The following is a 288,358-nucleotide window of genomic DNA, read 5'->3' as shown; positions in this document are numbered from 1 at the left end:
GTATAAGTTAAAGTGTTTTAAAGTTATCAACACATAAAGTGACACATGTCAGATTTGCAAAAAATGGCCTGGGCAGGAAGGTGAAAACAGGCCTGGGTTGAAGGGGTTAATACTGATGACCTATGCTTAGGATAGGTCATCAGTATGTGATATGTAGGAGATTTGCGGAGGCCCGCACCGGGCACCCCTTCTGATCAGCTGTTTGAAGAGACAGTGGTGCTCCAGTGAGTGCTACGGCCTACTTGCAACTTAGTAAGCACAGCACCGTCCACTGGATAGTGGCTGTGCTTGGTATTGGCGCCCATTCACTTGAAGGGGACTGAGCTGCACCTAGGCCATGTGACCGAAGAAGGTGACATCACTGGCCTAGGAAGAAGCTGTGGTGCTCACATAGCGTCCCGGTCTCTTCAAACAGCTGATCGATGAGAGTCCCATCGATCAGATACTGATCACCTATCCTAAAGACAGGTCATCAGTATTAAACCCTCTGACGACCTCTTTTCTGGAATCTCTAGTGCTTGGAGAGCTTTAGAAGTTTTGACAGCATCTATACACCTATCTATGGCACCATATTTGTCAACGTACATACCCCATACAACTGGCATACATACAGTGATATATCTCCCCCATACAGCTCTATGTCTGCGGCTTCCATCATACAGGTGTACAATAAAACTGTCTGCCAAAAGAGTTCAGTGCATGAATTTATACAGTTACCATAGACTGCAATGGAAGCTGTAAAATCTCTTTGCACTGAGCTCCCCCTACTGGATGTGGCATGAAAATGCAGTGTTTTCATGTTGGGAACAGAGGAAGGAACCCCCCACCCCTGGGCCCCATAGCCGTCAAGTGGTTTGCCTCCATGGAAGGTATGCCACTGCCTCATGCATAACCCAATTATTTGTCTACCTCTACTGACTATGCCATCAGTAATAACTGGCACTCCATATGATATGCCATCACTTTATGATCAATAGGGGTCTGACCACTTGGACCCGGATGAAAGCCCTTTTCAGCTTCACCCCAGCAAAGCAGGTAAAGTCTATGAAGGATCCTTAAAGGGGTCGTCTCACTTCAGCAAATGGCATTTGTTATGTAGAGGAAGTTAATACAAGGCACTTACTAATGTATTGTGAATGTCCATGTTGTCTCCTTTGCTGGCTGGATTCATTTTTCCATCACATTATATACTGCTCGTTTCCATGGTTACGACCACCCTGCAATCCACCAGTGGTAGTCTTGGTTGCACACTATAGGAAAAAGCTCGAGCCTATGCGAGCTCCTACGGTCCGGGCCACTTGATGGCTGGGTGGTCGTAACCATGGAAATGAGTAGTGTACAATGTGATGGAACAATGAATCCAGCCAGCAAAGGAAGCAATATGGACAACCACAATACATTAGTGAGTGCCTTGTATTAATTTTCTCTAAATGCCACTTGCTGAAGCGAGACGACCCCATTAAGGTATGTTCACATGGCAGATTTTCCATATGTATTTCAGTGTATATTCTTTGACTAAATCCACGTGGAATCTGCTCTAAATCCGTCTCTTGTTGTTGTCGATGGAAATCTGCCTCATAGTACATATGGCAAGGATTTTTCGGTACATGAATAAGGCTACTTTCACACTTGTGTTGTTAATTCCGGTAAAACAAAAACGGATCTGTCACTAAATTTAGAATACATGAGGACTAAACGGAAATCTCAATGCAGGAAAACAACAAAGTAGCCTTAGAAGTCTATGTTGTGTGCATTTTTATTAACATTAAATGGGTTTAAATCCGCGTGCAGATCCGCAGCATTTAGAAACACTAATCCAAGGCAGAGATGTGAGGGTCATCCAGAGATTTCGGCCACGGATTCCCAGGACAACATGTGTCCAGTGATTAAGGAGCGGTGCAGACTGGTCCTTATATGTATTATGAGGGCATATCCTAGTGATGGCATATCCTATGGATACTGTGGGAAACCCCCTTTAGGGTAATTCTGTGTTAAATCCACGGCAAAAGCTGCATATTTTTACTGTGAGGATTTTACTCTACGCCTTTCAAATGATGAAATCTGCAGTACAAATTTACATTTTGCTAATTTAAAGTCTGCACTATTGGTACATTTCTGCAGTGGATTTTTTTTTCCTGTAGATGTAGATGATATTTGGTAAAATCTCATCCACTTTGCTGACAAGGGTGGGGAGATTTATCAAGACCAGCAGTCTTGATAGCCCCTGCACCGCCAGAGAATGCACCTAATTTATGACTAGGTGCTTGCCTTGTCCTAAATTAGGCGCATCCTCCGGCAGTCTGTGCGCTTAAAGAGCTGTCGTAGATTTCTGGCTTCATCTGCGCCATTTGTCTCAAGTGTTAACAACACCACTTTTCCACCCTTGCTGTGGAGGAGATCTCTGTATGGAATAGCAGTGGTCTCCTCTGCTAACTAGCAGGTGATTGCCGAGAAGGAACGCTTCTCTCCCGAAAATCATCTGCCACATCGGGCTATGTAATACAGCCTCAAGCCACATTCTTATCAGTAAGATAAGAATTGAGCTATAATGTGTGTTAAGGAGGTCAGAGATCAGAGATCAGGAGCCATGGGAAACAGTAAAAATACAGAGCATGCTACTAGAGAATCTCAAGGCTGTACAGAGAAAGGGGCTCAACATTTTTAATGAAAACCAACTGAAAAAAAATATTCTTAGCTCAAAATGAGTACAATACAATAATAAAAAATAACTGCCTTTAAGGTGGGTTTACACATAGGATTTTGCTGGCAATTTTCTGCAATTTTTGTGGCAGTTTTTCCAACTGCATTTTCTCAGTGTTTTTTTTTTATAAATACCAGCTCCAGAAGTTAGCTGAAGTTCCATGGGAAATATGAAACCCAAGACCCACTGTGCACAGAGACATAGGAGAATCAGTGCAAATCAACCTCTTCTGATTTTGCTGATGGCAACACTTTTTTTTTCGGTATTTCCAGCATACAATAGAACGGAGGGTGAAATACACCTTTTTAAGATAATGCACTCAGAAAACTTCTGCATTCTTGAAATTCTTCAGTGATTACTTTCAGGATACAAAAAAATAAAATAACATATTGAGCAATATATTGCACAGGTCGCCCCCACACCAAGAATACAGCTACTAAGAAGGGCCTTGCAATGAGTAGTAACGTGCATTTTCATGTGTCTGGTTTCTGTGACGGGATGACTCTGCATCCTGGAAAAAATTATATTTTTGTAGGAAAAAATTATTGTTGCCAGAAATTCAAGCAAGAATTGATTGCCTGGAGACAGCGCTCTGACTCAGTGTGATGTCACCGTCTGTGCACAGGTCTATGAGGGAGCTCAGGCAATGTACCAGCGATTTATCCATCTGTTTTATGTGCACCCCTCACCTACAACACTGGAGGAAGACAACTTGTGAATGACCCTCATATTTATGGCAGTCATGACTGCCATATGTCTGAATAATATCGCATCTAAGAAGGCAGAGACTGACAACAAGTGATCAGAGCCCTTCAGGAGCTAGAGACCTCAATGGAAAGCAAAGTCTGATGTCCAAGGTGCCCACTGGCAGCTCTGTCTGACAAGAGGCTTTCAGAAACGGAATGGAGCATGGGTGGCATTATCTACTGCACGCTAAGGCTACTTTCACACTTGCGGCAGTGTGATCCGGCAGGCAGTTCCGTCGTCTGAACTGCCCGCCGGATCCGCCGATATGCATGTGACTGAAAGCATTTGTGAGACGCATCCGGATGCGGATCCGTTTCACAAATGCATTGCAAGAACGGATCCGTCTCTCCGCTTGTCATGCGGACAGACGGATCCGGCATTTTGAATGCGGGATCCGGCACTAATACATTCCTATGGGGAAAAATGACGGATCCAGCATTCAGGCAAGTCTTCAGTTTTTTTCGCCGGAGGTAAAACCGTAGCATTGCCTGATCAGTCAAAATGGCTGAACTGAAGACATCCTGATGCATCCTGAACGGATTACTCTCCATTCAGAATGCATGGGGATATGCTTGATTAGTTCTTTTCCGGTATTGAGCCCCTGTGATGGAACGCTATGCCGGAAAAGAAAAACGCTAGTGTGAAAGTACCCTAATTCTGTACATAGCTTGGCTCCATATATACAGTATATTATACTTTCTAACTAAGACTTACAAAATGAATGGTCGATCACTAGATGTATTGGTCCGGGAACAAAAGGTATATGGTGATGTCCTGCAGTTCTCTAAAGAGGTCAGCGGTGTGATAGTCTGCAGAATATACCACTGTATATCATTTAGAAGGTAAAGGGGAAGAGCAATATTCTGCAAATCTATGGCTCTCAGAATATGGATACACTAAAACATGGCAAAGGCTCCATTGAGAGGGCTGAAATGCTGCATTGCGAGTGAGTGTGAATAAATCGTCACTGAATCTTTCACAAGACCGGAGTGCTGCCCATTTTTTCGTCATTTACACTAAAACATGATTTATTTATTTTTTTCAAAAATGATATTATTGTGTAAAACGTACATAAATAAAAAAAAAGTATACATATTAGGTATCGCCGCGTCCGTATTGACCTGCTATATAAAAATATCACATGACCTAACCCCTCAGATGAACACCGTAAAAAATGAAAACTGTGCTAAATAAACCATTTTTTTGTCACCTTACATCACAAAAAGTGTAATAGCAAGCGATCAAAAAGTCATATGCACCCCAAAATAGTGCCAATAAAACAGTCATCTCATCCCGCAAAAATCATACCCTACCCAAAGTAATCGCCCAAAAACTGAAAACATTATGGCCCTCAGACTATGGAAACACTAAAACAAGATTTTTTTTTTGCTTCAAAAATGAAATTGAGTAAAACTTACATAAATAAAAAAAATTATACATATTAGGTAACGCAGCGTCCGTAATAACTTGCTCTATAAAAATATCACATGATCTAACCCTTCAGGTGAATACCGTAAAAAAAAAAAAAAAAAAAAAGGTGTAAAAAAAGCCATTTTTTGTCACCTTACATCACAAAAAGTGTAATAGCAAGCGATCAAAAAGTCACACACCCCCCAAAATAGTGCCAATAAAACAGTCATCTCATCCCGCAGAAATCATGCCCTACCCAAGGTAATCGCCTAAAAACTGAAAAAATTATGGCTCTCAGACTATGGAAACACTAAAACATGATTTATTTATTTTTTTAAAGAAATCATTGTGTAAAACTTACATAAATAAAAAAAAAGTATACATATTAGGTATCGCTGCATCCGTGACAACCTTGTCTATAAAAATATCACATGATCTAACCTGTCAGATGAATGTTGTAAAAAACAAAAAATAAAAACGGTGCCAAAACAGCTATTTCTTGTTACCTTGTCTAACAAAAAGTGTAATATATAGCAACCAAAAATCATATGTACCCTAAACTAGTACCAACAAAACTGCCACCCTATCCCGTAGTTTCTAAAATGGGGTCACTTTTTGGGAGTTTCTACTCTAGGGGTGCATCAGGGGGGCTTCAAATGGGACATGGTGTCAAAAAAACCAGTCCAGCAAAATCTGCCTTCCAAAAACCGTATGGCATGCCTTTCCTTCTGCGCCCTGCCGTGTGCCCGTACAGCGGTTTACGACCATATATGGGGTGTTTCTGTAAACTACAGAATCGGGGCCATAAATATTGAGTTTTGTTTGGCTGTTAACCCTTGCTTTGTTACTGGGAAAAATGGATTAAAATGGAAAATTTGCCAAAGAATAAAAATTCAGAAATTTCATCTCCATTTGCCAATAACTCTTGTGGAACACCTAAAGGGTTAACGATGTTTGTAAAATCTGTTTTGAATACCTTGAGGGGTGTAGTTTCTTAGATGGGGTCACTTTTATGGAGTTTCTACTCTAGGGGTGCATCAGGGGGGCTTCAAATGGGACATGGTCTGAAAAAAAAAAAAAAAACAGTCCAGCAAAACCTGCCTTCCAAAAACCGTATGGCATTCCTTTCCTTCTGTGCCCTGCCGTGTGCCTGTACAGCGGTTTACGACCACATATGGGGTGTTTCTGTAAAATACAGAATCAGGGCCATGAATATTGAGTTTGGTTTGGCTGTTAACCCTTGCTTTGTAACTGGAAAAAAATTATCAAAATGGAAAATCTGCCCAAAAAGTGAAATTTTAAAATTGTATCTCTAATGTCCCATTAATTCTTGTGAAACACCGAAAGGGTTAACGACGTTTGTAAAATCAGTTTTGAATACCTTGAGGGGTGTAGTTTCTAGAATGGGGTCATTTTTGGGTGGTTTCTATTATGTAAGCCTCGCAAAGTGACTTCAGACCTGAACTAGTCCCTAAAAATTGGGTTTTTGAAAATTTCAGAAAAATTTCAAGATTTGCTTCTAAACTTCTAAACCTTGTAACATCCCCAAAAAATAAAATATCATTCCCAAAATGATCCAAACATGAAGTAGACATACAGGGAGTGCAGAATTATTAGGCAAGTTGTATTTTTGAGGATTACCGTATTTTTCGCCGTATAAGACGCACTTTTTCTTCCCCCAAAATGGGGGGAAAATGCCCCTGCTTCTTATACGGCGAATGCAGTCAGTTTTACATCGCTGGCAGCGATGTAAAGCGAGCGGGGACTCGGGGAGGGACTTGGAGGAGGAGCTGGGGTCGGCAATAGCGGCGGGGCGGTGCAGTCACTGTACTAAAGTCCCGCCCCGCCGCTCCGGTGTACTAATAAAATATGTCATATTCAATTAATGGTTATTAAATATGCCCCTTTATGCCTAATAGTACCTTAAATCCTAAGCGCATCCGTACAATGCAGGCCGGGCGGGCGGCAGCGTAACTCCCTGATGTCACGTGCCTGCGCCGCCTACTTTATGAATGAAGCAGGCGGCGCAGGCAAGTGACGTCAGTGACGGCCTGCCGGCATTGTACTGAAGCGCTTAGGATTTAAGGTACTATTAGGAATAAAGAGGCATATTTAATAACTATTAATTGAATAAGACATATTATATTAGTATACTGGAGCGGCGGGGGATCTGTGGATGGCACAGTTATGGGCTGGGAGGGTCTGTGGATGACACATGTATAACAGTGCCATCCACAGATCCCCCCCCTGTAACAGTGCCAGCCACAGATCCCCCCATAACAGTGTCTGTCATCCACAGTTCCCCCATAACAGTGTCCGTCATCCACAGTTCCCCCATAACAGTGTCCGTCATCCACAGATCCCCCCATAACAGTGTCCGTCATCCACAGATCCCCCCATAACAGTGTCAGTCATCCACAGATCCCCCCATAACAGTGTCCGTCATCTACAGATCCCCCCATAACAGTGTCCGTCATCCACAGATCCCCCCATAACAGTGTCCGTCATCCACAGATCCCCCCATAACAGTGTCCGTCATCCACAGATCCCCAGTAATAGTGCCATCCACAGACCACCTAGTTCCAAACCCACAGCACACCTTTTGGTTAAAAATATTTTTTTTCTTATTTTCCTCCCCAAAAACCTAGGTGCGTCTTATACGGCGAAAAATACGGTAATTTTATTATTGAACAACAACCATGTTCTCAATGAACCCAAAAAACTCATTAATATCAAAGCTGAATATTTTTGGAAGTAGTTTTTAGTTTGTTTTTAGTTTTAGCTATTTTAGGGGGATATCTGTGTGTGCAGGTGACTATTACTGTGCATAATTATTAGGCAACTTAACAAAAAACAAATATATACCCATTTCAATTATTTATTTTTACCAGTGAAACCAATATAACATCTCAACATTCACAAATATACATTTCTGACATTCAAAAACAAAACAAAAACAAATCAGTGACCAATATAGCCACCTTTCTTTGCAAGGACACTCAAAAGCCTGCCATCCATGGATTCTGTCAGTGTTTTGATCTGTTCACCATCAACATTGCGTGCAGCAGCAACCACAGCCTCCCAGACACTGTTCAGAGAGGTGTACTGTTTTCCCTCCTTGTAAATCTCACATTTGATGATGGACCACAGGTTCTCAATAGGGTTCAGATCAGGTGAACAAGGAGGCCATGTCATTAGATTTTCTTCTTTTATACCCTTTCTTGCCAGCCACGCTGTGGAGTACTTGGACGCGTGTGATGGAGCATTGTCCTGCATGAAAATCATGTTTTTCTTGAAGGATGCAGACTTCTTCCTGTACCACTGCTTGAAGAAAGTGTCTTCCAGAAACTGGCAGTAGGACTGGGAGTTGAGCTTGACTCCATCCCCAACCCGAAAAGGCCCCACAAGCTCATCTTTGATGATACCAGCCCAAACCAGTACTCCACCTCCACCTTGCTGGCGTCTGAGTCGGACTGGAGCTCTCTGCCCTTTACCAATCCAGCCACGGGCCCATCCATCTGGCCCATCCAAGACTCACTCTCATTTCATCAGTCCATAAAACCTTAGAAAAATCAGTCTTGAGATATTTCTTGGCCCAGTCTTGACGTTTCAGCTTGTGTGTCTTGTTCAGTGGTGGTCGTCTTTCAGCCTTTCTTACCTTGGCCATGTCTCTGAGTATTGCACACCTTGTGCTTTTGGGCACTCCAGTGATGTTGCAGCTCTGAAATATGGCCAAACTGGTGGCAAGTGGCATCTTGGCAGCTGCACGCTTGACTTTTCTCAGTTCATGGGCAGTTATTTTGCGCCTTGGTTTTTCCACACGCTTCTTGCGACCCTGTTGACTATTTTGAATGAAACGCTTGATTGTTCGATGATCACGCTTCAGAAGCTTTGCAATTTTAAGAGTGCTGCATCCCTCTGCAAGATATCTCACTATTTTTGACTTTTCTGAGCCTGTCAAGTCCTTCTTTTGACCCATTTTGCCAAAGGAAAGGAAGTTGCCTAATAATTATGCACACCTGATATAGGGTGTTGATGTCATTAGACCACACCCCTTCTCATTACAGAGATGCACATCACATAATATGCTTAATTGGTAGTAGGCTTTCGAGCCTATACAGCTTGGAGTAAGATAACATGCATAAAGAGGATGATGTGGTCAAAATACTAATTTGCCTAATATTTCTGCACTCCCTGTATGGGGAATGTAAAGTAATAACTATTTTTGGAGGTATTACTATGTATTATAAAAGTAGAGAAATTGAAACTTTTCTACACATTTTTGGTAAATTTGGTATTTTTTTATAAATAAAAATGATTTTTTTTAACTTCATTTTACCAGTGTCATGAAGTACAATATGTGACGAAAAAAACAATCTCAGAATGGCCTGGATAAGTCAAAGCATTTTAAAGTTATCAGCACTTAAAGGGAGTCTGTCACCACATTTGACCATATTAGACAGATCCTATAGCGTTATATGTGCCACCCAGCAGTTAAAAACTGTACCTTTGTTGCATATAACCGAGTCTTCTTTCTGCCAAAAATGAACTTTGAAGATTGTGTAAACGAGCCCTCTCAAGTGCCCAGGGCGGTGTCTCAATCTTCCGAGCCCAAGACCGGACCTCCCTAACGGCTCATAACCCTGCCCTCCTTGTGCCTGTGCCCGCCCGTTTACTCCCCTCCCCTCGCCTTTTCCATTGCGGCTGCGCGGACAAATTCGTAGCCGGCGCATGCGCAGTAGGTATTGCGATGCCCTGCCAGGACCGGGCATCAGGCATCGCAATACCTACTGCGCATGCGCCGGCTACGAATTTGTCCGCGCAGCCGCAATGGAAAAGGCGAGGGGAGGGGAGTAAACGGGCGGGCACAGGCACAAGGAGGGCAGAGTTATGAGCCGTTAGGGAGGTCCGGTCTTGGGCTCGGAAGATTGAGACACCGCCCTGGGCACTTGAGAGGGCTCGTTTACACAATCTTCAAAGTTCATTTTTGGCAGAAAGAAGACTCGGTTATATGCAACAAAGGTACCGTTTTTAACTGCTGGGTGGCACATATAACGCTATAGGCTCAGTCTAATATGGTCAAATGTGGTGACAGACTCCCTTTAAAGTGACACTGGTCATATTTGCAAAAATGGCCTGGTCCTTAAGGTGAAATAGTCCTTAAAGGGTTTCTACCACATTGTTTTCACATAATTAGCTTTCAGACACTAGCGATCCGCTAGTGTCTGCTCTGCCAAACAATCCTAATATAATAGCTTTTGGGGCAGCCGTTTTGCTAAAAAAAGAACTTATATTGATATGCTAATGACCCTCTAGGTGCTATGGGGGCGTCATTAGCACCTAGAGGATCGGTCTACCTTCACAAAATGCCGCCGCCCAGCGCGTCCCTCCAGCCCGCCCATCTCCTCCGGAATGCGATCAAGCGGACGACTTCTCGCGCATGCGCCGTGCGCGTCTGTATTCGGCGCATGCGCAGTGAATGTCCGACCGCTTCCCTGCTCAGACATCTCCACTGCGCCTGCGCCGATGGAGCACTGTGACGTCATCGGCGCAGTGGAGATGTCTGAGCAGGGAAGCGGTCGGACATTCACTGCGCATGCGCCGAATACAGACGCGCACGGCGCATGCGCGAGAAGTCGTCCGCTTGCTCGCATTCCGGAGGAGATGGGCAGGCTGGAGGGACGCGCTGGGCGGCGGCATTTTGTGAAGGTAGACCGATCCTCTAGGTGCTAATGACGCCCCCATAGCACCTAGAGGGTCATTAGCATACCAATATAAGTTCTTTTTTTAGCGAAACGACTGCCCCAAAAGCAATTATATTAGGATTGTTTGGCAGAGCAGACACTAGCGGATCGCTAGTGTCTGAAAGCTAATTATGTGAAAACAAAGTGGTAGAAACCCTTTAAGGGGTTAAAACAATGTACCCGCAAAAAATAGATAGCTTCTGCGTGCACTCTGTATTTTTCTCACTCCCATCATTATTTTCAAATGTTTTTATTTCAGGCTGACATAAAGTTGTACATACAGTGTGATGTGATAAGTAGTACTTTACAGCATCAGAGTAGTATATAGGAGCTATTACGTCAACCTTTCGACACCAGTCGGTTTTTAGGAGGGGGGTAAGGGGGAAAGGAAAGGAGAGGGGAAGGGGAAAGGATGAGTTATGGGGGATTAGTAGTACAAAAACCATAACTTGACTCCTTGCAAACCGCAAGGTGAATAGAACATAACAGCAGCCCAATATGTTCACCTCTCCTCCACAGTTAGTGGAGTTAGAATCCAAGCAAGCACGTGGCGCGCAGGGACCCCTACTGAGCCGTCAAGTAGGATCATATCCCTTAGATTGGCGGCATCCTGCCTGTGCTGTTCTTAAAGGGGTTGTCCGGGTTCAGAGCTGAACCCGGACATACCTCCATTTTCACCCAGGCAGCCCCCCTGACTTGAGCATCGGAGCAGTTTATGCTCCGATGCTCTCCTTTGTCCTGCGCTAAATCGCGCAGGTCAAAGGCATTTTACGGAGTTCCGGTGACGTACCAGGGCTCTCCATGGGGCTGCCAGGAAGCCCGGTGACGTCACCGGCACTGATGGGCGGGCTTTGGCGCTGCCCTAGCCTGTAAAACGGCTAGGGCAGCGCTAAAGCACACCCATCAGAGCCAGTGACGTCACCAAACACACTGCCGGGTGGAAGCTTCTGCCCGGCAGTGTGTTATTGCAAATAAAAGAGCCCTTGCCCTGCGCAATCTAGCGCAGGGCAAGGGAGGGCATTGGAGAATGAGATGCTCCGATGCCAACATCAGGGGGGATGCCTGGGTGAAATTATGGGTATGTCCGGGTTCAGAGCCAACCCCTTTAACAGCATTTAGAAAGCATTAAGAAAACTGCTTTACGGCAGCCCCATGGTCCATAGACACAATGGTCAGGAGGGGACCTCACTGACTTCTATGGGAGAGTCTTCTAGGCATGGTCTGTGACCTGTGCTGAGGTCATTGTACCAGGAAAGAATAGATAAGATGTGACAATCACCTATTGTGAATGGTGGATCCTGTCTTATCTGCCATAAGTAACGTGGTCTGTGCAGACCAAGAAGTGGCGCCTATGATTAGGCTCAGTGGTCAAACTGCAGGATTTTATGTTTTCTGTTTAAATCTAGATATAGACATGGGAAATTAAAAATTCCATCATCAAAATTATGTTAAACATAAAAACGTGGGGTCATTTATTAAGACCGACATTTTAGACGCTGGTCTTAATAACCCTGCGCTGGTGCTTGATGTGCCCAAGTCATGTAGACTTAGGCACATCAACCGCGCCAGCCTCTACATAAGGCCTCATGCACATGACCGTTGTTACGTTCCGCTAAATGGGGTTCCGTTGTTCCGTGATCTGTTTCCGTTTTTGTTTCCGTGTGTCTTCCTTTATTTTTGGAGGATCACCAGACATAAAGGAATGTAAAACAAAGTCTAAGACAGGTTTGCCATGCAAATGATAGGAATAAAACGGACACGGACGCGGATAACAATCTTGTGTTTTTTTAGCGGTCCCATTGACTGGTCCGTGAACAGTTTTCCGCGGAAATAATAGGACAGGTTATATTTTGTTGACGGACTGGAACCACGGATCACGGACCCGGATGGCAATCGGTGCATTAGCCGAGTTTTCAACGGCTCCATAGAAATGAACGGGTCCGCACCTGATAGGCTAAAATCGGCGGAACGGACGCGGAAGCAAACTACGGTCGTGTGCATGAGGTCTAACTGTGACATGCTTAAATCTACGCCAGCTCCCTTGCTGGCATAGATTCAAGTCATTTTCTAAGTCATTATATACACAGAACAACAATGGAGGACCCTATCTGGGTATAGGTATATTTACATAATTAGCGATTTAAGCCGCACAGGCTTAGTACCCGACTGGACCCAGAGAGATATTTACATATTGATAAAATATAACTTTTATTTAAGTGTGTTAAATCTCAATTCCTTGTGAGCAAAACAAAAAGGTATTAAAAATAAACTGCTACTTGTGTCCAATGCTTGATGTAATTTGTATTTAGTTGCTCATAGCAAGGATGTGCACTCTTCCTGCTAATCACATAGGTGCTGCTAACGATTCACTAATGGCCAGTTACATGGCTGACGTTAGAGCTAAAACTACCTATTGATAAATTCTCCTTAATGCGTACATGCTGTATATATCAGACCTAAGGGCACAGGCAGACAGATCACTAAAACCTAAAGCTGCCCCCGACATGTTTCGCCAGCTAGACTGGCTTCTTCAGGGGTTTTGGCAGAAGTAAAGGAGGACGCCACAGACGAAGTGTAAATACCCTCTATGACAAGATTGACAAGTGAGCAGCGTCATATAGATGGGTGTCACTATCATTCACAGTTACCCAATACCACAACATAGTATCCATCCTTCGCTACACCGCTCAACCAATCGCGGTGTTTGTGGGGAATTCCCTCATGGTGTTCTAAGCCAAAAACAGGCGTAGAAAATGAAAAATGCGATGGGCCTGCCCATGTCACGCCCCCATGGAAAAGTGGCGCGAGTGGGAAAAAGTCGTAGATTCACCCGCAAATCCCCTTTGCGACCAAATCTGCGACAAAAGTACGCCAGAAAGTGGCGTGCTTCTAAATCATAAATGACCCCCATGATTTAAACAATAGATCATTTTCTGATTACGCATTTCCTTTTAAACAAGAATATTTGGAAAGCTGCTTTATTTTTTTTATTTCAAAGAATATTTGGCAGGATCAGCTAGTATTGAGTAAGATGAGGATCATTGGGCAAAGCTATTTACACCCCATCCTGTTGTGGTGTTTATTTTATACACCCTAGAGGGAGAATATCCCACCGACCAGCGATAAAGCGCCCCGAGCCTTTGTTTGCTCACAGGATGTGTGTCATTTTTTTACTCTGAGTGGTTAATGCGGGCGGAGAGCCCTGTTAATACGGGCAGGAAACATTTAACAAATTGTTAGGAGGAAAAACAAATCTAAATACGAAGTAAAGACACAAAGTGAACATCTAGAGAGGAACTTGGTGGCGGATGACGGAAACTGTGTGCGTGTTATATGAGAGAGGTAGCTGGGTATATGCACCGCTGCATGAGATTCCGCTTCTTGCCCCATCCTCAGGGTAACAGATACTGGTGAAGACACGGCAGGTGAGTGAAGGTGGCGCAGTTTACAAGATATTGTGCTATTGCAAAAATAGAGAATAGGTGGATACCAATATGCATACAGGTTATCATAATAGGTATAAGGGCTTGTTCACACGACCGTAGGGCTTCTTCTGTGTTTTGTGGACCGTTTTTCACGGATCCATTGTTCAGTTTTTTGTTTCCGTTGTGTTTCCGTTTCTCCCTTATGGCATACACAGTATACAGTAATTACATAGAAAAAATTAGGTTGGGCATAAAATTTTCAATAGATGGTTCCGCAAAAACGGAAAGGATACGGAAGACATACGGATGCATTTCCGTATGTGTTCAGTTTTTTTTTGCGGACCCATTGACATGAATGGAGCCACGGAACGTGATTTGCGGACAATAATAAGACAAGACTCAAAATGTAGCGGACATACTCAAGGAGTACATTCTGTTTTTTTTGGTGGACCCATAGAAATGAATGGTTCCGTATAAGGACCGTATACAGAACGTAATAAACGGCCTGTATACGGAACGAAAAAAACGTTTGTGTGAATGAGCCCTAAGGCTGCAAGCCAAATGCTTTCTCTACAAGTCAAATGACTCAGAAGTGAGAACTGGGGGACCAAAATGTGCATGTACTCTATACAAAGCATAAGCACTCTTGGCCAGTGATGGCCAGTTCGCAGTGTTCGCCAGCAAACACATGCGGGCTGCCATCTTGACTCACAAGTCCGGAGATCCACAGGTAAGCCCTTACCTGTGCCGGGAGCCGGTCTGAAATCAAATGCAGTTACCGGGAGCAGGCAGTTCCGAGAACAGCCGCCAGGGGCCTTCATCGGGCTGTTCTCGGAACTGCCTGCTCCCGGTGACGGCATTTGTTTCAGACCGGCTCCCGGCGCAGGTAAGGGCTTATCTGTGCATAGCCGGACTTGTGAGTCAAGATGGCAGCCCGCATGTGTTTGCTGGCGAACACTGTGAACTGGCCATCACTGCTCTTGGCTAGGGATGAGTGAACTTGCATTTTTCAAGTTCAGGTTTGGGTATTTGTGCAATTCCGTAATGGACCACGGAATCCTTTAAGAGGCATTCTGTTTTGCATTCCGTCATAATTAAGGTTGAGCGAATCGACTTCGGATGAAGTTTCATCCGAAGTCGATTCGCTCATCCCTAGTCATAATAGAAGTCAATGGGCAGCATACCGGATCCGGACGGTTTCCGTAATGCATGAGTCCTGTCCTGCATAATGGAAACCGCCCAGATCCGTTATGCTGCCCATTGACTTCTATTATGACAGAATGCAAAACGGAATGTCTCTTAAAGGCTTACGTGGTGCAGTCCGTGATAACGTAATTGCACAAACACCCGAACCCCAAAAATGCACGTTCGCTCATCCCTAGTCTCGACCAATGAGATGCACCAACTCGCACTCTGACTCATTTGTAGGGGTAGCTGCTTTTTGATTAATAAGTCCGTTTGACATAGCTGAAAGAGGTGTGGCTTAGTCTAGATACGCCATAAATGTCAGTAAGGTTTAGGACCCACCTCATATACCTGCTCCTATCTCCAGGACGAAACCCACAAAGTCAAGGGAGAACAAGACATGCATGCATGAGATGCCCACCGCTCGCTGCTTTGTGGCAGTGAATGAAGCAGACGCCGTGCATGCATGGTGTGCTCTCCTTTCACATTGGGGCCCCGTTCTGGTGATAAAAGAGGGTCTCAGAGGTGATAATTGCACCTATCTGACATTTATGGCATATTCTAGCAATGTGTCATACATGTCTCAGATGCAACAACCTCTTTCAAATATAACAATGAGCGCTAAAATTGTGCCAGTTCATCAAATTTCATACAAAGTTTGTCCAATTTTTGTGACTTGATAAATGTGGCTTAAATCAGCTCAACAGGCTAAACTCGTCCATTTTCCTTTCTACTTTGCAAAACCAGAGTGAGTGGTGTAAAAATGCAAAATGTCGCAAAGTTTCTATGCTGAGAAGTCAAACGGGTGTGCAGCAGAAAAAAAAAGCAGGAATCCAAATAATTTCAATACAGCACAAGTTACACTAAATCTTTTTACACAAACCTATAGCTCAGCTTCTTCTGCTCTAAAACACGCTGCCTGCAGATCATATGTGTTAAGTTTGACTAGTTCCCTTTAAGCGTCGTCACTTTTTGGTCTAATAGTACCCAAATTATGCGCCAACTATATTTACGTGAAAAATAATTAAATAAAGAGGTCAACTGAGTTACACAAAAGAAAAAAAAATATATAAAATAACATATACTCACCTATTTTACCCCTGCTGCTTCTAGAGCGACTACCCCGATCCTCCCAAATTTTGCTTGTTTGGCTGCAGCAATGATCTGCACGTGACCACTGCAGCCAATCACCGGCATCAGCATTCTCATTCTGTATAAATTAAAATGGCTGTAGTCGTGTCTGGGGTACAAGCACAAATCAATAGCTGAAGCCAAAAGATGATAGGTATGACATTTTTAGGTATGAACTTTTATTATTTTATGACAATTCCTGCCTTTGGGGGATTTTTTTATAACTTTGACAAGGGGGTATTGCGGTAATTAATTTATGCTAAATTATATCATCATGTTCTTCACAGAGATCCTCCAGGTCTAATGATGTGACAGTGACCTGGGCACTGACATGGAGAATGGAACTGGAGACAACCGGGAGATCAATGTCACCTTTTGCACCATCAACCACACCATACACCAGACCCTCTTCCCGGTGGTGTACGTTGCTGTGTTTGTCATCGGTCTCCCAGCAAACAGTTTGTCTTTGTACTATGGCTATCTTCAAATCAAAGCCAAGAATGAGCTGGGGATATATTTGGTCAACCTAACCGTGGCGGACCTCCTGTATATCTTCTCCTTGCCCTTCTGGATTCAATATGTCCTTCAACATGACAACTGGACCTACAATGAGCTGATGTGCAAGATCTGCGGCATCCTCCTGTATGAAAACATATACATTAGTATTGGGTTCTTGTGTTGCATTTCCATTGACCGATACCTGGCCCTAGTCCACCCGTTCCGATTCCACAAGCTTCGGACTAGGAAAGCTGCCCTTGTGGTTAGTATGGTCATCTGGTTCAAGGAAATAATTACTAGTTATTTCTTCTTTGGGCATGGGGAGGTCACCAAGGACCCCGACAGCCATATTGTCTGCTTTGAACATTATCCCATAAAAAGCTGGGAGCACAGTATCAATTATTACCGCTTCTTTGCCGGCTTCCTCTTTCCAATCTTTCTCTTGTTATTTTCTTACTGGCGTATTTTCAGGGTCATTCGAAAGAGCCAAGGGACGCAGACAAAAAGGAAGCTTCGGATCAAGCAGCTGGTCCTCAGCACCATCCTGATCTTTCTCATCTGCTTTGGTCCCTATCACATACTCGTGGTTATTCGGAGCTTGTTTGAGAAGAACTGTTCATTTGCTTCCAAAATATTCAATGTCTACCACTTCTCCCTGCTGCTCACCAGCTTCAACTGCGTTGCCGATCCTGCGCTCTACTGCTTTGCCAGCGAGAGCACCTACAAGGACTTTCTGAGGTTCAAAGACACTTGTCTTGGCTGTATAAGCTGTGGGAAGGTTGGGCAAAAAGACGCGTATGAGATGAACTATACGGACGTCTCCAGAGCAAAGACCGACAAAACAAATCCATCCCCGGCAGAAACAAATCCATCCCCGGCAGAAACGGAGACGTCTGTCCTGTGCAAAGACAAAACATCCAGTGCTGAAAACAGAAATGAGGAGGGCCCTGCCCCTCAGGTATAGAGAAATAAAATGGAGTAACTATGTCGTTTGGCGGTTAATTTGGCGGTAATCACGCCCTTTCCCAAATGCTAAAAGCATATGTAAACTATTAACCCCTCCCCTGCAGTACACGGTTTGATGATTCATTCACTGGTTAATCAAGGGTCACACCAACTATCACTAGATTTTTTATAAATTAAAAGGGCTATCCCACAAAAAGTATTTTAGATAAGAGATAAAGAGCGGATCCCGGTCTACCGCAAGTCCAAACTGCAATCCTGAGAGCAGAGGGTCGCTGAGCCACCTCTCTGGATCCGGAGTACTGCGCTTGTCGGCCTTCCTCACCATTCGTTTCTATAGGAGTGACGCAGAGAGCGCTCTGTCAGACCCATAGAAGCTAATAGTGGACCAACATGCATACTACTGCTCCATTCAGAGAGGGGAGGCAGGGATCTCAGGACTTTTGGAGGTCCTAGCAGTTAGACTGCGATCCCATATTTATTACTAATCCTGGTGATAAAAACTTTATATCTTGGGTATGGTTAGAATAACGTAATCTGAAACTCCGCTAACTGCACTTGCTGCTGCTTGAGATATAGGGGTGATTTATTATTGGATTGTTTTTTGGCGTTAAAAAGTTGTAAATTATGGCACAAGCAAAAAAAAAAGTGTAAAGAAAAGTAGGCAAAGTTTACAGGAAGAGGAAAAAGTCAAGACAAATCTATTAAGTTTAACCGAGTTTTCCAAGATTCTAATATTGATGACCTATCCACAGCAATATCAGATAGTCGGGGGTCTGACACCTAAGATCGCTGCCGATCAGCTCTTTGAGGAGGCAGTGCTGCTCCAGTGAGCGCCACGGCCTCCTCGCAGTGCCGTCCATTGTATAGTGCATGTGCCTGGTATTGCAGCTCAGCCCCATTTACGTAAATGAGACCGAGCTGCGTCTAGGCCATGTGACCAACGAACATGACATCACTGACCTAGGAAGAGGCCACAGCGCTCATCAAAGCGCTTAGGCCTCTTCAAACAGCCGACCGGCGGTGGTGCCTGAGTCTGACCCCCACCGATGATATATTGATGACCTATACTGAGGATAGGTCATAACTATCAAACATTTGGGAAAACCTCTTTAAAACAAAAAAAAGCACAAAATGTTCTAAATATCTCATAGCAGGAAAAAATCCTCCCCCAAAAATATACAAACCACCAACCAATAGCTATAGGTGGAGTGGTGTCGGGCCGAGCACAATCAAATACACCAAACCAAAATATCTAACCCCCACAAAAAAATCATGAACAGATACTGAGTAACAATATCTTTATTAATTAAAATCTTTATTAATTAAACAGACAAATATGCCTCCACCTCGATGTACGTTTCACTTTTCAGCTTCCTCAGGGGATCTAAGGAAGCTGAAAAGTGAAACGTACGTCGCGGTGGAGGCATACTGTATTTGACAATCATGTAGGAACAGTAGGGTTATGTTGCGTCTATTTCATATATGTTATTACTTGTGACTTTTTATGTATTGCTGCTTTAAAGTTGTTAGCACTTTATATTTAATTTAAATACGTGTACCCATTAGTTGGACAATGGATCTGAATGCCATAATAAGACTTGGCAAGCCCTCCTGATATATGGTATTTATTACTACAGACCACTGTTGCTTCCTTTTATATGTGCTGCCGTTGTTATGACTGATTTTAGATGTTTAATACTGTGATGTTTAATTAATAAAGATATTGTTACTCAGGATCTGTTCATGATTTTTTGTGGGGGTTAGATATTTTGGTTTGCTGTACATATCTCATAGCAGGCAAAGAGATTTTTTTGCTTTTTTGTTTTAAGATGACCTACATTGCCTCAAATGTATTAAGAGATGTGTGTGTAAATTTTGCGGCTTTTATACAGACAACCTTCAGCTTAAGGCTACTTTTACAATGGCGTTTTGAATTCCGTTTGTGAGATCCGTTTCAGGGATCTCACAAACGGTTCAAAACGGATCAGTTCAGCTCCAAAGCATTCTGAATAGATAAGGATCCGTTCAGAATGCATTAGTTTGGCTCCGTTCCGCCTCCATTCTGCTCTGGATGCGGACACCAAAACGCTGCTTGCAGCGTTTTGGTGTCCGCCTGGCGATGCGGAGCCAAACGGATCCGTCCTGACTTACAATGTAAGTCAATGGGGACGGATCCGTTTTCACTGACACAATATGGTGCAGTTGAAAACTGATCCGTCCTGACTTACATTGTAAGTCAGGACGGATCCGTTTGGCTCCGCATCGCCAGGCGGACACCAGAACGCTGCAAGCAGCGTTTTGGTGTCCGCATCCAGAGCAGAATGGAGGCGGAACGGAGCCAAACTAATGCATTCTGAACGGATCCTTATCCATTCAGAATGCTTTGGAGCTGAACTGATCCGTTTTGAACCGTTTGTGAGATCCCTGAAACGGATCTCACAAACGGAATTCAAAACGCCATTGTAAAAGTAGCCTTAAGCTGAAGGTTGTCTGTATAAAAGGCGCAAAATTTACACGCCAAGATTTACGTTTTGACTTAGACTTTTTTTTTAAAGAATAATGCAAACGGATCCGTTCTGAATGGATACAAGCGTTTGCATTACAGGCGCGGATCCGTCTGTGCAGATACCAGACGGATCCACACCTAACGCAGGTGTGAAAGTAGCCTAAGACTGACATGCCAGTTTTGATAAACCTCTGCCTCAAAATGAGCCAGAAATCGGACACGTGTTGCTTATTAAATGGGTTGTGTCACTTAAGCAATTGGCATTTATCATGTAGAGAAAGTTACTACAAGGCACTTACTAATGTTTTGTGATTATCCATATTGCTTCCTTTGCTGGCTGGATTCATTTTTCCATCACATTATACACTGCTTGTTTCTATGGTTATGACCACCCTGCTATCCACCAGCCTCTCTGGTGGCCGGGACCATGGGAACGCACATAGGCAAGTGCTTTTTCCTATAGTGTGCAAGCACGACCACCACTGATGGATTGCAGGGTTGTCGTAACCAGGGAAAGGAGTGGTGTATAATGTGATGGAAAAATGAATCCAGCCAGCAAAGGAAGCAATATGGACAATCACAATACATTAGTAAGTACCTTGTATTAACTTCCTCTACATAATAAATGTTGCTATTTGCTGACGTGAGACAACCCCTTTAAATCTTCCCCAGTATTAATCTATCTACCCCATAGTTTTGAGAATTGATGGATATCCTTGGCAACATAAATAATCATGACAAAACATATTGATAGCCTATTCTCAGGATAGGTTATCAATATCTGATTGGCGCTGGGGTTTTGCAGCGCTTTTCTTATCAAAGTGAATGGGAGCAGCGCTACAGTAACCAGCTCTGTTGACTACACAATGGAAGGAGCTGTGGAGTTCCTGCATTGGAGATACTTGTTAACAACTGATTGGGGGTGTGTGGTCTCGGACCCCCTCTGATCAGACATTGATGGCCTATCCTGAGGACAGACGATCCATATGATGCTTTCCTTTAGGTTATATCAGGTAAATGTCCTAAATTCTAAATTAATTTATGTTTAGCATGCTTTTTAAGTTGCAGTTCTGTCATGTTTTCGCCCGCTGACTTCAACTAAGGAAACCACAGTCTTGAAAAACACATATACCATATATAAAGGAGTAATACGTAAACTGGGGCAGACGATCACAGCAAAGCTGCAGCATAAAATATATATATGCACATAAATTTATCTCCATGCTGCACCACTATAAAAATGAACCTTACGCCCAAAGCCAAGAGTACCAGCAAAGTGGATGAGATTTGCTAGAAAGGCTGAAAAAATTGGCAGTGTAAATTGATCGGAGTTATGCAATTTACATCTGCAGCATGTCAATTTATGCAGCAAATCTGCCAAGATTGAGGAAAATGTTTAATAAGATTGCTGACAAAATAGAACAAAATTGCCTGCAATTAAAGGGCCAGATGCCGACTGGTGTTACAGATAAAACTGTGTGAAGGCAAATAAAAAAAAAGTAGACATCCAGACTACTGGATGCCATTGGATTGAACTCAATGTCATAGCACCCCAATAAAATCCAAGAAGCATCCTCCTGTGACGCATGGATTGAGCTTGAGAGCCTGCGCTTTCTGCCGGATAGGAAAATTGCAAGGATGTAAGAAATGCTGGAAAGCTTCCTGTACGCAGTGTTCACAACGTAACACAACTTTATTACAAGCAACAGGACGCCCCTTAGAAAGCACCTGTATCCTCTCCTGCCGTGTCTTATAACTACTTGCATCCCACATGTAATAACATTTCTGGAGCATCTATTCTTAGGGTCCATTCACATGTCCGTAGAATGGATGGCTGGAAGAGCTGGAAGAGATGCGGACAGCACACAGTGTGCTGTCCGCATCCGCATTTCCGGAGCGCGGCCCCGATCTTCTGGTCCACGGCTCCTGAAAAAAATAGAACATGTTCTATTCTTGTCCGCAATTGTGGACAAGAATAGGCAGTTCTATGGGGGTGCCGGCCGGGTGTATTGTGGATCCGCAATACACTACAGACGTGTGAACGGACCCTTATAAGTGTTGAGTGAATCGAACTTCGGATCGCTTCGATCAAAGCTTCCTTTTAATGCTGCACGGAGACGCGTCTATGTATAGCATTAAAACGAAGTTTGGAGCAAACTGACTTTGGATCTAGGATCCGAAGCTTGATTAGCCAAACACTACTTTTAAGTTCTTAGAAGTTATGAATAAATTACTAGCAGTTTGCAGTGACGGTCCAGATGGGTGTCAACAATTGGGGAGGTGTCCTTGCACAATCTAGCACTATCCAATTAGTGCTGCCAATAATCAGATATGCAGGGACACACACCCCAACTGGTAACAGCCATCTGGACCATCATTCTGCTAACAATTGATTCATCACTTCTAGCAGGAATAATAAAGGAATGCCACATCATAGAGTTATAAGAATAGATGTTATGACATGGGGAATGCAAGTAGTTACTAAAACAGACACGTCAGGAGAAGTGACAATTCCTCTTTAAAAAGATTTCTCCCCAAGTCACTTCAGTAAATTCTTAAGGCCCCTTTATACAAGTAAATAATGGTTTAAAAAAACTTTGTGAACTCAAGCGAAAGTGATCAATTATCGAGTAGTTTAAAAGCACTGAAGGATCAGATGACAAGAGATAATTTAGTTTGCCATTTTTGCGAGACACATCATCGCTCGCCGTCCAAAAGTGTAAACAGGCATCATTTAGAGCACAGATGATTCTAGCAAATGATCTATTACGCGATTGTAAAATGTTTACACGATACTCTGCGCATCTAAAGGGTTTTCGACTTGAAAAACAACTTATTCGTCACTTGATCGAATTAAAGGGCTAGAACCAGCCCTGCACCTCACATGGATCCAGAGATCTCCCCATTCATTGCTCTGCTAGATTTATATAAAGCTGAAAGCTCAAGGGGAGTGTCCTTTCTGCTGCAGCTCAGGGGTCGTGTCCATGCTCTCCCTATCACAGCTCAGGAGGCAGCTAAAGGATGAAACTGAGCATGTGCGGCCTTCTCAGTGAGAAGGGCAAAGAAATAAGGAAAAAACAAACAGCAGGTGGCGCTATAAAGATACATTTTATTGAATTACTCAGTGGCCATGCTAAATTGTTAACTACATGCAATTACAAAAGTATTCAGATCCAGGTGCTGGTTTGAAAACTGTAGAATATTGTTCGTGGGACAACCCCTTTAATTATCTGCTTGTGTAAATGGGCCTTATGCACATTTGCCACTTTGCATTCAAGAGACTGGGGAAGCTGAATGACAACCACTATGGGAGAGGAAATTGTGCTGTCTTGCATTTTAACCAGCCCCTTTAAAAAACAAAAAGGGAAAAAAAAAGTTTATTGTACTAAGTAACAGCTGAACATTTTTTTTTTAACAACTTCACAAAAAAAAGATGACTAAGGGGTTACTGACTGGACAGGGGCACCCCTCCATACTACTATTAGCCTTTTTTTTTTATTAATTTCCAGGAGGAACATCAGAGGAACCACACAATGTAGCATTCTAAGAAAAGATACTCCAGAATTGTTGCATTATGGGGAATGAAAGTGTTAATAAAGCAGATAAGTCGGGAGAGCCGTCAGGTCCTCTTTATGTCATGATTTTATCCTTTGCCTGCCACGGTTGCAGCCTCTACAGTATTCGGTGTGTACTTTTCTACACAGTCTGAACACAGACATATTTCCATCTCAAGTTTTTATAAAGAATTTGTCATCTTTATTTTACAGTCACTGAGTGCAATGGTGAACAATGGTCACATCTCGAGCAACCAGAATATTTTCCAGCCACATAAAAAGCAGCAATCTTCCATCATGGCCTCCGATTTCCTACGACACAGAATAAAAGGATTCACCTTGTGCTGCAGAGATCTCCGAATCCATCAGCATTGGGAAACATTTCCACAAAAGCACATACTGTACATATATTGGCCCACATTTATTAAAGTGGTTGGACCCTTCTGGGTCATTGATGGCATATTGATAGGAAATGCCATCAGTGTCTGATAGGTGTGAGTCCCAGAGGTGCGAACTGCACCTATCTCCAGAACGGAAACCCTTGAAGTGAACGGACGTTTGTATGAATGCTCGTTGGCAATCGCTATCATTTGCCGGCGGCAGATCGTACTGCCTGCTAACAACTGGACAGTATGGGGACGACCAATGGTATAAGAATCACTCCTCCCCATGCTGTGGATAAGATCGCTGCCGGTAATAGTAGTCGTCTCCTCCGCTAGCAAGCAGGTATTTGCCGGGAAGGAACGCTTCCTTCCCGACAATCGCTGGTAGAATATGTCTAATATTTACTTAAAGAAAAAGGGGGTCAGTCAGCACATCCCAAAGCACAGGTGCGCGCTGCCATGGCTAGAAACACAAAGATAAAAAACACAATGCAGCAGCACTCTGCAAACCAAATAAAGTACAATAATGCCATAGTAATAGAAAATATTCTGGTTGTAAATTTGAGATTCTTGGCAAATACATTTTGCACAAAATTATTTGGGCCCGTCTGCCACACGTCAAGGCGATCTCTGTAAGACGGGAACCTAACACTAAATACTACCTGTTATCTGCCATAACGGCCACCATAAAATTCAGGGAGTGCCAAAATGGCTTCCATTGAATTCCAGGAATAAAGGTACCAACATCCATACTGAGCCCACTCTATACCTCTCCCAGGGCCGGCGCCACCTGTAAGGCGACCTAGGCAGCCGCCTACGGCGCAATTTAGCAAGGGGCGCCGGCCTCGTGCGGTTTAAAAAAAGAAGCGTTGCCGCAAGTTTTATTTTAAAGTACGGCGGGCCCTCCCCCACACCGGGCAGCTGCGTCTATGATTGTGCACCGGCCGGGCGCAGCCTGAAGAGAGGGACCGACAGGAGGGAAGCGCCTCTAGTGTAGCGTGGCCGAGCTCTGTTCGGTCCGCGGTGTCACAGGAAAAGTGACAAGGGACAGAGGGGGGGGGGGGGAGAAGAGAGTGACAAGGGACAGAGGGGGGGGGGAAGAGAGTGACAAGGGAGGGAGGGGGGGAGAAGAGAGTGACAAGGGAGGGAGGGGGGGAGAAGAGAGTGACAAGGGAGGGAGGGGGGGAGAAGAGAGTGACAAGGGAGGGAGGGGGGAGAAGAGAGTGACAAGGGAGGGAGGGGGGAGAAGAGAGTGACAAGGGAGGGGGGGAGAAGAAAGTGACAAGGGAGGGGGGGGAGAAGAGAGTGACAAGGGAGGGGGGGGGGAGAAGAGAGTGACAAGGGAGGGGGGGGGGGAGAAGAGAGTGACAAGGGAGGGGGGGAGAAGAGAGTGACAAGGGAGGGGGGGAGAAGAGAGTGACAAGGGAGGGGGGGAGAAGAGAATGACAAGGGAGGGGGGAGAAGAGAGTGACAAGGGAGGGGGGGAGAGAGTGACAAGGGAGTGGGGGGGAGGGGGAGAGAGTGACAAGGGAGGGGGGAGAGAGTGACAAGGGAGGGGGGGGAGAGAGTGACAAGGGAGAGAGGGGGAAGAAGAGTGACAAGGGAGGGGGGAGAAGAGAGTGACAAGGGAGGGGGGGGAGAAGAGAGTGACAAGGGAGGGGGGGAGAAGAGAGTGACGAGGGAGGGGGGAGGAGAAGAGAGTGACGAGGGGGGGAGAGAGTGACAAGGGAGGGGGGGAAAGAGTGACAAGGGAGGGGGGGAAAGAGTGACAAGGGAGGGGGGGGAAAGAGTGACAAGGGAGGGGGGGGAAAGAGTGACAAGGGAGGGGGGGAGAGAGTGACCATGGAGGGTGGGGGGATAAGAGAGTGACCATGGAGGGAGGGGGGAGAAGAGAGTGACCATGGAGGGAGGGGGGAGAAGAGAGTGACAAGGGAGGGGGGTGAAGAGAGTGACAAGGGAGGGGGGAGAAGAGAGTGACAAGGAAGGGAGGGGGGAAGAGAGTGACAAAGGAGAGAGGGGGGGAGAAGAGAGTGACAAGGGAGGGGGGGAGTAGAGAGTGACAAGGGAGGGGGGGAGTAGAGAGTGACAAGGGAGGGGGGAGTAGAGAGTGACAAGGGAGGGGGGAAGTAGAGAGTGACAAGGGAGGGGGGGAGTAGAGAGTGACAAGGGAGGGGGGGAGAGTGACAAGAGAGGGGGGGGAGAGTGACAAGAGAGGGGGGGGAGAGTGACAAGAGAGGGGGGAGAGTGACAAGGGAGGGGGGAGAGAAGAGCGTGACAAGGGGGGAGGAGAGTGACAAGGGAGGGGGGGGGAGAGTGACAAGGGAGGGGGGAAGAGAGTGACCATGGAGGGAGGCGGGAGAGAGTGACAAAGGAGGGAGGGGGAAGAGAGTGACAAAGAAGGGAGGGGGAGAAGAGAGTGACCATGGAGGGAGGGGGGAGAAGAGAGTGACAAGGGAGGGGGGGGAGTAGAGAGTGACAAGGGAGGGGGGAGAGTAGAGAGTGACAAGGAAGGGGGGGGAGTAGAGAGTGACAAGGAAGGGGGGAGAAAGTGACAAGGGAGGTCGGAGAGAGTGACAAGGGAGGGGGGAGAGAGTGACAAGGGAGGGGGGAGAGAGTGACAAGGGAGGGGGGGGAGAGAGTGACAAGGGAGGGGGGAGAGAGTGACAAGGGAGGGGGGAGAGAGTGACAAGGGAGGGGGAGAGAGTGACAAGGGAGGGAGGGGGGATGAGTGAGTGACAAGGGAGGGAGGGGGCGGAGAGAGTGACAAGGGCGGGAGGGGGGAGAGAGTGACAAGGGAGGGAGGGGGGAGAGAGTGACAAGGGAGGGAGGGGGGAGAGAGTGACAAGGGAGGGAGGGGGGAGAGAGTGACAAGGGAGGGAGGGGGGAGAGAGTGACAAGGGAGGGAGGGGGGAGAGAGTGACAAGGGAGGGAGGGGGGAGAGAGTGACAAGTGAGGGAGGGGGGAGAGAGTGACAAGTGAGGGAGGGGGGAGAGAGTGACAAGTGAGGGAGGGGGGAGAGAGAGTGACAAGGGAGGGAGGGGGAGAGAGTGGCAAGGGAGGGGGGGGAAGAGAGTGACAAGGGAGGGGGGAGAAGAGAGTGACAAGGGAGGGGGGGGAGAAGAGAGTGACAAGGAAGGGGAGAGAGAGTGACAAGGGAGGGGAGAGAGAGTGACAAGGGAGGGGGGAGAGAGAGTGACAAGGGAGGGGGGAGAGAGAGAGTGACAAGGGAGGGGGGAGAGAGTGACAAGGGAGGGGGGAGAGAGTGACAAGGGAGGGGGGAGAGAGTGACAAGGGAGGGGGGAGAGAGTGACAAGGGAGGGAGGGGGGAGAAAATAGTGACATGGGAGGGAGGGGGGAGAAGATAGTGACATGGGGGGGGGGGGCGGAGAAGAGAGTGACAAGGGAGGGGGGGAGAAGAGAGTGACAAGGGAGTCCCCAGAGCCAGACTGCAGCCAGAGACCAGATTATCTTATTGTCCTGGTGGTAAGTAGACAATGCAATATGTTTATTATTTAATTGTTTAGTTATTAATACTACATTGGAAACTAATTTACCTCACATTAAAGGGGTTGTCCGGGTTCAGAGCTGAACCCGGACATACCCTTATTTTCACCCCGGCAGCCCCCCTGATGTTGACATCGGAGCATCTCATGCTCCGATGCGCTCCCATGCCCTGCGCTAAACCGCGCAGGGCACAGGCTCTTTTGTTTTCAATAACACACTGCCGGGCGGTAGCTTCCGCCCGGCAGTTTGTTCGGTGACGTCACCGGCTCTGAGGGGCGGGCTTTAGCTCTGCCCTAGCCGTTTTACTGGCTAGGGCAGAGCTAAATCCCGCCCATCAGTGCCGGTGACGTCACCGGGGTTCCTGTCAGCCCCATGGAGAGCCCCGGTACGTCACCGGAACTCCTAAAAATGCCTTTGCCATGTGCAATTTAGCGCAGGGCAAAGGAGAGCATCGGAGCATGAACTGCTCCGATGCTCAAGTCAGGGGGGCTGCCGGGGGGAAAATGGAGGGTTGTCCGGGTTCAGCTCTGAACCCGGACAACCCCTTTAAGGCTTTTGCGGATACATGGAGCCGCGGATCCGCAAAACACGGAAAGAGGCAATGTGCGTTCCGCATTTTGCGGATCGCACATTGCCGGCACTAATAGAATATGCCTGTTCTTGTCCGCAATTGCGGACAAGAATAGGACATGTTCTATTTTTTTGCGGACATCGTGCTGCCCCATAGGAATGAATGGGTCCGCAATTCCGTTCCGCAAAATGCAGAACGAAATTGCGGATGTGTGAATGGAGCTTAAAAGGACACTATAGTCCCAGAACCAGTACAGTTTAATGTAGTGGTACTGGTGCCTATAGCCTGTTCCTGCAGAGAAAAGACCCTGTGCAGTACTGGTGTTAAAGGAGCACTATAGTGCCAGGAAAACAAACTAATTTTCCTGGCACTATATAGTTGTTAGGAGTGGGGCACCCTCGTGTCCCCATGTGTGCAACAGACTAATAGGTCCTACAGGAGGTGGCCACGCTATTTAAATGTATAACAAAGTTTTTCAAGGGTCATGCGACCAAAGCGTGGCTTGAATCACCTACTGACTAAATTTTTATTTTTAATACATAAAGCTTATACTTTTATTATTGCTATTTAAAATTTTAAATTTTAACACTCTAAATTATGTTTAAAAATCCTCAAGATGAGCGGTGAGAACTGATATATAAATTTTGTGTACCTCTGCTCAGTGTACACCACTAGGTAGGATAGCTCCTGATAAATTTCTCAGGGCTTACCCAATTCCTAAGCCTTTTCGGCAACTTTATGTTTAGTTGCACATGTATCTCTACTGTGGAGACTCACTACGCCCATCTGACTCTAAAAACTAAAGTGTTCCTGCTTCCCTACATGTTTCGCCGAAACTTCGGCGTCCCCCTCCCACTGGGCTGAAGGGGTTAAAACCCCTTCAGCCACTTACCTTTCTCCAGCGCTGGCACTGGGAACTCTTCTCCGCGATCCTCCTCTCAGCTGAGAATGCGCATGCGCACGCATTTAAAACTATGTTCCGCGTCTTCCCACTGAAATTTTCACAGTGAGAATCGCGGAGGCACCTCTAGCGGCTGTCAGGGAGACAGCTACAAGAAGCTTGATTAACCCTAAGAGAAACATAGCAGTTCTTTTAAATGCTGAGAAAGGGGTGGAACATATGTGATGTAATGATATGGGCAGATCATCTGATAAGGGGGGGGGGGGGGCAATTTTTATCTTGCCTAGGGCGGCAAAAATCCTTGCACCGGCCCTGACCTCTTGTTTGAGATTCTTGTTTTTGCCAAGAATCTCAAATTTACAAAATAAGCGTAGCATTAGCACCAGCAGCTTGTTAGAAAAAAATTTAAGAAGACATTTTAGAAAAATGCTTCATTTTGCATTTAGGGAGAAAATGAACAATAAAACCAAGATTGCAAAAGGTGTCCATAGCATTTAATCCATGTCTGATATGATAACTACCTATATAAACGGACAACAGTTAAGTTGGATTTAGATGGGGCAATAATCGGGCAGGTTATCGGGAACAAACTTGGAAACGCTAGTTCCCGTCAATCTGCAGCTGAAGAAAGAGCAAAATGCTTGTTCTTCAAGTGAAAGTGTCGTTAGTGCAGGTACATAAATTATCGATTCTGGGCAGCAGATCGTGCAGTCTAAGCAGTGATCTGCTGCCCAGAAACAATGTCGCTGTATGGGGATGAGCGATCACAATAGCGATTCCTCGTCCTTTCACTGCATGTAGATTAGCAAGCAGCCGACTGTGGGGAAAGAACGCTCCTCGGCCTGCCTAAATGCACCTTTAGAGCGACGTGCTCCTGATCACAAAAACAAGAGCAATTACAGTTTATAAAACGGATGACCACGCCATTCAGAGAAGACTGGTCGCATGTTCATTTGCCAAGATGGTTTTATAATAAAAACTGGGTGGCATAGCAATAACAATGCACATCCCTGCCGTGCATACTGGGCGTAGACATACCACTGCTACCAACAAAAAGAGAGGATGTGAGACAATTTTCATGAGCTTTGGCCTATACACAAGAGTACAATAGACTGGCTTCATTATAAGTCATTTGTGGTTATTTGTGCATTATTCATAGTTTCCAGAAACCTGTGTTCCACCGACATGTTTTTTTTTTTCCAGGAAACGATGCTCGTTTTGCTAAGTTTAGCTGTGGCTGAATCCAGAGGTCTGAATGTTTACTGCCACTGATACATCTCAGCTGCAAACAAAGAGACTACAAAATGCAGAATAATGGAGATACAGTCAGGTCCTTAAATATTGGGACATCGCCACAATTCTAATATTTTTGGCTCTATACACCTCCACAATGGATTTGAAATGAACAAGATGTGCTTTAACTGCAGACTGTCAGCTCTAATTTGAAAGTATTTACATCCAAATCAGGTGAACAGTGTTGGAATTACAGCAGTTTGCATCTGTGCCTGCCACTTGTTAAGGGACCAAAAGTAATGGGACAGAATAATCATCATAAATAAAACTTCCACTTTTTAATACTCTGTTGCAAATCCTTTGCAGTAAATTACAGCCTGAAGTCTGGAACGCATAGACATCAGCAGACGCTGGGTTTCATCCCTGGTGATGCTCTGCCAGGCCTCTACTGCAACTGTCTTCAGTTCCTGCTTGTTCTTGGGGCATTTTCCCTTCAGTTTTGTCTTCAGCAAGTGAAATGCAGCTCAATCGGATTCAGGTCCGGTGATTGACTCGGCCATTGCAGAACATTCCACTTCTTTCCCTTAAACTCTTTGGTTGCTTTTGCAGTATGCTTTGGGTCATTGTCCATCTGCACTGTGAAGCGCCGTCCAGTGAGTTCTGAAGCATTTGGCTGAATATGAGCAGATAATATTGCCCGAAACACTTCAGAATTCATCCTGCTGCTTTTGTCAGCAGTCACATCATCAATAAATACAAGAGAATCCTCTGTATTCACTCTGGTGAAGTCTTCTCTTGATTGTTGACTTTGACACACATACACCTACCTCCTGGAGAGTGTTCTTGATCTGGCCAACGGTTGTGAAGGGCGTTTTCTTCACCAGGGAAACAATTCTTCGGCCATCCACCACAGTTGTTTTCTGTGGTCTTCCGGGTCTTTTGGTGTTGCTGAGCTCACCGGTGCGTTCCTTCTTTTTAAGAATGTTCCAAATAGTTGTTTTGGCCACACCTAATGTTTTTGCTCTCTCTCTGAGGGGTTTGTTGTGTTTTTTAGCCTAATAATGGCTTGCTTCACTGATAGTGACAGCTTTTTGGATCTCATGTTGATCTGGCCCTGGTGTGGGACACCTTAAAGGCGTTTCTTCGCATATCCTTACACTCCAGCATATCATATATCAAAAAAGACACTAAACGTTCGGAGATGGAGCTGAAAACTCAGTGTACTACACTGGAACAGTATTATATCAGTCACCCAACTGATGCTAACAGGACGGCTTGGCTCCAGGCGGGCAGACAATACCTCGCGATACTCAAGGACAAAACAGATAGGAAAATGTTTTTTTATAAAACAGACTAATCAATCAGCTAAATTACTGGCCCAACTAATCCGCCATGATTTGCCCTCCTCAGCAATTTTAGCAGTCAGGAACTCAGTAGGGCAAGAAGCAATTATCCGCAATTTTACACACTATTACCAGGACCTATATAGATCCAGCATAACAGCTTCTGATACAGAGATAGCCAAGTATTTAGAAGGCATATCCCTCCCCAAACTCACCATATCACAAAATGCCCAACTAGATCAACCAATTCAGATAGAGGAAATAATACAAGCCATATCAGACCTTAATAATGGGAAATCTCGTGGGCCGGACGGGCTCCCTAAAGAGGTATACGCTAGGTATGCAGAGGTGCCAGCCCCCCAATTATTATCCACATTTAATTCGGCCTTGGAGGTGGGGTGCCTTCCTGACGCATTCATGGAAGCCACTATAAGGCTACTTTCACACTTGTGGCAGAGGGAACCGGCAAGCAGTTCCATCGCCGGAACTGCCTGCCGGATCCGTCAAGACGTAGGCCCTCAGATGGCATTTGTAAGACTGATCAGGATCCTGATCAGTCTTACAAATGCATTGAAATTCCGGATAAGTCTTTCCGGTGTCATCCAGAAAAATTGATCTGGCATTTAATTTTTTCACATTTCTTTTGGTCTGCGCATTTGAATGCCGGATCCGGCACTAATACATTGCTATGGATGAAATCCCAGATCTGGTATTCAACCCTAATACTTTTACTTAAACCTGATAAAGAACCCTTAGAATGTAGTTCTTATAGACCCATAGCATTGTTGAATGTAGACTACAAAAGTCTAAACCAGAATCTTAGGCACTCGCCTCAATCAGGTAATTCTGTCACTGGTTCACCAGGACCAAACGGGTTTTATGCCAGTGGAATCCACTACGGAGAATATCAGACGGGTTCAAGTGGTAACACAGGTGAGCTATTCACTGAATGCGGATTGGGCCCTGGCCTCACTAGATGCCGCCAAGGCATCTGACTCTATAGAATGGGCTATCTGCTTGGCTGCCTGAGGAGATTTGGGTTTGGTCCGCAGTTCCTCAGATGGATTACAATCCTGTACAGCAGCCCTATAAGTAGACTACTCATAAATGGGGAATTATCAGAACTCTTCCCCCTTCACAGAGGAACGAGACAGGACTGTCCCCTATCTCCGCTCCTGTTTGCCTTGGCTATTGAGACACTGGCAATTAACCTCTTCAGGACACAGGGCGTACAGGTACACTCTTATGTCCTGGTACTTAAGACACAGGGCGTACCTGTACGCCCTGTGTATTTCCGATCACCGCCGCGCAGCCGGTGCCTGCTCCAATCATTGACCTAACCTCTCAGATGAACACCGTAAAAAATAAAAACTGTGCTAAAGAAACAATTTTTTTGTCACCTTACATCACAAAAAGTACAACAGCAAGCGATCAAAAAGGCGTTTGCCCACCAAAATAGTACCAATCTAACAGTCACCTCATCCCGCAAAAAATGAGCCCCTACCTGAGACAAATCACCCAAAAAAAAAATTATATATGGCTCAGAATATGGAGACACTAAAACATCATTTTTTTGTTTTAAAAAAGCTGTTATTGTGTAAAACTTACATAAATAAATAAAAAGTACACATATTAGGTATCGCCGCGTCCGTATCGACCGGCTCTATAAAAATATCACATGACCTAACCCCTCAGATGAACACCGTAAAAAATTAAAACTGTGCTAAATAAACCATTTTTTGGCACCTTACATCACAAAAAAGTGTAATAGCAAGCGATCAAAAAATCACACGCACCCCAAAATAGTGGCAATAAAACAGTCATCTCATCCCGCAAAAATCATACCCTACCCAAGGTAATCGCCCAAAAACTGAAAAAATTATGGCTCTCAGACTATGGAAACACTAAAACATGTTTTTTTTTGCTTCAAAAATGAAATCATTGTGTAAAACTTACATAAATAAAAAAAAAGTATACATATTAGGTATTGCCGCGTCCGTGACAACCTGGTCTATAAAAATACCACATGATCTACCTGTCAGATGAATGTTGTAAATAAAATAGGTGCCAAAACAGCTATTTCTTGTTATCTTGCCTCACAAAAAGTGTAATATAGAGCAACCAAAAATCATATGTACCCTAAACTAGTACCAACAATACTGCCACCCTATCCCGTAGTTTCTAAAATGGGGTCACTTTTTTTGGGTTTCTACTCTAGGGGTGCATCAGGGGGGCTACAAATGGGACATGGTGTAAAAAAAAAAAAAAAACTGTCCAGCAAAATCTGCCTTCCAAAAACCGTATGGCATTCCTTTCCTTCTGCGCCCTGCCGTGTGCCCGTACAGCAGTTTACGACCACATATGGGGTGTTTCTGGAAACTACAGAATCAGGGCCATAAATAATGAGTTTTGTTTGGCTGTTAATCCTTGCTTTGTTACTGGAAAAAATGGATTAAAATGGAGAATTTGCCCAAAAATTTAATTTCGGAAATTTCATCTCCATTTGCCAATAACTGTAATGGAACACCTAAAGGGTTAACGACGTTTGTAAAATCAGTTTTGAATACCATGAGGGGTGTAGTTTCTTAGATTGGGGCACTTTTATGGAGTTTCTACTCTAGGGGTGCATCAGGGGGGCTTCAAATGGGACATGGTGTCAAAAAAAACAGTTCAGCAAAATCTGCCTTCCAAAAACCGCATGGCATTCTTTTACTTCTGCGCCCTGCCGTGTGCCCGTACAGCAGTTTACGACCACATATGGGGTGTTTCTAAAGACTACAGAATAAGGGCCATAAATATTGAGTTTGGTTTGGCTGTTAACCCTTGCTTTGTAACTGAATTTTTTTTTTTTATTAAAATGGAAAATCTGGCAAAAAAGTTAAATTGTATCTCTATTTTCCATTAATTCTTGTGGAACACCTAAAGGGTTAACAAAGTTTGTCAAATTAGTTTTGAATACCTTGGAGGGGTGTAGTTTCTAGAATGGGGTCATTTTTGCGTGGTTTATATTATGTAAGCCTCGCAAAGTGACTTCAGACCTGAACAGGTCCCTAAAAATTGGGTTTTTGAAAATGTGCTTCTAAACTTCTAAGCCTTGCAACATCCCCAAAAAATAAAATATCATTCCCAAAATGATCCAAACATGAAGTAGACATATGGTGAATGTAAAGTAATAACTATTTTTGGAGGTATTACTATGTATTATAGAAGTAGAGAAATTGAAACTTGGAAATTTGCAATGTTTTACAAATTGTTGCTAAATTTTGTATTTTTTTTTATAAATAAAAATGAATTTTTTTTAACTTTATTTTACCAGTGTCATGAAGTACAATATGTGAAGCAAAAACAATCTCAGAATGGCCTGGATAAGTCAAAGCGTTTTAAAGTTATCACCACTTAAAGTGACACTGGCCAGATTTGCAAAAAATGGCCTGGTCCTTAGAAATAAGGCTGTGTCCTTAAGGAGTTATTAAAGTGAGGAGCAGCAACAAGATAACTGGAGAGACCATGGAAGAGAGAGAAGTCCGTATAGGTCTATATGCTGACGATCTGATACTATATTTATCATCACCTAATACATCCCTCTGCAATGCGGTGGCTTTAATAGATGAATTCAGAGAATTCTCAGGCTTAAGAATTAATTGGGAGAAATCAGTCTATATGCCCCTGGGCAGGGCAGACTGGACAGGCCCTTCCCATGTAGACTAAAGGTAGTAGATACATTCAAGTACTTGGGAGTAAATATTACTAAAAGATATTCCTAGGCTCTGTCACTTAACATTTACCCTTTAATTGAACATGAGGAACAAATTCCAAAACTGGAAAACACTGCCTATCTCAGTGGCAGGACGAATTAACCTACCGTAATTAAAATGATTATACTCCACAAGGTTCTTTATGCTCTCCAACACTCAGAAGTACACATTCCCAAATCGGTGTTTAAAGAAATGGATTCCCTAACTAGAACTTTTATTTGGGGCAGATCCCAAGCTAAACTTATCCTGGATACGCTAAAACGCCCCAAAACGGAGGGAGGTATGGCATTGCCAGACTATTATATCTATTACCTAGCAGGTCAATTGCGGCTTATTAATGCTTGGTATACAACTGATGACCTGCCCACCTCAGAGTATTAAACTGTAACACATTTTGGTCAATCTTGGAAATGCCTCCTAAATTCCAGAATTCGCTGTTGCCGCTGCACAAACTGGCTCAAATGGTCTGGAAAGAGGCTAAATCACTGTCTTAATTTACAGAGGCAGTCTCTGACGTGCCTCTGTGGGGCAATCAATCAATACCGCATATGCAGGTGGTTATGGGAGAAGATAGATGGCAACTGGCAGGAGTTAAAACCCTTGGAGACATCTATGATCAGGGACTAAGTGTTAATGACGTTTGAGGCACTATCACAGCAATACAATATCCCTCGTACCCACATCTTCTCATATTTACAACTTAGATCTGCCATACAGAATAAATTCCCGAACACTAACACCACAGTCTCTAAGTACCCACTCATAGGGATTGTCAAAACCCAGGGTCCCAACGGATTAGTATCAGTAATCTATTCACACTTAGTACATGCGAAGGTCAGTACCAATCCCCTCACAGTAATAGACAAATGGAAAAGATTGATACCCACGCTTACTGAAGAATCTATAACAAATTTATTCGAATCTCATTTACAAGTATCACCAGCAGTAAACAACAAAATTATTCAACTTTACATCATTCATCAGACATATCTCACACCAACTAGATTATATAGAATGGGTAGAGCATTATCCACGGCATGTCCACGGTGCGGAGAACTGGAGGCAAATTTTTGGCACATGATGTGGAAGTGAAATCCGATTGCCACATTCTGGAAGGAGGTGACCGTCTTCCTTTCCAACCTGCTGCTGATTCAGGTAGAATGTACTCCTGAGGTTTACCTGCTATGAATAATGAAAGAGGATATGTGAGATAGATACTGTGACACGGTGAGAGGTTTGGTCTGGGAAAACAGGTATTTTCCTCCCAGCATGTGCTGCTGGGCTGATTTACAGCCAGATGAGGTCAAATACCGGACCGGATTTTAAGTGCCGGTCTGTGTTTTGGCAGCATCTGGTTGTCCTTAAATAGGCAGCTGGGCTCAGAAGCCATGTCTCTGTGTTGGGATGTGGGAGCCTTGTGTCTGGATGAAGGCTGGCTACCTGTTTGGTGCTTAAACAGGTTGGTGCTGCCATCAGTAAGGACTCTTTGAGGCAGACCTGCCACATGGTGTGAATTACCACCAAACACCGCAAGGAGACTTTTTGTTTGAATATAACTGCTTATTTTGTCATTTGCCAAGTGTGAATAAAACACTGAACTGTTTGATCCAAAGAACTTGTTGTTGCATCTATACTGCGTCTAATCCTGTCTACCAGAGCGAGTCCCCACAATTGGTGGAGGATGCGGGCAAGAGCAGTGAGGCTGGCGTGAACGCTGATATTTTTGGTTTCTGCATTTTTCAGGCACGGTTGTATGTCGTACATTAAACCAGCTGTATTACAACCAGTGCCCCACGACAAAATGGAGGCTGTTGTGAAGACCCTCATGGAGGCTAATCTGCAGCAGCGAGAGATAAACCTGCAGCAATGCGAGGCTAATAAGCAGCAGCAGGAGACTAACCAGTTGCTGCTACAACACGAGACAGCAGGAGCAACCCCGAGCGTCCACTCTGCCCGGAAAGCATTCTGCACCACAATTCCTAAGATGACCCCCGCAGATGACATCGAAACCTACCTGGAAATCTCCACTGCAGGCCCAGAGATTTGAGCCGATAAAACCCGCCCAGGATGTACCCACGGTGGACCTGGCTCCGATAGTCTGCTGGCGGTGTCAGGAGCCTGGCCATGTAAGGGCTGACTGTCCCGATCGGGTTAAGTCCATGGACACTAACTATGGCTACTGTCAGTCACTATATGCCAGGAGGCTGTGTGCAACAGGTACCCCAGAGTCTCTAGATCATTTGTGCCAGGTGGAAGTGGGAGACACTCCGGCGGAGACTCTGCTGGACTCAGGGAATCTGGTGACCCTAGTAAGGGCTCTCTTGGTGCGGTTCACTGAGTATACTGGAAAGTCGGGGAAAGTCGGGGTGATGTGCATCCACGGAGACTTAAAAGATTACCCCACCGCGCTGGTGTCTCTAATCACAGGGGCTGGCAGATGGTCTCACGAAGTGGCTGTCGCCACAAATCTACATTATGAACTCATAATAGGGAGAGACTTCCCGCCACTGTGGCTTGCTATGAGAGTGACTGATACCCATGAGACAGGGGTAACCCTAGCAGAGTGGCCCGGCTCAGGGGGGAGACCAGAACCCTGAGAACCTGAGACCGAAGGGCCAGCGGTAAGGGTGACCGCCACTTCGGTGGAAGAGGGGGAGAAAACCCTGCTAAGTGTGATGGTGGGAGACGTGAAAGACTTGCAGCCGGGTCCTGAATTGGCAGACCTCAATGTGTCCGGGGATAAGTTTGGTACTGCCTAACGTCGGGATCCAACCCTATCCCACGCCTGTGTTAATAGTAGATGGTGAACCACAACAACCTGGGGCAGAGTCAGTGTTTTCCCGTTTTGTGGTTCATCAAGATATGTTGTATCGGGTAAACCAACTATGGGGTGAACCTATTGAACAGTTGGTGGTCCCCAAGGCTGATCGCAAGCTTGTATTAGATCTAGCCCACCAACACGTTCTCGGGGGTCACCTGGGGCTGCAGAAAACTTAGGATCGTATTCTACAGCGGTTTTACTGTCCCAGCATATTCAAAGAAGTGGAAGAGTTTTGCAAGTCTTGCCCGACCTGCCAGATAACTAGCCCCCAGCCACATTTCCGTAGTCCCTTGGTACCTCACCAAATTATCGAAGTACCATTGGACCGAATAGCTATGGACCTCATAGGCCCAGTACCGAAGTCCACCAGAGGGCATCAACACATCTTAGTCATTCTAGACTACGCCACTCGGTACCCGGAGCCGGTGCCACTGCAACATACCTCGGCCAAACTTATAGCTAAGGAGTTAATGGAGATGTTTTCCCGAGTAGGACTACCTAAAGAGGTTCTGACCGACCAAGGGATCCCTTTTATGTCCAAGGTGATGAGGGAACTCTGTAAATTGCTGCACATAACACAACTATGGACGTCCGTTTACCATCCGCAAACGAATGGTCTGGGAAGAATGGTTTTACCAAACATTAAAAAATATGTTGAAAAAGGTAGTGTCTAAAGATGGGAAGGACTGGGACCTCCTTCTGCCCTATCTCATGTTCGCAGTGTGAGAGGTACCCCAGGCCTCTACTGTGTCCTCGCCCTTCGAACTGCTATATGGCAGACACCCTCGCAGTCTCTTGGATGTGGCCAAAGAGGCGTGGGAACAACAACCCACTCCACATAAAAGTGTCACTGAGTACGTTACCCAGATGCAAGATCGGATAGAGACGGTGTTGCCTCTTGTTAGGGAGCATATGGAGGCAGCTCAGCGAGCCCAGAATCGGGTCTATAGTCGGCAGGCTCGGGTCTGGATCTTTAACCCGGGTGATCGGGTTTTGGTTCTGGTGCCGACCGTGGACAGTAAGTTCCTGGCTAGGTGGCAGGGGCCCTACGAGGTACTCGAGAAAATTGGAGATGTAAACTACAAGGTACACCAGCCAGGGCGGTGAAAGCCGGAGCAGGTTTACCATGTGAATTTATTCAAACCGTGAAAAGATAGGGAAACCTGTACAGAGGACAGCCCGCGGCCGGGTTTTCTAGGGGAAGAGGTACCGGCCCCTCTGTCTGATGCAAGAGAGGCGGCTGCCACAGTGACAGCCTCTCCACTAAACAGACTCATGAGACCAGGGTTCTCGGACCTCCCTGGACAAACTTCCATAATGCAGCATAGGATATATTTCCACTGGACCGGGGGTCGAGTGGAGGGGTGGACCGTAGGCGCAAAAACGCAACCAGACGCCACACGTGCCAGGAGCTAGAAGCAGCGCTCTCTCCACCAGCGGTTTCCACCCACCGACTTGAAAAAGGGGTCCGTAGAACCCCGAAACGTGTTGTCACTATAACAATAATAAAAAAAACATTGGTTTCTAAAAACACTCTGGTTGCGTTTTTGCGCCTACGGTCCACCCCTCCACCCCCGGTCCAGTGGAAATATATCCTATTCATCGACCCAGACGGCGGCTTGGCCCCCGCCAAAGGGGAACGCGGACGGAATCGGCAGCATCAACCAGTAAGACATAATCAGTCCTATCCACCTCCAGTCCAGTTGCACCAAACAATAGGTGCATCAACAACAGGTGAGCAGTACCACTCTTCCTGTTGCTCTGGAGGCTCGGCTCTTAACTTATTTACCCTATGAGCGCCTTTTTCTCTCCTTGGCCATTATCTACTATAATGCAGCATGACATTGTCACTGACCCTCAGGCAAAAGTCAGATTAAAACTATACCGGTGGGTACCTGAGGTTCAGAGACAAGCCATATCGGAGGAGGTGCAGCTAATGTTGCAGCTAGACATCATTGAGGAGTCAAAAAGTGAGTGGGCCAGTCCTATAGTATTGATACCCAAGCCGGACGGGAAGTTGCGGTTAGGGCTGCAACTAGTACTCGACTAAATCAAGTAATTCTACCCAAAAATCCTCGAGCCAAATTTTTTTCATAGAGGATTCGTTTGTGTCACATGACCACAGAGCGGGAGTGAAGCGCTTGCTATTACTCCCGCTCCGTGGTCTCCCGCTGCGCTCAGAATACTCACCTCTACAGCATGGGGCCTCCAGACACTCCACGGCACGTCCATGGTCCCGTACTGCATTGACCCCCTGACGTACGCACGGCGTGACCCGACGCTCTGTGTGACGTCAGGCGCAGGGCAGCGCGGAACGATGGAGTGTAGGAGGCGCCCCTGCTGGAAAGGTAAGTTGGTGCGACTAAGGCCGGGGGCCCGGAGTGCACAGCGTCATTGCAACTAATGACGCTGTGCACTCCGGGTGTAGGGAGGAACAAGGGGGGTAGCTGCTGGCACTGGGGTGGGGGAGAGCTGCTGGCACTGGGGTGGGGGAGAGCTGCTGGCACTGGGGTGGGGGAGAGCTGCTGGCACTGGGGTGGGGGAGAGCTGCTGGCACTGGGGTGGGGGAGAGCTGCTGGCACTGGGGTGGGGGAGAGCTGCTGGCACTGGGGTGGGGGAGAGCTGCTGGCACTGGGAGAGTGGAGCTGCTGGCACTGGGAGAGTGGAGCTGCTGGCACTGGGAGAGTGGAGCTGCTGGCACTGGGAGAGTGGAGCTGCTGGCACTGGGAGAGTGGAGCTGCTGGCACTGGGAGAGTGGAGCTGCTGGCACTGGGAGAGTGGAGCTGCTGGCACTGGGAGAGTGGAGCTGCTGGCACTGGGAGAGTGGAGCTGCTGGCACTGGGAGAGTGGAGCTGCTGGCACTGGGAGAGTGGAGCTGCTGGCACTGGGAGAGTGGAGCTGCTGGCACTGGGAGAGTGGAGCTGCTGGCACTGGGAGAGTGGAGCTGCTGGCACTGGGTGAGTGGAGCTGCTGGCACTGGGAGAGTGGAGCTGCTGGCACTGGGAGAGTGGAGCTGTTGGCACTGGGAGAGTGGAGCTGTTGGCACTGGGAGAGTGGAGCTAATGGCACTGGGAGAGTGGAGCTAATGGCACTGGGAGAGTGGAGCTAATGGCACTGGGAGAGTGGAGCTAATGGCACTGGGAGAGTGGAGCTAATGGCACTGGGGTGGGGGAGAGCTGATGGCACTGGGGGAACTGAGCTGATGGCACAACAGAGGACTGATGGCACTAGGGGGAACTGATGCACTTGGGCTGATCGCACAGGGGGGAACGAAGGGTGTTGGGGACTGATACGTTTTTATAAAGGAAAACAGTCTATCAATTCATTTTTTCTTATTAGATTACTCAATTAATCGTAAAAAATAATCGATAGAATACTCGATTTCTAAAATAATCGTTTACTGCAGCCCCAGTTGCGGTTTTGTAACGACTTTCGAAAACTTAACAAGGTTTCCAAATTCGATGCGTATCCCATGCCCCGGGTGGATGAGCTCATCGAGAGGTTAGGACAAGTCCGGTATTTTTCTGTTTCGGACTTCACGAAAGGGTACTGGCAGGTGCCCTTAACTGAGGCTGCCAAAGAGAAAACTGCCTTCATCACGCCTGAGGGGCTGTATCAATATAAGGTCTTACCTTTTGGTGTGCATGGCGCCTCAGCCACTTTTCAGCGACTAATGGACATTGTGCTTCGTCCACATTGTCGGTACGCTTCGGCTTACCTGGACGATATTGTCATCCCCAGTACCGACTGGGAAAGTCACCTACCCAAAGTGCAGGCTGTAGTGGACTCCCTTCGGAAAGCTGGCCTAACCGCTAACCCCAAAAAATGTGTGATAGGGTTAGAGGAGACTAAGTACCTGGGGTATGTCATTGGGCGCGGAGTCATCAAACCCCAAGTGAACAAAATAGAGGCAATACGGAATTGGCCCCGACCTGTCACCACTAGGCAAATAAAGTCATTCCTGGGAATGGTGGGCTATTACATGAGGTTTGTTCCCCATTTTGCTACTCTAGTCCCGCCCTTGACAGGACTCTTGAAGGGACACAAGTCAGTGATGGTTTGCTGGGATGATCGGGCGGAAGAGGCTTTCTCTGCTTTGAAGTCAGCCCTGTGCAGGTCCCCGGTTTTGGTGACGCCCGACTTCAAAAGGGAGTTTATAGTACAGACCGATGCCTCCAAAGTAGGCCTCGGTGCTGTACTCTCTCAGGAAGTCAACGGGGAGGAGTATCCCATTGTCTTCCTCAGCCGTAAGCTCAACCCAGCCGAGCCGGGGGTATGTGACACAGTGAGAGGTTTAGTCTGGAAAAAAAATTATTTTCCTCCCAGCATGTGCTGCTGGGATGATTTACAGCCAGGTGAGGTCAAATACCGGACTGGATTTTAAGTGCCGGTCCGGGTTTTGGCAGCATCTGGCTGTCCTTAAATAGGCAGCTGGGCTCAGAAGCCAGGTATCTGTGTTGGGATCTGGGAGCCTTGTGTCTGGATGAAGGCTTGCTACCTGTCTGGTGTGAAAACAGGTTGGTGCTGCTATCAGCAAGGACTCTTTGAGGCAGAATTGCCGCATGGTGTGAATTACCACCAACACCGCAAGGTGACTTTTTGATAAAATATGACTGCTCGTTTTGTCATTTGCCTAAAGTGTGAATAAAAGAATGAAAAGTTTGATCCAAAGAACTTGTTGTTGCCTCTATACTGCGTGCGCTTATCCTGTCTACCAGAGTGAGTCCCCACAATACACAAGAACATTTCTGAGGGAATCACTTTTCGTGGCTCGCAAATGTATTGCTCTGAGATGGTATGACCCCAATACGCCGAACTTGTCCATGTGGAAAATGCAGATAAATCATATCTTACCTTCTATAGTGTTAGTATTCAAACAACGCAATAAACCTCAAAAATTTTACAAGGTCTTGGAACTGTGGGGCGGATCACCTCACATTTTGTACTCAACCTCGAGACTGAGACAAGCTGTGTCAGCAGCTCGAGGATCCATGGCTCAGTCGGCTTAAGGGGGTCGCCTAAATGTATTCTCTACCCAAAGAAACTTCTAATAATGCAGTGGGAGATTGAAGAAATGATAGTAAGGAATGTTTCTCTCTGTTTGTATTCTGATATGTAACAAGACTGTGTGATGTTGATGGTATTTCTCTTATGTTAATAAAAGAGTTTAAAAAAAAAATTAAATAAAAAAAAAAAATATACAAATGTCTTACATTTTTATATGTGATCCACGTCTCACCTGGTGTTAGCGGCTTAATTAAATTGTGACCTCCAGAAGCTGTTTGATCATGTCAGAATGGGCGTTGTAGAATGGGAGACCGTCAACTTCCATAGCCAGATTCCCAGATACCCCACTGCGGATCCCATGATTCACCAGTATCGCCAGGAGCTTTTCTTCCTGTAGAAACATATTGGACACATGAAGGGAAGAAAAAAAAGATTGCTCTGAAAGTAAGGCTACGTTAACATCAAGGATATCTGGCCGCCTAATTCCGACTGTCAGCTGGACAAAAAAAGTTACATGCAATGGTTTTTGTCCAGCCAAAAGCTGGCGTTAATGCCGGAAAGGGGCAGGATAACCGCCGGACCTCCCTGTAATCAATGGGGATCCGGCGGTAAAGTAGATGATCTGACCTGATCTTCTAACGGAGATGTGGACGAGGCCTTATAAAAAGAGATTGCTAGGACTACGACAAAAAGATCAGTGAATTTCTCTTTAATCCATTGTGTAACATATTCTGTAGCTTTTTAATGGTGGAAAAACACATGCAGTTTTTGGTGCGCATTTTTGAGCCAGATCCAGCGGGAAAAGAGGCATGTAGCGAAACCAACCTTGCCACTGGGTTTTGGAGGGGCCTGGCTACCAGCCTCTTGCCCCAGGATTATGGCCCTCTCATCAGCCAGGCTTCCTTTGTTCACAAAGGACTTGTACTAACTTGAACCCCTGGTCTAATTCGTGCCATTTTGGGATGTTAAATCACTATGTGTATTGAAAAGGGTGGGACATTGTACACGTTGAGTAGTGAGGTCTGTTCCATTGTCTCTCTGTGTGTATTGGCGATGTCCTTTGTCCTGAGAGATAATTGAATTACGTCTCGGTTGTCTCCAGGACAGAAGACATTGTGTATTCGCCTGCCTGTGATGATTGCATCAACCCAGAGTGAGATAATTGTATCGCGGGCAGAGGGGAGGATTTGGTGTGGGAGTGTCTGAGTGTATTGTACGTGGTTATTGGCTGTTTTTACAAAACCTTGTGGGTGGTAACCTGGTTGGAAAATATGTATAAATCAATGCTTGTGTGTTCAAATAAAGAGTTCCTGTTTTACCCTTTACCAAGTTGAGGCTGGTGTTTGGGTAACTGATCGACACTGGGGGATTGCTATACGCTGAAGATTTGCTATACTCCCCTGGCATAACTACTAGCCCCTGTAAGAGCTGTTCCTGCTCTCTGGATGTAGGAGAGGTTCACCCACTGGAGCCTTGTCGTAGGTCCAGGGTGGGTAGGAGACGGTGAGACCTCAACCAAGCTTCGGCGGTTCGTGGGGTCTGCAGTGCGTACGGTGTCAAGTGGAGTGCTTGGAGTCCTTGGGAAGCACTAGGAGCATCTATCGACGGAGGTACCCGGTCGGGGTGCCAGGAGATCAGTTACATTGGTGGCAAGCAGTGGGATGGCGTCCTAGTGAGAGGAGAAGCAGCTCGGAGACACCGTTCGTGGATTTTACAATTGAGGGCAACGCTAGTATCCGTACAGCGCCCCTGGCTACAGCAATATGGATGCAGTTGGTTCCTGCACAGCATTCCATGAGGAAGATCACCCGGATTACAAGGATGCCGAGCGGAAAGGCATATGGCACCAGGCCCTGGAGGACGTGCAGCGTCGGAGGGGTGAGAGTCTTCCCAATGAGGAGCAGAGATTACGAATGCGATTGGCGCTGCGACTACCTCTACTGGGAGAGCAACCATTGATGGAGTGAGTGTCAGAGCTTGAGACACTGGTATGGCAGGAAACCTGGCTGGATGACGCTTACCAAGCACTATGGTGGGACACAGTACGACAGTCTCCATGGATGGAGGAGTACACCAAGCCCGAAGGTGAGGAATATAATGGCCCTGGTTTATTGTGGGAGTCTTTTGAAGACATTGACTTTGGGATCACAGAAGAGTCTAGATTTTGGGACATTACTGACTACAGGGGGGACTTGCACAATTGGCCTACAACTAGTGGGGTGAGGGCAGATCTGACCTTTCTGGTCCAAAGGGAGTGGGAACTGGAGCAAGATTATCAACAGTTGTTTCGCTCCATTCAAGCCCAGCGCAAGATACAAGACAGTTGGATACCAGGCCCAGACCTGCAGCCCTACCCCTGGCAAGTCACAGCTGAGGTATCCCCTACTTCCTCACCAACTGTGGAGGTAGGGGACTTCATAGACTGGTACTGGGAGGAACCCCAGTCGGCAGGTGGAGATGGGACCGTAGTCACTCCACCGGCCCAACAGGGTGGCTGGGCAGGCGGCCCAGATCCCCAACTGCCACTGGGAGTACAGGGAGAGGAGATTGTCGGTCCCTTATCTCTGCAACAACCAGAATCACTGGTAGTGGAGACAGTCGGTCTCACTACCCAGCGGCAGTATACTCTACAGTCGGTCTCTCTTCCCAGTGGCAGGTAGCATCCCAGGGGGAGGAGTTGGTCGGTCCCTCACCCCTGTAACAACCAGCTACAGAGGTAGGGGACCTCATAGACTGGTCCTGGGGGGAAACCCATATGGCAGGTGGAGATGGGACAGAGATCTCTCCACCGGCCCTACAGGGATGCTGGGCAGTCGGCCCAGATCCCCAACGGCAGCCGGAGTTTCAGGGAGTAGGGACAGTTGGTCCTGCTCCCCAGCGGCAGTGTACTTTGAAGGGAGAGGAGACAACCGGTCTCTCTCCCCAACCACAGGGGGACAGCACCCCTAACTCCAATGATGCAGATGGGACCGCCATCTCTGCACCAGGCCTACCGGGATGCTGGACGGCTGGTACAGAGTCCCCACCAACCCCGCAGGAAGGCCAGGAGGAGGAGGTAAGCGATCCCTCCTCTCCCCAGCTGATCCGCAACAAGGTCCTGGGGGTAGGATTCCCTGACCCCATCCCAGCGGAAGAGCAGGCATCTAGGCAGAGCGCAGTTGGCCTCTGCCCTCCTCTATCCTCTTCTCCAGAGGCTGACTCCACACAGGCTTCCCCAGCGGAAGAGCTGGCATCGGAGCAGAACACAGTTGGCCTCTGCCCTCCCCTATCCTCTTCTCCAGAGCCGGACTTCCCACAGGCTACCCCAGCGGAAGAGCTGGCATCTGGGCAGAGCGCAGTCGGCCTCTGCCCACCAAGTACCTACAGCTCCAAGCTAGAGAACAACAAGGAAGCAAGGAGTAGCAGATGCCCCCTCAACAGCTGGGGACATACAGAACAGAGCCATGCCCCAAAATTCAACAGGTCCAGTATTGGGTTGTGGGTGGACTGCCAGACTAACTCAGATACCGACCGGCGTGAGGTCAGGTATCTGGTTAGTCTTCCCTGGGAGGGGGAGATGTGTGGCGAAACCAACCTCGCCACTGGGTTTTGGAGGGGCCTGGCTACCAGCCTCTTGCCCCAGGATTATGGGCCCTCTCATCAGCCAGGCTTCCTTTGTTCACAAAGGACTTGTACTAACTTGAACCCCTGGTCTAATTCGGGCCATTTTGGGATGTTAAATGTCTATGTGTATTAAAAAGGGTGGGACATTGTACACGTTGAGTAGTGAGGTCTGTTCCATTGTCTCTCTGTGTGTATTGGCGATGTCCTTTGTCCTGAGAGATAATTGAATTACGTCTCGGTTGTCTCCAGGACAGAAGACATTGTGTATTCGCCTGCCTGTGATGATTGCATCAACCCAGAGTGAGGTAATTGTATCGCGGGCAGAGGGGAGGATTTTGTGTGGGAGTGTCTGAGTGTATTGTACGTGGTTATTGGCTGTTTTTACAAAACCCTGTGAGTGGTAACCTTGTTGGAAAATATGTTTAAATCAATGCTTGTGTGTTCAAATAAAGAGTTCCTGTTTTACCCTTTACCAAGTTGAGGCTGGTGTTTGGGTAACTGATCGACACTGGGGGATTGCTATATGCTGAAGATTTGCTATACTCCCCTGGCATAACTACTAGCTCCTGTAAGAGCTTTTCCTGCTCTCTGGATGTAGGAGAGGTTCACCCACTGGAGCCTGGAGCCTTGTCGTAGGTCCAGGGTGGGTAGGAGACGGTGAGACCTCAACCAAGCTTCGGCGGTTCGTGGGGTCTGCAGTGCGTACGGTGTCAAGTGGAGTGCTTGGAGTCCTCGGGAAGCACTAGGAGCATCTATCGACGGAGGTACCCGGTCGGGGTGCCAGGAGATCAGTTACATTAACCACTGCTGCCACCAATTTAACTTCCTTTATATTTTCCATTGTTTTTTAATCCACTTTTTGATTTGGCTCAAAAATAAAACTAGTTGAAAAAAGTAAAAATGAAGTTGTGACTTTTGTAGGAATAAACCCCCCCCCCCCAAAAAAAAACCAGAACACCCACACCAAGAATACCAAGTGAACATCTACAGTAGTGGGCACTCTTTGCCTTTCTATTCACTAGGACATGGATCAGCAACCTCTGGCATCCAGCTGTTCTGAAACTACAACTCCCAGAATGCTCCACTCATTTCTGTAAGAATTGTGAGAAAGCAAAGCATGTCTGCATGCTGGGAATTGTAGTTTCACAGCAGCTGAAGTGCCGAAGGTTGCTCATCCCTGCAATAGGATATGCTATACACATTTAAAAGGACTGGGACACCTGCCAATAGGGGGCCAATGAACACAAACTGCTAATCTAGGGTACAAATCATCTTTTGCAACACTCAATATTTGCTTATAGACCTGTTGTCATCTCAGCTAACACAATAACAATTCAGTGCACAGCCCATACTAAATCTTGAAGGGGTATCCCTATCTGATAAAGTCTTGGCATATCACAAAATATGCTAGTCCAATCTCTGAAATATTACCTTTTGGACACTGGGGAGTGAGGAGGCCCAGGTCTCCTTCTCTGACAATTTTGGGAATCCAACTGCCTTCCTCAAGTAACGTTCATGAATTTCACAGGTATTCAAGAGGTATAAAGCACAGGAGACGGCATAACCTCCCCAGTTGGACACACCTAGGTTATAGAACAAAGTCATCTTTATCAGACTGGGAAAAGACGTGAACCAAAAGAATGAAGCTATTAAAACAATTGTTTTGCATTCATGCAACTCAAAATCATCTGCATTAAAGGGTTTGTCTTACTTCACCAAATAATACAGGACATTAATACAAGTCACTTACTAATGTATTATTATTATCCATATTGCCTCTTTTGCTGGCTGGATTAATTTTTCCATCACATTATGCACTGCTTGTTTCCGTGGTGGTCGTGCTTGCACACTATAGAAAAAAGCACCAGCCTATGTGAGCTCCCATGGTCCCAGCCACCAGAGAGGCCGACAACTTTTCATATATGTTTGATGGATTGGAGGGTGGTAGTAACCATGGAAACAAGCAGTGCATAATGTGATGGAGAAATGAATCCAGCCAGCAAAGGAGGCAATATGGACAATCACAATACATCAGTAAGTATTTTGTATTAACTTCCTCTACATGATAAATGCCACTTGCTGAAGTAAGACAACTCCTTTAAGCCTGGCCATACACAATAGATAGCTGTCAGCCGAGAGGTCATTTGGCTGGCAGCTATTCCTTCTGACCTGCTTGAACACCGCTCAGCCAAACGTGCATGTCCTTCTCAAAGGGGAGAGGGGAATAAGCTGCTGCCAGACACTGCTGTCCTCTCCTGACTTTTCTGGCGGTGGCATATCTCCCATGAGAACATAAGGATGAGGCATGTCGAAATTCAACTGCCTAATCCTTCTTTCCCCACTGACATCTGCCATTAGCGGAAGAGTCTGGAGACCCGCAAACACATTAAATGGTCAGCTAGTCCTGTCCAAATCACAAAGTTTGGCCATCTAATGTGCATGGATAGCTTAAAGGGCATTAGTTATGAGCATTAGTTTGGTGGGGTGTGCACCACTCTAACTATAAAGAATTTCAGTTCAGGACTCAAAGCCTAGTGACAATCAAAGTATGAATTGGTTTCCATATATTCCAAAGTTTTCTTGCTTTCTTTTAAAGGGAGTCTGTCAGCAGTTTTGACTATGCAGAACTGCTGACAGCACTACGTAGAGGCCGAGGAGAGCAGGGCAAACCTTATGCCTTATTCACACGTCTGGATTTTGGTCAGTGATTTCCATCAGTGATTGAGAGCCAAAACCAGTAGTGACGCCTACACACAGATCAGGTATAAGGGAAAGATCTGTGTTTAGAGCCTCAAGTAGTTTAGGCTCAAAAATCACTGACCGAACACGGACGTGTGAATAAGGCATTATGCATAAGGTGTGTGATAGGCTGTCTGCACACATATCCCTCGTTGCTGTCGTGGGTAAAAGGGGTGACTTATCAGAGTTGCTTGTACTGATCTCCTTGTGCCCTACTTAGCGCCGTCAGCAGTTCTGCATAGTCAAAACTGCTGACAGACTCCCTTTAAAAGAAAGCAAGAAAAATGTGGAATATAACCAATTCATACACTGATTGTCACTAGGCTTTCAGTCCACCAAAAGAATATTTGCCATTCAGGGGTCAGGAAAATCTTATGGCAAAACAAGGACCATAATAACACTCAGATTTTTCCTAAGGAGGAACGACTAATACATTATTGTACAGACTGTTTAATAACTTGAAAGAAGGAAATATCTTCTTTACACAGTCAGTACAACATGATCACTTACCAGCAATCACAGTGAAGTCTGCAGCCACATCACATGCAATGGTGTCTCCATTTCTAACATATTTCTTCACGGCCTCTTTCACTTTGCCTGTTCCCAACTCATTTCCGCCATCTCCAACCCCTGTAAAATGCCATGTGCCCATGGAAGGACCACATTTTGTAAAGGTTTGCCTCTAGTGGGTACACAGTCAATTAGGAGCAGTCATATCATACTTTTTGCAGAAAAGAAGTACATACCAGTTGTACTGATGCCTGGAACAGTCTGTGCAGCAACAAACAGATCATCAATGGGATCCACTAAGTGCTTGATATTTATTTTCCTTGCATTATAATAATTGCCATCACTTGCCCTTCCTGCTCTTTCTATGGCTACTAAATGGTCAAACCTGGAAAAAGAAAATTATGGAAATTTAGGATTAGCAGAAGTAACAGCAAAACATTTAATCTGCTTAATTGATGTCTCAGGGGTGTTTTGGGCTTTGATGCTTAGAGCACACTTACACCTTTTAGACGCTGTATTTGTTTTATAAAAAAAATTTTTAGACTACCAAACTATGTTTCCTCTACAAAGAATAGATTATATTAGTTCACTGTCACAGTACAGGATTGAAAGCCTGATCCTGCGGATAGCAGTGTATAGAAAGTTTGCAGTAGTATCGAAGACAGAAGGTAAATCAAGAGGCTTATGGCCACAGGGACCACACTACTGGCACAGCATCTAAAGGCTTTAATGACCGCGATAGGCATTATTGCCGGTCGCGGTCATTAGCCACGGGTCTCTGCTGTTTGAAACAGCAGAGACCCGCTGGCCATAACGCCCGCTGCACACGCGGGCACCATGTTTGCACTTTGCTCCAGCGCCGTACATGTAGCGAAGAGGTTAATAATGTTTTGTGTGGAGCCCCTTATTATCCAGTACAGCTGTTTCTTGAGTTACCTTGCTCTCCTAAGGCTTCTTTAACACATCAGTGATTCACGTACATGTGCTGTCTTTGCTCTCCACGTACCCCTTACACATCCATTGACTTTAAAGCGTGCATTCACACATCAGTGGTTTTCCATTGACTGTGGGTTTATGGTGACACCTTAGAATCATGGGCTTTTTTGTCCATGGTTACAGATCCCTAATGCACATTATAGTCCACGGTTCCGTGAAAACTACAGACACAATACAGATAGCATCTGTGTTCCGTCAGTGATTTTCACAGACCATTGGTAGGAGATGTGCTGAAAACTCATTTGTAGCCTAGCAGTGTCCGTGGAATACAGATGACACGCGGAGGGCAAAAAATGGACACATGGGCCAAACACGGATCATACATGGATGAACCAATGACCAGCATGGACATGTGAATGATGTCTAATAGTTGCTGGGGGATGGACAATAGTGACAGTCATTAGTGTGCTACTAGACATGTGTTAACGGTGTATTAGACACCCCGATGCTGCAAGCGATTGTCGGGAGGGAAGCGTTCCCTCCTGGCAGTCGCTAGATAACTAGCAGAGGCCACGGCTGTGATTACATGCAGCGATGTCCTCTGCAGCATCGAGAGGAGCAATCTCTATGCCATAGCTCCTCCTCATGCAGGACAGAGGTGTGCCGGTGGCAGATCATGATTACATAGCACGATCTGCCGTCGGCAAATACAGATCTTTCAGCATGCTGAACGATCTAAATTGCCTGATGACGGAGCGTTTGCTCGTTCATCGGGCAATCAGAGGCAGTATCAGACAGGCAGAGGAACGCTTGTTAGCAATTATCAGGCAGAAAATCTGCCCGTCTAATATACCCTTTAGTGGCTGTAGGTAGAGCTTGCAGTTTACCATTAATTGCTGGCAGACATCTGAATTTGCAACTTGGAACAATGGCAAGTCTGGGTACAGCCTGGCAACTAGCAGTAAACCGTAAGCACTACCCACAGGCACGAATATATATACAACAGCACACGTCTTAAATGTAACATTTCGGTGTGTATTCCGTGCTGAAATATGAGTGAGTACTGTGGCAAATCCATTTGCCATTGTTTCCACTGGATTTAAAATCTGCTGTAAAAAGGGACATGAATAGGGCTAATCCACAGTTGGACCCACAGCATGACAAAGTACAAATCCGCAGCAGAAATCCAAGGGCCAACCTCGGATTTCTGTAGCAGATTCTGCATCAAATACAAATTGGCGTTTTCTAACATGCGTTTTGTTGTGTGAACATGGCCTTAGGGTACATTCACATGCAGGTGCGGACGAGGAAGTTAAAGTGGCCCTGGAAAAAAACCCTAAAAGTGGCCCCATGTTACAGGTGGGTCTAAATTGACAGAAGGCAAGAGAAGTAGGCAGGGCCAGTAATACCTTAATGTGGCACAACATACCACCCCAACAGAACAAAATACCACAGTGCAGCACAAAATACTGCTGTCCCTGATGCAGCATTCTACTGTATCGCTGTCCTGAGGATGGTGATACGGTTGAGATAAGGAGAAGATATATGGCCATCAGCCAGGTGCATAAATACCTAGTGCTTATATATATATATATATATATATATATACCCGGCCAGCAGCCATGAGGAGGGCTTGGAAGGCCCCATGGGCATCTGTCCACAGGGAAATTTCCCTTTAGGATCTATGGTCAGTACGCTTTACTTCACATGTGGTAGTTACATTGTGGATTTTCCACTGTGGGATTGGATGTGTGGAAAATCTGCAACTTGTTACAATACCAGCAAAGTTGATGAGATTTTATAAAATCCCATCCACATTCTGTGGAAAAAAATATTCACAGTGCTAATGGACATTCAATGTAGATTTTATATGCATAGGGTGAAATCCACAGCAGATCCTCAAATGTAACATGCAGATCTTGCTGCAAATTTTCTGCAAAATCCAGGTGGATCTTTCTGCAGCTATTTGCACAAACCCTTACAGTACAAATACAAAGATTTCTAAAAACTCGGAATGTCAACTCTTCATTGCTCTCTCCCTATATGCGAACAGCTCGTATTCAACGCAGTTCTGCCACTTTCTACATGAATCATGAAGGTCAGGATGCACAGATAGGGTGGTGTGCGGCATGGAATTGGGGAAGACACAAAAAAAGCTCATTATTAGGGATGAGCGAACCTCTGTTTACAAGTTTGGCGTACAAGGTTCGGGTTATCTAAGAAATCCGTTACCACGGACCATAACTCGAAAACAGAAGTTAGCTCAACACTATTGACTACTAATTCAATCTACTGAAATATTGTGCAATATGTCTGGATGACTCCTTCTAGCTATGCTGCTACAGACATGCATGTTCCATCAATGGCATGGCATGCTGGGATTAGCTAATAGATATAACAGACAGATTACTTCTTTTTATTGATATTGCAAACTCAGTGGATCATCATTTACGTTCATGCTGTGTCCTACAGAACCAGCATTGTCGTGAATAACTTCTCTTACCTGGGTGCAGCGGGGTCCCCATTCTCGCACAGAAATTTCATAGCACACTCTGGAGTTTCTCCCTTGTAAGATAACACAGGTACAGTCATCTTCAGAACTCCTGGTGAATACATTAATGAATAAATAACTTAATTGTGTTTCCAACCGCTCTCCAAATGCCCTTTAGGTCACAATGCTGAGGACCCCCAATTGGGATGTCCTCCTTTTAGTCAGAGCGGGTCAGCAACTGCAACCTAAAAGCACCAGAAAACCAAAATAATCTCTCATAAGTATATGTAAATGACCAAGGTATGGGACCTGGCAACCGTCTGCCATGCATTTTAACTATTCAAAACCAAAACCAACATCTTAATTTAATTTTTAAAATGTTTTACATGATTATTGTTCACTTTACAGTAATGCAGTTGGTTCAAAGAATGCATTTTTTGCCCAAAATTGAATCATTATCTCTCATGTGTACATTGATGCCAAATATCTGTACTTTACCAAACATCTGATGTTGCTGTAGTACTTGAAAGCAATGGTCCCCAGTTTTCTTTATTCACGCCCTGAAGTTTCAATACCTGCATTTTTTATTTTTACAGGGAACTTGTCAGCAGGAAATTCAGTGATAAACCAGGCACAATGACTTGTAGGACTAGCTCAGCTAGTTGTCGTTGTCGGGCGGTCCCCGTATTGCGGCGCACAAACAGCAGCTCTGCAATATACGGGCACCGACCATGTGCGCACCATATCACAGATGCAGACTCATTCACTTGCATCGGTCGGCAATCCGGATGATATGGTGCGGAGGCACGGAGTGGACGGCCACGGAAGCACTACTGAGTACTTCCGTGGCATTTCGGTCCTTGCCGCTGCACCGCAAAAACATTTTTTTGCACTGTGGACGGATCACAGATCCATTCAAGTTGAATGGGTTTGCATCCGTCTGAACCAGCCACATGGAAGGTGTTCGTGCATTGGGGACTGCAATTTGACATCCCCAATGCATGGAACGGGCGGCACGTGCTCGTGTGCATGAGCCCATAGAAATCTGTTGCTTTATTTTAGGGAAAAAAGTAATCTATATGCAAATGATCAGTTCTAATCAGATCTGATCACGAGGCCGTGCGTAAGCCACTCTGTTCCTCCTGCTTCCTCTGCCAGCCCCTCCCGCTCCTTCTTGACAGGGCCAGGTTCCTATACAGTCATCATGTTGGGCACTGTCAATCAAGGAGAGGGAGGGGCTGGCAGAGGAAGCAGGAGGGGCAAGGGTTCACGGAGTGACCTAGGCCCGCGCTCAGTGCGCTTAACCGCATATGGATCCCTGAATGAAGCAATGGATCACAAAGTAAAAGATATCATTAAATTGAGCTGAGCATTTTGCCTGGTTTAACCGTACAATTCCTGATTACAGCCTCCCTTTAAAAACTATATCATGCCCTACTGATGATTTTATCAAACAAGCGGTATATTCATTCGCTGTGGGCAAGCGGTGTTCTTTTTTTTAGTTTGGATTGCTGTGGAATCCTCCTAAATAAAATGGGTTTTGAATGTGTGAGCAGAGCTTTATCTTACGCTGCAGGATTACCCTGACGTTGTCTCTTTGGAATTAATTCCTACTAATTCTGCATTTATAATCCTATAGGGATAATACCTTGCTCTACGGCATCCTGAACAATTTTCTTGTTCATGTCGATGGCATGCCCATCTGTAACAATGGCAACCTTCTTTCCAAGGGCTTGCAACATGGCCGCCATAGCAAGGGCTCCAGGAGGACCGTCCGTTTCTTCAGGAGGAACTTGCTGATAGTGAGTGGGGAATCCAGTGGTTATAAGTATGGATTTGGCATGGGACAGAGAGAGGCAGCACTTCAGAAGTTCATCCTTGATGAGTAGATTCTTAATCCCCCTGTTACCTGTTTTAAATACATGAATTGCGTAATCAGTAAGGTATTTACCTGTTTCCATCGTAAAGACAGACTAATACAATAGAAGCAAGGTTGCGACAACATAATTTTTCTAAACTTCTCATCATCCATCCTGCTCAAAGCATTAAATCCTAAAATTTGATTGCACATGAAAGCATAGTCAACAAGCCTGGTGCCTTACATTCTTCCTGTGCCACTTTCATTCCTTCATTCTGTTCACCTACCAGATTTCTTTCAAGATGGCTGACACCATTTCGGACAGAGCATTGTAGAAAAGTATAAGACGCCCTAACACAGCCCCCGTGCCACCTTTGGTTGGGCACAGTGCCTACATCATCAACCAAGGGCAGTGAAGGAAGTCAGACTTTTCTACAGCGTTCTGCATGGGGGAGTCTGAGACAATGGCTGCCATCTGGAAAGGAATCTTATAGGAGAACATAACGAAGGAAAGGAGGCAGCATGAGAGGAACTGAGGCAAGGGCAGATGGGCCATAGACCCTACAAGGGAAATTTCCAGGTGGGCCAATGCCCAGGGGAACGCCCAAGCCCTCCTCTCTGCCGCTGGCTGGGTACATAGTGAGCTCTCAGCGGTAGTTAACTCTGTGACAATCAGGTACTCATATACCTGGCCAGCAACCATACATGCCCTCCTGAATTCAACTGCTCTGGTTCACATCTTACCTCCTAAGCCCCCAGCTCCATATGGAGGAGAAGGACAGAATATAGCATCTACTGTACTGATGTCCATCACAGAGGGACAGCTTTTGGGTTAATATATCGGGTTGTTCCTTGGTATATGGTTCTGGTATGACATGGTATTGCTGACCAGGCCTATTTGTTGCAAATGTCTTTTTATTAACTTTATATTAGGACATAGGACATGTATAAACATCACATGTGGAAAAAGTCCATTTAATTTTTTGCATACATAACACGAACAGAAACCAGATATTAAGGTAGGTTAATAGTTTCACCAAGAATACTCGGCCAAGATCGGCCAACTACCAACATAGCTCTATAACCTCTGAGTGAAAGTCAGAACAACAACATAGCAAAGTCCTTATCTATTTCTCCCCTTATCTATTTCTCCTCAGAGCAGACTGAAACACGAGTTCAGCGAAGAGGACCAGAGGCCACCGCTAGTATCAGTGGCAATGAGTCGCCTAGGGGAGCCAGTCCCTGACGCTGACACCGCGATACGCCTCCGACATTTGCAGAAGATCATGGCAAAAGGTCGAAAGTTAGTGTAGACGTAAATTCTCTCCAGGCATTCCAGAGTCTTCGGAACTTAGGGAGATTGCGTTGTGCTATACAACAGAGCTCTTCAATGTGGGAGATTTGGGCTACTTTGTGGATCCATTGGGAGACTGAGGGGGCAGCAGTGTCCCTCCAGTGGAGGGGGATCAACGCTTTCATGGCTACTACCAGTGTGGCGGAAAGCTGTCTATTGAAGTGTGGCAGGAACACCGGGGGAAGCCCGAGGAAGAAAATCCTTGGGGTCAGGGATAGAGCCACTGGACAGACTTCTGCTATGAGCTCTCCAATTCTTTGCCAATATGGTTTTATGAGGGCAGAATCCCACCAGATGTGGACATAAGTGTCAACGTGAAAAAGACAGCGCCAGCAAAGGTTAGGTATGAAAGCATTAATCCTATGCAGGATGACAGGAGTTTTATACCAGCGGCATGTCAATTTATAGTTAGTCTCCTTCAATGTAATGCATCTGGAAGGGCCACAGCTATGTTTGTAGACCTGTGAGATTTCCTGGGAGGTGAGAGTCTGGCCTAGTTCTTGTTCTTGTTCCCAGGCCCTAATGTAGTCCAGGGGAAGCATAATCAGTTCCATGTATATCCTAGAGATAAGTTTAGGGACAGGGGAACGTAGTGCAGATAATCGTTCCAGCCAAGTGGTTTCTCGTGGAAGTGGGCCTAGTTTCAGGAATGTCCTGGAGCCTAGGGCTATCTGATTATAGGTAAACTGTGTCACAGAGATAGAAGGAAACTGATTACGCAGCGTCGGGAAATCTGGTAATGTGCCATCCACCAGGAATCATGGTCGGCACCACGTCATCTGAAAAACCACGAGCCTTCAATACGGCGGCTTCAACAGCAATGCCGTTAAATGTAGCGACTCTAAATTTGGGTGGAAGTTCGGCCCCCGAAGAGGAAGACACCAAGGTTAGTCGCCGAGAAGGGCGACTAGGGACGCGTGCCACACCCTGCGTGGCCAATCTGGGGCCACGAGAATGACGGGTAGTACCTCGGACCTAATCTTCCGGAGGAGACGCGGAATAAGCGGACAAGGCAGAAACACGTACGGAAACATGAACAGACTCCACGGAATCACCAGCGTGTCGCACGTCAGGGTCATAGGGTCCCTGTACCGCGGGATGAAGTCCTCTACTTTGTTGTTGAAGCTTGAGGCCATGAGATCAACATCCGGCCGACCCCACCTCTCACAGATGGCACAAAAGACCTGCGGGTGAAGAGCCCACTCGCCAGGATCGAGACGCTCCCGGCTGAGGAAGTCTGCAATCCAGGGATGTTAACTGCCGATATTGCCGGAACATGTTTCTTCGCCCAGCTAAGAATCAGCGCTGTCTCCGCCATGGCTTCCAGGCTCCGGATGCCTCCCTGGTGATTGAGGTACGCCACTGCTGTGGAGGTGTCGGACTGAACCCGAACCGGACAACCCCTGAGATGGTCGGCCCAATGACGCAGAGAGAGCTGAATCGCCCTCAACTCCAGAACATTCATTGGAAGGGAGTGCTCTCCTCGCGTGACCATACTCCTTGAACAGAGAGATTTCCCAACCCCTGAGGCTTGCATCCATTGTTAACACCTTCCAACGGAGATGAATGAACAAGCGGCCCGAAGTCAACATCGGAGAGACCATCCACCATGTGAGGGCCCAGTGAACCGGAGCAGGGAGACGCATGGGCCGATCCAAGGAGGCTGGGGAGCGATCACAGCTGGACAGAATGGCTCGCTGAAGCGCTCGGGTATGAAATCCAGCACAGGGAACTGCTTCGAAGGCAGAGACCATGTGCCCCAGAGCCCGCATGCAGCAGCGATCGGGAACCGGAGCTGGCCGCAACAAGGGGAGAATCTGAAGACGGAGAGCGGATAGCTTATCCGGAGGCAAAAACACATTGGCCTGACAAATGTCCAGTGCCATGCCCAGATAAGTCAACCGCTGCGATGGATAAAGACAAGACTTTTGCCTGTTCAGGATCCATCCGAAGCGCTCCTGGAACGACGGACCCTTCACCAGGATGTCGTCTAAGTTAGGCATCGCTACGATCCCCCTGGCATAGAGCAGGACCATGACTGCCGCCAGAACCTTCGTAAAGACCCTGGGAGCCGTGGCCAGGCCAAACGGGAGGGCTACAAACTTGTAGTGAAATGAACCCACTGCGAACCGGAGAAACATCTGATGACTGACGCAGATGGGCACATAAAAGTAAGCGTCCTTGATGTCTATCGAGCTTAGGTACTCCCCCAGTTCCTTGGACGCAATGGCCGACCTCAGGGACTCCGTCCAGAAGCTGCGGAGGAGAAGGAAACGGTTGAGTGCCTTGAGGTACAGAACGGGATAGATCGTCCACTCTTTTTTGGGAACCACAAAGAGATTGGCGTAAAACCCCTGAAAACAGTCTCGCGCAGTAACCGGAACAATCACACTTTGCTGCAGCAGCGTGCGAATTGCCAGAAAAAAAAATAATAATAATAAAAAAAATGAGTCTGCGGCTGCGGGAGAGGCCGGAGACTACTGAAAAAAACGGAACGGAGGGGAGGATTGAAATCCAAATTGTAGCCCTCTGCAACGACCTCCCTCACCCACGCATCTGAGACGTGAAACAGCCAAACCTGCCGAAACAAATTAAGTCGGCCGCCCACCCGAACGTAAGGTGACGGGATCCACCTGCCATGCAGCAGAGTTCTTAGGTTTAAAGGACTTGGAGCCCTGTTGACGGGAACACCAGGAAGGGCGCAGCTTGAAGGAAGGTTTGGGATTCTGATCCGTGGCCAACTTGCCGGACACCCTCTTGGGGCTGGAAAAACTCAGAAAGACTCAAGGCACGAGGAGAGGCATGTCGTGGGTCAACACACTGGAAAGACAGAGGCTGCCACATAAGCACCCAAGCCCAATCCGTACAATGACTACCTGAGGAAAATGATAGTGTGAAAGTAGTCACAGTATCCCGTGGTAGTGCCAAAATACCGCCTATGACGGGGGTAAGGCGATTGTCTGTGTCTAGCAAGGAGACCACCCTTGGAACGGGATGGAATGCGACAAGGGGATAATGCGATAGGGTGGAGGATACCAAAGGTAGTGGGAATACTCCGCCTTTGGAAAGAGGGGAGCCCGACAAGATGTACAGTATCCACTGGTAGAACAAGTACCACTGGTTGTGGAACTACCCCGCCGATGGAAGGAGGGTAATGCTACAGGATCGTACACTATGCGGGCGTGGTACCCATCTCCACCTAAGAAAGACGGAAAATGTAACAGGATAAACAGTTTCCAGTGGTAGTGGAGTTACTCCGCTGGCGGAAAGAGGGAAACCCGACAGATGTACAGGGTCCACTGGTTGTGCAACTACTCCGTCAATAGGAGGGTAATGCAACAGGATCTACAGTATGCGATTGTGGTGCAACTAGTCCACCTATAGATTTGTGCAATTACTCCGCCTGCGGAAGGGGTAATGCGACAGAACATATGGTCTCCGGTGGAAGTGCAATTACTCTGTCTAAGGAAGGAGAGTAATACTACAGTCTGTATAGGATCCAGTGGTAGTGCAATTACTCCATGAAATGAGGATAATGTCACAGAATGTACAGTACCCAGTTGAAGTGTAAATACACCCACTATGGAAGGAGGGCAATGCTACTGGGAATATATGATCCAGTGGTAGTGCCAATACTCCGCCTATGGAAGGAGGGTAATGGTACAGGACGTACAGTATCCAGTGTTATTGCTAGTATTCCACCTTTAAAAGGACAGTAATGTGACAGGCTGTACAGTATCCAGTGGTGACGTAAATACTCCACCTATGGAAAGAGGCCTTGCTACCGGATGCATAGGGTCCCATGTGCAAATACCCTGCCTATGAAAAAAGAGCAATGATACAGAATGAATAGGATCCAGTGGTAGTGCAAATACTCCGCCTAAGGAAGGAGGGTAATGCTACATGCTGCATAGTATCAAATGGTAGTGCAAGTACTCCGCCTATGGAAGGGGTTAATGCTACAGGATGTACAGTATCCTAGTCGTAAGTAGCTAGCAGTCGGGCAAGCACGATTCCTATCCATTGCGCCACTGGCTCCGCTGTAGCTGTAGAGAGGACACAGAGTAAGCCTAAATGTGGGGCACTACAAGCACTAGGATAACAAGCTAGTCACACACTGCTATGGGCGATAGGAACTAAGCCCAAAATAGGAGCGGAGCTCCAAGGGTTAATAATAATAGCTGTGGGAATTACATACAGCCCCAATGCTATGAACCCTTTTAAGAGTGATGTTATTACTTTTCCAAAGCACCGTACAGATGGGCCGACCAGAAGAACTTTCGGCTGGGAGAGCAGCGCATGGAGGGAGCGGGAGTGTCAGGGGGGATCTTGCCCCCCGAACAGAGGAGGCCGGGAACGGGCGTACCGATCAGGGCCGGACTGGTGACAAGTGGGGGCGGCCGGCGGCAGGGCACAGCAGGAGATGAGCGCTTCCATTGTGGAAGTGCTCATCTCCATAGTCACCTGTATCGCCGTCCTCAGGACGGCGATACAGATGTCTATGCTACGGCAGGGGAGGGAGAGGTGTGTCCCCTCCTGTTCCTCTGATAGACTGCTAGCACTAGGCCGGCAGCCTATCAGAGGCCGGTGCAATGACGTCATCGAGCCGCCTGATCCGTATAGCGAGGGACACAGGCTGGAAGAGGCCTGCATCGCATCGCTGGACGGCTACCGGCACACGATAAGGGGGGGCTACCGGCACACGATAAGGGGGGGCTACCGGCACACGATAAGGGGGGCTACCGGCACACGATAAGGGGGGGCTACCGGCACACGATAAGGGGGGGCTACCGGCACGTAAGGGGGCTACCGGCACGTAAGGGGGCTACTGGCACGTAAGGGGGGCTGCTGGCACATGATGGGGGGCTACTGGCACATGATGGGGGGCTACTGGCACATAAGGGGGGCCACTGGCACATAAGGGGGGCCACTGGCACATAAGGGGGCTACTGGCACATAATAGGGGGGGGCTACTGGCACATAATAGGGGGGGGCTACTGGCACATAATGGGGGGGCTACTGGCACATAATAGGGGGGGCTACTGGCACATAATAGGGGGGGCTACTGGCACATAATAGGGGGGGCTACTGGCACATAATAGGGGGGGCTACTGGCACATAATAGGGGGGGCTACTGGCACATAATAGGGGGGGCTACTGGCACATAATAGGGGGGCACTCTGGCTACTGGCACATGATATGGGGGGCTCTGGCTGCTGGCACATGATGGTGGGGGGGCTCTTATTACTGGCACATGATTGGGGGCATCTATTGGGGCACTTATTACTGGCAGATTATTGGGTGGCACTGGCCTGCCGGGATACCGGGAAATTTCCCGTTAGGCCGGCAGGCCTGAGTGCCACAAGGCCGCGGCCCTGGTGACAAGTGGGGGCGGCCGGCGGCAGGGCACAGCAGGAGATAAGCGCTTCCATTGTGGAAGTGCTCATCTCCATAGTCACCTGTATCGCCGTCCTCAGGACGGCGATACAGATGTCTATGCTACGGCAAGGGAGGGAGAGGTGTGTCCCCTCCTGTTCCTCTGATAGGCTGCCGGCCTAGTGCTAGCAATCTATCAGAGGCCGGTGCAGGCGGTGCAATGACGTCATCGAGCCGCCTGATCCGTATAGCGAGGGACACAGGCTGGAAGAGGCCTGCATTGCATCGCTGGACGGCTACTGGCACATGATAAGGACGGCTACTGGCACATGATAAGGACGGCTACTGGCACATGATAAGGACGGCTACTGGCACATGATAAGGACGGCTACTGGCACATGATAAGGACGGCTACTGGCACATGATAAGGACGGCTACTGGCACATGATAAGGACGGCTACTGGCACATGATAAGGACGGCTACTGGCACATAAGGGGGGGGCTACTGGCACATAAGGGGGGGGCTACTGGCACATAAGGGGGGGGCTACTGGCACATAAGGGGGGGGCTACTGGCACATAAGGGGGGGCTACTGGCACATAATAAGGGGGGCTACTGGCACATAATAAGGGGGGCTACTGGCACATAATAAGGGGGGCTACTGGCATGGCACATAATAAGGGGGGCTACTGGCACATAATAAGGGGGGCTACTGGCACATAATAAGGGGGGCTACTGGCACATAATAAGGGGGGCTACTGGCACATAATAAGGGGGGCTACTGGCACATAATAAGGGGGGCTACTGGCACATAATAAGGGGGGCTACTGGCACATAATAGGAGGGGCTACTGGCACATAATAGGAGGGGCTACTGGCACATAATAGGAGGGGCTACTGGCACATAATAGGAGGGGCTACTGGCACATAATAGGAGGGGCTACTGGCACATAATAGGAGGGGCTACTGGCACAAAGGAGGGGCTCTCGGGTTACTGGCACATGATAAGGGGGGCTACTGGCACATGATAAGGGGGGCTACTGGAACATAAGGGGGCTACTGGCGCATGATAAGGGGGGCTCTTATTACTGGCACATGATAAGGGGGGCTCTTATTACTGGCACATGATAAGGGGGGCATCTTTTGGGGTACTTATTACTGGCAGATTATTGGGTGGCACTATAGGGGCATCTACTGAGGCTAAACAGAAGGGGCATTTTATATGGGGGGTCTGTATAGGGGCATTTTATACTGGGACACATTATGGTGGGTACTATGGGGTCATCTACGGGGGCACTGAGGAGAGGTATTTTATATTGGCACATTATGGGAACCGTAGCTCAACTGGGGGCATTACAAAGGGGTATGTTTTGCACATTATAAGGAGAATCATTACTACTGGGGGGGGGCATTATGGTGGGCTTTATTACTCCCCCATGGTATGACCCCCTAGTAGCAGCACCAGCCTTTCCCGGCTCTGCTATCCCTCTGCCCCTTCTCCAAATCCTTATTATGAAATCTTTCTCATTAGGATAAAGCACGACATTAGCTCCGCCGAGCCCCCGGCCAAAGTGTTGAAGTGGCGTCCGAGATCCCCAAGGCCAAGCCAAGTAACTGTAAGTTTTCATGTGAAATATGTTTGTTTGTAGTTGATCTTTATTATCGATTTTACATTGCAGATTTTTAATTTTTTTTGCAGCATATCGGTGAGATTTTATAAATATTTGTATTATTTAGTCGAAAGGCTCATGGGGGGGGGGGGGGAAGAGGGGGGATTGTAACAGGACTGCCGTAGAATATCTAAAATAGCTGGTCAAGTAAAATGTTGCATGCAACAATCATTAAATAGGTGGCCAACAAAAAAGGGGCGGGTCAAAGGGCGTGGTAAAACACTGTCTGAGCATGCTGAGAGTTGTAGTTTTGCAACAGTTGGAGGCATCCTGGTGGGGAAAACACTGTGATAATATAAACAATGGGGGTTCTACAAAAGAGCTATCGTGGGGCATATTCGTGTTTACACACGTGTTTTAAAATGAATGCTTTCTCCTATTATAAACAAGTAAATAATGACGCAATGCTGTGGGGCTGGTATGCAACTTTTTCCAGGGCTGGTTTTTATCCCCAGTCCGGCCCTGGTACCGATGCCCTGTGAGAGAAAGCAGCGGCCGCCCAAGGAGGCCTGCGAGCGCTGGAGTACCGCCGGGCCTGGAGGAAAATGAGGGGGCCAGTTAGAGGCCAAGGTTTTGAGGAAAATTTACATTTTACTGTGTTCACTTTAGAGAGCCAGCAGAAGGTTAACCCCTAGAACCCAGTACAGGGCGGAAGGGAGGAAGATTAACCCCATGAGGGTGGGGGCCAGCAGGGAAAGGTAGGTAATACTTGCCTAGACGGTTTCTGCCCACCCCGACTCCAGCAGTGTCACCTTCCTCAGTGTGCTGCCCCATGGGGAGGGTGGCTACACTGGTAACAGGGGGGACTTCTGGAAGTTGCATCAAGGTGACACTGTAGCTGGCGGGTAACAGAGGATTTGAGATCCACTGTTCCTCCTTGTCTTCCAAAGGTGGGGAACGAGCAGCGGGCTTGAGGATCCACTGGTCTCCCCCCTCAAGTGTGGGGAAAACAGGTGGTTGGAGGCCGCCTGTAGTCTAATCGGAAAAATAAAAAATAAAAATCTTTGGCAGACCTACAGGAAAACATGTCTGCCTCCTACGGACACTAAGCTAAAACTGATTAGCTCAGTGTCTGCAGGAGGGGTATAGCTGAGAGGAGGAGCAAACCATTTTTTGCTTAGTGTCGCCTCCTAGTGGCAGCAGCTATACCCATGGTCTTCTGTGTCCCCCAATGATACAAGCGAGAAACATCAGGATTCAACGTATTAGGAGATCGTCCGCGTACACTTCCGTGAGGTGTACCTGTTTTCTCACTGTAATGCCTATAACGTCTGGATGCTGCCTGATGTATTGAATGTGCATTTCTATCGTCAGAACGAAAAGTAAAGGGGACAGAAGGCATCCCTGACATGTACCGATGGAAATTCGGAAGGTAAAGGATAAAGACTCGTACCGATGCAGTGGGGGTAAAGTAAAGTGCCATTATTCTAGAGATAAAGTGTGGCGGTAGCCCAAATTTAGCTAGGGCTTGGGACATAAAGATCCAGTCCACTCGGTCAAACGCTTTCTCTGCGTCAGTGGATAGGAGAGCCAGAGGGGTATTAGTAGACCGGGCGAACTGAATCAACTGTAGGACCCTCAGCGAATTATCCTTTCCCTCCCTCCCCTTCACGAACGCCACTTGTTCGGCATTTACAAGACCCGGTATAGCATTCAATCGGTTTTCCAACAGTTTTGCGTAGAGCTTAATGTCTACATTAAGGAGAGATATAGGGCGGTAACTGCTACAAAGGGAGGGGTCTTTACCGTCCTTTGGTAGAATTGTTATATGTGCTGCTAAGGTTTGTGTCGGGAACCCTGCTCCTTCCGTCAGTGAGTTAAAGGTGTTCAGCATTTGAGGAAGTAAGGTCTCCTGAAAGGATTTGTAGTATTGCATGGGAAGGCCGTCGGGGCTTGGGCTCTTGCCCTGAGGGGATGACGAGAGGGACGATTTGAGTTCCTCTAGGGTAAATTGTTTATCTAGTTCGGATCGTTGGGTGTCGGTTAGTGAAGGGAGGGACAATCGGTCCAAGAAGGCGGCTCTATCAAGTTTACGTTGGGCCGTTAGGTCTGAGGTTCATCCTCCCGTATATTATATAGGGAGGCATAGAACCGTTGGAATTGTTGTGCGATGCCCTGTGTCCCCGTGACTGGAGAGCCCGACTCGGAGACTACTAGTTTGATGTGTAATTGCTGTTGTCTGCTTTTGTCTAGCAAGGCCATAAATTTAGAGCCTTTGTTGCCATGTTGATAGACCCTGTGCTGAGAGTACAAGTATGCTTTTGCAGCTTTCAGATTGAGAAGCTGTTTGAAATGCTCTTGCAATTTGGTGAGATCAACTCGGATCGAGGATGCCAAGGGTTGTTTATGGGACCTCTCTAGCCTAGCAATATCAGACATACGGGAGTCAACCTCCTTGGTCCGGCAGGATTTAGCATGAGTGCCTAGGGAGATAAATTCACCCACCCACCACAGCTTTATGGGCCTCCCATAGTATGGTTGGGGAGATTGAGTCGGACATGTTTTCAGAGAAACAGGAGGTGAGAACTTTCGAGATGGGCCTCATGCACACGACCGTTTTTTTTTAAGGTCCGCAGGTCCGTGACCGTTTTTTCATCCGTGGGTCTTCCTTGATTTTTGGAGGATCCACGGACATGAAAAATGAAAAAAAAATCTAAGTCAAGTTTGCCATTGAAATGATCTGAAAAAACGGACATGGATCACGGACACGGATCACAGACGCGGATGACAATCTTGTGTGCATCCGTGATTTTTCACGGACCCATTGACTTGAATGGGTCCGTGAACCGTTGGCCGTGAAAAAAATAGGACAGGTCATATTTTTTTCACGGCCAGGAAACATGGATCACGGATGCGGCTGCCAAACGGTGCATTTTCCGACTTTTCCACGGACCCATTGAAAGTCAATGGGTCCGCGAAAAAAAAAAGAAAACTGCACAACGGCCACGGATGCACACAACGGTCGTGTGAATGAGGCCATACTCTGTTTATAGGGGACCAAGCCTATTTGTGTTGCTTCGCATTCTCTCAATATGGACCCCCCTAGAAAATGGGGCAACCCCATTGGATTTTTTTTCCAAGGGCCTTTTAAAGTTGCCAGTCCACCCCAGAACTGAGGGCACCAGGTATGTTGTAAATTGTAGGTAAAAAGTTTCAGAACACTTTATTATACAATGATGATTGGGCAAATTTTCAGCCTAATATGACCTGTGAAGCCAACAGTGCGGAGTCAATAAAACAAGGCTGTGAGTAACCCCTGTTAAGACAATGGTTTCTCATAAATTTGGGTCACACAATCTATAGTCACTATAGGTGCATTTACATGGACCAGAGAATCAGGCAGATTATCGGGAACAGCAATCTGGCCAGGTAAATGTGCCACCGATCACCTGATGAACGAGCGAAACACTCATTCATCGGGTGATCCTGTCGTTCACGCAGGCAACACTGATCATGGCATCTGGGCAGCAAATCGTCTATACAGCGATCTGCTGCTCAGAAACCATGACTCTGTATGAGGACGAGAGATCATAATAGCAATCCCTCATCTTCATACTGTGAAGGAGATTGCTACATGTAAATGTGTCTCCTCCACTGTAGGGAAGGAAGGCTTCCTTTCTGACAATCGACCGCTCAATCGGCCCGTGTAAATCCAGCTTAAGAGGACTTTACTAATCAGGTTTCATTTATCACATATTATTACCTGGGTCTATGCCAACAATTTCTTCCAGTGATCTGATTTTTTCAGCTGTCCGCTGTGAGACTAGGCTGTAATGCAGAGGATCAGAAGAGATCTGAACAACTTTTGGAGCTTCTTTGGCGCAAAGGTCTGAAGCGTCTTCATTTTTAACATCAGTAATAAACATGCAGCCTGGAGAATGGGTAAAAGCCAAGGGGGATTCTGCAAGAACAATTACAATGCCAGTGATTTATCCTTGTCCATACACACACAAGGCACGGAAATAATCTGCAATCAAAAGTCTAATCAGTATTAAATCGAATTAAAGGGACACCAAGGACAAGCAAAATTTCTCTTAAAACGTATCCACACAGACCTCAAGATGTGGCAAGATTTCAGTATTCTTCTATTCCCCTTCTATACTTTAGAGGTGATGGTAAAAGGCAGTGCTGATTGTAACTACTTCTGCTTCTGTATTCTGCAAATGAACATGGCTTCCAGTTCCTGGCACTAGAGGAATCGATGGTAGGGGGAAGCTACAGGGTCAGGTATAAATGGTATTGTAAAAGATAGTTGGCTTTATTTGTGATGTCCTTGCAACATATTCATGGAAAATGGACACTTTATAAATCTGATGCAACTCTGAGAGAAAGCCTATATGAAAGGTCTAACTCAACTCAATCTATGAAGCATTTGTAACGCCCGAGTATAGGTTATGATCTTCAGCGCCCCCAACAAATAATGCCTCCCCACACAAAGGTTGTCTATGTGGCAGGAAACTGACTTCAAAGGTTGATTAATATGAATTGACTATTAGAGTTTCTGAGCTTTACTCCATTTAATTCATATATCCATCAACTGAAGTGTGAGAACCATCTACTCCGTTAGAAGCTTTGATTAGTAGTACATCAGTCATTTTAAAGATGGGTCTTGCAGATTATGTACGAATCTTTGTCGATACCTACTGCAACTAACAACAGCTTCGACGCCTGTGACACCACAAGCCCAAAACACAGGGATATCGCCGGGATGCATCTGCACCGCTTCTCCATAATCAGTCTTCTGAAGATCATTAATCCCAAGAAAATCTGCACAGCGAACGATAAGAGAAAATTGTCATTTAGATGAATATTATACAGAACCCAATACATTACTAGGGTGTGCAATAAATACGAAATGCATTGAGACTTAGATAGTGTTATGTGCCACAGCTTCTGTGCCATTAACTTGGATGCCATGAATTGTGCTGCGCCAAGGAGCAAATAAAGCGCTATTTGGATTTTTAACCCCAGGAGTCTGAGAGTCTGTCATTGCCAACCCCACTGCAAGTACACGATCCAGCCAGAAGCATTTATGAGTTATCCACTGGAGAGGAGATACATGATATGGTGTGATATGGGATAATACTGCCTTAATATACAGTTGCTGAATATACGGGGTTCTCAGGGCTGAGGATAGGTCACCAATATCTGTCCCCTAGACAACCCCTACAACAAGATGTAGCAGATAGTTCTGCCAGGAGTACAGATATTCTAAATTCCCTACTGGGATTATCTCTACAGCAAGTAGTGGAGGAGCCAACCCGGAAGGAGGCCATTTTAGATTTAGTATTCACAAATGGGAATTTGGTATCTGATATTACTGTAGGGGAAAGCTTGGGATCTAGTGATCACCAGTCAGTGTGGTTTACTATAAGTACAGTGACTGAGTCACACCACACAAAAACAAAAGTTTTAGATTTTAGAAAAACTGACTTTTCCAAAATTAGATTAGTGGTATACAAGTCCCTATCAGACTGGAACAGTTTCATTGGAGTCCAGGAGAAATGGGACTACTTAAAAGTGGCACTATTGAAGGTAACAGATAAATGCACTAGGCTTGTCAGTAAAAGCAAAAAAAGGAAGAGACCACTGTGGTACTCAGCAGAAGTGGCCAAAATCATTAAAAACAAAAAGATAGCATTTAGGAATTATAAAAAACAAACAAAATGAGGATGACAGACAAATTTATAAGATTAGGCAGAGAGAGGCCAAACAAGTTATAAGAGCTTCTAAAGCACAGACAGAAGAGAAATTAGCTCAGTCAGGGAAAAAAGGCGATAAGGCATTCTTCAGATACATAAATGAAAAAAGAAAACTAAAACAAGGAATTACCAAATTAAAAACTAAAGAAGGAAGGTATATGGAAGAAGATAAAGAACTAGCTGACTGCCTCAATGAATACTTCTGTTCAGTTTTTACAAAGGAAAATGAAGGAGAAGGACCTCAGATAGGAAAGAAGACTAATGAATCTTTTGACGCATGTGTCTTTACAGAGGAAGAGGTTCTAAGTCAACTGTCTAAAATTAATACAAATAAGTCACAGGGGCCTGATGGGATACACCCAAAGCTATTAAAAGAGCTCAGCGGTGAACTAGCAAAACCATTAACAGATTTATTTAACCAATCACTGGCAACAGGAGTCGTCCCAGAAGATTGGAAATTAGCAAATGTTGTGCCCATTCACAAGAAAGGTAGTAAGGAGGAATCGGGCAACTATAGGCCAGTAAGCCTGACATCAATAGTGGGGACATTAATGGAAACCATACTTAAGGAGAGGATTGTGGAACATCTAAAATCCCATGGATTGAAAGATGAAAAACAGCATGGGTTTACTTCAGGGAGATCATGTCAAACTAATCTTATTGATTTTTTTGATTGGGTGACTAAAATAATAGATGGTGGAGGTGCAGTAGACATCGCTTATCTAGACTTTAGTAAGGCTTTTGATACTGTCCCACATAGAAGGCTTATCAATAAAGTGCAGTCATTGGGCTTGGACTCCCATATTGTTGAATGAATTAGGCAGTGGCTGAGGGACAGGCAACAGAGGGTTGTAGTCAATGGAGTATATTCAGACCAAGGTCTTGTTACCAGTGGGGTACCTCAGGGATCTGTTCTGGGACCCACATTGTTTAATATCTTTATCAGCGAAATTGCAGAAGGCCTCGATGGTAAGGTGTGTCTTTTTGCTGATGATACAAAGATTTGTAACAGGGTTGATGTTCCTGGAGGGATACACCGAATGGAAAAGGATTTAGGAAAACTAGAGGAATGGTCAAAAATCTGGCAACTAAAATTTAATGTTGATAAGTGCAAGATAATGCACCTGGGACGTAAAAACCCAAGAGCAGAATATAAAATCAGTGATACAGTCCTAACCTCAGTATCTGAGGAAAGGGATTTAGGGATCATTATTTCAGAAGACTTAAAGGTAGGCAGACAACGTCACAGAGCAGCGGGAAATGCTGGCAGAATGCTTGGGTGTATAGCAAGAGGAATTACCAGTAGAAAGAGGGAGGTGCTCATGCCGCTCTACAGAGCACTAGTGAGACCTCATTTGGAGTATTGTGCTCAGTACCGGAGACCATATCGCCAGAAGGATATTGATACTTTGGAGAGAGTTCAGAGAAGAGCTACTAAACTGGTACATGGATTGCAGGATAAAACTTACCAGGAAAGATTAAAGGAACTTAACATGTATAGCTTGGAAGAAAGACGAGACAGAGGGGATATGATAGAAACTTTTAAATACATAAAGGGAATCAGCAAGGTAAAAGAGGAAAGAATATTTAAAAGAAGAAAAACTGCTACAAGAGGACATCGTTTTAAATTAGAGGGGCAAAGGTTTAAAAGTAATATCAGGAAGTATTACTTTACTGAGAGAGTAGTGGATGCATGGAATAGCCTTCCTGCAGAAGTGGCAGCTGCAAATACAGTGAAGGAGTTTAAGCATGCATGGGATAGGCATAAGGCCATCCTTCATATAAGATAGGGCCAGGGGCTATCTATAGTATTTAGTATATTGGGCAGACTAGATGGGCCAAATGGTTCTTATCTGCCGACACATTCTATAGTGAAGGGTTAATAACAGGATGCTGTAGGGGGACTACAGACCTGGGGAGCCAATGTGCACCGGGGCCCCGTGGGATTTTTTCATGGGGTGTGTAGCAATGACTGCAGCCTCCAGCTTCTCCTGTGGAACTGGTCTCATGGTCACCACAAGATTACAGGAAAACTTGCCTACTTCATGACACGGAACAGTCGTCTACAAGAGAAATAATCAAACTGCATAACAACTTATATGAAAAACAGAGACACAAGCATTCATCCTGTTACAAAGTGCTGTCTCCCAATGGGAATGATGACATGGGTTTAAAAAAAAATTGTATATAGATGCTGTGCAAATTGGGAGAGTTGGACATTGACCTTCAGGGGCTGTTTTTTTCCTTCTGGAGAAGAGCTAATATGGCATGCTTTTTTCCGAAATGGCTGATTTCAACCAACGATCATTTGAAAGAACAGCATGAAAGACCAATCATGATGGCCGACTTCTGTCTGCTGAAAAGGTTCAAAATTCTAGGCTCAAAGTGTCACACTCTAGTCAGCTAATTAATCCATACCCCCTGAGCAAAGGGGACCTCAAAATTGTGACTTTGGGGTTTCATAAGCTATAAGCCATAATCATCCAAATTATAACAAATAAAGGCTTGAAATATCTCGCTTTGCATGTAATCCATCTCATATATTAGTTTTACCTTTTAAAAGGGAGTCTTTCACCTAATCTGATCGTTTTAGACCGCTTAGATCAGGTTATAGACTCTTTGACCCTCATTACAATCGTACCTTTCTCTTCTGTGTCCCTCGTCCAGATCATGAAAATAACACTTTTTAAACTTATGCAAATGATCTTCTGAAGGTGCCCAGGGGCGGTGTTACTGGGCGATGTGCCCAGAAAAACACACCTCCATCCGGCGGACGTCACGAGTGACACCAGAGGACGGCGGGCTGGGAACTGGCCCTCACCTGCGCACTGCTCTGCCCATTATGGGCACAGGAACAGCTTTTCATATTGCGCATGCGCCGGCCAACTAAAGACAGCCGGCCTGCGCATGCGCAATATGAAAGGATGTTCCTCTGCCCATAATGGGCAAAGCAGTGCGCAGGTGCGGGCCAGTTCCCAGTCTGCCGTCCTCTGGTGCTGCTCGTGACGTCCGCCGGCTGGAGGTGTGTTTTTCTGGGCAACGCCGCCCCTGGGCACCTTCAGAAGATCATTTGCATAAGTTTAAAAAGTGTTATTTTCATGATCTGGACGAGGGACACAGAAGAGAAAGGTACGATTGTAATGAGGGTCAAAGAGTCTATAACCTGATCTGAGCGGTCTAAAACGCTCAGCTTAGGTGAAAGACTCCCTTTAAGTTGCATTACTGAAATAAATGAACTTTCCACGATATTCAAATTTTTCGAGTTTCACCTGTAGCAGTGGATTATACTGCTAATATTTTACTTATTTTGTACCGTTACATCATATGAATCATTAGCGTGCAGTGCATTGTGGGAGCTCAGGCTATAGTTATTAGAGATAAGCTGTTAGGTCACATTAGATAATCTGCAGTCTATGTACAAGGACAACCAGTGCGGCTGTGAAAGCAGCTTTTGGTGCAACTGCAGCAAAACAAATAATTTAAAAATTTAAAAATAGAATCTTCTTTTTTCTTACTGTCAGACGTTTGTCTGACAAACAACTATTCCTGCAAAGCCATCAAATCTGTAAAATAGCAAAGCAGACAGAATGTGTGAATAGACACTAACAAGTTTATTTGAGCACCTTTCTTGATGGTGGACTATAATGCCCAAAGGTGGTAATACTTTTAACCCAGCCTATGCCAGACTGCTAACACTTATCATCTACAATCATATTCTTCATTTATTCCCCAATTTTGAATTCAGCCCCCCTACCGTGTACATGCTGACGTTCCGTTGCTGATCCACATTTCTCACAGGTACTCCCAGTTTCTGCACTGCACTTTCAAAGGAAAAGCTGCAACCTAGGTAGAAAGTCACCATATCCTTCAGTTGGTCTGAGTAACTCTCCAGACTGGCTAGGCTCTCAGTGTAGATGCCATGTTCATACTTCCGATACAGAAGGCAGTCCGTCCTGGAACATACAAAAGACGCTGAATCAAAAATTCTCAAGTGTAGCGGCATTATCAGAGGAGCGACTGATATCAGTTACATATGATGTAAATGTCTCTGGAGGTTATATCAGTGCTGTAGCGTTATAAGAGGAGCGACTGATATCAGTCACATATGATGTAATGTCTCTGGAGGTTATATCAGTGCTGGAGCGTTATAAGAGGAGCGACTGATATCAGTCACATATGATGTAATGTCTCTGGAGGTTATATCAGTGCTGGAGCGTTATAAGAGGAGCGACTGATATCATTCACATATGATGTAAATGTCTCTGGAGGTTATATCAGTAGCGGCTGATATCAGTCACATATGATGTAAATGTCTCTGGAGGTTATATCAGTGCTGGAGCGTTATAAGAGGAGCGACTGATATCAGTCACATATGATGTAAATGTCTCTGGAGGTTATATCAGTGCTGGAGCATTATAAGAGGAGCGACTGATATCAGTCACATATGATGTACATGTCTCTGGAGGTTATATAAGTACTGGAGAGTTATAAGAGGAGTGGCTGATATCAGTCACATATGATGTAATGACTCTGGAGGTTATATCAGTGCTGGAGCGTTATAAGAGGAGCGACTGATATCATTCACATATGATGTAAATGTCTCTGGAGGTTATATCAGTGCTGGAGCGTTATAAGAGGAGCGACTGATATCAGTCACATATGATGTAATGTCTCTGGAGGTTATATCAGTGCTGGAGCATTATAAGAGGAGCGACTGATATCAGTCACATATGATGTAAATGTCTCTGGAGGTTATATCAGTGCTGGAGCATTATAAGAGGAGCGACTGATATCAGTCACATATGATGTAATGTCTCTGGAGGTTATATCAGTACTGGAGCGTTATAAGAGGAGTGGCTGATATCAGTCACATATGATGTAATGACTCTGGAGGTTATATCAGTGCTGGAGCGTTATAAGAGGAGCGACTGATATCAGTCACATACAGTGGGGTGCAAAAGTTTGGGCAACCTTGTTAATCGTCATGATTTTCCTGTATAAATCGTTGGTTGTTACGACAAAAAAATGTCAGGTAAATATATCATATAGGAGACACACACAGTGATATTTGAGAAGTGAAATGAAGTTTATTGGATTTACAGAAAGAGTGCTATAATTGTTTAAACAAAATTAGGCAGGTGCATAAATTTGGGCACTGTTGTCATTTTATTTAGTTCTAAAGGTTTTGGAATCATTATTGGAACTCAGATTGGCTTGGTAAGCTCAGTGACCCCTGACCTACATACACAGGTGAATCCAATTATGAGAAAGAGTATTTAAGGGGGTCAATTGAAAGTTTCCCTCCTCTTTTATTTTTCTCTGAAGAGTAGCAACATGGGGGTCTCAAAACAACTCTCAAGTTACCTGAAGACAAAGATTGTTCACCATCATGGTTTAGGGGAAGGATACAGAAAGCTGTCTCAGAGATTTCAGCTGTCTGTTTCCACAGTTAGGAACATATTGAGGAAATGGAAGACCACAGGCTCAGTTCAAGTTAAGGCTCGAAGTGGCAGACCAAGAAAAATCTCGGATAAACAGAAGCGATGAATGGTGAGAACAGTCAGAGTCAACCCACAGACCAGCACCAAAGACCTACAACATCATCTAGCTGCAGATGGAGCCACTGTGCATCGTTCAACCATTCGGCGCACTTTACACAAGGAGATGCTGTATGCGAGAGTGATGCAGAGGAAGCCTTTTCTCCGCCCACAGCACAAAAAGTGATGCTTGAGGTGGGCTAAAGCACATTTGGACAAGCCAGCTTCATTTTGGAATAAGGTACTGTTGACTGATGAAACTAAAATTGAGTTATTTGGCCATAACAAGGGGCGTTATGCATGGAGGAAAAAGAACACAGCATTCCAAGAAAAACACCTGCTACCTACAGTAAAATATGGTGCTGGTTCCATCATGATGTGGGGCTGTGTGGCCAGTGCAGGGACTGGGAATCTTGTCAAAGTTGAGGGACGCATGGATTCCACTCAGTATCAGCAGATTCTGGAGACCAATGTCCAGGAATCAGTGACAAAGCTGAAGCTGCGCCGGGGCTGGATCTTTCAACAAGACAACGACCCTAAACACTGCTCAAAATCCACTAAGGCATTTATGCAGAGGAACAAGTACAACGTTCTGGAATGGCCATCTCAGTCCCCAGACCTGAATATAATTGAAAATCTGTGGTGTGACTTAAAGAGAGCTGTCCATGCTCGGAAGCCATCAAACCTGAATGAACTAAAGATGTTTTGTAAAGAGGAATGGTCCAAAATACCTTCAACCAGAATCCAGACTCTCATTGGAACCTACAGGAAGCGTTTAGAGGCTGTAATTTCTGCAAAAGGAGGATCTACTAAATATTGATTTTATTTCTTTTTTGTGGTGCCCAAATTTATGCACCTGCCTAATTTTGTTTAAACAATTATAGCACACTTTCTATAAATCCAATAAACTTCATTTCACTTCTCAAATATCACTGTGTGTGTCTCCTATATGATATATTTAACTGACATTTTTTATCGTAACAACCAACGATTTATACAGGAAAATCATGACGATTAACAAGGTTGCCCAAACTTTCGCATCCCACTGTATATGTGACATCATTTGATAATCATAAGCTGTCTCTTCCCCAGTCTGAAATGGCTGAAAATAAGTAACCACTGGTTGCATTTACCAGTAAGATAAACTCCAAGTGTACTGTAAGATAAAGGATTCCTTACCGTATATCAGAGTCACTGCTTAGTGGAGGACATTTCCATTGCCCAGAGTCACTGCGGTATAATAGAGGGAGCGGGCCACTATTGGCTTGGCAAAATTTCTCAAAATCATTTGCTAAAGACTTGTTCAGAATCACCACGTTCGCCTGGTTATACCCTGGGGGGGGGGGGAACAAAAGCACAAAGCCACGTCAAGAGGAAACGTGGGATCTAGATTTCTACATATCTGAATTGGATCTTGAAACTTGTAACATATTTCTGGGTGATGATAGGCGCAGGACTGCGATCATACTGAGCTGAATCACTGAAAGTTAAAGTAACTTTGTGCAAAATCCACACAAAATGCACACAAGTGGCCTGTCCCATCAACCCATGGGTACATGTCCTAATGCTTGCTCTATAAATGAAGAAGAAATGCCATGAAAGCCACACACATCGGTCCTACAATTGCCTCAAAGGAAGGAAAACATGGTGGTGCACGTTTATCAAGCTCTCCTGTTTTTAGGTGTAAAATAAGACTGTATTTATTAAATGTCTGGCAGCACTTCATGAATTAGACTAGGCTTACTGTTATTAGTCTGACCTCTGGTGGTTGCTTTTCAGTTAGACAGGTTCATATTCACTTAGACTGGTCCAATTTTTTTTTGCACACTACTCAAAACAGGTAAAGAAAAGTACACCAGCCTTGGGGTGGAAAATTTAGACTGGTTTTGCGACAATTTCAGGCGTAAAAAAAAAAAGGCAAAAGTTAGAAAATGTCTGAATTCGTTTAAAAAAAAAAAATCAAAATAGGTGAACGCAAAAGCCTCTAAAACAAGCGCAATTTCAGTAGTAGATGCGACTAATAAAATTAGACTGTCTAAAACAGCATTTGTTTTTTTCCCAAAAATAGGTGTAAACACTTTAGTAAATGTGTCCCCATTGCATGCTGTAACTGGCTGCAGACACCCTAATATCTGCTCCATTGCTAACATCTCCTCTATAGAGCCATATGGTATCTGGTTTTGTTCCATGTCGTGTTTGGCCTTATCTTATTACATGCACATGAACGTTGTTTGTTTCCGCGTCCGTTCCGGTTTTTTTCCGCGAATAGGATGCGGACCCATTAATTTCAATGGGTCCGGAAAAAATGCGGACAGCACACCGTGTGCTGTCCACATCAGTATGTCTGTTCCGTAGCCCCGCAAAAAAAATAGAACATGTCCTATTCTTGTCCGTTTTAGGCATTGTTACAATGGATCCGCAAAAAAAAACAAAAAAACGGATGGCATACGGATGTCTTCCATTTTTTTTTTTGCGGATCGCAAAATTCATACGGTCGTGTGCATGTAGGCTAAAAGCATTATTTCCACCTTAGGCTGGGTTCACACAGGCGTGTCCGGATTAGGTCCGGATGCGTCCCGGTGTAATGCAGCAAACCCGCGCGATTAGGTACTCAATTGCAGTCAGTTTTGACTGCGATTGCGTTCCGATGTTCAATTTTTATCGCGCGGGTGCAATGTGTTTTGCACGCGCGTGATAAAAAACCGACTGTGGTACCCAGACCCGAGCTTCTTCACAGAAGTTCAGGTTTGGGTTCGGTGTTGTGTAGACGTTATTATTTTCCCTTATAACATGGTTATAAGGGAAAATAATAGCATTCTGAATACAGAATGCTTAGTAGGTGATCAATTGAGGGTTAAAAAATAAATAAATAAATTAACTTACCTTCTCCTTTTGATCGCTTAGTTCCCGGTCTCCCGGTCTCTTCTTTACTTCTTTAATGATGAATTACCGGCTAGGACCTGTGGTGACATCAGATCACATGCTCCAATCACATGGTCCATCACCATGGCACCATATAGTATTTCGCATCAGAACGGATAGTGATAAGATCTGCACCTCTCCTGTGTTTTCGATCCACTCCTGGTTTTGGCATGATGTAAAATACTGCAGTGTGAAAGCACCCTTAGGCCTCTTTCAGACAGGCGTTGCGGGAAAAGGTGCGGGTGCGTTGCGGGAACATGCACGATTTTTCCACGCGAGTGCAAAACATTGTAATGCGTTTTGCACGCGCTTGAGAAAAATCGGCATGTTTGGTACCCAAACCCGAACTTCTTCACAGAAGTTCAGGTTTGGGTTAGGTGTTCTGTAGATTGTATTATTTTCCCTTATAACATGGTTATAAGGGAAAATAATAGCATTCTGAATACAGAATGCATAGTACAATAGTGCTGAAGGGGTTAAAAAATTTTTTTTTTAACTCACCTTAATCCACTTGCTCGCGCAGCCGGTATCTCTTCTGTCTGTCTTCTGTGCAGGAAAAGGACCTTTGGTGACGTCACTCCGGTCATCACATGGTCCATCACATGATCTTTTACCATGGTGATGGATCATGTGATGACCGGAGTCAGCACAGGTCCTTTTCCTGCACACAGCACAGAAGACAGACAGAAGAGATGCCGGGCTGCGCAAAGCAAGTGGATTAAGGGGAGTTAAATTATTTATAATTTTTTTTAACCCCTCTAGCACTATTGTACTATGCATTCTGTATTCAGAATGCTATTATTTTCCCTTATAACCATGTTATAAGGGAAAATAATAATGATCGGGTCTCCATCCCGATCATCTCCTAGCAACCGTGCGTGAAAATCGCACCGCATCCGCACTTGCTTGCGGATGCTTGCGATTTTCACGCAGCCCCATTCACTTTTATGGGGCCTGCGTTGCGTGGAAAACGCACAATATAGAGCATGCTGTGATTTTCACGCAATGCACAAGTGATGCGTGAAAATCACCGCTCATGTGCACAGCCCCATAGAAATGAATGGGTCCGGATTCAGTGCGGGTGCAATGCGTTCACTTCACGCATAGCACCCGCGCGGAAATCTCGCCCGTGTGAAAGGGGCCTTATGATTAAAAAACGGATGTGCAATACAAAGTTTCATTCGTATTTGTCCCATTTTAAAAAGGATGGTCCCATATCATATCACTAGGATATGCCATAACTTTATGGTCAGTGGGGGTCTGACCTCCAGGACCCCCACTGATCCCGATTATGTAGATGCCTATATAGTGCTGCATCCCCTTCACAGTTTTTCCTGTGCAGAGTGGCGCCCCAGCCACCCGGCAGGACAGCCCCAGTCACTGAAAGATAGGGCCTCAGTGTGCTTCACTTGTGGAAGCTGTGCAGCCAAAACTGCATTTTAAGGCCAGGTTAACACTTCTGTTGCTTTTTTTTTTAGAAATGTATTGAAAAAAAAAATATTATAATTTTTTTTACAAGTGAAACACGTTAAGTCAATGTTGTAATTTAATTGGTGATTTAACATGTTTCAGCTGTAAATAAAAAAAAAAATGCAACTGCAGTACAAATGCATGCGTTTTTTGAGGAACTGCCTATTCTAGTCTGCAAAACGGACAAGAATAGGACATGTTCTATTTAAATTTTAAATCTATTAAAATAAATGGGTTCACATCCAGTCCGCCAAAAATGCAGATCGGATGCGGACAAAAACTAAGGTCATGTGCATTAACCATAATCAATCAAAAACAACAGGAGCAGTGGTCTCCTGCATTTGCCTATAGACCTTCAGCTTATATCTGTAGCTGCCGTTTTAGCAGCAAAAAAAAATATAATCCACTAAAAATGAAAGTGCAGAAAAAGACCCCTAAATAAAACACTATGTGAAAGCACCCTGAGAGTACATTGATAAAAATTTCTGCAACCGAAAAATCCATTCCAATTGCATTTTTTTCTCTTGCATGTGAATGCCTTTCTGGCAACCCCAGATGTATAGAACAGTTTCAGAAATTAGTACAACAAATCTGCCACGTGTTAACTTATGCCTAAATTTCAAGTGTTTAGTCCTCATTCAGACGAGGAGATGCGCATCAACTCCGAAAACACATGCAACAAGGCTCTAGGATATCTACTAAAGACTTTTTGCTAATAGTTTTCTCCCTGTTACATTTTAGCTTCTATGATGAATAAATGCAGCGGTCAGTATGACTTACCGTTACCAGCTGAACACCTGGGCAATAAGGGAAGAAAACCGCAGGGGTCAAAATGCCCTGATCACCTTGTCGCAAAAGTCGCAAAACCAGTTATCACTAGACAATAAAATGAACCTTTCTTCACTTTATTGGAATAGCAATAAATAAATCAGAAAGTAAAAGGGAGACCAGATTTCGGCAGGAGACAAGGACCCTCAATTTTAGTTTATTGTACAGTATACCAATAATAGTACCTGCGGCACCATCTAGTGGTCAAGGTGGATTACTGCAGCATGCTGAATCAAAAATCAATAACAGCTACATGTGATCAAATGGTTGTCAATGGCTACATGCTGTGACTTCAACAGTCGCAAAAAATTCATATATGTCGAATTTTGTGCTGCATGTCACAGGTTGTGCGCAACCTTTCTACCATTGGCTTTAAAGGGCATCTGTCAGCAGATTTGTTCCTAAGACACTGTCTGACCTGTTACATGTGCACTTGGCAGCTGAAGACATCTGTGTTGGTCCCATGTTCACATGTGCCCGCATTGATGTTTTAATATATACAAATGAGCCTCTAGGAGCAACGGGGGCGTTGCCATTACACCTAGAGGCTCTGCTTTCTCAGCTACTGCCGCACGCTCTGCACTTCGATTGACAGGGTCAGGTGTGATGACGTTTTCACTGCCTGGCCCTGTAAATCGAGGTGCAAAAGGTGCATCGGTTGCAGAGAGAGCAGAGCCTCTAGGTGTAACGGCAACGCTTCCGTTGCTCCTAGAGGCTCATTTGCATATAATAAAACATCATGTTTCTCAGCAATGCGGGCACATATGAACATGGGACCAACACAGATGCCTTCAGCTGCCAAGTGCACATGTAACAGGTCAGCCAGTGTCCTAGGTACAAAGCTGCTGACAGATGCCCTGAGGGTGGCGTGTGTTTTCAAAGCCAAATCACTGTTCTAAAATAGTTGGACACATATTTTTGTACTGCGTGACTTTTTTGTGTGAATGTTGCTGCAGATTTGGTGCAAATGTTACCTTTAACATTGCTAAGGATGAAATCCGAGTCAGATATTTGCTGAGGATTTTATAAATCCAGACCGCAAGTCAAGCAATGTGTGGATTCTGGTGCAAATCCTTTGCAGCATCTGAATGAGATTTGTGAAAATCTCATCCACTTCCTTCTGTAGACACTGCAGATTTCCTACACACAATTCCGCTGTTAAAACCTGCCGCGTTTAGGCTACATGTGCTGGTACACAGGGATAATAGACCAAATAGGGAAATTTCCCGGTGGGCCGAAGCCCAGGGGGCCACCCAAGCCCTCCTCATGATCGCTGTCCAGGTACATAATGATCTGATTAATTAATGCTAGGAAGATCAGTAACTTTTGCACCTGGCCAGCAGCCGCAGATCCCTCCTGAATTCAACTGTATACCTGTCCTAAGTATGGTGATAGGGCGGTATTTTGTGCTGCACTGTTATTTGGTTCTGCTGTTGTAGTATTTTGTGCTGCACTGTGGTATTGCTGGCCCCGTCTACTTCTGTTGTCCCTGCCTACTTGTGGCTTGAGTTGTCCTTGCCTATTTGTGTTTTCTTCTGTCAATTTGGACCCGCCTACAACATGGGACCACTTTTAGGTTTTTTCCAGGGCCATTTTAAGTTCCCAGTCCGCCCTTGGTTGTACCGTAGGGGTAGGTCCACATGTAGTAGATGTTTTCCAGAGTAATCCACTGCAAAATCTGCATTTGTTATCCACATATGTAGATTTTGCAGCGAATAGTGCTGCAGACACATCATGGATTTCACCCCTGTACGGTAAACGTAGTGAAATCCTTGACAAATCTGCAACAGAAATCATGAGGCATATTTGAAAATCCATGTTGTGTCTGTTTTTCCATGCGAAACAAGTCCACAGTATGTGGACGACATTTAAAAACTGGTTCACTTGTTTAGTTTTTAATAAAATTAAAAAAATAAGAAATCCACGTGTGCAGCAAATCCTCCATGTGTGAATAAACCCTAAGGGCTCTTTTAGATGAGCGTGTCCTGTGTGGAAATCACGCTCTGTGTTGTAAGCCTGATTACCTGTTATGGACACTGCTTATTTTACAGGAGCGCACGACAATTATAATGCTGTGTGTCTCTGCATGACCTGTATCTACTGAATCATACTGACATAAAGCTGTCACTATAAGGGCTCATGCACACGATCGTATGTATTTTGAGGTCCACAAAAAAGAGATCCGCAAAAAATACGGATGACATCCGTGTGCATTCCATATTTTGTGGAACGGAACAGCTGGCCCCTAATAGAACAGTCCTATCCTTGTATGTGCAATGTCGAATGGAGACACCGATCGGAAAGTCCAAGGAAGCACTAAGGAATGCTTCCGTGGGTTTTCGGTCTGTGTCACCACACCGCAAAAAGGTAATGCATTCACTACTACAGTGTGGACTGTCGGATGCAGATGGTGTACTCCACTCAAGTTAATGGGTCCGCGTTCGCAGACAGCGGGCACAAGGTCAGCGCCCGTGCATTGCCGGGCATAGCTGGCACACGGTCGTGCGCATGAGGCCTAATTCTGTAGAAATAAGGCCATGCAGTGGCAAACAGCATTATAAATCAGTATAATGCCGTGCACTCCTGCAAAACGAGCAGTGTCCAGAATGGGTACGGGTCCATTCACACGTCCGCAATTCTGTTCCGCATTTTGCGGAACGGAATTGCGGACCTCATTATTTCTATGGGGCCGCACCACACAATGTGCTGCCCTGATCTGGAAATGCGGACACGCACTTCTGGGTCCGCATTTCCGTTCCCGAAAAAAATAGAACATGGCCTATTCTTGTCCGCAATTGTGCACAAGAATAGGCATATTCAATTAGTGCCGGCGATGTGCGGTCCGCAAAATGCGAAAAAACGCACATTGCCAGTGTCCGTGTTTTGCGGATCCGTAAAACACACATGGACGTGTGAATGGACCCTTATCACGTTCACAACACGGAGCATGATTTCCGAACAGCATACGCTTATCTGAAGAAGCCCTAAGGCCTCTTTCACACGACCGTATGGCTTTTTGAGTATTTTGCGGTCCGTTTTTCACAGATCCGTTGTTCCGTTTTTTGTTTCTGTTGTGTTTTTCCGTATGGAATATACAGTAATTAAATAGAAAAAATTGGGCTGGGCATAAAATTTTCAACGGATGGTTCCGCAAAAACGGAACGGATACGGAAAACATACGGAGTACATTCCATATGTGTTCAGTTTTTTTTTTTTTGCAGATCCATTGACTTGAATAGAGTCGCGGAACGTGATTTGTGTGCAATAATAGGACATGTTCTATCTTTCAACGGAACAGAAAAACGGAAACGGAATGCATACGGAGTACATTCCAGGTTTTTTTTTTTTTTGCGGAACCTTTGAAATTAATGGTTCCGTATACGGAACGCAAAAAACGTCCCGCAAACAGTAAAAAAAAAAAAGGTTGTGTAATAGGCAGTGAGTTCACACAGAGAAGCCGCAGTAGCATGCAGTGTTACCACAAGTCAGTGTAGTTTCCAAATGCAATGGAAGCAAAATCGTGCAGCCATTAACAATTGGTTTGAAAAATGTGTCAATTTCTGATGACACCGCATGCCATCACGGTTTGTGGCTGCTACACTTACTGTAAATTGTCTTTGGGGCTAAAATAATTTAACAGTTATGACCGTACATTACATTTGATAAATACCATAGCACAGTTTCCACTGATGTATCATTGTCATAGAGCTGTAGCATTCAGGAAAGCTGCATCCGTGAACACCCTGCACTTTGGTCTCCGTGTCCATTTCTTTTAATTATTTACAAAGTGACAATAGCCGGATTTTGGACTCGCTGCTCTCATCTTCATTCCCTTCATGTTTGCCACTGATGGTGCGTTGTATAAAAGGTCCTTGGGGGTCATTTAAGAACAGTTTTATGCCTCTTACTGGCGTAAAATTGTCGCACGACCCCTTTTTTGCAACTTTTTAAATGCCTGTGTGACAATATTTGTTGCACAGCGTTTTTACACCTCATTTGACACAAAGGAGTGTTAAGGGAGCAGAGGGGCAGAGAAGGGTTGTGGCAGGGGCCAGGACTCTGGCCACAGAAAATGTACTAATATAACTCCAGGAGAAAAGATACCTTAAAAACTGGCTAGCGTAGATTTTCTGGCAAGAGCAAGGACTACCAAAGATACAGCTAATGTGGGTTCACATCACGTCTTTGGCACCCGTTTATTGTATACAGTGGAAAAAAAAAAATGCAAAACCAAGCACACCACGCTTTTGTATCCTGCAGAGTCTGGTAAAAAAAAAATATATATATATATATATATACGCATATGTTAACGTATACATTTTATAAATTTTTTTACAATGGAACTCTATGGTGAACAGATGCCACTGTATGGGATCAGTCTGAGGCATCCGTTAACATATATACGAAACGTGATGTGAACCCAGCCTAATTTATGACGAGGAGCACACCAAATTAGGTGCATCTTCCGGCAACAAAGACAGAGGAATTGTTCAGATGGGAAAACGCCATTAAGGTCAATAACTGTTACCTGCCGACATCCCTGATGTGTTACGGATGTGTATTCGGTTTTGTCGTATCAAGCCACGAACAGTAGCTGGGAAAAGAGACCTCAGTGACTGCAGACAAACCATGCCAGGCAACTAGAGAGAAAATAACCATACATTCATTAGGATTATCATACCCAGGATCTCTCCGTCCTGGCTCATAAGGCGCGCGACAGAGGTTTTCAGCTGCAACACCATTCGGAAAAGTAAACAGTTGCAGAAGAGCATAGAAAAAATAGAGGCCAGGCACTACATATGGCAAATAGATCAAGAAAAGATCCAGAGACACAGCAGTTGAATGAGAAGTAAGTTTCACCGTGCCCAGACCCCAAGCAATGCTGTCTTCCGACGTGCAGAAAAAAACTTGCACTTTGCTTGGAGTCAGGGGCAGTAAACTTGTATTCAGATGCTGTGGCTGAAGTGCAGTTTTAGGCGCCTTCACACGCAGCAGATTTTGTGGCAGAAAATTCTGCGACTGAAAATCAGTTCCATTCAATCCACACACATGGATTTCTGCATTTCTTCCCATTAAGGTACATGGAACTGATTCTGTGGACAAGAATAGGCATTTCTATAATGGGCCGCCCATTCCGTTCTGCAAATTGTGGAACGCACACGGGAGGCACCCGTGTTTAGCAGATCCGTAATTTCCGGACAGCAAAACATGGTGCTGTCGTGTGAATGCACCCTTATCCTGAGGCGGAGTTTATACTTTACAGTCATGTGCCATACAGCCAATTACCGTGCAACAAAACCTAATTTGTCACGCTTTTGCAACATGGTTTTTGGCTTTTTACTAGTGAAAAACCGCAGGGCGAGAAATCGCACTGTAAAACCGTGACAAACACATGTAAACTCAGGCTGATCAGGTCTGAATGAAACTGGTTCATTAAAGGGGTTGTTCCATCTGGGACATTTATGGTATATCAATAGGATATACCATAAATGTCTGATAGGTGAGGGCTCCTCTTCTGGGTCTCGCCCCCCTCTCAAGAACGGGTCCCCGAAGTGAACAGGGAGCATATTGTGCATGCGGACATGCTATGGGACTTCCAAAAATTGCAGAGCCAGTGCTTGTCTATTTTTGGAAGTCCTTAAGCGTTGAATGCACAGTGACTGCGCATACGTGGCTTGCTCTTCATTTGCTAGGGGGCCCTGTTTTTGAGGGAGGAGCAGATCCCAGAGGTGGGACTCACAGCTTGTGCAGATTTATGGCATATTCTATCAATATGCCATTAATGTCTCTGATGGGAATACCCCTTAAAGTGTATCATGCTTTCCACTGCAACATGCCTTCTACTTGGGCACGCTGGACAGGTCAGGCTTACAGATGCTGGATGTAATCAAGAATGGTTTCATCCACTGACAACAATCAGAGATCTTTAAAATAGTGACAAACTGACACAAAGATGAACTTTCCATTATATAGGTCTTGTTGTTGAGATAAAAATCAGTAATTCCTTGAGATTCCACTAATCTCTTATCAGCAGTGACTGCGACCAGGCTTTATTTATTGGAATGGCTCACTAAGGTCTCCTTTACACGACCGTTACGGATTCTCTTAGGATGCGTTCAGTGAAACGCACACCATTTTGCAAGCAAGTTCAGTCTGCAATTGCGTTCAGTGTTTCACTCTTTTCCATGCAGGTGCAATCAATTTTGAAGCATTGTTCACGCACGTGTATATATATAAAAAAAAAAAAAAAAAAAACAACATCTCCTAGCAACCATCAATGAAAAACGCATTGCATCTGAATGCCCCATTCACTTCTATGGGGCCCGTGCTGCATGAAAAACGCAGAATAAAGCACAGAAATGATGTGTGATAAAAAAAAACCTTCATGTACACAGACCCACTGAAATGAATGGGTCAGGATTCAGTGCGGGTGCTATGTGTTCACGTCACGCAATGCACCCGCATGGAAAACTCGCTCGTGTGAAAGGTACCGTTACAGGGGTAGATGATTGGTACGACAGAGACGAACGATTCATTTTTTTGGTGTAATAAACTTTGCAATAATGACCCTTTAGACGCGCCGATAATCGCCTCGTGTAAAGGTACCTTAAGGTCAGTCTTTTTTTAGGCCTCTTTCACACGGGCATGTGCGCCCCGTGGTCGTGCTGCAGGCCGCAATGCACGAGCACAGTCCGTGGGGCAACCGCAGCAGATCGCGGTCCCATTCACTTTTAATGGGTCCGCGATTCGGGCGTTCCGCAAAAAGATAGGACATGTTCTATCTTTTTGCGGAACGAAAGTACGGGACGAAACCCCACGGAAGCACTCCGTAGTGCTTCCGTAGGGTTCTGTTCCATGCTTCCGTTCCGCACCATTCCGCATCTCCGGGTTTGCTGACCCATTGAAGTGATGCAGAATGCCCACGGAACGGCACCCATGTATTGCGGGTCCGCAATACGGCAACGGGGGCGCAGACTCCCGTGTGAAAGAGGCCTTAGGCTACTTTCACACTAGCGTTCGGCTGTCCGCTCGTGAGTTCCGTTTGAAGGGGCTCACGAGCGGACCCGAACGCTTCCGTCCAGCCCTGATGCAGTCTGAATGGATGCGGATCCGCTCAGACTGCATCAGTCTGGCGGCGTTCAGCCTCCGCTCCGCTCGCCTCCGCACGGACAGGCGGACAGCTGAACGCTGCTTGCAGCGTTCGGGTGTCCGCCTGGCCGTGCGGAGGCGTGCGGATCCGTCCAGACTTACAATGTAAGTCAATGGGGACGGATCCGTTTGAAGATGCCACAATATGGCTCAATCTTCAAGCGGATCCGTCCCCCATTGACTTTACATTGAAAGTCTGGACGGATCCGTCCGAGGCTATTTTCACACTTAGCTTTTATATGCCAAAATAATGCAGACGGATCCGTTCTGAACGGATCCGATCGAACGCTAGTGTGAAAGTAGCCTAAATCAGATAATCTTTATTAGGATTTAAAGCAGGAAAATACAAAGAAAACCCAACTCCTGGACCCCCCCCCCCCCGGGTCCGGTTTAAATGAACATATGCATGAGAGACAACGTGTCTGATCATGTACAAGGGAACATGAGGAGATTATAATATCCAAGGACTAAGATATATTAATCATCTCAATGTCTGCTCGAGGATCCTCGAAGATCATCACAACAGTCATTTAGACTCAGACTATGAATCAAAAAATGAGAAAGTAGAGATTAACCAGTGTCACCAAGTGCAACGACTGAAGTGTCATTCTACTTTGTAGCATGAAGGGCCATACCTGGGTTATCCAACCATGGATCCCACAATTTTTCTAATTACTGTCGCCCTTTTACAGCATGACCTACCTCAGGTGCGGACGATACAGGTGAATCCATGACTGGTGGCGTGTGCACCCCAGATAATACATCCAGAATCTATTCTTAAGATTTTGCTCACTTGGTATCAATTTTTAACCAACTGGTTAAATAGTTATAAAGTGTGAAAGAAGAAAGTCCACGTCACTGGAAGGACTCAAAGTCATGCCGTCTTTTACCATTGACTTGTATGGAACAGAACTCTGTAACAAATCTGCTGAGTGTGAATATAATCTTAAAATGTCATCAACTAGAGCAGTGATGATCGACCTGAGGCTCCTCAGCTGTTGCAAAACTACAACTCCCAGCATGTCCAGACTCCCTACAAGTGTAAAAGTTAGTCAGACGGATCCGTCCAGACTTTACATTGAAAGTCAATGGGGGAGCGGAGGCCAAACGGTGCCAGACTGATGCATTCTGAGCGGATCCGCATCCACTCAGAATGCATTGAGGCAGTACGGATGCGTTCGGGGCCGCTTGTGAGAGCCTTCAAACGGAACTCACAAGCGGAGCCCCGAACGCTAGTGTGAAAGTAGCCTTACAAGAACAGCCGAGTAAGTTTGCATGCTGGGAGTTGTAGTTTCACAGCATCTGGAGTGCCAAAGGTTGCTGATCCCTCGCTTTGCACTATGATGACTATTAGCAATTACTCCCTGTAAAGACAACGGGGGCCATTTATAAACACATGTATGTCCGTTTTTGGCATAAAAAATTTCGCAAGACCCCTTTTTGCAACTTTTTACATATCCGTGCAACAGTATTTTGTAACACGGCCTGCTTATGCCGTCCTCACCACTTTGGATTTGGGAAATTTAACCAGGTGTAAAAGAGGAGTAAAAAGTACTCCAGTCAGGGCCTGCAGTAGTTTTTACTTCAGGCACATGGACTGCCAGAGGTGCGCTAAATTTATGACAAATACATTAGGGGAGTCCTCCAGCAGTGGAGAAGGTCAACAAAGACCTTCGTAAAAAGCCGGTCTTTGTAAATGACCCCCCAATAACGGAATGCTGCTATAGATGCAAAATATACCAATAAATAAGGATTTACTGAATCAACTTACAAACACGGCTATTCCAGGATATAGGCAAAAATAGCTTTAAAGGCGTTACCCAAGACTATTAAATGCTCCCCCATATGCCGGGCCCCTCACAATGAATATTCTTACCTGGCTTCCTGCGCCGCTCCTGCTTCTCCCCATGTGCGGATGAAAATATCCGGTGTCGGGGGGGAGCAGCCAATGGCAGGCGGGGACGTGGACGAGCCTCCCTAGCGTCACCAGATGTTTTCATCCGTGCAAAAGCTGCAGTGGCGGTTCGGGGACCAGGTAAGTATATTCATTGTGAGGGGCCCGGGCATATGGGGGGCATTTAATAGTCTTGGATAACCCCTTTAATGGTGCTTTCTGGAACTTAAATATTGATGACCTTTCCTCAGGATAGGTCATCGATATCAGATCAGTGGGGTCCAACTCTTGGAAACACCACCAATCAGCTGCCAGCAGAGGTGTAGCTATAGGAGAAGCAGGGGAAACTCAGAAGGGGCCCGCCTAGGAGGAGAACGGGAAAATTTTATTGTCAGGGCCCCCTCAACAGTGTTATACAATGACATTATATACAGTGACACTGTAAGAAACGGACAACGCAGCTGCCGGGTCTCGTCTGAGATAATGATCTTAACTAGCCACAGGAGTGAGGGTTGCAGGGGAGAAGGGGGTTGAGAACAAGTTGCTGGGGGGCCCAGTCAGTTCCAGCTACGCCACTAGCTGCCGGAAAGGGCCATGGTGCTCAAGTGAGCCCTGCAATGTTTTCCTCGGCTAGTGATTGGCTGCAGCGGTCTTGTGCATAGACGGCACATAATCAACTGCATAGCGGTAAACAATGGCCATCATGGACTCTCGGTGTGCCGGATTATTAAATGATGAGTACTGTTTTTTAAATAGTTTTCTTGCCTTTACAAAGACATATCCTGGACAAACGCTTTAACAGAGGCTATACTAATTTTTCTACGGTATTGCTATTTCACCAGTCGCACAATATATTTCTTCAATAATCTTTCGCTGTGCATAATTGTACTCTTATAGGTTACTAGGATTTTCATTTGCACTAGGAAATCGAGAATGAAGGGCTCATGATACAAACAGCAGTCAAAACACTCACCTTGTACTCTGAAGGTGCAATTAAACAGTTCCCCAGTAGAAACTGGAACTCAAAACCAAGGTTCCTGGGGAAAATTAGTTCTTGGTATTACAGCGACACCTAGTGGTGAGAGAACAGAACTACTATTAGGACTATTATTATTTACTACTCTTATTGCTATTAATAAATAGTATGTGCAGTGACTGGTAACCATATGAATAATGTTACTCTTTTTTAATCTTCAAGTTACTTAATGGTCATCGTTTCTGCATTCATATGTCTGTTGGTCATCCTCCTCCACATTTTATCAAATACTCTAGAACAGGGGTCAGCAACCTCCGCACTCCAGCTGTTGTGAAACTACAACTCCCAGCATGTGCACCTGATCAACTGTTCTGTGAACTCCCATAGAAATAAATGAAGAAGCATGCTGGAAATTGTAGCTTCACAACAGCTGGAGCCTGGATTGCCGAAGCTTGCTGATCCCTGCTCTAGATGTTGGAAACGACAAATTCGTGTATTAATCGATGGGATTATTTAAAAAAATAAGACTGCCATGTGCAGCTCCACCTCAATCACATATTGTTGCCATTGGAAACAGTCAACAAGCATGTCTTAAAGGGAATCTGTCACCAGCGACCTCCCTATCTGTTTGCACGGACACATAGCTGTGGTTCATATTTTTTTATTTTGTTGATCTGAGGCTCCGTTCCCGAGTTATTATAATTTTTCTTAATGCCTTTGGTACAATAAGGGCATCACAATTGTTCTTGTTTTACCCAAGCTCCACTCATTTCTGTGGCCAGCTTCTTCTTGCCTGATCTGATAGGGCCACGCAGTAGCAAAGCAGTGAGGGAGGGACTGGTCAGAGAAAAGAGCGGAGCTTTGGTGCAACAAGAGCAATGGTGACACCCACATTGCACCAAATGCCTAAGGCCTCATGCACATGACCGTTGTTTTGTTCTGCATCCGAGCCGCAGTCTTTGCAGCTCGGATGCGGACCCATTCACTTCAATGGGGCCGCAAAAGATGCGGACAGCACTCCGTGTGCTGTTGCTCCGTTCCGTAGCAAAAAAAATAGAACATGTCCTATTCTTGTCCGTTTTGCGGACAAGAATAGGCATCTCTACAATGGGCCGCGGAAGGCACACGGGCGGCTTCCGTTTTTTGCGGATCGGCGGTTTGCGGACCGCAAAAAACGGAACGGTCGTGTGCATGAGGCCTAATTCACATATTAAGAAAAAGTATCATAACTCAGGAAAGGAGCCTCAGATTAAGGGTCCATTCAGACATCCGCAAAACATTGACGCCACACATTGCTGGCACTTAATAGAGGATTCCTATTCTTGTCCGGAAGTTCGGGGCAGCGGACTGGAAATGCAGATGCGGACAGCACACTGTGTGCTATCCGCATCTTTTCCGGCCCCATTGTAAATGGATCAGGACCCATTCTACGGACGTCTGAATCTAAGGCCCCCTGCACACAAACGTTTTTTTGCGTTCCGTGTATGGACTGTATACGGAACCATTAATTTCAATGGATTTGCAAAAAAACGGAAGGTACTCCGTATGCCTTCCGTTTCCATATTTCCAATCCGTTCAAACATAGAACATGTTCTATTATTGCCGGCAAATAACAATCCGTGGCTCCATTCAAGTCAATGGGTCCGCAAAAAAAACGGAATGCATGTGGAATGCATCCGTATGTCTTCCGTTCCGTTCGGTCTTTGCGGAACCATCTATTGAAAATGTTATGCCCACCCAAATTTTTTTATGTACTTACTGTTTAAACATTATTGTATGCTTCTGTTTCCGTTTGCGATCCGCAAAAAAACGGATCAAAAACGGCAAGCAAACAGAAAAACGGAACGGCAAAACCACAATAGCCACGCGGGCGGCCCGACGTGCACAGCATCATTGTAATCTATGATGCTGTGTGCTCCCTTGCGCATGATTAATGCCGTTCCGGGACATATGGCCCCCTCACGGACCGTATGGGAGGGCATACGGTTGTGTGCAAGGGCCCTAAGGCCTCCTGCACATGACCATATGGCTTTTTCAGTATTTTGCGGTCCGTTTTTCACGGATCCGTTTATTACATTTTTTGTTTCAGTAGTGTTTCCGCTTCCGTTCCGTTTTGCCGTTGTGTTTTTCAGTTTGGTTTCCGTTTGTGATCCGTTTTTGCGGATCACAAACGGAAGCATACAATAATGTTTAAACAGTAAGTACATTCAATAGATGGTTCCGTATGCATTCAGGTTTTTTTGCGGACCTATTGACTTGAATGGAGTCACGGATCGGTATTTGCGGGCAATAATAGGACATGTTCTACATGTTCTATGTTTGAACGGAACGTAAATACAGAAACGGAAGGCATATGGGATACCTTCCGTTTTTTTTGCGGATCCATTGAAATGAATGGTTCCGTATACAGAACACCAAAAAATGGAACGTAAACAGGGAAAAAAAAGCTGTGTGCAGACGAGCATGCCGGATTCAGTCCGTATGCGTTGTGAGTTCGCACGCAATTTGTTTGCGATTGCGTTGCGTTTTTCAGTTTTTTTCCGAGCAAGTGCAAAGTGTTTTAATGCGTTTTGCACGCGCGTGATAAAAAACTGAATGTTGGTACCCAGACCCGAACCCGGACTTCTTCACTGAAGTTTGGGTTTGGGTTCAGTAGATTTTATAATTTTCCATTAAAACATGGTTATAAGGGAAAATAATAGCATTCTTTAATACAGAATGCTTAGTACAATGTCCATTGAGGGTTAAAAAATAATAAAAAAATTACTCACCTCATTCACTTGATCGCGCAGCCGTTATCATCTTCTTTCTTATTCTTACAGGACCTTGAAGGATCTTCTATCTTCATTCAGCAGGACCTGCGCTGCTGTCACAGCGCCGCTCACCACGTGGCATGACGATTACGTCAGCGCAGGTCCTGTTGCAGGTCCTGCAAGAAGAAGAAAGAAGACGATAACGGCTGTGCGATCAAGTGGATGAGGTGATTTTTTTATTATTTTTTAACCCTCAATGGACATTTTACTTAGCATTCTGTATTAAAGAATGCTATTATTTTCCATTATAACCATGTTATAATGAAAAATAATAAAGTAAATGGACTTTAATGGGGTCCCGGGGCTCATCCCTATTTATTAACATCATATCCTTAGCAACCATCTGTGAAAATTGCATTGCCTCCACACTTGCTTGCGGATGCAATGCGATTTTCACGCAGCCCCATTTCACTTGCGTGAAAAACGCAGAAAATAGAACATGCTGCAAATTTCACATAACGCAGAGATGATGCGTGAAAAACAACGCTCATGTACACAGACCCATAGAAATAAATGGGTCACGATTCCGTAAGGGTGCAGTGTGTTCAATTCACACATTGCACCCATACGGAAAACTCCCTGTTTTCTTTCCGCTTCTGTTCCGGGTTTTTTGCGGACCGTATGCGGAACTATTCACTTCAATGGGTCCGCAAAAACCACGGAAGGTACTCCGTGTGCATTCCTTTTTCGTATTTCTGTTCCGCAAAAAAGAAGTGCATGTCCTATTATTGTCCGCAAATCACGGTCCGAGGCCCCATTCAAGTCAATGGGTTCACAAAAAATACAGAACACATCCGTATGTCATCCATATTTCATCCGTATTTTGCGGATCCATACTGTAGAAATGATATGTCCAGCCCATATTGCTCATGTATTTAGTGATTAATAAGTTACTGTTTCCGTTTCTGATCCGCATAAAATAGATCGCATACGGAAACCAAACGGATATGTTTTGTGGAATAACGGAACGGAAGAGGACTTAAATCAGAGAAAAAAAACCCTCAGATATGGAACAATGGATCCGAGACAAAACGGACCGCAAAACAACAACGGTCGAGTGCATGAGCCCTGAGAGGGAGGTCGCTGGTGACAGATTCCCTTTAAATACCCCCATCACATTTTATAAGCTCTTCTAATGCAAATTACTGAATAGAAATTTAAATGTGATCTATAGGATAAACACAAAAAGGGCTCATGTACATGGCCGTTGCTTGGCCGTTCTGTGCATTCGGGACTGCAATTTGCATTCCCCAATGCACGGGCAACATCCTGGCGGGTGCTGCAGACAGATGCAGACCCATTCAACTTGAATGGGTCCATGGTCCGTCCACACAGCAAAGGGTGCGGAGGCACGGAGAGAAACCCCATGGAAGCACTCCGTAGTGGTTCCGTGGGTTTCCGTTACTCTGTTACACACTGCACCTTTCTGATTGCAGACCCATTCAAGTGAATGGGCCCGCATCTGTGATGCGGTGCAAAAACGGCCGGGGCCCTTATAATGCAGACCCGCTGTAAAGCATGAGCCCTAAGGGTATGCTCATGTGTGTAGGATGAGCATAATGCAAATCTGACACATATTCACTGCAACATCCACAGGCTGAAGGTATGACAGTATGGTTGGAACAGTCACACGAGCCGCTGGATCCAATTAATTATTTAGGGCCACACTGTTAAATTGGTCTGCACTGTTAGGCCCCTTTCACACAAGTGAGTTCCACACATTGGACTTGCAGCATGTGTCAGCGAGAGCACCCGTCCTGACCTCCCAGCAGCCAGGGTCGCATAGCATTATATTAATTTCTGATGCTATGTAACCCTTAGGCTGGGTTCACACCTGAGCGTTTTACAGCGCGTTCCTACGCGCTGTAAAACGCACAACAGGCAAGAACCAATGATTCCCTATGAGAATGGTTCTCACCTGGGCGTTTTACAGCGCGTACGATCGCGCTGTAAAACGCCCGACGCTCAAACAAGTGCTTGAGCTTTTTTTGGGGCGTTTGTCGCGCGTTCCCGCACATAGATATTCGGGAACGCGCGACAATGTGTGCACGCCTGTCTCTGTATGCGCGATTGTAAACGCCCGTACAATCGCGCATACAGAGCGCTCGTTTCAGAACGCTCAGGTGTGAACCCAGCCTTAGAGGACTGTAATGTATTGTATGACACTGACATGATTACCATAGGGATGTTCAGTTTGACATACTGTGGATCGGCACAAGGATAAGCCACATTTAATCAGGCTAATCCACCATGCTTTTTTTTTTTTCGTGCAGAATCCATGTGAATAGTAGGATGTTTTTTTGTGGTGCAGGTGTAAATCTACCCCGAAATTTTCCATAGCATGAAATAAGGTTGTGGAAACCCCAATTATGGTACATGCATGGGATGTGGATTATCATTGGATGTGATAAGGATTTTAACACAGAATCCAGTACAAAATCCATGAAACATCCGACACGCTTGAACAGACCCATGTTTGCTGCTCTAAGGCCTCTTTCACACGAGCATGACGGATTAGATCCGGATGCGTTCAGGGGGCGTTCAGTGAAATTCGCACCATTTTGCATGCAAGTTCAGTCAGTTTTGTCTGCAATTGTGTTCAGTTCAGTTTTTTCCGTGCAAGTGCAATGCGTTTTGATGCGTTTTTCACGCAGTGATAAAAAACTTAAGGTTTACAAACAACATCTCTTAGCAACCATCAGTGAAAAACGCATCGCACCCGCACTTGCTTCCGGAAGGCAATGCGTTTTTCACTGAAGCTCCATTCACTTCTATGGGGCCAGGGCTGCGTGAAAAACGCAGAATATGGCCTCATGAACACGACCGTTCAGTTTTTTGCGGTCCGCAAAACACGGAAGCCGTCCGTGTGCCTTCCGCAATTTGCGGAACGGAACGGGCGGCCCATTGTAGAAATGCCTATTCTTGTCCGCAGAATGGACAAGAATAGGACATATTATATTTTTGGGGCGGGGCTATGGAACGGAGCAACGGATGTGGACAGCTCACGGAGTGCTATCCGCATCTTTTGTGGCACCATTGAAGTAAATGGGTCCGCATCCGAGCCGCCAAAACTGCGGCTCGGATGCGGACTAAAACAACGGTCGTGTTCATGAGGTCGATAGAACTGATGCGTGAAAAAAAAAACTCATGTACACAGACATATTAAAATGAATGGGTCAGGATTCAGTGCGTGTGCTATGCGTTCACATCACGCATTGCACCAGCGTGGAAAACTCGCTCGTGTGAAAGGGGCCTAACAGGAGATCTAATGAATGGTGGGAGGTCCAGGTTTTACATCCATAGTACAGGAGCAAAGAAGCACCAGTATTATGGTTGTCTAAAATGATCTCAGTGACAACGGCGGGTCATACAGCATAATGAAGATCTGCTGTTGTCACCCAATGATTAAGATCTTTCTGTTTGAAACGCGTCGGCCTTAAATGTACACTGGATTTGTGGAGATTCCTAAAAAGCATAAAGATTTGATTCCTTGACTCTGATTCCTTCTCAATATGGCCTCATGCACACGACCGTTGTGTGCATCCGTGTCCGTGTTTCCTGTCCGTCAAAAAAATATGACCTGCCCTATTTTTTTTACGGACAACGGTTCGCGGACCCATTCAAGTCAATGGGTCCGTGAAAAAACACGGAGGCACACAAGATTGTCATCCGCGTCCGTGATCCGTGTCCGTTTTTTTCCTATCATTTTCAAGGCAAACTTGACTTTTTTTTTTCACTTTTCTGGTCTGGTGATCCTCCAAAAATCAAGGAAGACACACGGAAGAAAAAACGGACACGGATCACGAAACAACGGAACCCCGTTTTGCGGACCGTGAAAAAATACTGTCGTGTGCATGAGGCCTATGCTTGTTACAAAGAATATAAAATTGATTATAAACTGTGCGGGACGAGAACTGCTGGAGTTAATTGGATATACTCATCCTGGCAGAGATTCCTGTTAAAGGGAACCTGTCATCAACCTTATGCTACCCATACTAACGGCAGTATAAAGTAGAGACAGGTGAGTTGATTTCAGCGGTCTGTCATTTAAAAGTAAGTGGTTGCCGAGAACCAACATCACAATTATTGCAGACTGGGCCTGGAAAAGAGTCACGGCCACCTGAGAAGAGTTCTGGTTATTCATGAATCTCCTGCTGATGACTGACAGTCTTCTACCTAGTTTTCTCCCTTTCTCTCTAGGAGAGAACTGCCAATCATCAGCAGATGGGTGAGAGCAGGAGATTATGTATACCCAGGACTCTTCTCAGGTAGATTTCACTATTTTCAAGGCCTGTGCTGCAATCTGGTTCTCAGCAACCATTTCCTTATAGCTCAAGAGTGACACACCGCTGAAATCTGCATTTCTGTCACCATTTTATGCTGCCCTCAGTGAGATCAGCATATAGTTGATGACAGGTTCCCTTTAAACAATCTCAGGCGTTTTATAAGAAAGGAGCCTTTCTGGAAACTGGAATCTCTCTGCAGCTTCCCAGGAATCCCAAGCTAGACGCTTACCAGTGCGACAGTTCAAATGTGAGTGTCAGCGAGTGTGGTGTCTGCAGCCCCAAACTGCATTCTCTGTAGGGTTGCACTTTTTACTGGCACTACGGCCTCTTGCACACGAACGATACGGATTAGGTCCGGATGCGTTCAGGAAAACTCGCACCATTTCGCAAGTAAGTTTAGTCAATTTTGTTTGCGATTGCATTCAGTTATCGTGCACTGATGCGTTTTTCACGCGCGTGAAAACTGAATATTTACAAACAACATCTTTTAGCAACCATCAGTGAAAAACGCATCGCATCCGCACTTGCTTCCAGATGCACAAGTGATGTGTGAAAAACAACGCTCATGTACACAGACCCATTGAAATGCACCCTCACGGAAAACTAGCTCGCCTGAAAGGGGTCTAACACATTTGCAAAAACTTGAAAAAGTACCAGTAAGAAAGTGATGTATGTTGTGTTAAACTGGTGCATCTAAGCCTCATGTGTGATACTGTCTGCTGACCTGTGTATCTGATCTTATCATGTATGATACTACCTGCTGTGCCACTGTAACTAAGTCTATTATGTGTGATACCGTTTGATCTGGTATTTCTAAGTCTATCATGAGTGGTGCCACCTGGTGAACTGATGTATCTAAGCATATTTTGTGATATATTGTCTGCCGAACTGGTGTATCTAGTCATATGAGCTGATGTATCTGATCTTATCATGTGGGACACACCGTCTGCTGAGCTGTGATACTGCCTGCTAAGATGCAGCATCTAATCCTGTCATGTGTGAGACTGTCGGATAAGCCAGTGTATCTAATCCTAGTGTGTGTGATATGGCCTGCTGAGCCGTTGTATCTAAGCCTAGTGTGTGTGATATGGCCTGCTGAGCCGTTGTATCTAAGCCTATCGTGTGTGATATAGCCTGCGGAGCCACTGTATCTAAGCCTATCGTGTGTGATATGGCCTGCTCAGCCGCTGTATCTAAGCCTGTCTGGTGTGATATGGCCTGCTGATCCGGGCTTCTTATCCTATCAGGTGTGTGTCTTCTGAGCTCTATATCTAGGCCTAACATTGTGTAAAACTTTCTCAGAAAACCACTTAGTATGAAAATAACATTGCCTTCCCAACATAACACTTGTACCCATAAAATCAGTACAGTTATGAAATGCCCCCTGCTGGCAACTATGTGTAAATGCTGCGTTCCTCCCTGAACATACAGCAGAACCCTGTGGACAGCTGTTTAATTACTCTGTGTGGTATCCATATATTTAGCTCCAAAAAGGGGAAATGTTTTCCCACATTCCTTTATTTCTACTGAACTCCCCCAAACACAAGCCTTGTTTGTTTCAGAGGAACAGACGAATACATTGCTGCTAGACTCTTCAGGCAGCATGCATGTAGGCAGCGTAAACATCATACTTCCCACTTAAGGATTACATTTACACTTACATGGGCCAAGAATACGGCAGATAATTGCTAACAAGTGTTCATAGGAATGCTTGTTAGCGATTATCCGCCGATGTAAAGGTGCAGTCGATTACCTGATGAATGAGCGAAATGCTCGTTCATTGGGTAATTGGATCACCTGTGCAGACCCCTAACTCACCGTGCTGTGTAAACAGCCTCTGCTGCCGACAAACGAGTCGGTATGGGGCAAGCTATGGCATTAGCAATCACTCCTCCCTATACTGTGGAGGAGATTGCTGCATGTAAATGTGTAGCCTTCATTGAAGAGCAGGAACGCTTCCTTCGCAACAATCACCTGCTGAATTGTTCTGTCTAAAGGGATCTTTACTTAAATGGGTTGTCTTGAATTTTAATACTGATGACCAATGAATATCTGATCGGTGGGAGTCCGAAATTCCCCACCCCTGCCGATAAGCTGTTCAGGAGTAGCTTTGGTGCCGGAAATAGGCACTGGACCTAAAAAGTCCCGTCTACTGGACCTGGTTACTGCAGCAGTGCTCCCACTGAAGTGCATAAAAGCTTGCAAACAGCATAGCACAACCCGCTTGGCTTTTTCTGTACCACCGGCCACCCCTTGGGCACAGCTATGAGGGTTATTCCAAAAGGTTGAGATGCGCAGTTGCTCTCCTGAAGTTGAAACAAGTGCCAGAACGGTACCAGAGCGCTGTCACTGAGGGACTCAATGGACAGATATCTACATCGGGCATAGCACTGACTCTTAGGCCCCTTTCACACAAGCGAGTATAACGTGCGGGTGCAATGCACGGAATCCGGACCTATTCATTTCAATGGGGCTGTGTAAATATACATTGGTTTTCATGCATCACTTGTGCGTTGCGTGAAACTCACAGCATGTTCTATAGTCTGCGATTTTTCATGCAACGCTGGCCCCATAGAAGTGAATGGAGCTGCGTGAAAATCTTGTGGATGCGATGCGTTTTTCACGGATGGTTGCTAAGAGATGTTGTTTGTATAGATTCAGTTTTTTATCACGCGCGTACAAAACGCATTGCACCCGCGCAATAAAAACTGAACAACTGAACAGGATCGCAGGCAAAACTGAATAACTTTGCCTGCGAAATCACGCATTTTTCACTGAGCGCATTCGCAACGCATCCGGACCTAATCCGGACACGCTCGTCTGCAAGGGGCCTTACACAGAGGAACAACACGTCTGAGTCCTCGTTTCTCTTGCACGATATTAGTTATGCACATATTCTGCATATATACAGAAAATAAATCTTTATAAACCATCAGGATCACAGCAGGCTGCAGAGCATGAAGATGGGAATCCAGCAGCTTCAGTCTCATATTCATAATTATTGTAATCGTAACAAGAAGGGAGCTCTGCAATAAAAAGAGAAATAGGGTTATAGCCATCAACAAATCACAGTGATAACTGACTCCTTCCTCAAGTTGTGGACTGTATAGTAATGTCATAGTTATGTGTGAATCGTACTGTATGTCATATGCAATATTTGTGTTATATGGGTAATGTAGCTTTTATGTGATGGAAGCTGCTTAGGGGTTACAGATGACATGCGGAGGCTGTATGCAGTGCATTGCGCCGTTCCTGGGAAGTGAGTACTTACTGGAGTGTGTACATAAGGACACTCTTTGATTTTATCTGGCAAATCCAGTGAGATATTTGAATGTATTTTGTGTAAGTAACCCATACTCTGACAGTATTTGGTTATTTGGCATCTATCACTTTATAACAGGTGTCTAACAACTGCCTAACAATTGGTGCCTAACAACCGTCTATTCACACAACTTGGGATCTCTGAGGCCTTGTCACGCCTGCAATTTTTCAACAGTGGATCTCAACTGCGGATTTATTAGGATCAATCAGATATGAATCTCAGGCGTCACTTACAACCTCAACGGTGAGTTTGAGATTCTACCATCACGTGATCAGGAGAAAACAACTCTGGTCGGCGCAGTACTATTGCTTCATAGACTGCGGGTAGGTGTTAGAATACTAGAATGCGGTAGCTGTCGCGGGGTTAACAGAGGCCACTCAGCAAGAGACCTACACAGTTATCTCAGCCTGTATGTAAGTAAGGAGGGGTGCTCTCTCACAGAGAGGGTACTTGCGATTGGCAGCGGCTATGCGATGGTGGAGACTCCCATGGAGACTGTAGTTTCAGGGCAGAGCGGATCCGTTTTCCTGATGGTAGTGAGGAAATGAGAAGGGTCCGGTTACTAAGCGGATCCGTCTTCCGGATGGCAGCGGGGTAACTGGAGCGGGTCCAGTTGCGGTGCGGGTCCGTCTCCCAGATGTCAACGGGGTAGCTGGAGCGGGTCCGGTTGCGGTGCGGATCCGTCTCCCAGATGACAGTGAGGGAGACGTGCAAGGTTCGGTTTCTTGATGTCCCATACACAGGTGGTGAGGCAGCAGGCGTACTGGCTACAATCACAGCACGCCATGCCGCCTCACCAGCCCCTTTAAATAGAACCAGGAAGTGCAATAGGACCCTCTGATTGGTCCGGATGACTTCCGCGTTCCACCGTGGAACGCAGCCGCCGCGTCACAACCTGGAGCTCGCGCGTCTTCCGCGTTCCACGGTGGAACGCAAGGACCACGGCAGACGAAGAAAAGGCCGTCGCGTCGGCGGCATTACAGTATCCCCCCCTCAAAGGAACGCCTCCGGAGTTCTCCCTGGGAGTAGGCCGATCAGGATACCTACGATGGAACAAACGGGTCAATCTAGGAGCATGTACGTCCCGCGAGTCTTCCCAAGAATCATCTGCAGGAGTATAACCCTTCCATCGTATGAGATACTGTATAGATGATCCCCTTTTTCGGGAGTCGAGTATCTTGTCGACTTCGTACTCAACCTCACCCTGGACCTGAATTGGGGGGCCAGGGGGGAAGGCTCTAAGGGGGAGTCGGTTAGGTTTGTACGGTTTAAGCAGGGAGACATGGAAGGAGGGATGGATTTTCCAGTCGGGAGGAAGAGTTAGGCGAACCGCATTTTGATTCAGGACTTTCTCGATGGGAAATGGCCCGATGTACTGGCGACCGAGTTTCCTAGCGGGCACGTTAAGGCGGAGATTTCTCGTAGACAACCACACCATGTCTCCCACACAGTATGCGGGGGGATTAGAGTGTCGAGTGTCATAATGTCTTTTTTGTCGCTCCTTTGCGGTCTGTAGGTTACCTTGTATTGTAAGGGAAGTCTCTCTTAGACATTCGAGATAGTCCTGAACTGCAGGAACGTTCCCGGGTAGGTAATCAGGGGGCAGGTTGGTGGGGTGGAAACCGTAGTTTGCATAGAAAGGAGAGTATTGAGTGGAGGAGTTCATTGAATTGTTGTATGCAAACTCGGCCAGAGGCAGTAGATCGAACCAGTCATCTTGGAGATGGCTGCAATAGCATCGAATGTATTGTTCTAGACGCTGGTTTACTCGCTCTGTTTGGCCGTTAGTTTGTGGGTGCAGGGGCGTAGCGTGGGGGGGGCCGGAGGGGCCGTTGCCCCGGGCGCCAAATTGCAGGGGGCGCCAGGCATCCGAAATTTCAATGAGGGCTACGGGAGCCTATGGCTCCCGTCCCCTCCGTTAGCCTATAAGGCAGTAGAGGCGAGCGACGCAGGACTCGGTCACGATAACCTCACTGTGACCTCCTGCGTCGGGTCTCGCGAGATGACGCGATGACGCGGCGCAGGAAGGCACAGTGAGGCGTTCGTGACCGCCTGCGGCGGGAACAAGCAGGGATGGAGATGGGTAAGTATTTTTTTTAATGTTAACTTACCTAATTGCAGAGGCTCTGGCGGCAGTATGGGGGGTGGGAGAGGAGAGGAGAGGACTGGAGCAGAAAGGGGCGATTATATTAGCAAAGAGGGGGGCCAGTACATTAATAACAGAGGGGCCATTACATTAATAACAAAGAGGGGGACATTATATTAGCAAAGAGGGGGGCCAGTACATTAATAGCAAAGAGGGGGACATTACATTAGCAAAGAGGGGGCCAGTACATTAATAACAAAGAGGGGGACATTATATTAGCAAAGAGGGGGGCCAGTACATTAATAATAAAAGGGGGCCATTATATTAATAATAAAGAGGGGGCCAGTACATTATTATTATTAATGTAATGACCCCCTCTTCATTATTAATATAATGGCCCCCTCTTTATTATTAATATAATGGCCCCCTCTTTATTATTAATGTAATGACCCCTCTTTATTATTAATGTAATGACCCCCTCTTTATTATTAATATAATGGCCCCCTCTTTATTATTAATGTAATGACCCCTCTTTATTATTAATGTAATGACCCCCTCTTTATTATTAATATAATGACCCCCTCTTCATTATTAATGTAATGGCCCCTCTTTATTATTAATGTATTGGCCCCTCTTTATTATTAATGTATTGGCCCCCTCTTTATTATTAATGTAATGACCCCTCTTTATTATTAATGTAATGACCCCCTCTTTATTATTAATATAATGGCCCCCTCTTTATTATTAATATAATGACCCCCTCTTCATTATTAATGTAATGGCCCCTCTTTATTATTAATGTATTGGCCCCCTCTTTATTATTAATGTAATGACCCCCTCTTTATTATTAATATAATGGCCCCTCTTTATTATTAATGTAATGGCCCCTCTTTATTATTAATGTAATGACCCCCTCTTTATTATTAATGTAATGGCCCCCTCTTTATTATTAATGTAATGGCCCCCTCTTTATTATTAATGTAATGGCCCCCTCTTTATTATTAATATAATGGCCCCTCTTTATTATTAATGTAATGACCCCCTCTTTATTATTAATGTAATGGCCCCCTCTTTATTATTAATGTAATGGCCCCCTCTTTATTATTAATATAATGGCCCCCTCTTTATTATTAATATAATGGCCCCTCTTTATTATTAATATAATGGCCCCTCTTTATTATTAATGTAATGGCCCCTCTTTATTATTAATGTAATGACCCCCTCTTTATTATTAATGTAATGCCCCCTCTTTATTATTAATGTAATGACCCCCTCTTTATTATTAATATAATGGCCCCTCTTTATTATTAATATAATGACCCCCTCTTCATTATTAATGTAATGGCCCCTCTTTATTATTAATGTATTGGCCCCCTCTTTATTATTAATGTAATGACCCCCTCTTTATTATTAATATAATGGCCCCTCTTTATTATTAATGTAATGACCCTCTCTTTATTATTAATGTAATGGCCCCCCTCTTTATTATTAATGTAATGGCCCCCTCTTTATTATTAATGTAATGACCCCCTCTTTATTATTAATGTAATGACCCCCTCTTTGCTAATATAATGGCCCCCTCTTTGTTATTAAAGAGGGGGCCAGTACATTAATAATAAAGAGGGGGCCATTATAATATACAGGGGGAATGAAAGCTATCTGTCTGGCTCTAGCTCAGTATTGGGGGGCAGCAGGATGACAGTGTTGAAGGAAGGAGAGCATGATAGTAAAGTGAGGAACCTAAATTTTTTTCGGTGAAACTCTGCAGAGACGAGAAGCGGCTGAAAGAAGTTATCATGGTGGTCTTATCTCTGAATGAAGACGTCGAGGAGAGTCTACATCACAGGAGACGTCACTGGATGTAACAGGTATGGTGCGGTATTCTACTGTAATAATAATGTCCATCCACATATCTGTTTCATGGTAGGGTTGGGGGAGAAGATTGAGAATTTGGCCCATACTGCCGCATTCTGGCCCCAGACTTCAGGTCACACTGTACGTGTTCAGAATTCTGGGGCCTCACACCCATCTACTACATTATCTGTACTCAGAGAGTTATCTCTGTGTTATCTGAGGTGTAACATAGGACTGCTAGTGATCTACTACAGTATCTGTTAAAAGTGGCGTGCCTGGGGTAGGCGCGGGGGGGCGCAATTTTTGGCTTGCCCCGGGTGCTGGCAACCCACGCTACGCCACTGTGTGGGTGGTATGCGGTCGACATTCTGTGATCAATTTGGAGGGCTGTGCAAAGTGCCCTCCAAAATTTTGATACAAACTGACTGCCCCTGTCGGAAATAATTGCGGAGGGTAAACCGTGCAATCGAAGGACTTGGCTGAGGAAAGTTTGGGCGGTTTCTTTTGATGATGGTAATTTTTTAAGTGGGGAGAAGTGAGCCATTTTGGTTAGTAGGTCGACAGTAACCATGATGGTGTTGCAACCCTCTGAGCGAGGGAGGTCGACTATAAAATCGACAGAGACCATCTGCCAAGGTCTGGTGGGTGTTTCCAGTGACATCAGTAACCCATAGGGAGGCTTTCTGTCGGTTTTGGTAGAGGCACAGACATCACAGGTGGAGACATATTCGTGGATGGATTTGGTCATGTCTGGCCACCAGAATTTTCTGCGTACAAGCTCCAAGGTTTTGGTTCTCCAGCTGCAGGTCCTGCACAGAGGCAGACAGGGTCTCGACTCTCTGGGACAAAGAAACCATATGTCTAGCGAGTTCCGCTGGATCCATCTTTACACTGGTGCTGTGATACTGTCACGCCTGCAATTTTTCAACAGTGGATCTCAACTGCGGATTTATTAGGATCAATCAGATATGAATCTCAGGCGTCACTCACAACCTCAACGGTGAGTTTGAGATTCTACCATCACGTGATCAGGAGAAAACAACTCTGGTCGGCGCAGTACTATTGCTTCATAGACTGCGGGTAGGTGTTAGAATACTAGAATGCGGTAGCTGTCGCGGGGTTAACAGAGGCCACTCAGCAAGAGACCTACACAGTTATCTCAGCCTGTATGTAAGTAAGGAGGGGTGCTCTCTCACAGAGAGGGTACTTGCGATTGGCAGCGGCTATGCGATGGTGGAGACTCCCATGGAGACTGTAGTTTCAGGGCAGAGCGGATCCGTTTTCCTGATGGTAGTGAGGAAATGAGAAGGGTCCGGTTACTAAGCGGATCCGTCTTCCGGATGGCAGCGGGGTAACTGGAGCGGGTCCGGTTGCGGTGCGGGTCCGTCTCCCAGATGTCAGCGGGGTAGCTGGAGCGGGTCCGGTTGCGGTGCGGATCCGTCTCCCAGATGACAGTGAGGGAGACGTGCAAGGTTCGGTTTCTTGATGTCCCATACACAGGTGGTGAGGCAACAGGCGTACTGACTACAATCACAGCACGCCATGCCGCCTCACCAGCCCCTTTAAATAGAACCAGGAAGTGCAATAGGACCCTCTGATTGGTCCGGATGACTTCCGCGTTCCACCGTGGAACGCAGCCGCCGCGTCACAACCTGGAGCTCGCGCGTCTTCCGCGTTCCACGGTGGAACGCAAGGACCGCGGCAGACGAAGAAAAGGCCGTCGCGTCGGCGGCATTACAGGCCTCTATCTCGCGCCCCTCCCTGCCTTGCTCATTTCCCCCCTTTCCCCCCCCCCCTCTTGTCTTTGCATTTCTGAGAAGGAGCATGTATATATACGCTCACCTAAAGAATTATTAGGAACACCTGTTCTATTTCTCATTAATGCGATTATCTAGTCAACCAATCACATGGCAGTTGCTCCGATGCATGTAGGGTTGTGGTCCTGGTCAAGACAATCTCCTGAACTCCAAACTGAATGTCATAATGGGAAAGAAAGGTGGGCTACAACAGCAGAAGACCCCACCGGGTACCACTCATCTCCACTACAAATAGGAAAAAGAGGCTACAATTTGCACGAGCTCACCAAAATTGGACTGTTGAAGACTGGAAAAATGTTGTTTGGTCTGATGAGTCTCGATTTCTGTTGAGACATTCAAATGGTAGAGTCCGAATTTGGCGTAAACAGAATGAGGACATGTATCCATCATGCCTTGTTACCACTGTGCAGGCTGGTGGTGGTGGTGTAATGGTGTGGGGGATGTTTTATGGGCACACTTTAGGCCCCTTAGTGCCAATTGGCCATCGTTTAAATGCCACGGGCTACCTGAGCATTGTTTCGGACCATGTCCATCCCTTCATGACCACCATGTACCCATCCTCTGATGGCTACTTCCAGCAGGATAATGCACCATGTCACAAAGCTCGAATCATTTCAAATTGGTTTCTTGAACATGACAATGAGTTCACTGCACTAAAATGGCCCCACAGTCACCAGATCTCCACCCAATAGAGCATCTTTGGGATGTGGTGGAACGGGAGCTTCGTGCCCTGGATGTGCATCGCTCAAATCTCCATCAACTGCAAGATGCTATCCTCTCAATATGGGCCAACATTTCTAAAGAATGCTATCAGCACCTTGTTGAATCAATGCCACGTAGAATTAAGGCAGTTCTGAAGGCAAAAGGGGGTCCAACACCGTATTAGTATGGTGTTCCTAATAATTCTTTAGGCGAGTGTGTGTGTATATATATATCAGGACAAAAGCTGCTGATCTTAAAGGCCTAGCTGTGCTGCTGCAAAGGGAAGAAAAGAAGCACCAACTGGGCGAGTGCAGATCTAGGACAGACAGGAGAGAGTGGGGCACATTTACTATAGTGTCTGCGCCTGTTTTCAGGAGTAAAAAAGCTGATTCAGACTGTCTTATTTTTTAAAGAGTAACTAAACTTTTGAATACATTTTTGTTAAAATGTCATAATAACACTTTTTGTAATATACTTTATTCATGTATTTTGCATTTTTAATAGACTTTACCGCCCCTAAAGCGCACCTTTTCCTGTGCACTTAAAATTGACTTTTCTCTCATTAGTGTACGGAGTTTACACTTTACCAATGGGGCCGCAGCGCGGGGAGTACAGGCAGGAGTGCACATTACTGCTCCTGCCCGTGCCCCCCGGAAGTTTACTAAATGCTGGACTAGCACATGGGTACCTGTAACCATGTGCTATGCCAGGATTCACGGAGCGGGCTCCTGCCTGTGCCTGTGTCGCTAAGCTAAAAGCAGACATGCAGGACTCTTAGCTTAGCTTAGGCAGGATACCCATGTGCTATGCCAGCTATGCTGCAATGTGCGCTCCTGCCCGCACTGTGGCCCCATTGAGAAACTGTGTACTCCGTACACCGATGAGAAGTCAGCAGTGTACAGAACAGTTAATTTCAAGCGCACAGGGAAAGGTGTATTTTGGGGCAGTAAAAATACATTAATATAAAAAGTATATTACAAAAAGTGTTATAATGACATTAGGGACATTTAACAAAAATGTATATAAAAAAATGTAGTTACTTATTTACCAACTGATTAGGAGGCAAATTTTTATTCTGAGACAAATTTTGCAGTTGTCTTGGTTTTGCACCTTATTTCCGTTGTATTTATGTTGGTGCGCCCTCATTTTGGTCGGTCTGTTCTGAGAGGGAACTTGCGCAATTTTTGTTGCACTGAAAGAGATAGAGTTGCGACCTTTTTTTTTGGGTCATTTGTGCAATTTTTTCACGAGCAAACCAATGAGACAAGTCTGAGTAAAAATGAACCTGTCTTACAAGAAAACAGAGGTCAAGCTTAAACCAAATACGGCTGATTTATTAAAGGATCATAAATTTGAGGCAATCTAAAGACAGGCATTTCAAATACGCCAGTCTTCTTTTTACTCTTAAAAAAAGGCGAGCTTCATAAATGTGCCCCAGACTGTACTGCCAGAGACTGAATGGCTATCTCTGTGTCACGCCGCCCCGGAAGGAGAGAGGCGTGCGTCCACTAGTCTGCCACCCACACCCCTGCCTACTTGCACCTACCTGTCCTAGGCGACGGAGTGCAACTGGCCGGCGATCCCTAACTTCAGTAAGTGCGGGAGGGACAGAGAAAAGCAGAGACAGGCAAAGGGCGGTGTGTGGCGACAGGAGCGTACAGCAGTCGAGAAGGGTCAACAAACTAGCAAAGGTCACAACGAGAGGTCACGTCAAACTACGAGAGAGATGCAAAGACAATACCAATAACAAGCTGGAGGTCAAACCTGGAGGTCGCGTCAGAGTACAAGGGAGAAGCAGGAGCGTGGTCAAATAACTAGCCGTCGGTCAAATTCAAGAGCAATGGAGCAGAGTATCAAGAGCCTATATAAACAATATCACAGGCAACCTGTGGCCAGCACCTCATGACCTGTCCCAGGACTGATAGCTGAGTGCTGAGTGTCCAGCTCGGCGCTCAGTCCACATAGGTATCCTGTCAACAGAGGACGCCGGCCGCACATAGGAGCGTGCGGCCGGGCGCGCTCCACCCTTTGTTGCCCTGGCAGCGGAGACGCTGAGCGGCTCCCCGCTCTGCGCGGAGGGCGCCTCCTGCAGCTGCCGGAGATGAACACGACGTCGGCGGCGCAAGGGGAAGGATGCGCGTCACCGGGCGTCCTGTGACACTCTGCTGTAGATGCTCGACGACTTTGCAGGTGGTCAAGCATCAACAGCACCACTCCATTTAAAGTCTATATGACTGCCAGAAACAGAGATGTACCTGGCTATCTCTGGCGGTCCTATAGAGATGAATGTAGCTGTGGACCATCCTCTGCAGATCAATTTCTCACTGACCTAGCAATTTGCGACTCACCGTGTAGTCAGTTGCTGGCAGTACTCACTCTCTCCGGCTCGACCAGACTGGGTCCCATTAGTCAGACCAATCTAATAATTACCCTCTATCTAGTGGACAGGGAATAACTTGTTCTAGCCGGAAAACCAGAGACTAAGAAACCCTCTCTGTTCTACCCAATGTGTGTGTGTGCTGCACCATACCTCTGTTGGGCTGTCCAATGCCCCATTTGCTACCACCCTGCCCATTACACTTTCATTGCAGTAAAGATATGCAGTTCCCCACTGTTGCCCAGCAAATCACTAGGATTGCAGCAGGTGCTGTTTATGGTAGCCTGCAGCAGGCACAGGTAGCCATAAACAACCTGTGTGTTCTCACAGGCTGAGAGAAATGGTAAAATGTGACAGCTGCGGATTTGCAGGGTTATTACAATAATAATAATCTTTATTGATATAGTGCCAACATATTCCTCAGCGCTTTACAATCAGGGGTTTAATGTACAAACATCAATAAATAACATAGTAACAAACAGGTCAACAATTATAGCAAGAGGAATGAGGGCCCTGCTCGCAAGAGCTTACAATCTATGAGGATATAGGGGTGACACAGAAGGTAACAAGTTCTTGATCTGTACAGGCCATCTTAGACTAGTTTCACACGAGCGTTTACCATCTCCGCCAGGCTATTCCAGCAGGGAGCAGCCTACTGGAGATGTCTGGATCCAGCACTGTGGGACGCTACCTGACGCCCGCCAGCCCCATTGACTATAATAGGGACTGGCAGAGATCCGTCTGCAACCTGGCAAACATGAACACATGCCGATTCTCAGCATATTTGCAGGGTTGCAACCGGATCTCCGCCGGACCCCTATTACAGTCAATGCGGCGGAATGGCAATGCATAATGCAAAGAGATCCGGCAGCTACCCGGATCTAAAATCGCTAGTGTGAAAGTAGCCTCAACACAATAGGGGAGTAGATATAAAGCTCCATGAGCCAGTCACCAGCCAATATCTGTAGAGCTTCAGAGTGCATGGGGTGCGGATTTTTGACGATGGGTCAGGTTCAGAAGAACGATGCTGAAGGAAGGGAGAGGTGAATGAAGAAGAGGTAGATCAGGGGATATGATAGGACAGCCTAAAAAGATGAGCTCCTAAAACTGTGGATGTTGTGAATTCACCTAATTGCTTGGTGTCGGGCATTCCAGAGAACTGGTGCAGCTTGGGAGAAGTCCTGGAGAAGAAAGTGAGAGGCTCAGATTATGGTGGATATCAATCGTAAATCATTGGTTGAACAGAGGGCACCATTAGGGTGGTAGACAGAAATGAGGGAAGAGATGTAGTGGGTGCAGCACTATGGAGAGCTTTGTGGGTGCGAATAAGAAGTGTAAATTAAAGCCTATAAAGCAGAGATGCCCAAACTGCGGCCCTCCAGCTGTTAAAAAACTACAACTCCCAGCATGCCCGGACAGCAGGGCATAGTGGGAGTTGTAGTTGTACAACAGCTGGAGGGCCGCAGATTGAGCATCCCTGCTATACAGTAAGGGCAACAAGTGCAATGACTGGCACAGGGTGGAGGTATCAGAGTAGTGACTGGCACAAGGCGGAGGCATCAGAGTAGTGACTGGCACAAGGCAGAGGCATCGGTATAGCAGTTAGACAGGTGGATGTGTCTGGCTGCTGCATTCAGGATAGATTGGAGAGGGGAAAGTCTAATGAGGGGAAATCAATGGTACAATTCAGCGATTATCCCAATTGCAGCAGTATATTATACCATACTGTTTTGCAAATATACCAGTATAGGTTAATCAAAGGTCTCAGTGCACTAAGCACACATCTCTGCAAAAGGGTAGACGCCTTGGACCCAATTCTATTTATGCATAAACCTAATTGACTACAAAAAGCCCTCAACGTACCATATCCCTATCAAAATAATTGACACTTTGAAAACTAAATACTGACTCCCTATTCACTAATGTTTGTTTGGGATGTATCAATTATAATATGTGACCCAAAATAGGCCCTGCTTTCCTTGTATGTGCAGCAGAGAGAAGCTTAGAAGGAAACTAAGTCCTGGCGAATGAGTCTGAACACGCTGGAAATCAGGTCAATGGAAATAAGGACACTCTTGTAATATTAATAGTGCAGCTGGTTGCAAGGGAGTCTCGTCTGCAGAAAGACTTCATCAGAGCCAAAGACAGATCAATAACGGGTGCCGACCAATCCCCTAAAATTAGGTTACGCCAATTAAACCTACATTGCAAAATGAGCCAGCATAAATTCCACAGTGGTAAATTAACATTATTGCTGCTGGTGTAAGCACATTGCATCATGATTATAAAACTGCAAGAGACAACTCCGCTGCCACTACATAAGTTGCATCATTTCCCACTGATGCAACTATATAGGCTCCCATCAGTAACATCTGTGTCCCTATACCAGTGATGGTGAACCTTTTAGAGACCGAGTGCCCAAACTGCAACCCAAAACCTACTTATTTATTGCAAAGTGCCAACACAGCAATTTAACCTGAATGCCAATATAGTATATCTTCCATGTACTTTATCATTTAGCTATAACAGCCTGTCTACATTCAGTGCGCTGCCTGTGCTGTTCATAGCGTGCCCTGCACTGATGAATGGCAGGAAAAGTCTAGGGCATATTGGTACACCATAGACTTTTTCCAGGGTGTGGGTGCCCACAGAGAGGGCTCTGAGTGCCGCCTCTGGCACCTGTGCAATAAGTTCGCCACCACTACCCTATACCCAGGAAATCGCTAAGGGTATATTCACACTTTGCATTCATGCTCTTTTTTGCCTTATTTTTGAAAACCGCAGCAAATTCAAAGTGTGGTAGGAAACTTATGTAAGCTTTATACCACACCATGCCTGTGTGAATTGTGCTGGTGCATTCCTTTCTGCTACTACAGGCAGGGGCGGACTGGGAACTTAAAGTGGCCCTGGACAAAAACCTAAACCTGGCCCCAATGTTGTAGGTGGGTCCAAATTGACAGAAGGTTGGGCAACACAAGTAGATGGGGCCAATACAAGTTGGCAGCACAGAATACCATCCTACAGAAACAAATACCACAGTGCAGCACAACATACCTTCCCAGAAGCTGTCCCTCTGGGGTGGCCATCAATAGCGGCCACGTTCTGTCCTCCTCATCCAATTGTCTTTAATATGGATATGGAGCAGGAGGCTTAGAAGATGAGATGTGGGCCACAACACCAAGCCCGTCCTACAATCAACATGCTGCCTGGACTTCCTGTAATAATAACCCCTATAGTTCCCCCAGTTGTACGTATCCAGCCAGTGGCAGTGAGGAGGGCTCGGGTGGCCCTATGGCCATCAGCCCACCAGGAAAATTCCCTGTAGAGTCTATGGCCAGTCTACAAGTTACTGGGATAATGTCTTATACTACGCCTGAGCACATGTATACATTATAATGCTTTATTATGTATAGTGGTGATTGTGCATTTTGTATATTACTTACTTTATGTAAAATGTGGTGGTTCTTGGAGGCAAGATGGCCATGTCCCATGTCACTGGGGTGGGGTACATTTCCAGACGCCATGAGGAATGACATGGTAGTGTGTAACGCCCCAGAGTGGCATTACCACTTCTGCACCTCGCTACTATCTTCTATGGTTAACCTAATGTCATTCTGTGTATTTATTACCAGGTCATGTATAATGTGCACATCTCTTTCTATGTAACTGTTTATGTTCACGTGCAATATGCCTGGTTCACCAGCAGGTGGCAGCATAAATGGCAGAGCTACAGGTACAGAGAATGGAGCTTTCCATTCTAACACCCCCCTCTGTGGTGTGGTGGGTGTGTCCCACTTGCTGCAGGGAGAGTGGAGTGTTAGTTAGAGTCAGTTTAGCTTATCCCCTTCTAGGGGAAAGTCTAGCTTACCCACTGCTAGGGGAAGGAAGTAGGTGCACGTCTCTGTTGGACGTGCCTTGCCCAAGCCAGCTAGAGCATTTTCAGCTCTGCTGGATGTGGAGGCCACAGCTTTAAGCCTCAGAAGCCAGGAGTAAAGTTTTCTCTGGACAAAGCTAGAGTCGGACTAAAGAGAAAAGTTGCAGCATACAGCAAAAGCAAAGTTATTCAGTCAGCCTGTCAGCACAGCAAAGCAGAGAGCAACAGACGTAGCAGAGATGAGTTTGCCTGCCATTTTACATGCTAAAGCCTGCTGGGAACCAAGACAAAATCTGAAACTGTTTGGAGAAACGTTTATGCAAAGTAAAGCTGTTATCAACTTCATCACAAGGTCTGGACTCTATATTTCTCTCCATCCCTTTCATCAGCAACCCCCTTTTCATTGCTTTGGAGCCAACACCTAGGGTCCAGCGTATCCAGGTAGGAGCACCATTACACGTGCACCAACATTAAGGAAAATTTAGGCCACCCTACACCACTCTGGCATTCCTACACCAGGGTAACATCTACTACATCACTAAAAGGGGCCCTGTGCCCTTATTGCTTCATTGCAACTGGCGTCACGAAACAAGTACTTTTTTCCACTTAAAGGGCCCTGGGGGGAGGCACCCACTGCAATTTTGGCGTCACGAACAGGATTAATCTGTGTGTCCTACAACTACAAAACCTATAGGATTTACAAAAAACCCTATTAAAAATGACTTTATTGAATTTGCTGCGGAGCGACAGGAGCAAAACTGTGCGCGTCAGCATCCAAAGAGTTTATCCGTCATTTTTATCAGCGATGGCGCATTATCATCTTCTTGTACAGTTAGAGCGGGAAAGTAAAGGAACGCCCCAATCTAGAGCGCAAAAGTCGAGGAAGTAAGATGGCGTGTCATTAACACGTTTTTTCAATGGTTGGAGATAGTAATAGGTCCTCTCATCAATTATATTCTCTCACTAATCAAAATAGGACCCTTTTAAAATATAACTTTTATTATTTATCTTTAAAATATATACCCCATACTGGTGGCTGATATCATACAATAAGGTGCAGACCTCAGGCCGGCTACTTATTTCTACGCATATGTCAGTTCCCAGCGATTTCTATGAAAAGGTGAGGACGCTAGTGCTCTCGGAAGCCGCTCGGCTAGCAAGTTTAACCCCTAATACACCTCCTATAAGGGAGGGGGCGGTGGCAATAAGAATGCTATAGTTTTTAGGTCCCTTTAATAAAATGGGACAAAGAGGGATTCTGGTACCTTCGGATAAAGATCCAGACTTTACATTAGATCGCAATGGTGACCTAGATGACATCGCCTTGTATTAATTTGAGTACTTCTTGCACTCATGACCACTTTTTGAACTATCAGTAATACATCAACAGAAACTTTAAGGGGGTTGTTTCTCTTTATGAGGAAATCTATGTGTCACATAATTACAACTATATCCACTATTGTTCTTCGCCTTATCACGCTGTCCAAATCAATATCAGCCATCTACACAACAGTCCCATCCTGTCGTCAGAACAGTTTTGCGTGTCCTCTGAAGCCAGACTGGAACAATATGTGCTATAGCGATGAACTGCCGAAATCGCGCGGTACCATGGCAGAGATAGCGGTGTCGCAGATAGTCCGGAGACCCAGGCCGGGGTCCGGAGCTTTCCCCATGCTGGAGGCGGCAGAAGTTACCGTACCACTCCGTCGACCAGTAAGAGAGGCACCTTTGATGGCCTCAACCCTATAGTGCCCAAGGAGGTGACGGCCCACGCTGCCAATATGTGGGTGTACAAGCGGGCAATAGAGGATTGGGCCATACGTGTACGGGACCGACCGCAGCCTTGAGATCCTATCCTGGAGCGGAGAACTAGGTCGGTGGTGTGGTTTTTCATCCAGCGAGGGAGCGGCTTCCTGATGGATGGTAAGACCGGGCAGGAGCTCTTCGTGGGACTCCGCTCCGTGAAGCGTCATTATCTTTCTCAGGCAAGGCACAGTCTTTACCAAGGAGACAGAGTGGAGTATACTCCTATTGAGTCCCTCCAGGGGCCCTTTGCCCCAGCTGTGATCCTCATGGAGAAACCCCTGACAGCACCGGAGACATGGCAGAAGGACCCAACTGCTGTCGGGAGAGTGCGCTGTCTGCAGGAATCGGCAGATGGTGTGCTGCGCTTCCGCGGGAGGCCTCAGCCAGAGCCACTCATTCCAGGATTGCCTGCTCCCCCTGTTTGTCTAATAGGCTGTGTGTCCACCTCCACTTTTTTTCCTTTAGCCCAAAAGTTGTCTATCAACTACCGTGGAAAGTAGCAGCAGCAAGAGAGAGAGCGGCACAGGATTCGCCAATATGTGAGGAGGACTGCTTACCAGCTCCCTTGCAGACGGAGGTCCTGGATCAATTTTGTCTTGCAGGAGGTTCTGACACCGTCAAACAGAAGGTTGCAGCTGCCATGAAGAGTGTGACCACCCGGTCCATTCCAAGTTCCACCACAGGAGGGCAGTGGTGCTCCACTACAGCAGCAAGACTGGATTATAAAAGGCAGGAACATCCATTGATGATCTTCAGTAGTAGCGAGGAGGATCTGAGGTCCTTCCCCTGAGGAGCCTCAACATCACCATTTAAAGAAAAAACAGGACTAATGGGAGCCACTTCTTGGACTCGACCGGACGGGTGAGGAAAGGTTGGCTGTGCTTTTGTTGCCTTTTTTTATTCTTCGCCCAGATGGCCATGTTAGTCAGGACTCCCCCCCAACTATCAGCTATATCCCAGTTGCGTACGGTTACGCATATTATTCCTTTTCCCCCCTTCTCAGATTATTTGGGAGCCCCCTTTTGCCAAAAGAGTTCTCATAACCTGTGCTGCTATTTTATATTGCTACCCATGTGGAATACAAGTGACATTGTTGCCTCATGTGGATTACAAGTGATATCGTTACCTCATGTGGATTACAAATAATGACGTTACGTTATTTCCCGTGGATTACAAAGGACTCTTTTGCACTTTTGTTCCAGTTTGATGCAATGAATCCTCAAGCATTAAAGACATGGACTCTAATGTGATTTTCTTGCACTATTTTATTGCATTAAGTATTGCCTTATCTATTTGCACTGTGTTTTGCACTAACCTTTTTATAGTTTCAGCAACGAATTGTGCCCATTGTGTGTATTCTTTTTCAGGTGCCGCAATGTGATATTATGCACTTTTATATGGACTTTATACCGTTAGCCAGATAGTCAGGACCTTACTTTTCTAGCTTTATTGACTGCCTCTGAGGACGTCTGGTACGTCACAAGCAGATCTTACATCGTCATTGCTCATATGGACTGCCTCTGAGGACGTTACATACTAATGGTTCTCATTTTGCCTTGTGTTAGCTAGATAGCCTAGGTATACATGATATTGTATTTCTACACAGGGGGAACCAAGTGGTAAGTCACAAGCAGATCTAACACTGTCAAGGGTGACCCCGTAGTATGTGTTTGGAGAGATTGGAGAGATTTGTGTATATGTCTTCAGGCCTTGTGCTTTGCCTAGGTTGTTTATGTCCTACGGCCTTGTGCACCACCTTAAGGAAAATGTGTAGCTACCTGGTAGACATTAAGGCGACGAAGCGTAAAGCATGACTAGACCTTGGTGCTGGGAAGGGAATACAGGATGAAGCCACCCTTCTTTTTGTTGGCGTCTCATAGCATTGTGGAGGGATTACACTACACGACACTCCCACGCTCCAAATACGACTGTGGCCACGTCGTGGAGTGTTTGAGTGTTTTATAGAGTATTTCTGGTTTATTGGTTCACTGCAAGAGGGAAAACCGTGGTAAGACACCCTACTCATATAGGCAGGAATTTATAGGTAGCCGTCTTATATGTCAGTCTATGTATGTGTATTTTCATGCAGCACTTTGACCCTTAGAGCATATACCCTAAGCGCAAGTCGAGGGCGGCTTGGTTTTTAAGTAAGGGGGTATGTAACGCCCCAGAGTGGCATTACCACTTCTGCACCTCGCTACTATCTTCTATACTTAACCTAATGTCATTCTGTGTATTTATTACCAGGTCATGTATAATGTGCACATCTCTTTCTATGTAACTATTTAAGTTCATGTGTAATATGCCTGGTTCACCAGCAGGTAAACGCATAAATGGCAGAGCTACAAGTACAGAGAATGGAGCTTTCCATTCTAACACCCCCCTCTGTGGTGTGGTGGGTGTGTCCCACTTGCTGCAGGGAGAGTGGAGTGTTAGTTAGAGTCAGTTTAGCTTACCCCCTTCTAGGAGAAGGTCTAGCTTACCCCCTGCTAGGGGAAGGAAGCAGGTGCACGTCCCTGTTGGACGTGCCTTGCTCAAGCCAGCTAGAGCACCTTCAGCTCTGCGGGATGTGGAGGCCACAGCTTTAAGCCTCAAAAGCCAGGAGTAAAGTTTTCTCTGGACAAATCTAGAGTCGGACTAAAGAGAGAAGTTGCAGCATAGAGCAAAAGCAAAGTTATTCAGTAAGCCTGTCAGCACAGCAGAGCCTGAGAGCAACAGACATAGTAGAGACGAGTTTGCCTGCCAGTTTACATGCTAAAGCCTGCTAGGAACCAAGACAAAGCCTGAATGTCACAACCAGACAGCTGAGAGGCTCTGACAGAGGCCTTTCAGAACCTCCCCCTTGAGTTTCTTTGTTGTGGTATTCAGTTCCTCATCTCGTTAGCCTCTCTCAGCTGTCATGTGTTGGACTAATTGCTTCCCTTTAAATTCCTCCCCAGAATGCTTTTCTGGGCGGCTTATACTTCTTCCTGGAGTGTGTGTGCATGCTGATCTTGTTCTCCTGTCTGCTACAAAGTTAAGGTTTGAACATTTATCTGTTATTTTCTGTTTGCTGGATCCCAGGTGACCCTGACTCCCTCCGTATCTTGTGTAGGGAGCCGGTGGTCGTGTCCCCTCACTATTGTAGGGTCCTCAGGGGTTATATAGTCAAGGTACGTGGATATGCAAACTTCCACCATTCGGATCTTTGCATAGGCTGAGCAGCCAGGGAAAGTGCCAGGTCTTCTGCAGGGGTCTCCCTTTGGTTCCTTAGCTCTTGGATCCAGCGAGTCATTTATGCATGTTGCTTTGCCTTGTTTCCTGTACACCGTCCGTGACACTGAAACTGTTTGGAGAAACGTTTATGCAAAGAAAAGCTGTTTTCAACTTCATCACAAGGTCTGGACTCAATTTATTTCTCCATCCCTTTTATCAACAACCCCCTTTTCATTGCTTCGGGGCCAACGCCTAGGGTCCAGCGTATCCAGGTAGGAGCACCATTACACGTGCACCAACATTAAGGGACATTTAGGCCACCCTACACCACTCTGGCATTCCTACACTAGGGTACCATCTACTACATCACTAAAAGGGGCCCTGTGTCCTTGTTGCTTCATTGCAACTGGTGTCACAAAACAAGTACTTTTTTTACTTAAAGGGCCCTGGGGGGAGGCGCCCGTTGCAAGTAACCCTCTTTAGTATCAGAGTGCAGATGTGTAGTGGCACCACACTCCATATTGGCTAGTAGCAAAATTATAATCATCAGGGTTGTGCTTCCTACTCGTGTTGTGACTGTACCCCTGTGGGACAAGAGGGGTTCTGAAAAAGGCTGCAGCCTGGGAGGATACTGTGAGGGTGCTGGACGCTAGTTGCTACAGTCTGCCCGGGCGAATTCCACGATGGTCCCGTCTCAATACCATCACAACCTCCAGCAGTTCTCAAGGAGACTCTGCATCATAAAGATATCGTACAACCACATGCAGCTGAATCCAGGAGAAAACACCAGCCGTGCATCCGCACCATGTGGAAATCATCAATGCTAAACTTGAGTGTGCCTCCCATCTGAGACGACTTGTTGTTAGCATCCAGAGCTCCAATCCTGGGACAAGTGCCATGTGTCCAAGACACTGCCCACCTGAGGTGATCAATGGACACACAACTTAACCGCAAAACTGTCTGGCCTCACCCTGAGGCCCTATTCACTCGTCCGCAATTCTGTTCCGCATTTTGCGGAACGGAATTGCGGACCCATTCATTTCTATGGGGACAGACTTTGTCCCGCTCGGATCCGGAATTGCGGATCCCCACTTCCGGGTCCGCACTTCCGTTACACAAAAATACAGGGAGTGCAGAATTATTAGGCAAGTTGTATTTTTGAGGATTAATTTTATTATTGAACAACAACCATGTTCTCAATGAACCCAAAAAACTCATTAATATCAAAGCTGAATATTTTTGGAAGTAGTTTTTAGTTTGTTTTTAGTTTTAGCTATTTTAGGGGGATATCTGTGTGTGCAGGTGACTATTACTGTGCATAATTATTAGGCAACTTAACAAAAAACAAATATATACCCATTTCAATTATTTATTTTTACCAGTGAAACCAAAATAACATCTCAACATTCACAAATATACATTTCTGACATTCAAAAACAAAAACAAATCAGTGACCAATATAGCCACCTTTCTTTGCAAGGACACTCAAAAGCCTGCCATCCATAGATTCTGTCAGTGTTTTGATCTGTTCACCATCAACATTGCGTGCAGCAGCAACCACAGCCTCCCAGACACTGTTCAGAGAGGTGCACTGTTTTCCCTCCTTGTAAATCTCACATTTGATGATGGACCACAGGTTCTCAATGGGGTTCAGATCAGGTGAACAAGGAGGCCATGTCATTAGATTTTCTTCTTTTATACCCTTTCTTGCCAGCCACGTTGTGGAGTACTTGGACGCGTGTGATGGAGCATTGTCCTGCATGAAAATCATGTTTTTCTTGAAGGATGCAGACTTCTTCCTGTACCACTGCTTGAAGAAGGTGTCTTCCAGAAACTGGCAGTAGGACTGGGAGTTGAGCTTGACTCCATCCTCAACCCGAAAAGGCCCCACAAGCTCATCTTTGATGATACCAGCCCAAACCAGTACTCCACCTCCACCTTGCTGGCGTCTGAGTCTGACTGGAGCTCTCTGCCCTTTACCAATCCAGCCACGGGCCCATCCATCTGGCCCATCAAGACTCACTCTCATTTCATCAGTCCATAAAACCTTAGAAGAATCAGTCTTGAGATATTTCTTGGCCCAGTCTTGACGTTTCAGCTTGTGTGTCTTGTTCAGTGGTGGTCGTCTTTCAGCCTTTCTTACCTTGGCCATGTCTCTGAGTATTGCACACCTTGTGCTTTTGGGCACTCCAGTGATGTTGCAGCTCTGAAATATGGCCAAACTGGTGGCAAGTGGCATCTTGGCAGCTGCACGCTTGACTTTTCTCAGTTCATGGGCAGTTATTTTGCGCCTTGGTTTTTCCACACGCTTCTTGCGACCCTGTTGACTATTTTGAATGAAACGCTTGATTGTTCGATGATCACGCTTCAGAAGCTTTGCAATTTTAAGAGTGCTGCATCCCTCTGCAAGATATCTCACTATTTTTGACTTTTCTGAGCCTGTCAAGTCCTTCTTTTGACCCATTTTGCCAAAGGAAAGGAAGTTGCCTAATAATTATGCACACCTGATATAGGGTGTTGATGTCATTAGACCACACCCCTTCTCATTACAGAGATGCACATCACCTAATATGCTTAATTGGTAGTAGGCTTTCGAGCCTATACAGCTTGGAGTAAGACAACATGCATAAAGAGGATGATGTGGTCAAAATACTCATTTGCCTAATAATTCTGCACTCCCTGTATAGAACATGTCCTATTCTTGTCCGCAATTGTGGACAAGAAAAGGCATTTTCTATATAGTTCTGGCAATGTGCGGATCCGCAAAATGCGGAAAGCACATTGCCGGTGTCCGTGTTTTGCGGATCCGCGGATCCGCAAAAGACATACGGACGTCTGAATGGAGCCTAAAGGGCGCCTTTACACGCTGCAGATTTTGTTGCAGAATTTTCTGCAGTTTGTTTGGTTTATTTGAATGGCAAGCGGATTTCTGCAAGCCCCATCCATAGGAATAAAACAGATTTTCAGTCGCAGAAAATTCTGCAACAAAATCTGCAGCGTGTGAAGGCGCCCTAAAGTTATCTATTGTTGCAGCAATGACTGCCTCTGCGCCTACACTGCATGAAGACAGCACCGGCCCTACAGGCCATGACTACACCACAGACGTGCCACTGGATTACACGAGCATGGAGAGAGCCTGCTCCTGGTCAGACGTGAATTCTGGACACCAGTGTTGCGAGGCTACACATGTTCACATTATCATTGCAGCTTTCGTTCCGACAGATCTCATTGACTTATAATGGGATCCGTCAGGTCTCTGTTTTTGATGACAAGAAGAAAGTTGTAGTTTACTCTGTTCTTGCTATGGAACACAGTAGAACTCCACAGGACTGGGAAAAGCGTGTGAGCAGAGATGTAGAAGCTGGGGTACTGGGTACTTTGGATCTATGGACACCGGAGACTGGTACTCAGTATTTGAGCCATCTTTTTGATGCTGAGGCTTATCACCGAGCTTCATGCAGCGCCCTGATCAGCACATATATCTGTATTTGATTGTCCACTTTCTGATTATTGTTGACCAATGAGTTTGTGAGATGACTATATGACACTTACTAATATAGTTCTTGTTGAAATTTTGCACAATTTTCTACATTTTATGAGAAATGCTTCTTGTTTAAAAAGTCTTTTCTGCTGTCCACATAGAGGTCCTGTCCATAAAATGGCTGCTGATGGAGGGTCATGGGACCAGGCAAATCACCTCCACTATTCAAACACGCTGCACATGGCAACAGCACTAGTTCTGTTCATAGTTTAGTGCAGGTGCAATTCATTGGAATGGGGCTGGCATTGCGTGGAGATTATTTGCCAGGTCACATGACCCTCCATCAGCATTTTATGGACAGGACCTCTATGTGGACAAAAGAAAATACTTTTTAAACAGGGAGGCATACCTCATAAAATATAGAAATTGGTGCAGAAATGCAACAAGGACTATATTAGTAAGGGCTCATTCAGACGACCGTAGTGTTTTGCGGATCTGCAAAACACGGATGCCGGCCCGTGTGCATTCCGCAATTTGCGGTCTGTACATGGCCAGCCCTATCATAGAAAATGCCTATTCTTGTCCGCAATTGTGGACAAGAATAGGACGTGCTCTTTCTTTTTTTGTCGGGCCGCGGAACGGAATTACGGCACTATGTGTGCTGTCTGCATCTTTTGCGGCCCCTTTGAAATGAATGGGTCAACACCTGTTCATACGGCCGTCTGAATGGGCCCTAAGTGTCATATAGTTATCTCAGAAACACATTGGTCAGCAATAACCAGAAAGTGGCCGACCCCTTTAATGAGATTTCTATATATAAGGCCCCTTGCAGACGAGCGTGTCCAGATTATGTCCGGATGCGTTGCCGATTCAGTGAAAACTGCGCGATTGCAAACAAAACTGAATGGCTTTGTTTGCGATTGCGTTCAGTTTTTATCGCGCGGGTGCAATGCGATTTACTGCGTTTTGCACGCGCGTGATAAAAAACTGAATGTTTACAAACAACATCTCCTAGCAACCATCCGCGAAAATCTTGCTTGCGGATGCGATGCGATTTTCACGCAGCCCCATTCACTTCTACGGGGTCAGCATTGTGTGAAAATCACAGAATTTAGAATATGCTGCAATTTTCACACAACGCAAAAGTGATGCGTGAAAACCACCGCTTATGTACACAGACCCATTTAAATGAATGGGTCCGGATTCCGTGCGGGCACAATGCGTTTGCATCATGTAATGCACCAGCGCAATTCTCGCTCGTGTGAAAGGGGCTAAGTCTTCCATGTAGTTCTACAATTCTATACATGAACTGGGAGGCCCAGGATGAACAGAACGTGACTTACTCTTGTTCAACAAAATGATTATCATCAAGAAGCAATGATGCATCTGTAACTGCAGTCCACGGGCTTCCAGTACAACATTTATTTACTTATTATCAGATGCCAGATTAAAGGCATTTCCCTCTAGACTGCAAAAATAGCACCAATAAACATTTCTTTCCTCTGTGGGCAGAATTTGTAGGCCTAGGCCATCTAACGTCGCACTGAAATACTAATGCATTTCATGCTGTGGTTTGCACAATCTCCACACTATATCTCTGCACACTGTGGCAGAATACTAACGTTTCCTCTCATGTTTCAAATTGAAACCTTCTTTTCTTCCCCTTTTTTTTTTTTTTTTAAATTATTAGAAAATAATCTGATAATATTTGCTGTGATGCAAAAAAAAAAAAAAAAGTCAAGGTTTACCAATCTGGGCAGTATTCTCCAGATGAAAATGTAGCAGGGGTGAGTTTGTCAATGCAACAGAGCTGATTGGGTTGATACAGAGAGGTTTACATTAGTGGAGGTCTGTGAACAGATCCTTGCAGTGACGCCCCCCTAGTCATCTCTGCCCCTTCTGGATTTCTTATATTGCTGGTCCCTTACACTTCAATGGGACCTTACAGCTTGTAGACTAGTGAACATGACATGGCCTGGCCCTAGGCTAAGCTGCGAGAAGGCAGCGGTGCTACTGCGAGCTCGGATGCGGACCAAAACAACGGTTGTGTGCATGAGGCCTTATCCAGAGGATCAGTCATCAGTATAAGGGCACATGACCTTAGGTATTTTGCGGTCCGCAAAACACAGATCCGCAAACAATATGGATGACATCCGTGTGACGTCCGTGTTGCATCAGTTTTTTGGGGCGGATCCATTGCCTGTCCTTGTCCGCAAAATGGACAAGAATAGGACATGATCTTTTTCTGCGGAACGGCCACGCGGACATACAGTCATTTCCGTTTTTTTGCAGAACCATTGACGTTAATGGTTCCACATACAGGCTGCAAAAAAAACGGACACAGAAAAGAAATACGGTCGTGTGCATGAGCCCTAAAAGTCTCAGAAAACCAAGACCAAGTTAAACAATGATTTTTGCCCAAACTTGGGTAAAATTCAATAATAAAGAAATTACCCTCAAAGGTGTCCATATCCATATGTCTGCATGGCCGTTCCGCAAAAAAAGATCATGTCCTCTTCTTGTCCGTTTTGCAGATAAGGACAGGCATTGTTACAATTGATCTGCAAAAAAACCCTAAAAAAAACAGATGCAATACGGATGTCACATGGACATCATCCGTATTTTTTTGCAGATCCGTGTTTTGCAAAGAGCAAAATACATACTGTCGTGTGCATGACCCCTTTGGGATTTGCACACCTTTGGGAACAGACACCGAAAACAATTATGTTCGTGTGCATGAGCCCTAAGGCGGGGGAGGGCAACCTCCGGCACTCCAGCTGTTATGACACTACAACTCCCAGCATGCATACTTGCTCTGCTCTTCTCAGAACTGTTATAGAAATAAATGAATTAGCATGCTGAGAATTGTAGTTTCACAACAGCAGGAGTGCCGCAGGTTGTCCACCCCTGGCCTAAGGCTTCCTTTACATACTTGATTAGTACAGCATTTTAAAATGCTTTTCATGATTTTTGTTTGAAGATGCAGTAAGACCTGGGTATGGCTTTTTGTTTCTGCATCCCCACCATAGGCTTCGCTATAAGACTTGAACAATTGGAGAAAAGATGCAAGTATAAAATAACACTACATAAAAAAATTACACCAAAAACATCAATACAAATGCCCAAATGCCATAAAACAAGTAAGAAAACAGCTATTAAGTATTAAGTGTTCTGCCATGTTCACACATTCAGGATTCTGTCAGGATTTAAGCCTCATGCAGACATCTGTAGAACACGGTCCGTGAGATACCGGACTGGCATTGCAGGTGCGCACGGTGTCATTGGTTGCTATGACAAGTGCGCTCCATGCCGCCGCTGCTGTACAGTAATACACTTGTATAGATCATACGAGTGTATTACTGTACTGCGGCGGCGGCACAAAGTGCACGGCGTCATAGCAACCAATGGCGCCGTGCGCTCCTACAATGCCAGTCCGGTATCTCACGGACCGTGTTCTACAGACGTCTGCATGAGGCTTAAATCCTGACAGAATCCTGAATGTGTGAACATGGCAGAACACTTAATACTGCTTTTTAACTACTTCACACTGTTATTTTATTTTTACATTTTAAAATGCCAGCTGTTTTTCTTACTTGTTTTATGGCATTGTATTGATGTGGACGTCTGCATGTTTACAATCTGCAGGTGATGCAAGAGAATGGGGTATTTTATTTGCTGTTCATAGACACAAAACTGTACTGTATAATAAATCAGCTAGAGATTTTAAAGTCGACAGAATATTTATTATTTTTGCAGATATCACCCTAAAAAATCTGCAGATTAATTCCACTGGAGGACAATGGGGCTAATCCATGGGTGAGTTGAAGGCCATGTTCACACAGCAGATTTTCTATGCTGATTGTGACACATTTTGGCACCAAAATACGTATTGTATCGGCTCTTAATCTGTTTGACATTGTTTTAACAGGAAATCCGCTCTGTAGTTCATAAACAGTAGCTTACTTTCTACGTGCGGATTGAAAATTCATATGGCGGATTCTGTGCGGAAATTCTCACTGTAATCAAGAGGAGGTCTTATGCCTCATGCAGACGTCCGTGTCAGTTTTGGATCAGTGGAAACACGGACCGGGTTCAATCCGTGTTTTCTCCCGTCACAAATCCATGTTGGGTCCATTTTTTGCTGTCCGTGTTTCACTGACACTGAACAGCTGAAAAATAATTTTCAAAGAATCTCTTGTTAATGATCCGTGAAACACGGATGCAACACGGATGGCATCCGTGGTTTTCACGAACCCATAGACTATAACAAAATAGAGCATGCATCTGTGGTTAAAAAAAACTGACCCACGGACCGTGCTGAAACACTGATGTGTGAATACACACATTAAAATGAATAGGGACGTGTGCTGTCTGTGGAGAACACGTACAGCACACGTCCGTGAAACACTGACGTCTGCATGAGGATTTAGGCTACATTCACATCTCCAGTAACCTGATCCAGCGGGCATTGCTGTATACTGCCATCCACCGCCGACCCCAAAACCGCAACGCAGGCCAGTTTCCGGACGGAAAAAAAACTGCAAAGTGTACATGAGATTTGTGTAACCTCCTACACTTTTCTGGTACTGTGAGACGCGGAGGTTTTTCAGCGCAGAAAAAAACTTCCATATTCCGCAATGTGTGCAAGTGGCCTTAGGCCCCTTGCAGACGTGCGTTTCTCCCGCAGCGAGTCTGCATCGTAGCACCCGGCCTGACCTTCCAGCACTGACGGGATTCACATAGCATTATATTGATTTATGATGCTATGTACAGTTCTGGAATGTATTGGATAACACTGGCAGCATTATGTCAGTGTTATCCAATACATTCCAGAACTGTAAGGGTTACATAGCATCATAAATCAATATAATGATGTGCGACCCTCGCTGCGTTGCGGACTCGCTGAGGGAGGAACGCTCGTCTGCAAGGGGCCTTAGGGTGCCTGCACATAAGTCAGATTAGGTGCGGTTTTTCCATGCGGATTTTGTGTGGGGAAAAAACGCAGCGTAAAACAGAACTAACAAAGTGTATGAAATTACACAAATCTCATGGACACTTTGCTTTTTATTTTTAGGTGAGAAAAGCGACCTGTTGTGTGAATTTTGAAATCTGCAGTGCGGATTTCACCCTTTTTAATGGATAGGTGAGATCTGTGGCAAAACCGCAACCGCAACAGTTCTGAAACAAGTTAGATATTGGTGCGAATATGTTGCAGAAACGCAACAGAAATTTGTGCAGATCTTATGTGCGTTCACCTGCACTTGTGCTCAGGTAGTCTAAGCCTCGGAGTTCTTTTTTTTTTATTTTTTTAAATCCACTGTAAATTTGCCTTTTGCAATGCCCATGTGAACATAACCTTACCTCTTGACTTGGGCAGTATTGTATATCCTGGATATGAACGGTCACGCTCTCCGATCCAGGAATACCTATATATAATAAAACATGAAGTGTGTTAGCAGAACTCAGTCCTTGGAATAGTAAAACACTGGGGTTCTGGATATAGGACTATATTTAGTCGTCTGCCAGGTTAGCGCAGGGCACATTATGTGATGTCTGCTCCAGCTGTAAAACCACACAACGCCTACGTGAGCGCTTTATTTAAGCACCAGCGACCTATTTTTTTTCACTAAATAAACACCACATTTACCCGAACTTCCTTCTGTCCAAGAATGGGGGAGTATACTCCGCACACAAGGAGCCGTTCAGGTGGAAACAGCGCTCCGCCAGTCTCCTGTGTAATACAGCTGACGCCCATCCGCAGTGACTGGGACCAGAGATGACTCCAATCCTGGTTGTTTAACCCCATCAGATGCCGTGGTTAATAGCGAATGTGGCATCTGAGAGGTTAGTCACAGGGAGGGGGTTCCCTCTAACTACCCCCTACACCAGGCATCCTCAAACTGCGGCCCTCCAGCTGTTGTAAAACTACAACTCCCACAATGCCCTGCTGTAGGTTGATACCTGTAGGCTGTCCGGGCATTCTGGGAGTTGTAGTTTTGCAACAGCTGGAGGGCTGCAGTTTGAGGATGCCTGTCCTACACCCCTCTGATAAATCACTGGATGCTGATTGGTTGCTATGGCAGCCTTGGGGTGTTATGAAGACTCCCAGGCCATTGTAAACCCCATAGACTGCAGTAATAAACTATTGCAGTCTATGGTACAAGCGATCCAAACTTCCCTTAGGATGACTAAATACAAAAAAAAAATTGTGTATATATATATATCTATATATATTAGAATATCCTGTGTGGTGAACGCAGTAACTGTAAAAATAAACAGTAAAAAAAAGTCATTTTTTATTCACCACACCGCTCACATTTATAAAAAAAAAAAAGTTGCATGAACCCAATAAAAAAAAAAAAAAGCTCGCCCTGCCAAAAAACACACGGCTATGGAAATCTACAAAAGTTAGTGTCAAAATATGGCAATGCAAAGATATATATATATTTTTTTAGGGTGGATTCCATAGTTTTTTTAGTAGTGTTTTTCTGCACAATTGTGTTTGCTGAAAAAAACACTACCTCCAGATGTTAGCTGAAAGTCAATGGGAAATATTAAATGCAGGACACACAAGTGTTTTCAGCAAATGCGCTTTCTTTTTCCAATTTGGGGGTGTTTTTTGTGTTTCTGGCTTTCTTTTCTTAACCAAGCATGTTAAAGCAATGTCATCTTTTTTTCATTGCCCTTCTCAGTATGGAAAAATGGCTGAAAAAAAGAAAAAAAAAACATCTACGAATTTGATTTGATAAAACGCTACTAAATAAAGACCATAAAACTGAACGCAGAGTGCTTTTTTTTGTGAACAAACAACTCTAGACAAAAAAAAAGCCTAAATATAGTAAAACAAAAAACACAATATACATTTGGTATTGCTGTAGTTGTACAGAACGACAGAAAAAAGTCATCATGTAATTTCAAGGCCTCACGCACACGACCGTTGTCTTGGTCCGCATCCGAGACGCAGTTTTTGCGGCTCGGATGCGAACCTATTCACTTCAATGGTGCTGCAAAAGATGCGGACAGCACTCCGTGTGCTGTCCGCATCCGTTGCTCTGTTCCGTGGTCCGCAAAAAATATATAAGCTGTCCTATTCTTGTCTGTTTTGCGGACAAGAATAGGCAGTTATATCAATGGCTGTCCGTGCCATTCGGCAAATGGCGGAACGCACACGGACGCCATCCGTGTTTTGCGGAACTGCAATTTGCGGAACGCAAAACACACAACGGTCGTATGCATGAAGCCTAAGCATACAGTGAAAACTGCAAAAACAAAACCACCAAAATAATGGCAGAATTTGTGTAGGTTTTTTTTTCTGTCTCACCCAACAAAGAATTTCTTTCCTGTTTCTCAGTATAGGCTCCATTCACACGTCCGCAAATGGGTCCGCATCCATTCCGCAATTTTGCGGAATGGGTGCGGACCCATTCATTCTCTATGGGGACGGAATGGATGCGGACAGCACACAGTGTGCTGTCTGCATCCGCAATTGCGGAGCGCAGCCCCGATCTTCGGGTCCGCAGCTCCGCAAAAGATAGATCATGTCCTATTCTTGTCCGCAGCTTGCTCCGTATGTACTCCGTATGCATCCCGTTTCCGTATTTCCGTTCCGTTTAAAGATAGAACATGTCCTATTATTGCCCGCAAATCACGTTCTGTGGCTCCATTTAAGTCAATGGGTCCGCAAAAAAACGGAACACATACGCAAATGCATCCGTATGTCTTCCGTTTCCGTTCCGTTTTTTGCGGAACCATCTATTGAAAATGTTATGCCCAGCTTAATTTTATCTATGTACCGTAATTACTGTATATGCTATATGGAAAAACGGAACGAAAAAACGGAAACAAAAAACAGAACGGATCCGTGAAAAACGGACTGCAAAACAATGAAAAAGCCATACGGTCGTGTGCAGGAGGCCTAAGGGTCCATTCACATGTCCGTAGTGTATTGCGGATCCGCAATACACCCGGCCGGCACCCCAACAGAACTGCCTATTATTGTCCGCAATTGCGGACAATAATAAGACATTTTCAATTTTTTCCGGAGCCGCGGATAGGAAGATTGGGGGCGCACTCCGGAAATGCAGATGCGGACAGCACACTGTGTACTGTCCGCATCCATTCCTGCCCCATAGAGAATGAATGGGTCTGCACCTGTTCCGCAGAATTGCGTAACGGATGCAGGCTCATTCTACGGACATGTGAATGAACCCTAAGATGGTAAATTGTTGGTGCCATTAAAAAAAATAACTTCTGCCGCAAGGAAAAAAAAAAAAAGGCCCTCATACGGCTATGTGAACGGAAAAGTAAAAAACTTGTCACTCTTGGAAGGCGAGGAGATAAAAACGAACATGGAAATTGTCCCGGTCTCAAAAGAGTTAAAGGGGATAGCCCACCTCTCACATTGGTGGCATATCGCTAGGATATGCCATCAAAGTCAGATAGATGCGGGGCCCATCTCTAAAACTGGCCCCTGAAAGTGAAGGACAGCGCACCGCTCTATTCATTTCTATGGGAAAAAAAGCTGAGCAAGTGCGCTTGGCTACTTTCACAAATCCCATAGAACTGTATGGAGAGCGCACTGCGCAAGCGCAGTCACAGCTCAGTTCACTTCTATGGGACTGATGGAAATAGCGGAGCCAGTGCTCGGTTATTTTCGGCAGTCCCATAGAAATAAATGGAGGGAGGCAGTGACGCGTGGCTGCTCTCCTCTCACTTCGGGTGTTCTGTTCTGGAGATAGGTGCGTGTCCCAGAGGTGGGACCCACATCTATCTGACATTGGTGGCACATCCTAGCAACAGTCAAAAGGCAAGGTGAAAGCGCACCTGGTCCCAAAGGGGTTAAGCAAAGGGTAAGACAAGGAAAACACAGAAGTAGGGAGTTGGGGTACGGTCATGTGATTTTGATGCTGGCCGCCATGTTTTTTCACTTTAAAGGGGTATTCGGTTAGATTAAGTTATCCCCATTCACAGGATAACTATTAGATCAGTGGGGGTCCGACCTCTGGGACCTCCACCGATCACGGGAATGGGGGCCCATACTCCCTGCAGCCCCTCTGAAAGCGGGCGCTCCATTCATCTCTATGTGTGATCCGTTGCTCTATTCAGGGGGGCTGCAGGGGGTACGGGGCCCCCATTCTCGTGACTGGTGGGAGTCCCAGCGGTAAGACCCTTACCGATCTGAAAGTTATTCCCTTTACTATGGATAAGCGTAACCTAAAATACCCCTTTAAATGCTGTGGACCAGTTTGCGGTTTAGCCCCACTGAACGAAGCTAAACTGTGAGCAGACACCCGCCGCGGTTTCCAGCGGCGTCTGTCGGACATGTCCCTTCTTTCCGCGGTTGCACGAACGGCAGTACTCCCTCCCAATGGACGGTGGACATCATGCGGGCCCCGGAAAAATTTTGGTGACGCTTATGGGTTATGTAAAATGTCATCGACTTTGCTGATGCTGTGGATTTGCCGCAGCGCATCCGCCATGTGTGAACACACCCTTACTGCTCATTATCCTTCAGTGACAACCCCAAACACTGCGGATTTACCGCACGAAAATCCGCGATGATACAAAGCCTTGCCGTATCTGCCCAGTGTGAACATTTCCTAATTGGGGCCCCGAGAAAAGTTGCTAATTTCTCCATATCATATGTAAAATTAGTCTGCTTTTCCATGGCTTTCTCTAAATTTTACATTTGTACGGTTTACTTTCATGCACAAAGTTTACCATTAGCAACATAAACAATAACACTGCAGCGGGTTCCCCTTAATGAAAGTTAGAGCGTAAGCTCTTCTGCCAAGAATGCACAAATCCCCCCCCCTCCCCCCTTTGCAATTCTATTGTCTCTTATTATTATACGATGTTATAGACTCCACACTTCATTCAGATATTTTCTGTACACGTGTGAGGCGGATGCACGTTATCTGAGAGCACCACCGACCGCGTCACCTCACGGCTGACAGGAACGCACTGACAGAATTCTGCCTCAATGGCACTGAAGAGACATAAAAAAGGCGGGAACTCGTCTCATCAACAGACAACTCCTGCCAACCAATCAGCTGACGGTCAGCCAGTGAACCGTCCAATCACAAACGAGAAGGCTGTTGGTAGTGGAGGGCACATACTAGCCAGGGATTGGTCTTCGGGTTTGTTGACGTGCCAGTTGCTCCGCCCAATCTGTCAGTCAACCTAGAGGGAGTAAGGAAGGGAATCTCTGGGGCGCGTCGGGCCCTGCCCCTTTCTTCTGGGCGCCAGCCAATGAGCGTGCGGCGAGCTGTCCAGGCTAGGTAGCGCTGGTTGGCAGGGGGATGGGTTGCGCTGTGCGGTAGTGGTCCGGGGGGCTAAGCGGCGCCCGGGGTGTGTGAGGGAGGGAGCGGGTAGCGCTGCGGGGCAAACAGCGCAGGATTCCTCTCAACCACGTCTCCCCGTGTTGTGTCTGTGTACGACTGACGGGTCATGGAGGGGCCCTCCCGGGAAGGTGACCTGCTCACTGTGACCCATGAGCTCCGGAGCGGTGAGTGCTTCTCTCCTTCCTAGTCACGTCATGAACCGGACTGCTGCGCCTCAGTCACTGAGTGTATTTGTAGTGTCAGCGCGTGTATGGTAATCCTGTGCCCCCCCAAGTACTCCTGTCCCCCCTGCCAGTGTCACCCCATGTACTGTACTCCTGACCCCCCCCCGTGTCACCCCGTGTACAGTACTCCTGACCCCCCAGTGTCACCCCATGTACTGTACTCCTGACCCCCCAGTGTCACCCCATGCACAGTACTCCTGACCCCCCAGTGTCACCCCATGTACTGTACTCCTGACCCCCCCAGTGTCACCCCGTGTACTGTACTCCTGACCCCCCCAGTGTCACCCCATGTACTGTACTCCTGACCCCCCCCCCAGTGTCACCCCATGTACTGTACTCCTGACCCCCCCCGTGTCACCCCGTGTACTGTACTCCTGACCCCCCCAGTGTCACCCCATGTACTGTACTCCTGACCCCCCCCCCAGTGTCACCCCATGCACAGTACTCCTGACCCCCCAGTGTCACCCCATGCACAGTACTCCTGACCCCCCAGTGTCACCCCATGTACTGTACTCCTGACCCCCCAATGTCACCCCATGCACAGTACTCCTGACCCCCCAGTGTCACCCCATGTACAGTACTCCTGACCCCCCAGTGTCACCCCATGTACTGTACTCCTGACCCCCCCAGTGTCACCCCATGTACTGTACTCCTGACCCCCCCAGTGTCACCCCATGTACTGTACTCCTGACCCCCCAGTGTCACCCCATGTACTGTACTCCTGACCCCCCCCAGTATCACCCCATGTACTGTACTCCTGACCCCCCAGTGTCACCCCATGTACTGTACTCCTGACCCCCCCAGTGTCACCCCATGTACTGTACTCCTGACCCCCCCAGTGTCACCCCATGTACTGTACTCCTGACCCCCCCAGTGTCACCCCATGTACTGTACTCCTGACCCCCCCAGTGTCACCCCATGTACTGTACTCCTGACCCCCCCCCTAGTGTCACCCCATGTACAGTACACCTGGCCCCCCAGTGTCACCCCATGTACAGTACTCCTGACACCCCCCAGTGTCACCCCATGTACAGTACTCCTGACACCCCCCAGTGTCACCCCATGTACAGTACTCCTGACACCCCCCAGTGTCACCCCATGTACTGTACTCCTGGCCCCCCAGTGTCACCCCATGTACTGTACTCCTGACCCCCCCCAGTGTCACCCCATGTACAGTACTCCTGGCCCCCCAGTGTCACCCCATGTACTGTACTCCTGACCCCCCCCGTGTCACCCCATGTACAGTACTCCTGACACCCCCCAGTGTCACCCCATGTACTGTACTCCTGGCCCCCCAGTGTCACCCCATGTACTGTACTCCTGACCCCCCCCCCAGTGTCACCCCATGTACAGTACTCCTGGCCCCCCAGTGTCAGCCCATGTACTGTACTCCTGACCCCCCAGTGTCACCCCATGTACTGTACTCCTGACCCCCCAGTGTCACCCCATGTACTGTACTCCTGACCCCCCCCCCCCGTGTCACCCCATGTACTGTACTCCTGACCCCCCCCCAGTGTCACCCCATGTACAGTACACCTGGCCCCCCAGTGTCACCCCATGTACAGTACTCCTGACCTCCCCCCGTGTCACCCCATGTACAGTACTCCTGACACCCCCCAGTGTCACCCCATGTACTGTACTCCTGACCCCCCCCAGTGTCACCCCATGTACAGTACACCTGGCCCCCCAGTGTCACCCCATGTACTGTACTCCTGACCCCCCCCGTGTCACCCCATGTACAGTACTCCTGACACCACCCAGTGTCACCCCATGTACTGTACTCCTGGCCCCCCAGTGTCACCCCATGTACTGTACTCCTAACCCCCCCCCCAGTGTCACCCCATGTACAGTACTCCTGGCCCCCCAATGTCACCCCATGTACTGTACTCCTGACCCCCCCCCCCAGTGTCACCCCATGTACAGTACTCCTGGCCCCCCAGTGTCACCCCATGTACTGTACTCCTGGCCCCCCAGTGTCACCCCATGTACTGTACTCCTGGCCCCCCAGTGTCACCCCATGTACCGTACTCCTAACCCCCCCTGTGTCACCCCATGTACATAGTACTCCTGACCCCCCCAGTGCCTCATGTAGTTCTAACCCCCGCAGTGTCACTCTATGTACAGTACTCCTGACACCCCCAGTGCCCCCCATGTACTCCTGACCCCCAGTGTCACCCCATGTACAGTACTCCTGACCCCTGTGTCACCCCATGTACAGTACTCCTGACCCCTCAGTGTCACCCCATGTACAGTACTCCTGACCCCTCAGTGTCACCCCATGTACAGTACTCCTGACCCCTCAGTGTCACCCCATGTACAGTACTTCTGACCCCCCCCCCGTGTCACCCTATGTACAGTACAGTACTCCTGACATCGCTGTGCCTTCCCTCAAGTACCCATAGTATCACACACATGCCGTCGTTGGCATCTTGTATACCCAGCTATTACACTGCCTGACAACCCTTAGTGCCATCCTGCACCCATATCTTCCTGTACCCCCCCCCCCCCCCCAGTGCCTTCACGGGAGAATTTCCCCTTCATCTTGGGGGGCACATACTGCCGTCGGCCCCCAATGTTGTAAATATTATTTAATATTTATTGCCTGGCGTGTATTTTTGCATCCATAACCTCCGAATTATTTGTCATCTTCAAGATCTCTGCTTGCTGTCTGTGAGTTTACAAAAATCTTGTTTTGGCTAAAAACCCGCCCTGATGTTTCTCACAGCTGAGGGTTTGTTCTAGTTGTATCCAGCCTAGAAAGGCCTCTGATGCGAATGCAGCGGCACAAGTCTGTCTCCTGTCCTGATGATTTCTGCAATAAAGCCGCCCTGAGAGTACAAAATACCACCGTACCTGTTAGAGGATGGTTTGTCCACATGCTTGCTGACTGTTTCCAAAAACAGCCAGCAGAACCGCGAGACATGTAATGTATTTCCAAAGTGACTCAGATTGTATGAGTACATAAACTATAAAATAGTGATTTTCTGTGGTCTATAAGGCGCTCTCTATAACCTGATCTGAGATCTCGGGACACTGTTCATGCGCTGTATTTACGCTTTGGATCCTGATTGGTCGAAAATGTATTTACTGTATGGTGCTATTATGTAGTCCGTGGTGGCCATTATTTGAGGCTTTTTTATTGAAAGCTGTCCGTGCCGTTCCGCAAATTGCGGAACGTGCACGGACGCCACCCGTGTTTTGCGGATCCGCGATTTGCGGACCGCAAAACACACCACGGTCGTGTGCATGCGGCCTTAGGCATTGTTACAATGGATCCGCAAAAAAAAATAAAAAATCGGCCGTGTGCATGTAGCGTAATACTGTGACAGACAGATTTCACTAGACAACGGCACCCGACGCACTCCAGCGGCGTATAATAGCGTCCTTGGGGTGTCCGCACTTTTGAAGTGAAGGAGGGCGCTGCACGTTGCACTGTTTTTCCCATCAGATATGATGGCGGCTCCTGCTAGAAGTGTGAACAGAGCTGTAGTGTTTGCTCATTATGTCATAAAGCATAATCACTGTATACTACAAGTTCTGCAGCAGTTTATATTAAATTTCCACTCAATTCTCAGGATCTCTGCTCGCTGTCAGTGAATGTGGACATGCTTGTCTGCATTCAGAGGCTGGAAACTTGTGCTGTCCTAGTCCTGCTTACCCAGCTGACAGAACTTGCTTAGGAGCGGGAGCACAACTCTCTCCTGTCCTGGACTCCGGGGACGGCAGCTCTTCTATTGCAAACCGGTGGTTTGGATACAGTTGCAGCAAACCCTCAGCTTTGAGAAGTATCTAATCGGTAACACTTTTCAGCCTCTGTATTTGAAGAGGACCCGTCCCCCCTCCTGACACGTCAGTTTTAGCAACTGCTTGCATTCCCCATGTAATAATAATCACCCTGGAGCATCTATTTTTATCACTCCTATATTATTCCTCCTAGAAGTTTAAAAATAAATTGCCAGTGGTCTGCTGTAAAGGTACTGCTGGGCGTTACCAATAGATGGGGAGTCTGACTTATGTCCCACCAGCGTCAGACTGCGCAGGGACGCGCCCCCAGCTGGTAACACCCAGCTGTACCTTTACTGCAAGCTGCTAGAAATTCATTCATTAACTTTCAGTAGAAATGCCGAAGGAATGGCACAACATACAGTCATAAGAATAGATGTTCCAGAGTCATTATTACATGGGAAATGCATGTAGATACTACAACAGGAGAATGCTTCCATTCATTGTCAGCCAGCAGGGATCTTGAAAATGATAGAAATGTTTAGTATTTTTAATTTAGGATTTTTATACCGTCTCTTCTGGTGCCGTGTTTTCTATACTTGGTAACCCGGCAATCTCCCGGTGTGGCCTGCCGCTTCCTCATCGTCTGCGGAGGTCCCCGCTGCCCCCCATGTCCATATGTGTCACCGGAAGATTAGAGCAGCGTTTGTTGTCTAAACGGGATCTGTTTTCCTTTTCGAGCGTGCGAGCGTCTCTGTGACTGTCTGTTCTCCTGGAGCGGTTCCAGCGCCTCGCTCATTGCTGTGCTGTACAGGGAACACATTGACGGCAGGCGCGCCATGCCTGTGTGTACGCCCAGATTCGTCCCATCGCCCCATCTGTTCACTATCCGATCCTCATGTACATCAGGATCAGCGATTTCTACCTCTCCGCCATGTTTTGGTAGCCCGTGGTGGCCATCATTTCAGGACCCCCCCCCATAGCATTGCCTGAGCTGCAGGATGCAGGGTGTGGAAAATGATGGTTCATAGAGTTTATAAATAGGGATTATGTTTTCTCGTCTGACGAAGATTTATAATTAGCCGCTTTTGTTCTGTCTCCTCGCAGAAGGGTCGGTTTTCGGCCCGCCGTGTTTTGGGGAGTATTAGCATCTTGGAGCACTCGGTATTGACATCTGGTGGTCCGACGCTGAGCAGAGACTGCAGAACTATGAGCGTTGCTCTGCAGCATCCATAAACAGCCCGGTGCTTGCTGCACGTTACTTGCGTCCTGTTTTAAAGGAGGCCCCATAGACTCATTTGCGTTATTTTTTTTGCTTTTCAGTCTGTGCCCTCTCGTCTTTTAGCAGCACCTATTGCATTTGTTCATCCCGAGCTTCCTGGTTCATGAATAAAATGGCAGAACTGCAGTGAAGGGTACACAAGGACATCTGTATGGCATCCTGGGCTGTTCTGGACCAATTCACTTGAATGAATGAGTCTTGGATGGAAAAAGGACCAGAATGGCGCATGCCGCGAGTGTCTGTGCACGTTCTAACGGCAGACAATTTGCTTTAATGGGTCCATGCTATGCGGAGGCAGTCCGGATAATGCGTGGACGGATACGCCTGTCACCTGAATCAGGCCAGACACTTAAAGGGGTTGTCCTGCTTATTACAGGTGATCTCCCATCCTCAGGACAGGCCATCACTCTCTGATCTGCAGGGATCCGACACCACGCACGCCCAGCCGTTTTAATGCAGCAATTCTCTTGCAGTATAGCGCTAACCTATTCCATAGTGCTGTATGCATCAGAAGCTAATGAAACTTGGGAGAAAGTCCCTCCCTTAGGGCTCATTCAGATGACTTTATCCATTTTGCAATCCGCAAATTGCGGATCCGCAAAACACGGATACCGGCCTTGTTCATTCTGCATTTTGCGGATTGGAACATTCTCCCCCTGTGTAGAAATTCCTATTCTTGTCCGCAACTACAGACAACAATAGGACATGTTCTATCTTTTTTGCAGGGCCGCGGAACGGAAGTACGGATGTGGACAGCACACTGTGTGCTGTCCACATCTTTTGCGGCCCCACTGAAATGAATGAGTGCGGATCCATTCCACAAAATTGCAGAATGGATGCGGACAGAAATATATTGTCGTGTGAAAGGAATCATTTGCAATTGCATGCTTGTGCAAACGTATTCATTTTTACAGCTAAGATAATCGTACAGTTAGGGCTCGAGCACGCGACCGTATCTATTTTGTGATCCGCTAAAAATACGGAAGGTAATAGCTGGCCCCTAATAGAACAGTCCTATCCTTGTCAGTAATGCGGACAATAATAGGACATGCGCATTATTATTATTTTTTTTGCGACCCCATTGAAGTGAATGGTTTGCATACAGGCTGCAAAAAAAAAACCCGGAACGGACACGTTGACCTTTTGTTGCTAAGGCTCTGTTCACATTCTGTTTATAGCAGAAACTACGACGCAGCGCTGGATCTGTTGCACACTGGAAATCACCTCGGCCCCCTTGACTTGTCATAGGGTCTGACGTTTTGATGGGGGACCTTGGGGTACTTTCACACTAGCGGCAGAGGATTCCGGCAGGCAGTTTTATCGCTGAAACTGCCTGCTGGATCCGTCAAAACGCATGCAAACTGATGGCATTTGTCAGACAGATCAGGATCCTGATCCGTATGACAAATGCGTTGAAATGCCGGATCCGTCTCTCCGGTGTCATCTGGAAAAACGGATCCGGCATTTATTTTTTTCACATTTTTTGCGGTTTGAGCATGCGCAGACCCGCAGAAACTGATCAGTTTTGCCGGAACACTCGGGGCCGGATCCGGCATTAATGCATTTCAATGGGAAAGTGTTCCAGAATTTTGGTCGAAGATAAAACCGTATTATCTCCGTCCTGAAAAGGCAAAAAGACTGAACTGAAGACATCCTAAAGCATCCTGAGCGGATTGTTCTCCATTCAGAATGCATTAGGATAAAACTGATCAGTTATTTTCCGGTATTGAGCCCTTTTGACGGAACTCAATGCCGGAAAAGAATAACGCTAGTGTGAAAGTACCCTTATCTTTCCCCGCAGGACTGTTCTTCCCATCACATCTACCTCGGAAGCCACTTGTCATCAGCTACAATGTATCAGCCTGAAGTCCAGACTAGTTACTTTAGAGGATTGTTTAGACTGGATACAACTGTGGCAAACCCTTAGTTATGGAGGGTAGGTTGTTTCCGGTCAATGACAGAAAGCAGAGATCTTGAACTGGCCATAAATACATGTAGAAAGCTTTTAGACAGCACCTGGTTATTCAGGAATGTAGAAGTGTGCTGGTCGTGGACAAGTCAGGACACATAGGAAGCGCTTGTGCTTACACACCTGACTATGAACCGTACTGTAAAGTACACAAGCACTACGTGGTATGTCGTTCCATTAAAGGGACTGTCCGAATAAAAAATAAAAAAACGCGAAGAAAGGCAGGACTGGGCTGAAACAAGGCAAAAAAAAGTGATATTTCCTCCTATCCCACCGATCCTGCCTTGATGTCATGTTTTTTGGCACATGACCACTGGTCTCAGCACAAGACCACAGAGACCAGTGATTGGCTGCAGTAGTTGCATGTGGTAAATGGATAGGGGATAAGTGTCTGATCTTTGATGGTTTGACCGCTGGAGCCCCCCCCGACGATCACAAGAACGGGGGCCCGTGCTCCACGTTTCAATGGAGCAGCAGACATGCATACCTGTTGGCCATGCCAATCAACTCTATAGGACTGCCAGAGAGAGCCAAGTACAAACGCCCAGCACTCTCCGGCAGCCTAGTAGAACGTATCAGAGCGCCAGAGCACACGCGTGACTGCTGCTCCATATAAACTTGGGAGCCAAAGCAGCGGGAGTCATGCCGATCAGACACTTATCATGTATCCTGTGGATAAGGGCCCCTTCAGACGACCGTATGAATGGGTCCGCATCCGTTCCCAAATTTTGCGGACGGGGTCCGTACCCATTGATTTCAATGCAAGAAAGATAGAGCAAGGCCTATTCTTACCGGCAATCTCCGACAAGAATAGTCATTTCTATCACAGCGCTGGACATGTGCAGTTCGCAAAATGCGGATCCACAAAACACTACGGCCATCTGAATGAGCCCTAAGGAATATGCCCTCGTACATTGCCTGATCCAGGCACAAATGCCAGCTGTTGGGCGGACAAAAAACTGTTGAATGCAGCGTTTATGCTGGAAGCGTCCGGAACATAGTCGGACCTCATTACAGTCAATGCGGGATCTGGTGGTGCTCTGTGACGGATCTCCTTGAAGGAGATGTGAACTCGGCCTGAGTTGTAATGGGACAGCGCCTTTGAAGGGTCTTTCACGTGGCCCGATGCAAGTGAAAGATGGACGAATGATCATCATTACGATTAGTGTTGAGCGAACTTGTGTTTTAAGTTCGTTGTCTAAAGTTCGGGTTATCGAAGAATCGCATTATGGATTCCGCTACCAACGGAATTTAGAATCCATAACGCGATTCTTCGATAACCCGAACTTTAGACGCTGAACTTAAAACACAAGTTCGCTCAACACTAATTACGATCGTTTGGCCCTCAATCACTTTGCATATTGTAGGCGGCACATCCCCTGTTTACTCAGGGCAACGTCCTGGCGATTTCACGATCACCTTCGTTCCCTGTTATCAGCCCATTGATTTCCCATATCGACCAGTAGATGGGTGCAGGTATAATATACACCCAGCAGATACATGGACTGAAGCGTTTTATTTATTTTTTTATATTTTTTTATTTAATCTGCTGTTTATCTCCCTGCCAAGCCCCATGCCAAGATTGAACGTGTTCAGGAATTAATGCAGCAGATGTCCCCGGGACAGAGTATATTTCACAAACCTCAGATACAAGGGGTCAGTGAATGAGGTGGGCACTACGAGTAATCTGTGGCACCCCGGGACCTGTGGTTCTACCCCCCTCCACATAGGGTCCTTGCCGCAGCTCTGGATCCTTGCCCCTTTTTCTTGAATCGCACAAACATTTCGTGTACTCACATGTAGCTCAGCAGGAAGGCACAAAGTGATCTGTTTTAGCAGATGGAGAGGAAGTTTTCATTAGAAAGGATTTGGGTTGAGAACAAATAAAAAAATAAAAAATGAAAAAGAAGAAGAGGAAACATAAGAGGGTGGCGGGAGCCCCGGGATTTTCCTCAGTGCACCACAGTGAAAGTCTTCCTCTTGCTGCAGTTTTGGGGCTGTGTAGGCGACAGCGTAAATTATCGAGATGTTAGAAGGGGCCATTCAGCGATATTCGCAAGAGAAGGGGACATGCACGCCGCTGGTTTTCGTGGCACAGCTGCCATTATAAGTAATGGGGGGAATCAAGGGGCTTGTAGTCGACTGAAGGAAGCCGTTCGCCGGGCCTAGCTGCAAGCTCCTGGACCCCAATGCAAAATCTGCTGCTGCGCTTTCATTAGGCAGAGGAGCTTCTTATGGGGTCAGGGTTCTCTGCAGCCCCTTTACCGATATATAATTTAAACTTAAAGGGGTTATCCAACCCCTAAAATGCCTACTCAAACGTCCGGACCCCTCACACAGGTTATACTTACCTTGCACTGATGCGTGGACGGCTGCCGCTGCGTCTCCCGGTCTCTCATTGCGCTCCTCCCTAGCATCGTGAGTGACACTAGGGAGGCTTGTTCCCGTCAGGCTGCCCCCCATGTTGCCGGATGTTTTCAAACACGCAACGTGGTGTCGGGGTGGGACCAGGTAAGTACAACTTGTGTGAGGGGCACGGGCGTATTGGGAGGCATTTTAGGGTTGGATAACCCCTTTAAACTACTCCCCCATCATTATCCGGCATTACTGTCTCAGAAGAGGCGTTTTCCTTTTTACTCGACCTTCTATAGCAGTGATGGCTAACCTCCAGCAGCAACTACGACTCCCAGCATGCTCCGTTCATTTTTCTATGGAGTTCTGAGAACAGCCAAGCAAGTGTACACAGTGACTCCTCCAGCAGAATAGTGAGTGCAGCTCTGGAGTGTAATATATAAGTAATAGCATGGATTTACATTGTGGGATATGTCCAGGCTCGGACTAGCCCACAGGGGTAACTAGGCAGTGTACATACAGCACATTATGCAGCCTTAGGCCTCTTTCACACGAGCGTGACGGATTGGCTCCGGATGCGTTCAGTGAAACTCGCACCATTTCGCAAGCAAGTTCAGTCAGTTTTGTCTGCGATTGCGTTCAGCTGTTCAGTTTTTTCCGCGCGGGTAAAATGCGTTTTGATGCGTTTTTCACGTGCGTGAAGGTTTACAAACAACATCTCCTAGCAACCATCAGGGAAAAACGCATTGCATCCGCACTTGCTTCCGGATGTAATGCGTTTTTTACTGAAGCCCCATTTACTTCTATGGGGCCCGTGCTCCGTGAAAAAATGCAGAATATAGAACAGGCTGTGACTTTCACGCAACGCAGAAGTGATGTGTGAAAAACAACGCTCACGTACACAGACACATTGCAATGAATGGGTCAGGATTCAGTGCGAAAAACTCGCTCGTGTGAAAGGGGTCCAAGTTCATATAAAAAACTGGGTAAATTATTTAAGAAACTCCCCAGTTTATTATAGACACAATCAAATACAGTCCTGATCAAAAGTTTAAGACCACTTGAAAAATGGCAAACAATCCTATTTAGCACGGCTGGATCTTAACAAGGTTCCAAGTCGAGCTTCAACATGCAACAAGACGAAATGGGAGTGAGACCAAACATTTTTTGAGCATTCAATTTAATGAAAACAACGAATAACCTGAAACAGGCTGTTTTTCAGCTGAGCAAAAGTTTAGGACCACACCTCCAAAAAAAACTAACCCCCCCGAAACAGAAATCCAACTTACAAACATGAACTCAGTAATGAGTAGCTCCGCCGTTATTGTTTCGGCATGCTTGATGCAAGCGTTTCCATGAGGTGAGTGGGAACATTTCTCCAATTGGTGAAGACGGCCGCACGAAGGCCATCTACTGTCTGGAACTGTTGTCCATTTTTGTAAACTTCCCTCGCCATCCATCCCCAAAGGTTCTCAATTGGATTTAGATCAGGGGAACACGCAGGATGGGCCAAAAGAGTGATGTTATTCTCCTGGAAGAAGTCCCTTGTCCTGCGGGCATTGTGTACTGTAGCGTTGTCCAGTTGAAAACCCCAGTCGTTACCACACAGACGAGGGCCCTCAGTCATGAGGAATGCTCTCTGCAACATCTGGACATAGCCAGCGGCCGTTTGACGCCCCGGCACTTCCTGAAGCTTCATTGTTCCACTGAAGGAAAAAGCACCCCAGACCATTATGGCGCCCCCTCCACTGTGGCGCGTAGAAAACATCTCAGGGGGGATCTGCTTGTCATGCCAGTAACGTTGGAAACCATCAGGACCATCAAGGTAAAAAAAATTCTCATCAGAGAATAAAACTTTCTTCCACCAGGAGACGAGGTCTTTGAAGACGTTTTTTGTTTTTGAAGCCCTTCAGTCTCAGATGCCGTCTGATGGTTATGGGGCCAGATGGATCCTCCGGCTCAGTGCTGATGAAATTTTTTTGGGTCTTCCACTTGACTTTTTTGTTCCATAACCCTCAGGATTCATTTAAGAAATTCCAAATGACTGTCTTACTGCATCCCACCTCAGCAGCGATGGCGCGCTGTGAGAGACCCTGCTTATGCAGTTCAGCAACCCGACCACGTTCAAAAAGGGAGAGTTTTTTTGCCTTTGCCATCACAACGTGTGACTACCTGATAGACAATGACAATGAGTCCACATCTTTGCACAGATTTGGCCTTTTAAAGGGAGTCTGTCAGCACATTTACCCCTTTTTAACAGTTCCCATAGCACTGTAGCCGCAACACAGATGATTAAAACGGTACCTTTATATGCTTTTGTGGACTTGTAAAACTGCCAAAACGAACTTTGATGCATATGTAAATGAGGGCTCGCAAGTGCCCAGGGGCGGCGTCCAGCGCGTTGGTGCCCAGGCAGCTCTGCCTCTTCGGCTCTTATCCCAGCCCAGCCTCTTCCTCTGCCCGCCCATCTGTTTTCTCTCCCCCTCAGCGAGATCCCGCGCCTGCGCGATGACTTCCTTGGCCGGGGCATGCGCACTGCGATGCCCATTGCTGGCACGGCATCACAGTAGCTTATGCGAATGCGCCGGCTAACGGATCAAACAGATAAATTTACCTCTCTTGGCTCTCTGTGTCTGCAGTGACAGCTGCTCGCTCGGCTTTCTTCCTCTTCTCCTGCGCCGTTTGACCGCCTCGTTTCTGCAGTTTTCGCGCTGTTAGCCGGCGCATGCGCATAAGCTACTGCGATGCCGTGCCAGCAATGGGCATCACAGTGCGCATGCCCCGACCAAGGAAGTCAGTGCGTAGGCGCGGGATCTCGCTGAGAGGGAGAGAAAACAGATGGGCGGGCAGAGGAAGAGGCTGGGCGGGGATAAGAGCCGAAGAGGCAGAGCTGCCTGGGCACCAACGCGGTGGACGCCGCCCCTGGGCACTTGCAAGCCCTCATTTACATGTGCATCAAAGTTCGTTTTTGGCAGTTTTACAAGTCCACAAAAGCATATAAAGGTACCGTTTTAATCATCTGTGTTGCGGCTACAGCGCTATGGGAACTGTTAAAAAGGGGTAAATGTGCTGACAGACTCCCTTTAAAGGCATGTGGTCCTAAAATTTGGATCAGCTGAAAAACAGCCTGTTTCAGTTTAATCGTTGTTTTCATGAAATTGAATGCTCAAAAATGTTTTGTCTCGCTCCCATTTCTTCTTGTTGCATGTTGAAGCTCTACTTGGAACCTTGTTAGGATCCAGCCATGCTAAATAGGATTTTGTGCCATTTTTCAAGTGGTCTTAAACTTTTGATCAGGACTGTAGCTGAGATGATTTCTAGGTACAGAGGCAGGACATCCAGTGTCCTCCTTTCCCAAGGACATGCCTTCTCAACGTGGTTGCAGGGACCCCCATAATCAATCATCTTGTAGCGTCTTGCTGCTGTGTGAGCAGGAAATATGTCGATGTATCCATGCAGTACATTTTACTGGTGGGCCGACACTGGATATGCCCCGTGCTGGCAGTAAACGTGGCAGGCGGGTGCTCCACTATTGTTTAAGCTGAGAGGTTTCCTACTCTTTACCTAATAGTTTTGTAACAGGGAAAAAAACGACTAATCCTCATCCATGACACTGTCAGCGCAGCATCCAATTAATGATTGGGACACCATCTATTATTTTAATAGAATTGTGGATTGCTTTCTGCTAATTGCTTGCCTCCCTGTGCTAGAACATACTGTTCTCTTCCCATAATAAAATAGTGGAGAGGCCCTGATGGGTTTAACCACGTCATGTCCTGAACGCCTTGTTACTATTCTATTCTAGACCCCATCACTGCCCGTCCTATGAGAAGGAAAGTAGCAAATGTAATGAAATACAGTGTAACTAGTATATACTGTATAGTGCATCCCTGGTATCTGCATTTTATCCCTAGTCCCTGTGGCGTATCCTGGGTTTTTGAAGTGTATGCCAGGTACCAACCGTATATACCTATGGTACATACTACTATAGTATGTACCATGTAGCTCTAGAATATATTGTGTAGAGTACTGTAGTGTGAACTGCTAAGGGTGCTTGGTTAATGGTCACACAAGCATGGTGGTGCCACCTTTTATTTTGGGTTCTGCTGCAGGGTCACATTAAAGGGCATCTGTGTTGGTCCCATGTTCATATGTGTCCGCATTGCTGAGAAAAATGATGTTTTAATATACAGTTGCAAGAAAAAGTATGTGAACCCTTTGGAATGATCTGGATTTCTGCACAAATGGGTCATAAAATGTGATCTGATTTTCATCTAAGTCACAGCAATAGACAATCACAGTCTGCTTAAACTAATAACACACAAAGAGTTACATGTTACCATGTTTTTATTGAACACACCATGTAAACATTCACAGTGCAGGTGGGAAAAGTATGTGAACCCTTAGACTAATGACATCTCCAAGAGCTAATTGCATGATTTTCCTATTTCATGACGTAAAGTCATGATTTTATTAAAGACACGGAGGCGAGTATTGCTTTTCTCCTTCTTTACTGAAACCAACAGCAGCAAAGAATTAGCATAAAAAATTAGGGACAACCCCCAACAATCCCTCCCAATAGATAGTCCATAAATAGGTCCTCCTCTGAGATCTCATCCTCTTTCTTTGATGTGGACCACCTGAAAACCGACCGAACAGCACACCGAAACTTCAACCTGGCATACGACCCGAGAACTGGAGCCGAAGTTCAACCGAAAAACCAAATCCAACTGGTTCCAAACTGCTTGGCAACCCCGCACAGTAGGCAGGTACATATCGGGAGTCAACCTATGGAAAGAAAAAATATAAAATAATAGGAGGAAGCTTCCGAACTGAAAGACTTACCAGATATGAGGGAGAACCATAGCGGCCACAGGTAACCCAATAAATAAATACTAGTATAAATAACACAAGACATCACGTAATGCAAACATCTGGTAATTAGCTATAACACATATAAGCGAAACAACAGGGAGGGAACAAAAGAAGGGGGGGGCAATACTCGCCTCTGTGTCTTTAATAAAATCATGACTTTACGTCATGAAATAGGAAAATCATGCAATTTTATAACAAGACACGGAGGCTTCGTATTGCAAGTTTAAAGCGACGAAATCACCGCAGAAAAGGCATGTGGAGGTGGCCTGAAATAAAACTCTCTAAACGTAGAAGCCCTAGACCAATCAGCTAAACTGTAAAACATCCTCCAGACGAGCACCCGCCACGGTCATGGAGGTAGCCGAAGCTCCCCTCACCGAATGAGCCGTGAAAATCGATGTATCGACTCCCGCCAGAGAAAGAATCCACTTGACCCATCGGGAAAGAGTGACACTAGCAACCGGAAGGAAAGGCTTGCGAAAAGAAATGAACAATTGCGGGTTAGAAGGGGCACGCAAGGGGGTGGTGCGATCCAAGTATTCCTTTAAACATTGTACCGGGCAAAGAGCCGGATTCTCCGGAAAGGCCGGGTAAGAAACCGATTGAATATTAGTTTTCGTGCGACGAGAAATATTAAATAAGACACCGCTAGGAATAAAAGAGAGAGCATCGAAGTCCAAAGCTCTAACATCAGAAACCCTCTTGCATGAGATCAAACACAGCAGGGTGACCAGTTTCGCCGAGAGTTGCCGGAGAGACAAAAGAGAGTTGAGGGGCCAGCCAGAGAAAAATTGAAGAACCAACGTAACATCCCAAGAACTAGAGAAACGTGGCCTAGGCGGACGAGACAACCGAGAACCCCTTAGAAGACGACACACCCAAGGATGTTGCCCAGCCGGGCAACCAGCAAAACCTTGGTGCCGAGAAGATATGGCTGAACGAAAAAGATTAATGGACCTATAAGCTTTGCCTTCGTCGTAAAGTGAAGTCAAAAACTCAATCATGTCAGTTACAGGAGCTGAAGAGGGATCCAGATTCCGCCCCATGCACCAGCCAGACCAACGATTCCAGGCGGATTGGTACGCTCGTCGGGTGCCAGGGGCCCATGCGCTCTCCAGAAGGGCACGAGCCGATCCCGATAAGCCTGTGACGCCCCAGCGTTCCCTGAGACTCTGCACCCGAGCAGGCGAAGAGACTCGTCCGTCACTAGCGGGTGGAGCTGATCCAGAGGGCCGCGAAGAAGATCCGGGGACGATGGAAGAAGACGGGGGTCCTCCACCAACAGCTCCAGGAGTTGAGGGAACCATGACTGGGCCTGCCAGAAGGGAACTATGAGCACCAAGTCCGCGAGCTGGCGACGGACCTGAGATAGCACTCGAGGAATGAGCGCAAAAGGGGGAAATGCGTAAGTCAGTTGACCCGACCAATCCTGAAGAAGGGCGTCCACGGCTACCGACAGAGGGTCCGGCCTCCAACTGTAGAAACGCGGGAGCTGGGCGTTCCAACGTGAAGCAAAAAGATCCATAGAGAGAGGTCCCCAAAGCGATGCGATGGATGAGAACACCGTCGGATCTAACCTCCAGTCGCTGAAGTCCGATGAGTGACGAGAACTCCAGTCCGCGAAAGTGTTGTGTAGTCCTGGGATGTATTCCGCAACTACCGTGAAGCCTTTGTCCAGGCAAAAGGACCAGAAGTCCTTCGCTAGATGGGAAAGGACTGACGAGTGGGTACCTCCCATGGCGTTGACATATCGTACGGCCGACACATTGTCCATCCTGAGCCTGATACACGCCGAGATCCTGCCGCTGGTGAAGCTGCGGATGGCGAAGGAGCCCGCCAACAGCTCCAGAGCGTTTATGTGGAGGTGAGACTCGTTGCCTGACCACGGTCCTCCGGTGGAAACCCCGTTGCAGTATGCACCCCAGCCGAGAAGACTGGCATCCGACTCCACAATCAGATCCGGCTGAGGACCCACGATGGCCTTGCCATTCCACGCGTCGAGATTGGAGATCCACCACGTGAGCTCGTCTCTCGTCTCGCGATCCAACGACACCATGTCCGCATAAGACGCACCTGCTTGTAAATGGGCGATCTTCAGTCTCTGCAATGCCCGGTAATAGAGGGGAGCCGGGAAAATCGCCTGAATCGATGAGGATAGAAGGCCAATGACGCGCGCCAGGTGACGCAGGGACAACTGAGGGAGTCTCAGGACGTGACGAAGTTCCTTGCGTATAGACCTGATTTTGGCTCCAGGGAGGCATAGGGTCTGCTCGGTGGAGTTCACCACAAAACCCAGGAACTCCATTGATCTCGACGGATGAAGGCAGGATTTCTCGGTGTTGATGACGAATCCAAGACCTGTAATAAGAGAGATGGCAGTCCGTAGGTGAGTTAACAGCTCCGATGGGGATTGAGCCATAAAGAGGATATCGTCCAGGTAAATCACTAGACGGATACCCTGGCTGCGCAGGCGAGCCACCACTGGTCTCATTAACTTGGTGAAACACCAGGGGGCTGACGACAGGCCAAACGGGAGGCAGGTGAATTGCCATAGAAGATCGTGCCAGTAAAATTGGAGGAGTGACCTGGACTGTGGGGACACTGGGACCGTCAGATAAGCGTCCTTCAGGTCCAGTTTGACCATCCAGTCGCCTGGCAGTAAGAGGTCCCTGAGCAGGTGGATTCCTTCCATTTTGAAGTGGCGGTAACACACAAACCTGTTCAGATTCCGTAAGTTTATCACAGGACGGAACTGACCGCCTTTCTTCTCCACTAAAAACATATTGCTGACCACCCCCAAGGAGTGAGGAGGCGCTCTCTCTATTGCTCTTTTGCCCGCCAGGGCATGCAGTTCCCGGTCTAAGCAAGACTGGGCCGATCTCGAGAGTATCAGCGGATGAGGATGTGGCAGCGACAGGTGAGAAACCACAAGATCGATTCGAAACCCTTGGATCGTGGCCAGAACCCACGGATCGGAGGTAACCCGATTCCAATCGGCCAAAAAATGTTGGAGTCTGCCCCCGATGTAATGGCTGGAAGAAACACACAGGTTTTGAGGACTTACCCAATGGACGTCTGGATCCAAGGTTGCCTCTGTATCCCCTGGAGCGAAACTGCTGACCTCTGGACGGGAAAAAAGAAGACTGTTGCCTTTGTTCCTGGAATGGTGGTCTCTGGTTATAGGAACCTCGAGCGTTTCCACGCGTCTGAAAATGGACACGGCCGGACAGTCGGCCCCTGAAACTGCCGGCCCTGCTAGAGACACGCCCGTGGAAGACCCTACGCATGGAACTCTGCGCCTTATCAAGCGCAGTAAATGCTCCTACGAATTTACCCAAATCTTTAACAAAGCTATCGCCAAACAGGAGCCCCTGAGCCTCCTTGCCCGTTTCCGTTAGGGCCATGTTAGTAAGTTTGGGCTCAATTTTCATGAGCAGTGCCTTCCTACGTTCAATGGACAACGAGGTATTAACGTTTCCAATCAAACAAATGGCGCGTTGCGCCCAGCCACTAAGCTCTTCTGGGTCTATGGCCGTACCCTCAATCCTGGCGGTTTCCGCCAATTCAAATATCTTTGTCATGGGCCCTAGACTGTCCAAGAGTTTGTCCTGGCAAGCTCTAAGAGCGGAGTCTAGGCCCTTACGGGGGTTAAAACCCGACTTAGAAAGAAATTGGACCATTTTAGGGTCCACGTTGGGCGTTTCGCCCACTTTATTCGGGATTAAGGGACGGGGGCATTCAGCCTTCAGCTTATTCCTGGTCTCCTTAGAGAGAGGTTTCCGAACCCTATTCTCCAGGTATTGTGCCACATGCGGACTAGGCAACCATTCAGCCGACCTTGGGTGGTGGAGGTTGTCTGGATCAAACAGGGGTTCGCCCTGCGGGTCAGTAAGGGGGTTGGATCCTGGAAGGTTAGCATCCGGAACCAAACTAGAAGGGGGGGGGGAAGAAATCCGGTCTATTTCGTCAGCCACCCGGACCCCTTCAAGGTCCAGATCAGAGTTATACTGATCTTCATCAAAAACCTCCTCCTCAGACTCAACTTCAGAGTCGGAACTGGGTTCGGGACGAGCCCGAGCCGATTTCCAGGGGCGCGCTTTTTCCGCCCGGCGCGGGCAGGCTCTCTTGCGTGACCTATGCACGCCGTCTTTTGATGGAGCTAAGCCATCGGTACAATCAATTCTGGAGGTAGCTGGGGTAGCATCGATCAGTGGGGTGGTGACAGGGTTTTGCGCCCTAAGTGCCTGGGAAATAGATTGGGAGATCATGGAAGAAACATTTCCCATGGCATTAGCTATTGCTGCAGAGATTGACTGCTGCAAATCCATCACTTGAGGCTCAGCATGACTGGCATTAGGAGCTGCAGGAAGTAGGGCAGGAGTAGTGGGGGGATCCCCAAGGGCAGAGGGAACATCGGCAGGGAGAGACATGATGAAGGAGTTAGTCACTCCTGGTAGGGGCAGAACAGAGCGATGGCAAACTAACTATACCAGGCAGACAGGAGCGGACAGCGACCGTGTCACACGATGAAGCGAGATGGCGCCGATTAAAGCAGGGGGTGGAGGGAGCTCCGACACGCCCCTCCTACAGATGATGCGAAAAGGTGCGCTAAAATGGTCGCGACCGCGACCAAACCCAGCGCTGTAGCGATACAGGGTGGAGTAAGATGGCGCCCGCGAATCTCGCGAGGCGCGTGCGCCCCGCCCTCCCCCGCAACCGCCCCCCGAAATCCCGCGATGAGCGGGACCTCGGGCGGCAAGAAGCGCGAACGGCTAGACGACAGCAGGAAGATGGCGCCCGAAGTAAGTGGAAGAGGGAGGGGGGGAGGGGAGGGAACAACCAGGATGGGAGTATAGAAGAACGCGTCGCACACACGGCGATGCGGCGCAAAGAAACAACAATGAAACAACAATGACTAAGAATGAATAACAAGACAATAAGACCCTAATTGGGAAAAATTCACAATTAGACCGAAATCATAGAATAAAAACCGACCGCAGGGACAATAATAGCGGTCAATAGAGTTAACCCTATGTATATAAGGACATAAAGGCCCTTATAAGATCAATTAAAGGAATTAAAACAACTGTAAAAACGAGAGGTACTTATCTGCTGTGGGCAGCAGCAAAGAAAGAGGATGAGATCTCAGAGGAGGACCTATTTATGGACTATCTATTGGGAGGGATTGTTGGGGGTTGTCCCTAATTTTTTATGCTAATTCTTTGCTGCTGTTGGTTTCAGTAAAGAAGGAGAAAAGCAATACGAAGCCTCCGTGTCTTGTTATAAAATTGGAGTGAGGTGTCAGCCAACTGGAGTCCAATCAATGAGATGAGATTGGAGGTGTTGGTTACAGCTGCCCTGCCCGATTAAAAAAAAACACCAGTTCTGGGTTTGCTTTTCACAAAAAGCTTTGCCTGATGTGAATGATGCCTCGCACAAAAGAGCTCTCAGAAGACCTACAATTAAGGCTACTTTCACACTAGCGTTCATAGGTCCGTTCGTGAGCTCCGTTTGAAGGAGCTCACGAGCGGACCCGAACGCCTCCGTCCAGCCCTGATGCCGTCTGAATGGAGCGGATCCGCTCAGACTGCATCAGTCTGGCGGCGTTCAGCCTCCGCTCGCCTCCGCACGGACAGGCGGACAGCTGAACGCTGCTTGCAGCGTTCAGCTGTCCGCCTGGCCGTGCGGAGGCGAGCGGATCCGTTCAGACTTACAATGTAAGTCAATGGGAACGGATCCGCTTGAAGATGTCACCATATGGCTCAATCTTCAAGCGGATCCGTCCCCCATTGACTTTACATTGAAAGTCTGAACGGATCCGCTCAGGCATCTTGCGCACTTAGAAATTTTTCTAAGTTATTAATGCAGACGGATCCGTACTGAACGGAGCCTCCGTCTGCATTAATATGATCGGATCCGTTCAGAACGGATCCGATCAAGCGCTAGTGTGAAAGTAGCCTAAGAATTGTTGACTTGCATAAAGCTGGAAGGGGTTATTAAAGTATCTCCAAAAGCCTTACAGTTTATAGTACCAGTATACATGGCATATAGTACCAGTATGTACCGTGTATCTCCAGTATACAGTATATACGGTATACAGAGTTTACATGGCATATAGTCACAGTATGTACCGTGTATCTCCAGTTAGTATATATGGTATATAGGCCCAGTATACAGTATATATGGTATATAGTACCAGTATGTACTGTGTATCTCCAGTATATAGTACCAGTATGTACCCTGTATCTCCAGTAAGCTTTCAGTTGAAGCTCTTCTGACATATTTAGGATAATGCCCTTATGGGATCTGGTAAAGGTCAAATGGTGACAAAGCCTTTTCAGCTGGATCTTTGGCATCACTCCTCGTACCCATATGTACCATTTAGCCAGTCTGCACACAACTTTTCTATGAATATTCTGCAGTGCGGTCGGTCATCGGCCATAGGATAGGGCAGCAGGATCTGCACATCTTGCTATATACAGTGCCTTGCAAAAGTATTCTCACTTTACATATGTACCCTACACATGTAGAGGCTTACTTACACTTTTTACATTTAGTCCTAGACTACTGATTGCCTCATCTTGCCAGGTGTTTTTTTATTTTTGAATACTTCTGTACTAAGGGTACTTTCACACTTGTGGCAGGACGGATCCGACAGGCTGTTCACCGAACTGCGGATCCGAACTGCGGCTATTTCGCCGTGCCGCCGGACCGCCGCTCCATCCCCATTGATTATAATGGGGATGGGGGCGGAGCTCCTGCGCAGCACGGCGAAAGCCGCTGGACTAAAAAGTCGGACAATAAAAGTTAAGTTTTAGTACAGAAGTATTAAAAAAAAAAAAAAAACTCATGGCAAGATGAGGCAATCAGTAGTCTAGGACTAAATGTAAAAAATTGCAAAAGTATTCACCCCCCTTGACTTTTTTCGTATTTTGGTGCCTCACAACCTGGAATTAACATGGATTATTTGAGAATTTGCATCATGTAATTTACAGAACATGCCGACAACTATGAAGATTTTTTATTTATTATTTTTTTTATTGTGAAGCAAACAACAAATAGGACAAAATAACAGAAAGTCAATGTGCAGAACTATTCACCCCCCTGAAGTCAATACTTTGTAGAGCCGCCTTGTGCGGCAATCACAGGTCCAAGTCCCTTTGGATAAGTCTCTATGAGCAGTTGCCGCATCTTACCGCTGGGATTTTTGCCTGTTCCTCCTTGCAGAACTGCTCCGGCTCCTTCAGGTCGGATGTTTGTGCTTGTGAACAGCAATCTTTACGTCTGACCACAGATCTTCTATTGGACTGAGATCTGGGCTGTGACTCGGCCATTCCAACACATTTACATGTTTCCCCTTAAACCTCTCAAGTGTTGCTGTAGCCGTGTGTTTGGGGCCATTGTCCTGCTGGAAGGTGAACCTCCGTCCGAGCCTCAGATCACGCACAGAGTGGTGCAGGTTCTGCTGAAGGATATCCCTGTATTTAGCACCATCCATCTTTCCCTCAGCTCTGACCAGTTTCCCAGTCCCCAGCATGATGCTGCCACCACCATGTCTCACTGTGGGGATGGTGTTCTTTGGGTGATGTGTTGGGTTTGCTCCAGACATAGCGTTATCTTTAATGGCTGAAAAGTTCCATTATAGTCTCCTCAGACCGGAGCCCCTTCCTCCATACATTTGGGAGTCTCCCACAGGCCTTCTCGCAAACTCACTACGTGCCTTTGTTTTTAGCTGAAAGTAATGGCTTTCTTCTGCCCACTGCCATAAAGCCCAACTCTATGGCGCGTACGGCTTATTGTCCTATGTACAGATACTCCGGTCTCTGCTGTGGAACTCTGCAGCTCCTCCAGGGTTACCTTAGGTCTCTGTGCTGCCTCTCTGATTAATGCCCTCCTCGCCCGGTCCGTGAGTTTTGGTGGGCGGCCGTCTCTTGGCAGGTTTGCTGTTGTGCCATGTTCTTTCCATTTGGTTATGATAGATTTGATGGTGCTCCTGGGGATCATCAAAGATTTGGATATTGTTTTATAACCTAACCCTGACTTGTACCTCTCAACAACATTGTCCCTTACTTGTTTGGAGAGTTCCTTGGTCTTCATGGTAGTGTTTAGTTAGTGATGCCTCTTGCTTATGGTAGGTGTCACAGCCTCTGGGGCCTTTCAAAAAAGGTGTGTATATGTAATGACAGATCATGTGACACTGAGATTGCACGCAGGTGACATCATTTCACTAATTATGGGACTTCTGAAGGTAATAGGTTGCACCAGAACTTTTTATGGGCTTCCTAACCAACGCACATGCCAACTTTCCAACATACGCACATGCCAACTTTCTGTTTCCTATTTCTAAACAATATTTTTTTTATATATTTTTCTCATTTCACTTCACCGACTTAGGGCTCTTTCACACCTGCGTTCTTGTCTTCCGGTATAGAGTTCCGTCGTCGGGGCTCTATGCCGGAAGAATACTGATCAGGATTATCCTAATGCATTCTGAATGGACAGTCCGTCCTTCAGGATGCATCAGGATGTCTTCCGTTCCGGAACGGAACGTTTTTTTGGCCGCAGCAAATAGCGCAGCATGCTGCGCTTTTTGCTCCGGCCAAAAATCCGGAACACTTGCCGCAAGGCCGGATCCGGAATGAATGCCCATTGAAAGGCATTGATCCGGATCCGGCCTTAAGATAAACGTCGTTTCGGCGCATTGCCGGATGCGACGTTTAGCTTTTTCTCAATGGTTACCATGGCTGCCGGGACGCTAAAGTCCTGTTTGCCATGGTAAAGTGTAGTGGGGAGCGGGGAGCAGTATACTTACCGTCCGTGCGGCTCCCGGGGCGCTCCAGAGTGACGTCAGGGCGCCCCAAGCGCATGGATCACGTGATCGCATGGCACGTCATCCATGCGCATGGGGCGCTCTGACGTCATTCTGGAGCGCCCCGGGAGCCGCACGGACTGTAAGTATACCGCTCCCCCGCTCCCCGCTCCTACTATGGCAACCAGGACTTTAATAGCGTCCTGGCTGCCATAGTAACACTGAAAGCATTTTGAAGACGGATCCGTATTCAAATGCTTTCAGTACACTTGCTATTTTCCGGATCCGGCGTGTAATTCCGGCAAGTGGAGTACACGCCGGATCCGGACAACGCAAGTGTGAAAGAGGCCTTAGACTATTGTGTTCTGATCTATCACATAAAATTCAAATTAACAAAACGTTGAACTTAAGGCTGTAATGTAACAAAATATGAAAAAAGTCAAGGGGGGTGAATACTTTTCAAGGCACTGTAATGTGCCGCTGCCCCGGTGGGATCCACTTGGGTGTCATTATTCCCAGCAGTGAATCCAGTTTAGTCCTTCATGTCCCGGCATTATCCGTGCATTGTGCTGCACAACAAGATTTCCTTCGTAACCACCGTCCAAGATATTGTGATCGCTCCTGATGTATAGATCGTCAGCGGCACAAATCTCCCTCAGGTCTGGACTCCAGGCTCATGGCTATTACCCCAGGAGAGCTGTGAGCCTGGAGTCCAGGACAGAAGGGGGTATTAGTGCTGCTGCTGTATTCAGTCTGCACTGATACATTGTAGCAAATTACAATGGATCCTACAGTCAAAACAAAAACAGTAGTGTTCACACAGCTAGATGGGTTATTTGGTAAGTATAGGGATACACATAAGGGTGCACATTGATGGGTTTAGTATTTCGGTTATTATTGGGCTAAACACTGAGGTTCTTGGATGAATATTTGTATGCATGTTGACTATAGGGGTACACATTGCTGTATAGGTCATTAGGGTAACACTATCTGGCCTTCTTAGGCCTCATGCACACAACTGTGTGCTGGCCTTGCCCGTATTTCGGCCCACAAACAGTGGGTCCGCAATATACTTGCTCCGGCCGTGTGCACCGTATCACTGGCACCGACCGCGTGCCCTCCATCTGGGGATGCAGACCCATTCACTTGAATGGGTCCGCATTCCGGGAGATATGGTGAGGAATAGCGTCACAGATCGGAAGCACTACTGAGTGCTTCTGTGGATCTTCTGTTCGTGCCTCCGCACCGCAAAGAAGGAGTGCATGCACTACTTTTTTTGCCATGTAAATCGCGGACCACATTTAAGTGAATGGGCCTGCGTCCGCTGGCAGCGGGCAAATGGTTGATGCCCGTGCAGCATGGGCAAGGCTGGCACACGGCCTTAAGCAGTTTTCTTTTCATTGGGCACACCTGGAAAGCTAATTATCAGAGGTGTTTGAGATTGAGTTCAGTGATTCAAAGAGCCCCGAGACACGGTACCATCCTTGAGTTTATTTAAAGAACCAAAAATTACATCTTTATTATGCAAATTTGGATTTAAGTGTCATAATGTGGAACGCTGTGTATGTCATCAACAGTTTTATGAAAAGTTAGGGACCCATTAAGAATATAAATCTGCTCATACAAAAAAATTTGCTTAAGCGGGCAACTATATAATGTGTATGGGGTCCCCCACTCTCCCCAGATGGCAGATGTAGGGGGATAGGATCGGGTATTAATTACCGGAACCCCATTAGTAAGATGTTGACTCTTTCAGGTTTTTATTGTTATATCCTTGTATTCGTGCCATCACTGATTGTCCCTCCTGTTGAGTCAGATTCTTACACATTTAAGTTTTAATGAATCCAGCGGTGATTGAATGAGATCGGTCTGCTGGATTAGATGTGAGCCTGAGCCGGACGTGTTCTATCTGATCAATAATGGGATGTAAAGATAATGTACGGCCGCTCTGATGCTTCGCTAATTAACTTGGCCCCTTTATGTCTAATGAATTTAAATTTACTTTTTTTTTTTCTATAGCGAATTTGACAGGACATGCAGAGAAGGTTGGAATCGAGAACTTTGAGCTCCTGAAGGTCCTGGGTACAGGAGGTAGGTCACGTTAAGAAACCCATCATTTTAATATAGCAGTTGCATTCCTGTCTTGCGGTTTTGTCTCAGTTTTGCTTCAATCTATGCAAACCCGCAACATTTTAATGCACCCTCAGGCCTTACGTTCATGACCGTATTACCTTTATTTGTATGAAATTTTAGCACGCTCCATTGGACGCTGTGGGGAGAACTTATTACGACTGGCAGTTGGTACGCCAGTCTTAAAGCGCATCTATCCACAGGTTTATACCTATGACACTGGCTGACCTGTTACATGTGCCTTTGGCAGCTAAAGACATCTGTGTTGGTCCCATGTTCATATGTGCCCGCATTACTGAGAAAAATAATGTTTTCATACAGGTGAGGCTACTTTCACACTAGCGTTCGTCGGTCCGCTCGTGAGTTCCGTTTGAAGGGGCTCACGAGCGGACCCGAACGCAGCCGTCCAGCCCTGATGCAGTCTGAATGGAGCGGATCCGCTCAGACTGCATCAGTCTGGCGGCGTTCAGCCTCCGCTCCGCTCGCCTCCGCACGGACAGGCGGACAGCTGAACGCTGCTTGCAGCGTTCGGGTGTCCACCTGGCCGTGCGGAGGCGTGCGGATCCGTCCAGACTTACAATGTAAGTCAATGGGGACGGATCCGTTTGAAGATGCCACAATATGGCTCAATCTTCAGGCGGATCCGTCCCCCATTGACTTTACATTGAAAGTCTGGACGGATCCGTACGAGGCTATTTTCACACTTGGCTGTTATATGCTAAAATAATGCAGACGGATCCGTACTGAACGGAGCCTCCGTCTGCATTATTATGATCGGATCCGTTCAGAACGGATCCGATCGAACGCTAGTGTGAAAGTAGCCTGAAACTCGAGAAATTTGAATATCGTGCAAAAGTCCATTTATTTCAGTAATGCAAATGAAAAAGAATTGCATTATTGCAGCTTAAAATTCGAATTTTGTGAAAAGGTTCAATATTCTAGGCTCAAAGTGTCACACTCTAGTCAGCTAATTAATCCATATCCCCTGAGCAAAGGGGACCTCAAAATTGTGACTTTGGGGTTTCATAAGCTGTAAGCCATAATCATCCAAATAAAGGCTTGAAATATCTTGCTTTGCATGTAATGAGTCTATCTCATATATTCGTTTCACCTTTTAAGTTGCATTAATTCTAATTCTAATTTTTCGAGTTTCACCTGTAAATGCAAATGAGCTTCTAGGAGCAACGAGGGCGTTGTTGTTACACCTAGAGGCTCTGCGCTCTCTGCACTTCTATTGACAGGGCCAGGCAGTGAAAGAGTCATTACTTCTGCCTAGTCCTGTCAATCAAAGTGCAAAGGGCGCGGCAGTTGTAGAGAGAGCAGAGCCTCTAGGTGTAATGGCAACGCCCCCGTTGCTCCTAGAGGCTCATTTGCATATAATAAAACATGATTTTTCTCAGCAATGCGGGCACATATGAACATGGGGCCAACACAGATGCCTTCAGCTGCCAATTGCACATGTAACAGGTCAGCCAGTGTCATAGGTACAAATCTGCTGACAGATAGGCTTTAATAAAATAAAAATGCACTGGAGCGGGCAGTCCACGCATCAGTAAAGCAAATTGACGCCAGTTATGAACCTCAATTGCAGTAAATCTTTTGGGCTGTGGAAGGCTAGGCCCCTCCTGCTAACCCCTACCCAGTTTTTTCAAAAGCGGCAAGCGCTACGTAAAATCACAGAAAAGTCACGATTTTTGACGTACAACCTTATCACCTATATGTGCAGAGTTTTAAAGAAAATTGCATCTTGGGAATGATAGCGTTGTACATACTACAGCTAGTGGGGCATGGTATGGCAGTACCGCAGGGGGGCTCAGTGTGCCTAACATACTTGGTCAGACTGTAGCTGAAATCTCAAGATGTCAGTCCCCTTTTAACAAGCATTGTGCAGCTAAAAGTCTTTCGCCGGCTCTCATCCTGACATTTTCCTATAGTTAACTCCTCCATATATTGAGTTGGCTTCTGAAGTTTTCTGTGTAGGCGGCACATTCGATTGTCCTCAGTCAATTGACACTGGGTGTTTTATCTATAAAATGGCACCAGTGACTTGCCAGGCCGCAGCTATCAAAACTGTTGGACTGCATTGTGGATACTGTACATAAGGGGGGGGGAGGGGGGGGCGTTCATTCTAAAAAGCTTCATTTTTGTCAAATGAAATAAAAAAAAACTCTGCAACTTTCTAATAGACTTAAGGGGTCATTCATCAAAGGCCTGCATTTTACATCGGACCTTGATATCCTTCGCACTGCCGAGGCATGCTATAGGATGTCATAATAAATTAAACCCCCTTTGTGTTTTAGTAGATGTAATATTGTCAATTGCACCAGGAATTTGTCGGGATGATGGCCCCACCTCCGTCACTCCCCAAATTTAGGCGCCCGTGCCTTTAAACAGTTACAAAACGTGACCCTGCACCGTTTTTTTTAACGCTAGTTTCTGGTATAGGGGGCCGTAATAAATTCTTGAAGAAGTCATGAAATTGAAACAAAATGGGGCAGATTTGCTAATAATATCTAAGATTTAGACAGTGTAACTTACACCGGACGGTCTGAAAACTGGGCTGATGATGGATGCAAGTTTCTAACAACTATTAAAATTTTGGCGCACTTTGATGCATTTTGCCGTCATGAATGTGGTGCAAAGCATGTGGCTCATTTTGATTTGTAAATCTCCCCCAATGTATGATTCCGTTTTTTTTTTCTTTAACAGACTAAGGGGGCATTTACACGACTGTATGTGTTTTGTGGTCCGCAAAAAATACAGATGACGTCCGTGTTGCATCCGTGTTTTTTTTTTTTTTTTTTCCCGGATCCATTGTAACAATGCCTATTCTTATCCTGAAAACGGACAAGAATAGGACATGTTCTATCTTTTTTTGCGGGGCTTTGGAACGGACAGACGAAAGCGGACATCCCATGGAGTGTTGTCCACATTTCTTTGGGGACCCATTGAAATCGAATCGGATGCGGACCAAAAATACAGGGCCTAATGAAAAGTACTAATTTTACCGAGCTGTCCAGTCTCAGGCTGCCTTTGCCGTGTAAATTAGGAAAGCTCCCGGCGGAGGAGTTGGGTATATCCATAGGGTCTCATTCACCTGACCTTTGTAAAAACTGTGTACTGGTATACGTCATTATAGCATGGTCTGCTATGCCGTGCCATACAAAGGCGATCTGTCAAAAATGTATACCACATACTATATATATATTATTTTTTTAACATGGGCATATGTTGGAGGCATCTGTCAAGAGATCCTCCCAACGTATGCCTCCCATGCACTGCCAACACAGTGTGAATGCATGTTTATACGTAAAAGCATCTGAAACTGCCCTTCTCCTGACCCAGGCTTGTATTATATTTGCAGCACGGCCCCAATCACTGCAAGATTTCTTTTGGTCTCGCAGGCGGGCAGCATATAGACGCTGATCTTCTTTTGAACACCTATTGTGCAACATGCGCAGTAGATTTGTGGCACGCCCTCTGCATCACTTTGAGATACTGCCAAAAACAGAGCAACTGCTTGGTAAAACCATCTTCTCCTGCGTTTATCACATGGGTACTATTATCTCTGCTATATATGTATGGCGGGTGTAACGTCTTAAAGGGGTTGTCTCACTTCAGCACATACTAATGTATTGTGATTGTCCATATTGCTTTCCTTGCTGGCTTGATTCATTTTTCCATTACATTCTATGCTACTCGTTTCCACCTTGTAATCGATCAGTGGTCGCCGTGCTTGCACACTATAGGAAAAAGCAGCGGTCCATGCGCACTCTCAAGGTCCCAGCCACCAGAGAGGCCGGCGCTTTATCCCATAGTGTGCAAGCACCGCAACCACTGCTGGATTACAGGGTGGTCGTAACCATGGAAACAGGCAGTGTATAATGTGATGGAAAAATGAATCAAGCCAGCGGGGGAAGCAATATGGACAATAAAAGTGCATTAGAAAGTGACGTGTATTAATTTTCTCTACATGATAAATGTCACTTGCTGAAGTGAGAGAACCCCTTTAAGGCCCCTTTTCAAAGGCAGCGAGAGCAGGCAATGATTGGGAACAAATATTCCCATCCTATGAACGTTTGTTTCCGATCATTGCCCGTTTGTTATGTGCATTTACATGCAGCGGTGCTAGGGGATGTTCGGCGATACAGTCGGTACAGATGTATTTTTTTTTTTACGGCAGCAGATCCCTGTTTTCTTAGGCCGATGTACTGCTGATGAAGGAGACATTTTTGTGTCACATAAAAGATGCAATCACCTGACAAACCAGCAATTGCTCATTCCTCAGGTGATCAGTGGCGCGTTTACAAGGGGGCGGTAGGCGAGAAACGAGCTCTCCTACAAACGCTCGTCTCCGATACTTTTTCCGATCCTCACCCTGTGTGAAAGGTCCTTAGGAAACCTTTTATAGTCACATACCTGTGTAGAAATAGTAGTAGCAGCAGCGGGAAGAAGCTGTAAACTGTGCATCTGTGCAACATAAAACTAGGTGTGTCATTGTGGCTTCAGAGTCAGTGGTGTTACTCAACCCACCGGGGGAAGTCCTGCTGGAGCAGTCAGCAGATTGTCTTCTCGGGGACATCTCTTTCTTCATCAGTTTGTTGCAGTTACATAGGAAAGACACAAGGTGAAGCTTGCAGTGGCTATTTATTACTGCAATGTTCATCTTAGGCTTCGTTCACATCACCGTTCAGCCTTTCCGTTCTCCGGAGCAGGAAAACGGAAAGGACGGATTCGGCACATAACTGAGCCGAACGGAACCTAAGGACCCCATAGACTCTAATGAGGTCCGTTAGGTTTCCACTCAGAAGAAGATTTTTGAAGCAGAGACAAAAGTCCTTCATGCACTACTTTTGTTTCCGCTCCAAAATCTTCTTCTGAGCGGAAACCTAACAGACCCCATTAGAGTCTATGGGGTCCTTAGGTTCCGTTCAGCTCATTTCTGTGCCAAATCCATCCTTTCCGTTTTCGGTAAGGCTGAACGATGATGTGAACGAAGCCTTAGGCTGGGTTCACATCACCATTTATTTTTCCGTTCTTCTGATCCCTCAGAAGAACAGAAAAATAAAGAAAAAAAGTGATCCTTTATTTAAAGCATCAGTTATGCACATTTGGCATCCATTTTAGCCATTTCCGTCTGAGATCCGTTACGAAAAAAAAAAGTCCTGCATGTACGTTATTTTAGACGGAGTAACGGTTCTCAGACAGAAATTACTTATGATGCGAAATGTGCATAAGTGAGCATAGTGGATGCTCAAACTACAGGATCCGTTTTTTTTTTTCCTTTGTTTTTCTGACAGATCAGAAGAACGTAAAAATAAACGGCCTTACAGGGTTCTTCTGTTTGGAGCAGAGCAGATTCCCTGTTTTGCAAAGAGTAGCATCCCTCTGGGGGACCCAGCAGTTTCAGTGGGTGCTCTGTAGCACCCTCATGTCCTTTGCAGCAAAGAAATGAGGACACGCTGGCCGTTGATAGATCTTGGAGTGAGGGAATCTTAGCAGGAGGATTACATGGAGACTTGCAGACCCTGTGCTTGGCCTCACAAGAGGTAATATGACGAGAAGTGTAAGGTGCATTATGCATTAGAGCAAAGTTGGACGAAGCTGTCAATTCCGTCCAACCTTCTATGTGTATGGAGGTGTGCTGATATCGGAGGATGTGGGAAGCATTGTGCACATAGAAGCGGGAAAGAAGAAAAAAGGGGGACAGAGGAGTCATAGGAGTCCAATCAGATTGATTCTTTCATTTGCCAAAGGAGCTCTGAAAAGAATTTGGTTCCAATTGGGTAACTTAAACCCCATTCACACTTAGAGTGGAATCCTGACATTTTCTGGAGTTTACCTGGAGGGGCTGTATGTGTGATCGCACACATCCGCAATATCTGTCCCGGATTTTACCCAGACTCTTTCTCCCCTTAGCCCTAGTACTAACTCCGCATATGTGAAGACAGCAGTAAATGTTCCAGAAAATCACAGTAGACCATGCCTAAAGTCCCTGCCCCTTACCTAGGGACCTGGAACATTTCCTCTGTAGTGAGAACGCACCCGACATGGAACATCTCCGGGGTGAGAGCTACATGTGTGAAAGGCCAACTGCAGCCAATCTCCGGACCTGATAATCCGGAAATATTCAGGAGTTTAGGTGTGAAAACCGCATAAGCCAGTTTGTTAATTTTGATAAATCTCCCCCTCAGTTTGCAAATTTTGGCTGCACTTTATCTAATTTTCCACTATGGAAACTCCTAGCCCATGCAGAATCCCGTATTTATTATGACTAGTAACCAAAAATACTTGGTGTTTTCTAGCATATGGCAAAGTTTTCCTGGTGCGGAAAATCAGCGGCCACGACTCCGGGAAGCTATACGCGATGAAAGTTTTAAAGAAGGCGACTATAATCCAAAAAGCCAAGACAGCGGAGCACACACGAACGGAGCGTCAGGTGCTGGAGCACATCCGGCAGTCTCCATTCCTCGTCACGCTCCATTATGCTTTCCAGACAGACACCAAACTTCATCTCATTTTGGGTAAGAGTTATTTCTTTTTTTTCTTTTCTTTTTTTTGGGGGTGAGGGGATAGTGGTTGGTGCCTGTGACCTCCACCATGAGGAGGATGAGAACAATGTACCGTAAGTGACAGGATGATATAATGGAGGGTTTAGTATGCAAGAGGCAAAAATGTTCTTTCTGGAAAAACATGTACTATATTTTTTTGCTTTATAAGACACACCGGAAAATAAGAAAAAAAAAATATATTTTTCATCAGACTTCAGAACAGACCCCCAATCTTCATCAGACCTCAGATCAGACCTCCAATCTGAGCTCAGATTAGACCCCCATGAGAGGTAAAAATAAATTAACTTACCTCTCCTGCTCCGCCGCCGCTCTGCAGATCCGGAGGTCTCTCCCGCAGTCACACTCCCTAGTCTTCTCTAGGCCCATGCTGCACTGTGACCTGACTGCATACAGGAAGACCAGAGAGCGGTGAGTACAACAAACACTAGCAGCACTGATGGTCAGTTTGCAGTGTTCGCCAGCGAGCACATGCGGGCTGCCATCTTTAGTAAGGTTAGACTCACCCGTCCGACGATGCACAGGTAAGCCCTTACCTGTGCCTGTGCCGCGAGCCGGTCTGAAATCAAATGCGGTCACCGGGAGCAGGCAGTTCCGATAACAGCCGCCGGGTGCCTTCATCGGGCTGTTCTCGGAACTGCCTGCTCCCGGTGACCGCATTTGCTCGGGCTTACCTGTGCATCGCCGGACAGGTGAGTCTAACCTTACTAAAGATGGCAGCCCACAGTCGGCTCTCCTCGCACCTCCTGCATACTAGTGAGAATTTTCATAATGAAAGCGCCCACTAGTTTTCACTTTATAAGATGCACTGCCATTTTCCCCCCACTTCTGGGAGTAAAAAAACGGTGTTTTATAAAGCGAAAAATACTGTATATGGTGTTTGGAAACATTATGCTCTGTATCTGCTGGTGGAGAGGAGTGAACACTCTGTAAAGGATGAAGGATGTTGATTGGAATGTTTTTTTTTGTTTTTTTTTGGGGTGGGGGGGGCTGTATCTTTAACATGGAAAGCTGGATGACAAGCAATATGGCTACCACTGCAGCAGTTATTGCCCAGATTTCCTTGCTTTTAAAATATTCTCAGTTAGACATTGCCGTCCCCTTTCTCCATCCTCCTCTTCTGAGAGCCATAACTTTTTTAATTTTTCTGTCAACGTTGCTATATGTTTTTTGCCGGACAAGTTGTATTTTTTAATGGCACCATTTTAGGGGCACATATAGTGTATTGAAAATTCTGCTGCAGATTTTCCAGCGTGGAATTGCCGGTAGAAAAATCTCTTCCACACTGTGCTTAAAAAAAAATCTGCAGCATAAATTCACTTGCGGTGCGTGTTTTCACTTTTTGCTGTGGATTTCCAGCTTGGATTTGCATTTGCAATGCATAGGGGGAAATCTGCAGCAAATCCGCATTATCAAACCTGCAGAACCGAGGCAAAATCGGCAACAGAAATTTGCTTTGGCTGCGTGTGGCTGTGCCCTAAAGGGGTTGTGGAAACCCCATTCAGTGTCATTAGAGGTGGATTTGATGCAGATTTTCATGCAGAATCTGCTGTAAAATTCTCATGAAATCTGAATATGTTTCTCCCTCCCCCCCCCCGTAGTCTTCTCTCTAGAAGGCTGGAAAAACCGGCTTAAGAAAATGTATGTACATGACCCAGTGCCACTAAAAACACCATAAACAATGCGCGTGTTTTAAGAGGTGGTTACCCATACGTAGTGTTGAGCGAACTTGTGTTTTAAGTTCGGCGTCTAAATTTCGGGTTATCGAAGAATCGCGTTATGGATTCCGCTACCACGGACCATAAGTTATGGTCCGTGGTAGCGGAATCCATAACGCGATTCTTCAATAACCCGAACTTTAGACGCCGAACTTAAAACACAAGTCGCTCAACACTACCCATACATTGTAAAACGCCAGATAATAAAGCTGGGGCTAGGTGGCGATCTCGGCGTTGACACCCATAGCACAATCAAAGAACGTGGCAGGGCAGTTAATGGGGACACAGTGCAATTTGCAAGTTACTGAGAACCCAGAATCGCAAAGAAACCAGCAGTGTTGATTTTTTTGCGATTCTGAGATTACGGTCACAGCAACTTGTGAGTCGAGCTGCGAACTCATCATTTTCCTCATCACCATTGTGTGGGCAGATTTAGTTGTAAATGACAAGAGAGGATAGAAAAGATTACCCCCCCCCCGGGAAGTTGGTCACTGGGAATCAAGAGATGGCAGAGCTACAGAATGGGTTCTTCAGCACTGTAAATAGGAAAGGAGGAAGAGGAGCTGGTTCAGGAGGTGCCAGCGCTGTTAATACATCAAGTAATAGACTTAAAGGAGTTGTCCAGGACTTACATATAGATGACCTGTCCTCAATATTATTTCAGTGGGGGTCTGACTCCCGGCACCCCTTACAATTAAGCATACCAAAACATAGCGCCGTACATTTTATAGTGGCTGTGCTTGGTATTACAGCTTCATACCATTCACTTGAATAGGACAGAGCTGCAGAAAGGCCATATGACCAATGGAAGTAATGTCACAACTCGAGCAAGAGGCTGTATCGCTCGCCCCAGCAGCGCTGCCCCTAACAAAAGCTTGATCAACAAAGATCCCGTAAGTGGGATTCTCACCAGTCAGATATGCTGATCTATCCTGAGGATAGGTTATCAGTATTTAAAGGGCATCTGTCAGCAGTTTTGTACCTATGACACTGGCGGACCTGTTACATGTGCACTTGGCAGCTAAAGGCATCTGTGTTGGTCCCATGTTCATATGTGCCCGCATTGCTGAGAAATATGATGTCTTATTATATGCAAATGAGCCTCTAGGAGCAACGAGGGCCGTTATTCCTAGACGCTCATTTCTCTCTGCAACTGCCGCCCCTTCTGTACTTCGATTGACAGTACCAAGCAGTGAAAACGTCATACCTGGTGCTGTCAAAGTGCAGAGGGCGCAGCAGTTGCAGAGAGAGCAGAGTCTCTAGGTGTAACGGCAACGCCCCCGTTGCTCCTAGAGATTAATTTGCATATATTAAAATATCATTTTTCTCAGCAGTGCGGGCACATATGAACATGGGACCAACACAGATGCCTTCAGCAGGTCAGCCAGTGTCATAGGTACAAATTTGCTGACAGATGCCCTTCAAGCTGCCATATTGCGCTTTGGAGTAGTGTGCTCCCTTCCCTGAGGCCTTGAGGTATTTAATGCCTTAGATTACGTAATTCTTGCCAGGTACTAATCAATGAATCGTTTAGATTCTCGCACATGTCAGTCAGTGTCATAGGTACAAAACTGCTGACAGATGCTCTTTAAGTCCCAGAACTGGCTGAATGTAGATATAGTCCATCCTCCAGGAGGGGCAAGTTAAGCAATACATCCAGACCCACAAAGGCTTCCATAAGGTGTGTCTCAACTGGTTGTAACATCCCTTTTAAATAATCCATTCGGTGGTTCTTATTCTTTTCAGATTATATTAACGGAGGCGAGCTTTTTACGCATTTATCGCAGCGGGAGAAATTCACAGAGAGTGAAGTACAAATCTATATCGGGGAGATTGTACTGGCCCTCGAGCACCTGCACAAGGTTTGTTTTGCAATTTTATTTTATTTTTTATGCATTAACACGTTTCGGCATTTGTGGGAGGCGTAGGTGGCGCAGGAAAAAATAGTGGGTTTACGTTGTCGGAAATTGGCGATGAGGAGGAGCGCGCAGCGCCAGGGAGCCTGGTTGTAAGTGACTGATTAACCACTGCTTTTATTTTATTTGTGGGTTTTTTATGGCGCTTATGCTAAGAGCTCATAAATGCAGGCACTTAAAGGATAATTCCACTTACAGGATCTCATGCACGCCTTATAAAACAATATTTGCTCACATTCTGCTCAGGTGATCACCAGTTATAATAGACTGGAGCATTATCTCAGATCTTGTGGATCCAGAATTCGTGGTGTCGTTATTGTTATCCCCCCTCCTCCATAGAGTAGCTATAATGTGTTGTATGAGCAGCATTCATTGACCCTGCATTTACAGTTCGATCCTCTTCCTCTGCGGAGTAATGAGTCTCAGCTTCAGCCCGATACATTTAACCTGCACTGACGCAATGTAATAAACTATCAGAGACATTTGTGCAGCGTCAGGCCTCATGCACACAAACCGCGCATCCGCAAAACACGCATGGTGTCAGTGTGCGTTCCGCAATTTGCAGAATGGCACAGACAGCCTTTAATATAACTGCCTATTCTTGTCCGCAAAGCGCGGACAAGAATAGGACATGTTATATTTTTTTTGCGGACAACAGAACGGAGCAACGAATGCGGACAGCACACGGAGTGCTGTCCGCATCTTTTGCGGCCCCATTGAAGTGAATGGGTCCGCATCCGAGCCGCCAAAACTGCGGCACGGATGCAGACCAAAACAACGTCCGTGTGCATGAGGCCTCAAGCGTATAGCCAATTGAGGGTTGTCTGCGCTGGATACAAGAGTGACAGACCCTCAGCTTTGAAAAGTAGTAGGTTTTTCAGCGTCTAGATTTAAAGAAGTATGTTTCTGTTCATTTATGGCAAGCAGAGATCTTAAAAATGGTGATGAATCCATTAACATTATTATTTTTTATTTTTTTTCTGAGCAGGATTTTGTATTTTGCTCACCTTTTTAAATGTTTTTTTTTTGTGAGTTTAATATTGATTTCCTATCCTCAGGGTGGGTCTTCAATAGCAGATAGGCGGGGGGTCCGACTCCCGGTACCCCTGTCGATCAGCTGTTTGAAGAGGCCGGAGTGTGCGCCGCAGCCTCCTCCTAGGCCAGTGATCACGTGGACAAGGCGCACACCAGTCCTATTCAAGTGAATGGGCCTGGGCTGCAATACCGAGCAAAGGACACTAAACAGTGTACAGCGCTGTGCTTGGTATACTGTGAGGAGGCCCCTATCCTGAGGATAGGTCATCAATATAAAAATCTTTGACAACCCCTTTAAGAAAGAATGCAAATGGTAATTTTTATTTTTATTTTTTTTACTTAAAGAAGTTGTGTCACGAAACATAGTCTACATTTTTCAAACCAGCTCCTGGATCTGAAGACTTTTGTAATTGCATGTAATTTAAAAATTTTGTGTATAGCCAGTGAGCTACAGTAGTCAATAAAATGTATCTCTATAGCGCCACCTGCTGTTTGTTCTTTTACTTATTTTTATTTATTTTTGCCTCTCACTGAGGTGGTCGCACACGCTCAGTTTAAATCTTCAACTGTCACCAGCCATTTGTTCTGTTAGAAGCTGTGGCAGTTACAGGGAGAGATCTGCAGCAGAAAGGACTCGCCTCCCGAGCTGCCAGGTTGAAGAGAATCTAGCAAAACAATTGGAAAGCTGAATGTAGAGATCTCTGGACCCATGTGAGGCACAGGGCTGGTTCCAGCTTTATTAGGAGATTGTCATGTTCTATATGAAGTCTGATTTTCCGTTCTTGCATCAATTATGGCATAACCCCTTCAAGTGAGAGGCAGACGCATTCCTAAAATTTTGCAGCCTGTCAGACCAGGGCGTAGCTGGACTCTCCGTATCTTTACTCCCGCAGTCTTTGACACAGTTACACACAAAAGACTGATTGTGACCGCCTGCAGAAGGCGAAATTGATATTTGCATTGATGTAGTCAGGTCAGGGAGTCACATGTCACGAGCGTATATGGATGCAAGGAGCAGCGCGGTAATGGCTGGTGGTTTTTGGAAGTCCTTGCCCCCTCTTCTTCTTAGTATAGTTTGTCTCCTTGTCTGATGTAGCCTAACGAATGCAAAAACTAGAGCGAAGACTCCGCAGGGATGATGAAGACAGAACTCGGTTTGGTATTGCCAGCTGCAAGGTGCAAACCAGCGTCCTACAAGCAGGAAGGCAGGCATTAAAGAGGGTTTCCAATTTCATGTAAATCACAGAGTGATACATCTACAACTGCCATTTGCTACGCTGGTCTTGGTACCCCCTGCGCCTCCAGCGGATGTACTTGGGATGAGGCACACACCTCGTCATAAATTAAGGGCATCCTCCAGCAGTCTGGGCGCCCTCTGACGCTCTTTGTTCCGTCATTTACATGACAATAAGTGTGTCAATGGCCTTGCCCACGCCCAAACCTTTTCAGAAAGTGACGAGGGCACATAGAAACACCAATGGCGACTAAATTTAGTTGCAGTTTTAATTAAAACTTTGCAAACCCATGGTTTGCAACTTTTTTTTTTTTACGCCAGTTTCTAGCATAGGAGGTATAGTAAATCGCCCCATTGTGTTTCAGTTCCTTGCTGTTGTTGAGATCCTGCTTGCTTCCAGTGAATAGGAGCATTTTTGTTTACATCCTAAGATTGTTCCACAAAAAAGACAGACTGACATATGGATGCAGAAAGCACATGGATGATCAGTGTGCTTTCCGCATCCGTATGTCCATTCTGCAAAAAGTTAGAATATGTCCATAGAAGACGGACTTCAGTGGGTTCTCAAAGTGCGGATGCAACTCAGACCACATCCATATTTTGCAGATCCACGTGGTCGTGTCTGAGGTTATAGATAAGCACAGGTGTAATACTTCCCACAGCTGACAGTTTGCCACAATTGCATCCAATCTAGACAAGGCAAACTTTCTGGACTCCAGACTGATACATTGTAGCAAACCATCAGGACAGGCCACAATGCCCAATGTAGCGTGTGCCTTCTTTTCAAAACTGAAATTCAGCATTCCAAAGGCTACTTTCACACTAGCGTTAATATTTTCCGGCATTCATTGTCTTTTTTTAAATCAGTTAATTTTTTTTATTGAAATAAACATGATCACATGAATATCATCAAGGAGTCCGTTGTTTTTTGTATAGTTGGTCATAAGTATATCAACTTACAAAAACATTGGTGTACGCAGACACCCATGACAATTTATGGTAAATCAAGATCTATATGAATATTGCAGCATTTAGGTAGTTGAACGTTGTACCTTGTATAAAATAACACAGTAACATCCTTCCCCCCCACCCTAGCCCAACTTGAGCAGAGAGACATCCGTACCAGTAAGTGTATGAGCAGTTATACAATTGGACGCCAAGACAGTTCCGTCTATCTACAATAGGCCAGCCTTTTGAACATTATACAGTAACTATAGGTTTCCCCTGGAGAGGGAGTGTAAGGAAGACATTTGTCCCCTTATACATTCTTGAACTAATGCCTGGGATGCTAGTTGCGCTGACTCAACCCACCCCTGCCATAAAGATAAAAACTTATTTGAACATTTTAGTTTAGCGTATACTCGCTTTTCTAATCTCAAAATTATATTAGTACCGTTTAGGATCCGTTTTCTCTGACACAATAGAAAACGGATTCGTCCCCCATTGACTTTCAGTGGAGTTCATCACGGATCCGTCTTGGCAATGTTAAAGATAATACAACCGGATCCGTTCATAACGGATGCAGACGGTTGTATTATCAGTAACGGAAGCGTTTTTGCTGAACCCTGCCGGATCCAGCAAAAACCCTAGTGTGAAAGTAGCCTTAGGCCTCATGCACACGGCCGTTGGTCAGCCGTGGCCGTATTGTGGCCTGCAAATGGCGGGTCGGCAATCCACGGCCGCCGGCGGTGTGCACCACGCATCACGGATGTGGACCCATTCACTTGAATGGGTCCGCAATTACGGAGATGCGGAACGGAGTCACGGAACACCGGAAGCACCACGGAGTGCTTCTGTGGTGTTTCTTTCCGTTGTTCCGCACCGCAAATAAATAGGACATGTCATTTTTTTTGCGGTGCGGACAGACCACGGACCCATTCAAGTTGAATGGGTCCGGCCTGCTGCACGGATGTTGCCTGTGCATTGGGAACCGCAATTGCGGTTCCCAATGCGCGGAATGGCCACACAACGGCCGTGTGCATGAGGCCTAACTCAGTTTCTTCAGCCTCATAAATTGAAGACGTTTCAGTTTTTTTTTTTGGTGGAAGATTTATTGCTGTTTATGTGCTGGATGCCTGACTGATCCGCAGCTTCTCCCATTCATCTCCTGCACAGTCCTCTACTATAAACAGTCATTTCACAGGGAATGAGGAACTCCTTTACTTTTTCCTTCTCTTGCAGCTGGGAATAATTTATCGGGATATCAAACTCGAAAACATTCTCCTGGACTCCAGCGGCCACGTTGTCCTAACAGACTTTGGTCTGAGTAAGGAGTTTCTGTCGGATGAGGTAAGTGACTCGTCGTGAGGTCCTGTTAGGGTTTTATCAGCCGGAACAAAATAAATGAGTTAATTCATTCATTCATTAATTCCCCTTTCCTCACCTCTATCTGTTTTTATAAACCTTCACCCCCCCCCCCCCCCCCCAAAAAAAAAAAATCCATCAAGCAAATATAAGATGGGGAGGAGGGGGATGCAGCTGCAGCTTGTCTTCTTTTCTATGTGTTGCTGTGAGAGGGGAGAGGGAGCAGAAGTGGGGAGACTTCTGATTGGCCCAGAGGGCTGTGCAGAGCATTGTGGGATATGTGGGAAGCAGGAAGCTCACCAAAGTAAGGACAGGCATCGCCTCAGGAAGGGCATGCCCGCTCTGAAAGCATGCAAGGACATGGGAAAAGATTGAAATTATGCGGGTTAGGCCACTTTCACACTGGCGTTTTGGTTTCCGTTTGTGAGATCCGTTCAGGGCTCACACAGTCTGTCCAAAACGGATCAGTTTTGCCCTAATACATTCTGAATGTATAGGGATCCGTGCAGAATGCATCAGTTTGCCTCCATTCCGCTCTGGATGATGTGGAGGCAAACGGATCCGTCCTGACACACAATGTAGGTCAATGGAACTGATCCGTTTTCACTGGCACAATATGGCACAATAGAAAACGGATCCGTCCTCCGTTGACTTTCAGTGGTGTTCAAGACAGATCCGTTTTGGCAATGTTAAAGATAATACAAACAAATCCGTTCTGAACGTATGCATGCGGTTGTATTATTGGTGCGGATCCGTCTGTGCAGGTCAATGACTGATCCACACCAAACGCGAGTGCGAAAGTAGCCTTAGAAACAAAATTTCTGTCTGTACTACATATAAGGTGCCCAGAGGACAGGCATTGGGATTATTGTTTTGGAAGGATGGATACTCTATATGGATGCTATATTTCCATATCTCTGTCAGGACACGAGGATTCTATTCAGCTCATTTAATCCTCTGAATCATAATTGGGTTTGTACCAGTGGGTGGTAACCTTTAAAAGTCAGCAGAAATAAATCCTATGCAAGACTCATCAGCGTTCAATGTCGAGTCAATATTGCAAATGTTCTCAGGTATAATAGATATTATTATCTTATGATCCAGTATTATGGCGATGGAATATGGTGGACAAAAGCGCGGCATTGTGCTTGTTGTATGGAATGAACCTGTGCCAGCCTTGCATGTTCTGATACTGAGAGGCATATAGTTCACTGCAGGTAGTCTACAGTTGCAAGAATAAGTAAGTGAATCCTTTGTAATTACCTTAAAGGGTATCTGTCAGCAGTTTTGTACCTATGACACTGGCTGACCTGTTACATGTGCGCTTGGCAGCTGAAGGCATCTGTGTTGGTCCTATGTTGTTTTAATTAGAGATGAGGGAAATTATGAAGAATTTGATTTGGCTGTGCATTCCTATGTATGTAGTGGGTGCAATGACGGGGAACGGCGATTGCGCTGGCCCCCCTACCCCCATCATTGAACCCCTTAGATGCTGCATTCATCGCTGATCGTGGCATCTGATATTAAAATGAAGGACTTTCAGGTGCTAATCCAGTTTAAAAAAAACATACTCACCTTATCCATTTGATTGCGGAGAGGCCATTGCAGCCATCTTGATTGAAGACACTGTGCAAAATCTCGTGCGGTGACGTGATGACGTCACCCCGTGCAATATTTCACCCCAGAAATACTGGGGAACTGAAGCACAGGGGTGGACAGGACACAATTCCTCCTCAACGTTTAACAGATCTTGTTTGCAGCAACAGAAAATGTTTGGTGAAGGTAATTGCTGTGAAGGGGATCTGCGAGTTATTTAAGGGGTTGTCTTCACCCACGGAGCCCCTCTGACATGAGCATCGGAGCATGAAAGGCTCTTCCTTGCCCTGCGCTGAATCGTGCAGGGCAAGGGCTTTGTTCTGGGGATCCGGTGACGTACTGGGCTCTCCATGGGTAAGCTAGAAGGAGTCTTCCTCCTAGCAGTGAGGCCGGTGACGTCACCGGCACTAATGGGCGGAAGCCTCCCCTTAGCAGTGAGAAATGTAAACAAAAAAGCCCTTGCCCTGCGCGATACAGCACAGGGCAAGGGAGAGCATCGGAGCATGAAATGCTCCAATGCTCATATCAGAGGGCCTGCCTGGGTGAAAATAGGGGTATGTCTGGGTTCAGTTCTGAACCCAGACATACCCCTTTTAATTCAAGTGTTCACTTAGTTTTTCTCACATGCGTGTGTGTTTAGTTTTGTTAGATTGCATTTGTCTATAATTGTGACTTAACCGTAGATATTAATTAGACCATTATATTATTAATAATCCCTGCAAAAATTCGGATCATTCCAAAGGGTTCACTTTTTGCAAATGTATTCCAATCCATGTGGGTGCAATCAGATAAATATCTTCTGTGTCTGTATCTCTTTTATTTGAGATCAAATTAACCATTTCTTTACTTTTAGAATGAAAGAACCTATTCCTTTTGTGGGACCATAGAATATATGGCGCCCGAGATCGTCAAAGGTGGAGATTCTGGACACGACAAGGTATTGAGATGAATATATTTTTGTATATTGATGCCACTTGAAACATTCTCAGAGAAGTCACCGCTGATCTCTAGTGAATGCATAGCCTGCATTCTCAGTGATGTCACCGCTGATCTCTAGTGAATGGATAGGCTGCATTCTCAGTGATGTCACCGCTGATCTCCAGTGAATGGATAGCCTGCATTCTCAGTGATGTCACCGCTGATTTCTAGTGAATGGATAGCCTGCATTCTCAGTGATGTCACCGCTGATTTCTAGTGAATGGATAGACTGCATTCTCAGTGATGTCACTGCTGATCTTTAGTGAAGGGATAGGCTGCATTCTCAGTGATGTCACTGATATCAAGTTGACCATTCTTTAAAGGGGTTGTCTCATCATGGACAATGGGGGCACATCGCTAGGATATGCCCCCATTGTCTTATAGGTGCTGGTCCCACCACAGGGACCCGCACCTATATCGACAACGGAGCCCCGCAAGTGAAGGAGGGCGCATGTGCAGCCATCCTCCTTTCATTTTCTATGGAGCCGGCGAAAATAGCCGAGTGCTGGCTCAGCTATTTCCGTCGTCCCCATAGAAATGAAATGAAGCGGGGGCCGCGCATGCACGGTACGCTCCCATTCACTTCTATGGGAAGCCGGCTTGGTGGTGGCCGGACCAGAGTCCTCCAGCCACCACTTTGCGGGGCTCTGTTCTCGATATAGGTGCAGGTCCCAGGGGTGGGACCCGCACCTATAAGACAATGGGGGCATATCCTAGCAATATGCCCCCATTGTCCATGATGAGACAACCCCTTTAAAGCTAAACATATTTCATTGTGCTGTTTCAGGCTGTCGACTGGTGGAGTTTGGGGGTCTTGATGTATGAACTGCTAACAGGAGCGTCGCCTTTCACTGTAGATGGAGAGAAAAATTCACAAGCTGAAATTTCTAAGTACGTCCTGTTGTACTATGACAGATGTGACTTCAGCAAATATCCTAAAAGTAAAGTCAGATTCAGCCTCTTGTATGATTTTCATTGCCCATTCCATAGGATACTGCCCCTGTCACGCATAGCCCTGTCCTAACATCATGCCCCTTCTGAAATACTCTGTGCTGCTGGGGACCCTGCTCCTTCTACTGTGTAAAACTCAGCCTGTGACCTCTCACAGGAGGAGCAAACACTTCTCCTGAAATACTCTGTGCTGCTTTTTCCACTATGTAAATGTCAGCCCATGACCTCCCACAGGATCAGCACACCTCTGTCCTGAAATGATCTATGCTGCTGGGGAACCCTGCTTTTTCCACTATGTAAATGTCAGCCTGTGACCTCCCACTGGATCAGTACACATTTATCCTGAAATGCTCTGTGCTGCTGGGGAACCCTGTTTCTTCCACTGTATAAAGCTTAGCCTGTGACCTCAAAGAAAATTAGTTCTCTCCTCTGATTTTCTCTGTGCTGCCGGGTACCCTGCTGCTTCTTCCACTACTTCTTGAAATTGTGCTGCTCTTTCTCCTATAAGAATTACAAAAAAGTTTAATATAGAAACAATAATAAAAAAGACCTAGCATGCCACTGATAGAACAGTCATATTAGTATTAATATTTGGTTCCCGGAGGCACGAATACGGATGTTGTTTGCTTTTATGCAGGAGAATATTAAAAAGCGACCCGCCCTATCCTCAAGAAATGAGCGAGCTGGTGAAAGATCTTATTAGAAGTCTATTGATGAAAGATCCTAAAAAGCGCCTTGGCTGCGGTCCAGCTGGCTCCGATGAAATAAAGAAACATCCTTTTTTCCAGGTAAGTAATGCTGATCATATAACGTGCCTATACTGTGTACGGTTCTGGATGTTGCACCATCAGAAAGTATTGCTCACTTGCATATTTTATAAAATATATTTTGTAAAATATACAAAATGTATATTTTCGGTCAAAATGCTTGCAAAGTGGCCTTTCCTCAGTATAGGCCATTATTATCTGATCAGTGGGGGGGGGGGGGGGAGCTGACACCCTGCACCCTCACCGATCAGCTATTCTGCAGTATTCCTGGCGCTGGAAGTCAGTACCAGAACTACACAGCTCAGTCCAGTGTGTAGTACACAGAGCTGGTTACTTCAGCATGTGAAGGGGAGCAGTGCTGCAGTAACCAGCTCTGTCCACTACACAGTGGATAGAGCTGTGGATCTCTAATGCCAGAGCTAGTGCAGAACACCTGACCAACGAGGGGTGCTGGGTGTCAGACCCCAGACGATCACATAGTGAAGGCCTACAGTGCCTTTAACTTTTTATTTTATTTTGTTATGTTGCTCCTTGTGCTGAACTAAAAAAAAACAAATCAAGTTTTCCACCTCAATCTGCATTCAATCCCCCATAATGAGAAAGTGAAAACAGAACTTATACATACGTATTCAGACACTTAAAACTTCGCTCCGGGGGCTCCCGTTTCTCTTGATTTATCTTTAATATGTTTCTACACCTTGTTTGGAGTCACCTCTGGTTGAATCAGTTGATTGGAAGACGCAGCAGACAAGGTCTCACAGCTGACAATGAATGCGGAGCAAAAACCAAGCTTGGAAGAGGAAGGAGGAGTAAGAATTGCCTGTAGAGCTCAGAGACGGGATTATGTGCAGGCACAAATGTGGAGAAAGGGACAAAAACATTTCTGTTGCCCTAAGAGTAATTATTAATTACTTAAATGGAAGAAGCTTGGATCCACCAGGACTCTTCCTAGAGATAGCTGCCCCACCAAGGTAATTGGGAGAAAAGGGTCTTGGTAAGAGAGGTGACCAAGAACCCAATGGTCACTCTGGCTGAGCACCAAAGATCCTGTGTGCAGATGGGAGAAACTTTCAGAAGGTCGACCACCTCTGCAGCCTCCACCATTCTGGGCTTTATGGCAGAGTGGTCAGAAAGAAGGTTCTCCTCAATAAAAGACACAGGAAAGCAAAAAAAAGCACCTAAAAGACTCTCAGAATGTGAGAAACAAGACTCTCTGGTCTGATAAACTTTTTAGCCTCCGTTCTAAGTGTCATGTTTGAAGGAAACCATGCTCATCACCAGTCCAATGCCATCCCTATAATGAGGCATGTTGGTGGCAGCATCGTGCTGTGGGGTGTTTTTCAGCGGCTAGGACAGGGAGACTGGTCACGGTTAAGAGAAAGCGGAATGGAGCAAAGTACAGAGAGATTCCTAATGAAAGACTGATGTAGAGCTCTGGACATCAGACTGGACTGAAGGTTCACCTTCAAAGAAGACAATGACCCTAAGCACACAGCCAAGACAACACAGGAGCAGGGACAACTCTGTGAATGTCCTTGAGTGGCCCAGCCAGAGCCCTGACTTGAACCCAATCTCTGGAGGAACCTGAAAATGGCTGTCCACGGACAGGCCCCATCCAACCTGACAGAGCATGAGAGGATCTGCAGAGAAGAATGGCAGAAAATCCCCAAATCCAAGTGTGGAAACCTTGTCCATCATCCCCAAGAAGACTGGTGGCTGTAATCACTGCCAAAGGGGCTTCAACTGAGTCCTGAGTAAAGGGTCTGAATACTTATGTCAATACAAGATTTTAGGTTTTCCTTTTCAAAAAATTTGCAAAGATTTTGAACATGCTGATTTTGATTTCTCATTGTGGGGTACTGAGTGAAGAACGATGGGGGGGAAATGTGAACGGTTTTTTTTTCAAACTTTTAGCACAATGAACAACATAACAAAATGTGAAGGGGTCTGAAGACTTTCCGTAAGCACTGTTGTGGGGTCATTTATAAAACTGGTGTAATGTAGAACTGGCTTAGTTGCCCATAGCAACCGATCAGATTCCACCTTTCATTTTCCAAAGAAGCAGTCAAAAATGAAAGGTGGAATCTCATTGGTTGTTATGGGCAACTAAACCAGTTCTAATTTACACCAGTTTGATAAATGACCCCATGCATTCTAAGGATAAGCCATCAACTGTTAAATCCTGGAATACCCCTTTTAAGATCATCACACACAATAGATTAATGTTGGCAAAACTCACCAATTTCAGCTAGACTGGCTGACCTTCTAATGTGTACGAGGACCCAGAAAAGGAACAGGCTGTTGGAATTCAGCACGCCTGATCCTTTAGATGATAAGCTGCCAGAGGAGTGTAGAGGGGGACTGAGGTTTTCAGAGAGGAACAAAGGGGACCAGTATCATGTTTAGAACAAATGCATGGTTTTAGGAGAGAGCTTACATTTTAGTTGATGGCTGTCTATCCTGTATGCCCGGCTTTACTTTGGTGCAGTTTCCTGCTGCTCAGATCCTGTATTTCTGTGCTCGGCACTGTGAACCAATCCGACATCACCCCCACTTCTGCTCTACTTCCCCTCTCACAGCATGCAGGCCTTGAAAAAGAGAGAAGCTGCAGCTGCATCCCCCTCCTCCCTGCCTATTATGTGCCCCGTTACTGCAAACATATATTTTGGGGTGACTGAGGTAGCTATGAGCATTTACAGAGACGCTGCAGGGCAGGGAAAATGAATTACAGGCTGCTAGAAGGATCATATATTCACATGCACTACTGATTTAAACAAGTTAATGGAGTTTTACGAAGAGATGGACCCCTGGGGCAGTCTTAATGAATTTCAGTTTTACCTTTCAGGTTTCGCCAGCCCTTTACTGCCCTCAGCTTCTGTGTAATTAGACTTTTCTGGGTAAATTAACTTCAATTATTCTTATGCGTAACTTTTCAGACCCTGAATTGGGAAGATTTAGAAGCAAAGAAAGTCTCTGCTCCTTTTAAACCGGTCATCAAGGACGAGCTGGACGTGGGCAATTTTGCGGAAGAATTTACAGAAATGGATCCCACTTACTCTCCAGCCGCTCTCCCCATGAACGCTGACCGGATATTTCAGGTACCTGAGGTCTGAGCTCTGCGCACTGGGGCCTCTGCGTGGCTGCCAGATCTACAAGGGGGGTATCTTGACCCTCTAAGTTAATCCTCTCATTGCTCAATGTGCTTTGCTGAGTCACAGATAAGACTTTCCTTGTAACGAGCTGCAGAACAAGACGTCTTACACCGGTTGGAGGGCTTAGTATCTGGCAGTGCACCTAAGATTCAATAGTATTGATTTGTATACAGCAAATACCTCTCTACAAGGATAAGTCATTATAATAATGACAAAAGAAGAGCGTTCACTGGATTATTATAATAGGAGCTTACAGTCTAAAGCTGCCGTCTGTACTGATTGCTTCCTAATATGATATTTGCAGAGCTCGGAGCTTGTCCTGCTAAGCTCCTGTGTTGTAAAATACAAGAGGTGATCTGCAGCAGCGCTCTGCTTGCACCGAGGAATAACTCGTCATTGATTTGAGTGGGGCTGTATTCCAGTACTAGGCATGGTGCCTGGCTGAGAGTGGCACAGTGTCTGAAGGATACCTGTGGAGCCAGAGCCTCTTCATTCCCAGTGCTGGACTAGTAAGATTGAATGTAATGTTGCAGGTTGCATATATAACTATGTAACTCAGGATCAGTACAGGATAAGTAATGTATGTACACAGTGACTGCACCAGCAGAATAGTGAGGGCAGCTCTGGAGTACAATACAGGAAGTAACTCAGGATTAGTACAGGATAAGGCTACTTTCACACTAGCGTTCGATCGGATCCGTTCTGAACGGATCCGATCATAATAATGCAGACGGAGGCTCCGTTCAGAACGGATCCGTCTGCATTATATTTGCAAAAAAAAGCGAAGTGTGAAATTAGCCTGAGCGGATCCGTCCAGACTTTTACATTGAAAGTCAATGGGGGACGGATCCGCTTGAAGATTGAGCCATATTGTGGCATCTTCAAACTGATCCGTCCCCATTGACTTACATTGTAAGTCTGGACGGATCCGCACGCCTCCGCACGGCCAGGCGGACACCCGAACGCTGCAAGCAGCGTTCAGGTGTCCGCCTGCTAAGCGGAGCGGAGGCTGAACGCCGCCAGACTGATGCAGTCTGAGCGGATCCGCATCCATTCAGACTGCATCAGGGCTGGACGGAAGCGTTCGGGTCCGCTCGTGAGCCCCTTAAAACGGAGCTCACGAGCGGACAGCCGAACGCTAGTGTGAAACTAGCCTTAGTAATGTACGTACACAGTGACTCCACCAGCAGAATAGTGAGTGCAGCTCTTGAGTATAATCAGGACATTACAGGATACATAGTGTATTTGTAATGTATTTCCAAAGTCAGTCAACCTTGTATGTAGATTCACTCTGTGCATGAATGGTAAATGGTGATCAGAAGTGACTGTAGCTCTTCAAATATTTTCTATTTTACTACAAGTCTAAATGAGGTCCTGGTAAATATTTTCCATGGAGCTCTGCTTTCCCTTGGGGTCTGACCAGTGATGAATATTGCTGTGTGTTGAGCTCTGCTTCATCTCAATAAGGCCACTTGGACACAACCGTGACAAACGTATGAGTCCACAACAATAGCCCCGCAGGCGGCCCGGCATCATTGTAATCTATGATGCTGTGCGCTCCCGTGCGCACGATCAATGCCGCTCCAGTACATATGGCCCCCTCACGGACCGTATATCTCGGAGGGCATACAGTGGTGTGCAAGAGACCTAATTGTGAGGTTACAGCTGCTTCTTGACCACCGTGGGTTACAATACGGTTGAGCTGACTTGTCTTGGATGCTGGCAGCTTGGCATGAGAACACCATCGATCCCTTGCTTTATTAAACAAAAGCTGACTTGCTTTATTTCTATGGATTTCTGCAGCTTTTTGGCATCTCGAGAGACATCTGAATGTTTTCACAAGTGCAGGAACAGCTGCAATGTATTTTTATCCTTTTTATTTTTAACGTCCGTGCCATGTTTACACGTGTGATGATTACACAGTGTACTCTGCACCCCCCACCCCATCCCCGGGCTCCAGCTTTTTTTTATGGTCACAACCCCCATATTGTGCATGCACATCATTAATATATAGGTGATTGCAGTCTCAATATCCTAGCTAGATATTAGTTATTGAATAGAGGTGATTTATTTTTTATTTACAGGGTTATTCCTTTGTTGCTCCATCCATCCTATTCAAGCCCAATGCTGCCATCGCAGATGCTGTCCAGTATCACCTTGGAACGGAGCGCCCAGGAGTCACAAATATTGCAAGGAGTGCTATGATGAAGGTACAAGTGCGGAGACATCATTTCTTTACAACCTTAGCTGCTGCAGAACCTTTTTCTGAAGAGTGTCATTCGCAGATTGCTTCAAAGTAGTGCTGCAGCAGCTGAGGTATTACAGAGCGTACCCCACCAGTGTCTGCCATAGTACATGCCCCTATTGCTGAACAAAACTCCTCCCCTGCCTAGCAGCCGCGGACCCACTCTTATAGGTAGTTGTGGCCCCTTAAAGGGGTTGTCTCCCTTTAGCAAATGGCATTTATCATGTAGAGAAAGTTAATACAAGGCACTTACTAATGTATTATGATTGTCCATATTGCTTCCTTTGCATATTGCCTCTATTTTTCCATCACATTTTGCACTGATTGTTTTCAGGAGTTTCGACCACGCTGCAATCCAACAGAAGTGGTCGTGCTTGCACATAGGGAAAAGCAGCAGTCACTTCGCCCACCTATTATCTGTGCTGCAACATTATGCACAACCCCTGGAAACAAGCAGTGAATGTGATGGAAAAATCAATCATTCCAGCAATGGTTGCAGCATAGTTGATATGTTCACATGATGGTTCTTTCTGCAAATTTCAGCGCATAATATGTGCATATTTTGTGCTGATGTAGACCCAAACCATGTCTCATTGATTTAAATGGGAAATATGCTCCACAGTTTATACAGCACCACATAAAAAAAGAAGTGACCTATCACTCCTTGGCCTGTTTTCTGCACCGCATTTTCCCAGTCTATGGGAGGCAAAAATATGCATGCAAAATTAAAAACCGTGTCAGAAAGTAGTAAATGCTAGTAAACATGTGGATTTCTGGCACTGGTTTCTTGAAATCAGAGTCATCCTGTAAAAGAACAAACATTGTGTGAACATACCCTAAAAGTAAAGTTTTGGCAACCAACAGATGTCATCCAACTTTTAAAAGAGTTATCCAACCCGTATAATGTCCCCCAAAATACCCGGGCCCTTCATACTGGTCCTACTTAACCCGCTCCCTGAGACCCATGTTGCTCCCGCACGGCCGCCTCTGCATCACCCTGTCGCACAGATCAAAAACATCCGGCGACAGAGGAAAAGGCAACCTGGTAGCGTCACACAATCCATCTGTCAAGGCAGCAGCACATTTTACTTTGCTCCGATGTTTCTTCCTTGCAGGCTGTCTTGACTCGTAACTTATTTTCTTTCCTGGAATATACATTCCAATATGTTTTTTTCCCCCATGTTAAGTGCTAACTTGTGAACTGCATGAAATTCATTTCCTGGCAGGACTCTCCTTTTTATCAGCACTACGAGCTCGATCTGAAGGAGAAGCCGTTGGGCGAGGGCAGTTTTTCCATCTGTCGAAAATGTTTGCACAAGAAAACCAACCAGGAGTACGCTGTGAAAATAATCAGCAAGCGGTACGTGGCCCAAATGCTGCAAAGTGTGACAGAGGGACCTCATTATTGCACGCACAGTAAAGGGTTGGCTGCTCAGCGCTCCTGTACAGTAATGGATTAGACACAAGCATATTCCCAGCTCATCAGAATAATGTGTTTCTGTAAAAATGGCAGGATGGAAAAATCTCTTCTTGGGCCTCTTTCACACTTGCGTTGTTAGGATCCGGTGTGCACTTCCGTTGCCGGAAGTGCCCACCGGATCCGTAACACCGCAAGTGAACTGAAAGCATTTGAAGACTGATCAGTCTTCAAAATGCGTTCAGTGTTACTATGGCAGCCAGGATGCTATTAAAGTCCTGGTTGCCATAGTAGTAGTGGGGAGCAGTATACTTACCGCCCGTGCGGTTCCCGGGGCGCTCCAGAATGACGTCAGAGTGCCCAATGTGCATGGATGACGTGATCCATGCGATCACGTCATCCATGCACGTGGGGCGCCCTGACGTCACTCTGAAGCGCCCCGGGAGCCGCACGGACGGTAAGTATACTGCTCCCCCGCTCCCCACTACACTTTACCATGGCAAACAGGACTTTAGCGTCCTGGCAGCCATGGTAACCATTCAGAAAAAGCTAAACGTCAGATCCGGTAATGCGCCGAAACGCCGTTTAGCTTAAGGCCGGATCCGGATTAATGCCTTTCAATGGGCATTAATTCCAGATCCGGCCTTGCGGCAAGAGTTCAGGATTTTTGGCCGGAGCAAAAAGCGCAGCATGCTGCAGTATTTTCTCCGGCCAAAAAACTTTCCGGTCCTGAACTGAAGACATCCTGATGCATCCTGAACGGATTTCTCTCCATTCAGAATGCATTGGGATAATCCTGATCAGGATTTTTCCGGCATAGAGCCCCGACGACGGAACTCTATGCCGGAAAAGAAATACGCAAGTGTGAAAGAGCCCTTATTTAACACCATAACGACCAAGCGGCGTTATGCACAGCGCTTGGTGCAGGGCTTTCATCTAGAGCCCTTAGGGTTTAAAGCTCTTGCTTCCGCAATCTAGGAGGAGCATTAAGGTCCCTGAATATAGACATAAACGGTTTACTACTGCTCTGCAGTCTTCTTTGATCTGCACATAGTGCTCAATACACACTAGACAATGAATAGAGGAAGTGGCTATCTATTGAACCTGTCTTCGTACAGCTGCAGGGTCTTAGCAGACCCAGATCAGCACTGCCTGTGAACAATGGCCAAATTGCTAGTTTCACACTAGCTCTAGATATCCGGAAGGCTGCTGGATCTCTCTGCATTCCGGCATTACTGGAATCTTGAAAGTCTCCGTCCAGCCCCATTATCTAAAAGATAATCCGGCCACAAGCCGGCAAATATGCTGAGAATTGACTGGAAGAAAACCGCTGTGTATTTGCCAGAATGCAGCCGGATCTCCACCGGTCCCCATTATAGTTAATGGGGCTGGACAGAGACTTTCAAGTTTTCGGTAATGCTGAAATGCAGGGAGATCCAGCAGGCTGTTCCCCTGCCAGAACAGCCTGCCGGATCTCTAGCGCTAGTTTGAAACTAGCCTATCGGTGGAAAAAGTGCAAATTGCAAAAAAGTGTCGGTGTCGCTCAGAGGTCTTTTAATGACCTCTCAGGGTACATATGTGCCAAAAATACATTTGAAAAATAAGTGTGGGGAAAAAGACAAAACAACAAAATAAAAAAAATGAAGAAACCATCCCTATTATTGCCCTGTTCTCGTGAAATTATAAATATTATATATAAAAAACAACCAATACTATATAGGGAACTAATTTTAATAATTTATTTTGGTGTCAATTTGTATATTTAAAGAATAAGCAGCTATAGTTTGAAAAAAATACTTTTTTTTCTGTCCTCCACAAATAAAACTGAAAAATAAAGCAAAAAAACAACAACACATTAATAAAAGCCATAGGTGTCATTTAAAAAAAAAGCTACAAATATTATTTTGGTAGAGCAGCGCCACCTTGTTACTGATATCACTGATTTAATTAGTGATTGTGATCAGACATGAGATCCACGCACCTTTATGCTAGAGAAGCAGCTATTCATCTATTACTGCTGACAACCAGCCTGTATATCATGACTGACAGGTTGTCCATCACTGATATAATAGTAATATAATTACATTGTGATCAGACACGAAATCCACTCACCTTATACTTCAGTAACAGCTATTCATCTATTACTGCTGACAATCGGCTGAACAACCTCCGCACTTTTTCCGCATCCTGTGGATAACATTTTGTAAAATCTCATCCACCATGCTGCTACTGTAAAAGCTGCAGATCCTCCCACAAAATCCAGACTAATTTCCCTAGTAACAAGGGCTGCTGTGCAGGTACTGTGGAAATGCTGGGTATAATTTTCCTTTAACTTATTTTTGCTTTCTGTATTCAGAATGGAGAGTAATACCCAGAAAGAAATAGCAGCAATGAAGTTGTCTGAAGGTCACCCCAATATAGTGAAGTTACATGACGTTTACCATGACCAGGTGAGTGATTGTGTTAACTAGTGCTGATGTGCTAAAATAGGAGCAGAAAGAACCGTGCCGAGGGTTGTTCCATTTCAGACATTTATTGTATATCCACAGGATATGTCATAAATGTCTGATAGATGCACGTCATCTCTAGAACTGTTCCTGACCTCTTCCCGCCTGGATGTGGTGGCCATTGGTGGTCATACAGATATAGCAAACCCTCAGCTGTGAGAAGTATTACGTTTGCATGGATTTAAGCAATTTTAAAGGGCATCTGTCAGCAGTTTTGTCCCTATGACACTGGCTGACCTGTTGAATGTGCTGTAGGCAGCTGAAGGCATCTGTGTTGGTCCCATGTTCATATGTGCCCGCATTGCTGAGAAATATGATATTTTGTTATATGCAAATTAGCCTCTAGGAGCAACAAGGGGGTTACCATTACACCTAGAGGCTCTGCTCTCTCTGCAGCTCTTTCTAATTTGATTGACAGGGCCAGGTAGGTAGTGATGATGTTTTCAATGCCTGGCCCTGTCAATCAAAGTGCAGAGGACGCGGCAGTTGCAGAGAGAGCAGAGCCTCTAGGTGTAATGACAACGCCCCAGTTGCTCCTAGAGCCTCATTTGCATATATTAAAGCATAATTTTTCTCAGCAATGTTGGCACATTTGAATGTGGGACCAACACAGATGTCTTCAGCTGCCAAGGGCACATGCAACAGGTCAGCCGGTTTTATAGGTACAAAACTGCTGACAGATGCTCTTTAAACATCAACGATTATCTTTCTACGTTAGTCAAGTATTGATTACAAATAGCTGATAGCAGGATCATTACATGACCTACAGTCATCTTCTCCATCTGAAATGGCTGATAACAGAGAGAAATAAATTCTATTCATCTGTCCTACCGTCAACCTCTCAGAATACACAAACTTTTGGTGCAGTTTTCCCTTAACTAGACCAATATAATGATGTAATCTACAGCGGTTTGTGTGAATTTTCTCACCATTTCTCTTCTGTACATTTTCTCAGCTTCACACATTCCTTGTGATGGAATTATTGAAAGGAGGGGAATTATTTGAGCGTATCAAGAAGAAGAAATCTTTCAGCGAGTCTGAAGCCAGCCACATCATGCGAAAACTGGTTTCAGCAGTCAGCCATATGCACGACGTGGGTGTTGTACACAGGGACTTGAAGCCGGAGGTACGTTTTTACAGTGATTGGGCAAAAGATGAATAACTATTTTCCATCTCTGTAGGTGCAAAATTCTCTGCTGCTTAATTTCACCATAAATCTTTAAGACTTTCTTTTTTACTGATTCAGAGCTCCAAGTCCCCTGCTTCCCTTCACACTTCAATAGAGATACATTAGATAGAGAAAAATTATGGCTGCCTGCAACTGCCACTAGAGGGAGCTCACTGCATACAGATTTATACAGCTTTCAATGACCTGAATGCATACCACTACTCCCCCTAGTGGTGGCTAAAGGAAGACTGCCTTTCATAAGTCGATACACATGCTCGACACGCAGGAAATGCCTGGAGATGCCTGCTCAGCCAATCGATGGCCATAGTGGTGACTTGCCCAGCCAGTAATTGGCTGAACAGGCATTTCTTTTGTGTCCAGCTAGGACCGGAAAGTGGAGATCAGTGGGGACCAGAGCAGTGTCAGAACAGTAGCAGTGGAGAATTGAGGATTGTGAGAATGGCTTTTTCTATTTTTAACTGACTGGAGCAACTACACCTATCAAGATATATTATGCAGTTGTTTAGCAGAGAATTTGCACCTATTTATATGAAAAGAAAAAAAAAAAAGATGGGTGCAGTTTATCAATTATCCATTATGAAATTTAAAGGGGTATTTCCATCTGGGAAATTGATGGTATATTGCTAGAATATGCAATCAATGTCAGATAGGTGCTGGTACCACCTCCGGGACCCGCTCCCATCTCCAGAATGGGGTCCCCAAAGTAAACAGAAAGCAGCTGCACATACAAAGCCACCCTTCATTCACCGCTATGAGAGCTCCGTAAATAACGGAGCTCTGGCTGGGCTATTTTCAGTAGTCCCGTAGCGGCGAATGGAGGGGTGGCTGCACGCGCGCAGTATGCTCTACCTTTAATTTGGGAGCCTCTAGATAGGAGCAGGTCCCAGAGGTGGGACCCGCTTTTTGACCTTCATGGCATATCCTAGCGATTTACCAACCCCTGTAAATAACTCCTGCTGTTTGCAAAACTACAACTCCCAGCATGGTGTGACAGGCTATAGCTTGTCATATGTCTTTTTGTCTGTTGTTTAATTTTCCTATTTTTTTCTCTACAGAATTTGCTGTTCACGGATGAAAGCGATAACGCTGAAATAAAAATCATAGATTTTGGGTTTGCACGTTTAAAGCCACCGGATAACCAGCCCCTTAAAACTCCCTGCTTTACTCTGCATTATGCCGCACCAGAACTCTTGAACGCAAGTGGCTACGATGAGTCATGTGATCTCTGGAGTCTGGGGGTCATTTTAGTAAGTTGAAGCTCAAATTATGGTTCTCCCCCTCCCACACACACATTTTTTTGTTGTTGCAGCCACCGTTATGGGAACACCCTGTGATAACCTTGCACTCCAAGTTGCTATCTATCTCCAACCTTTTCTTGGAGCACTTGAGTAACATTGTAAAATTAAACTTTACTACTTAGTTTTTGTTCAAACTTTATTATGGGCTGTTTTAGCCAGCACAATCTTGGCCCAAAAAAGTTTGTGCACCCCTTATGAATGGCAAGCTTATAGGGCAGTGATGGCTAACCTCCGGCACTCTAGCTGTGGTGAAACTACCACTCCCCGCATGCTCCATTCATTTCTGTGGAGTTCTGAAAACAGCCATGCAAGTGTGCATCTTGGGAGTTGTAGTTTTACCACAGCTGGAGTGCCGGAGGTTAGCCATCATAGTTATAGGGGTTCTACAGCCATTTCACCTAAGCAGTCATTTGCATTAACCTGCAGAAGAAAGATGTCTCCGCTGCACTTGCACAGGCTGTAGGCTCTTACGCCCAGGTCCCGACCAGATGCGACCACATCCGGTTGAGACATGGACAGAAGAGCTGTGCAGTGGAGTCGGTGGTATCACAGAGGGAAGGACAGGTAAATACTATGTAAAGCATCTTCCTTCTGCAGGAATTGCCCAGTAAATCTGAAGTTTGTCTTCGTTAATCACAATAATTAATTAGAACTTATTATTCTTCTCAGTATACAATGCTGTCGGGTCAGGTGCCTTTCCAGTGTCATGAGAAGACTCTGATGTGCGTCAGCGCTGAGGAAATCATGAAGAAGATTAAGCAAGGCGACTTCTCTTTTGAAGGAGAAAGCTGGAAAAACGTTTCTGAGGAGGCGAAAGAATTAATACAAGGTACAGGTCTGGCTACATCGTGGCCTAGTCAAAGATGCAGATGTTAGGCAAGTAAATACATTCACCAGGAAACTGCAGCTTTCGGTATTGACCCCCTGCACCATGACAAACAGGGGAGTGTCCGTGTGCTATCTTCCAAAAGCCACTGGGTCATTCCCTGGTCCTGGAATACCATAAACCAGACCCCATAGTGAACTCCAGAAGTGCAATTCTAACTAGTTAGTCTGTATGGCTTGATATGTCATTGCATTGCCATGGATGCGGCAGAAACAATGCATTCATCATGGCTGCAGTCTTCATGAAATCTGTCCTACAATGGGTACCTTTAAATAAAAAGTAGGTGCTGCCACCAGGGGACACAGTGTTGTCCTGGTGCAGGTGCCTTTGCATCCTCTCCTGTTGTATATGCAGGGCTCTCCAATTTGTGATTCCCCAGCTGTTGCAAAAATATAACTCTCAGCATGCTCTGACAGCCCACCTGCTGGGAATTGTATTTTTGCAACAGCCAGATTGGAGAACACTTTAGTATGCAGTGTTTCAGATATATTTTTTTTGCTTTTTTTTTTATTTATCCTCAGGGCTTCTTACTGTAGATCCAAATAAAAGAATCAAGATGTCGACCCTGAGGTATAACGAATGGCTTCAGAATGGCAGCCAGTTATCTTCCAACCCACTCATGACTCCAGATGTCCTGGGCTCAGCTGGAGCATCGGTGCACACTCATGTGAAAGCCACATTTCATGTAAGATTACATCTCATAGTTCACAGCAGGAGAATGGGCATTTTGGATAACAGACTATTGGAACAATGTCCCACTATATATATATACAAAAAAAAGGGGGCAGCACAGCCTCAAAACGGTAATGGATGCACGGCCCACTGGGAAAGGTCGATCCCACAATAATAAGTAGGAAAAAGGCAGCACTCCAAAGAAATAAAATAAAAAAAATACTTTATTCCCCTCAGTGGCAATGGCGACGTTTCGGCTCTATATCAGAGCCTTTCTCAAGCTTTGCTTGAGAAAGGATCTGATATAGAGCCGAAACGTCGCCATTGCCACTGAGGGGAATAAAGTATTTTTTTTATTTTATTTCTTTGGAGTGCTGCCTTTTTCCTAAATATATATATATATATATATATATATATATATATATACATACATACATACATACATACATACATACATACATACATACATACACCCTTTTAACAACCAGCTTCCAGAATGAAGGGCACTTCACCCCACTGCTTCTTTAGGATACACCTCCTCTGTCTCATTGGGGGACACAGGCATTGACCATGGGTATAGCTGTTGCCGCTAGGAGGCGACACTAAGCACACACAGTGTAAGCTCCTCCCTCTTCAGCTATATCCCTTCCTGCAGGGACCAAGCTAATCAGTTTAGTGCAAAAGCCCAAAACCCAAACCCCCTGCTAGTTCCCGCTCTCCGGAAGAAAAGGAGGACCAGAGGTTCCCGTAAAAACCTCTGCCTCCTGCCAGCAATCGCATCACCACGGCCACCCCAGCGAAAGTCCCCTCTGTTTCCAGTGTAGCGTCCCTCACCAAGGGCCCGCACACCGAAGGTGGTGATCTGGCAGGGGGGCAGAAGACTTTGGACAGGTGAGTAGGAGACTGCCCACAGTGCCCCCTCCAGATCCCTCTCCTCCCCATGTGTGATGGTCCCCATGTGGTCGCCCTGTACCATTGGCAGTAATAAGAGCCCTTTAAATGTTAAATGCCACCTGGTGCAAGGCTCAGGGGGCTGCTCCTATTGTGTGGCCGACCCGCCTCTGTGTTGAGGATATTACCACTTCTACAGGGCCGCCGGGGCCATTGGTAATTGAGGCCCCGGATTTATTTTGGGCCTACTACTGGGGCCGTCCATTTCCACGGCGGCATCCTCCTGAACGCACCTGGGAGAGGAGGGGGGTGGAGTTTCCTCCTGAGCGCCACTTCCTGGTCGGCGCGCCGGTTCTGGGGCAGCCTAGGCCATTGTTAATTGAGGCCTGCAGTGCCCCCACGCCCTGGCCGACATCTGGGTTCGGCTGGGGAATGCTGACGTGTGTTCCAGTGAGCGCGGGGGGAGGGGCCAGAGATGATGGGTGAGAGCTGAGAGCCAGCGTCATTTTTTTGGGGGTGGGGCTTTTGTTCACCCTGCCCCCACGCCAACAACAGAGCAGAGGGCGAGTGGGCTCCGCCCATTTCCGGGATTTTAGGCACCTGGCGGAACACTGATGGGGCTTGCTGCTTGGAGGCTGGGTGAGTGTTGTTTGTCCCTTCTTACAGGGCCTAACCTTTCCCTTTTTTCTCATTGGGATGACAGGGGTGTCATTATGTCTGAACCCAGGCCCCAGGTCCCGAAGCAGGCGGTCCCTTTGGTGCGTCATTTTGCCTGCGCATCTTGTCGCACAAAATTTCCATTCCCTCAGTCAGACTCCCTCTGCTTTGCGTGTGCTGCACCGCCATCAAGTGACTTGGCTCATTACTTCCCGCTGCCCAAGCTATGGAAGAACCGGAATGGGTGCATTCCCTGTCTAGGGTGGTACAGGATGTCTCTAATACCAACAAAGCTGTTGTGGATATATTGGGGCGTTTGTCGGCAAGGCAGTCCTCTGACCGGTCCGACTCTGGTGATCACAGGGCGCGTGCCCATCACGGCCGTCCCACAAAACGGCCAGAACATCTTCCCCCCAAAAGGGGTTCTGTGTCTACCGTGTCCTCGGCCTCTCCTCCTCCTGCTAGAGAGTCTCACTCTGACGTGTCCTCAGTTGAAGAGGCATGTTCCGAAGAGAGAGGGTCAGATGAGGATGTTGTCTCACCGGAGGGTCAGTCGTCCAAACTGTTCTCCATGGTGGACAATTTAATTGCGGCAATTATTGAGACATTGTAGGTTGAGGATCCAGCTCCGTCATCTGCCAGCGCGGGTGTTTCCTTTAGAAAATCCCGTCATTCGCACAAGTGTTTCCCCAACCACCAAGAGTTTGATTCCTCTCTCTCCAAGGAGTGGAATTTCCCTGATGGACATTTCATGTTGCCAAAACGCTTGAACGTCCTTTATCCTTTTCCGAAGGATTTGACTAAGAAATGGTCGTCCTCACCTATAGTGGACCCGCCAGTTTCCCGCTTGGCTAAACATACTACCTTGCCAATGGCGGATGGGGCTTCTTTTTCTGATAATAAAGATAAGAAGCTGGAAGCGTTTGCAAAATCTGCCTTTGAAGCAGTGGGCACAGCGCTGCAGCCGGTGTTTGTCTCTACATGGGTGAGCAAGGCTATGGGAGAGTGGGCAAGTAATTTACGTCAGGGACTCGACTCGGGAGTCCCCTCAGGGGAACTTGCAGATGTGGCCCTGCAGCTCTCGCATGCCAGTGCATATATTTGTGAAGCATCTTTGGGCGCGGCCAGGTTTATGACTCGCACGTCAGCCCTGTTGGTGGCTATTCGCCGTACCCTATGGCTCTCCTGCTAGGCGGCAGATAATGCTTCAAAGAGGACCCTGATGGCCCTCCCCTTTTCCGGCGGCAGACTTTTCGTAAGCACCTGGAGGAGATAATTTCAGACGCTACAGGTGGTAAGAGCACCCATTTACCACAGAACAGGCGATCTAATAGGTCAGAAAAGCGGAATCCTCTTTTTTCGGATATATCCCAGCCCCAAGAGGGCGTCCGACAAGTCGGCCACGGATCGGAAGCGCAAACCTTCCTTCAAGCCGCACCCTGCCTTTAACACTAAGAACTCCGCTGCATGACGGGCGGCTCCTGGCGCCCTCCATTCGGGTGGGCGGCCGGCTTTATGTGTTTCAACATGATTGGCTGGCTCACGTCTCAGATGCGTGGGTGAGGGAGATCATTGTAGAGGGCTTCAAGCTGGATTTCACGAGTGTTGGAAAATTTCTCTGTTCAAGGGGTATGGTCACGCGAGAAATGCTCCCTTCCAATCAATGTTATGGCATTGAGGGCGATTCGGCTCTCTCTACGACATTGGGCCGACCATCTCAGGGGTTGTCCGGCGCGGGTGCATTCCGACAACTCCACAGCGGTGGCATACATCAATCACCAGGGCGGCACCCAGAGCCCGGCAGTCTTGGCGGAGACGGCGCTGATTCTCAGCTGGGCGGAGAAACATGTTTCAGCACTTTCGGCAGTTCACATACCCGGCGTCAACAACTGGATCGCAGACTTCCTCAGCCGGGATCGTCTCGATCCTGGCGAGTGGGTTCTTCACCCGCAGGTCTTTCGTGCCATCTGCGAGAGGTGGGGTCGGCCGGATGTGAATCTCATGGCCTCACAGTTCAACAACAAGGTCGAGGACTTCGTCGCGTGGTCCAAGGACCCCATGGCCCATCACAGGGGCCAATCTTTCACCCGAATTTAGGGTCGCTACATTTAACGGCATGGCTTTTGAAGCCGCCGTACTGGGTTTTCAGGTGCGGTGGTCCAGATCATGATTCGGGCCAGGAAGCCGTTGTCTTCCAGAATCTACCACCGGACCTGGAAGTCCTACTTTAGTTGGTGCGAGCGGCTACAGCTGTCTCCTGTTCGCTTTTCTTTGCTGCGACTTTTGGCTTTCCTGCAGTCGGGCATGGACTTGGGGCTGGCTCTCAGTTCTCTCAAAGGGCAAGTGTCGGCTCTCCATTCTTTTTCAGCAAAATTTAGCTTTGCTTTCGGCGGTTCGGACTTTTCTACAGGGAGTGGCACATGCTGCGCCCCCCCCCCCCCCCCCGCCCCTTCCGTCCTCCGTCGGATCCTTGGGATCTTAATCTAGTGCTGAACGCTCTCCAATCTTTTCCGTTTGAGCCTTTGCAGCAGGTATCGCTGTACCTCCTGTCTTAAAAGGTGGCTTTTTTTGTTGCAATTACTTCTATCCGTAGAGTGTCGGAACTCGCGGCTCTGTCACGTCGGTCGCCCTTCCTGATCCTCCATCAGGATAAGGTGGTCCTTCGCCTTGTGCAGTTCTTCCTGCCGAAGGTGGTGTCAGAATTCCATCTAAATTAGGAGATTATTCTCCCTTCATTTTGTCCGGACCAGTCTCATCCTCGGGAGCAGTTGCTCCATACCCTGGATTTGGTGCGAGCCGTTCGAGTCTCTGTCCCAGACGGCATATTTCCGGCGAACAGATTCACTGTTCGTGATTCCATAGGGACCGAGACCAGGGCTGGCAGCGTCAAAGACTTCCATTTCCAAATGGGTTTGCTTGGTTATTGTGGAAGCGTACCGCGTTAAGGACCGGGTCCCCGCTCTTCTGGGTGACTGCTCATTCGGCTCGAGCAGTGGGGGCCTCTTGGGCGATGCATCACGGGGCTTCGGCCCTTCAGGTGTGCAAGGCGGCTACCTGGTCGTCTTTGCATACTTTTTCCAAGTTTTACAGGGTGCACACCTTTGCATCTTCTGACGCTTCTTTGGGGTGTAGAGTTTTGCAGACAGCGGTTCTCTGATTGGCAGGAGGGTTGTAGTTAAGCCCACCCTCAGGGACTGCTCTGGAACGTCCCAAAGTCAAAGCCTGTGTCCCCCCCCAATGAGAAAACTAGATTTTTGTACTCGCCATAAAATCTGTTTCTCTTCCGTTCATTGAGGGACACAGCTCCCACCCATTCTTTTGTTTATGGGCCTTTTCGGGCCTGTGTGGTTCTGGGTTTGCACATAATGTGATTTTCTTATGTCTGGCTTCTCCTACTGCTTTTGCACTATACTGATCAGCTTGGTCCCTGCAGGAAGGGATATAGCTGAAGAGGGAAGAGCTTACACTTTGTGTGCTTAGTGTCGCCTCCTAGCGGCAACAGCTATAACCATGGTCAATGCTTGTGTCCCCCAATGAATGGAAGAGAAACAGATTTTGCGGTAAGTGCAAAAATCTAGTTATTTAGTATAGAAAACAGGTTTCTGTAGGTCTTGCTGCAACCAGGTAATATCCTGCATCGAGGCTTGTGCTGTGACTGGAGGAAGCAAACTCGGGGTTGTTAGCTTTGCAGCCTTTTTGCTCTGCAAGCCTCAGCTTGCTCATGTTATAAACCTGCTAAACTAGTTTTTCTCCCCAGGCCTTCAACAAGTACAAGCGGGAAGGTTTCCTCCTCCAAAACGTGGACAAGGCTCCACTGGCCAAGCGGCGGAAGATGAAAAAAAACAGCACAAGCACAGAGACCCGGAGCAGCTCCAGCGAGAGCTCCCACTCCTCCCATGGTAAAACCTCTCCGACAAAGACTGTGCAGCCACCCGGCCACAGCGACAGCAATAACCCCGACACTATCTTCCAGTTCACGGACTAGAGACACCCCAGAAGAGACCAGGAACGCGGCGGGGTGCCGTGCTGCAGAACGCCACTTGTGGGCTTGGAAGAAATTAGCCATTCATAAGAACCATTTGGTGCTGCAAGGGCTTATGGGAGTTGGGGGGGGGGGGGCGATAACTTTGGCATGGAGGCACTAGCGAGTGATGCTGTGAATGCTCCCCTTTCCTTTCCTCTCCTGCCCAGAAATGAGGCGTTTTAAGATCTTGTAAGGGCTGTTGCGGACAATCGCATATCTCGCCTTAATTTACCCCGCGGCTGCTGGGAAGGCCTCCATTTATCACAAAAAAAAAGGTTTGACCTGCCCGCTGAGAATGAGTGGTCACCCTGGGGGTGGCTTTTATTTGCGTATATGAAACAGCAGGCCTATGCAACCTTTGGCTTTCCAGCAGCAACCGGGGGCATGCTTAGACCTGTAGTTCAACAACCCTCCCCCCTTTTAATATTTTGTACTGTGAATGGTGGCACTGTCTTTGTGCTTGGCCTGTCATAGTCCTTCATTTCAAGTAGAGCCCAAACTAACGAGTTTCCAGCACGTAGCACTCATTATCCCCCTCTCCAGTTTTAATCAGTTTTGTACATGATTATTACGAGAACGCACTTGGACGCGGTTCAGGTGAACCCCGCAGGCGTCAGGCGGGGAGCAATTATTTTTTAAATTGCTTTCTGTGAACTTTCAAGTGAAATTTGCTCTGGCTTTTAGAACCTAAAGTCAAGAAACCGCAATGTTTTATTGGTCCGCTGAAGAGGTTTCCTCGCTTTTTATTGTTCGGAGCGTTTTCCACTGAGTTTACTGCACTAGATATGGAAGTTCTTATTGTGAGGGGGAGGGTTCAGGATGTCGCCCCATCCTGCCTCTTTTTATACATAGATCAGACTTGAAGCTTTCTGTACTGTAGCGGGTGAGGGCATCGTAGCATCGGCTCATGTCCTGCGACCCCCTGTTTGTGTATCTTGTCCTATCCGTGTCATGTTTTATGCAATTAATTGCATTTTTTAGTCCACCCCCTTAGGTTTGGCTTAGAGCCATTCTGTGAGTCCTGGCTTTTACGTAGCCTAGTCTTAGCGTTTTTCGGAAACGCTGTTTTTGTAATTGATACTGGAAGGGACTGCCTTGTGCTGTTTACTGTCGTTTTAACCTCATCCTGGATACGTTAGGGATTTTGCATACTGTGCACTTCTGCTTTTTTATTGGGGCCTTCCTGAGGCCGAGAGGTAAGGTCTTAGATAGACAATTTGAGGGCGTGGCCGTTGTCATGTGACTGGGAGCGCCGGGTTCCTCTTTTACGTAAAGCTGCGTACGATTTTATTAAACAAGCCGCAGCGGTGACTGGGTAGAAACCATTGAAAGCGCCAGCGCCCAGTCTTCCTATGGAGCTTAATCGATGCGTAAGGAACAGCGAGGGGGAGGGTTCAGGATGTCGCCCCATCCTGCCTCTTTTTATACATAGATCAGACTTGAAGCTTTCTGTACTGTAGCGGGTGAGGGCATCGTAGCATCGGCTCATGTCCTGCGACCCCCTGTTTGTGTATCTTGTCCTATCCGTGTCATGTTTTATGCAATTAATTGCATTTTTTAGTCCACCCCCTTAGGTTTGGCTTAGAGCCATTCTGTGAGTCCTGGCTTTTACGTAGCCTAGTCTTAGCGTTTTTCGGAAACGCTGTTTTTGTAATTGATACTGGAAGGGACTGCCTTGTGCTGTTTACTGTCGTTTTAACCTCATCCTGGATACGTTAGGGATTTTGCATACTGTGCACTTCTGCTTTTTTATTGGGGCCTTCCTGAGGCCGAGAGGTAAGGTCTTAGATAGACAATTTGAGGGCGTGGCCGTTGTCATGTGACTGGGAGCGCCGGGTTCCTCTTTTACGTAAAGCTGCGTACGATTTTATTAAACAAGCCGCAGCGGTGACTGGGTAGAAACCATTGAAAGCGCCAGCGCCCAGTCTTCCTATGGAGCTTAATCGATGCGTAAGGAACAGCTCTGCCGCTTTCAAATAGATTTTGTGCTTCACCTCCTCAGCAATTTCAAGATCTCTGTTGTCATTCAGTGAATGGGAACATTCTGGTTTCCATTTAGCGGCTGTGCATGCACCTGCAGGTTGACTCTAGGAAAGCTACTGTACCTGTCTCTCTTGGACTCTAGCTGATTGCTGTTAAAGGGGTTTTCCAAGATTTTTTATTTTTTACTGATATCCTATCCTCTGGAACACCTGGGAACCCCGCCGATCAGCCGCTTTGAAAAGGCAGCAGCGCTCCTGTGAGCACCGCTGCCTCCTCTCAGCTCACCGAGCACAGCGCCGTTACATTGTATATCGGCTGTACTTGGTATCTCAGCTCAGCCCCATTCAATTGAATTGGACTGAGCTGCCCGTAGGCTACTTGATCAATGAGCGTGTCGTTACTGGCCTAAGAAAAGCAGAAGGAAGGCTGTGGCGCTCACAGGAGCTCCGCTGCCTTCTCAAACAGCTGATCGACAGGGGGTTCCGGGTGTTGGACCCCCACCCAGCAGATACTGATGACCTATCCTGAGGAGAGCTCATCAGTATAAAAATCTCGGAAAAAAACGCTTTAACTGTGCCGATATGTTGGAATAAATAGCTGCTGTGGATGGGTTTTCAACCTTTAGAGTGTTTTCATTCATTGACAGCAAGCAGAGATCTAGAAATCGTGAAGACAAAACTTGCAAGTTACAGAACTGTTAGCTGTGCGAAGAATACGCTTGATTTACTAAAGTCTAGGTAGCACCTTGGTGAATGGACTTAAAGGGAACCTGTCACCGGGATTTTGTGTATAGAGCTGAGGACATGGGTTGCTAGATGGCCGCTAGCACATCCACAATATCCAGTCCCCATAGCTCTGTGTGCTTTTATTGTGTAAAAAAAAACGATTTGATACATATGCAAATTAACCTGAGATGAGTCCTGTGTGTGAGATGAGTCAGGAACAGGACTCATCTCAGGTTAATTTGCATATGTATTAAATCATTTTTTTTTTGCACAATAAAAGCACACAGAGCTATGGGGACTGGGTATTGCGGATGTGCTAGCGGCCATCTAGCAGCCCATGTCCTCAGCTCTATACACAAAATCCCGGTGACAGGTTCCCTTTAATGATGCTCTGGACACCCCATCCTCTCTTTATGGGGTAATTAAGGGGTGCACGCGCCTCAGTTGGCTGTCTTCGCTTGCTGATGACCTGATTTGAAAGGCTCCATCATAACATAGTAACACTCTGTAACAGTGATGGCTAACCTCCGGCACTCCAGCTGTGGTGAAACTACGACTCCCAGCATGCTCCATTCATTTCTATGGAGTTTTCAGACCAGCCAAGCATCTTGGGAGTCGTAGTTTTGTCAGAATCCCGCTAAGAGGACTGGGCTCCATTTTTTTGTGCGCGGTTTTAGAAGTAAATCTGCGATTTTTAATCTTTGTAGTTTTATACAGACGTGTACAAGCGAGAGACTATAGAGGAGAGGACAGGACTGAGCTGTTTCTTAGCAAAGAGAAATTTATTTTTATAAAACTGTAGCTTCTTGTCTGATGAGAAATATTAAATAAGTGTGTGTGTGTGTATATATACAGTATATATATATATAATGCACTCGGAAAGTCTTCAGACACTTTATCTTTTTTCATATTTTGTTATGTTGCTTCTTTTGCTACAATAAAATAAATTCCAGTTTTCCCCCATCGCTCTGAACTCAATCCCCCATAATGAGAACGTGAAATCACAATGTTAGAAATCTAATCTAAGAATAGGACATGTTCTAATTTTTGGGGTGGGCCACAGAACAGAGGTACGGACGCGGACAGCACATGGAGTGCTGTCGGCATCTTTTGTGAATGGGTCAGCATCCGAGCCTGTAAAAAAATGCGGCTCTGATGTGGACCCAAACAACGTTCATGTGCACGAGGCCCATTTGGCAGTGATTACAGCCTTCAGTCTTCTTGGGGATCACACACAAGGTTTCACATCTGGATTTGAGGATTTTCTGCCAGGTGAACGTTCGGCCCAGCCTGAGGTCCAGAGCGCTGTAAATCAGGTTTTCATTAAGAATATCTCTGTACTTTGCTCCATTCAGCTTTCGCTCCACCCTGACCAGTCTCCGTATCCCCCCAGCATGATGCTGCCACAACCATACTTCACTGTAGTGATAATATTAGGCAGGTGATGAGCAGCGCCTTGTTTTCTCCAGACACGATGCTTAGAATTGAGGCCAGGAAGTTCAATCTTGGTTTTATCAGACCCGAGAATCTTGTTTCTCACATTCTAAGAGTCCCTTATGTGCTTTTTTATTTATTTTTTGGCTTTCCTGTGTCTTTTACTGAGGAGAGGCTTCTTTCTGGCCACCCTGCCATAAAGCCCAGATTGGTGGAGGCTGCAGTGATGGTTGACCTTCTGGAAGTTTCTTCCATCTGCACACAGTATCTTTGGTGCTCAGCCAAAGTGACTGTTGGATTCTTAGTTACCTCTCTTACCAAGACCCTTTTCTCCCAATTACTTAGTTTGGTGGGGCAGTCAGCTGTACGAAAAGTCCTGGTTCTTCCAAACTTCTTTTCTTTTTAAAATGCATGGAGGCCATTGTGCTCCTGGGAGCTTTCAGTGCAGCAGAAATTGTTTTGCACCATTCTCCAGAACTATGCCTTAATACAATCCTGTCTCCGAGCTCTACAGGCAGTTCTTTCCTCTCCATGGCTTCTTTTTTGCTGTGATATACATTGTCAGCTGTGAGACCTTATACAGACAGGGCTTGGGCCTCCATACAATCCTGTCTCTGAGCTTTACAGGCAGTTCTCTCCTCCTCATGGCTTGGTTTTTGCTGTGATATACATTGTCAGCTGTGAGACCTTGTACAGACAGGGCTTGGGTCTCCATACAATCCTGTCTCCGACCTCTACAGGCAGTTCTTTCCTCTCCATGGCTTCTTTTTTGCTGTGATATACATTGTCAGCTGTGAGACCTTATACAGACAGGGCTTGGGTCTCCACACAATCCTGTCTCCGAGCTCTACAGGCAGTTCTTTCTTCTCCATGGCTTCTTTTTTGCTGTGATATGCATTGTCAGCTATGAGAACTTATACAGACAGGACTTGGGTCTCCACACAATCCTGTCTCCGAGCTCTACAGGCAGTTCTTTCTTCTCCATGGCTTCTTTTTTGCTGTGATATGCATTGTCAGCTGTGAGACCTTATACAGATAGGGCTGTGTCTTCCCAAATCCTGTCCAATCACCTGAATTTACCACAGGTGACTCCAATCAAGGTGTAGAACCATCTCAGAGATGATCCAGAGAAATGGGAGGCCCCACAGCTAAATGTCAAGTGTTCATAACAAAGGGTGTGAATACTTATGTCCATGCAAAATGTCAGTTTTTCCTTTTTAATAGATTTTCCCAAATTTTGTAAAATTCAGTTTTCACTTGCTCATTATGGGGTATTGAGTGCCGAATTATGGGAAAAGTTTTTTGTTTTTTTTTCATTTTAGCACAAGCAGCAACATAAGAAAATCTGAAAAAAGTGAAATGGTCTGAAGACTTTTTGAATGCACTGTATATATGTAGCGGACTTATAGAACTGTAATAGATTTTTGTGACGTCCTCCTGTCATTGTCCTTATTGAGCTCGCCTAATCTTATGTCAATAAAGAATAATCACTGTAAGGCCTCTTGCACACGACCGTATGGTCCGTGAGGGGGCCATATGTCTCGGAGCGGCATTGATCGTGCACACGGGAGTAGACTGCATCATAGATTACAATGATGCTGTGCCCGTCGGGCCGCTATTGTCCCGCACTCATATGATCAGCATCATTGTAATCTATGATGCTGTGTGCTCCCTTGTGCACGATCAATGCTGCTCCGGGACATATGGCCCGCTCACGGACCATACGGTCGTGTGCAAGAGGCCTAAATGAGAAGCTTTGCAGCTCTCTTTTGGGTCACAGTTTCCAAGCATTTTCAAGATCTCTGCTTGCCGTCAGTGAATGAATTCCTTCCCTATTTGCATGAAAATGCTCAAACCACACCCCGACCACGTCCGGTTCACCCAGTAGTTTACCTTTCTATTGCAGGAAGCAAATCTCTCTCCTGTCCTGATCGTTTGTTACAATGTATCAGTGCAGGGAAAATATATCAGTCTGGAGTCCTGGCTAGACTGGATGAAATTGTAACATGTCCGTTTTGGATTCCAGTCTTCCATTATATGCTTCACTGGTTCCCTTTGCTGACAGCAAGCAGAGATCTAGAAAGGGTGATGAACTGAAATGAACAGTGTGTTAGAGAGTTGCAGAATTTGTCATTTATACAGTTATCGTTTTTTTAATAAATGCTCACAGTTAGTTTTTTTTTTCTTAATCGAGAACAGAAAGGGAAGTCATAATTTCCAAAGATGAAATTACCTGCTTTAAAAAGATATGGGGGGGCTCTGAAAGGGGAGTTTGGGGAGCCCTGTGTTTGTAGTTTAGGGTCAGAACCCATTCCGGGCGTCCTGCAGTTCTGTGAGTGGAGCGAGGGCTATGCTTTAAACAGCTAACGCGCTTCATGGCAGGTAACGTATTGACTCCCATATGGTCTGTTGACTCACCCACTGCCTTCAAGTAACCAAATAGCTGCTTCACTTTCCTTGAAAGTGCAGAACAGGTCGGGGCAGGTATCTTGGAGCTGCATTCATTTCGGCCGTGCTTTGCTGTTTGACCTTTTGTCCTGTTTTGCCTTCGGCAAGGGAATCTGTCATCAGTTTTGACCATGCAGCTCTTGGTAGTGGCTGGGGAGAGCAGCACAAACATAGCTTTTGTGGAGCTTTTCTCATCGGGGGTAGTGTGAATATGAAATTTTATTCTGCCACAATCTGCTCCTGCAAGTGTCCTGGAGGCGGAGCTTCACTGTGACGTGCCCTCTGCATTAAGCGGCTTCTAGACCCTCCTTTCTGTGAGTCACAGCTGTAGTGCTTTCCTGGTTGGATGCTACAGCTGTCACTCAGAGAAGAGAGAGGGTCTGTGAAGCAGCTTAACGTAGGGAGCACTTCACGGTAAAGCTCCGCCTCCTGGACACTTGCAGGAGCAAAATCCAGCAGAATAAAACGTCATATTCACCCTGCTCCTGTTGAGCAAATCTCTACAAAAGGTATGTTTGTACTGCTCTCCTCAGCCCCTATCTAGTGCTGTCAGCAGTTTAGCATGCTCAAAACTGCTGACAGACTCCCTTAAAAGCCACAGGTTGTCAGACAGCGACATTGTATGTGTCGATCGGACGCCGCAGCTCAGGACGTCCCACATATACTGTAGGTGATGTATATTATTAGAGGAGATAACAGCCAGTTGTTTTCTGACAGGAAAGTGCCTGTAGTGAGAATGCAGGCGGGAAATCTGCTCCAAAGCGTCATCCTCCTTCCCTCCGCAGGATTATCATTTAGCCTGAAGAGCTGGAAGCAGGACCCCAAAATAAGTTGGACTCATCGTGCACTGTTCTTGCTTTGAATCGAATCTTGTGCTCCAGTCACATCCAGAGCTGCATTCACTTTTACACATTTGCAGCTACTGCATACCCTCCAGACAGACCAGCTCTTTCTGCTTTCGCTCTCAAAGTACACTGCCGTCTGCTAACTGAAAACCAGCAGGATTGCGAATGCAGCTCTGGTTGTGACTAGAGGATGTTACTCGAGACTTATTTCAAGCAAAATATTTCCAAAGGGACTCGTTTTACATACAATTATAATGAGGGATGTTGAGATTCTTTTGACGAATCCGCATTGTTATTACGTCTTGTAAAATCTTGCGTCTTGCAATAATAATAATAATAATAATAATAGTGTAAGGTACATTTTTTTATCTGATGAAAGAGGTGAGCAGCAAAAAATCTAAATGGGGGTCCCCTCATTATACCGGGGGAGGGGTACAGCATGCTCATCCTGCGACTGGAGGAGCTCAGACCTTCCCCATCACTTTAGGAGAGCAACCTTGGTCACCACCTTAGTCCCCTACCTATCTAAGACAGGAAGATGGCCGCCGGCCCCCAGTGCTGCGGCAGTGATTTTTGTGTAATCAGTCATTTATTTTTACGGTAGGAGGGAGGGGACGGGGTGCAGCGGCATGTTTTACAGAACAGGTTTATCTTGTATATTACATCTCCTTTGTCTTGTAAGGGACACTTGTAAATGGAAGAGGAATTCTTGTTACAAGCGGATTGTTAAAGGGACTTTATCACCAGATGGCAATTTTTTTTATGTTCATTGCAATTTTATGCAAAACATTTTTTTTACAATTTTTTTTTATTTTTATTGACCTTGAACAACAGTTGCAGTTCTCCTATCGGCCACTGGATGTCAGCAGAGATGACCTTGCTTTAAAAATAATAGCGTCTTGCTTTACAGCTGCTGTGCAGTCTGAATCGCCACGATTAGGGGGCTCACAACTTCAGGAGGTCGGCTCTTGTGTTCCCGGTGACGAGAGGGAGTCGTTATGATGGTACGCACATAGTGCTGGCACCGGCCCGTTGCTCCCTGGTAGCCATTTTAGGCTGGGAAGAAGCTTACTGTAGAACACGGGAATGCCCTCTGTTACTCCCTGTTATCAGCCATTTCAGGCTGGAGAGAATACCCTCTCAGGACTGTGATATTTTAGGACGGGACGTGAACATATCTCCTTATTACAGTCTGCCCCTACCCCAGCGGTGGCCCCCAGGATCAGTCTAGGAGTCCCACATAATAGCACTAGATTTGCTCAGTGCTTTTTGTCTATGTATAGGGCCTTATGCACACGCCCGTTGTGTGTTTTGCGGTCCGCACGGAACGGCACGGACAGCCATTAATATAACTGCCTATTCTTGTCCGCAAAACGTGGACAAGAATAGGACATGTTATATTTTTTTTGTGGACCACGGAACGGAGCAACGGATGCGGACAGCACGCGGAGTGCTGTCCGCATCTTTTGCGGAACCATTGAAGTGAATTGGTCCACATCCGAGCCGCCAAAACTGCGGCTCGGATGCGGACCAAAACAACGGGCGTGTGCATGAGGCCTTACAGTAATGGAGGCAGCTGACAACTTCACACAGAACACCTGTGATTCCAGGATACGGATAGCTAAGTGACTTAAAGGGGAACTCCACTGTTTTAAAAAATATAAATATTTTCTGACTATGGAAGTAGATTATTTTTGCAGGGAATTATGAAACTAATCGCTGTAAAGATGGGGATGTGGAGAGCGGTAATACCTCTCCATACCTGTTTATTTCTGGTGGGAGAGATTTGGGGGCGGATTACTGAGCTATGAGTCTTCGCTCATGGACTTCCCCCTCTGGTTCTGGTTGTATGTTCTTCCATGTTACTATGACAAGTCAGAAGATAAGTAAAAGAGGAGTGTCCCTTTAAAGGGCATCTGTCAGCAGTTTTGTACCTATGACACTGGCTGACCTGTTCCATGTGCACTTGGCAACTGAAGACATCCGTGTTGGTCCCATGTTCATATGTGTCCGCATTGCTGAGAAACAGAATGTTTTAATATATGCAAATAAGCTTCTAGGAGCAACGGGGGCGTTACCGTTACACCTAGAGGCTCCGGTCTCTGCAACTGCAGCGCCCTTTCCACTTTGATTGTCAAGGCCAGAAGTGGTGATGTTTTCTCTGCCTGGTCCTGTCAATCAAAGTGCAGAGGGTGTGGCAGAGGCAGAGAGAGCAGAGCCTCTAGGTGTAACGGTAACGCCCCCGTTGCTCCTACATGCTCATTTGCATAAAATTAAAACTTCATATTTCTCAGCAATGCGGCCACATATGAACATGGGACCAACAACGATGCCGTCAGCTGCCAAGTGCACATGTAACAGGTCAGCCAGTGTCACAGGTACAAAACTGCTGACAGATGCTCTTAAAGCAGCATTCAGCAGGGACCACCAGCTGCAGCGAGATACTCCCTACTAGATTGCAACACAAAATCACGCTAATGTCGCAACATGGCCGCCCACTGTGTAACAAGAGTAGTCATTTGGCGCTGGTACATCACCACAGTTGCTGTTTTCAAGTTACCCCCGCCCGACCCGAGCCTCGCAGCCAGCAATGCAATAATAAATCCTCTGATACAGCGACATCTTGGTATCCGGGACTCTTATTATATTCACTTCGCCGTAGGCACACGATCTGCGAAGGGGGAAGGGGCGGTCCTTTTTTTTTTTTTTTTTTTTTAATAAGGGAATTTATTATAAGGGGATATTTATTGAGAATGTAAAGATTTTTGGTAACCGATGAACCGATAAAGAGCATTATATATATGAGATGTTTATTCTGTATTTTACACGTCCCTTTAAGTGAAGGGATTTCTTGAATGAGTTGCATCAACTTTTTGTAAAATCTGGAGATTTAAGGGAATAAAAATAAAAAGGCGAAGAAGCGGCTGTTTTTCTGATGCATGGCGACCGAGGGGAGGCCTGTGGTAGAAACGGATTCTATTGTGCAAAGCTTTGTGTGAACAAATATAATACACATAATAAATCATTGTCACATTGCAACGAAAACCTGCTCTCCTCTTTTTTTTTTGTTTTGTTAATTTACAAATTGTGTTTATTTTTTTCGTTTTTGCCCTGGTTTTAAGTCACTTCGTTTCTCCAGTCACATCCAGAGCAGCTTTCAAAATTCTGCTAGATACCCACCAGTGGTTCTGCCCCACAGTCATGTGACCCAACAGCTGAGCGCTAACTGCGCTACTGTCCTTGCAGCCCTCCCATGATGCACTGCTCTCTGGTAACAGGAGGCTACAAGAGCTCTGAATGCAGCCCTCGCTGTGACTAGAGTATGAAATATGATTTACCTCAATATTAAAGGGTTTTTCCATTGCACCTGAGTTCATCCTTTTTACGCCTCTTTAGGCCTCATGCACACAACCGTTCCGTTTTTTGTAATCCGCAAAACACTGAAGCCGCCCGTGTGCCTTCCGCAATTTGCGGAACGGAACGGGCGGCCCATTGTAGAAATGCCTATTCTTGTCCGCAATACGGACAAGAATAGGACATGTTATATTTTTTTTGCGGGCGGACCAGAACAACGGTCGTGTGCATGATGAGGCCTTACCCACAGACGTTTCAATTGTGGAAATATAGTAAACGACTGGTCAGAGCCGGGGGCATCCTCTCTCTGGGCAGACATAAAGGGAAATTCCACCACTGGTTACCTCTGGGACAGGGATCAGCAACCTTCGGCACTCCAGCTGTTGGGAAACTACAATTCCCAGCATGCTCTATACATTTCTATTCGAGTTCTATGAAGACCAAAGCAAGTATGCATGCTGGGTGTTGTAGTTTCACAACCGCTGAAATGCCGGAGGTTGCCTAACCCTGCTCTAGGAAGACATCACGTCAGAAGATTATACGGATGGAGATCCAGAGATGATGACTTTTGGATGGACACTTGTGTTGAGACAGGTGAGCGTCTTTCACCACCCACCATTAGACGGAGGATGCTGAGGGTCATAAATAGGAAGGCTGATAGATTTCAAAATCAATCTTATTAGGGGTCTGAACTGTTTTCCTGATACAAAGCTCCAAACCCCCTACTACCCTTAACCGGACCATAGGATAGGAGCATGTGTGCTGCATGCAGGTTTATTACTGTATTCTATGGGAGTTATATAAATCTGCATGCAAAGTGCTCCCCCTAGTGGTGGCTACAGGCAGACAGAAATGTTATGTAATTGGATGTGCAGTGGGAAAGCAGGGGATTTAGAGCTCTGGATGGAGCTGAACTCTTAGGTATCAGTTCACACTGAGCCTTGTGTTCCACTGTAGCTCCATTCATTGTTTAAAGGGGTTTCCAGGAGTAGAAAATTTATGAAAAGTCCTCAGGATAGGTCATTGGTATCAGTCCCATGGGTAACCAGAGGTGCTGGCAGTCGAAGAGGTGCGGTGCTCCGGTGAGTCCTGTGGACTCCTAGGCCAGTGATGTCACATTCATTGGTCACATGACCTAGAAGTGAATAGGTCTGGGCTGCAAAACCAGACACTGCCACTATCCAATGGATGGCGCTGTGCTTGGTATGCTGTGAGGAGGCCGGTGCACTATGGTCTGAAATAGCTGATCACAGGGGAGCCAGGAGTCTGACACCCACCGATCAGATATTGATGACCTATCCTAAGGATTGATCACCCGGAAAACCCCTTTAATAGCATTAATTTCCCTCACAATTTGGTTCTGGAAGGTACTGCAGTGCGGACTCCCATTGAAAACAAATGGAGGCAGACACCACGCAGCTGCCGCCAGAATTTCAGCGCAGAGTTCACACCAAAATTCTGGTGACGCGTATCGCCCTGTGAATGTCTCCTTGGTACGGATTCTGCTCCAAATCCAGATATAATGTTCCCATTGAAATGGATGAGAGGAAAAATCGAAAGAAATTATAGATTCCAGACAAAAAAATTCAGCAAAGAAAAAACTTTGTGTGAACTCATCGCCTGCTGTCAAGTTTTGTCATCAAATACTGCAGTTTCTCACTTTGCCCGCCTGGTGGCGCAGTTCCTCTCGCGTTGTCAGATACTTGTCACCGCTGTTTGCAGTTCCCAGATTTCCCCACTTGGTGGTGCTGTCACCCCGTTGTCAGATTTGTCATTGCTGGCTGCCAGTTCTTCGATCCCCTCGGCAGGTGGCGTTACTGCTGTCAGGGTCCAGCCGGCCGGCGGCGGCTCAGCTCTCTCCCGGGGCCTGTGTTCGGGCCTGGCCGCTGCTGTCAGACATGGCCGCTAAGAAGGCCGGATCCCGGCTGGAGGTGGAGATCGAGCGCTGCCGCTCCGAGTGCCAGTGGGACCGGATCCACGACCTCGTCAAGCAGCTGTCCGCCAAGCTCATCTCTAACGGTACGGGCCGCCAGGAAAGGCCGGGGATTCGAGTGCGGCCTACCCGGGGGAGCGGGTCTGGAGGAGGGGAACTGTCAGTGTCTGTGACTGGAGCGGTGGGGGCTGCATAAGTATGTGCCCCCCTCATATCCACCACTGTGCACCTGTATTATATACACCCCCTGTATACAGGACACAATAGTATATATACTGTATACACCCCTCATATCCATCACTGTGCACCTGTATTATATACACCCCCCTATATACAGGACACCATAGTATATATACTGTACACACCCCTCATATCCATCACTGTGCACCTGTATTATATACACCCCCTATATACAGGACACCATAGTATATATACTGTACACACCCCTCATATCCATCACTGTGCACCTGTATTATATACACCCCCTATATACAGGACACCATAGTATATATACTGTACACACCCCTCATATCCATCACTGTGCACCTGTATTATATACACCCCCTATATACAGGACACCATAGTGTATATACTGTATACACCCCTCATATCCATCACTGTGCACCTGTATTATATACACCCCCTATATACAGGACACCATAGTGTATATACTGTATACACCCCTCATATCCATCACTGTGCACCTGTATTATATACACCCCCTATATACAGGACACCATAGTGTATATACTGTACACACCCCTCATATCCATCACTGTGCACCTGTATTATATACACCCCCTATATACAGGACACCATAGTGTATATACTGTATACACCCCTCATATCCATCACTGTGCACCTGTATTATATACACCCTCTATATACATGACACCCTAGTATATATACTATATACACCCCTCATATCCATCACTGTGCACCTGTATTATATACACCCCCCTATATACAGTACACCATAGTATATCCACTGTAATACACCCCTCATATCCACCACTGTGTGTATATATATATATATATATATATATATATATGAGAAAGTCCAATGGGAGCACCAACCTATATATATATATATATATATATAATATATATACAGGACGCTATACCGCTGTACTATATATACAGGACGCTATACCGCCGTACTATATATACAGGACGCTATACCGCTGTACTATATATACAGGCCACTGTACTATATATACAGGACGCCATACCGCTGTACTATATACAGGACGCTATACCGCTGTACTATATATACAGGACGCTATACCGCTGTACTATATACAGGACGCTATACCGCTGTACTATATATACAGGACGCTATACCGCTGTACTATATACAGGACGCTATACCGCTGTACTATATATACAGGACGCTATACCGCTGTACTATATATACAGGACGCCATACCGCTGTACTATGTATACAGGACGCTATACCGCTGTACTATATATACAGGACGCTATACCGCTGTACTATATATACAGGACGCTGTACTATATATACAGGACGCTGTACTATATATACAGGACGCCGTACTATATATACAGGACGCTATACCGCTGTACTATATACAGGACGCTGTACTATATATACAGGACGCTATACCTCTGTACTATATATACAGGACGCTGTACTATATATACAGGACGCTGTACTATATATACAGGACGCTGTACTATATATACAGGACGCTATACCGCTGTACTATACAGGTCCTTCTCAAAAAATTAGCATATTGTGATAAAGTTCATTATTTTCTGTAATGTACTGATAAACATTAGACTTTCATATATTTTAGATTCATTACACACAACTGAAGTAGTTCAAGCCTTTTATTGTTTTAATATTGATGATTTTGGCCACAGCTCATGAAAACCCAAATTTCCTATCTAAAAAAAGTTCATTACTCCAAACCGCAATCATGGGTAAGACTGCCGACCTGACTGCTGTCCAGAAGGCCATCATTGGCCCCTCAAGCAAGAGGGTAAGACACAGAAAGAAATGTCTGAAGGAATAGGCTGTTCCCAGAGCGCTGTATCAAGGCACCTCAGTGGGAAGTCTGTGGGAAGGAAAAAGTGTGGCAGAAAACGCTGCACAACGAGAAGAGGTGACCGGACCCTGAGGAAGATTGTGGAGAAGGACCGATTCCAGACCTTGGGGGACCTGCGGAAGCAGTGGACTGAGTCTGGAGTAGAAACATCCAGAGCCCCCGTGTACAGGCGTGTGCAGGAAATGGGCTACAGGTGCCGCACTCCCCAGAAACAGCGGCAGAAGTGCCTGACCTGGGCTACAGAGAAGCAGCACTGGACTGTTGCATGTCATTCGGAAATCAAGGTGCCAGAGTCTGGAGGAGACTGGGGAGAGGGAAATGCCAAAATGCCTGAAGTCCAGTGTCAAGTCCCCACAGTCAGTGATGGTCTGGGGTGCCATGTCAGCTGCTGGTGTTGGTCCACTGTGTTTTATCAATGCAGCCGCTATCAGGAGATTTTGGAGCACTTCATGCTTCCATCTGCTGAAAAGCTTTATGGAGATGAAGATTTCATTTTTCAGCACGACCTGGCACCTGCTCCCAGTGCCAACACCACTGGTAAATGGTTTACTGACCATGGTATTACTGTGCTCAATTGGCCTGCCAACTCTCCTGACCTGAACCCCATAGAGAATCTGTGGGATATTGGGAAGAGAAAGTTGAGAGACGCAAGACCCAACACTCTGGATGAGCTTAAGGCCGCTATTGAAGCATCCTGGGCCTCCATAACACCTCAGCAGTGCCACGGGCTGATTGCCTCCATGCCACGCCGCATTGCAGCATCCTGGGCCTCCATAACACCTCAGCAGTGCCACAGGCTGATTGCCTCCATGCCACGCCGCATTGAAGCCTCCTGGGCCTCCATAACACCTCAGCAGTGCCACAGGCTGATTGCCTCCATGCCACGCCACATTGAAGCCTCCTGGGCCTCCATAACACCTCAGCAGTGCCACAGGCTGATTGCCTCCATGCCACGCCGCATTGCAGCATCCTGGGCCGCCATAACACCTCAGCAGTGCCACAGGCTGATTGCCTCCATGCCACGCCGCATTGAAGCCTCCTGGGCCTCCATAACATCTCAGCAGTGCCACAGGCTGATTGCCTCCATGCCACGCCACATTGAAGCTGTCATTTCTGCAAAAGGATTCCCGACCAAGTATTGAGAGCAGAACTGAACATCATTATTTGAAGGTTGACTTTTTTTGTATTAAAAACACTTTTCTTTTAGTGGTCGGATGAAATATGCTAATTTTTTTAGATAGGAAATTTGGGTTTTCATGAGCTGTATGCCAAAATCATCAATATTAAAACAATAAAAGGCTTGAACTACTTCAGTTGGTGTGTAATGAATCTAAAATATATGAAAGTCTAATGTTTATCAGTACATTACAGAAAATAATGAACTTTATCACAATATGCTAATTTTTTGAGAAGGACCTGTATATACAGGACGCTATACCGCTGTACTATATATACAGGACGCTATACCGCTGTACTATATACAGGACGCTATACCGCTGTACTATATATACAGGACTCTATACCGCTGTACTATATACAGGACGCTATACCGCTGTACTATATATACAGGACTCTATACCGCTGTACTATATACAGGACGCTATACCGCTGTACTATATATACAGGACTCTATACCGCTGTACTATATATACAGGACTCTATACCGCTGTACTATATACAGGACGCTATACCGCTGTACTATATATACAGGACGCTATACCGCTGTACTATATATACAGGACGCTATACCGCTGTACTATATATACAGGACGCTATACCGCTGTACTATATATACAGGACGCTATACCGCTGTACTATATATACAGGACTCTATACCGCTGTACTATATACAGGACGCTATACCGCTGTACTATATATACAGGACTCTATACCGCTGTACTATATATACAGGACTCTATACCGCTGTACTATATATACAGGACTCTATACCGCTGTACTATATACAGGACGCTATACCGCTGTACTATATATACAGGACTCTATACCGCTGTACTATATATACAGGACTCTATACCGCTGTACTATATACAGGACGCTATACCGCTGTACTATATATATACAGGACGCTATACCGCTGTACTATATATACAGGACTCTATACCGCTGTACTATATATACAGGACGCTATACCGCTGTACTATATATACAGGACGCTGTACTATATATACAGGACGCCTTACCGCTGTACTATATATACAGGACGCTATACCGCTGTACTATATATACAGGACGCTATACTGCTGTACTATATATACAGGACTCTATACCGCTGTACTATATACAGGACGCTATACCGCTGTACTATATATACAGGACGCTATACCGCTGTACTATATATACAGGACGCTATACCGCTGTACTATATATACAGGACGCCTTACCGCTGTACTATATACAGGACGCCTTACCGCTGTACTATATATACAGGACGCCATACCGCTGTACTATATATACAGGACGCCATACCGCTGTACTATATATACAGGACGCTATACCGCTGTACTATATATACAGGACGCTATACCGCTGTACTATATATACAGGACGCTATACCGCTGTACTATATATACAGGACGCTATACCGCTGTACTATATATACAGGACGCTATACCGCTGTACTATATATACAGGACGCCATACCGCTGTACTATATATACAGGACGCCATACCGCTGTACTATATATACAGGACGCCATACCGCTGTACTGCCGTACTATATATACAGGACGCTATACCGCTGTACTATATATATACAGGACGCTATACCGCCGTACTATATATATACGGGACGCTATACCGCTGTACTATATATATACGGGACGCTATACCGCTGTACTATATATATACGGGACGCTATACCGCTGTACTATATATATACGGGACGCTATACCGCTGTACTATATATATACGGGACGCTATACCGCTGTACTATATATATACGGGACGCTATACCGCTGTACTATATATATACGGGGCGCTATACCGCTGTACTATATATATACGGGACATTAGCTAGCTATATACACTCAGTATATCAGTCGCTCTGCTCTCCCTGCAGATGACATGGCCGAGCTCCTCCTTGGAGAAGCTAAGCTTGAGCAGTACCTGAAGGATAACCCCCTAAAACAGGGCGCCAGCCCCCGAGCACCGCGGCCAAAGCTGACGGACGTCCGAAAGCACCTGACTGCGGCTTTGGACAGAGGAAACCTGAAGGTATCGGGGATGGGGGTACTATAGTGTTCAGTGTCTGTAAGGTGATATGTCTGAAACCCATCTCCTGCCTCATCTGAGCCTCAGGCTGTGCTTGTTTACTCCTGACTGCTTTACACTGCAGCACTACTTCTTCAGATTGGCATAGAAAATTGATTCTCTTTACAGGATGGAAGATAATAACCTACAAGCAGTAAAACTACAGAATATCAGGGACCTACTGTACATAAAGGGGAGGAGCCTGGAAAATGGCTATAAAAGGGTCCTGTAAAGACCACCCTTTCCATGTACCCCAGTAGTGTGTATGGCTTGTACAGGATTTTCCTTCATGTCAGACGCTTGTGTGGGTTTTGGGACATTTTGCCCCTTTCCCCAATTTCTGTCAGTGACCCCAGGATTCATCTCTCTGCTGCCCATTAACCTGTGATTTTTTTATTTATTTTTGGGTCACCAGCTACCAAATCGCACACACTTTGTTCTCAGCCAGCCAGAATCCTGCTCCGTACCAATGAGGGGCGTGCACCCCAAAACAGCTGTCTGTGGGTGGATATTTCGGCTTTTTTCTCTTGTCATGTTCTAAGGCTTGTTAAAAAGGAAGTCTTTGACTCCTAGGGAGCATTTCCAGAAGGTGGCGCTAGCGAGACGGTTCTCTTTCCCTGGGAGACACCTCTTTGCATATCACACACACTTTACATTTTTCCAGCCACAATCGCTCAGCGTAAAAAATACCAACAAACCTCATCTACAAGGAGCTGTCAGTGGCCTCCTCGGCTCTAATGACTGGCCAAGAAGGCTCCGGCTCCTTCATTTACATCCTTGAAAGTAAAATTCAAGGCAATTTTATTTTATCTCTGATTAACATATTACAGTTTATTACTAAAACTGATCCTGAGTTACATCCTGTATTATACTCCAGAGCTGCACTCACTATTCTGCTGGTGCAGTCACTGTGTACATACATTACTTATCCTGTACTGATCCTGAGTTACCTCCTGTATTATACTCCAGAGCTGCACTCACTATTCAGCTGGTGCAGTCACTGTGTACATACATTACTGATCCTGAGTTACATCCTGTATTATACTCCAGAGCTGCACTCGCTATTCTGCTGGTGCAGTCACTGTGTACATACATTACTTATCCTGTACTGATCCTTCATTACATCCTGTACTATACTCCCGTAGTGTACCAGTGACTCCACTAGCAGAATAATGAGTGCAGCTCTGGAGTATAATGTTTTCTCACTCTTTATGATCCTTACTGTTTGTCATGAGGTGGACATGCAATGTGGGGGCTTACTTACAGAAGCTGCAGGAAATGGGGCAGGGACTCTTTAATGTCCCCATTAGTGATATTAGAAGTGGTCTGGAAGGGAAGCGCTCGCTTTGCTAATGACAGGAAGATCTTCCCATTGGACGTCGGCAGCTACTAATGACTTCAGCAAATGACAGAATCTGTGTCATCTCACAAAGTGCAAAACAAAGGCTACAAAACCCGAGCATTGTATTATACATCCTGCCGCAACTTAACTCTTTGCTTCTCAGTCTCTAACGGACTGCTGTGGCAGAACATGGCATTGGTGGTGATCAGTCAGCCTGGATCCTCACTGATTGCAGGACTGGATGAACAGAGTCCTGTATCTGTAAGATACCCTTCTGGGACTCCCACTGAAATGACTGGTTGGGTAATCTAGCCTGTACTGATCCTGAGTTACATCCTGTGTTATACTCCAGAGCTGCACTCACTATTCTGCTGGTGGAGTCACTGTGTACATACATTACATTACTTATCCTGTACTGATCCTGAGTTACATCCTGTATTATACTCCAGAGCTGCACTCATTATTCTGCTGGTGCAGTCACTGTGTACATACATTACTTATCCTGTACTGATCCTCAGTTACATCCTGTATTATACTCCAGAGCTGCACTCACTATTCTGCTGGTGCAGTCACTGGGTACATACATTACTTATCCTGTACTGATCCTCAGTTACATCCTGTATTATACTCTAGAGCTGCACTCACTATTCTGCTGGTGCAGTCACTGTGTACATACATTACTTATCCTGTACTGATCCTGAGTTACATCCTGTATTATACTCCAGAGCTGCACTCACTATTCTGCTGGTGCAGCCACTGTGTACATACATTACTTATCCTGTACTGATCCTGAGTTACATCCTGTATTATACTCCAGAGCTGCACTCACTATTCTGCTGGTGCAGTCACTGTGTACATACATTACTTATCCTGTACTGATCCTGAGTTACATCCTGTATTATACTCCAGAGCTGCACTCACTATTCTGCTGGTGGAGTCACTGTGTACATACATTACTTATCCTGTACTGATCCTCAGTTACATCCTGTATTATGCTCCAGAGCTGCACTCACTATTCTGCTGGTGCAGTCACTGTGCACATACATTACTTATCCTGTACTGATCCCGAGTTACATCCTGTATTATACTCCAGAGCTGCACTCACTATTCTGCTGGTGCAGTCACTGTGTACATACATTACTTATCCTGTACTGATCCTGAGTTACATCCTGTGTTATACTCCAGAGCTGCACTCACTATTCTGCTGGTGGAGTCACTGTGTACATACATTACTTATCCTGTACTGATCCTGAGTTACATCCTGTATTATGCTCCAGAGCTGCACTCACTATTCTGCTGGTGGAGTCACTGTGTACATACATTACTTATCCTGTACTGATCCTGAGTTACATCCTGTATTATACTCCAGAGCTGCACTCACTGTTCTGCTGGTGGAGTCACTGTGTACATACATTACTTATCCTGTACTGATCCTGAGTTACATCCTGTATTATGCTCCAGAGCTGCACTTACTATTCTGCTGGTGCAGTCACTGTGCATATTACATTAGAAGGGTCTGCAGGCGAGCCGGTATTGCAGGTGTTGAGCACCCTTAGCCTTTTCCTCCTCTGCCACTGTGACCTCGGTGAGACTTGCTGTTTTCTAGTCGAGAAGAGGTTAACACGAGGCGCAGTAAAATTATAGAGGACAATTAGTTTAATGACTCTGATTTGGTCCCCGGCCAGCGGTTTAATACCATAATGACTTGGGACAGATGGGAGGCTATCAGCTTCCTCGTCTGTGCGCTCGCCGGGAGAACTAAGCCCACCCAGAGCTGCTGATTTATTCATAATGATGACTGTCTGCGCCCAGCCAATCACAGTGAAGACTTGTGACCGTGTGATCTGTCCCTTTAACTACTACAGGTGATGCTGACCTATAGATCCCCTCATCTGCCATCATTTCTTTGATAACCATAGACACATATACATATATACAGACAGTGGAGTCCCAGTATTCTGAGCACCAGCTAATATCTGGAGTAACCGCCGTGTGCAGCACGGACAACAGCTAAGGGGTCCGGAGTGACTCCATAAGGTCCCGGTAGGTGGTCACCAGTATCCGGAGCCATGCTGACTGCAGAGAATCCCACAGCTGCTGGAGGGAGGTGGGGGGGGGGGGGGGGGCGGATCCATAGAGCAAACACGACCTGCGAGGTGGTCACACAGATGCTCAATTGGGTTCAAGTCTGGAGAGTCGGGGGTCAGAGTAGTACTTGGAAGTCTTGGTCATGGTCTTCTAACCAATGTCGGACATTTCTAGCCGTGTGACATGTCAAATTGGGGAAGACAACCCTTTACCAGCGGAGGTCCAATTCTGATACTGCCTCAAAAATTGATGCCTTTTCTGCCGATGCAGCTTCATTAGCAGAGGAGCAGTGACCGCCGGCTGCTCCGGAGCCTCATGCACAGTAGGGTTCTCTGAACTGTTTGTTAGACACACGTCTGGTCGCCCCCGGGGTCATTTTGGTAATGAGCTCCTCCACTGTAGGGTGTCCGTCCGCCCTCACACACCTTAGTAGCCGACGTTTACCTCACATCATTGGCATGAGGTACTCTGCACAGTGACTTCACTGGCAGAATATTGAGTGCAGCTCTGGAGTATAATACAGGATGTAACTCAGGATCAGTACAGGATAAGTAATGTGTGTACACAGTGACTGCACCAGCAGAATAGTGAGTGCAGCTCTGGAGTATAATACAGGATGTAACTCAGGATCAGTATAGGATAAGTAATGTATGTACACAGTGACTGCACCAGCAGAATAGTGAGTGCAGCTCTGGAGTATAGTACAGGATGTAACTCGGGATCAGTACAGGATAAGTAATGTATGTACACAGTGACTCCACCAGCAGAATAGTGAGTGCAGCTCTGGAGTATAATACAGGATGTAACTCAGGATCAGTACAGGATAAGTAATGTATGTACACAGTGACTGCACCAGCAGAATAGTGAGTGCAGCTCTGGAGTATAATACAGGATGTAACTTGGGATCAGTACAGGATAAGTAATGTATGTGCACAGTGACTGCACCAGCAGAATAGTGAGTGCAGCTCTGGGGTATAATACAGGATGTTACTCAGGATCAGTACAGGATAAGTAATGTATGTACACAGTGACTGCACCAGCAGAATAGTGAGTGCAGCTCTGGAGTATAATACAGGATGTAACTCAGGATCAGTACAGGATAAGTAATGTATGTACACAGTGACTGCACCAGCAGAATAGTGAGTGCAGCTCTGGAGTATAATACAGAAAAAAACTCAAGATCAGTATATGAAATGTAATGTATGTAGACAGTGATTCCACCGGCAGAATAGTGAGTGCAGCTCCGGGGTATAATACAGGAGTATAGATTAGATTTGTATGTAAACATGGTCTTGTTGCTTTAACCCATTGTTTATATTTCTTTGCAGTCGGACTTGATGCAAGAAGCCAACATGATAATGGCTAAGCTGGACTATGTGGAGGGCGATTACAGGGACGCTCTGGGCATGTTCTCTCGGGTGGGACTGGATGACATTCCGCTGGTGGCGTCCCCTCCTTACAAGCTGCGCATGATCGCCGAAGCCTTTGCAACCAAAGGTATGAGGATGGTAACATCTCTGTAAAGGGAGATTTCTCAACATAACCACCAAATGTCCTGTCATGGGGGGGTCTGATCCTGCAGCTTTTCATTTGAGTCTGTAGTTATGGACCCGCACCACACAACAAGGACCGGATGGCTGTATAGTCAGTGCACACAGTTTTATAATCCAGTAAATCTGTCCCCCCCCCTGACAGACCTCTGCTTAGAGATGATATTCAGATGATGAGTAAGAGCAGCCTGGCCGCCACTAACCCCCCCAACCCCCCATAAAAAGACTGCTGTGTTATGAGCTCAGTGGAATAATCGTCAGAGGAGATGTAATAATCATCCGAGCATTGACGTTCCCGAAACCCATCACTTACTGAACCCCAAGATCCAGGATGCTGGTGTCAGATCTATTTATTCTGTAACTAAAGTGTATCCTGACCGGACACCAGAATGCAGCCTGTTCATTCACTAGAGATCAGCGGTGACATCACTGAGAATGCAGCCTATCCATTCACTAGAGATCAGCGGTGACATCACTGAGAATGCAGCCTATCCATTCACTAGAGATCAGCGGGGACATCACTGAGAATGCAGCCTATCCATTCACTAGAGATCAGCGGTGACATCACTGAGAATGCAGCCTATCCATTCACTAGAGATGAGCGGGGACATCACTGAGAATGCCGCCTATCCATTCCCTAGAGATCAGCGGTGACATCACTGAGAATGCAGCCTATCCATTCACTAGAGATCAGCGGTGACATCACTGAGAATGCAGCCTATCCATTCACTAGAGATCAGCAGTGACATCACTGAGAATGCAGCCTATCCATTCACTAAAGATCATCAGTGACATCACTGAGAATGCAGCCTATCCATTCACTAGAGATGAGCGGGGACATCACCGAGAATGCAGCCTATCCATTCCCTAGAGATCAGCAGTGACATCACTGAGAATGCAGCCTATCCATTCACTATAGATCAGCGGGGACATCACTGAGAATGCCACCTATCCATTCACTAGAGATCAGCGGTGACATCACTGAGAATGCAGCCTATCCATTCACTAGAGATCAGCGGTGACATCACTGAGAATGCAGCCTATCCATTCACTAGAGATCAGCGGTGACATCACTGAGAATGCAGCCTACCCAGTCACTAGAGATCAGCAGTGACATCACTGAGAATGCAGCCTATCCATTCCCTAGAGATCAGCAGTGACATCACTAAGAATGCAGCCTATCCATTCCCTAGAGAGCAGCAGTGACATCACTGAGAATGCAGCCTATCCATTCCCTAGAGATCAGCAGTGACATCACTAAGAATGCAGCCTATCCATTCCCTAGAGAGCAGCAGTGACATCACTAAGAATGCAGCCTATCCATTCACTAGAGATCAGCAGTGACATCACTAAGAATGCAGCCTATCCATTCACTAGAGATCAGCAGTGACATCACTGAGAATGCTGCCTATCCATTCACTAGAGATCAGCAGTGACATCACTGAGAATGCTGCCTATCCATTCACTAGAGATCAGCAGTGACATCACAGAGAATGCAGCCTATCCATTCCCTAGAGAGCAGCAGTGACATCACAGAGAATGCAGCCTATCCATTCCCTAGAGAGCAGCAGTGACATCACTAAGAATGCAGCCTATCCATTCACTAGAGATCAGCGGTGACATCACTGAGAATGCAGCCTATCCATTCCCTAGAGAGCAGCAGTGACATCACTGAGAATGCAGCCTATCCATTCACTAGAGATCAGCAGTGACATCACTAAGAATGCAGCCTATCCATTCACTAGAGATCAGCAGTGACATCACTGAGAATGCAGCCTATCCATTCACTAGAGATCAGCGGTGACATCACTAAGAATGCAGCCTATCCATTCACTAGAGATCAGCGGTGACATCACTGAGAATGCTGCCTATCTTATTTTTGTAATGGTTTCTTTCCTAAACTTCTGTATGGTGCAGCAGTTGCCTTCATCTCTGCAGGCAGCAGGGGGCGCTGTTTCCTCAGATTAAGCCGTGCTCCAGTCCATGGATGAGATTGCGTTTAGCTGATGGCCTCAGTGACAGTGTCAGTTTCTGCTGCAGCCGCCCAGTTAATACCGTTATGTCATTAGTGCTGCCAAGTCACTGCCTCAAAGGTTAAGCTCCTGAGAACAAACACACGCGAGCTGCGGAGTGCGGCGACAACCCTGCTGTTCCTGTGAACAGTAAGGAACATTGAAAGGAGATGGGGAGTGCCAAAGCTGCGGTGTGCACTGGGACTGAGCCTAACCCAGCAACTGTCTGCTGCCGAGTATAGAGCAACACCCTAACCCCGTACACGTATACCCTTATAAAACATTCACTGACAACAAGCAGGAAATGTGATGTGAGTGCAAGAGGCAGTGAATAGGTTAATCCTGGAACGCGGTATGTCTGGAGTAGGTTCTGGACCATACAGCTAATGATTTCTTTCCTTGCGCCTTGCCCGGCTGTGTACACAGTGTCTACACCGCCGCTCCCTTGTGCCTGGCACACAGCACAGCTCTCCTGCCTGATCCCTACTAATCCCTGTGTCTTAGCGGAGCTGGAATGATTTTTCTCGTAATTCGGCCTCCAGTTTCCTCTCTGATGTTGCGGCCAAGTGGTGCTGCGGTAAAAATCCTAATTCTTCACTTCATGCCCTACGGGCTCCTCCATTCTCCTGGACGTTTTGCTTGGCTTGCAGCTTCGGCAGCGACTGGAGAAGATCGGACGCTCAGAGTTTTTTCTGGTTTTATGTAAATTAACTTTGTGATGGCTGTCAGTGAATGTCATCATTGCATTTACACTTCTCACAGCTGAGCTTTTGTTACAGTGCACACATGGCTCTCTCCTGTCCTGATAGTTTTGCTACAGTGTATCAGCGCAGGTAAAATGAATGAGTCAGGAGGCCAGGCTTCCATCTGACAGTCACAAAGGATTGTGTACACTGATGCATTGTAACAAACCACAGCTGTGTGAGGACAGGTGCTCAACCCCCAACCAAGAACTCTACTTGCTGTTTGTGAATAGAAACACTACTTGCATCTAGCAGCTGAAAAGACCCATGCAGACCTTAGGGTAAATTCACATTGCTGACTTTTTCAGTTGCAGTTTTTATTACTCATTACTGTCGCTACATGTGGATGAGGTTTTGTTTCAAGTATCAGCGGCAAAAATCTGTCTTCTGATAGTTTGTTACAATGTATCAGTCTGTATTTGAGGATGCACATTCAACTTTCAGCCTCTGGAAGGAAGTAAAAATGGACTCACTCTTTCACAGCAAGCAGAGATCTTGAAAATGGTTAAAAGACAAACCTCAGAGTCTTTTTTTTTGCAGAAGACTGTTCATCACATTTTACTGGGCGCCTCGCATGCTGTCGGCCTTGATTCTCACCCTGTTTGCTCTGTTCATTTTTAGGTCTATGTCTGGAAAGGCTGCCAAGTTCCTCCTCCACCAACAGCCTTCATGTGGACCGGGACCAGGAAATCATCACGTGCTACGAGAAGGCCGGAGACATCGCCCTGCTGTACCTGCAGGAGGTGGAGCGGGTGAGCGGGTTGCACTCCCTGGGGAGACATATGTCAGGATCGTCACCTTCCACCGGTATAGAATAACTGACTAAGCCCCAGAGGAGATCATCTTCGTAGGCGCCACCTTCTATCATTGTGGGGGTCATCAGCTGACTATCACATTTGTAATTGGGAGTTGGGAGGGCACTTATTTAATTGGAGCGACTGGAAGAACTTTTGGCTGCAGTACAGTGGTCGAAGGCTTGTGCCAAGTATTACGGGTTTCCACTGATTGCTGTGGGTCCGACTTCTTGGACCCCCACCGATCCCGAGAACAGAGATCCGGTGTTCCCATCCTAACGGAAGCACCCTGCCACTCCATTCATTCTTCTCAGCACTGCTAGAGATGGCAGAGTACATCAGGATGGGAACATGGGACCCCTGTTCTCTGCAATCAGTTAGTTATCCCCTATCCTGTGGCTCTCCAGCTGTTGCAAAACTACAGTTCCCAGTATGCGTGTCAGGGCATGACAGGTGTAGTAGTTTTGCAACAGCCACAGGTTAGAAGACCACCGAACTAGGACAGTGTTGGATAATGCGGTCGCGTGGCTTGTTTTAGGGGGGTTGGGCTCCTGGTGAAGATAACAGTAGACCGCATCGACCTGCACAGCAAATAGAGAAAAGGGGCCGCAGGGTCAATCGGCAGACGCTTATTCATTCTAGTTTCCCATTACCAGAATATCTAGTAACCGCATATCACCTGTGTATTGTTCCTCTGCAGCTATGCGGGGGCTTTATGAGCTCATTAATACATGATGTGAGCCCCGCTCCAGTGATATTGGGAGTTATACTTTACTATTGATTAGACTTGAGAGGTGGAAATGAGACTCTGGTCTTCTGAGGATGGAAAGTTTTAATTAGATTTGACCAGAAAGAGGCGACAGCGGGAACTCATGCTTAAAGGAGCAGGCACCAGGGTCACTAATCTGCCGGGTTATGAGCCCGTAATCGTTGGCACCATTCATCGGCTGGCGCGGGACTATCAGGATTTCTGGGTCCCGGATTAAAGCCTGTGCATAGATTACATACGACCATGCACATGTGCAGATTTCCCTGTGCGACTGCAGTTCTAGGTCTAGAGGGGTTCATGCTGGATCACTGGATGGCGGATTACAGGAATCCAGGGACCAGATAGTCCTTGTTTTATTCAGACCTCAGCCGTGAGAATTACTTATAACCAGTTTTTGGTTTGTTTCCATTTCTCTCATGTCAGGTGCAAACTGCAAATATTCAAAACCGGAGTCCAAAGCCCGGCCCAGCAGCACCGGACCAGGAGATGAGCTTCTTCCTGGAGACCGGGCTGCAGCGAGCGCATGTCCTCTACTTCAAGAACGGGTGAGTCTTGTGTCGGGCTGCCTAGGGATTGGCTGCGCCCATATGTGATGTCTGTTATATGTAGCATTTGGGGGGGGGTCATCCTTATTTTTTCATTTTTTTCCACTGGTCACTTTTATTTCTGTTTTTGTGTCTTTTTTTTTTTTTTTGGGATGATTTATCTGTATGTTCCGCTGCAGGATAAACTTTCACGAAGATGAACAGTATGTATTCCGGTATTACCTGTCGCTCTTCTAGAGACCCCTTAGACCTGTTCATGTGACCACATTAAAGGGGTTATCCGTGAATCCCAGGAACCACTGATCAGCTGTCCGTGCACTCCATAAGCTCCATGGCCTCCTCTCTGTACATCGGTGACATGGCATAGTTGCAGCTCAGCCCCATTCAGTTCATTGGGGGCTGCGCTGCAATACCAAGCACAGCCATGTATGGTGCTGTGCTTGGAAAGCCGTTGGGCCCCCTGAGACAGCTGATCGGCAGGGGCGCTGGGACTCGGCCCCCCACCGATGTGATAATGATGACCTATCCTGAGCATAGGTCATCATTATCTTTACCCAGATAACCCCTTTATTCCCTCTAACTTGTAGGATTCAGATTAGATAGCGTCTCGTGCTTTGTACTTTCATCCGCAGGGGAAAAAAAAATAAAGAAAATGAATGGAGAGCAATTTGTGTTCATTTTCTACAACTTCAAACCTTGGAGACGAATAATCTGCCATTAATCCTTCAAATCACATCTTACGATCACCTCCTGCTGATTCAGTGTCTGCATTGAGCATCTTCTACTCCATCTCCCAAAGTCTGTACAGAAAAGCACCACATCTCCATGAATGCAGTGCAAACTGTGGAGCCGCTAAGGCTACATTCACATCTCCGGTAACCCGAACCAGCAGGCTGCTCTGTAAGAGACCAGCCTGCCGGGGTTTACCGGATCCAGCGTTGCTGGTCCCCATGGACCATAATGGGATCCGACTGTTTTCCCGCATGAGTGCCAGATTTTGGCCGGACAAAAGCCATCGCATGAACTCATGCCGAAAAGCGGCTGGATCCCATTATAGTTGAACGGCGGTATCTGGCAATGCCGGCTCCGGTAAACCTTGGCAGGCTTTTCTCTGCTGCAACATCCTGCTGTATCAGGTTACCGAATGTGAATGTCGCCTAAGGGTATCTATCAGCTTTATTCCATCTCCAGCAGTGTGCACAGCAAAGCCTGTGCTGTAAAGACACTGAATCAGCAGGGGTCAGCAATAAGAGGTGATGTTTTACATGTGGAACTATAAAAAGTAGAGCGCAGATTTGAATGTGACTGGAGTAGAAGACAGGATATAGATCAAGCTCAATGTAAAGGAATGAAGCAAATGTTTTACGTAGCTATTTTTTCGCATTCATTAATATTAGGAGTATGTGTCACTGTCCTCCTTTTAGTGCTTGCTTGATGATTCTAAAATATAGTCCTAGGGCAGCACAATGCACCCTACACGACATGTCCGGGTCAAGATCTTACTCCAAGTTTTGAAATTGAGCAATTTGATTCCCTTCTACGTGTCTATTCCTTCCCTGCCGATCTGTCTGTGATACTGATACCCCTCCTGATCTCCTACAGTCAATATCATGCTTGGTCTGGGGTTTCCATGGCAGCATCAACAGGCTGATTCTTTTCCTGTCCATGGCAACCCCAGAGCAAGCACAAGACTGACATCGCTAATGGAGGGGGGTGGATACCAGAAAAGTGTCCATTTCGGCCGTTCCCCTTTTTTTATTACAATGCCCCCTTACCATAGTCCTATAGTAAAGCTTTGAATGTATATATCATGTGATATAGTAAATGGGTGCGTGCAATAAGGTTTATTGGCACCGTTCACTTTCTTGAGGAGTCTGTTCTTGTGATGTGAAGAAATCCACGGTTATGGTCCTCACCTTGTTCCTGAGAGCATCAGGGTCCTACCCACATGAAATGGAGGAGGCCAGCGCTGTGTCCCAAACTCCTAATTATGTGAATATAGACCGACCACAACCTTTTCAGGATCTGAGGGCCCCTGTTGTCTATCATCTTGACCATGATGTCCCAGGATTCGGTGTCCGATGGGTAGATTGTACAAACGTAGCTGAGGCACTCGATCCGGTGAGGCCGGGTAAATCCTATGGTATTGGTTTCTAACCTTTTTAGGCGAGGGCTATGCAGAGGGGTGTTGTAGGACAGCAAGTCCCAGACAGTTCATGCAGCCATGGAGCATCTGTTCAACTTGCTGATTAGAAGAACCCAACCAAATTACAGATCAGTCACCAGCAATTTGCACGTGGCCACCATTGCAGTCTATGATAGCAGAATTGTGTGCGACTTGAAGCCTGCAACCAAATATCCAACATGAGCCATTGACAATCATTAGATGCAATGTCACCATGTCGCTCTAGCCTTCCTCCTAGAAATCTCACCGCTTCCATTACTAGACCTATCAGAAATGGACGACTTTTAAGATTTCTTGCTGCGATCCACGATTCTCCAAGTTCTCTCGTCTTTCTGCAGTGTAATGAAGATCAGACATCTCGGCGTGCACTGATTCAATTGCCCTTCTGTTATAAATGCAGGCACTTTATCCTGTAAGGTCCAGCAGACCCTGCAGAGGTGGCAGAGCAGCGTGGCACAGCAGATAGACTCCACGCTGCTCCCCTGACCTCTGTGTTATTGCATAGCAGGTACAGTGCATTCAGAAAGTCTTCAGACCCTTTCACTTTTTCTCACATTTTATGTTGCTCCCAACATTCTGCGCTCAAACCATAATGATAAAGTGAAAACAGTATTTTAGGGATGTTTGCAATTTTATTGAAAGGGAAAAACTAAAATTTTGCATGGACCCTTTTCTAGGGCAGTTGACATTTAGCTCTGGGGCCGCCCATTTCTCTTGATCATCTCTGAGATGGTTCTACACCTTGATTGGAGTCACCTGTGGTAAATGCAGGTGATTGGACAAGGATTGGGAAAGACTCAGCCCTGTCTATAGAAGATCGCACAGCTGACAATGCCTATCACAGCAAAAACCAAGCCACGAGGAGGGAAGACCTGCCTGTAGAGCTCAGAGACAGGATTGTGTGGAGGCACAGATCTGAAGAAGGGGACAAAAACGTTTCTGCTGCACTGAAGGTTCGTAAGAGCACAGTGGTCTCCTTTAATTCTTACATGGAAGGTGGTTTGGAACAACCAGAACTCTTCCTAGAGCTGGCCGCCCCTCCGAACTAAGTAATCGGGGGAGAATGGCCTTGGGGAGAGAGGTGACTAAGAAGCCAATGGTCACTCTGGCTGAGCGCCAAAGACCCTGTGTGCAGATGGGAGAAACTTCCGAAAGGTCAGCTATCACTATAGCACGTCACCAATGGCCAGAAAGAAGCCTCTACCTTTATAGTAAAAGACACATGAAAGCTGCATTGAGTTTGCAAAAAAGCACCTAAAGGACTCTCTGACTGTGAGAAACAAGATTCTCTGGTCTGATGAAACCAAGATTTCGGCCTCAATGCTAAGCATCATGTCTGGAGGATACACGGTGCTGCTTATCACCTGCCCAATTACCACCCCTACAGTGCAGCGTGGTGGCAGGATGATGCTATGGGGGACTGGCAGACTGGTCAGAGATGAGGGAAAGCTGAAAGGAGCAAAGCGCAGAGATATTCTTAAAGGGATTGTCCCACGATAAATATTCTACAGTTTTCGAACCAGCACCTTGATCCGATTACTTTTGTAATTGCATGTAATTCAAAATTTTGTATAGCCACTGAGTAATTCATTAAATGTATCTGTATAGCGCCACCTGCTGTTTATTCTTTTTCTTGGCTCGGCTCACTGAGATGGCCGCACATGCTCAGTTTCATCCTCTAACGGCTGTGATAAGGGGAGAACTGCAGAAAGGACACTCCCCATGAGCTGCAGCAGAAAGGACACTCCCCTTGAGCTGCCAGCCTGATAGAAATCTAGCAGAGCAATGAATGGGGAGATCTCTGGATCCATGTGAAGCACAGGGCTGGTTCTAGCTTTGTTAGAGATTGTCATGTACTATATGATGTCTGATTTACATTTTTTTACATTAAAGGGATTCTCTGGGCTTTTAATATTGATGACCTATACTTAGGATAGGTCATGAATGTCAGACACCTGGCACCCCTGACGATCAGCTGTATGAAGGGAAGGTGCGCGCGTGCCGTCTCCCTTCTCTTCCTGCTTACCATAGACATAGCAGCAGCGGGCAGGAACAGAGAAGGGAGACGGCACGGGGGCACCTTCCCTTCATACAGCTGACCCCCTGCTATCTGATATTGATGACCTATCCCGAGGATAGGACATCAGTATTAAAGGCCCGGAGAACCCCTTTAATCGTGGGATAACCCATTTAATGAAAACCTGATCCACGGCTCTGCACCTCAGACTCGGCTGAAGGTTCCCCTTCCAACAAGACAATGACTCTAAGCGCACAGCCAGGAGAACGCAGCGACAACTTAGTGACGCAGCCAGAGACCCGAGTTGAACCCAATGGAACATCTTTGGAGAGACCTGAAAATAGCTGTCCACCGACCGTCCCCACCCAACCTGACAGAGCTTGAGAGGATCTGCAGGGAACCATGGCAGAACCTGCGCAGGAAAGGCAGTGCTAGACATGCTTAGTCTCATGGTTCATGAATGAAATGCCAGAACTACAGTAAGGACTGACATTTCAGGTTGAAACCCTCCACAATCATGTACGGTATCTTGTATGATGAGTGCTCATGTTCCTGTGAGATTCTTGTGTCCACTTCCGAGTGCATTTGTTTTTCAATCATTGGAAAAACTGCAAAACCATAGAAAATCCCAAAATATGTTTTCTGCAAAATGGGACATCTTTTCTGCAAAATTTTACTGAAAGCAAAGGGGGGCGCCGCAGTGATTGAGTCCAGAGAGATTGGTTGGCATGCAGAGGCCCCGCTCATTAACAGCACAGCGCCATTGTCAGCTGCAAGATTGTGTAATGCAGGGACTGACCCCGTAATAATGGTGGGCTGGAAGAGGCTGCAGCAAACGCCGAGATAAATGATTCCCTTTTCCAGAAGCCATCAGCAAACTCGATGTTATCATCTGGATTTGTCGGAAACCATTATCGTTATGTTAATCATCATCAAGTATCCTGATGACCTCCTGTCACTGCGCTTCCCAGCATTACTGATATCAAGAGTCAAATGGACTTTACTGAATAGCTTGAGCTTTCATTCTGCACGCCCCTGCCATCATGCCACAGGACAGGACACATCTTATATTCTCATGCCCCTGAGTGCACTATAATACTGCCCCTATGTAGAAGAATGTAACTACTATAACACTGCCTCCTATGTACAAGAATATAACTACTATAATACTGCCTCCTATGTACAAGAATATAACTACTATAATACTGCTCCTATGTACAAGAATATAACTACTATAATACTGCTCCTATGTACAAGAATATAACTACTATAATACTGCTCCTATGTACAAGAATATAACTACTATAATACTGCTCCTATGTACAAGAATATAACTACTATAATACTGCTCCTATGTACAAGAATATAACTACTATAATACTGCTCCTATGTACAAGAATATAACTACTATAATACTGCTCCTATGTACAAGAATATAACTACTATAATACTGCTCCTATGTACAAGAATATAACTACTATAATACTGCTCCTGTGTACATGAATATAACTACTATAATACTACCTCCTATGTACAAGAATATAACTACTATAATAATGCTCCTATGTACAAGAATATAACTACTATAATACTGCTCCTATGTACAAGAATATAACTACTATAATACTGCTCCTATGTACAAGAATATAACTACTATAATACTGCTCCTATGTACAAGAATATAACTACTATAATACTGCTCCTATGTACAAGAATATAACTACTATAATACTGCTCCTGTGTACAAGAATATAACTACTATAATACTGCTCCTATGTACAAGAATATAACTACTATAATACTGCTCCTATGTACAAGAATATAACTACTACAATACAGCCTCCTATGTACAAGAATATAACTACTATAATACTGCTCCTATGTACAAGAATATAACTGCTATAATGCTGCTCCTATGTACAAGGATATACCTACTATAATACTGCTCCTATGTACAAGGATATACCTGCTATAATACTGCTCCTATGTACAAGAATATAACTACTATAATACTGCTCCTATGTACAAGAATATAACTACTATAATACTACCTCCTATGTACAAGAATATAACTACTATAATACTGCTCCTATGTACAAGAATATAACTACTATAATACTGCTCCTATGTACAATAATATAACTACTATAATACTACCTCCTATGTACAAGAATATAACTACTATAATACTGCTCCTATGTACAAGAATATAACTACTATAATACTGCCCCCTGTGTATAGGAATTATAGCTCTATGGTCAGGTGCAGATCATTTATTACATATTGGGGGGCATCTAAGGACGGGCGGGGGGGGTTGTGAAACATAGGTTTAGACCTTGACCTCGCATAAGTCGGATTATTACTAGAAATTCTGGTTAGCTGATAAATAACGTTACGTGGTGACAGGCATGGACTCTTGGTGACCTCCACTATGGAGGCCTATGGCTGGACACCGCCTGGCGGATTCCTCCACCACTAAGCGGTCGGCCGGGTGCCTCTATTAGTCTGTATACTTACCTATAGGGAATGAAGATGTCAGTGAGCTGACACATTTCAGTGTCCCCTATGACTTATTATAAGATCGCACCCAATGTAGAAGGAGATTTCCCATAGTAAGAGTCTATTAGGCGATTGCTTTTCATGCAGTTTCCTGTATGGAACCATTATTCCCGCAGGTCGTCAGGTTATATAACTGTGTGGACGCTCCAGATTATAGGTTCATTCTGGGTCTCAATCCTATTAATTCGACCTGTGAATGCCTGTTCGAGGCTGATCTGTGGGCGGTAATGTGCTCGTGGTGTATGATGGCGGCACAGTACCTAACACCCTCCAGGGGGGCCATTCCTGTTTTTTTAAATCCAATTTTATGACCTATTACTATAATAAATATTATAGTAACAGCTAGGAGTTCACCTTTAGCAGCACAGAGTATTTCAGGAGACAAGTGAGCTGATATGTCAAGACTGGGAATTACATAGTGAATGGAGCAAGTTCCACAGCAGCACAGAGTAATTCAGGAGCGGAGAGTGCTAGATAGCTTGGAGGTCACAGACTGAGTTGCATGTTGGAAAGTGCAGGACCTCCAGCAGCACAGAGTATTTTAGGAGGTGAGAGTACTAACCCTTGTGGGAGGACACAGACTGAGGGTTAGATAGTGGAAGGAGCATGCCACCCAGCAGCACAGAGTATTTCAGGAGTGGAGTGTGCTGTTCTATGTGCAGATCACAGGCTAAGGGTTACATGGTGGAAGGAGCAAGCTGCCGAGCAGCACAGAGTATTTCAGGAGAGGAGAGTGCTTTGGTATATGCGATCATAGGCTGAAGGCTACATAGTGGTAGGAGAATGGCACCCAGCTGCACAGAGTATTTAAAGAGTGTGATTTTGTATGTATAGGTCGCAGGCTGAGCATTACATAGTGGAATGGACATACTCCCCCAGCCGCACAGAGTATTTCAGGAGAGGAGGATACTGTTGTATGTGGAGTTCACATGCTGAGAGTTAGGCCTCATGCACACGACCGTTGTGTGCATCCGTGGCCGTTGTGCCGTTTTCCATTTTTTTTTTCGCGGACCCATTGACTTTCAATGGGTCCGTGGAAAAATCGGAAAATGCACCGTTTGGCAGCCGCATCCGTGTTTCCTGGCCGTGAAAAAAATACGACCTGTCCTATTTTTTTCACGGCCAACGGTTCACGGACCCATTCAAGTCAATGGGTCCGTGAAATATCACGGATGCACACAAGATTGTCATCCGCGTCCGTGATCCGTGTCCGTTTTTTCCTATCATTTCAATGGCAAACTTGACTTAGATATTTTTTTCAATTTTCATGTCCGTGGATCCTTCAAAAAACAAGGAAGACCCACGGACGAAAAAACGGTCACGGATCACGGACCCCGTTTTTGCGGACCTTAAAAAAAAAAAACGTCGTGTGCATGAGGCCTTACACAGCAGCACAGAGTATTTCAGGAGAGTAGTGTGCTGATCATGTGTATGTTACCCAGTGGACGGACCAGGATCCCAGTAGTACAGAGTATTTCAGGAGATGAGTGCACTTATCTTGTGGGAGGTTATAGAACTGTGGCTCACATAGTGGGAGGAGAATGCCAGGTGATGTAATATCGCTCTGCCCCCCCCCCCCCCCTTATAATTGCTCTATGGGGGGTATTTAAAGGATGAAATCCGATCAATTACCTTCTATAAAAGCCGGGCGCGGATGGTTGTCTAAGTACAAAACAAACACCCTTGAGCAGCAGCCAAGTCCTGCTCGGCCGGCTCCGCTGACATCTTGATGTAGCCTCCAGCGCGCTCCGCTGACAGGTCTGTAGCAGCCGGACCTGTCCTGATGCCAGCTCACTACACAGAATTAATTAGAAGGATTAGTACGTCGCTGCGCACCACGGAGACAGCGTTACAGCAGAGGGACACCGGCAAGTGCCGCCAAACCGATGAGCCCAGGCTTGTACCCGCTGCCAGTCACTGATGTATGAATATAATGCTCCACCCCAGACTGAATGGCGAGAAGTGCTTGTATGCAGCATTTTGCTTGAGATTTTTGGTGCGCCTCCATGACTGCAACCTGCGAACATGGCCCAGTAGCCTCATGGGGTATGATGTACCTCAAGGGCATCTGTACCTATGAACCTGCCTGACTCTCTCTGCACTTTGATGGACAGGGTCAGGCGTGATGACCTGCTGGTCCTGTCAATCAAAGTGGAGGTGGAGCGGCAGTTGCAGAGAGAGCAGAGCCTCTAGGTCGTGACAGTGTATCAGCGCGGGTAGTAGCAGGAATCAAGGGCAGGAGTGAGATGTGTGCTACTCTTGTGCTTGCTATGTGAGCAAAATGGGGATGACCTCATTCATTGACAGCAAGCAGAGATCTTTGCTTCTTGGATAGTTTTAGCCTTTGCGGCGACTCCTCGCCCTGCCCAACCATAAGGCCGCGCTGCAGGTCCTCCGCCGGACCACCGCACCTCCTGATCCGTGAAAATTTCAATACAGCGGTCGCCACAGCGATGGATTGGTATTTAGGCTGCAGTAATAAGATGGACGGCTTGTTAGGCTGCAGACACGCCCGCGGGAACTCTTCCTGCCCTTGATGGATTGCACTTTATTACTTCATTAGCGGCGCCTTCAGGAGCGAGACGCTGTTAACCCTATGAGCGCCCTGGCAGTCTGCTCTCTTGGCCGTCAGAGGCGCGCCGTCTCTGCTTTACAGAGGTTAATTTTCTGCCAGGTAGATGGCGAGAAATGTAAATTGGCTGTAAATGGACAGAACGGATTCAGCGCTTTATATACGATGGAGAATTAAAATCTGTAGCGGATGACAAGAAATGTAACCGCGCCGACATCGGGAATCCCTCCAGGCGGGAGACCGTATGTGTGCGTATGAAAAGTATTCGCGCCCCGTGGATTCTTCTGTTTTGCGGCGCAATAATACAAAATAGTCTTTAGTGAAGCAAATTTATCTAGAAATTTCGGTGATCCGGCATCTGATAATCTGGTCCCCGGTGATGCTGGATTAGAGGGATTTGCCCGTATAGATTTGTAGAGCAGCAGGTTTATCCTCACGGCTGCAGATCAGCCCCGTCCTGCGGAGCTGACGATCTAACAGGCGCATAATGAGGTAATGGTGTCTCTTCTTCATCCAGGAGCTTGACCCGAGGAGTAGGCCGATTCCGGGAGATCCTGAGAGCTGTAGAGACCCGCACCACCCAGAACCTGCGGATGGTGAGTGCAGCAGTCCTGAAACTAAAGGCCGTGTCATCACTGTGCATGAGTCCTGCATACTAGCCACACCAAGGAAGATGGCCGACATGTCTCGTCGGCCCGGGGTAGGGCCAGTGACTTCTCTCATTTGGTTTTGCATTTTCTGTATCAGACAATCGCCCGGCAGCTGGCTGAGATTCTGCTCCGCGGGATGTGCGAGCAGAGTTACTGGAACCCCCTGGAAGATCCCCCCAACCAGTCGCCCTTGAATGATCTGCTCCGACAAGGTGTCAACACCAAAAGCTATGCATTAAGCCGGAGGCCGAGGGTCTACTCCGGAGAGAAGTGAGTACTCCCATCCGGGTGTTCTGCACACCATTCTGGATTTCCTTTTTTGGCTACGGTTTGACATTTATATTTATTTTATAGCATTTTCTGTCCGCAAGAGAACACAGAAGAGGCGCTGCTACTGCTGCTGATCAGCGAGTCCATGGTAAGGGCCCCGCTTACACTCATGCACTATAGGAGACTGACCATAGGGGTATACACCTACCCATAATGATCAGATCCCTGCCATCTGATTGGTTGCTGCGGGCAGGTTACTAAGTGTGGGTTAACAATCCTGCCGACAGGACTTTGTTTTCCATCCAGCATAACGGACACCAGACGGGTCCGATATGCTCGCCCATAGACTTCTATTATAACAGATCAAAACGGAATGTCTCTTATAGGCTTCCGTTTTGTATTCCGTACGGGAATTCCCTAATATTCCGTTATAACGCAAGGGTGCGAACCCGCCCTAATTGAGCACGCTGCAAGGTGAGCAAAGCTTTATCCGAGGTTTTTATTGGACAAACGCTCGTATTGCAACTCCGTAATGCACAGATCAGCAACCTCCGGCACTCCAGCTGTTCTTAAACTACAACTCCCAGAATCCTCCTTTCACTTCTATGGGAGTTACGAGAACAGCTGACTAAGGGTACTTTCACACTTGCGTTGTTTGATTCCGGCAGGCAGTTCAGTTGCCTGAACTGACTGCCTGATCAGGCAAACTGTATGCAAACGGATGTCATTTTTTCTGACTGATCAGGCATTTTTCTGACTGATCAGGATCCTGATCAGTCAGAAAAATGCCTGATCAGTCAGAAAAATGCATTGCAATACCGGATCCGTTTTTCCGATGTCATCAGGCAAAACGGATCAGTTTTTTTTTTTTTTCTCATTTTTAAAGGTCTGCACATGCGCAGACCGGAATGACGGATCCGGCATTCCGGTATTTTGAATGCCGGATCCGGCACTAATACATTCCTATGGAAAAAAATGCCGGATCCGGCATTCAGGCAAGTCTTCAGTTTTTTTCGCCGGAGATAAAACCGTAGCATGCTACGGTTTTCTCTTTTGCCTGATCAGTCAAAACGACTGAACTGAAGACATCCTGATGCAAACTGAACGGATTACTCTCCATTCAGAATGCATGGGGATATGCCTGATCAGTTATTTTCCGGTATAGAGCCCCTGTGACGGAACTCTATGCCGGAAAAGAAAAACGCAAGTGTGAAAGTACCCTAAGGCTGCATTCACACGACCGTAGTGTTTTGCGGTTCGCAAATTGTGGATCTGCAAAACACGGATACCGGTTCGTGTGCATTCTGCAATTTGCGGACCGCATATGGCCGTCACTATGATAGAAAATGCCTATTCTTGGCCGCAGGAATAGGACATGTGCTATTTTTTTTGCGGGCCACAACTACGGTGCTGTCCACATCTTTTGCGGCCCCGTTGAAAGAAAATTTGCAGAATGGTTGCGGACTCATTCGTAGGTTGTGTGAATGAGCCCCTAGTGTGTATGCTGGGAGTTGTAGTTTCACAGCAGCTGGAGTGCCTAAGGTGACTAATTAAAGGGCCGGTGTCCAGTCCTCTGTAAATATGATGCTTAATCCTTACATAATAAAAATGTTCTTCAACTCTCTCATGGCAGTAGTTATGTAATTCTTGACCATTTTCAAGATTTCTGCTTGCTGTCGTTGAATGGTAACATTTTTATGAGAGGCACAAAACTCACCTGGACCTAGTCCCTCAGCTGATGATTTGGTGCAATGTGGACAGTTCTCAGTGGGGAGCTGATTGCTCTTAGGCTACTTTCACACTGGCGTTATGGCTTTCCGTTTGTGAGATCCGTTCAGGGCTCTCACAAGCGGTCCAAAACGGATCAGTTTGTATTCTGAATGGAAAAGAATCCGCTCAGAATGCATCAGTTTGGCTCCGTTCAGTTTCCATTCCGCTTTGGAGGCGAACACCAAAACGCTGCATGCAGCGTTTTGGTGTCCGTCTGATGAAACTGAGCCAAACGGATCCGTCCTGGCACACAATGTAAGTCAATGGGGACGGATCCGTTTTCACTGACACAATCTGGCACAATAGAAAACGGATCCCATTGACTTTCAATGCTGTTCAAGACGGATCCGTCCTGGCTATGTTAAAAAAAAAAATACAAACGGATCCGTTCTGAACGGATGCAGACGGTTGTATTATCTGAACGTATCCGTCCATGACGGATCAGCACAAAACGCGAGTGTGAAAGTAGCCTTACATGCATGGATTCATTGCAACAAACTTATCAGCTGTAAGACGTAATAAGTCTGGTTTGCTGACAACAAGCAGAGATCTTGTAAATGGTGACAAATTAAAACATGAATTCAAACACTCATTTACAATGGGCACTAGGCAGTTTTTAGAGTAAAAAAAGTCTCTAGACCCCGTTTTGTGGCACGGGCGTCTTTACATTGTCCTCGCCATTGGGCCTTGTTGGTCTCTGGCAAATTTACTAAAAAAACAGGCGTAAAAGAGGAGTAAAAACTACTCCACTCGGGCCTTACCTTCGAAGAAATCTGCGGCCGCTGCACGGGGAGCCTCTATGGCGGTCCCTCGTCATGTGACTCTGTTAAGCCAATAGTATTACAAAAAAAAAAAAAAAAACGTCTAATTTTTCTTCTGTCAAGTCAATTCTGTCCAGCCATCCAGTAACATCCAGTATGGCCGACCTTCCAGCTCCCACTGGGGTTGTCACCCAGCGAAACAGGAGTAAAGGAGCTGTGATAGCATTACTCAACAGCTTGCAGTTCAAGAATTTGGAAAAGCTGGGTGACGGTCCCAGTGGGTGCTGCCATGGCGCCCATGTTGCATTTTTTCAGAAACAAGTATTTGACGTAAAGGACTGAATCTCGTTCGATCTTATTTCAGGCCAACAGGGATGCCGTGCTGAGCCGGATCCCGGAACATAAAAACGACCGGATTATCAGCCTGCAGAGCGCCTCGGTGGTGTACGACCTGCTGACCATAGCACTGGGGCGGAGGGGACAGTATGAAATGCTCTCAGAGGTACAGGGCACAAGGGGATCGCTCTACCACTGACCATTACTTCTCACTGGTTATGGACAGAAGGAGCCTGCATCTGCAGTCCCCCCCTTAATTTTTCTCCCTTGGTGTCCGTCCGGCAGCGGAGTTCCTCTATATACCTCTTCTCTCTTTCTGTAGTGACGTCTTATGGAGCGTCTGCATCTAACCTGTTCTCCCTTCTTCCGGCAGTGCCTGGAAAGAGCTATGAAGTTTGCCTTTGAAGAGTTCCACCTCTGGTACCAGTTTGCCCTCTCCCTTATGGCTGCAGGGAAGGTAAGGTCCTCCGCTGTTCCTGGGGTGTATACTCATATAGTACATACAGTCTGTGGCTTTAAAGTGGCTCTTTTAGGATCGGTTGGACTACTACTCCCATGATAATTAGAATGAAGTGGCTGCGGTGGTCGCAGGAATGCCATGGCTTCTGCCTTGTTTGTCCAGACACAGCACCTCCTTCACAAGTTTGGCTGTACCTGGGATCAGCCAGTTCATTCGTATGGGGTGAGCTGCAGTACCAGGCTCAGCCACACTCGTAGCGTGGCGCTGTATCTGGTTACCATACAATTCTTGTTAGTGTAAACTATAAGTCCCAGCAAGCCCTAAGAACTGACGCTTTACAAAGGCTGGAGAGACACAGTTTGCAGACCACTGATGGATACGTACAGACGGCGGCCAGACTTGCGTTAGCCGTCGTCAGCCTCTTGTCTCCGTAGGGATTAACATGCATGCTCGGCTAATGTGAGCACACATGCAGCACACTGACCACTGATGCCACGTCAGAGCAGCTGGATCAGGCCGTGGCTTTTTGCATTACTGGAATTCCTGTATCCTGATAACGCACATGTCCCCTCAATTCCAGACTATTGGAATTTTGCTTTCACTTTGTGTCCATTCTTCCCCCGAATGTCCGTCTGTCCCAATAATTTTCTGTCTTTCTCTCAGTCTGCCAGAGCCGTGAAAGTTTTAAAAGAATGTATCCGCCTCAAGCCTGAGGACGCCACAATCCCCCTCCTCGCTGCCAAGCTGTGCATGGGCTCTCTGCACTGGGTAAGGGTGTCTGCTAGGGAGGGTGGGACGCCTGCGCTGGAGGAGAACGGTCTTACAGATTTCTGTACGTGCAGACACCAGGCAACGCCATGTCCAGGAACTGAGAATTTATGTTTGCCTTTTGTAGATGGAAGAAGCGGAAAGATTTGCCAAAATGGTGGTCGATTGTGCAGATAAAAGCTCCGAATTCAAAGCCAAAGGTTACCTGGCGCTGGGACTGGCATACAGCTTACAGGCCTCTGATGGTGAGGATCACAGGAACACGTGTGTGGGGCAGACTTGAGCCTCATTCACACGTCGGTGTTCCACGGACGTGTTCTGTACATGTTCTCCACGGACAGCACACGTCCGCATTCGTTTTCACATCAGTGTTTTTAGTGCGGTCCGTGGGTCCGTTTTTTTTTAGCATGGATGCAAGCTTTGGTTTGTCAGTGTTCACGGATCCATCACGCCCCCATTATAGTCTATGGGTCCGTGAAAACCACGGATGCAACAGTGCGATCCATGTTCCATGGATCATTAGGAAGAGATGCTTTAAAAATTATTTTTCAGCTGTGCAGGGTCAGTAAAACGCTGATGACACACGGACAGCAAAAAAAAGACACACGGATCCATCACAGACCTCTTTACGGAGGCATCACTGACCACCTTTTCACTGATTTAACCATGGACACGGACGTGTGAATGAGGCTTAACAGAGAATCTGGTGGCATGGGGCAAATCTGACGTGACCGCAGTGCAAAAGCAAATAGACCCAAAGAGTGTCCATCTTTTATACAGGTGAAACTCGAAAAATTAGAATACCGGGCAAAGTTCATTTATTTCAGTAATGCAACTTAAAAGGTGAAACTAATACATAAGACTCATTACAGGCAAAGCGTGATATTTCAAGCCTTTATTTGGTATAATTTGGATGATTATGCCTTAGGGCTCTTTCACACCTGCGTTATTGTCTTCCGGCATAGAGTTCCGTCGTCGGGGCTCTATGCCGGAAGAATCCTGATCAGTTTTATCCTAATGCATTCTGAATGGAGAGAAATTCGTTCAGGATGCATCAGGATGTCTTCAGTTCCGGACCCAAACGTTTTTTGGCCGGAGAAAATACCGCAGCATGCTGCGCCTTTTGCTCCGGCCAAAAATCCTGAAGACTTGCCGCAAGGCCGGATCCGGAATTAATGCCCATTGAAAGGCATTAATCCGGATCCGGCCTTAAGCTAAACGTCGTTTAGCTTTTTCTGAATGGTTGCCATGGCTGCCGGGACGCTAAAGTCCTGGCAGCCATGGTAAAGTGTAGTGGGGAGCGGGGGAGCAGCATACTTACCGTCCGTGCGGCTCCCGGGGCGCTCCAGAGTGAGCATACCGCTCCCCCGCTCCCCGCTCCCACTATGGCAACCAGGACTTTAATAGCGTCCTGGCTGCCATAGTAACACTGAACGCATTTTGAAGACGGATTCGTCTTCAAATGCTTTCAGTTCACTTGCGTTTTTCCGGATCCGGCGTGTAATTCCGGCAAATGGAGTACACGACGGATCCGGACAACGTAAGTGTGAAAGAGGCCTTACAGCTTATGAAACCCCAAAGTCTCAATTTTGAGGTCCCCTTTGCTCAGGGGGTATGGATTAATTCGCTGACCAGAGTGTGACACTTTGAGCCTAGAATATTGAACCTTTTCACAAAATTCTAATTTTAAGCAGCATAAATGCAATTCCTTGTAATTTGCATTACTGAAATAAATGGACTTTTGCACGATATTCAAATTTTTGGAGTTTCACCTTTATTACATGGAAGTCTCAGGTGTAACCTGTACCCCGATAACTGGCACTATGTTAGGGAAGTACCCCATGCTGATGCTTATCTGCCCATCAGTGACTCCAGCTCAGTCACTTAGGGAGGATTTATCATCTCCCTGCACAACTCGTGTTAGCAACTTCTTCAACACCCCTTGCGATGCATTTTGTCGCAGAAGGCGTTTCTACCCCTCACTACTTTCTGCAAAAAGGACAGGGAGTGAGCAGAGCCCGAGGGCCCACTAGTTTTTAGGCACAAATGAAGACCGAAATCTACTGCAGCTCAGAGTTTTTATTCTGCCTTTCAGACTGAAGGAGGGTGCACCTAATTTACAATGAGGCCTGCGCCTCGTCATAAGAGGTACATCCCCGGCAGTGCAGGAGGTTTCAAAATCTCCCCCTTAGTCATTTGCAGTCTGAAATCCTCCTTTTGGCTCAGGCTGCTGCTCCGTCCCTAGCAGTGACTTCAGCTTAGTTGCATTGTCTGTTGGAGTCTGAGGGTGTGTGACATCAGAGGCTCAGGCTACTGCTCAATCCTCCCCCATGCTTTACACTACACCTCGTCTTCATTAGGACAAGCTATGACTCGTGACTTCTGCTTAGTTGCATTGTCTGTTGGGGTCTGGGGTAATCTGAAATCCCCATCCTGAAATTCTGAGCGACTCAAGCTGTGGGGTCTGGTGGCTAACGTCACTTTCTTTGTCTTGTAGCGTCGCTGCGCGGCGTGCAGGAAGATTTGCAGAGGAAAGCTCTACTGGCCTTTCAGAGGTGAGTGCGGTGACATCCCTTCTCAGCTTCCTCCTCCATGATATGTCCATGTGCATCCTCCTCGATTCTGGGGCTTGCTACCCTGTATTTGCTTGCTGGAGAATTGCATATACCACAATTATTGCAACAACTGCTGGAATTGTGGCCGATATCACTGGTAACAGGTAGAATTTCCCATCACAGACAATAGGAGCGTTTCTGGGACCCGCACCTACACCGAGAACGGAGCTGGGAAAGGTTGTGGAGGACACACTGCACATGCGCAGCTGCTCTCCATTCATTTCTATGGGGCCACCGTAAATAGCCGAGCGCTGACTCGACTATTTCAGTCGGCCCCACGGAAATGAATGAGAGCGGTGGCCGGGCAAGCGCGGTGCACTCCCGTTCACTTGTATGGGTAGAACGATTGGCGGTGGCCGGAACCCGGGGTCCTCCAGCCACCGCTCTTCCCTGCTCCGTTCTCGGCGTAGGTGCGGGTCCCAGAGGTTGGACCCACACCTATTAGACAATGGGGGCATATACTGTACTAGTGATATACCCCTATTGACTGTGATAGGAATATCCCTATAACGCTTAATCAAGCTGTCGCAGAACTACAACTCCCAACATGTAGTAGATTAGTTTGTCTGCACACTATTAGAGGTTTAGTTTTGCACTAACTGACTGGTTCTGTCACACAGGGCTCACAGCCTGTCACCTACCGACCATCAAGCCGCCTTTTACTTGGCCCTGCAGCTGTCGATCTCCCGACAGGTGAGTGATGTATCACGTATGAAGGTATAGTCCGCCCTTGTGGGTGCGCAGTAGCTGGGGGTGGACCTATTGAGGTGCCCACTGATGGTTCCATGTAACGACTGTGCTGCCATCAGTCCTGTTTTTGCAGAACTTTAGGTTAATTATATGTATTGGGGTCAGCAGCGCTGGAGTGTTGGGTCTGAGTGATCAATCTGTGCTTCCTTCATGGTGCCGCTTTGCATATTTCATGTGTGAAGCTCCTACTAGATGCTTTGCATAACTTGAATAGTCAAGAAATGCCGACTGCTTGTTTAAGGCTTAACAGCCGAGCTCCCCGGATCCTCCCGCCAGATTGTGTTATCAACAGGTGCGGAGCGAAGGGTTAATGTAGCCAGTTACTTGCTGTGAAGAAAAGTGCTCTTATTCTGTGCATTATACTTTAACTGGTAACGATGTCACCGCTGATCTCTAGTTAATGGATAGGCGGCATTCTCAGTGATGTCACCGCTGCTCTCTACTGAATGGATAGGCTGCATTCTCAGTGATGTCACCGCTGCTCTCTAGTGAATGGATAGGCTGCATTCTCAGTGATGTCACCGCTGATCTCTAGTGAATGGATAGGCTGCATTCTCAGTGATGTCACCGCTGATCTCTAGTGAATGGATAGGCTGCATTCTCAGTGATGTCACCGCTGATCTCTAGTGAATGGATAGGCTGCATTCTCAGTGATGTCCCCGCTGATCTCTAGTGAATGGATAGGCTGCATTCTCTGTGATGTCACCGCTGATCTCTAGTGAATGGATAGGCTGCATTCTCAGTGAAGTTACTGGCTTATGTTCTCCAGTACATTTTCTCTATTAGGTTAGGTTCACATCATCAGGGGAATTTAAAATGGCCGACTTCTTTCCAGACGACAGTGTGTCATTAATATTTTTAAAATGATTGTCATTAAAGGGGTGGTGATGTAGCAGGTTTTTATGCCATTACATGTCAGTGTATAACATTTTTGAAATTTAGGCGTGAAGCAGACATCCCCTTGAAATCTCATTTTGGTTGAAATTGTCCATTTTGACAGACCTTAGACACATTTGTATGGTGCGGTCATCTTAATTCTCTGATTCTGAATCTTGTTCTAGATCCCAGAAGCTCTGGGTTATGTTCGCCAAGCTCTCCAGCTCCAGGGTGACGACTCCAACTCCCTCCACTTGTTGGCGCTGCTGCTCTCCGCTCAGAAACACTACCACGATGCGCTAAATATCATAGATATGGCGCTGAGCGAGTACCCCGAGAACTTCATGTAAGTAGCAAAACCATGAATGATGGGAGTAGTTACTGTGAAAGTCCAGGATATTTAAGAGTAGATTAGCCTAAAAACATAAAATCCATCAATTTCTCCATAACTTCAGCAGCATCATCATCGCTGCAGGATCCGTCTAATCCCAGAGCTCCGACCCCCGCACTTCCTCCTGACCACCTGTCGCGGCAGAGTTGTGTTTCTCGATGAAATATTCATTCCCTGCTTTCGTTCTTTCTATCGCGGTTATCTCGGAGTCACCCTCCTGGCATCAATACACTTATGTTACCTGAGACCGGCCCTTTAAATAATGAATATTAACCAACAGCTTCGCTGTAAGCGCTGGAAATCATCACAATGCCCCATCTGACAGAATATTGTAACCTGAGACCGGGGCACAGGTAACGCACACGCCGGACCTTATCCGCCATCTGGGATGACGGCGCTCGTATCTGCCGATAACACATCCATTTCATTAGCTTATGCTGAAACCCAGCGCCAAATCCAGAGGTCTGTGCGAATTCTAGCCAAGACATGGCCTCCTTCCCACTGGAAAAACCTGAGCTGAATTCAGTATAGCAAATTTCAAAATGGCGTCCGAAAACACAGCCTGCCTCCCAATTAAGGCTACTTTCACACCTGCGTTCAATCGGATCCGTTCTGAACGGATCCGCTCATATTAATGCAGACGGTGGCTCCGTTCAGAACGGATCCGTCTGCATTAGAACTTAGAAAAATTTTCTAAGTGTGAAAGTAGCCTGAGCGGATCCGTTCCGACTTTACATTGAAAGTCAATGGGGGACGGATACGCTTGAAGATTGAGCCATATGGTGTCATCTTCAAGCGGATCCGTCCCCATTGACTTACATTGTAAGTCGGAACGGATCCGCTCGCCTCCGCACGGCCAGGCGGACACCCGAACGCTGCTTGCAGCGTTCAGGTGTCCGCTCACTGAGCGGAGCGGAGGCTGAGCGCTGGCAGGCGGATGCATTCTCAGTGGATCCGCCTCCACTGAGAATGCATTAGGGCCAGACGGCTGCGTTCAGGGCCGCTTGTGAGCCCCTTCAAACGGAGCTCACGAGCGGACACCTGAACGCAGGTGTGAAAGGAGCCTAATACTTTGGAAGTAGATTTTCTACCAATTACACCAGTTAAAAGGATGTGTCCAGACGTCTGCTTCACCCTGTATTATTGAACGTTGTGACTCGTCCTATTGTGCCACAATGTGTAGTCTATTCTTGGTTGTATCTTTTCCTGGTAAAGCTGGGTGGCAACTAACATGGCTGCCATTTCAGTACCTACAGGGTTGTTATTAATCATTCCTGGACCAATGAATAGCAAATCTAGCTATGTATGAGCTGGTACATCACTGTGTAATAAGGCAGAAGGATAGCATGACATTACTTATCCCGTATTATACTTCAGAGCTGCACTCACCATTCTGCTGGTGCAGTCACTGTGTACATACATTACTTATCCTGTACTGATCCCGAGTTACATCCTGTGTTATACTCCAGAGCTGCACTCACTATTCTGCTGGTGCAGTCACTGTGTACATACATTATTTATCCTGTACTGATCCTGAGTTACATCTTGCACTATACGTATTATTATACTCCAGAGCTGCACTCACATCTGACCTCTCTGGTCCTGTCTCCTTTTGGTGCCAGTGAATGGATCCTATATTAATCATACAGTGTTAACCCCATGTTGTCTTATCTTTCTTAGATTGTTATTTACCAAGGCGAAGCTGGAGTACCTGTGCCGGGGGCCGGATGAGGCGCTCCTGTCCTGTAAGCATATGCTGCAGATCTGGAAATCCTGCTACAACCTCACTAATCCCAGGTAAGTGTCTCCAGTGATAATGGGGCCCACCGAGGGCCCTGTACCTATTGCAGTACAAGTGACGAGTATCGTCTCCTGCAGTGACTCCGGACGTGGCAGCAGTTTACTGGACCGAGCCATCGCCGACCGGCGGCAGCTGAACACCATCACCCTTCCGGACTTCAGTGACCCAGAGACAGGTGAGGCCCCAGGCCCGTCCATTGCCACCTCCATGCCGGTAACTCCTGTGACCTCTCCTCTGTGCTGGTGTGGGGCAGCTCGTAGGTTCCCTAGAGCAGTGTTTCCCAACTAGTGTGCCTCCAGCTGTTGCAAAACTACTACTCCCAGCATGCCTGGACAGCCTTTGGCTGTGCGGGCATGCTGGGAGTTGTAGTTTTGCAACAGCTGGAGGCACACTGGTTGGGAAACACTGCCCTAGAGGGTGTGGCAGGGATTTACAGTAGCTTCCACATCTGCAGCTCAATCTCCTTGGGTGAAATGCTCTGCAGACTCCCCATTATTTTATGGCTTAGGGTGTGATAATCTCGATGTGGAAAACACTTAACCCTTTCACATACTTAGATTCCTCTGTGACCTTTGCCACACTCCAGTCTTTTCTCCATTGTCTCTGTCACACTCCTTTGCTGAAATACTCTGTGCTGTTGCCCGATATTGGGAACAATACATTGATCTGATACAGTGTACCCCAGCAGGTGGCGAGGAATATATATGATGGCTCTTGTTTTATATAAAAAATAAAAAAAAAGACAGAAAAGTTTTTACCATTTGTGGTTTGATTCATCGCTATTTTCAAGATCTCTGCTTGCTGTCAGTGAATTCTGCTCTGTGTTTACATTCAAAGGCTGAAAACCTTTCCTGACCTAGTTCTGCTTATGCGCAGCTGATGGGCTTGTCACATCTGTAGCACAAATCTCTCTCCTGTCGTGTTTGTCACAGTGTGTCAGTGCAGATGACATGTATTGTCCCAGGGACTATTAACCTTAGAGTATTGTCTGGACAGATGCAATGGTAACAATCCCTCAGCTGCGAGCAGAATTTAATTGTCAGCCTCTGGGTGTAAGTAAGATTGTTTCCATGACAGAAAACAGAGTTCTTGAAATAAAAGTACAGAACTTTCCATTATGCACTGATTAAAGGGGTTGTCCACCTTTTATGACTTTTCATACAGCTTTAGCCAGACCCGTGGGGGTAATCGTGCTTACCTGCATCGACATCCGGTTTGACGAGAGTCATGTGACTGCTGCAGCCAATGACGTGTCTCCAATGTGTCACTGCTTTGGCGTCATTGGCTGCAGTGATCACGTGACCTGCTTCAAACCTGCAGCGATGGAGGCGGAGCCCAGTGGTCGGGATCAGGTAAGTATGATGATTACCCTCCTCCGGTGCAGCTATGCTGTGGGGTCTAGATGAAAGGTCATTAAGGCGAACAACCCCTTTAAGCTTTGTTTTCTTAAAACTAGACACCGGCCCTTTAATCAAAAACTCAGTCCAACTTATTCCATATCCCCTCCAGCAGGACCACCGCCCTTGTGTAACCCCCTCCCCCACTGCCTCTTGTACTGTCCATTTCTTCTCATGTCAGACTCTAGATTTTTGCAGTATTTCCCTGCGTCCCCTCCCCCATCACCTCCGCTCCATCTACAGGACACGTGGTCTTTTGTCCTAATTATAAAAGGTATCCACTAGAGCGTTATTATGAGGCCATCTGTCGGGGCCCGAGCTGCAGCCACACAGCAGCCCTACCATTAGGTTTCCAGATGTCAGCAAATTTACTTACATCCAAAAACAAGTCAGTGTGAATCGCCCCACAGTGACCCTGGTCGCTTCTAAAATCCAAAGACATTGGAAATGGAGGGTAACAGGAACGGCACGTAAACCGCCGCCACGCCCAACCCCAGCGTCCAGTATACATAATAACCCCCATGTTGTGTCATCCTCATCAAGTCACACGACAACAACTTCCCCGGCGTCAGCCGTGTGAGCGGGACTAGGTCAGGATGGGGTTTTATCCTGCATATAAGCAGTGCAGGTTCCCATTCACTGACAGCAAGCATAGATCCAGAAAATGGTGAGGAATTGAAGCGCAAGTGGCAGAACTGTTCATTATACAATGTGTAAACTTTATTTCCGTGAAACTGAACAGTCCCTTTAAAGATGTTGTCACATAAAAGGGCATCTGTCAGCAGTTTTGTCCCTATGACACTGGCTGACCTGTTACATGTGCGCTTGGCAGCTGAAGGCGTCTGTGTTGGTCCCATGTTATTATGTGCCCGCATTGCTGAGAAAAATTAGGTTTTAATATATGCAAATGAGCCTCTAGGAGCAACGGGGGCGTTACCATTACACCTAAAGGCTCTGCTCTCTCTCTGCAACTGCTGCGCCCCCTACATTTTGACAGGATCAGGCAGTGTAAACACCATCATACCTGTCTGGTCCTGTCAATCAAAGTGGAGAGGGCGCCGCAGTTGCAGAAAGAGCAGAGCCTCCAGGTGTAACGGCAACGCCCCCATTGCTCCTAGAGACTCATTTGCATATATTAAAACCTAATTTTTCTCAGCAATGCGGGCACATGTGAACATGGGACCAACACAGATGCCTTCAGCTGCCAAGTGCACATGTAACAGGTCAGCCAGTGTCATAGGTATAAAACTGCTGACAGATGCCCTTTTAAGACAACTTATCCCGAATCCAGTGCCCGCTCCCACGCCCTCTGGGCATTCATTTCATAGTCATGGCAGGTAGGTGACCCCCTCCGTCCTCATTTTCCTGGTACAGGTGTATTAGCCGCCAGCTTCCTCCCCACCTCCATCTCCCTGTGTCTTTGTCCTTCATTCTTCTCTCTCGCTTTGTTTTCTAGCCTCTGACTCCTCTTCCCTTTCGAGACCAGACTCTCCTCTCCACCTGTTTGTCACCTCTCATCTTCCTCATTCTCCTTCCAAAAACGACCCTATAACCAAGGCCCCTGCAAGCGCTGAGCTCACCTCCGGGCCCGAACCTCCTCTCTGTAAACTGGTTTCCTGCTCCGAATACTTGTTCCCGTTTGTTCCCCTTTTTCTGATAATCTGCAAACCTCAGAGAATATATTTTAAGGAGACCCCCGGTATGGAAAAGATCCTTCAGTAAAGATTAAAAATCTGAAAACCGCGTTTTAATATCTCCCTCCTAAGCCGCGATTCGGTTGCGTGAAATTACAGGCCCAAAGCCTCAGGCTGCACTACTGAGAGATTCGGATGAAAGCATGCCCCCTCTAGATTCCTGCTAGCTGTAGTGCGGTCAGGATCACCTCCACATCAATATAGTATGCCGGTCATGGCTATGAACATTGATGTGTGTTTGTCATCGGACCTTGGCAGTAGTGCAGCCTCAGGCTTTTGGGCCTGTAAATTCACAGGATCAAATCGCAGCTTAAGAAAGAAGTTATTGAAAAACGGTTTTAGCGTTTTTAATCTTGGCCTTGTGCAGTTTTCGGCTCCATTTGAAGAAAAAACATTCAGGTAATGATAAACTATTTGAATAGGAGCAGCTCGTGGCGTCTATGGGCAGCTATAGCAGTTTTGTTCTTAAAGGGACAGGACACAGTTATTTCAGCTGAATGGAAATCTGCTGATCTACCCCATGGGACGACACCTGTTTGATTGCCTTGGCCCCTTGTTTGCAGATTCCTCAGAAAACTTTGTACTTGTGTCTGGGGGTTGGGGGCTGATTTTTATTTGCAGTGACGCTTGTGCATTATCTTTTAATTTGTAATTTGTACCCAGTGTTTGAAGGGCGCTCTCCAGACATCCCCCACACTCATGGTTTTGACTCCATGTTTTCTGTTTGTAAGTAACACTGGCTTAGTGTCTTGCTTTGCAACCAGGTATAACTTGCCCAGCGGTCATGTGATAACTGCCAGCTGTACCCTTCTCTGCCAGGCGGGGGTGCCGGTGTTTACAATACTCTGGGCCCTAACAGTGCCCCCCCTCACCTCACCCCATGGCAGGTGAAGGATGTAAGCTGAGTGAATTGCTGCTGACTGCACCTAGTAATTAAAAGGTCTAAATATTGCCGGACTGGCCCTTTAATTATTAAAGAGACAGTATTCATTTTCAGAGGCTCCAGAGTGTGGTTATTTTAGGAGGGCTCTTCACTTAATAATAATAATAATACCAGGACTCTTACGTTATGACCTGTGGAGCTTTTATTTTTACCTGTTAGCGAGCATGCAAACTAGTGATAACGTGTGTCCAATCCGCACGTTACGTGGAGCATCTGGTGGCATTTTTGGGAGCAAATCAGCCGTGACAATAAATGTCTCCTGTCTAAGGTTTGAGAAGCGCGGCTGCAAAATTTTCGAGCTCCATCGCCCCCTCCCCCTATTTTAGCCGGTTTTCATTCCAAAACTTGCAGCAAATAGCAGCTCCTCCCTCATCCCTTGATTGACAAGTGGTTTACGGGGTGTGTACATTTATGCAAGCATTTTTCTTTTTTTTGTTTTGGGCTCCGGTGCACCTGAAGCCATTGCCGTTTTGTGTATACAGCTCCTATGCAGACTCGTTTCTCAATGGTTACAGACTACTAGCACACCCTCCGATGCAGTCATGTACTACCCCACAGACCGCAGAAGGAGGGAGTGGAGTAACACGTGACTTTGGGATCTGACTACACAGGGTTTGTCTGTAGTCTGTTACCACGGAAACAAAGGTTTGCATAGGAGCTGTATGATGAAGAAGTCAAAATATGGGTACATTAAGTAGACATAGCTTAAAATTTTCCATCTTCCAGTCACTAGTGTCTCTTTAATATAGATAAGGGATCTGATTGGCGGCATAGTTTGCCCTGCAGATGTCATAGGGCCCGCAGTCTGCAGCACGCATGCCCCAGGGGCCGCATTAACCTGCACGTGTGTCTGCCTGAGCACCTCCGCATGCACCTTGGGTTTTGCCGTGGCTGAGCCTCCTTCCCCCCCCCTGCACTGAACCTGCTGCATCCACCAGAGTTTTTTGGGAGTGCCGCTCGTGCGAGCGGATGGTTGTGACAACGATGCCGCCGATCTGTGTCTGCCGGTTACGCTGCACATGAGTCTGCTGCACCTGCGCAGCACGCTGATGTCACCTCACCCTGGGGCTCCCATTACACATCATTATCAACGTCTGCAATTATTGATCACTCCCTGAGATAGTTCCGTCTGGCACCTTCAGTGCTCCAGTCCAGACGCGAGGACGGGGCCCCTACAGTGAGCAGAAGGTTTAATTACAGGGCTTGGTTGTCTCTGCGCCTCACTGACGTTGGCATCTTTCCCGGAGCCTGCAGCACAATCCGTCTCGGGAGTCTGCGGGTTGCAAAACCCTGTGGTCATGAGAGGGTTAAAAGGTAAAGGACCCGCGTCTCGGCAGATGCGCGACCAAAGCGGGGGCCCTGCAGAATCCTAAATAAGTGCCTGAGATTCTGCAACATCGTAGAGTCGTATGTATCGGGTATATTCACTAGTGGCTTTCCTGGGGCGAGAGGCACAGGATGCCTCATGTTTCAGGGACGTCTCCAGGTCCTCAGTCAACCAAAAGGTTGATTCTTACAAAAGCGCGCCCCTCCCGTGCCGCAGCCCCTTCCTTCCAGGCTCTTTAAAGGGCGTCTATCAGCAGATTTGTACCTCTGACACTGGCTGACCTGTTCAGGGCTCTCACACGCGGCCCAAAACGGATCAGTTTTGCCCTAATGCATTCTGAATAGATAAGGATCCGCTCAGAATGCATCAGTTTGCCTCTGATCCGCCTCCATTCCGCTCTGGAGGCTGCTAGCAGCGTTTTGGTGTCCGCCTGACGATGCGGAGGCAAACGGACACACAATGTAAGTCAATGGGGACGGATCAGTTTTCACTGGCACAATAGAAAACGGATCCGTCCTCCATTGACTTTCAATGGTGTTCATGACGGATCCGTTTTGGCTATGTTAAAGATAATACAAACGGATCTGTTCTGAACGGATGCAGACGGTTGTATTATCGGTGCGGATCCGTCTGTGCAGATCCGTGACCGATCCGTAATAAACGCGAGTGTGAAAGTAGCCTTACATGTGCACTTGGCAGCTGAAGGTATCTGTGTTGGTCCCATGTTCACATGTGTCCGCATTGCTGAGAAAAATTATGTTTTATTATATGCAAATGAGGCTCTAGGAGCAAAGAGGGCGTTGCTGATGCACCTAGAGGCTCTGCTCTCTCTTCAGCTGCCGAGTCCTCTGCACTTTATTTCACAGGACCAGATATGGTGATGTTCTCACTGCTTGGCCCTGTCAATCAAAGTGCAGAGGGTGCAGCAGTTGCAGAGAGGGCAGAGACTCTAGGTGTAACGTGTAACAGGTCAGACAGTGTCATAGGTGCAAATCTGCTGACAGATGCCATTCAAGCTGCCATATTGCGCTTTGGAGTAGTGTGCTCCCTTCCCTGAGGCCTTGAGGTATTTAATGCCTTAGATTACGTAATTCTTGCCAGGTACTAATCAATGAATCGTTTAGATTCTCATACATTTTGGTCTCATTCTGCCTAGCCCCCCTCCTTCATTCATGACTTCCAGATTGTTGCCGCAGAACATGATCTCATTTACCTCGTCCGAATGAGTCATAATTCACCTTCTCGGCGCTGACATTTACCTGATAACTGCGACATTTGTCAGACTGGATCATTTTCAGTAACAATCCAGACCACCAGGGGAGAGGCCTGCCAAGCCACCGCGCAGCAAAGTTCACAGGTACCCCCAGGGAGGGACCTACCTACCACTTATAAAGGGGGGGCAACTGCAGGGTGGGAGAGGGTTGCAGAGCTTACTGTTCAATAGAATACTTCCAGGAGACGTAAAAAAAAAAAACATATAGCTTGAGCTGCTCCGTGCCCCCATGACAACACTTCTTGTCTGTGCTCTGCTGCTGCCTTCCACTGTCCGCATCCTCACAGTGCTGTGTAGATGGCGACGTGGCCGACTTCAGCGAGCTTCACGTCTGCGTGTGTACGTCCAGCACCGGCCGGGTCGCTGCACGCAGTGCTGGCACAGGACTGCACACAGCTCTGCTCCTCTCTGACTTCTCTCCTTTCCCCACTGCAGGTTCTGTCCATGCCACGTCCATTGCGGCGTCGCGCGTCGAGCAGGCGCTTTCAGAAATGGCCTCTTCTTTGCAGAGCAGCACCCCAAAGCAAGGCCCGCTGCACCCGTGGATGACCCTGGCACAGATCTGGCTTCACGCAGGTAACGTGCGTCCATTCAGTCTGAATGCTGTTTTGCTTGTTTCAGTCCCCTGCAAAAAGGACCCCTTACCCTCCTCATTGATGTGCCCATGCCAGTCTTATAGGTGGCACTTGTAAAATGACAACCTGTGTCAGTCAATGCTCCACATGTCTCTCCTGGACTGATACATAGTAACAACTCCTCAGCCCCGTTACTCTTTTTCAGCTTCTGAATGTAAACAAGAATGTTCCCATTCACTGACAGCAAGCAGGTAACTTGTAAATGGTGAGGAGTTGAAATACAAAACAAGGACAGAAAATTGCAACTCGCCACTTTTGAGAAAAGTGGGTTCTCTATGGGGAGGGTGGGGGCTTAGTGGATCTGACCCCCCCCCCACCACCACCTCCTCACCGTGGAAAGGCTTTTTAACTAATAACATAAAGGGGTATTCCGGTTGTTAGACGTTATCCTCTGTCCACAGGATAGGGGATAACTATATAGACCAGTGGGCGTCCCCCTGAAATGAACGGAGCAGCCGGTCGGCATGCGTGTGGTCACTCCATTTATTTCAGAGGGGGTACGGGGCCCCCATTCTCGTGATCGGTGGCCCTTTAACATCAGTCCTGAGTGTCCGTCAGTGAAGAAACCTCCCCCCTGGCTTCATGCGAGTCTGACCTTGTTGCAGTGACAGAGATCTGGTCGGAAACAGTGATGGGAGACTTCCCCGGCTGAAATTTCAGCCTCCGACTCTTTAGCGCACAACAACCTCCTGCCCTTTCGTCCTCCTCATCACGGTATCACGCGGGGATGATGGAATTACAGCGGCTCCACCTGAGGCCGCCCCTCCTGGATGCAGCATGTCATCACCGTGAAGGACTCCGCCGTGCACTATAAACTGACCGCGAGAAAGGCCAAAAGAGGACACGTGAACTAGCCCTTTAAATGGTAGCGGGGTGCCCACTGGGGCGACCAGAAGCAGTAGGTCATATCGACGTCTCTGGAAGGAAAGCTAAAAATTGCTTGTAAGTGGGTGGTTAATTCCTGCTTGTTGCCGCTCCTGATTATAGCCTTCACGTCTGCGCCTTCCACAGTCAAAACTGCAAAAACTATTCATAGCGGCGCTGCGCGTAACCCTTCAGGTGCCTCACCGCTCCATGTTGCTGGTATGCCGCCCCCTAATACCAGACTTACCGCACACAGAACAATACAAACCTCAGGGATCCCACCTCAGACCTGATCTGAGCAGCAGACTGTCTTCTGTCACTAGTGGGTGCTGTTTATTAAAGGGCCATACACTGCAGTAATCAGAGTGATCTGAAAGCACTTCACCCCCTGCACATATCATCCACGTGAACTGCTGCTCCTCTATTTTCTTCTTTTTGTCCAGCAGCCTTCTAATGTATCGTGTGTTTCCATTTCTCTCTATTTCCAAGATTTGTGCTTGCTTACAGTGAATGGAAAAATTTTCACTTCCACCAAAATCTATTCAGGCCAGCAGGATCAATCTCTCTTTTGTCATCTAGGCTGTTAAAGGGCATCTGTCAGCAGTTTTGTACCTAGGAAACTGTCTGATCTGTTACATGTGCGCTCGGCATCTGTGTTGGTCCCATGTTTATATCTGCCCGCATTGCTGAGAAATATGAGGTCTTATTATATGCAAATGAGCCTCTAGGAGCAATGGGGGCGTTGCCGTTACACCTAGAGGCTCTGCTCTCTCTGCAACTGCCGCACCCTCTACAATTTGATTGTGATGATGTTTACACTGCCTGGCCCTGACGATAAAAGTGCAGATGGCACGGCAGTTGCAGAGAGAGCAGAGCCTCTAGGTGCAACCGCAAACCCCCGTTGCTCCTAGAGGCTAATTTGCATATATTAAGACTCCAATTTTCTCAGTAATGCGGGCACATATAAACATGGGACCAACACAGATGCCTTCAGCTGCCAAGCACACAACAGGTCAGCCAGTTTCATAGGTACAAAACTGCTGACAGATGCTCTTTAAACTCACAGAGGATTGACTATAGACGGGATGCAACTGCAGCACACCCTCAGCTGTGTGAGCAGAGCAAACATCGGTGCATCCTCTTGAATGTAGGGGTGAACATAGCCCTGTTCAGCCTTGGCAGAAAATCTTGCTTGATCTCCTGGGGCAGCAGTCGTTTGTCTACGCTGATGAAATGTGGGGCGGCTCGGTGGCGCAGCTTTTGGGGGCGGTCGTATTAGGTCAGAGTCCCGCTAATCGGACAGCAGCGCTGGTTATTAAAGGTACAGGCACCTGATTGTAATCCATCAGGAGATAGACGACAAATTGACATCAGTGAGTGTTCGGATCCCCTTACACCCGCGCAGCAGGCGTTAGCTGCCGTGTATTATTCATCAGGTGACCCCGGGGCCCGATAACATTACCAGAAAACAGCGCTCAGCAGACGAAGCTATGAACGCTGCCAGGAGTGGAGACTAATCAGAGAGGCGATCACAGAGTGCCAATCAGTGCGGGCGCCATCCTATCTCTGCCGCCGGCGAATACAGTTCATATGTCCACTTGTAAAAGGAGCCGTCCTATGAAGTAGTTGCTTCTCAAGCAATTCCCTGATATTTTACACTTGCTTTACTTTCCACCTGATGGTGTCAGGTAATCGCTTGAATTGTAAATCCCTAATATAAACCTGCAGCGATTGAACACAGTGGCGGTGGCAGAGACCGAGGTTGTGGAGCTCTGTCAGCAGATATGGCGCCATCTGTAACCTGCAGCCCCTGCATTAAATATGGAGGATTTTAACAGGGACTATTAGGTAGTTGTTATGTCAGCAGTTTCCTGGCATTTTATGACCCCTCCATTATTTCCAAATACTTGACATTTAGACTCTGAGCTGGAAAGGTAGGTAGGTGGGGAGACTGAGGTCTGAAATTATTTCCTGTTTTCACGGACAGAAGAGAATTGCACGTTCCTGGGTAACTGCTGAACCGGCGCTTCCACGAATGACTTAAATATGCAGCAGAACTGGAGGAGTAATCGTGAGAATGTGACCCGCTGGAGCGGCTTGTGTGTGGTCACCCAGCTTTTCCAGACTCCTGAAGAAATATGCCTCCTGCATTACTGGAGATCTGCCGTTCTGGACTCTACAAAAGCTGGGTTTTGGGTGTTGTGGACTCTAGGAAAGCTGGGTGCTGGAGCGATTGATTCCACCTGATCTGTATAGTATTGACTCACACCGCTGCCTTGTGAGCCTTCACTGCCTTGTGGTGGCGCTGTCAGCGGCGTCATACAATAACTGCTCTGTTCTGCCCAATGCACGCGCCACGTCTGATGAGCAGGTGGATTGTGCGCGTGCTGCTAGCGTTATCACCTGTACAGGAATGTGCGTGGCGGTGCAGCGCTCACAGGGCAGGAGCTGGCACATTCTCACAACACGCTGCGCAGATAATGATCAGTGAAGCTGTCGGCACATTCTCTCTTCCGTCCAATGACTGAAAGACCATCAGATAATTCTACTATACCCAACCTTTACACATCGTGTAAACGGAATCCTCCAAGCAGAACTTCCTGATTTCATCATCATTAACCCCATATAGATTTATTATAGTAGTTATATCCTTGTACACAGGAGCAGTATTATAGTAGTTATATTCTTGTACATAGGAGCAGTATTATAGTAGTTATAGTCTTGTACATAGGAGCAGTATTATAGTAGTTATATTCTTGTACATAGGAGCAGTATTATAGTAGTTATATTCTTGTACATAGGAGCAGTATTATAGTAGTTATATTTTTGTACATAGGAGGCAGTATTATAGTAGTTATATTCTTGTACATAGGAGTAGTATTATAGTAGTTATATTCTTGTACATAGGAGCAGTATTATAGTAGTTATATTCTTGTACATAGGAGTAGTATTATAGTAGTTATATCCTTATACACAGGAGCAGTATTATAGTAGTTATATGCTTGTACATAGAAGGCAGTATTATAGTAGTTATATCCTTGCACATAGGAGGCAGTATTATAGTAGTTATATTCCTGTACATAGGAGGCAGTATTATAGTAGTTATATTCTTGTACAAGGGGGCAGTATTATAGTAGTTATATGCTTGTACATAGAAGGCAGTATTATAGTAGTTATATTCTTGTACAAGGGGGCAGTATTATAGTAGTTATATGCTTGTACATAGAAGGCAGTATTATAGTAGTTATATCCTTGCACATAGGAGCAGTATTATAGTAGTTATATTCTTGTACAAGGGGGCAGTATTATAGTAGTTATATGCTTGTACATAGAAGGCAGTATTATAGTAGTTATATTCTTGGACATAGGAGGCAGTATTATAGTAGTTATATTCCTGTACATAGGAGGCAGTATTATAGTAGTTATATTCATGTACATAGGAGGCAGTATTATAGTAGTTATATCCTTGTACATAGGAGCAGTATTATAGTAGTTATATCCTTGCACATAGGAGGCAGTATTATAGTAGTTATATCCTTGTACATAGGAGCAGTATTATAGTAGTTATATCCTTGCACATAGGAGGCAGTATTATAGTAGTTATATTCTTTGTAATTTCTCTTTTTAATGAAAAGCAGAATATTGCATACCACGACAGATTACATTAGTGTACATTAGGGTACAAGTCCGTCTTGACAATTAATTAGCATAGTACATAATACATATTCCATTGCATGGAAGGCAAAGAGATAGAAATATGAGTTATTTTTTGGATTGCGGATAAGACAGTCCCAAAATGGGTGGATCTTCGAGCAAAACCCCAAAATATGCGAAAGAGTGCCTGTGTCTTCCTGGCATCTCCAGCATCGATCAGATTGCCTCATGCCTCTGATGAACATTTGTTTTGGGGTCTGATACCATTGTGTGAGGACTTTATAGGAGTGTTCTTGTATTCTAGTGCATCTAGAGAAGCCGTGGGAGTGCGCGTGAATGCGCGGTATATTGGTTTGTCATTTCTACATTCAGCTCAGCAGCCCAGTGTCTCAGATATTGTGGCACTCCAGGGGAGCGGGGAGTGACCGAGGACAGGTAGCACATGGAGACCATGGAGACTAGTTTGCGTGGGATGGTGTCACAGGTCAGAAGTTTTTCAAACCAGGTCAGTTCAGGTTTATGTCTCTTGCTATCAATCAGTGGTTTGCTAATTGAGTTAAACTCAATGAGCTCCATGAAGTTGCAAGAATTAATAAGGAGATGAAGTGGGTGTTGGGCAGAAAGTTCCCCTGAAGTCGCCCCCAGGAACTCCACTGCTGTGTATTTGCGCAGCTTAATCCAGGTCGGGGCCACTTGTATCGTATTTGGGCGCATCGAGAAGGGGAGTAGGTCCGCTGGCATAGAAGGGGGGGGGTTATTTAAAAGTCTCAGTTTGTTATTAAGCTGTTGAATGACCAAGGCTGTTCCTCTAAGCAAGATTTGAGATCTGAGATTAGAGGAATTTAGGCCCCACAAGCCTGCCCTTTGGACAAAAGAGTTGTGCCAGTTCTAGTTCATTTCCCCAGGTTTGAAAATTGGGGACATGGAGCTGAATCCATCTTTTCAGGTGTATAGCTTGATGGTATAAATGTGCATCTGGTAACCCAAAACCTCCCATGTTCTTCCGTTGTATTAACCTGTTATGTGCTGACCTGGCACTCCTACCTCCCCACAAGAATGTGCTGAATAGCAGTTTAACTTGAGAGAAGAAGGACAAAGGGAGAAAGAAAGGTAACATCTTTAGTACGTATAGAATCTTTGGCATAATATACGCCTTCAACAGATTTTTCCTGCCCATCCACGAGACATACGGGATCCTAAGGGAATGGAGTTGGCGTTGAACGTCTTTCACCAGGGGTTCATAATTCAGATGATAGATTTGATCTAGGTTGGCAGGTATTTTAATCCCCAAGTATGAGAGATGGGAATTTTGCCAAGTGAACGGGGTGGTGGTTTTAAGCAGGGAGATCACTTTATTTGGGGCCGAGACGTTCATAGCCTCCGATTTCGTGTAGTTCACTTTAAAATTAGAGAGTCTCCCATATCGCTCAAAGAGGGATAGTAGATGCGGGAAGGCCTTGACAGGGTTTGTAAGCATAACCAGAAGGTCGTCTGCATAAGCGGCATTTATAAATTCAGGAGAGTTCTCTTTGAGTTGTATTCCTCTTATGCCAGGGTGTTTTCTGATGGCTTGCAACAACGTCTCCATGACCGTAACATACAGGGTAGGTGACAGGGGACATCCCTGGCGTGTCCCATTTGTAATCGGAAATGGTTGGGACAGGGTACCATTCACCCGTATGCGGGCACTAGGTTCATGGTAAAGGGTCATAATGGCTGTTTGGAATTGCTCCGGTATACCGAATTTATGCAGAGTTTTCCTCATGTGGTTCCAGCTCACCCTGTCAAAGGCCTTTTCCGCATCCCCACCCAGCAAAACTAAGGAAGCACCTCTCTCTTCTTGGCCAGCTGCATGGCCGAAATTAGTCTACATGAGTTGTAATTGCCCTCTCGCCCTGGCACGAACCCGGCCTGATCGGGGTGAATCAGTTTCGGTAGGAGGGGGCCTAGGCGGGAAGCCAACAACTTCGCCCAAATTTTTATATCCACATTAAGAAGCGAAATCTGTCTGTAGCTTCCACAGTGATTAGGGTCTTTCCCTACTTTTGGGAGAATCGTGACAGTCGCCTCTAGGGATTGTTTGTGAAGTGCGGAGCCCTTTAAAAGGGAGTTACACCATGTAGACAGGTGTGGGGTTAAGTTAGCTGAAAACTTTTTAAAATATCCAACCAGGAACCCATCAAGGCCTGGGCATTTCCCTACTGGCATAGAGTTGAGGATTCTCGTCACTTCTTCTATTGTGACCGGAGGCAGCAGTGTTTCCCTATCCCCTTCCTCTAAGTGTGACGAGCTAAGATTCTGCAAAAACCTATCAGTGGCTCTCTCTATATCGGCATCTAAGGCCATACAGCTGGCTATAAAACTGTTGGAATTCTTTTGCAATATCGGAGGTTTTGTGCACTAGATGTCCGTCTTTCGTGGTGATCCCCGATATATAGGAGGAATCCTTTTTTTTGTTGATATGAGACACATGTCTTTGTCTCCATGGGCATAGAAATGAAATTGGGCGTATTGGTATGCCCTGGCATGACAGGTATTAAGGTGGTCTTTTAATTTTTTCCGTAGCAGTGATAGCTCTATTTGGGCAGCTATTGCTTTGGACTTCTTATGTAAGGATTCTAGAGCTGTAATTTGTTCAATCAGTGAGTGGAAGTTTTTTTGTCTGTCCTTTTTGACTTTACTGCCTAACGCTACAAGTTCCCCTCGAATGACCGCTTTGTGTGTTTCCCAAATGGTGCTAATAGACACGTCATCCGTGATGTTCTCCTTGAAGAACCATTGCAATTTGGATTTAAGGTCTCTCACCCCCTCCTCGCTATCCAATAGGGTCTCGTTAAGTCTTCACTGCCAGGAGTGTTGAGGTTAGGCCTCTTTCACACTTGCGTTGTCCGGATCCGGCGTGTACTCCACTTGCCGGAATTACACGCCGGATCCGGAAAAACGCAAGTGAACTGAAAGCATTTGAAGACGGATCTGTCTTCAAAATGCATTCAGTGTTACTATGGCAGCCAGGACGCTATTAAAGTCCTGGTTGCCATAGTAGTAGTGGGGAGCGGGGAAGCAGTATACTTACTGCCCGTGCGGCTCCCGGGGCGCTCCAGAATGACGTCTGAACGCCCCATGCGCATGGATGACGTGCCATGCTATCACGTTATCCATGCGCTTGGGGCGCCCTGACGTCACTCTGGAGCGCCCCAGGAGCTGCACGGACGGTAAGTATACTGCTCCCCCGCTCCCCACTACACTTTACTATGGCTGCCAGGACTTTATCGTCCCGGCAGCCATGGTAACCATTCAGAAAAAGCTAAACGTCGGATCCGGCAATGCGCCGAAACGACGTTTAGCTTAAGGCCGGATCTGGATCAATGCCTTTCAATGGGCATTAATTCCGGATCCGGCCTTGCGGCAAGTCTTCAGGATTTTTGGCCGGAGCAAAAAGCGCAGCATGCTGCTGTATTTTCTCCGGCCAAAAAACGTTCCGGTCCTGAACTGAAGACATCCTGATGCATACTGAACGGATTTCTCTCCATTCAGAATGCATTAGGATAATCCTGATCAGGATTCTTCCGGCATAGAGCCCCGACGACAGAACTCTATGCCGGAAGACTATAACGCAGGTGTGAAAGAGCCCTAAGTTAGAGAACCTCACGGATGTCGTGACCGGAGCATGATCAGAGACCGTCATGGAATCTATGGTGGACCTCTCCACTATGTTAATATGATTACTAGAAACAAAGATGTAGTCTAGCCTTTTATATACTTTATGGGGGGCCGAAAAGAACGTGTAATCACGGTCTGTAGGGTGAGTCAGGCGCCATGTGTCGACCAAGTGGGTGTCTGAAATGTGTTTGTTTATTCTACCTAAGACTGACTTAGTCAGTTGTGAAGATTGGTCCGAGGCGTCCACAAGAGGGTTCAACGTAACGTTGAGGTCCCCGTCCACTAACCAGACCCCTTCAGCAAAAGAGGACCGTTTCGAAAAGTGTAGTAGCTAACCAAGAACCCTGACCTCGGTAAAGACTTGCCAAGGTCACTAAAACAGTCCCTAGTTTCCCTTTCACAAAAACATAACGACCCTCTGGATCCGTTTGGGATGCAATGAGGGTGAAGGGTACCCGTTTAGAAATGCCAATTCCCGCTCCCCTGGATGCTGGCAGTATTATAGTAGTTATATTCTTGTACATAGAGGGAGAACTATTATAGTTTGTGTGGCATTAATGAAGAAATTGTCAGGGAAACTGGTAAGTGACAACCACTTATCTCAGGACATTTATTCCCCTGCTCCTGTGTACATTGCCCAGCAGGGGGCGACACTGAGCTAGTTAGAAAGATTAACAAATCTGTGCTCTGACATGATTGGAGGGACATTCAGAGTTAAATGATTCAGTAAAACCTCTTCTGTACATTGATTTCGGGGATGAGTCAGTTGTTTGTGCTGTGGGTAGGTTTTATGTACCTCCAGCTTTCTGTGCAGGGATGGCCGGCATGGCACTCCTCCTTTGAATGGCATTCTGCTGTGGCACAGAGGGTTAATTGAGGACGCTGGGGTATGAGGCGCACTCTTATTGTGTGTGCTGAGGCCGCTCTCTTTCCATATAAAGGCACAGTGCCATCCAACCAGTGCTAGCAGACTTGTCATAATTGTGTGTTCTTCCATGTGATGTGTGCCAGGGTCCAGCTGCGCTGACATCACTTATGGAGGATGATGCACGCTGATTACTATCATCGCTGCAGCCTGAAATACCACTGCATGTGCTGCCGTCATGGAGGGCTGACCCCCGGCATTTCATTTGTCAGGAGCGTAATGTGATCTAAAGGCCAAGAGAAAAAAAAAAACTGCAGATCATGTGTGGAGAAACAATATAATATAGTGGTGTGAATCCTTTCAGCAACTTGCTGATGGTTTCCTAAAAAAAAAAAAAAAAAAAACACTAGACATTGGAATCCTCCCACTAAGTGGGTGATACCCATTACATTAGGAAAGTCTGAGCAGTTCCCTAGTATATCCTCACAGTTGAACCCAGTTTGCTCTGCAGCGACAGAGATTACTGATGGTTTCCGAGGAAAATGTGGTGAGTTTGAAGCATTCTGCATGTTACTAACAGGTTACATTGCATGCTTTATATTTGCAGACCACGTGACGCCAGATATTCTCTTGTGTCTTCACAGCGGAGGTATACATCGGGATAGGGAAACCGTCAGAAGCCACCGCCTGTATCCAGGAGGCAGCCAACCTGTTCCCCATGTCACACAATGTGCTGTATATGAGAGGTCAGGTGTCCGAGCTGAGAGGGAACATTGACGATGCCAAGAGGTGGTATGAAGAGGCGCTGTCCATCAGCCCCACTCATGTGAAGAGCATGCAGAGACTGGTGAGCATCAATAGGGGGCCACACGGCCAGTACACCCCCCCCCCCCCCCGTTACAGGTGTGGGGAACCCCTGTCCAGGGCCACTGGTGACGCAACAACTGCTCTGTCTCCCCTACACAGTCCTGGCCACATTACAATGAAATCAGTGGGCGGTGTAATTTACAGACGTTCACGTCGCCTCCAGAGCTGCATTCACAATGCTGCTGGTTGTTTGCTGCGTATATCGTCAGTACGTGGGGCTCCTTTTCCATTGCAACTTGATTGGCTAATCTGCTAAATAATGCATTAAAGGGGTATTCCTGTTATAATAAGTTATCCCCTATCCACAGAAAAGGGGATGTCAGATTGCTGAGACCCCCACTGAACACGAAAACTGGGGCCCAGTGACCGGGGGAACCTCCCTGAAATGGACGGAGCGGCTGGTCGGAAAAGAGTGCCGCTGCTCCATTCATTTCTACGGGAGCGCCGGAGATACCCGAGTACTGCTCGCCAATCTCTAGCACTCCCATAGAAATGGAACGACGGTACGCATTTCCGGCCAGCCGCTCTGTCCATTTCAGGGGGAGCTATAGTTATCGCGATCGGTGGGGGTCCTAGCGCTGGAACCCCCAGTGATCACAATGATATTCTGATAGTTATCCCCTATTCTGTAGAATACCCCTTTAAACGCCAAGTTACAATATAACTGGGACGACCTACTATTAAGGGGCATAAGAAAGTTGGGTGACAACCCATGTGGGAGCTGAATTGTGGCTGGATTGGTTGTCACCCAGCTTTCCCAGAAACAGATCATTACAGCTGAATAGATTTTGTAACTGCAGAGACTTTCTTTATTTTGGGCTACAGCTCTGGATTTGAATGGAGTATAGTCCATTAAGTCATTGAAAATCTGTTCACGATGAGGGAAGCGAGACAAGTTACTCGGTGCTGTATGCAGATCTGGATGTGAGCTGCAAAATGCTGAATTAATCAGTGTGCGTCTACTATGACCCCACAGTCTGTGTGTCTGGATACCCCCTGGGGCGCCCCCTCCCCCGCTGCCCTCCCATCATGCCGGCTCAGATTATGGTTATGACATAACAGAGGCAGCCTTGTTACCCCGTGTGGTGCGGCGGCTCAGCGCAGATTTCTTCATTCTTCCCGGGACGTCTTGTCAGACACCACAGGGGTAAGGCTGCAGGAAGGATCCCGCTACTTATCGACAGTCGCATTTCTGAAGAGTGTCCACCAAGACATGGCGCATTTTGGGTTCTGTATAAGTGGACATGTGGCTCCCCTGCGTCATGACGAGCCCCAGTCCACATGGTGCCAGTGTTTTGTAAAGGGGGATGGATCCAGCTGTAGGGTTCCTAAAAACCTCAAGAGGGCGCTGTTCTAAGTCACAGCTAAAAATCTCGGTATTGCGCTGTGCACGTACAGCCTGCGTTATACTCCAGTCACATCCAAAGCTGCTCTGTGTGCACTGTACTGGTGGCCATTAGCAGGAGTTGTTAGGAGTGTTCCTTTAAGAATTTACACATGAGCACAACGCAGGGACGGGTATCTCCAGAGAGCTTTTCCTGTTTTTTATTTTATTTTTTTCAACTTTTTTATTGGCAATAGTAAAACGCAATTACACTGTATAGACAATATTGCAGTATAGGTTACAGTCAGCAAAGCAGAATCAGTCCACAGAAGTTCGCAAACCACAGCACTGCTGCATACAACCTGTTTTAGTGGAGCTTTTCCTATTTAAGGGTCAAAGAGGTTGTTCGGGATTAGAAAAATATGTCTGCTTTCTTCCAAAAACAGCACCTCCCCTGTCTACAGGTTGTGTCTGGTATTGCAGCTCAATTCCATTGGCATTAAAGGGCAGAGCTGCAATACCACATGCAACCTGTGGACAGGGGTAGTGCTGTTTTTGGAAGGAAGCAGCCGTTTTTGTTTTTTTTCTAATCCTGGTAAACCCTTTATTATTGCTCTTGCCAATATGGCCGCCTTCGTTGAGTATAATCTACGTTTCTTCCTCCTCCCTATTTTAGAGTTTGATCCTCCATCATCACGGCCGCTACAGCCTGGCGGAGAAAATCCTGCGGGACGCCGTGCAGGTGAACTCCACGGCTCACGAAGTGTGGAATAGCCTGGGGGAAGTGCTGCAGGCGCAGGGGAACGATGACGCCGCCACCGAGTGCTTCCTGACCGCCCTGGAGCTGGAGGCGAGCAGTCCGATTGTGCCGTTCACCATCATCCCCAGGGTCCTGTGATGAGGAGTCTGGAGGGGAAGGGGGCAGCGGGGGGGAAGGCGAGACCTTCCCACCTCACACGCCAGTCATGCTTCAGCGTCACAATCGTAACCGCACCGATCGCCGCACTCACGACCGGCTGCTCGTGTTGTCCGCATGAAGCCTGTGTCGTGTCTTGTATGTTAGCACAGAGTTATCCTTCAGGGGAATGAAGATGGCGGCCGGCGTTACGTGCACGGTAAACGTTTCACCGCGCTGTGGCCATTGAAGGCTATCCAAATACAGACTGTATGCAGAGATTGGCGGTTGTATGGAGCTCCATATTTTATGACTGAGCGTGCCGTTTACCTCCCCAAGTTCAGTTTTTAATTTTCTATAGAAAGGGGCGTGGCCAGGCGGTAGTCATATTTCATAGTTTGACTCCGCCCATAACACGCCAACAAATTGCATAGACCGGAGCTGCCATACGCGTGTCACTCTAATTCAGGCAGCGTTAAAATGTAAGAAAGCTAATATTTGGTGTCAGTTACAATAACGGACACTAAAAATGCGTATACGCCATGCTATTTTTGTGCATCTATTTCGATAAATGTGGCTGCCGCAGTCCTGGGCCGCTCGGACTGAACCGGTCAGACACGCTGTATGATTTCACTCGGCTACTTGTGAACGTGTCATGGCGGCCTGTCGCCATTGACACATGGCTCCCAATGAACGCTGTAATATTTGGGCCTGATAATCTATATATTTCTACCAGATTGTAATGTACAGAGCCGGACATTATACAACGTCACGCGATAATCGGTAGATTCACGAAAATGTCACAGGCATGCCGCCCTCGTATATGACAGCATGGCGTCCGGTCATGTCGTAGCATGCATATTGACTCCTATCATTTTGGAAACAATCATAAGAGTCTCGTCTGTGAGGGTAAAAAAAAAAAAGGGGGGGGGGCTGGTTGCCTGTAGCAACGAGTCAGATATTACATTGATTTCAGAGTTGACCAATCAGCTTGTGACTTTCATTGTCTAGCATGCATCTGTAAAATGTGAGCTGGAACATGATTGGTTGCTATGGACGGTTACAGAATGAAAGCAGCAATGTGATTGGTTAGCTTCTCTGAAGACTGGAATGCGGTTGCTATGGGCAACTACTAGATCTTGTCCCTCCGTCATAACGTCTATGGATATTGTAAATAATCCTCCCTTCCGCCATCGTCCCTCCCCTCCTCGTATCGGCTCGCCGGGGGAATGTTCCTGCCTGTCGTCCTAGAAATCACTATATTATCAGAGATTTATATTTTGCCTGTTACAAGACGACGTGGAAATAATGTTCTATTTATGTTTTTTTGTTTAGTTTTTTTTTCAATGTGGGCTCAGAGATTATTTATGGGGACGTGTAAGACGCTCGGGTGACATTCCTCGTGTTCTATGAAGATTTACAGATCACAATGTCAATAAAATCATTTTTTAAAGGAAGCTTTGTTGTATGTGTTAACTCGTGTGATGTTGCACCACGCCAAACACTGGCGACGAAGGATCTAATAGACATAAAGAGTTTTACAGTTCTCTGGATGCAGCCTGCAGTGTAAAGAATGGAGGTTTTTCTTTTCCGATAACTTCAGGATGGATCGTTGGGGGAATTACGTCTTTTTTTTCTTTAAGGCAGCACTCACATGACTGTATTTTTGGTCTGTGTCCGATCCACGTTTTTTTACAGATCGCACGCGGACCCATTAATTTTTATGGGGCCGCAAAAAATGCAGACAACAGACAGATGTCCATCTATGTGCAGTCCGGATCCGTGCAGTCGAGATGCACATTATAGGACATGTTCTATTCTTGTCATTTTTGTATTTTTCCTTTTGTTTCCCTTTCTTATTGGGGCCTGTGGCATGCGCAAGGACCGCATCTGTATTTTGCAGATCCGCGATCTGCAGATCGCAAAATGGATGCGGTTGTGTGAATGCACCCTTCTTGTGGAAAATCCCTTTCTAGCCATATTTACGGGGGAAAAACCCGCAGGAAGAATTCACTTAAAATTTAGCATGTCCGTATGGACTGCAGCCATTGCACTACAAAACGTGTCCAAGCTCTGAAGCGCCGCGCAGTTGTTTGAGGCGTCACGCCGCTGACCCTGCCATACAGAACTTCATCAGTAGCCGCAGGATAAATCTCCATGTTCATCGTCCTCATAGACTATGGCGTATATAAGAGAGGCCATAAACATGACGTGAACAGAGACGGAACGATTTTCCATCTGGCGGAGAAGGCCGCACTCGTGTATTGTTGTCCATGGAGGCTGCGGGGGTCACTGAATTCAGGATCCTGCATTGGAGGGACTGACCACAGGGTGGGGGAAGGGGGGGGGGATCCTGTATTTAATGTTCAGCACCATCGCATCCCCCTGGGGGTTATAAGTGTGGCGTCCGCCCACGCGCTGACCTACATTTCCTGCACACGGTGAGGTTTTATTAATGAACATACGGTGAGGTCTCCTGAGCGAACGGCGCACAGCTGAATCACAGATATATAGGTCTGGGCTACAGAGGATTCCCGGCCGAGAGATGGAATAAATGGGGCGCGATAAATCCGATGCATTAACCAGCGTCCGACATAGCCCCGTTCACTGGACGCTGCCATCATGTGAAATAGAGCAGACATTACTGGTTATTTTTATCGGGAAATCCCCGCTATATCAGTCGTTCCTGTGCAGGAAAGCTGGGTGACTACCATAAGGACCGCCATTACACTCGCCCAACTTTTCTAGTCACCGGGATGGTCAGTCTGCCTTATGATGGAAGCAGTAGATGTGTCAGACTTAACCTGTTCTACCTTTATTTTTTACATTGCGGTCCACAAAAAAAAAAAAAAAAAAATGCAACACGGACGTCATCCGTATTTTGCAAATCCGCATTTTGCGTACCGAAAAATACAGTGGTGTGCATGAGGCCGCAAAGAGTCTCTGACCCAGTCATCACAATTTGGTACTTGTCAGAGTCACGCAGATCTATATGCTTGCCCGTTTGTTTTTTTTTTGCTTCCAACACATCAACTTAAAGGGGTTCTCTGGGAATTAACAAAATGAAAATGCTTAACCCCTTCAGTGCCAAGCCACTTTTTACCTTAAATCCCAGGCCAATTTTTGCAAATCTGACACTTTATGTGGTAATAACTTTAAAACACTTATCCAGGCCATTCTGAGATTGTTTTCTCGTCATATCTTGTACTTCATGACAGTGGTAAAATTGAGTCAAAAAATTTAATTTTTATTTATAAAAAAAAATACCAAATTTACGAAAAGTTTTGAAAAATTAGAAAATTTCCAAATTTCTATTTCTCTACTTTTATAATAGTTAGTAATATCTCGAAAAATAGTTATTTTACATTCCCCATATGTCTACTTCATGTTTGGATAATTTTGTGAATGCCATTTTATTTTTTGGGGACGTTACAAGGCTTAGAAGTTTAGAAGCCAATCTTGACATTTTCAGAAAATTTCCAAAACCCACTTTTTAAGGACCAGTTCAGGTCTAAAGTCACTTTGTGGTTTAATAGAAACCACCCAAAAATGACCCCATTTTAGAAACTACACCCCTCAAAGTATTCAAAACTGATTTTACAAACGTTGCTAACCCTTTAGGTGTTCCACAAGAATTAATGGAAAATGGAGAAGAAATTTCAGAATTTTTAATTTTAATACATTTTTTTTCCACTAACAAAGCAAGGGTTACCAGCCAAACAAAACTCAATATTTATTGCGCTGAATCTGTAGTTTACAGAAACACCCCATATGTGGTCGTAAACTACTGTATGGGCAGACGGCATTGCGCAGAAGGAAAGGAACGCTATATGGTTTTTGGAAAGCAGATTTTACTGGGATAATTCTTAGCTGCCATGTCACATTTGAAAGACCCCCTGATCATTTTTGCTGGATGTTTTATTGGCACTATTTTGGGGTGCATATGACTTTTTGATCCCTTGGTATTACACTTTTTGTGATGTAAGGTGACAAAAAATTGCTTTTTTGACACCGTTTTTATTATAATTTTTTTTACGGTGTTCATCCGAGGGGTTAGGTCATGTGGTATTTTTATAGAGCAGGTTGTTACAAACACGGCAATACCTAATATGTCTATTTTTTTTTTTTTTTTTTAAATAGGGGGGGGGGAGTTTTACTCTATTTTGGGAAAGGACGTTTTTTTTTTTTCTTAAACTTTTTTTCACTATATTTTTCACTATATTTTTTGTCCCACTCTGGGACTTCAACTTTTGAGGGTCTGATCCCTTTTACAATGCATTACAATACTTCTGTATTGTAATGCATTGGCTATAAGTGTATTACCACTATAATACGCTTACAGCCTGCTTGCCTGTGAGATCCAGGGGGCTGGATCTCACCGGCTCTCCCGGAAGGCAGCCACAATGCCTAAGGAAGTCATAGGGCTGCCTTCCCTGCCATCGGGTCACCGTCATAGCATTGCGGGGACCCCATGGACACCGGACCCGTGTGGATACCGCACGTGCCCGCGGCCGTGCAAGGGTTAATTGGTGTTTTCACCGATGCCGGAGCATACAGCAGGGGTCCGGGATAGCCGGACCCCTGCCTCTGATCGGGCGGGCGCAGCTCCTGCACCCGCCTGATCAGCCCGCCGTACCTGTACTGCGCTGGCATTTCTGTCCCACATTTCTGCGCCATACATGTACGGCGCTGGTATCCTAAGGGTTAAATATTACTTGACTATAAACATATTCCCAAATACTTTTTATTAGTTATAATGGCTTGTTTTGTCTGGGGAGCAATCATTAGGAGAAATAAAATGGCCGCCGTCCTATTAGTACACACAAAACCTGTCCTAATCACACAGGACAAGATACTTCACAACACTGAGCTAAAGAGCTGCCTCATCCTCCTCTCTGCCTGTCAGGGATTATGATTCTGAATACAGCTGATAAGATCTTCAGCTGAATCTCTGTAGGAATGGAGGAGACATGAAGTACAGAAATGTGGGTGGGGGTAATGAGCAGCAGCACGCAGTCTCCATTACCACAGTCCCACATTACCCCAGTCTGTCCTGTCCGTCCTCTCTGTACTTCATGTCTCCTCATGAGCTCCATTCCTACAGAGATTCAGCTGAAGATCTTATCAGTTGTATTCAGTATTTTATAATCCCTGACAAGTAGAGCAGAGAGGAGGATAAGGCGGCTTTTAGTTCAGTGTTGTGAAGTAACTTGTGCTGCTGTGAGCTTAGGACAGGTTTTGTGTGTACTAATAGGACAGCAGTCATTTTATTTCTCCTAATGATTGCTTCCCAGACAAAACACGCCATTATAACTAATGAAAAGTATTTGGGAATATATATATATATATACACACACACAGTTACAAGAAAAAGTATGTGAACCCTTTGGAATTATATGGATTTCTGCACAAATTGGTCATAAAATGTGATCTGATCTTCATCTAAGTCACAACAATAGACAATCACAGTCTGCTTAAACTAATAACACACAAAGAATTAAATGTCACCATGTTTTTATTGAACACACCATGTGAACATTCACAGTGCAGGTGGAAAAAGTATGTGAACCCCTAGACTAATGACATCTCCAAGAGCTAATTGGAGTGAGGTGTCAGCCAACTGGAGTCCGATCAATGAGATGAGATTGGAGGTGTTGGTTACAGCTGCCCTGCCCTATAAAAAAAACACACACCAGTTCTGGGTTTGCTTTTCACAAGAAGCATTGCCTGATGTGAATGATGCATCGCACAAAAGAGCTCTTAGAAGACCTACGATTAAGAATTGTTGACTTGCATAAAGCTGGAAAGGGTTATAAAAGTATCTCCCAAAAGCCTTGCTGTTCATCAGTCCACGGTAAGACAAATTGTCTATAAATGGAGACAGTTCAGCACTGCTGCTACTCTCCCTAGGAGTGGCCGTCCTGTAAAGATGACTGCAAGAGCACAGCGCCGACTGCTCAATGAGGGGAAGAAGAATCCTAGAGTGTCAGCTAAAGACTTACAAACGTCTCTGGCATATGCTAACATCCCTGTTAGTGAATGTACGATACGTAAAACACTAGACAAGAATGGATTTCATGGGAGGATACCACAGAGGAAGCCACTGCTGTCCAAAAAAACATTGCTGCATGCTTACAGTTTGCACAAGAGCACCTGGATGTTCCACAGCAGTACTGGCAAAATACTCTGTGGACAGATGAAAGCAAAGTTGGGTTGTTTGGAAGAAACACACAACACTATGTATAGAGAAAAAGAGGCGCAGCACACCAACCTCAAAACGGCGGGGTGCTGTAGAAGTCACTGTTATGGGGGAGACTGTGGATATCTTTTAACGACACATACAAACATTAGATGAAATATACCAGTGCAGAGTCGGGTCGCTCTGCTAGTATATTTATAATAAAGTAATATTTCAATATTTTTAGTAATTTTATTTTCTTAATTCCTGGGGAACCCCTTTAATGCCATAGATATCCCAGCTTTTGACAGGAGCCATTGTCAACATGATAACGTCATTCACGTTACCTGCCGGCGGTTTTATCATTATGGCTACAATAATAATGGCCTCTGCGTTTTGTGGCTTCTTGCCACCTCATTGGCATTGTGCTCACCCCAGGAGCCGTATTCTGCAAGCGTCGGGTTTTACCAGAACAGCTGCGGTCAGATGTGATGGAATATTCATGGCGCCTCTCGTCAGATCTTCCCTGGAGCCGCGCTTCGACCGCCGTCTTTATAATCTGACGACCATCAAAAAGGATGAGGAGGATGAAACGTTTGATATGGTTTATAGAAAGAATTATCCATGTGGCCTTCACAAGCAGCTGTGATCTCTTCAAAGTTCCTCAGTTGGTCTCCCCAGATGGTGGTGGCAGCGGCGGTGGGGACCCGAATATTTCATGGGGAGAATCTCTCTGAAAGGTGAATTCCTTCAAAGGAGCAAAACCAGAAACACAAAGCTGAGCAGGAATAATACGGACATTTACATATGGAGGGGAGGGGGGCGTGCAAATCTGTCAAGAGAGAAGGAACATGGGAGTGTATGCTACCCCTAACCTACAGTAACTGTTCATCCTAGTAGTAGAGCTTCCCAGCAGCACTGAGTATTTCAGGCGAGGAATGTGCTGATCTTGTGGAAAGTCACAGACAAAGTTACATAGTTGTATCCTGCAGCACAGAGTTTTTCAGCATAGGACTGTGCTTAGTGAGGGGGGGATGGAGTCACAGACTGATACGCCAGTTTCATACAAGTCCCCAGCCCGACCGAACATCTGGCCAATGAAACGAACAGGCCGTTATGGTGCTGGTAGTTCAGGTCATCAGATCCGCTGAGTAGGGTCCTCCAGCAGCCCAGAGTATTTCAGGAGGGTGGTTCAACATTGCAGCCTATTGAAATGCATTAACATCACATGATCTTTAAGGGATTGTCCTGTCTTGTTTTATCATGACTGCACTTAATGTACATAAAACTCCTCTTAAAAGGGTTATCGCACAAAAAAAAAATATACAGTTTTCAAACCAGCGCCCGGATCTGAAGACTTGTAATTGCATGTAGTTAAAAAAAAATTGTATAGCCACAGAATAAAATAAAATATACCTGAGTAGTGCCACCTGCTATTTGTTCTTTCTCTTATTTCTCTGTCTATTTAATTGAGGTGGACGCACATGCTCAGTTCCATCCTTCAACTGCCCCCTGAGCTGCAGCAGAAAGGACACGCCCTAGAGCTGTCAGCTTGATATAAATCTAGCAGAGCAATGAATGGGGAGATCCCTGGATCCATATGAGGTACATGGATGAGACTGTCATGTACTATATGATGTCTGACTTAAATTTTTTACCTTAATCATGGGATCACCCCTTTTAAATATCTGATAAAAAAAATCTGAAGATCTTGCATGTTGTCCTGGACAGGTCACTGGTCCATCGTTGACAGGTCGGTAGTCAGCCGCTTGGAGGAAAAGACAGATTTGACCCTTGGAAACTGATACTGTGCCCTGACTACATCCAGAGACTGTATTTAAAGGGGGATTCCGTGTGGCCAACAAGAAGTTAAAGAAGCACAGGTCTGCGTGGTACAGGTGTCAGGGTATAAATAAGCACCATTGCACCTGCTTGTCCACCCTCACCTGTCCCTCCGCTGTGTTAGCCTTTTATATATAACGTATCTGGTAATCTCCTGCCGAACCCATGGCTGATAGCACGCAGGTCATGTAACGCTGGAGATCGCGGAGGACACGTTAATCCTCTTGATGTCACCTTCGCTCGGATATTGGAGACACGTGGACGGGGTGAGAAGCTGCATCCTGCAGGCATCGCCCTCAATAAACCTCCTTTTGCCTTTTTATTGATGTTGGATTTTGCAGTTTCCAACCAGTAAGTGACCGGTAATAGATCAATGGGTTTCGCTAAGGCGAAGGATGCGAGCGTCTCATAGGAGCAGCAATGGGCTCCAATGTGAGTATAACAGCCATATCTGAGTCTGACAGTGTTAAATTGTATTAGACTATAGCTACAGTAAGTGCAGTATATAGTAATTGTATATGGCGCATTATTATTATATCGGCACTCTATGGCGTTGTGTATAACTACAGCGCCCCATAGCTCATGGGTAAAGGAGAGGATGGAGAGGCATTGCAAGTGCACATGACTGTTTTGTTTCACCCCTGACATGGCTGGACATACCATAGACAACTCTGGCACTCCAGCAGAATAGGAAACTACAACTCCCAGCATGCACAGTTGCTTGTCTTTTCTTGAAACTAGCACAGAAAGGAATGGAGTATGCTGGGATTTGTAGTTTTACAACAGCGGGAGTGCTGGAGGCTGCTGACTCTTACCATAGTGGCTGATCATTTTGTACTTTGGGTCCCTTGGACAGAAGGGTCCAACTCCTGTGCCCTGCCCCTGCGGAACTGCAATGGCAGTACACAAGGGGACAAGAAACTGGCACAAGGACCATGGAAAGTTGAAACCAACACCAGGTCCCAGTCGTGTAACTATAGCGGTCACAATTGCGACCAGGTCCCTAAGTCGCACTGTGACCCGAGACAAGGGGCAGGGGGGGGGCGGCAGGGCCTTAGGAAATGAGTGCTCATCTCTGCCCGGCCATTACCTCCGATAGGCTTGAGGCCTAGTTCCTGTAGCCTATCAGAGGCCGGCACAGGACAGCGTGAGTATGGGCAGGGCAGCGAACAGCTTAGGAAACAGGCTGGAAGACGCCTCACCGCGTTGCTGGCAGCCGCATGGAGGTAAGTATTCGACTTATTCTTTTTTATTTGGCACCATGCTGTTGGGCCACTATGGGGGAGCGGAGAAGAGCACTATGGGGCATTGTTTCTAATGGCGGCACTGAATAGGGGCATTTCGTACTGGCACACATAAGGGGCATATTTTTGTCCTGCCACACATTATGGGGAGCACTATGAGGACAGTGGCTCTACGAGGAGGCAGCAATATAATAGCGGACCCTGTTTTGTCCTTGCTATGAACCCCATCAGAATAGGTCCGTGGTAAGGGCAAGTTCCCATCTCCGGTAAACGTATCCAGCGCCTAATTTATGACGAGGCCGGCTGAGAAACACCATTTTCGCGAAACTTTTTTTTTTCTGTGCACATGCCATTTAAAGCGTTCACGAAAGTGGCGTATTTTAATGATAAATCTGCAACATATACCTACATATACACACATAAAGTATGTACATATACAGTACTTTTATACAGACACATATATAATCAGAGGTGGATTTGGCATTTCTGAGGCCCCAAGCCGTGTTATGTCTGGGGGGCCCCTGTCGCACAGCTAAGCTTCGCCCCCTCAGACCTAAGCCCCACTCTCAGGTTATCGGTGCAGCCTGGACACTTCTGCTATTGCTCTACAGCTGGCAATGGCCCCTTCCTGATCCTTGGGCCCCTGTGCAGCCAGTTCAGGGGCACGTTCGCCCATTTAGTCTCTTTTATTTATTTTTTTCCAGCAAACTGCTTGTGGAAAGCAGGGGGGGAGCCCTGTGATCTCTAGGGCCCCAAGCAAAGCTACATCTATACCCATGCACGCTGTACTTCCACCCCCTGGCGTGCACACTTGTATACTGTGCATGGAGTGAATCATTTCCTGTGGACAGAGCACAAACGCGGTGCACGCCGGGGGCCGCTCCCAGCTCTGGCACATACGAGGCCTACAGGCAGATCTCAGCAGGCGGTTGCTAGGAAACCCACTCTGGAAACTGCCACAAACGACCGTGCACAGTATAGATACCGCTCGTCTCCCCGGCCACCTGCGAGGCACAGATCACTCAGCTATTCAAATGAGGGATCATTCACACGACCGTGGTTTGGTTCCACATTTATTGCGGCTCGGGTGAGGATCCATTCACTTCAATGGGGCCGCAAAGATGCGGACAGCACTCCTATAAAGGGCCGTCTATTCTGTTCCACAAATTGCGGAAGGCACACGGGCAGCATCCGTGTTTTGTGGATCCTCAATTTGCGGACCGCAAAAGACGGAACGGTCGTGTGAACAAGCCCTAATACAGGGGGCCCGGGCGAAAGCTCTGCTCTAACTAAAACCGCTCCAATTCCTCCAGTTCTTCAGGAGTCAGGGACAGCAGACATTCTTAAAAATAAAATGCAAGAATTAGGAAAAATTCCATTTGTGTGACTGTGCTTAGGAACCTCCACCCTGCAGGATCACTCTCATCATTCACCGCTTACTTCTGCATACCATGTCCGGTAACGCTGCGGACACTTGGCTTTACTGATCTTGAGTTGTACTGTGTCCTCTACTCCAGTCACATCCAGAGCCGCAGCCACAATTCTGCTTGTACTGTAGTGTTCTAATAAATAATGGTTCAGTTCTTCACCGGTTTCAAGATATCTGTTTGCAGTCAGTGAACAGAAACTAGTAAATAAGGGATGATAGCGGAGAAGTAGCAGTTACAGCCAGGCCTCCGTTCTTGGATGACCTTTGATGCGACACAGGAGAACAGGAGAGCTTTATGCGGGTGCAGTGACATCCTTCCTGACCATTGCTATATCTCATATTATAAAAAGGAGTTTCTGTCTGTCTGCCTGTCTGTTCTTTATGTGCGACCAAACGACTGGAGTGATCTTCACCAAATTTGGCACACAGGTACATCAGGCATCCGGGAAGGTTTTAGACCTAGGACCTACCGTTCCTGAGATATTCCCCCAAAATTACCTGCATTAGCCAATACAAGCCTGCAAGTCTTTCACTCATATCCTAACTGTCATACACACGGTCCCTTATCAGCCAATAGAAGCTCGCAGGCCCTTAGTCTCCACATACACACAGTTTTACTCCTAGGTTATCATAACAACCCAGCCATTTTTCTTCACTGCTGTAGGGCTACACGACGACATGAGTCGCGCCACAATAACTCTCAGGACAGATAGGGCACAACTACACTGTGACACTGATGTTGCACGAGAATTTTTATAATGATAGTCTATGGTGTTGCACTGCGACATGCTGCGACTGTGACGCGTGTCGCAGTATGTCACAGTGCGACACCATAGCCTATCATTATAAAAGTTATTGCGCGACATTGGTGTGACAAAAGTTGTCGTGTAGCCCTAGCCTTAAAGGGGCAGGGTGCTGTGGAGGTCACTGTTAAGGGGGCAGGGGCCACTATTAGGGGCAGCTGCTGTGGAGGTCACTGTTAAGGGGGCAGGGGCCACTATTAGGGGCAGCTGCTGTGGAGGTCACTGTTAAGGGGGCAGGGGCCACTATTAGGGGCAGCTGCTGTGGAGGTCACTGTTAAGGGGGCAGGGGCCATTATTAAAAGGGCAGCTGCTGTGGATCTCACTGTTAAAAGGGGGGGGGGCACTGTGGATGTTACTGTTAAGAGGGCAGGCCGCTGTGAAGGTCACTAATAAAGGGACGGGCACTACGGAGGTCACTTAAGGGGGCAGGGTACTGTGAGGTCACTGTTAAAGGGACGGGTGCTGTGGAGGTCTCTGTTAAGAGGGCAGGGAACAGTGGTGGTCACAGATAAGGGGACGGTCCCCTATGGAGGTCAGTTTTAAGGGTGGGGTGCTGTATACGTCACTGTTAAGGGGATGGGCTGCTGTGGAGATCCCAATTTTGTTGAGGCAGGGAACTGTGGGGGGGGGGGGGGTCAGTGTTAAGGGGTGGGGGGCTGTTGAGCTAACTGTTAAGGGGGTGGGGTACTGTAGATGTCACTGTTATAGTGGATACTGTCGATTTCTTTTAACGACACACAGAAACATTAAATGAAATATACCAGTGTGAAGCTGGGTCCTTCTGCTAGTTATATATAAATTCTATGACAGTCATTGCATATGATGAAGCATTTGCCCCAGGGGCACCCTGGCGGGCCCCACGGACGTCTGCAGGGGGTTCTCGGCTGGGGGCGTAACACTGCCGCCCATACGCAGCACTGACTGATTAGCAGCTGCCCCCTGGCCTCTAACGATGCTGTGCCCAGGAGTTCTGCAATGCAGAGGAGCTGCGGTGCTTTTGGCATGGTCGGGATCTGTCAATATCCAGCACGGCATTAGCCTCTTTTCTGCAGTGATCTGCAGCTGAAGGATTCAGGCTTCATCACATTATCGTCTCTCCCCTGGCTGCAGGGAACCCCAAGCTCTATTGTATCTGTTGTCAGCAGGGGGTTAACACTTAAAGGGGCCGTGTCCTATTAATGCGTAAGCCTGTACCCGGGGTCTTCATGTGGGTCATATACCTATTGGTCCACGGTTGCATACATGCAGGAATACTTCGTGTTGCCCAGAAGATGCTGGCTTGCATTTAGAGCTGTTTGCCATGTCATGCATGTATTTGGGGGCTGCCCTGTGCCCATGGAGGGGGGTCAGCAGAGTAGCAGTGCTGACAGCGCTCAGCTATTCGGAAGCTTGCAGCCTGGGAACAGCAGTAGTCGCCCTATTCACACCATATATGGAATTATTGTCTGCTCCATGCAAATGGTGCGTCCTCGCTGCTCTGCTGTCTTCCTGCCCGTCTCCAGCCAATGCAAAAACTGAAATGTCATAAGAACAGGAGAGGAGAAAGCGAGCTGCTTACAGCGTCCTCTGTACTTTATCTAGTGTTGTGCAGTGTTCCAATGCAACCCAACACAGCAAATTATCTATGATTTTTAGGGCAAACCGTGGCCGATCATGAGAAACGGATGGAATCTCCTATCTATGGTGAAATGCAGACACCAGGAATCGGTACGGATGGGTCTATAAAAAAAATAACTAAAAAACGTTCACACAGGCCGAGACCTGGGAACGATCATTCATATGAGTGTTCCTTCGTCCATTCATGTAAACACTGTGGGTTTGGATCCACTGTGTCACTTGAACAAGTTTGGCTTGGGACTACCAAGGGCGTTATGTAAGTGGCCCCCAAGTATTTACCCTCTTACCCCTACTCAGGTATCTGGACTCAGATGCAGGGGAACCACCAGGTCCCTACATCTTGGAGTAGTCTCTGATCAAGTGACTGCTGCTCCATGGAGTCCAAGAGACACCGGTGTGGAGCACTGAGGGATCAGGCAAAGCCATCGTCAAGGACAGGCCAAGGTGAGGACAGGCAGCGTACAAGCAATCCAATAAACAGTCCGAGGTCAGGTAGGGCAGCTCAGGCAGAAGTCAGGACAGGCAGTGAAGGTTCAAAATCCAGAAAACATGCAGGAGTTGATACACGGGCAAAGAACGTAAACAGCATACCTTTGCAGGAAATGGAACCTATTGCTCAGGCACCTTCTTACAGAAGAAAGGATCTTAAGTGCCCCTGGGTGACCAGCCATAGGCTAGTGAAGTTCAGAGTGCACTTGCTGGCCAGAGGGAGTACGCAAATGACCTACAGGCAGCGAGAGGCAGTGCCATCAGGAAGCAGGCTGTAGCCTGCGAAAGCCCAGAGCAGCTACTCCAGTAAACAGGTATCGGCGTGTCGGTGAACAGAGTGGCGGCCGCGGCCGTGCCCGCCAGGGAGAGTGTAACAGCAGCGTGCATGGATCACCACCATAATAGCTTGTTGGTCAGCTCATAATATTTTTTATGTTAACAGTAAAAAAAAATTGTGGTTGGCAGCAAGTCTCCGTGTGTAAACGGGATGTGTTGGCGACAATATGCAAACTGTATGGGAAACCAATGATCGTATCAAGAATTGTTCTTACCCCAATACAGTTTGTAAAAGGCTCTTTAAACCAGCACTGATCCACTTGTAACATCATCAGTCAGCGCTCGTTCTAGGCCTGCTTGTGTTAAAGGAGCCTTCATGATAAAGACCACTGACAGGTGAATTGAATAACATTGATTATCTCGTGACGATGGCCTCTGTCGAGAGGTGGGATATATTATGCAGCAAGTGAAGAGTCAGTTCCTGAGTTCAAGTGCTGGACGCCGGAAAAAACAAGCAAGCGTAAGGATCTGAAGGACTTTGACAAGGGCCAAATTGTGACTGTCTAGATGACTGGATGGCAGCATCTCAAAAACATCAGGTCTTGTAGGGTGTTCCTGATACAATGGTTATTACATTCCAAACAATGGTCCTAAGAAGGACAAGCTGAAAAAGTGACTGCAGGTGTCAGCACATGGGAGCAGTCTGACACCTATTTTCTTGTATGGGAAATTAGAAGTAACAGCCACTGTGGCCTGGTGTTTTCCTTTGGTTCTGGCCTAGGAACAAGTATGGCTGATTCCAACAGTCCTAGTACTCCTCTAGTTCTTCAGATCCCCCACAAAATCCATTAATAAACTAATAACATTTAGGACTTGAAATGCGTGGACACTGTTATGTTTAACATAGCTTAAAGGGGTTCTGCACTTTCATTTAACTGATGATCTATCCTCTGGATAGATCATCAGCTTCTGATCGGCGGGGGTCTGACACCCGGGACCCCCGCCAATCAGCTGTTTGAGAAGGCAGCGGCGCTCCAGCAGCTTCGCGGCCTTCTCACTGTTTACCGCCAGCCCACTGACGTCACGACTAGTATCACTGCCTGGGCGCGGCTAACCTCTGTTCACTTGAATGGAGCTTAGCCGAGCCGACGCTAGTTGATACTAGTCGTGACGTCAGTGGGCCGGCGGTAAACAGTGAGAAGGCCGCGGCGCCGCTGCCTTCTCAAACAGCTGATCGGCGGGGGTCCCGGGTGTCAGAACCCCGCCGATCTATCCAGAGGATAGATCATCAGTTAAATAAAAGTGCAGAACCCCTTTAAGAAAGGTCAACCCTGACCTGCTTGGCCCATTGGTTTTGTGTAGTAACAAACCACTTAATAGGGTATTCCGGGATAACTATTAGATCAGTGGGGGTCCAACCACTGGGACCACCACCGATCACGAGAACGCAGACCCTATACCCCCTGCAGCCCCCCTAAAATGAACGGAGCAACGAGTTGGGCATGCGCACAGCCGCTCCATTCATTTCTAAGGGAATTCTGGAGATAGGTAAGTACTGTACCCGGCTATCTCCGGAACTCCCATAGAAATTAATGGAGCGGCCATGTGCATGTGCGACCGGCTGCTCTGTTCATTTCAGGGGGGCTGCAGGGTGTACGGTGCCCCTGTTCGTGTGATCAGTGGGGGTCCCAGTGGTAGGAACCCCACAGATCTGATAGTTATCCCCTATCCTGTGGATAGGGGATAACTTGAATCTAACCGAATAGCCCTTTAATGTCAAGGACTTGAAACTCATGAAGGTCCAGTTTATCAGTGGACATAGTTGGAGACAGGCCAGACTGACCGGGTCTATATACGCATCTTCACTCCTTTTTTGCCAGCACATGACTTTGGCTATAATGCATTGACTCAACCTCTTGGGTCCGGTCGCGGTGAGCTGGACCTGGTGCAGGTGCCTCGATATTGTCGCCTGCACTCTGCTCGTTCTATTCTTATCTTCAGCTTTTTTGCCATTTCCTTCCTGTTTCTACTGTAGTAAAAATATATATATATCTTGAAATTCAAGTTTTGAAACATCTCATATCAGATGCTGCTTCCTTCTTCTCAGTGAGTAATGCGGACGCTTCAGGTGCAGTAAACGTGGACTGTATGCAGAATCTGGTTGTCATTGATTTGGAGGGATATTAGAAACACCCTGGGATGGATTGTCTACTCAGTGGGTAGCACTGGAGTCATCAGTGTGGCACCCACCGGGACATCTGCAAGGAGTATGGTCTAGCCAAGTACCCATGCATTACCCAAATACTGAGTTTCACTTAGTTGTTATCTATTAGGAACCCAAATAGGTTTAGATAGACTGCAGAGATAACCATGCCATCTGCATCCTCAACCCACCAATTCCTGCACAGGAATATGGCGCTGCTCCCTGACCCTGCACTATAACCCTTGTGCAGCAAATATTCCTGCATCCATCGTCCGCTGCAGCCAGTCAGGAGTAGAAAGAAACTCCAGGACACGAAGCAGAGGGAATCCGAGAACTTAAAAGGCAAACGAGTCTACAGATGGGGAATCCTCTGGTGGCTGCTCTGGATTCTATCTCTGGCATCACGGACTATACAACTAGCACTAAATACCTAATGACAAATCTGTAGTGAAGCGGACAAAGCAATAACATAATCCTCGACACAGGAATGAAGAACATCTAGGTATTTTTTGAAGATATGCTCCAGGAAGGAAAGAAAAAAAACACAGTGGTAAATTTCCAAAAGTGCGATGACGCTGCAGTCTAAAGCCTAATGCACACGGCCGTGGCCGTACTGCGGCCCATGGACAGCGGGTCCGAAATATGCAGCCACCGGCCGTGTGCTCACCGCATCACAAATGAGGACCCATTCACTTGAATGGGTCAGCAATCCAGAAGGTCTGGTGTCGAACGGAGGCACGGAACCCCACAGAAGCAACGGCCGTGTGCATAAGGCCTAAGGCTGGGGCTATGCCTCGCAAACCCAAAACAACGTGCAGCTTGCTGTGCAACTATTTTAGTGCCGTGATTTGGCGGTAAAAAGACAGCTAAGTTACAATAAGTTGTGCGTGACTTGGGACCTGCCACCACAAATACAACAGCGTTGGGTTCATTGCAACTGTCACTGTTGCAGTCACGCAACACAATTGACAATCATTTGATGCAATGTGACGTCCCCATCGTCATATTGTGTGACTCGAGTCGCCGTTTGGCCCCGCCATAGAGGGCCGGTAACCCGAAAGTCTGGAGATTATAATAGTGCAGGGCATTATAAGAGGAGCTGCTGATATGAGGTAAAGGTTACTGGAAATCACATCAATGACATAAGTATGTGACAAGCTAGTGATCATGGGACGGGGGAAGGTTTCACGTCAGTCTGAAACAGCTCACAACATAGGACAAAAGACTGCATGCACCTGTCCTACAGCTAGCCTTTGTCCAGACTAATATAGCTTGCATTAATAAGCACAACAAAAGCAAAGTGTGCACCTGACCCTTAGTTACCACCTGTATTATTCTCCAGAGCTGAACTCACCATTGTGCTGGTGGAGTCACTGTGTACATACATTATATTACTTATCCTGTACTGATCCTGTGTTACATCCTGTATTATACTCCAGAGCTGCACTCACTATTCTGCTGGTGGAGTCACTGTGTACATACATTACTTATCCTGTACTGATCCCGAGTTACATCCTGTATTATACTCCAGAGCTGCACTCACTATTCTGCTGGTGGAGTCACTGTGCACATACATTACTTATCCTGCACTGATCCTGAGTTACATCATGTATTATACTCCAGAGCTGCACTCACTATTCTGCTGGTGCAGTCACTGTGTACATTACATTACTTATCCTGTACTGATCCTGAGTTACATCCTGTATTATACTCCAGAGCTGCACTCAATATTCTGCTGGTTGATACTGGAAATGTGAGCAAGTTCGTGAATGCAAATCACTATAACAGCTTCAGAGCGCAGATTTCCGCTCTGAAGAATTCTCAACCTGCTCTGCATGTACCCCAGAATTATGCAAATTGACTCATAGCCAATTCTGGGGGCACGTAGCCTGATTTATACCTCACCTCCAATAACCATAAGGTATGCAGCCACCCTGCCAAACCTTGTCGTATTGTAGCTAAGCTGTAAGACAACACACGTCACCCACACTCCAAACCTGAATGGCAGCGCAGGGCTGCAATAGCTGCCATGTAATATTCAGCTGGGAAGTTCCATGTAAAATCATGACTGCGCATCGCCCTAGGGATAATAGGCTGAATCATCGCTCACTAGGGGGTAATTGGTTTAGAGACTATGAGAATCATTTACTTCCCGAGAATAAAAGAAGGGGCAGAGGTCTCTGCTGGAGCCAATCCCGTAATGTGCCCCCCACCCAAAACTGTGTGAAAGGGAAAATCTGTTATTCAGTTCTACGCCTCATAAATCTACCCCCAGAGAGGTGGTCCTAAAAATGTAGTTATTTTCTCTATTTTATGCACCAAGATGTGTAATGGAACAGATTTGTTGTAACCCAGCTTTCCACCGACCAGCAACCACTAGCTATTGTGAAACTACAACTCCCAGCATGAACACCTGCTCAGTTGTTGCATGCTGGGAGTTGTAGTTTGACAACAGCTGGAGAGCCAGAGGTGGCAGCCTCCTGCTGTAGACTAATGCATGATAAGGCTACTTCACACTGGCGTTTCGGCTTTCAGTGAGATCCGTTCAGGGCTCTCACACGCGGTCCAAAACAGATCAGTTTTGCCCTTAATGCATTCTGAATGGATAAGGATCTACTCAGAATGCATCAGTTTGCCTCCGATCAGTCTCCATTCCGCTCTGGAGGCTGCTAGCAGCGTTTTGATGTCCGTCTGACAAAACTGAGCCAAACGGAACCGTCCTGACTTACAATGTAAGTCAATAGGCACGGATCCGTTTTCTATGACACAATCTGGCACAATAGGAAACGGATCCGTCCTGGCTATGTTAAAGATAATACAAACGGATTCGTTCTGAACGGATGCAGACATTTGTATTATCTGAACGGATCCGTCTGTGCAGATCTATGACAGATCCGCACCAAACGTGTGTGTGAAAGTAGCCCAAGTTGTTGAGCTTGAGAAGGGCACAGCAATACCCAATGCAATAAGGGGTTAGGATGGCACGCCAGAGGATGACTCCAGGGCGTGCCTGAAGCACAGTAGATGCACAGCTGGATTTTTTCTTTTGGGTGGCGGCCCATGCCAACTCCACAAGACACCTATGGGTACGGCTAATTTGTGTAATCCAGCACCTTGTTCAAATTAAGAAATGTAAAGTCACATTGTGGAGTAAATGACTGTCCCAAACCTGACAGCGCTCAGCTCACCCATAGCATTGTATGTTGCAGCTTTCTAACAGATGTTGTTTTACTACTTCAGCCTTTTCAAGAGCTCTGCTTGCTATCAGTTAACAGGGTCATTCTTGTTTATAATCCAGAAGTTGACACACACAAATGCACCGCAGGCTTAGCATATAATAGCAATTTTGTAATAAAGCCCTGCCCTTGCGATCTGGATGGTTTCTGCGCCTCCAGACAGCAAGCAGAGTTTTTGAAAAATTGTGGAATTGAAAGAAAAAAAGGCCAGATTTATCAAAGCTCAGCACTGTACGCTGGGCTGTTAGATGCCGCACCCGATTTAAGGCCTCCTGCACACGACAGTATTTTTTAACGTCCCGCAAAACGTGGTTCCGTTGTACCGTGATCCGTGCCCGTTTTTTCTTCTGTGGGTCTGCCGTGATTTTTGGAGGATCCACGGACATGAAAAATGAAAAAAAAAATCTAAGTCAAGTTTGCCATTGAAATGATAGGAAAAAACGGACACGGATCACGGACACGGATGCCAATCTTGTGTGCATCCGTGATTTTCACGGACCCATTGACTTGAATGGGTCCATGAACCGTTGGCCGTGAAAAAAATAGGACAGGTCATATTTTTTTCACGGCCAGGAAACAAGGATCACGGACGCGGCTGCCAAACGGTGCAGTTTCCGATTTTTCCACGGACCCATTGAAAGTCAATGGGACCGCAGAAAAACACGTTAAACGGGACAACGGCCACGGGTGCACACAACGGTCGTGTGCAGGAGGCCTTACACTGGGTTCACACCTGAGCGTTCTGAAAGGAGCGCTCTGTATGCGCGATTGTACGGGCGTTTACAATCGCGCATACAGAGACAAGTGAACGCCCATTGTCGCGCGTTCCCGAAAGTCTATGTACGGGAACGCGCGACAAAACGCCCCAAAGAAGCTCAAGAACTTTTTTGAGCGTAGGGCGTTTTTCAGCGCGTTTAAACGCGCTGTAAAACGCTCAAGTGTGAACCAGGGCCATAGGGAAGCATTGGTTTTCATGTGTTGAGCGTTTTACAGCACGTTTGAACACGCTGTAAAACGCTCAGGTGTGAACCCAGTGTAAGGGTGCCTCCATACGCTGCAGAATTTTCCCTTCATTTGAATGGGACGTTAAGGCTGGGTTCAGACCTGAGCGTTCTGAAACAAGCGCTCTGTATGCGCGATTGTACGGGCGTTTACAATCGCGCATACAGAGACAGGCGTGCACACATTGTCGCGCGTTCCCGAATATCTATGTGCGGGAACGCGCGACAAACGCCCAAAAAAAAGCTCAAGCACTTGTTTGAGCGTCGGGCGTTTTACAGCGCGATCGTACGCGCTGTAAAACGCCCAGGTGAGAACCATTCCCATAGGGAATCATTGGTTCTTGCCTGTTGTGCATTTTACAGCGCGTAGGAACGCGCTGTAAAACGCTCAGGTCTGAACCCAGGGTTAGCGCATGGATTTCTGCAAGCCCCATTCAGGTGAATTGAACCGATTTTTTTGTCGTTGAAAAAACTGCAACAAAATTCGCAAAGTGTGGAGTCACTCTAAGGGCTTTCACACGAGCGGGCCATTGCGGAAATCACGCTCCGTGTGTGAGCGGGATCCTACGTTCTAGACTTGCAGGACCGCACGGCATTACACTGACTTATAATGCTGTGTACCTCTGCTTGACCTACAGGATCAAAGTGATATAAAGCCGTCAGTATGATTCTGTAGCAATAAGGTCAAGCAGAGGTACACAGCATTATAAATCATGATAATGCTGTGCGCTCATGCAAGTCCAGAACGGAGGATCACGCTCACACACGGAGCGTAACTCCGACAATGGACTCGCTCATGTGAAACAGCCCTAAATCAGGCACAGCATCCGGCAGCACGCCCTGGTTATCATAGCCCGGTGTACATCACCTGGCTTTTAGAAATCTGGCCTTCTGTCTTTCAATTCCACAGCATTTTAACTAAATCAGGAGCAGCATCAGGCAGTCTGCTAACATGAACCCCTGAGTGGAGTAGATTTCAGTGTTCTTCTACAAACAGAAAACTGGCATAGATTATGATAAATGTGGCGGGTCCCATTGAAGCCCTTCTCGTCGTCGCCACACCCTCTTGTTGCGATAGTGGCAAGGCTGGCGGATTAACACACTTGCACAAACTTTTCTGCGCAAGTGCCATTGAAAAAGTCATGCAATTTTTTCACGCCAGGAAACCGGCTTAATCGAATTATAAATGTGGGACAAAATATTTTCAAGGGTAATCTAGGATCAGAAAAACATAAGCAGCAGCAGCAGCACCACACCTGTCAACAGGTTGTGTGTGGAACTGCAGCTCAGCCCCATTCACTTTACCAGACACAAAAGGGCAGGTGTGGTGCGGTTTTTGAAAGAGAGTAACCATGTTTTTCAACTCCTGGACAAACCCTTTAAGATGTCATCACACACTCAATTTAAAGAGCTTATTCATAAAAAGGAGTCTTTTCTAGAAACAGCACCACTCCTGTACACTGGCAATGTCTATATTGCAGCTCACCCCGATTTGATCCGAGGTGCAATATCATGCACCGTTATAAGGCTTTTAAAGAGATGGGACTCACAACATAGCCCATTCGGTTTTATTTAGCAGTCTGGTTCTGTGGTTGTGACAGTAGGTCTCACCTATTGCATTGCGGACTGATTCAGAGAGGATGCTCAGCCAAGAGGCTTGGTTTTGGGGTACTCCAGTGCACCCCCCAGTCTCTATCAATAAGTAAAGACAAGGGCTATATATTTATATATATATTTGTTTTTTATTTGGCTTTATTAATTTCAGTTGCAATACAGGACAGCCATTTACTCTATCCAGGTCTTTTGTTTCAAGGCTTAGCGTGTTTTTTTTTTTTTTATGTTTCCCTAAAGTGCAAGCACAGATTCAGAATTAGCACAAGCTTCCAGTCAAGCCATGGTAGAATGAGCGCAGGGAGGAGTGCCACGTCCACGCTGTCCCACATGGGATCGCCACCAACAATGGCCCAGAAATGACAATGATAGGAATTGAAAAGCAGGAGATGAATTTCAAGCCTCGCCCTGGCCTACCCTACGTGCACCAAGCGTTGCCTTCTACCACCGCCATGTTCTAAATCTTTGATATTCTGCCACCATCCATGTTAGTGGTGCCAAGGAGTAGGGAGGGGGTTTAACTGATCAGTTAATGAAATGAAGACTGGCGACACACCCACTAGATTGTTTTCTAAATCGCCAAAATGTATTAACAATCCACTCACACAACTCCTAAGGGCGCCCAGGAAGGAGCCAAATCGAGCTGGTTTCTTCCGACTGCATGAAATGGATGGGAGGATATAGCGCGTGGCCGGAGATACAGCTTTGTAGGCCAAGTCTGCAGCCCGATATGGCAGAATCTGTTACACCCCTGCCGCTCTTCTCAAAAGCCTGAAATATTTTACATATTATCCACTGCAGTCACATCTAGGTCCCTATAAATCAGTGCAACGCCTTTGAAGTCACACACCCAGGACAATGCTATACAGATGAGGACATCTGTTCATCGGCTGAAGAAACATGCGCCCCAAGACCGGAATGGTCACGGCGGTTTATACTCTGCAATCATAGGTACAGCTCAAGATGGCCACTTCTCCTGCAACCACCAAAAACTACTGCCGAATGCAGACAACGCAACGCAGCGCACGCGCCCCCCCTCTCTAGGCTGGTAGACGGCCATAAACGCTAAGAAACACAGATGAGGTGCCCGCAGCCGCCCATCCCTAGGATTCACACCTTTATTCCTCAGTTTACCGACAAAGAAATTTTTTTTTTTAAATAAAAACTCATTATTAGGCAAAATGTGCCTTTTTCAGAATAGCTTTGTGCATGCAAATTAAAGGCTTCTCCATGTGCCACACTTTAAGACTAAAGGTTGATGCAGAGAAAGAAGGGAGTCTCAGAACTTAGAAAATATATACACTCACTGCCAGGGGGGCCAGCCCTGTCCCCTATCAGAGGAGTCTGTCCTAAGCGTCACAGACCAACAGATCTACACAGGGAGATGTTAAAGGGATGCAACAAGAAGGATCGCTAAGCCACGAGAAGCGCTCTGTACATGGATGAATGAATAAATTAAAAGGAAAAAAATAAAAATCTATTACACTAATGGTCTTTTATTGGAAAACAAAAAAAAAAACTAGCATTTACAACTTGGAATGGACATTTTTTTTAAGTTTTAGATTTTATTTTTTTCCTCAAACAGCCTTGTTGATCGTTGTGCTGAAGTCCTATAGATATTATAGGAAAGCGCCGTCTCCAAGTCTGGTGCAGATTTTTTTTTTTCCTCTTTAAAAATTACGAGAGTCCAAAGATGCTCCCCCAACAGTGAATTTTGTTTTTTCAGTTTTAAAATGTGAACTGTAACGGCTCCACATCTGTTTCACTCAAGTGCAGCACAAACAAATGTTAAACTGAGATTAAAAACCAGACATGCCATCCTCGGGTAGTGTCGTCATCTTGGTACCAAAAAAAAAAAAAACATTCGAAGAGTGGGGGGCTTCCCACATCTGTATCCTTCACGCATACCATCCTGAGGTATAAACCAATTTTAGAGTAAACCAGCTATGACAATTTATACTACAAATTGAAACAGAATCCACCAACGATGGCAGAAATCGCTTTTACAACTTTTTTTTTTTTTTTTTTATATCTTAGTTTTAAATACAAAGGTCTGACTGTGCTCAATTGTCAAGCTGCATGCATGTAAAACTGGCCAGCCCAAACAGTGGAGTAATCATTAGCAAATGGAGCTTAAGGAGTCCTCTAAGTGTTTCCTTGTTGTTAAAAGGTAGTACGAGTATTTAGATACTGTAAAACTGATGTTTAAACTCATCGTTTTTGGGGACAGGACCACCAACCATTACATGCAGATTTTTTTTTTTTTGTGGACAGAAGGTATTTCTTGACATTCAGTTTTGCTATACAGAAACAGAATGAGTAAATGAACATTTTTGCAAGAGGTAAGTAAAAGATTCAGTTTGATTCTTCTAGAGGAAAAATTGAGGAGAACTCTTCACTTTGCAGTCATCATCTGTACGAATTCTAGAAAGAAAAACACGGAGGACGTTAGTTGGGCTGTGAATGAACAGAGGCGCCCTGCTCCGCCTCTCGGGGCAGTCATCATGCGCAGTAAAGGTTCCAGCCTTGTTTCGTATGTTGGTAATGAGCAGAGGACATGGATGCTACGGGAGAACGGTCTAATTCTGTCACCTGGTAAAAACTTGTGGATCACACGA

General features: G+C 46.4%; 5 protein-coding genes and 1 long non-coding RNA gene across 14 annotated transcripts in view; 3 read left to right on the top strand and 3 right to left on the bottom strand.

Moving 5' to 3' along the window:
* Window positions 1-18,769, top strand: part of LOC122922086 (ovarian cancer G-protein coupled receptor 1-like) — a 25,840-nt gene extending 7,071 nt beyond the window's left edge. For 2 of the 3 annotated variants that reach the window (XM_044272551.1, XM_044272550.1), the window contains exon 2: window positions 16,631-18,769. In XM_044272551.1, the coding sequence (XP_044128486.1) occupies window positions 16,675-17,805 (1,131 nt within the window). In that variant the 5' untranslated portion in view covers window positions 16,631-16,674 and the 3' untranslated portion in view covers window positions 17,806-18,769. Of the gene's footprint in view, window positions 1-13,872; window positions 14,028-16,630 lie in introns of those variants that run through there. The other variant, XM_044272549.1, reaches the window with a different exon arrangement.
* Window positions 1-93,204, bottom strand: part of DGLUCY (D-glutamate cyclase) — a 126,988-nt gene extending 33,784 nt beyond the window's left edge. Inside the window, exons 1-15 of one of the 4 annotated variants that reach the window (XM_044272548.1) lie at window positions 93,171-93,204; window positions 90,397-90,495; window positions 84,909-85,020; window positions 76,340-76,493; window positions 73,378-73,576; window positions 71,536-71,686; window positions 68,566-68,688; window positions 67,625-67,822; window positions 55,313-55,573; window positions 53,677-53,776; window positions 50,474-50,622; window positions 50,238-50,357; window positions 48,420-48,571; window positions 43,618-43,776; window positions 36,451-36,739 (exon numbers count right to left, since the gene is read on the bottom strand). In XM_044272548.1, coding sequence (XP_044128483.1) covers window positions 43,636-43,776; window positions 48,420-48,571; window positions 50,238-50,357; window positions 50,474-50,622; window positions 53,677-53,776; window positions 55,313-55,573; window positions 67,625-67,822; window positions 68,566-68,688; window positions 71,536-71,686; window positions 73,378-73,576; window positions 76,340-76,493; window positions 84,909-85,011 — 1,851 coding nt within the window. In that variant the 5' untranslated portion in view covers window positions 85,012-85,020; window positions 90,397-90,495; window positions 93,171-93,204 and the 3' untranslated portion in view covers window positions 36,451-36,739; window positions 43,618-43,635. Of the gene's footprint in view, window positions 1-36,450; window positions 36,740-43,617; window positions 43,777-48,419; window positions 48,572-50,237; window positions 50,358-50,473; window positions 50,623-53,676; window positions 53,777-55,312; window positions 55,574-67,624; window positions 67,823-68,565; window positions 68,689-71,535; window positions 71,687-73,377; window positions 73,577-76,339; window positions 76,494-84,908; window positions 85,021-88,231; window positions 88,387-90,396; window positions 90,496-93,170 lie in introns of those variants that run through there. The other 3 variants (XM_044272545.1, XM_044272546.1, XM_044272547.1) reach the window with 3 other exon arrangements.
* A 39,098-nt stretch (window positions 93,205-132,302) lies between these two features.
* On the top strand, window positions 132,303-198,485 carry RPS6KA5 (ribosomal protein S6 kinase A5). The gene is made up of 17 exons (XM_044272112.1): window positions 132,303-132,519; window positions 157,609-157,680; window positions 164,025-164,243; window positions 167,753-167,868; window positions 172,373-172,480; window positions 174,945-175,028; window positions 175,857-175,960; window positions 176,658-176,808; window positions 179,724-179,885; window positions 182,024-182,149; window positions 183,411-183,544; window positions 185,958-186,051; window positions 187,064-187,234; window positions 188,353-188,544; window positions 189,265-189,424; window positions 190,003-190,166; window positions 195,459-198,485. Exons 1-17 carry the CDS (start codon window positions 132,462-132,464, stop codon window positions 195,684-195,686), a joined length of 2,343 nt encoding a protein of 780 aa, XP_044128047.1. The 5' UTR covers window positions 132,303-132,461; the 3' UTR covers window positions 195,687-198,485.
* A 1,530-nt stretch (window positions 198,486-200,015) lies between these two features.
* LOC122921992 lies at window positions 200,016-201,472 on the bottom strand. Its single transcript, XR_006387078.1, has 2 exons — window positions 200,600-201,472; window positions 200,016-200,373 (listed from the first exon to the last, which is right to left on the bottom strand). It is a non-coding gene; the product is annotated as an uncharacterized LOC122921992 (long non-coding RNA).
* A 6,839-nt stretch (window positions 201,473-208,311) lies between these two features.
* On the top strand, window positions 208,312-265,268 carry TTC7B (tetratricopeptide repeat domain 7B). Of its 4 annotated transcripts, XM_044271209.1 has the most exons (22): window positions 208,312-208,533; window positions 213,599-213,753; window positions 218,548-218,716; window positions 222,146-222,276; window positions 223,511-223,632; window positions 233,483-233,561; window positions 233,713-233,885; window positions 233,970-234,033; window positions 236,781-236,918; window positions 237,126-237,209; window positions 237,876-237,980; window positions 238,108-238,225; window positions 240,478-240,535; window positions 241,216-241,288; window positions 242,407-242,567; window positions 244,293-244,409; window positions 244,491-244,588; window positions 247,267-247,413; window positions 248,177-248,230; window positions 251,483-251,623; window positions 261,370-261,572; window positions 263,593-265,268. In XM_044271209.1, the coding sequence occupies exons 1-22, from the start codon at window positions 208,413-208,415 to the stop codon at window positions 263,812-263,814; spliced, it is 2,733 nt and encodes a 910-aa protein (XP_044127144.1). In that variant the 5' UTR covers window positions 208,312-208,412; the 3' UTR covers window positions 263,815-265,268. The 4 variants fall into 4 exon arrangements, with proteins under 4 accessions (XP_044127144.1, XP_044127141.1, XP_044127140.1 ...); XM_044271206.1 differs by lacking the exon at window positions 247,267-247,413 and having other exon boundaries at window positions 208,313-208,533; window positions 248,168-248,230; XM_044271205.1 differs by lacking the exon at window positions 248,177-248,230 and having other exon boundaries at window positions 208,313-208,533.
* Window positions 265,269-285,853: 20,585 nt separating this feature from the next.
* The window catches only part of LOC122921663 (calmodulin-1), a 6,564-nt gene continuing 4,059 nt past the window's right edge, over window positions 285,854-288,358 (bottom strand). The window contains exon 6 of the mRNA XM_044271815.1: window positions 285,854-288,164. Within this exon, the coding sequence (XP_044127750.1) occupies window positions 288,136-288,164 (29 nt within the window). The 3' untranslated portion in view covers window positions 285,854-288,135. The remainder of the gene's footprint in view (window positions 288,165-288,358) is intronic.

This window comes from Bufo gargarizans, chromosome 11 (genome assembly GCF_014858855.1).
Source record: "Bufo gargarizans isolate SCDJY-AF-19 chromosome 11, ASM1485885v1, whole genome shotgun sequence".
NCBI classification, from domain to species: domain Eukaryota; kingdom Metazoa; phylum Chordata; class Amphibia; order Anura; family Bufonidae; genus Bufo; species Bufo gargarizans.
Note: the sequence above shows the minus strand (reverse complement) of the source record. Positions and strands in the feature narration are given on the sequence as shown.

Excerpts from the sequence above, each read along its gene's own strand:
- RPS6KA5 (XM_044272112.1), top strand. The coding sequence starts at position 132,462 with ATGGAGGGGCCCTCCCGGGAAGGTGACCTGCTCACTGTGACCCATGAG. Across the intron at positions 132,520-157,608 it reads GACCCATGAGCTCCGGAGCG|CGAATTTGACAGGACATGCA; the intron begins GTGAGTGCTTCT and ends TTTTTTCTATAG. Across the intron at positions 175,029-175,856 it reads GAGATTCTGGACACGACAAG|GCTGTCGACTGGTGGAGTTT; the intron begins GTATTGAGATGA and ends GTGCTGTTTCAG.
- TTC7B (XM_044271209.1), top strand. The coding sequence starts at position 208,413 with ATGGCCGCTAAGAAGGCCGGATCCCGGCTGGAGGTGGAGATCGAGCGC. Across the intron at positions 240,536-241,215 it reads GCTCTACTGGCCTTTCAGAG|GGCTCACAGCCTGTCACCTA; the intron begins GTGAGTGCGGTG and ends TCTGTCACACAG. Across the intron at positions 244,410-244,490 it reads TACAACCTCACTAATCCCAG|TGACTCCGGACGTGGCAGCA; the intron begins GTAAGTGTCTCC and ends CGTCTCCTGCAG.